Source organism: Dendropsophus ebraccatus, chromosome 7, assembly GCF_027789765.1.
Source record: "Dendropsophus ebraccatus isolate aDenEbr1 chromosome 7, aDenEbr1.pat, whole genome shotgun sequence".
NCBI classification, from domain to species: domain Eukaryota; kingdom Metazoa; phylum Chordata; class Amphibia; order Anura; family Hylidae; genus Dendropsophus; species Dendropsophus ebraccatus.
The window spans coordinates 9,137,506-9,401,262 of record NC_091460.1 but is presented as its reverse complement, the minus strand read 5'-3'; the positions used below and the strand labels follow the sequence as shown (position 1 = coordinate 9,401,262).

At 47.8% G+C, this 263,757-nt stretch overlaps 1 protein-coding gene, 1 long non-coding RNA gene and 1 pseudogene across 2 annotated transcripts; 2 read left to right on the top strand and 1 right to left on the bottom strand.

The window, feature by feature from the left end:
- LOC138796424 (C-Jun-amino-terminal kinase-interacting protein 4-like) overlaps positions 1 to 947 on the bottom strand; it is a 20,506-nt pseudogene extending 19,559 nt beyond the window's left edge.
- Positions 948 to 28,597: 27,650 nt separating this feature from the next.
- LOC138796648 (uncharacterized) lies at positions 28,598 to 209,282 on the top strand. Its single transcript, XR_011363777.1, has 4 exons — positions 28,598 to 28,691; positions 30,282 to 30,433; positions 187,936 to 188,062; positions 209,189 to 209,282. It is a non-coding gene; the product is annotated as an uncharacterized lncRNA (long non-coding RNA).
- Positions 209,283 to 209,292: 10 nt separating this feature from the next.
- LOC138797106 (vomeronasal type-2 receptor 26-like) lies at positions 209,293 to 210,096 on the top strand. The gene has a single exon (XM_069976907.1). It carries the CDS (start codon positions 209,293 to 209,295, stop codon positions 210,094 to 210,096), a length of 804 nt encoding a protein of 267 aa, XP_069833008.1.
- The last annotated feature ends 53,661 nt before the right edge of the window (positions 210,097 to 263,757 follow it).

Below are 263,757 nucleotides of genomic sequence, written 5' to 3'. Positions count from 1 at the left end.
TGTATGGTCTGGTATGAGGCTGTTTTCTTAAGGTGAGAGGAAAGGGCGTTACAACTGCCCCTAAACACCGCCTTATGGGCCTCCCAGAGGGTGGAAGACTCCGAAACACTGCCCTCATTAACCTGAAAGTAGTCCCTGAGACCATGCGCCAATTTATCTTTATGAACCTTATATTTCAGAAGCGACTCATTGAGTCGCCAATGGCACCTCCTACTGGACCGGGGTGACAATTGGAGATCTATGGTGACCGGAGCATGGTCGGACCACGTAATGGGGTGTATCTCAGAGTCTCTCAGCGCCCTGAGCCCTAGTATGTTCCCTAAAAAGAGATCAATCCGGGTGTGAGTAGAATGAGGATGAGAGAAGAAAGTGTATGATTTGTCTGTGGGGTGGGCAACTCTCCAGAAATCAAAGAGGTGGTGTGACCTCATCAACCTCCGGAAGGCCGAGGCTAATTGGACTGTGTGTTTAGGGGGGGTTCGATGAACTACAGTGGATCTATCCCATATCTCTGAAGGGGGGGTATTAAAGTCTCCACCCAGCAGCAGCAATGACTGCGGTAATTAAGATAATTTGGCATAGACACGTTCCATAAACCTCACTTGACCCTCATTGGGGGCGTACACATTACACAGAGTAATCAGAGTCCCTTCCCATTGTCCCTGAAGTATAACATACCGCCCATAAGGATCTAAGTCGGCACTTTCCACCTGAAGGGGCACAGAATTACGGATCATAATGGCTACCCCTGCCTTTTTCTTGTCATTAGTAGCATTATACACATTCGGGAATTTAAATTGGGCGAACTTAAACGTAGAGGACCTGTCATGGTGCGTCTCCTGCACAAAGGCAATGTCCACCTTTAAGTTGTCGAGCTCTTTAAGGAGCAGTCTCCTTTTAATGTTGGAGTTAAGAACCTTTACGTTTAGTGTCAGTAGGCGCACCATGACAGGAAGAGAGAAAGAACCCACCAGTTATATATGTACCTAGGCCCTTGTCAGGAGGCAATGAAGACATCAAGACAGAGTCCCAGCGAGCCCTGTCCTGGGGGGGAAACCAGGAGAACATCCCAACTGCCGAAGGATCACATCAGCCAGACCGCTCCTGTCCATGAGAAGTTGAGTCAAAAGAATCCCTAACTTCTGAAAAAAAGAGGGAAGAACGTGAGGGAGGGAAGACAAAGACAAATAACAACACACACATAAAACAAACATCTGCATAACCACATACTGGGGGGACCACCAGTGCCACACACGGACCCACCAAGAGCCATATTCAATCATGAAAAAATCCAGTAAGCGTACCTCCCACCCTATGGACAAGCCAGTAAGGGCGAGTGGAAGGCCAAACAGTGGGTAAAGGGGGAGGGGGACCAGAAGAAGAGGGAGAAAAAGATATGATAGAGGTAAATGACCACATTGGCTCAAGAGAGGCCTAGCGGTGGAAGACAGTGTTCACTCACAGGTTAGTCTCCAACGCTACAAGTGTGGGGTAACAAAATGAGTAAACATGAGAGTGGTTAGTAAGTATAAACAGCAGGGTCAGGGGATTAGGAAAAGAAATCAGGCAAGAATACTCTTTACACAGTCCCGAGCTATATTAATTCCTATGAGGAGGTCCATCCTTGGAAGACAATTCTGGAGCAGGGCGCTTCCGCTGAGGGGGGACCGCCGTCCACACCGGTGAGGGAGGAGGGGGCGGTGGTAGAAGTTCCTAATCCAGAAGGCATGGAAGTGGAATGTCCAATATGGAGCAGAAACGATCAAGATCAGCAGCCACCCTCAGTGTAGCCGACTTGCCATCTCGTCGAGCGGTGAGACTGAAGGGGAATCCCCATCTCTAGGGTATTTCATGGTCACGCAAGGTTTGGAGAAGGGGGCGAAGACGCCTGCGTTTTTGCAGCGTGACCCAGGAGAGGTCTGGAAGAAGCTGCAGGGTGATACCCTCATAAACAATGTCCCTTAGTTCTCTGGCTCGTGATATAATTGCTTGTTTCAGGCAATAGTCTGTAATACAGCAGATAACATCTCTTGGCAGCGATGAAGCGTCTTTAGGGCGAAGGGCACGATGAGCCCTATCCATTTGCACCCTGTGATCACGTGGTGCCTTCAGAATCTGATTAACAAGTCCTCCAGTGTAGGTCTAAGCTCTGAGTCACGGATCTGTTCAGGGAGGCCCCTCACCCTAATATTGTGTCTCCGCCCCCTGTTGTCAATATCTTCCAAATGCCTCTGATATTCACAGATCGCTGTGTGCTGCTCAGTAATAGTGACATGCAGATCTTTGATATACCTTCCGGTATCATCATGGTCCCCTTCCAGGGCATCAATACGGTGACCCACATTCAATAAATCTTGGCGTATAACGGACAGTTCAGCCTTAAATGTCTCTTTTACCTCATTAATAAGACCTTTGAAATCTTCCTTTGTGGGCATATTCATAAGAAAACGGGACCAATGGGAGTCCAATAACATGGGATTGTCATCCCTGTCTGATACAGTGGATTGGGAGGACCACCAGTCAGGTCTGTCTGTCTCATGGCAATGAGTGGAGTTCCCTGCTGTCTCCGGCTGTTGTTGCTGTAGGGAGCCGGTGTGCTGGCCCTGTTGAAGTGGGGGCACTGCTGTGTTTGCCCGTATGGGAACATGTTGTGGTTTAGGCTGAGGGGCCAAATCACAAGGAGCCCTTACCGCAGATGTTGGCGTGCGGCAGACCGGAGGAGAGTGGGCGTCCGTGGTGACTGATGATGGAGCCGCAGGAGGGGTGGCAGAGTCGTTCACCCCAGGCTGGAATGGAGCGGCTGACGGACTAAGTGTGACGCCCCTGAAGACAGCGGGCGTTTCTTGGGCCCATGTGGGTGTTTGCCGAGGCGAGGGGGGACCCTCCGGGACCTCCAGAGTCCGGTGAGCACCTTGCTGGGCAGGGGAGCCTGGGTCTGAGGCCCTGCGCGCTCTCCTGCTTTGTCAGAGCGCCATCTTGCATCCAGTCTTCTGCGGCGCGGCCGTCATATAAGCATCCATTGTGCCCGTTTGTGAGGGTCCCGGGGCCTGAGACTTGCCGGGGGTCTTTTGAGACTTCTTGAGGACCATGATGTGTCGCTTTTTCCCTGACCTGGTGAGGTAGACAGCCACTATAGCTGGTAGCGTGGAGCCGAGCTATCCTTCTATGCGACCGTCTCCATCAGCTTCCGGTACCGCCCCCCCAGTGTAAAAAAACGTTTAATTTTTACACTAAATCATTGATCTTGTCTTGATTTTTTCATTTTCACAAGGGGTTAAAAGATAAAAAAACACTAAATGTGTAGAGCAATTTCCCCTGAGTACGGAAATACCCCACATGTGGACATAAAGCGCCATGCGGGTGCAGGGTAAGCCTCCAAAGGGAAGGAGCGCCATTTGGCTTTTGGAGGCTGGATTTGGCTGGAATGGATTTCGAGGGCCTTGTTGCATTTAAAAGGCATCTGTGTTGCCAAGACAGTTGAACCCCCACCACAAGTGACCCCATTATGGAAACTACACCCCTCAGGGAATGTAACAAGGGGTGTAGTGAGCATATGGACCCCACTGGTGACGGGCACAAATGTGGAACAATATGGCGTGAAAATGAAATATTACATTTTTTACACTATAATGTGGGTTTAGCCTTAAATTTTTCATTTTCACAAGAGGTTAAAAGAGAAAAAAAAACACAAAATGTGTAGAGCAATTCCCCCTGAGTCCGTAAATACCCCACATGTGGACATTAATTGCCATGTGGGCGCAGAGCAAGCCTCCGAAGGGAAGGAGCGCCATTTGGATTTTGGAGGCTGGATTTGGCCAGAATGGATGATGAACGCCATGTCACATTTACAGAGCCCTCGTGCTGCCAAAACACTGGAAACCCCCCACAAGGGACCCCATTCTGGAAACTACACCCCTCAAGGAATCTAACTAGGGGTGCAGTGAGGATATGGACCCCTTGATGATGGGCACATTTGTGCCGTGAAAGTGAAAAAAATGAAAATTTTCTCTTTTACGTCACATTGTTCCACATTTGTGCCCGTCACCAGTGGGGTCCATATGCTCACTGAACCCCTTGTTAGATTTCTTGAGGGGAGTAGTTTCCAGAATGGGGTCACTTGTGGGGGGTTTCCAGTGTCTTGGCAGCACGAGGGGTCTGTAAATGCGACATGACCCTTGAAATCCATTCCAGTAAAATCCAGCTTGCAAAGGCCAACTGGCGCTCCTTCCCTTTGGAGGCTCGTCCTGCGCCCGCTTGGCACTTTATGTCCACATGTGGGGTATTTCTGCACTCTGGAGAAACTGCGCTACATGTTTGTTTGTTTGTTTTTTTCTTTTATCCCCTTGTAAAAATGAAAAATGAAGGCTAGAACAACATTTTAGTGTAAAAAATAGAATTTTTTCCTTTTTTACACCACATTGTTCTGAAAATCTGTGAAGCACCTGTGGGGTCCAAATGCTCACCGCACCCCTTGTTACATTCTTTGAGGGGTTCAGTTTTCTAAATGGTGTCCCTTTAGGGGTGTTTTTTAGGTTTTGGCACCCCAGAGCCTCTGCCAACCTGAAGTGGTACGGTCAAAAATGACCAAATATAACGGAGGCGTTCAAATTCACTAGGCGCTCCTTTACATCTGAGGCTTGTGGTTGCGTCAAATAGCGCAATGGGGCCACATATGGGGTATTTCTATAAACTGCAGAAACGGAGCAATCAATATTGGGGTGTATTTCTCTGCTAATAGGTTTATCATTATGAAAGATATTGGATTACAATAAAATCTCTGCACAGAAAATGTAAATTTTCAAATTTCTTACACACTTAGCTTTTATTTCTGTGACTCCCCTAAAGGGTTAAAAAACTTTCTGGATGTGCTTTTGCAGAGTTTGGGGGTGCAGTTTCTGAACTGGGGTGCTTTGTGGGGCTTTCTAACATACAGTCCCCTCAAATACACTTTAAGGCTATGTTCACACTACGTATAAATCTGTACGTATCGCGTTCCGTGAATATGCGGCCAGAAATTTACGTAGTTAGCGTACAATGCAAAGTATACGATCCCGGCTGCACAGTTCACACTTCGTACGAATGTACGCCCCGATCGTATACGGCGCCGTAATAAATGAACAAGACCATTGTTTCTGTCCCGAAGGCTGTAACGTACATATCCCGCGGCTCCGTACGAAGTGGTGATTTCTTCATTTTTCCGCTCTTCTATGCCGATCCAAAAGGTTCTGTCGGGTGTCCGGGGCAAGGTGAAGATTTGCAAGTAAAAGACCGCTGTCAGATCGCTTCGTACAGCGCTCGGGAAGCGTATGTATACTGCGGCCGTACGTTCGCAATGCGTACGCATTGCGTACACACTGCGTACGCATCTGTCCGCACATCGAATATTCGCACGGCCGCTATTTCAGCCGCACATGTACGGCGCCGTACGAAATGCGTACAGATGCGTACGTAGTGTGAACATAGCCTAAACCTGAACAGGTCCCTAAAAATATCTGATTTTGAAATTTACTGAAAATTTGGAAAATTGCTGCTAATGTTTTAAGCTTCATATTGTCTAAAGAAAATGAAATATAGTTTAATAAAAGCTGCCAACATAAATTAGACATGTTGCTAATGCTATTTAATATATAACTTATGTGGCATAACTATTTTCTGTATAAGCAGAAAGGTTTTAAAGTTGGAAAAATGCATTTTTTCACAATTTTTCACGTTATTTTGGTGTTTTTCATAAAGATTTGTTATGAGTATCGACTCCAATTTACCAGAAATGTAAAGTACAATATGTCACAAGAAAATAATCTCAGAATAGGCTGGATAGGTAAAAGCATCCCAAAGTTATTAATGAATAAAGTGACACAGGTCATATTCATAAAATTTGTCTCTGTCCTTAAGGACATTTCAGGCTCTGTCCTTAAGGGGTTAAAGGGAATCTGTCAGGTCTGTACTAGAAGCTACAGCATGCACACCTCCTCCCCCACTTCTGGAAGCTCAGCATTGTACATCAATCAATCGAGACAGGATGGGTGGGGGAGAGAGAAGGCCAGATGGAGGGGTGGTGCAAAGTTAGGGCACAGATACTCCCGTTTGGCACGGGCTTCAAGTTTAAAAGTATTTTTTTAGGACAATAACTGCATCACCTGCCGAACGGACCGCAGGACAGATCTTTGATTAAAAGAAGCTATCCGAAGGTACAAGTGGTTTGGGGGGGTCAGATTGTGGGTACAGAGTCGCTTTAAAGTGTACCTGTCATTTTTGAAAAACTTTTGACCTGTCACAGAGACAGGTCAAAAGTTTTGATTAGTCCGTGTCTGAGTGTTCACACCTGTACTGATTAGGAGAATAATAATAATAATATTATTTATTTGTATAGCGCCAACAGATTCTGCAGTGGGAGAACGAGCAGTGAGAGGACTGTGCTGCGGTCCTTTTTTTGAACCGCGGCCCAGTTTCCCTGTATGGTGCCGCTTTATTCAATGGAGCCGCGTCATGTAGGGGCGGGGGTTTCCTCCGACTGGGGGCGGGCCGTCCCGCCTCCAGTGCTTCACCTACTTCCTGGTAACCATGAACAGAGCGCCGCCGTATGGGCGAACCGGGCCGCGGTTCAAAAAAAAAGGACTGCGGTGCCGGCGCCATCCGATTCATGAATGATTTTAAACAGAGTGTACCTCATGGTACATCCTTTTTAAGGAAAAAAAAGAGTTGCCCTTCATAGAGCTCCATTATAAGCCCAACTCTTTTTCCTTACACAGAGCGGGGAGAGAATGCGCTGCAGCACCGTCTTCTCCCAGCTGGTTCTACGGATGAGTACTGGTCTGAACACTCAAATCCGGACTGATCAAATGATTGACCTATCTCTGTGATGTCCCTGTGACATGTAAAAGGTTTTTTTCAAAACCGTGACAATTCAAAGAGTTTCGGTGATGAAATGTATAATGTAACACATCTAACCTCCTGTGTGTGTTTCCATGTTATAGACTGGGGATTCATGTGGCACGGATCGCGGCCCCGTATATACGTACGGACATGTGAACTGGGCCATAGGATAACATTATTTTCATGTTCTGTCCGCAATTGTGTACCCGCAATTCCGGACCGAACAACGGACGTGTCAATTATGCCTTACTGTTATTGTGGCATAGAGCAGTGCAGCGCTCCTACCAAACAATGTTCTACTGAATAAAAAAATCATCATATAGTGACGTCCCTTTTTGATCTGAGGCATCACTATCCTTTTTCTCTTCATGTGGCCCATACCACCATGATGATTTCTTGCAGCCACAATTCGTCTCTTCACAACCTGCCAGACAAACATCTCAGGCTCCGCACTTTTCTAGCGACTTTCTACCCCTTTTCCCTCCTGTAGGCTCCCATACAGTAATAATTCTGCTGTTTGGTTCAGTAGGTTGCCCCCTGTATGTAGGATCCCCTGCTGTTCCCCCATATAGTAATAATATCTCCTGCTGTGCCCCAACATAGTAATAGCCCCCTGTGCATTCCCCCAGTAGTATATAGCCCCTCTTCTTCCCCCAGTAGTATATATTTCCTGTGTTGCTCCCCAGTAGTATTTAATCCCCCGTGAGCTCACCAAGTTGTATATAGACCCCTGTGCGATCCCCCAGTAGTACATAGCCTCCCTGTGCACTCCCCCTTTAGTATATAGCCCCCTGTGAGCTCCCCCAGTAGAATATAGCCTCCCTGTGTGCTCTCCCAGTAGTATATAGCCTTCCTGTGTGCTCCCCCAGTAATATATAGCCCCCTGTGTGCTCCCCTAGTAGTACATAGCCCCCTTGTGCGCTCCCCCAGTAGTATATAGCATTCCTGTGCGCTCCCCCAGTAGTATATAGCCCCCTGTGCGCTCCCTCAGTAATATATAGCCTCCCCTGCGTGCTCACCTAGTAGCATATAGCCCGCCTGTGCGCTCCCCTAGTAGTATATAGCCTCCCTGTGTGCTTCCCCAGTAGTATACAGCCCCTGTGCGCTCCCCCAGTAGTATATAGCCACCCTGTGCGCTCCTCCAGTAGTATATAGCCCCTATGTGAGCTCCCAGTAGTATATAGCCCCAATGTGCGCTCCCCCAGTAGTATATAGCCCCAATGTGCATTCCCCCAGTAGTATTTAGAACTCCAATTTGTGCTCCCCCAGTAGTATATAGCCCCCCTGTGCTCCCCAGTAGTATATAGTCCCACTGTGCTTCCCCTCCCTTAGAGCATATAACATAAAAAAATAAACACTTATACTCATCTGGGTCCAGGCGTCGCCTCTTCTCTTCCCGCTTGTGGCCGCACTGCTCCCCCAGTAGTATATAGATTCCCTGTGCGCTCCCCAGTAATATATAGCCCCTCTGTGTGCTCCCCTAGTAGTACATAGCTACCTTGTGCGCTCCCCCAGTAGTATATAGCATTCCTGTGCTCTCCCCCAGTAGCCATGATTAAGGGTTGTGACGAACCAGAAACATGTTGGCGTGAGACTGTGAGAGCCGATGTATTGTCTCCGTTGCTTTCTAAGGATCACAGAATAAAGCTATCATTTAGCACTGCATCGCTGAGCCCAGGTGATTTTCTTCTCTCCCCCAGTAGTATATAGCCCCCTGTGCGCTCCCTCAGTAATATATAGCCTCCCCTGCGTGCTCACCTAGTAGCATATAGCCCGCCTGTGCGCTTCCCTAGTAGTATATAGCCTCCCTGTGTGCTCCCCCAGTAGTATATAGCCCCTGTGCGCTCCCCCAGTAGTATATAGCCCACCTGTGCACTCCTCCAGTAGTATATCACCCCTCTGTGCGCTCCCCAGTAGTATATAGCCCCAATGTGCGCTCCCCTAGTAGTATATAGACCTCTAATTTGTGCTCCCCAGTAGTATATAGACCCCCGCTGTGTGCTCCCCCTCACATATAGCCCCCCTGTGCGCTCCCCCAGTAGTATATAGCCCCCCTGTGCTCCCCAGTAGTATATAGCCCCTCTGTGCTTCCCCTCCCATAGAGCATATAACATAAAAAAACAAACACGTGTACTCATCTGGGTCCAGGCGTCTCTTCTTCTCTTCCCTATTGTGACCGCACTGCAGCAGTCAAAAGAGGCCGCTCTCCCCGTCCTCGTGCCGGTGCTCCAGTGACGTCACTCGAGCTCCGACACCAGAGACAGGACAGAGCGGCCTCTTGTGACCCCTGCTGCCACAAGAGTGACTGACAGGGAGGGAGCCAATGGCTCCCTCTCTCAGTGCTGCTACACTGTAACTGTGAGTGCTCGTTACGAGCGCTCATAGTTACTTACTGTGCAGAAGGTGCCGACATCACATAGAGTCCGGGCGGCATTTGCCAGAGATGCCCTATGGCCAGTCCGGGCCTGCTCACCACTCAAACACTTGGTTTTGGATAAAGGTCATAGGTTGAGACTTAGTGCCCTCAGCTCTGTGTCCAGCTCACTGATGTAGCCAGATGTAGACAGTGTTAGGGTGCGTTCACACCTACAGGATCTGCAGCTGATTTTCTGCAGCAGATTTCAGTTAAATAACTGAACACAGCGTCAAATCTGATGCTGTGTTCAGTTATTTAACTAAAATCTGCTGCAGAAAATCAGCTGCAGATCCTGTAGGTGTGAACGCACCATTAAGCAGGTTGTTCTGGTGCTGCAGTGCTGTAATGTATTAGTGCAGACACAGTACATGCAGTGCCCAACCCATGTAATCCCTGTGGCTTGTTGTATATAATAAACTAGAACTGTACAGTAAGCCAACAGTGCTTTATTAAACATTGGCTTTCTATCAACTGTTTACTACCACAGGGTTTACCAAAAAGAAGCAGACAGGTTTGGCACACATTGCCCCAAGTTTTGCACCAAAGTGGAAAAAATCTTGTTTTAATGAAAGTGTTAAGGATGGGTTTTGGTGGAAAGTGGGGAGGCATTGCCGCATTAATAAATATATATATATATATATATATATATATATATATATATATATATATAGATAGATATAGTAAGGGATCAGGTAGCGGGTTAGTCGTCTCCTGGGTAGACGGGCACACTTTGATAGGCACCGACAGAACACTGGAGTTCGTACCTCAGACAGTTTTTTTTAGAGATTGTGGCACAAAAATAAAACAACACAAACAAAATCCTGTGCCTGTCCGGCACTAACTAAACAGCAGGATACCTCTCTAACACGGTGCTGGCCTAATACCAGTCACCACACATAACAGAAGTTGTACGTACCACTTGTATGGCTCTCACAGGTTCTTAGCAGATGACCTGTTCCCAGGCTGAGAGCCAAGGTGTGTCTGCACTCCTGGCCTTTTATAAGACTTGCACACCTGAGGACTGACTGATTAATCAGACAGCCCAAGACCCGGAGTGTCTGGATGGAGTGGGGCCCACCCTCACTTCCCACTCCAGCAACACAGGCCCTCATAATTAGTTTTGTCCAAACCTGATCTGCAGAAACCACAGATCTCTGGACACTCTATTTTCCTGGTTGTTTTTTTATATCACAGACATGATAAATCTTCAGCATATATACACCCCATCTACCACTTCTCCAGACACTCTGTCACTAATATATATATATAATCTTTGCATGTCTTTCTTTTATATGTTGCCTAGTAGTGGGGTGGCAACAGCCTGGCATTATTAGGTTAGGGAGGGCCAATATAACTGGCTCTTCCCACCCTGGTAGGGCAAAGATAGGGACCCCATGTTTAGTTATTTATTTTCCTAAATAATTTTGAAAAGAGAGAATTTCTCCCTAAAACATGCCAGATACAAACTAAGCAGTAACAGCCTGACCTTACCAGGATAGGCAGAGCTGTTTATATTGGTCCTCCCCACTATAATAATTACACTCTATTACTACAGAAACATAGATTGTTGGCAGAAAAAGACCACCTGATCCATTAAGTCTGCCCTTTTAGTGTTTCCAACTGTTCTGTTGTCACTGGCCTCTACAAGTCACAAGCCACAAACAAGTTAAAAAAAAAAAACCTGCGAACCACTAAGGCTAGTGACTGGAGGCACGCCGACAGTGTACCTAGCAATTTGCCTGCTCCTGTATAGCGCTGCAGCACTTTCCTTTGATGTAGCTGCGGCCAAAGTTTCACTGCCCCTGTCCAATCAGCATAAGGTGTTTTTTATATGTGTTGATAGATGACTGGTGAGTCAGCTGTCAGTCAGTCAGCACTAGGGCTGGACCTGGAGCCTTAGCCCCAATCACTTCTAGGGGCTGGGACTCCAGGTACCATATGTATCTTCCCCTCTGCCTCAGTCCTTGCCTGCGATAGTGCCTAGTTTACTAGTGTATCTTGACCTGCATTCATATTCCGGTTACCTGACTTCTGCTATTGACCTTTTGACTACCCCTTGGACACTATTTTGTACTTCGTTGCTCGTTTGGTTTTTGACTTGGAGTCTCCCTTTATTGTGTTGTGTATTTATATTGTTTTGTTCTTTGTTGCACTTTAGTTAGAATAGGGACTGTCGTCCGGTTGTCCATTGCTGCTTAGAGCATCTAAGGCAAGTAGGTAGGGACAGAGGGGTGGGTTCCAGTGTCAGGGCTCACCTGTCCTTGTGTCTTTCTATCCCTATCCTAACACTGTGCTAACAGCTTAACATATTTTACACCAGATGCCAATAAATTCTATATTGGTTACATCTGCCAATAAAGGATGGAAATATCACCAAGTCGTCTATGTGAGGAGATCTAAGCAGTAAGACCACCACCGATAAAAACATTTGACATCTTTTTGTGAAATGTTAAAAGATTATTATTATTATTGTTGTTATTATTATTATTATTATTATTATTATTATTTATGACATACATCTTTTAACCCCTAGCTGCACCAGGACGTTACTGTACCTCCTGGTGCCACTAGGGGAGTTCAGAGGGGGGCATGGCAACCCCGCTCTAGACTGCCACGATCCCGGGCGCCCGGGACTGTGGCTATTAGCAGGCACGGTCCGATCGCCGTGCCCCCTTTCCCCATTTTATAAAAATAAATAAATAAACATGTTTGGTATCGCCGTGTCCGTAATTCCCGATATCGCACGGTAAACGGCGTAAGTGCAAAAAAAATCCAAAGTGCAAAATTGCATATTTTTGGTCGCATCAAATCTAGAAAAATTGTAATAAAAAGTGATCAGTGAAAAGTCTAATATGCACAGTCAAAATACCAATAGAAAGAACACATCATGGCGCAAAAAATGACACCTCACACAGCCCCATAGACCAAAGGATAAAAGCGCTATAAGCCTGGGAATAGAGCAATTTTAAGGAACATATATCTTTTTTAAAAGGTTTAATTTTTTAAAAGCCATCAAATAAAATAAAAGTTATACTTGTTACATATCGTTGTAATTGTACTACAACAAATATTTTTTTTTTCTTCAATTTCACCACACATATAATTTTTTTTCTGATTTCACAGCATATTTTAGGCAAAAATTACATCTGCCATTGCAAAGTACCATCAGTGGCTAAAAAAATAAGGGCTCATCTGGGTCTCTAGGGGGAAAATGCAACTGCTATTGCCTTATATACACAAGGAGGAAAAAACGATATCGCAAAAATGAAAACTGGCTGTGTCCCCTAAGGGTTAATTCCCACTCAGTTGTGAGAACTGCTTTTACCTTGGTCACTCTGTCATCACCGCCATGCTGTGTGTGGCATCATTTTTGGGAAGCTCACCTGCTTCCTCACTCACTTTTATTGGTTCTCTGTTTCCTCACTGTCATGCTGTGTCAGGCCTAATTTTTGGAAGGCTCACTTGCTTCCTCACTCACTTTTATTGATTCTCTGTGTTCTCACCGCCATGCTGTGTCAGGCAAAGTTTTTGGGTGGTTCATATGCTAACTCTGTTTTAATGGTTCCCTGTGTTCTCACCGCCATGCTGTGTCAGGCTAAGTTTTCGGGTTGTTCATATGCTACCACTTTTTTAATGTGTTCTCACTGCCATGCTGTGTTAGGCTAAATTTTGGGGTGCTTCATATGCTAACTCTGTATTAAAGGTTCCCTGTGTTCTCACCGCCATTTTGTCTCAGGCTAAGTTTTTGGGTGGTTCATATGCTACCTCTGTTTTAATGGTTCACTGTTTTCTCACTGCCATGCTGTGTCAGGCTAAATTTTGGGGTGGTTCATATGCTACCTTTGTTTTAATGGTTCCCTGTGTTCTCTAGGGCAGTGATTTTCAACCTTTTTTGAGCCGCGGCACACTTTTTATACTTAAAAAATCCCGGGGCACACCACCAACCAAAATGGCACAAAATGACACTAAAACAGTACATATTATACATATAGTTCACGGAGTTCACTCTTGGGGGTTTAAATCAGCTTCTTATCACCACAAGAGCTGCTTTTTAAGCCCTCAAGAGTGACATATGCCGGGCAGAGATCCTTTCAATAAAAAAATCATTTTAAAAAAGGGAAATAAAAAAGGACAACCCCCTCATATATACAATCCCATGTAACCTCATACATACAGTCCCATGTATTCCAATATATATATATATATATATATATATATATATATATATATATATATATATATATACAGTCCCATGTAAACTCATACATACAGTCCCACGTATATGAGCACATAATTATCAGCACCATATACTGTGGTGATGTGCACTGTATAGCGCCACAGTATATGGTGCTGATAATTATGTGGCTCATATAACTGCAGTATAAAGGGGTACAATGAGAAGTACTATGGCCATGAGGCCAGAGTACAAGTGCCCCCTGCTTTGCCCTCATACAGTAATAATGCCACTTGCAGTATACCCCCATATAATAATAATGCCCCCTGCAGTATGCCCCCATATATTAATAATGCCCCCTGCAGTATGCCCCCATATAATAATAATAATGCCCCCTGCAGTATACCCCCATATAATAATAATGCCCCCTGCAGTATGCCCCCATATAATAATAATGCCCCCTGCAGTATGCTTCCATATAATAATAATGCCCTCTGCAGTATGCCCCCATATATTAATGCCCCCTGCAGTATGCCCCATATATTAATGCCCCCTGCAGTATGCCCCCTTATAGTGCCCCCTGCAGTATGCCCCCATATATTAATGCCCCCTGCAGTATGCCCCCTGCAGTATGCCCCCATATAATAATAATGCCCCCTGCAGTATGCCCCCATATAATGCCCCCTGCAGTATGCCCCCATATAATAATAATGCCCCCTGCAGTATGCCCCCATATAATAATAATGCCCCCTGCAGTATGCCCCCATATAATAATAATGCCCCCTGCAGTATGCCCCCATATATTAATGCCCCCATGCAGTATGCCCCCATATAATAATAATGCCCCCTGCAGTATGCCCCCATATAATAATAATGCCCCCTGCAGTATGCCCCCATATAATAATGCCCCCTGCAGTATGCCCGCATATAGTGCCCCCTGCAGTATGCCCCCATATATTAATGCCCCCTGCAGTATGCCCCCATATAATAATAATGCCCCCTGCAGTATGCCCCCATATAGGGCCCCCTGCAGTATGTCCCCATATAATAATAATGCCCCCTGCAGTATGCCCCCATATAATAATAATGCCCCCTGCAGTATGCCCCCCATATAGTGCCCCCTGCAGTATGCCCCCATATATTAATGCCCCCATGCAGTATGCCCCCATATAATAATAATGCCCCCTGCAGTATGCCCCCATATAATAATAATGCCCCCTGCAGTATGCCCCCATATAATAATAATGCCCCCTGCAGTATGCCCCCATATAATAATGCTCCCTGCAGTATGCCCCCATATAGTGCCCCCTGCAGTATGCCCCCATATATTAATGCCCCCTGCAGTATGCCCCATATAATAATAATGCCCCCTGCAGTATGCCCCCATATAGTGCCCCCTGCAGTATGCCCCCATATATTAATGCCCCCCTGCAGTATGCCCCCATATAATAATAATGCCCCCTGCAGTATGCCCCCATATAATAATAATGCCCCCTGCAGTATGCCCCCATATAATAATAATGCCCCCTGCAGTATGCCCCATATAATAATAATGCCCCCTGCAGTATGTTCCCATATAATGCCCCCTGCAGTATGCCCCCATATAGTGCCCCCTGCAGTATGCCCCCATATATTAATGCCCCCTGCAGTATGCCAATATGCACCAATAGTTTAAAAAAAAACAAAAAACAACAAACCATCATACTCACCTAATCGGCGCTGTGTGTTCTCCCTCCTCTTCAGGCTCCGTCCTGTGAGCCGCGGCGACTTAACCTCCGGCAGGCGTGATGACTTCACATCATCACGCCTGCCGGAGAGGTCACGTCCCGGCCTCCCATAGGCTGCTGGCATGAAGTGCTGCGGCCTATGGGAGTCAATGTCAGAGCAGGACGCTGACAGGTCCTGCTCTGACATTGTGCGCGATTGAACATCAATCGATCGGCATATCCCTAGAAGCTGCGCGGCCGCAGCTTCTAGGGATATTAAAGGGACAGTTTCTAATTCCCTACCGGGATCCCGCGGCACAGCTGGCGGGTTCTCACGGCACACCAGTGTGCCGCGGCACCCCGGTTGGGAAACGCTGCTCTAGGGCACCAACATCTAAACAATGGAAAGAAACTGGTAGCAATACACCAAGGTATGTACTCTGTTTGAAGAGGTATTGGATAACACATGCATAGTTTTTTTTTCCTGAGCCATTGCTGACCAATATGGGATGTGGAAGGAGGTGGTGGTGGTGCTGGTGTTTTTTTTTTTTTTGTGAGCATATGACACATAGTCAAGGGATAAATTGTTATACTGTATATCTCTGCCATTGTAAGGTGAGATCACGTGCACAGGTGTGGATGGGTTAATAAGTGGGGTCTTAAAGAAAATGATTGGACATCTGGTTTAATTTTTGCCTTATAAGGCACTAGGAGTAATTAAATAACATTTTTAATTACCATATTTTCTGGCGTATAAGGCGACTGGGTGTATAAGATGACCCCTGACTTTTAAGAAGATTGTCAGGGGTTCACCTTATACGCCTGAAAATGTTAACCCCTGCGGTCTGTGGTCAGGCAGGAGTTAATTGCAGTTAAATAAAAAACAAACAAACAGTAACACATACACTGCATGCGGCAGAGATCCCTGACGCTCTCCCGGGCAGCCGAGCGTCTCATCGGAGAAGCTCGGAGATGCTCGGCTGCCGGGAGAGAATAACAGAAGCGCCGGAAGTTCCCGAAACCTCTGTCATTCTCCAGAAGCTCTCCTGGCAGCCGAGCATCTCTAAGTTTCTCCGATGAGACCCTCGGCTGCCTGGGAGAGCTTCGGGGATCTCTGCTGCATGCAGTGTATGTCACACTGCCTGTGCCGGGTATGGGCCAGGAGACGCACGGAGGCCGGGAACGGGCCCCAGGTGAGTTAACTGTTTTTTTTTTTTATAATGGTTGCCCCATACAGTGGGGATGTGACCATTTCTGAGCTCCCCCACCATATGGGGTGACCACACCCAGCGTATAAGATGACCCCCGACTTGTAAGACAATTTTTAAGGGTTAAAGTCATTTTATATGCCGAAAAATACTGTGTATACTGACATTCGATGCAGGTTTTGGTTGCCTGGAATGGGGATGTAAGGACTGCGAAGTCATAGGGGGAGATTTATGAAAGAGTGTAAATATACACCTGGTGTAAACTGTCCACAGCAACCAATCACAGCTCAGCTTTCAGCTCTGGTAAAATATAAGAGGAGCTGTGATTGGTTGCTGTGGGCAGTTTACACCAGGTGTATATTTACACCCTTTCATAAATTTCTCCCATAGAGTTTAGCAAGTTGGGTGGGAAGGGGAAGGGAAGGGGAGTTAGTTTAGGTTTTTAGGTATGTAGGCTGAAGGTCGTTGGCGCCTCGGGAGTAAGATTTCTGGACAATAAGGAGGAACGGACTCCTTTATGTAATTGGATAAAGAAATAGGTTGGTCACCCTTATAATCATGTTAGGAAGTGGACAGAGAGTTGGATTCATTTTGGTATATATTGATTTATTGTGTTTTATATAATTTATATTCTGTGAATATTAATAAAATTTGTAAATAAAAAAAGGCTTTCTCCTATATAGTGATGGGCTGGTGTGTGATGTATGATATTATATATAATGGACGGCTCAGGGATCGGCTCCAGGCTTTCTCCTATATAGTGATGGGCTGGTGTGTGATGTATGATATTATATATAATGGACGGCTCAGGCCTCGGCCTCAGGCTTTCTCCTATATAGTGATGGGCTGGTGTGTGATGTATGATATTACTCTCCAGTATAATGGACGGCTCAGGGCTGGTGTGTGATGTATAATTTGATATTACTGTACAGTATTATGGACGGCTCAGGCCTCGGCCTCAGGATTTCTCCTATATTGTATATTGTAAATGTAAAATCTCCATTTCGTCATTTCTTTCATGTTACAGACGGAATAAGAGAAAATCCAACCTGTAATTCCCAGCAGAGAGAAGAGAAAGTCTGTGAGGTGTAAATAGCCAGAAGTTTCTCCGTGTTCTCTGGTGTGCGGCGTCTCCCCTGGGATTACGGCTCTGAATAGGCAGAAAGTTTCTGTGATCTGTAATTATTACAATATGGCGGCTCCCCTGTGATTACAGCTCTGAATAGGCAGAAAGTTTCTGTGATCTGTAATTAAGTAGAAGTTTGTGGTTCTTGTGTAGAGTAGTTATTACAGCCCAATATGGCGGCTCCCCTATGATTACAGCTCTGAGTGATTGGCATACGGCGAGGGAATTCTACACTGTGGAGGAGGGGGCCGCACCTGTCACCTCCATCAGTGTGACTTTCTATAACCCATTCATTGTCCGTCCTGTGTAATTATCTATCCAGGCAACTGAATCCTGGATGTGTTACAGATTTATCCATGTAGTGAGGAGTGTGGGCGGGGGGGCAGAGCGCGACAGCTGTGACCGCCGCTCTCATCTCTCATCTGGTTATACAGAGAATACAGTGTCATGTCTAATACAATGTATAATATACACATAGACCGGACACTAAAGCATATAATATACACATAGACCGAACACTACAGGATATAATTCACTGTATAATATATACATAGACTGGACACTACAGGATAGACTGGACACTACGTAGATACTGTAATTCTGTACTGTATGTAAATCATGTTAATTAAATTATAAACAACACATTCAAATCCCCATCAAAGCCCTTCCAACCCCTGTACAATAAAGCATTTAACCCCTTCCATTCCCACAGCGACCCCCCCCCTCCCCCCATTAGGTTAAATCTGTGGCCTGTCCCATCTAGTGTGACACCAGTAGTGGCACTTTTCACCATATAGAAATACTTCTTGTCTCCCTATATACTATTAAAACAAGTTATGTTTAGGCATGCCAAAAAGTCTGGCCCTTTTCAGGGTATGGGCAGTGTCAGGTGGTACAAGGTGCTACAAAGGGAACACAGGCTCTTGGGAGAGGGAATCACAACAGAATTGGAGGAAGGTTGTGGCTCCCTGTAACACCTAGTGGGCAGGTGAATACCATCAAGGCAGGGATTGTTTGACTTGTAGAGTACCTCAGTTACTTGTACGTTCCTTTTTTAGAGATAGAAAAAGAAAACAACAGCCCAGTGTGGATAGGATTAAGTCCCGGTGTACCATAGCCCCTTAATCAGGGTGCTTTAGACATGGCTAGGGTATCAGGATCAAGAAGAAGAAGAATAGTCCCCTACATGTGCCCTGGCCATCTGGCCAGTCCCTGGAAGAATCCTCTAAACAGGATTTCTATAGTAGTGCTCCTCAAACACAGTAAAAACGCCACACCTAATCAAACTCAACTGAACCCAGTCCCCACCCCACTATATAACTAGAGATGAGCGAACTGGTTTGGCCGGTATGGGATCCGGTTCGGATTTTTCCAAAAGTCCGAGTGCGATCGGATTCGGATTTTTGGAAGTCCGCTCCGATTTATTTTTTTCTTGCTTTCTAAAATGGCAGCCGCCATTTTAGAAAGCAGGAAGTGTTCCGGGCGGGAAAAGCGCTTTCCCATAATGCCCGGAACACATCCAATCAGCAGGGATTTTATACTAGACCACCCCCTGTGTGACATCAGTATTGCACGATGCAGTCTGCAGAGAGAGAGAGAGAGAGAGAGAGAGAGAGAGAGAGAGAGGAATCATACTGTTAGCAGTGCACAGACCTCGTCAGTGACAAAATGCTGCTGGTGCTGCTGTACTGACTACTGAGAAGCAATTGTAGAAAAGCAAAGAACAAAAGATTAGGAAAGCGGAGAGGATAAAGATCTAGTGATCTTTATCATAGATTAGGCATAGGAAAGCAAAGGGTGCATGGAACAAAAACGTGCTCTACAGATATACAAGTCCCATAGTTGGACCCTTGTGATACTGTCTATCACATAAGTGTTATCCTGACAGACAAATATACCTGGTGCTTGTGTGTAGCATAAAACTTAAAAAAAAAAAGTGCTATACAGATATACAAGTCCTATAGTTGGATCCTTGTGATAGTGTCTATCACATACGTGTTATCCTGAGACACAAATATACCTTGTTCATGTGTGTAGCATAAAACTAAAAAAAAAAAACTGCTATACAGATATACAAGTACTAAAGTGGGACGCCTGCTAGACAGTATTACAGAAAATACTGTTCTCATCTACCAAGTGTAGAAATCATAATTTCTACTTGCTGCTCCTGCCTGGCCTCCATGTTGACTACTGCTGCTCCTGCTCCTGCCTGGCCTCCATGTTTACTACTGCTGCTCCTGCCTGGCCTCCATGTTGACTACTGTTGCTCCTACCTGGCCTTCATGTTTACTACTGCTGCTCCTGCCTGGCCTCTATGTTGACTACTGTTGCTCCTGCTCCTGCCTGGCCTCCATGTTTACTACTGCTGCTCCTGCCTGGCCTCCATGTTGACTACTGTTGCACCTACCTGGCCTTCATGTTTACTACTGCTGCTCCTGCCTGGCCTCTATGTTGACTACTGTTGCTCCTGCCTGGCCTCCATGTTGACTACTGTTGCTCCTGCCTGACCTCCATGTTGACTACTGTTGCTCCTGCCTGGCCTCCATGTTGGCTCCTGCTGCTCCTGCTTGGCCTCCATGTTGACCACTGTTGCTCCTGCTTGGCCTCCACATTGGCTACTGCTGTACCTGCCTGACCTCCATGTTGGCTACTGCTGCTCCTGCCTGGCCTCCATGTTGACTACTGTTGCTCCTGCCTGACATCCATGTTGACTATTGTTTCTCCTGCCTGGCCACCATGTTGAAAACTGCTGCTCCTGCCTGGCCTCCATGTCGACCACTATTGCTCCTGCCTGGCCTCCATGTTGACTACTGTTGCTCCTGCCTAGCCTCCATGTTGGCTACTGCTGCTCCTGTCTGGCCTCCATGTTTGCTCCTGCTGCTCCTGCCTGGCCTCCATGTTGACTACATCTGCTCCTGCCTGGCCTTCATGTTGACTACTGCTGCTCCTGCCTGGCCTCTATGTTGACTACTGTTGCTCCTGCCTGGCCTCCATGTTGACTACTGTTGCTCCTGTCTGGCCACCATGTTGACTTCTGCTGCCCTGCCTGGCCTCCATGTTGACTACTGTTGCTCCTGCCTGGCCTCCATGTTGGCTACTGCTGTACCTGCCTGGCCTCCATGTTGGCTACTGCTGTACCTGCCTGGCCTCCATGTTGGCTACTGCTGATCCTGCCTGGCCTCCATGTTGACTACTGCTGCTCCTTCCTGACCTCCATGTTGACTACTGTTGCTCCTGCTTGGCCTCCATGTTGACTGCTGTTGTTCCTGCCTGACCTCCATGTTGACTACTGTTGCTCCTGTTTGGCCTCCATGTTGGCTACTGCTGCTCCTGCCTTGCCTCCATGTTGACTACTGCTGCTCCTGCCTGGCTTCCATGTTGACTGCTGTTGCTCCTGCCTGACCTCCATGTTTACTACTGTTGCTCCTGCGTGACCTCCATGTTGACTACTGTTGGTCCTGCCTTGCCTCCATGTCGGCTATTGCTGCTGCTCCTGCCTGGCCTCCATGTTGATTACTGTTGCTCCTGCCTGGCCTCCATGTTGACTACTGCTGCTCCTGTCCTGTCCTCAAATGACTATTGCTGGACCTTCACTGGCCTCCAATGACTACTGCTGCTCCTTCACTGCATTTGTGACCTTTTTCCTGCATAGACCCAGTAATGGTGAATTTCCTGCCTAGACCCTGTAATGGTGAATATTGAAGTCTAAAAAAAAAATGACATAAACATGATTCAGGAGACAGTGGCAGGAAATACACATAATCAATAGAGCATTCAGTTGAAGGAGAAATCCGGCAAATTTTTTTTAATTAAAGTACTATATTGCCCCCCAAAAGTTATACAAATCACCAATATACACTTATTACGGGAAATGCACATAAAATGCTTTTTTCTTGCACTTACTACTGCATCAAGGCTTCACTTCCTGGATAAAATGATGATGTCAATTTCTAGATAACATGGTGATGTCACGTCTCGACTCCCCGAGCTGTGCGGGCTGTGGCTGCTGGAGAGGATGATGGCAGGGGGACACTGAGAGACACAGGGCACTGGAGGGACACTGAGCATCCCCCTGCCATCATCCTCTCCAGCAGCCACAGCCCGCACAGCTCTGGGAGTTGGGTCGTGACATCACCATTTTATCCAGGAAGTTTCACGCCTTTAAATCATGTTGCCTATGACAACTACAGATTGCATTGGCAAGGGGGAAATCAAACAGCACCCACCACTAACTGTGATTTTGTGTGTGTGTGATGTGGTCAGACACGTCCTCTTTAAATTTTCAAAGTCATCTGCCACTTCCATATGCCCTTAATTACACATAACAGAGTATGGGTCTCATGGAAACATTTTAAAAATTGAGGTGAGCCTTTTAAAAAGGGAGTTGAGGCACTTGAGGTGAGCATTTTAAAAGCGGAGTTGAGGCTCCTGAGGTGAGTCTCTTAAAGAGCATGTACCTCCTCTTTAATCTGACCCACAGATCGAACGGCGCAATCTCGGGGAAGCCGGTGCTGCTGACCATTTTTCGAACTGTGGCGCGATTCCCGTGTATGGCGTCTTTCTATCCAGTGGTCAATCCTGCTACAACATCCAAGGAAGGTAGACGGTACTGGTGAAAGGCCTGGTCAATCCTGCCTTCAAAAAGGCTACAACAACATCCAAGGAAGGATAGAAGCTTTTGATGAAAGGCCTGGTCAATTCTTCCTTCAAAATGGCTAAAACATCCAAGGAAGGTAGAAGGTGCTGTTCATCAGTTTGAGCACCTCCTGTTGGCGCTTACCCACGGCAGTGCTGCTGCGCCTAAAACTAAATTAGCAGGATTATGGCTAGATTTAGCATCACATCCTCATGCAGATTTGCGTGAGAGGCATCTCTTTGGAGTTAGGGACGAAGAAAAACAATACAATCTTCTTAAGAGGCCCCGGAATTTGAATGACTACACATTCAATCCTTTAAAGAGTCTCTAAGAGAGGACAAGTGTGGTAGTCTGTGTATTAAAAAGACCAGTGGTAAATCCTGCCTTCAAAAAGGCTACAACATCCAAGGAAGGTAGACGGTACTGGTGAAAGGCCTGGTCAATCCTGCCTTAAAAACGGCTAAAACTTCCAAGGAAGGTAGAAGGTGCTGTTCATCAGTTTGAGCATCGCCTGTTGGCGCTTACCCACAGCAGTGCTGCTGTGCCTAAAACTAAAATATCCAGATTATGGCAAGATTTAACCTCACACCCTCATGCAGTTGTGCGTGAGAGGCATATCTTTGGAGGTAGGGACGAAGAATAACAATACAGTCTTCTTAAGAGCCCCGGAATTTTAGTAAAAAGACCTGGTCAATCCTGTCTTCAAAACAGCTACAACATCCAAAAAAAGGTAGAAGGTACGGCAGAGGACACCCGTAAGATGACATCCACACATAAAATGGTTTAAAATGGACAAGACAAGGATGCTAAATTGAATTTGATTTAGAATTTGCATCATGTGTCTTATCACTTCTCCCCACACTGCTGTTTTGACTTTGAATTTGACTGTAGCAGTTGGGGTAACATTCCCTGCATCATGTGACTCCCCACACTTCCCCCCACCGCTGTTTTGACTTTGAATTTGACTGTAGCAGTTGGGGTAACATTCCCTGCATTATGTGACTCCCCACTTTTCCCCCCACTGCTGTTTTGACTTTGAATTTGACTGTAGCAGTTGGGGTAACATTCCCTGCATCATGTGACTCCCCACTTCTCCCCCCACTGCTGTTTTGACTTTGACTGTAGCAGTTGGGGTAACATTCCCTGCATCATGTGACTCACCACTTCTCCCCCCACTGCTGTTTTGACTTTGAATTTGACTGTAGTAGTTATGGTAACATTCCCTGCATAATATGACTCACCACTTCTCCCCCCACCGCTGTTTTCAGTTTGAATTTGACTGTAGCAGTTAAAGTAAATTTTCCTGGTTGACTTGCGGAAATGTGCACAGATACGGTGCACTTTAGTAAGGGTAGGTTTTAAGGAACCGCACCAACACTAGGTTGAAGACGTGGGCCAGGCATGGTACAAGTGTGAGGCTGCAAAGTTGCGAAGCTGCCTCCAGGTTCCTCCCTTTGTAACACGCAACCAAGCCCACTGCTAATTACACAGGGTAATACAATACAGTCTTCTTAAGAAGCCCCTGAATTTTATTAAAAAGACCTGGTCATGGTCAATCCTGCCTTCAAAACGGCTACAACATCCAAGGAAGGTAGAAGGTACTGGTGAAAGGACAGCATAGGACACCCGTAACATGGCATGGTACATGTGTGAGGCTGCCGAGTTGCAGAGCCACCACCAGGTTCAGCCCCTCGTTACATGCAACCAAACTCACTGCTAATTACACAGGGTAATTAGCAGTGAGCTTGGATATGGCTGCAATAAGAAAGAAATAAGAAAATTTATAAACGTCAGCCTGTCAGCGCTGTCAGTTGACAAGTGGGTGCGCTTATTAGTGACTGATGATGCCACCAACTGCAGTGAAGACCCACTCTGACAACACGCTAGGGGCTGGACAGCCCAGCACCTCTAAGTCAAACTCAAACTCAAAATTGAATCAGCGGTGGGGAGAAGTGGTGAGTCACATATAAGCTCACTGCTAATTGCCCTGTGAAAGATGGTGGCATATACTATATAGCTGCAGTTACCCACAGATTGTATATGACAACCTCCAGAAACTAGTGTGACCAGTATATTTTCTTATTACTAAATTTATGATTGCAGTCACATTAAAGCTCACTGGTAATTGCCCTGTGAAAGATGGTGGTATATACTATATAATAGTAATAATAATAATATAATAGTACTGAGGACTTCTTAGGGATCTGTATGCAACACCTGCTGTCCCCTTTCTGCCAACAGCCGATCACCACAGTGTGCTGCTAAAATCTTGGTAGCTGCACTGCAAGTCCCAGCCAGCAGTCTGGAGTCTGACATTGAGTTTGACTTTGAGCATAGTGGAGGTGAAGGGGAGGGTGTAGGGCGGGAGGCGCTCATGCCTGGGGCCTGGGCGGGGAGAAGGAGCACTAACTAAGTGAATGGCCTTGGTTCCACTGAGTGGGGTGTTTAGCACTCATATGCACAAGCCAAAAAGACAGAAATGGCTGCACATCGCACCCATGGCTGACACGAAAGCTTATTCAGCTACATTTAAAACCAACATCAGAAGTTAGTATATAATTTGGCCAAACCATATTGCCTCATGTACCACGTGCAGGTCTTCTGATACACATGAGTCCCTAACCAAAAAACATCACTGTGCCGGTCAGCGACCACAATCCCCGCAAAGCATGCGCAAGCAGAGAAGGGGGGCCACGGAATGGCCCTGCAACCCCAATGTCACAGGACCAGACCCAAAAGGGCCCCCCCGAACCCCGCAGGCGCCACCGGCGGAAAAAGTGGACGCCAAGCAACACAAGTGTGAACAAGCACTTATCTCTCTCCATTCCTCTGCAGGTAGAATGGGAGAATAATAGGAGATCCTCCCCTTATGTACACAGGTGCTTCCTGCTAATTTGGATCACATGGGTCTTACACAGCACGAGTGCTAGCCACAATGAAAAAAGGGACAGAATACATAAAATATGCACAAGCCAAAAAGACAGAAATGGCTGCACATCGCACCCATGGCTGACACGAAAGCTTATTCAGCTACATTTAAAACCAACATCAGAAGTTAGTATATAATTTGGCCAAACCATATTGCCTCATGTACCACGTGCAGGTCTTCTGATACACATGAGTCCCTAACCAAAAAACATCACTGTGCCGGTCAGCGACCACAATCCCCGCAAAGCGTGCGCAAGCAGAGAAGGGGGGCCACGGAATGGCCCTGCAACCCCAATGTCACAGGACCAGACCCAAAAGGGCCCCCCCGAACCCCGCAGGCGCCACCGGCGGAAAAAGTGGACGCCAAGCAACACAAGTGTGAACAAGCACTTATTTCTCTCCATTCCTCTGCAGGTAGAATGGGAGAATACTAGGAGATCCTCCCCTTATGTACACAGGTGCTTCCTGCTAATTTGGATCACATGGGTCTTACACAGCACGAGTGCTAGCCACAATGAAAAAAGGGACAGAATACATAAAATATGCACAAGCCAAAAAGACAGAAATGGCTGCACATCGCACCCATGGCTGACACGAAAGCTTATTCAGCTACATTTAAAACCAACATCAGAAGTTAGTATATAATTTGGCCAAACCATATTGCCTCATGTACCATGTGCAGGTCTTCTGATACACATGAGTCCCTAACCAAAAAACATCACTGTGCCGGTCAGCGACCACAATCCCCGCAAAGCGTGCGCAAGCAGAGAAGGGGGGCCACGGAATGGCCCTGCAACCCCAATGTCACAGGACCAGACCCAAAAGGGCCCCCCCGAACCCCGCAGGCGCCACCGGCGGAAAAAGTGGACGCCAAGCAACACAAGTGTGAACAAGCACTTATCTCTCTCCATTCCTCTGCAGGTAGAATGGGAGAATACTAGGAGATCCTCCCCTTATGTACACAGGTGCTTCCTGCTAATTTGGATCACATGGGTCTTACACAGCACGAGTGCTTAGCACTCATATGCCTGCGCATGCTGGTAGTGGTAAGGATGGTAGTGGTGGCTCCCCTGCTGATCCTGGCGTGGCACACGTTGCACACAACAGTCCGTCAGTCGGGCAGTTTCTTTAAAGAACCTCCAGACTTTCAAACATCTAGGCCTGGCTACGGGAGTTAGACTCCTTGAAACAGTTGCTGATTTACTTGCTCTGGCCCTGCTTCTCCTTCTGCCCACCCCTCTTCCTCTTCCAACCATTCCTGTGGCTGAACTTGACTCCCCCTCAGAAGCACTGTCACTAGGCTCATCCACCCAGCTAGGGTCAGTCACCTCGTCCTCATCCAACACCAGCCCTTCCTCCAATTCTGAATCCCTCCTTTCCATGGAGGGGCCAGGCTGTGGGGAAGGAGGCTGAGCTTCTGGAGCAAGGGTTCCACTCCCTTGGCTAGCATGGGTGGACTGCGTGCAGTGGCTAAGCTACCATGAAGGCAGAGAAGGCGACTGCTATGGGGCCCTTGCAAGAAGGGGGCCCCAGAAAACCTGCTCTGCCTTCATAGTAGGTACTTTATGCCACAGACAGCCGCATCCCCCTCCCCCAGGGGCACGGAGAGGAAGAGTGATCTGGCATTGTACTCCTCAGTCCGCTCACTGTAGTGCAGGGTGAATGGGCTGCGCCTCAGGAGACCGACAGAGGAGCAGGACCTGCCAAGACCTGATCACATGACCCAAAGGTCCTCAATACTTCTGAGTAAAGATCAGCCAGACTACAGGAGGAGGAGAGGGAAGCCTGGGAGCTGTAAGTGCTGTGTATGTGTCAGTGTGTGTACATATGTATCTGTGTATATATGTATATGTCAGAGAGTGTATATATGTATCTGTGTATATATGTATATATCAGAGAGTGTATGTATCTGTGTGTGTGTGTGTATATATATATATATATATATATATATCAGAGACTGTATGTATCTGTGTATATATGTATATGTCAGAGAGTGTATGTATCTGTGTATATATGTATATGTCAGAGTGTATGTATCTGTGTATATATGTATATGTCAGTGTGTGTACATATGTATCTGTGTATATATATGTATATGTCAGTGTGTGTATGTATGTATGTATCTGTGTGTATATGTATATGTCAGAGAGTGTATGTATGTATCAGTGTATACAGTATATGTATATGTCTATGTCAGAGAGTGTATGTATCTGTGTATATATGTATATGTCAGTGTGTGTACATATGTATCTGTGTATATTTGTATATGTCAGAGTGTATGTATGTATCTGTGTATATATGTATATGTCTATGTCAGAGAGTGTATCTATCTATCTATCTATCTATCTATCTATCTATCTATCTATGTATATAAGTATATGTCAGTGTGTGCAGGTATATGTGTATATATGTATATACTGAAGTGTCTGTAATGCTAGGCTGGTGTGTGTGTGTGTGTGTGTGTGTGTGAGCAGTGTCTCATGTGATTGACAGGTTTGCTCCCAAAGATGTTCTGCAGCAGCTTCTATTAATGCTGGGCTCTAATAAAAGAACCAACCACTAAAAGAAAATGCTGCAGATATTATTTGGTTCTTATTACACTTGGGAGATGATTTCCCTGTATATGGTCTATTCATGGTGTATATGTTATCACTAGTGCAATCCCATTCTAGTGTAAATGTGTATATGTCAGTGGCAGGGGCGTAGCTAGGGGTTCAGCCTGGGGGGGGGGGGGGGGGGGGGGGGCAAGTGAGTTTCAGTGGGCCCCCAACCGATTATGTTACCCATAGGGATCCTTGCCAGTCGACAATGGCTATATACTACTACATTACTCATAGTGAATAAGGAGTGAGAAAAGTGTTAGAGGCTTCTATATTTCACATATAGAACCATGTAAAAATTAAAAGGGTTATCTAAGGTTAGAAAAACATAGCTGCTTTCTTCCTAAAATGGCACCACTATCTATCTATCTATCTATCTATCTATCTATCTATCTATCTATCTATCTATCTCCTATCTATCTATCTATCTATCTATCTATCTAGAAAAAAGACAAAATGAAAAGGATGGCTCTTCTATTCAGTTCTTTTATAGCAATAGAATATGCAAAAAGTAATAAAAAATAAAAAATGTCTCATGCTGTATCCGGATTCGGCTCCAACATTCCACCCGATAAGGCGTAGACAGTCAGCGCATGCGTATAAATCATGGCACCCGCGTCCTGTGTTGTCATGGCGACCGAGCTCTGTACGCAACCGGAGGATCACTGCTTGGTAATTAGCCTGCAGGCTTAGCACAAAGGTTGAACACGGCCCCGAGATATTACTTGCCCATTCAGGTTATGTATCATCCCGTGTCCTCTGGACTAGGGCATCCCACCCGATTAGAAAAGTATCCTCACCAGGAGTACAGCCCCTATCCTTCAGACCAGGCCAGTGTTCACGGACCTCTCCAGGTCCATCTGTAAAAACGCACCATTACCGCTGCATGTGAAAACCTCCTGATAAGAACCTTTCGCTCCACAGGTGACATCGGGTCCACGAGAAGAATGCTGGCTGTCCGAGTATATGTTGGAACCCGTCCGGCAGCAGGCCATTTAGTCTATAATAAACAAACAAAAACATGGTAAGTATGGTAATTATACAAACTTAATGCGTATATAGTTTCACTAGTTGCCAACCCATACTAAGTGTGAACACGACATGGCAGGTTTAGGACCAGCTCATCTCAGCATCTCATTGCTGACTTTAAATTCCACCTTTAATCCCTTAGGGGTCATTGAGTCCAGTTTATGGATCCACTCCACCTCCCTCTTTTTTAACCCATAGCTGCACCAGGACGTTATTGAACGTCCTCGTGCCGCTATGGGAGTTCAGAACTGCCGCAATCCCGGGTGCCGCATGTAGCCCGGGCTCGCGGCTATTAGCGGGCACGGTCCGATCGCCGTGCCCGCTAATTAAGTACTTAGAAGCAGCTGTCAAAGTTGACAGCTGCTTCTAAATACTTGCTGTTATACATGCCTGGTGGTCTAGTGGGGGGATCGCCCCCCTGCGGCGCGATTGCGGGGGGGCGATCCCCGCATCCATCCCGGGCCGGGGTCTGCTCCGTAATGGCGCTGATCCCGGCTCGGCATTCTATTACTTTTGGCTGCAGCAGCCAAAAGCAATAGAACACCGATCTCATGGATTCATGCAGTATAACTATACTGCATGGATCTCTATGAGAGATCAGAGTGCATATACTAGAAGTCCCCCAGGGGGAATAACCCTAACCCCAGGGGGAATAACCCTAACCCCAGGGGGGCTTCTAGTATATGTGTAAAGTAAAAGAAAAATGTATTTTTAATAACACAAAACCCCCTCCCCTAATAAAAGTCTGAATCACCCCCCTTTCCCCATTTTATAAATAAAAATAAATTAATTAATTAATAAACAAACATGTTCGCTATCGCCGCGTACGTAATCGCCCAAACTATTAATTAATCACATTCCTGATCTTGCACGGTTAACGGCGTCAGCGCAAAAAAATCCCAAAGTGCAAAATTGCGCAATTTCTGTCGCATCAAATCCAGAATAATTGTAATAAAAAGCGATCAAAAAGTCATATATGCGCAATCAAGGTACCGATAGAAAGATCACATCATGGCGCAAAAAATGACACCTCACACAGACCCATAGACCAAAGGATAAAAGCACTATAAGCCTGGGAATGGAGCGATTTTAAGTGACGTATATTTGTTAACAACGGTTTGAATTTTTTACAGGCCATCAGATACAATATAAGTTATACATGTTATATATCGTTTTAATCATAACAACTTGAGGAACATGCATAATGAGTCAGTTTTACCCCAGGGCGAACATAGTAAAAACAACCCCCCCCCCCCCCAAATAAAAAAAAAACACTTTTTTTTTCAATTTCACCACACATATAATTTTTTTCTGGTTTCCCGGCACATTTTAGGCAAAAATTACATCTGCCATAGCAAAGTACAATTAGTTGCGCAAAAAATAAGGGCTCATTTGGGTCTCTAGGTGGAAAAATGCAGGCGCTATGGCCTTATATACACGAGGAGGGAAAAACGAAAATGCAAAAATGAAAACTGGCTGTGTCCCCTAAGGGTTAACAACACATGTCTATTCCCCACGTATTTTAATGGGGGTATTCTGTCAATAATCATGATTTAAAGGTCATTTTCAGTGTGGTTTTTTTCAGCACAGTGTTTGGGAACCGGAAGATCAAGGCGCAATTTTCTAACAGAATATCTATGTTGGCCAAAACGTGTCCGGAGATCGTGCGTCGTCTCTCCAACATAGATCAATTTGCACGGACACCACAACACATAGATGATCCACTTGGTCGTACAGGTAAGATAATGTCTGATTTTAAATTTACATAGCGTTTCTGGGTGAACAAATTCCGTTCCCTTTACTAGATATCTGCAGGTCACACAACCAATACACGGGTAACACCCTAGTTTTTGTGTACCTAAAAAAGTAGGTTTCTCAACTTTTCTTACACTAATATCTGATTTCACCAAACGATCTTTCAAGTTCTGGTTTCTTCTGTAAGATAAGAGAGGGGGTGTTTGTAGTTCACTGATGTTCGTGTATGTCTCACTTAGGATTCTCCAGTGTTTCCTAATGATTCTACCCACATGTGGGGAGCAATCAGTGTAGGTAGAGACAAAAGGTATACGTTTACTCGTCTCCTTTCTGGAGTCCTTTTTCTCTAGCAATTGTTCCCTAGTAGTGTTTGTTATTTTGCGTCTACAGTCACTCAATAGACTACTTGGGTATCCACGTTCCTGGAATTCACATGTCATTTTATTTAAGGCTCTATCCAATCTACTAGTGTTATCAATGATGCGTCTAGCCCTCAGCATCTGGCTGTAGGGCAAAGAACGCATCATTCTCCTTGGATGACAGCTGGTATAATGGAGAGTGGTATTGGTGTCAGTCGGTTTTTTGTATATATCTGTCCTTAGTCTCCCTTCCTCCACTGTCACAAGAACGTCCAAATATTGCATTGCACTGTCCGAGTAATTCATTGTGAATTTGATCGTACTGTCCACAGTGTTAAGGTACTCCACAAAGGTCTTCAGAGTGTCCCCGCCCCCTCTCCATATGAGGAACACATCATCTATGTATCGCCACCAGACCAGGGCATCCTGGAACTGGGGCGACACATAGATGCATTTCTCCTCGAGGTAGGCCATCACGATGTTAGCATATGTGGGCGCGACATTCGCGCCCATGGCCACGCCCCTCTGTTGTAGGTAAATGATGTCATTGAATGAAAAGTAATTGTAAGACAGGACCAATGTCAACAACTGTATAATGAAGTCACACTCGACATTCGTGAGAGTCAATTTGTGTAAGGAGGATGCCACCGCTGTCAAACCCATATCCTGATTGATAGAGGTATATAGGCTGGTGATATCCAAAGTAGCTAATAATGCCCCTGCAGGTATTGTCATGTCCTTGATTTTGTTAAGAAAATCAGTTGTGTCTTGTATGTGGGACCTGGCATTATGTGCAAGTGGTCTAAGGACTTTGTCTAAAAAGATGGAGATAGTGTTGGTGATAGAACCGCTGCCAGACACAATAGGCCTCCCCGGCGGGTTAGTGACACTCTTGTGGATCTTAGGCAAGAAATACAAGAGTGGCATTTTGGGATGTGAAACTGTCAAAAATTCAGCCACCTTTTCATCAATAATGTTTTGACCAAGTGCTTCCTGTAGAATTCCCTCAATCTTTTTAGAAATGGTGAATTTTGGATCATTGGGCAAGATCCGGTATACCTCACTGTCACTTAGTTCCACAGTGGGTGGAACTAGGTGCTCACATGATGTATCACATGCACTAAATATACACGCCAATGAATGGGCGGTACTCTCTTTGACATCATCACTTTGTAACACAAGTGTAACTAATTTTGCAATTTGTTGTAACCAATCACCTTGTCACTAGAATGTATTTAATCTTTGTATGAGTTTCACATTACACGCTTGAAAAAGGCAGCGCGAGGCTGCTGAAACGTCGCGTCACTGGAGTACTGTAACATGATATCGCTGTGAATTAAATACTGAACTTTTTTCACCTTTACTTGGTGTGCCGTGGACTATCTTCTACTATCTATCTATCTATCTATCTATCTATCTATCTATCTATCTTCTATCTATCTATCTATCTATCTATCTATCTATCTATCTTCTATCTATCTATCTATCTATCTATCTATCTATCTTCTATCTATCTATCTATCTATCTATCTATCTTCTATCTATCTATCTATCTATCTATCTATCTATCTTCTATCTATCTATCTATCTATCTATCTATCTTCTATCTATCTATCTATCTATCTTCTATCTATCTATCTATCTATCTCCTATCTATCTATCTATCTATCTATCTATCTATCTATCTCATATCTATCTATCTATCTATCTATCTATCTATCTATCTATCTATCTCCTATCTATCTATCTCCTATCTATCTATCTATCTCCTATCTATCTATCTATCTATCTCCTATCTATCTATCAAATCAAATCAAAAAAGCTTTATTGGCAGGTCCAAGTTACACATTAGCATTGCCAAAGCATGTGGAGAATAGGGGGTTGAGGAAATGGGATTCACCCGGGGTCGGTGTACAGGGGTTCATGATGTATCATGATGGGGGGGGGGGATACATTCAGGGTCGGTGTATCGGAGTCCATGACGTGTCATGCTCCTCTCAGTCTATGGCAGGCAGTGACGTATTGTGCCACTATAGTCGCTGTGGTCTCTTCTTCCCCCAGAAGGATGGGCAGCTTCTCTTCCTCCTCCATGGGGGAGAAGCCTGGGAGGAGATTGGAGAGTCTCCTATAGTGTCCCTCACTGCTGAGTATTTGGGGCAGTGTAGCAGGAAGTGGGCCTCATCCTCTACGGCCTCCTGGTTGCACTGCTGGCACAGTCGGCTCTCCCTGGGGATGTAGCTCTGTCGGTGCCACCCGGTTTCAATGGCCAGGTTGTGGGCGCTCAGCCTGTAGCGGCTCAGGATCTTCCGGTCTCTGGGGTTGGGAAGCTCCTCCAGATATGGGGCCAGTCTGTATTCCCTCTGCAGGCTCTGGTACACGGCCAGCTTCTGGGATGCTCTGACCTCCTCCCTCCATTCTTGGACGTATTCTTCTTGTCTCCTGGTTATTGTTTTCCTACTCCCGGCTTTTGTGAGCTGGTATGGGGGGATTGTCTGGTTGGGCTGGGTTCCAGTAGATATGTTTTGGGGCTCTGCTTTGCCTGGGGCCCCTTGGTGTAGCAAGGCTTTATGGTGATAGGAACCTTCACTACTACCATGTAGGTGGTCCCAGAATGACAGTGCCCTCTTCTGGATAGTTAGGTGTAGGGGGAATCTGCCCAGCTCTGCTCTACAGGCACAGTTGGAGGTGCTCCAATGGACCTGGAGGAGATGCTTACAGAACTCCAGATGGAAGATTTTTGTTGGGCTGGAATCCCATTTTTGACCAGTCGGGGTATGTGTGAGAACCCCAGACCTCACTGCCGTACAAGAGAATTGGTGCAATAGTGGAGTCAAAGATTTTAAAGCGTAACTGTCATTTCAGGGTCATTTTTTTGATAACATTAAATATCAACAGTTCAAGCGATTTTAAGAAACTCTGTAATAGGTTTTATGTACTAAAAGAGTTTCCTTCTGTAGTGATAAAGCCCAGCCCCCACCCTCACTGCAGATGAAGCAGGTTTTCTGTCTCCATTATGTGGCTATGGAGAGGGGAGGGGCTGTTAGGAGTGAGTGAGCACGGAGCAGTCCTGCACAGCACAACACCCTGCAATCTTCTCTCAGTAAGTTCATAGATAAGCACTGACCTTTCTGACCCCAGAATCCTGCGTTTTAGGTGCCCAGAGAGTCTACAAACAGCTGACATTCATGTCACCTCTTCCTGCTCCCTGATCTATCTATCTATCTATCTATCTATCTATCTATCTATCTATCTATCTATCTATCTATCTACCTCCTATCTATCTATCTATCTATCTATCTATCTATCTATCTCCCTCCTATCTATCTCCTATCTATCTATCTATCTATCTATCTATCTATCTATCTATCTATCTCCCTTCTATCTATCTATCTATCTATCTATCTATCTATCTATCTATTATCTATCTATCTGTCTGTCTGTCTATCTATCTATCTCCTATCTATCTATCTATCTATCTATCTATCTAGTCGAGGGAAAGGCCGCACTTCCAATGCATATGTGGCGGTTGCTGCAGGATGCAAGTCCCCAGGCTAGGGATTCCAACAATATCCAACGAAAAATCCGCAGCTCAGGTGGTAATGGTGATTTTATTCACAAAAGTGCATATACAAACAATGCATCCTGTAAGTTGTGAGAAGAAGCTAGGGAGTGGACGTCTGCGGTGTGCCACTGCTCCCTCCTCAACGGTTGCTGCTGTGTCACCCTGCCCAGAATCTAGGCCTCTGCCCACTGCATTGCTTGGAACCCCATGCCCTCGCCCTTGTCCTCGACCCTTACCCCTGGGCTTAACCATTTTATGGACACTGCACAGTCAAGACTGAGATAGCTGCACTACAGATCACAGCAAGCCAAGAAAATATATTACTCAGACTACTTTTGGAGGAAGTCATATAGAGTCTGTGTGTAAGTGCTGCTATATGGTGTATTACACCCCCTTACACAGGGTAATTATCAGTGAGCTTGGATAGGCCCTCAGTAAGAAATACAGAAATCAGAAAATATACTGGTGGTCACACTAGTTTTTCGGAGGCTGTGGTATACAATCTGTTGCCGACTGCAGCTATACACTGTATGACACCCCCTAACACAGGGCAATTTGCAGTGAACTGGGATACGCCCTCAGTAAAAAATACAGCAATAAGAAAATAAACTGGCGGTCACACTAGTATTGGGGAGGCTGTGGTATACAATCTGGTGCTGACTGTAACTATACATTCTGTGACACCCCCTTACCATGAGCAGTGAAGTTCTATGAAGGTGTACTACAAATCACAGCAATACAATGTACTACAGCAGCAGCACCAGCCACAAAATAATAAAATAGTACTGAGCACTTCTTAGGGGTCTGTATGCAACACCAGCTGTCCCCTTTCTGCCAGCAGCCGATCACCACAGTGTGCTGGTTAAATCGTGGTAGCAGCACTGCAAGTCCCAGCCAGAAGTCTGAAGTAATGTTCGGTTGTTTCGCTAGTATTTCCTGCCTACTGGAACACTAATTCCCCCCCTAACGCTCTCCCTGACCAGCAGCAACTCTGTCCCTGATCTCTCACAGCATACATGGGAGCCGTGCCTTGCTGGCCACACTTTTTATATGGCAGGGTCATCTGATCTGGCCAACCAATCGCTGCTATCGACATGTATGGGTCCCACGTCATCGCAGGATGTACTTAAAGTGACACTGTCACCCCCATATATCATTTTTCAATCATCATAGATATTTCCAAGCCTCAATTAGCCCTCTACCTTATTTTATTTTACTTTTCCTCACGCTGGTTGATGAGAAATTGTTACTTTGATGAGGCGCTTCTAGCGCCACTGGGCCGTTGACCCCGCCCAGTACATCGCCGTTGACCCCGCCCCCTTGTGTACCTCATATGTCTTGGCCGCCGCTCACATTCTTGACTACTGCTGGATGTAGGTGACGTGCGCGTCCACATCACCCTGCGTCCTGCACGTGCGGGCCCGTCATTAGCCGCGCAGGGGCAGCCACTTCCGGGCAACAGCGGGGCAGCCACTTCCGGGCTGTGCGTGCGGTCGCACAGCCCGCGGATTGCACCAGCCGCACGGTCCCTCGGCGTCCCGATGCCTCCGGAGCCCTCGCTGCGGCTGTGAAACTCTCCTCACAGCCAGCAGCGAGGCGCAGAGTTAGTGCGCAGGAGGCCGACTTGCACTGCGCATGCGCCGGAGAAGACTGCCGCCGCAGTGCGCCTGCGCACTAACTCTGCGCCTCGCTGCTGGCTGTGAGGAGAGTCTCACAGCCGCAGCGAGGGCTCTGGAGGCATCGGGACCGTGCGGCTGGTGCAATCCATGGGCTGTGCGACCGCACGCACAGCCCGGAAGTGGCCGCGTTCACCTTCTGCGCCTGCTCGGCGAATGACGGGCCCGCACGCGCAGGACGCAGGGTGATGTGGACGTGCACGTCACCTACATCCAGCAGTAGTCAAGAATGTGAGTGGCGGCCAAGACATATGAGGTACACAAGGGGGCGGGGCCAACGACGATGTACTGGGCGGGGCTATATGGCGCTTCAGGGACTAAGCCCCGCCCAGTGGCGCTAGAAGCGCCTCATCAAAGTAACAATTTCTCATCAACCAGCGTGAGGAAAAAAAATAAAAAATAAGGTATGCAGAGGGCTAATTGAGGCTTGGAAATGTCTATGATGATTGAAAAATGATATATGGGGGTGACAGTGTCACTTTAAGAGTCTCCTGAATGTTTATTGATGAAATTGCGCCCAAACTTACAGGAAATGGATGATGAGATTTTCTGGCCCATAGAATGGTGTCTATGGAGCCGGCTGAAAAGCGGGTGGCCGTGAGCGCGTACAGCCGACAGAATTCCGCACAGTTTATCAGTTTATACTATTATTAGTATTATTCCTCAGTGTGAACCCACCCTTAAACTGCTACATTTCTGCTCAAATTCAGCTCCTATTCTGTCAGAGCTGAATAGGGGTATGTACACACTGAGCAATTCTTGCGGATTCTGCCGCAAAATACGCGCAGAATCCTCGCGCAATTCCGCCTGTTTAAATGTAACATTGCTCCTTTCTATAGAGCAACATGGGAATTCCGTCTGCCTGTGCACACAGTGGAAATTTCCATCCGGAATTCCATCTGGATTCCACGCGGAATCCGCGTTCCGCCCGAAGAATGAACGGGTTCATTCTTTGGGCAAATTCCGCTAGAGGAATCCTATAGAAGTCAATGGGGTTTGAATTTTTTTGGAAATTCGGCCCGGATTCCGCTCAAATTCCGCTCCTATTCTGCCAGAGCAGAATAGGCGAGGAATTTCAAGCAGAAATCTTTCAGATAGAATTCCGCGAGAATTGCTCAGTGTGCACATAGCCTAATAGACAAGGAATTGGGGTATGTTCACGGGGTATATGCACACTGAGCAATTCTCGAGGAATTGAAGCAGAAAGTTTTCAGGCTGAATTCAAGCAGAATTTAAGCCCCCATTGACTTCTATAGGATTCCTCTAGCAGATCTACAGCAGAAAATTCTGCTCGGAAATTCTGCAGTGTGAACAACAGAGCAGAAAACCCATTAAACACAAATGGACTTTGCACTGTACATATTTTACGGGAGGAATTTCAAGCTGAAATTCCTCTTCAATTCCTCACCTAATTCCTCGCCTTTTTCTCAGTGTGCACATACCCTAACGCGGAATCTGGACTGGAATTTCTGTCGTGTGCACTAATGTGCGAAAATACAATAGAAAACAATGGGAGCCAAGACTGCAAATTTTTTATGGAATTTTTAGAGGATTCTGTGTGCATTTTGATGCAGATTCCGCTTGAAATTCTGTGAAAATTGCTCAGTGTGAACAAAACCTCACTGTTCTCTGGCACTGGTGAGGGATCAGTCAGAGCAGAGTCCAGTGCAGGAGGTGGCTCTGAAGGCTCTGGTGGCTCTGTAGCTGCAGATGGAGGAGGCCAGAACCAACAGTATCTTCAAACCTAGCAGCCAGAAGAGTCTCTCCAATTGAAGGCAGTCTTTGTACAGGGTCACCACTGGAGCAAGGGTTGGAGCAGCTTGTTGCTTAGAAGCAGACTGGGTAGACATCTCTTTGCTGGTGCAGAATTTTAATCTTTGATGCTGGGTTCACACTATGTATATTTGAGGCTGTATGTTTGAGGCTGTATAGCAACCAAAACCAGGAGTGGATTAAAAACACAGAAAGGCTATGTTCACATAATGTTGTAATTGAGTGGATGGCCGTCATTTAATTGCAAATATTTGCTGTTATTTTAAAACAACGGCTGTTATATTGAAATAATGGCCGTTATTTACCGTTATATGGCGGCCATCCACTCAATTTCATCATTGTGTGAACAGAGCCTTTCTATGTTTTCAATCCACTCCTGGTTTTGGTTGCTATGAGGACCTGACATGAGGACCAAATACAGCCTGAAATATACATAGTGTGAACCCAGCTGTGCTAATGCACGGCTTGTGGATTTCTCCAAGATTTCTGGATTTCATATACGCCTGCTTACTGGAAAAAGATGATAACAGCAGTATACAGTTTAATCATTTTAAACCATGTCCACATATTTACCTGTGTACCTGTCGTTATAACCTTCAAAATCAACAGGGAATGTGATATAAAGCATGTTTGCAATTTACACAGGAAGTCCCCAAGGACACGGAATCATAATAAGTATTTAAATCGAGAGTGGAGTCCCAGCCCTAGTTGTGATTGGGGCAGAGACTAGAGATGAGCGAACATGCTCGCCCGAGCTTGGTACTCAGTCGAGTATTAGGGTACTCGATGGTACTAGTTACTCAGACGACCATCTCACGATACTCGAGAAAATCTCATCATCCTTTCCTGTAAGTTTAGGTGCAATTTCTCAGCCAATAAACATGCAGGAGACTCTTTGGTACATCCTGCGATCACGTGGGACCCATACATGTCGATAGCAGCGATTGGTTGGCCAGATCAGATGACCCTGCCATATAAAAATCGGCGCCAGCAGTACTCGCTTCAGACGCATGCTGTGAGAGATCAGGGACAGAGCTGCTGCTGGTCAGGGAGAGCGTTAGGGAGGGAGTTAGCGTTCCAGTAGGCAGGGTATATACTAGCGAAAGAACCAAGCAGCCCTTGTAAGGGCTTTAAATCATTTTTTATTTGTATTACTACAGACTGCTGGCTGGGACTTGCAGTGCAGCTACCACGATTTCTGCAGCACACTGTGGAGATCGGCTGCTGGCAGAAAGGGGACAGGAAGTGCTCAGTACTATTTTATGATTTTGTGGCTGGTGCTGCTGCTGTCGTAGATTGTATTGCTGCTATTTGTAGTACACCTGCATAGAACTTTACTGCTCATTGTCCTGTGTAACAGGTGCCATAGACCACAGACCACCACTTACACACAGACTATATACAACAGCCTCCAAATACTAGTGTGACACTGACCACCAGTATATTTACTTATTTCTGTATTTCTTACTCAAGGCATATCTAAGCTCACTACTACTGATTGCCCAGTGTAAGGGGGTGTCACACAGTGTATAGGTGCAGCCACCACCAGATTGTATACCACAGCTTCCAAAAAACTAATGGGGCCACCAGTATATTTTCTGATTTCTATATTTCTTACTTAAGGCATATCCAAGCTTACTACTGATTGTCCTGTGGGAGAGGGTGGCAGGCAGTATATAGCTGAACTTACACACCCAGACTCTATACGACTACCTCCAATAGTAGTCTCAGTAATATAATTTCTTGGCTTGCTGTGATCTTTAGTTCAGCTATCTCAGTCTTGACTGTGCAGTGTCCATAAAATAGTGAAGCCCAGGGTTAAGGTTCGAGGACCAGGGCGTGGGCATGGGGTTCCAAGCGATGCAGTGGACAGAGGCCTAGATTCTGGGCAGGGTGACACAGCAGCACCCATTGAGAAGGGAGCAGTGCCACACCACAGACATTCACTCACTAACTTTTTCTGGCAACTGATGGCGTCTCAGGGTACACCACTATTGAAACTGCAGCAGTGTGAACAGGTGCTGACATGGATAGAGGATAATGTGTCCATTAACTTATCCACCACCCAGTCTTTCACGCAGTCCAACCACGCTAGCCAAGGGAGTGGAACCCTTGCTCCAGAAGCTCAGCCTCCTTTCCCACAGCCTGTGACCACCACTATATTTTCTGATTTCTGTATTTCTTACTCAAGGCATATCCAAGCTCAATGCTAATTGCCCTGTGTAAGGGGGTGTAACACAGTGTATAGGTGTAACGCCTGGAGTAGTGGATCCACTGGACCGTCACCAGCGATGGCACTAACCTCACCAGGGAGCGGAGTCTAAGGGGCCACTGGTTTTCACCAGAGCCCGTCGCAAGGCGGGATGGGCTTGCTGCGGCAGGCGACCCCCAGGTCGCTACCCCTGGCTTGGTTGCTAGTGACGGCAGGCGAGGCGTGGCAGGAGCAGTAGGCAGGAGATGGTGCTAGCAGAGGTCTGTAGGCGTAACCGCAGGTGACAGGCTGAACACAGGAGCAATAGTGTAACAGGGAAGCAGGAACCAGGAACAAGGACTAGGGACCAGGTAGCGGACAGGAATCAGGAACAACAGGGAGCTGGGCCAAACGCTATGGGAAGCATGTAGAGGCTCCAACACCTGTAGTGGGGCAGGGCTGGAATAAATAGGGAGTGATTGGTGCAAGTAACCAATTAGGGGCGGACTGGCCCTTTAAATCTGAGACAGCCAGCGCGCGCGCGCCCTAGGAGGCGGGGACGCGCGCGCCGGCCGGCACAGACGGAGGCAGGAGCGGGACCAGGTAAGGCGCCCCCCGGGGCCGAACATGTAGCAGCGCCGGGTCCCTGCACAAGGACCCCGGCAGCTGCATGAGACAGAGGGAGGTCGCGGCGGCGGCCCGGAGCACGGGACGCCGCCGCGGCCGTGACAGTACCCCCCCCTTTGGCCTCCCCCTCTTTCTACCCTGCAGGAACCTCTTGATGAGATCTTGGTCCAGGATGTTAGCCTCGGGTTCCCAGGACCTCTACTCAGGACCAAATCCTTTCCAGTCCACCAGGAAGAACCTTCTCCCTCTGACAGTCTTCATGGCCAGAATGTCCATGAAGACAGCGTAGACGTCGTCAGAGATGGCTTGTGGAGCAGAGAACGAAGACTTATCGGAGAACCGGTTCAGGACCACTGGTTTTAAGAGGGAAACATGGAAGGAGTTCGGAATCCGCATAGTGGGGGGTAGGCGGAGTTTGTAGGTGACAGGGTTGATGCGTCTTAGCACCGAGAAAGGACCGAGGAATCGAGGGCCCAACTTGTAGCTGGGAATCTTGAGTCGGACATATTTGGCCGAGAGCCAGACTTTGTCACCTGGGAGAAAATTCGTGGCAGGTCTCCTCTTCTTATCAGCCTGGTCCTTCATGCGTTCAGAGGCTTTGAGTAAGGACTGTCGAGTTTGTTCCCAGATCGATTGCAGGTCAGATAACAACTCCTCCACGGCTGGGACTTCAGAGGATGGAGAGAGAGGCAGAGGAGGACGAGGATGATGCCCGTAGACCACATAGAAAGGGGACTTGCCTGTGGAAGTCGAGTCCAGATGGTTATATGAGAATTCCGCCCATGGGAGTAGATCGGACCAGTTGTCTTGGCGGCTGGAAACAAAATGGCGTAGGTAGTTACCCAGAATCTGATTGACTCTCTCCACTTGCCTGTTAGTCTGAGGATGATAGGCCGATGAGAAGTCCAGCTTCACTTGGAGTTGCGAGCAGAGGGCTCGCCAAAACTTAGAGACAAATTGAGAGCCTCGGTCGGACACAATGTGAAGAGGAAGTCCATGCAGGCGGAAGATGTGTCGGAAGAACAACTGAGCCAGACGAGGAGCAGAGGGCAGACCAGGAAGGGCCACGAAGTGAGCCATTTTAGAGAAGCGGTCCGTCACCACCCAAATAACTGTATTGCCCGCAGATGGAGGTAGGTCTGTGATGAAATCCATCCCAATGTGGTGCCAGAGATGGTCCGGGACTGGCAAGGGCAATAGTAGGCCGGCAGGTCTTTGACGGGGAGACTTATTCCTGGCACAGACTGCACAGGAAGCCACAAAATCCTTGACATCCTGGAGGAGATTGGGCCACCAGTAGTGACGGGAGATCAATTGCCCGGTCTTTTGGGCCCCTGGATGCCCGGCCACCAAAGAGGAATGCCCCCACTTCAAGATGCGTTTACGGAGTGCGGGGCGCACATAAGTCTTCCCGGGAGGCAGTCTCTGCAGAGCAGAAGTGGCAACTGGTACTAGGCGGTCGGGAGGTATTATGTGACGAGGAGATTCCTCTTGCCCCATGACATTGGATGCTCGGGATAATGCATCGGCCTTTAGATTCTTCTCGGCTGGACGGAAATGGATGGTAAAGTTGAACCGAGAGAAGAAGAGGGACCACCTGGCCTGCCGGGGATTGAGGTGTTGAGCCGATTGGAGGTAGAGGAGGTTCTTGTGGTCCGTGTAGATGTTAACGGGGTGTTTAGCCCCCTCTAGTAGTTGACGTCACTCCTCCAGTGCCAACTTAATGGCCAGGAGTTCACGGTCCCCAATAGTATAGTTCCTCTCGGCAGGGGAGAAAGTCTTCGAAAAGAACCCGCAGGTTCTGGTCTTGCCTGATGTGTCCCTTTGCGAGAGAACAGCTCCTGCGCCCACAGAAGAAGCATCGACCTCGAGAGAAAACGGCCTGGAGACATCCGGGCGGACTAGAGCAGGAGCAGAGGCAAAGGCAGACTTAAGGCTATTGAAGGCTTGTTCGGCCTCTGGAGGCCAACGTCTGGGGTCCGCCTTCTTTTTAGTGAGAGCCACTATGGGTGCGACCAGGGTAGAGAAGTGAGGGATGAATTGCCGATAATAGTTGGCGAATCCAAGGAAACGTTGGATAGCTCTAAGTCCCACAGGGCGTGGCCATTGGAGGACAGCTGAGAGCTTGGCCGGATCCATTTGTAGACCCTGGTCGGAGACGATATAGCCAAGAAATGGAAGACTGCGCTGATGGAAAACACACTTCTCTAGCTTGGCGTATAGATGATTGGCCCGTAGTCTTCGTAGGACCTGACGCACTTGTGCCACATGAGTCTGCTGGTCCGGGGAGAAGACCAAAATGTCGTCCAAATAGACAATGACGCAGACATAGAGGAGGTCTCGGAAGATATCGTTCACGAATTCCTGGAAGACCGCTGGGGCATTGCATAGGCCGAATGGCATGACCAGATATTCGTAGTGCCCATCTCTGGTGTTGAAAGCGGTCTTCCATTCGTCTCCTTTACGAATACGGATCAAGTTATACGCTCCCCTGAGATCCAGCTTGGAGAAGATCCTAGCTCCACGAAGACGGTCGAATAGTTCAGGAATAAGCGGAAGAGGATAGCGGTTCTTAACAGTCACCTTATTCAAGCCCCGGTAGTCTATGCATGGGCGGAGGGAACCGTCCTTCTTCTGAACAAAGTAAAATCCAGCGCCAGCGGGAGACGTGGATTTACGGATGAAGCCCTTTTGTAAGTTCTCCCGGATGTAGGAGGACATGGCTTCAGTCTCGGGCACAGAGAGAGGGTATACTCGACCACGTGGAGGAGAAGCCCCTGGAAGAAGGTCTATAGGGCAATCATAGGCCCGATGAGGTGGTAGAGAGTCCGCCTCCTTGGCCAAGAAAACATCAACAAAGTCTTGGTAGTCCTCCGGTAGTCCGGATAGAGGCTTGACATAAGCAGGTGACCTCGTAGAGCACTTGGGTTGAGGAGATCTCAGACACCGGTTATGACAGTCCTGGCCCCAGCTGAGAACCTCCCCAGTTCTCCAGTCCAGCTTAGGGGTATGTAATTGCAGCCAAGGAAGACCCAGCAGGATGTTGGAAGAGGAATGGCGCAAGACATAGAAGGAGATCCTCTCCTGATGTAAGGCGCCCACCTGGAGGACTAGGGGTGCCGTCTGGCAGTGCACAGCTTCGGTAAGAATCTCCCCCGTAACCGAAGAGATAGACCGGGGTTGGGCTAGCTGGATCACGGGTAGCCGCCATCTTTGGACCAACGAAGCAGAGATGAAACTGCCAGCAGAGCCAGAGTCGATGAGAGCAGTAGTCTGGAAAACTTGCCCTGAGGGTGTGTGGATGGAGACGGGCATAGTCAACCTTGGAGAGGTGGCATTCACACCTAGGGAGGCCTCTCCCACCGGACCTAGGTGCGAGCGTTTCCCGAACGCTGAGGACGTTGGGGACATCTCTGCCGATAGTGATCAGCGCCACCGCAATAGAGGCAGAGATTCAGGTCCAGTCGACGGGTCCTCTCCTCAGTCGTCAGGCGAGCACGTTCCACCTGCATAGGAACCTCTGGAGACGACTGGGACATAGGAGCAACGGGATTCTGGAACGCCGGTGCCAGCCGAGGATGGCGACGGGGCAGACTCAGACGCCGTTCTTGCCAGACCTCCTCCACTCTCTCGGAAAACCTGGTGTAGACTCTGGTAGCCAGTAGGATGAGTTCGTTCAAGGAGGTAGGCAGGTCTCGGGCAGCGAGCACATCCTTCACTTGACTGGACAGGCCCTTTTTAAAGGTGGCAATCAGAGCGGCCTCATTCCAGTCTAGTTCCGCAGCCAGGGTGCGGAACTGGATGGCGTAATCACCAACGGAGGAAGTACCTTGGGATAGATTGAGGAGAGCAGTCTCAGCCGAAGACGCACGGGCAGGTTCCTCAAAGACAGAGCGGAACTCGTCCAGGAAGATTCGGAGATTGGCAGCAACCGGATCATTACGGTCCCATAGTGGTGTGGCCCAGGCCAGAGCTCTACCTTCCAATAGGCTGATAATGAAAGCCACTTTAGAGCGCTCGGTGGCAAACTGACTGCTTAGAAGTTCGATATACATAGTGCATTGGGTCAGGAATCCTCTGCACAACTTGGGGTCACCTCCATATTTACTTGGGAGAGCCAGTCGTAGTTTTGAAGAGGCTGCAGGAGGTGATGACTGCTGAGCTGTGGTATGCTGCTGTACGGCTGCAGTCAGTTGTTGGATCAGCTGTGACTGTTGCTGGATCTGTTGAGCCTGTAGGGCGACCACTCGGGCTACCTCGCGGATATCAGGCACCTCGCCGGGATCCATGGTTGGAGCCTACTGTAACGCCTGGAGTAGTGGATCCACTGGACCGTCACCAGCGATGGCACTAACCTCACCAGGGAGCGGATTCTAAGGGGCCACTGGTTTTCACCAGAGCCCGCCGCGAGGCGGGATGGGCTTGCTGCGGCAGGCGACCCCCAGGTCGCTACCCCTGGCTTGGTTGCTAGTGACGGCAGGCGAGGCGTGGCAGGAGCAGTAGGCAGGAGATGGTGCTAGCAGAGGTCTGTAGGCGTAACCGCAGGTGACAGGCTGAACACAGGAGCAATAGTGTAACAGGGAAGCAGGAACCAGGAACAAGGACTAGGGACCAGGTAGCGGACAGGAATCATGAACAACAGGGAGCTGGGCCAAACGCTATGGGAAGCATGTAGAGGCTCCAACACCTGTAGTGGGGCAGGGCTGGAATAAATAGGGAGTGATTGGTGCAAGTAACCAATTAGGGGTGGACTGGCCCTTTAAATCTGAGACAGCCGGCGCGCGCGCGCCCTAGGAGGCGGGGACGCGCGCGCCGGCCGGCACAGACGGAGGCAGGAGCGGGACCAGGTAAGGCGCCCCCCGGGGCCGAACATGTAGCAGCGCCGGGTCCCTGCACAAGGACCCCGGCAGCTGCATGAGACAGAGGGAGGTCGCGGCGGCGGCCCGGAGCACGGGACGCCGCCGCGGCCGTGACAATAGGTGCAGTAATTAGCAGTGAGCTTGGATGGGACTCAAAACTTCTCCCCACCGCTGATTTGATTTTGAGTTTGACTTGGAGGTGCTGGGCTGCCCCTAGCGTGTTGTCACAGCGGGTCTTCAGTGCAGCTGGTGGCATCATAAGCGCACCCGCCTGTCAACTGACAGGGCTGACAGGCTGACGTTTCTTAATTTTCTTATTTCTTTATTTCCTATTGCAGCCATATCCAAGCTCACTGATAATTACCCTGTAAAATTAGCAGTGAGCTTGGTTGTATGTGACAATGGGCTGAACCAGGTGGCAGCTCTGCAACTCGGCAGCCTCACACATGTACCATGCCTGGCCCACGTCTTCAACCTAGTGTTACTGCGGTTCCTTAAAACCTACCACAATTTGGCTCACCTAGGTGCACCGCATCTGTGAACATTTCCGCAAGTCAACCAGGGAAAGTTACCCCAATTGCTACAGTCAAATTCAAAGTCAAATTCAATCTCAAAACAGTGGTGTTGAGAAGTGGTGAGTCACATGATGCAGGGAATGTTACGCCAACTGCTACAGTCAAATTCATAGTAAAATTCAATTTTGCATCCTTGTATTGTCTATTTCGAACCATATTATTGGTGGATGTCATCTTACGGGTGTCCTCTGCCGTCTTTTCACCAGCACCTTCTGCCTTCTTTGGATGTTTTAGCCGTTTTGAAGGCAGGATTGACCAGGTCTTTTTAATAAAATTCCGGGGCCTCTTAAGAAGACTGTATTGTTATTCTTTGTCCCTACCTCCAAAGATATGCCTCTCACGCACAACTGCATTAGGGTGAGAGGCTTAATCTAGCCATAATCCGGCTATTTTTATTAGATGATTGTATTGTCCATCTTGGTCTAGGTCAGTGGTGTCAGGCTAAGATTTTGGGTGGTCCATATGCTACCTGTTTTTTAATGGTTCTCCGTGTCCTCACTGCTATGCTGTGTTAAGCTAAATTTTGGGTTGGTTCAAATGCTACCTCTACTTTAATGGTTCTCTGTGTCCTCACCGCCATGCTGTGTAAGGCCTAATTTTTGGCAGGCTCACTTGCTACCTCACTTTTAATGGTTCTCTGTGTCCTCACTGCCATGCTGTGTCTGGCTAAATTTTATGGTGGTTCATATGCTACTTCTCTTTTAATGGTCCTTTGTGTCCTCACCACCATGCTGTGTCAGACAAAGTGTTTGGGTGGTTCTTATGCTACCTGTGTTTGAATGGTTCCCTGTGTTCTCACCGCCATGCTGTGTCTGGCTAAATTTTGGGGTGGTTCATATGCTACCTCTGTTTTAATGGTTCTCTGTGTCCTCACCGCCATGCTGTGTCAGACAAAGTTTTTGGGTGGTTCATCATATGCTACCTCCGTTTTAATGGTTCTCTGTGTCCTCACCGCCATGCTGTGTCAGACAAAGTGTTTGGGTGGTTCATAAGCTAGCTGTGTTTGAATGGTTCCCTGTGTTCTCACCGCCATGCTGTGTCTAGCTAAATTTTGGGGTGGTTCATATGCTACTTCTGTTTTAATGGTTCTCTGTGTCCTCACCGCCATGCTGTGTCAGACAAAGGGTTTGGGTGGTTCATCATATGCTACCTCTGTTTGAATGGTTCCCTGTGTTCTCACCGCCATGCTGTGACAGGTTAAATTTTGGGGTGGTTCATAAGCTACCTCTCTTTTAATTAGGGATGAGCTAACCGAACCGTTACGAACCAGATTCGTTACGAACTTTACTTTTATCAGAGAATAGAACAGGATACAAGGGATTATTACTCCTATAATCCTTTGTATCCTGTTTTTATGTGAATATCAAGGTTTGTGACGTCACTCCAGGAACAGGAAGTGCTTGAGCCTGGCTGCAGTTTCTCATTGTGTTTCCAGACAGCAGAGAGAAAGGAGGTCCACGTTAGGCAGAGAGGGAAAACACATAGATTAGATAGCCAAACAACTAGATAACTACAGGGAGAGATAGAGAAGGAGTATATATTGTTTGTGAGAGAGGGCGGGTTCAGACTGAGGAATCCCGCGGAAAATGTCAGCGGAATTCCGTCAGCTGTCCGCCCGCACATCTGGGCGCCTTTCCGCCGGCCCGATAGACACCATTCTATGGGCCGGCGTATTCCGCTATACACTGAAAGAAGTGTCATGTCACTTCTTTCAGCGGACTGCGGAATATGCCAGCCCATAGAATGGTGTCTTTGGAGCTGGCGGAAAAGCACGTGCCCATGCAGGCGGACAGCTGACGGTTTCTGCGTGAATTCCTCAGTCTAAACCCGCCCAGAAGCAGGAAAGAGGAAGATAAAAATAAAAAGTCGTAAGATCCAAAAAAAAAAAAAGAAATAGGGAGAGAAAAGTGAGAAGAGTCACTCAGGACACGTAGCATTGAACCAGCTACTGTTCTGTGACAGAGAAGGAACGCGAGACGTTGCTGCTCTGCTGGGTGCTGTTAACCGCGTATAGCCGCAACCAAAAAAGTTAAAAAAAAAAAACTTAAAAAAAAATAAAAAGTTTGCTTGTTTTTTTATGATAAGTTTTTATAGGTGACGCTAAGTCAGCGCCCCACAAAAGATGTCCGTTTTTGCTCTGCTGGGTGCCGTCAACCCCGTCTAGCCGCCCGCAATCAAAAAAGTTTTAAAAAAATTATATATTTTTTTTAAAGAGTTTTCTTGTTTTTTTATGATAAGCTGTTATAGGTGATGCTAAGTCAGCGCCCTACAGAAGCTGTCCGTTTTTTCTCTGCTGGGTGCCGTCAACCCCGTCTAGCCGCCTGCAACCAAAAAAGTTTAAAAAAGACTTAAAAAGGAAAAAAAAAGTTCGCTTGTTTTTTTTTTGTTATAAGCTGTTATAGGTGATACTAAGTCAGCACCCACAAAAGCTGTCCATTTTTGCTCTGCTGGGTGCTGTCAACCCCATCTAGCCGCCCGCAACAAAAAAACTTAAAAAAAAAAACCTTAAAAAAAAATATAGAAAAAATTTGTTTTTGATAACCTGTATATTTCTGCTTTGCTGGGTGCCGCCAACCCACAAAGCAATAGTCACTGAAACTTTGTGCCTTCCGGCCAATAGCTCATTTCATTTTCCAAATTTCCACCAACCAAAGAACTGGCGCTCTCAGGCTGTCCTCCATTTGGTGAGCCTGGGTGAACGAAGCCACAGTGGGCAGGAGCTCCTCCGGACCATCAGGTAGGAGATATATGAATGGCTGACCCTACGTCGACTAATGGTGGGAAGTGTCGTAGTGGACAATGGAAGGAACCTTTTCTCTGCAGTGCAGCAGGGAGGGCTGACTCATACACCTTGTATGGCAAATGTCATAAACCTCATAGTGCAGAGGTTTCTTCGATCATTTCCTGCACTGCAAGACCTTATGAGGATGTCACGTAGAGTGTGCAAACATTTCAGCCACTCCTACACTGCAAGGAACACCCTGCTCAGAATCCAGAGACAGCGCAGTATGCCCCAACATTGGCTAATCTGCGACGTGCCAACCCGCTGGAATTCTGCCCTCCATATGCTCGACCGCCTGTACGAGCAAAGGTCGGCCGTAACAGTGCCTCATGGGGCAATCATGCAGCTTTACGCCACACTGCGACTTCCAAGTCACACACTGGCAGTTAATGCTGGAAGTCTGCCAATTGTTGATCCCTTTTGAGGACGCGACTCTCTTTGTGAGCAGGCAGGACTATGGGAGCAACAACATCATCCAACTCCTCCATGTTCTGGAAAGTGCGCTGAGCAACATCATCAGCGAGGATTCCCAGGCCACAACTCCAAGGCTGAACATCGCCTTGAGCCCAGAGCTGGATGAGGTTCAGATGGAGGTTGAGGAGGAGAAAGATGTGTACGCCCAGCCATTCCACACCGCCACCTGGCTTCTCTGCCTCTCCATCACAGGAGGAGATGGAGGATGAGGTGGTAGAGGAAGAGGAGGAAGACCCCAGCAGACCCTGGAACTATACCGAGGACAGTGGAGAGGAGAGGCGCTCATTGTCCTTGGTGCAGATGGCAAGGTGTCTGCGGGAGTGTCTTCGGAATGATAGCCGGATTGTGGACATCCGCCAGAAGGATCAATACTGGCTGGCCACCCTGGTGGACCCTTGCTTCTGCCGAAAAATGGCAGAATTCTTCCGCCATCACAGAGGGAGGCTAAACTGGTGTACTACAGGGACAAGCTCACCAGTCAGTTGGTCTCAACTTACCTGCGAGACCAGCCAGGTTCACAGACAACGTCCTCTCAGGGGGAACCAGCGCGCTCCACTCCCACCACCACTAGTGGAGGAGTCAGAAGTCGCTACAGCCTGCAATCTCTCATGAGCGATTTCATGCAGCCAGCTGGTGAAGATAGGACACAGCACCGAACTCATGGCGTGGACCAGCATGAGCTTACACACCAGGTCACTGCCTACCTTGATTGTACCCTGCCCAAAAGTGTCACCGACCAAGTGCAGTAGTGGGCAGAGAAACTGGAGATTTGGCCTCAACTGGCAGAGTTATCCTTGGCTCTGCTCTCATGCCCAGCCAGTAGTGTGGCGTCAGATGGTATTCAGTGCAGCGGGTAACATTGTAACACCGCAAAGAACGAGGCTCTCTTGCCACAGTGTGGAGATGCTCACTTTTGTAAAGATGAATCGAATCGTGCTTGGATTACATCGGATTATACCACCCCCCTGCCTGATGTGAATGACTAGGTCATGAGTCACCCGTCTTGCATAGCAATCCATGTGTCCAAGAAATTCTCCCTAATATTCTAAATATGTGCCCAACGTAAAAATCCGTAATTTTAACTTATTAAGTAATGTTCCCCTCTTAGACCCCAAATTTAAAAGAAATCACCTTTAAAATTCCATACTTAATTCGGATACATTTGAAAAAACCGATCCCCATTTCTAAATTTGATGCTCATGGTGTGTTGGCCATTTAACATCTCCACACCAGCTTAATGCCTCACACCAGTGCACCGTCCAACCCATACCCCAAGAACAGTACCATCCCGAAAATAATCCCCACGACTATGCTTCACAAAGCGGGGATTTTACCTTTTGTGAACTATAGCCATGGGGTTCTATCCCTGGCACCCGTGCCAAGGAACACTACTCACTGTTCTTATGGTATTTTGTGGATATCATGAGAGTAGTGCAATCTTGCACCGCAAATCCCGACGGGGTTCTTCTGTGTGCAAATGATTTCACGCCTCTCATGCAGTCACGCATGGAATAAGGCTCTCTATGGGGTATTTATCACGGAGGCTGCTGTCCTTCAACTGTGATATAAAAAACCACCACAGTTAGTTACAGCAACAAACAGTTGCTGAAAGGCAGGTTAACTTGCCTTATTTACGGGTGCCTTTACAATGGAAGACTTTTTTGGCTTATTTTATGCCAAAGGCCCAGATTCAACAGGTTTGACACCAGAGTAGTTGCGTCAATTTGTAAAGCAAATGCCAGCAGTGAGGTGTCAATTTCATGAAAATTGGACACGTATTTTTGGATAATGGAACTGGGATAAAACCTTCTTGAATCTGTGCCTTTTTAAATGTCCTTTCTTCACCTCATGGATTCTGTGGGTGAGGTTGTCTGTCTATTTTACCGTATCCGTATCCTACTAGACTAGGAGTAATGTTAGAGGTTTTTTTTTACGTTGACTGTCCTGTGCTGAACTCTACATCAACATGTTGTCATGTTTAAAAAATCATTTTTATAAACGTGCTTCAAACAGTTCTCTGTACTTGGTCCAAAACAATAATACTCCTACTAATGCCCCCACCATCAATTGTCTATTTGGAAACATACTGCGTGGAATCAAGAGCTGCTGAAGCTGCCTTCTCAACTTGTCTGTTTTTAACAATACTGGCCTGAGAGCCATCAACTGCTGCCTCCTCCTGCTCCTCAAGTAGTCTCTCCTCAATAATACTGGCCTGGAATCAATCAACTGCTGCCTCCTCCTGCTCCTCAAGCAGTCTTTTCTCAATAATACTGGCCTGGAATCAATCAACTGCTGCCTCCTCCTTCTCCTCAAGTAGTCTCTTCTCAATAATACTGGCCTGGAATCAATCAACTGCTCCCTCATCCTGCTCCTCAAGTAGTCTCTCCTCAATAATACTGGCTTGAAATCAATCAACTGCTGCCTCCTCCTGCTCCTCAACTTGTTTATTTTTTAATAATACTGGCCTGGAATCAATCAACTGCTGCCTCCTCCTGCTCCTCAACTTGTCTGTTTTTAATAATACTGGCCTGGAATCAATAAACTGCTGCCTCCTCCTGCTCCTCAAGTAGTCTCTCCTCAATAATACTAGCCTGGAATCAATCAACTGCTGCCTCTTACTGCTACTCAGGTAGTCTCTCCTCAATAATACTGGCCTTGAATCAATCAACTGCTGTCTCCTCCTGCTCCTCAACTTGTCTGTTTTTAATAAAACTGGCCTGGAATAAATCAATTGCTGCCTCCTCCTGCTCCTCAAGTAGTCTCTCCTCAATAATACTGGCCTGGAATGAATCAAATGCTGCCTCCTCCTGCTCCTTAAGTAGTCTCTCCTCAATAATACTGGCCTGGAATCAATCAACTGCTGCCTCCTCCTGCTCCTCAACTTGTCTCTTCTCAATAATACAGGCCTGAGAGCAATCAACTGCTGCCTCCTCCTGCTACACAACTTGTCTGTTTTTAATAATACTTGCCTGGAATCAATCAACTGCTGCCTCCTCCTGCTCCTCAAGTAGTCTCTTCTCAATAATACTGGCCTGGAATCAATCAACTGCTGCCTCCTCCTGCTCTATAAGTAGTCTCTCCTCAATAATACTGGCCTGGAAACAGTCAACTGCTGCCTTCTCCTGCTCCTCAACTTGTCTCTCCTCAATAATACTGGCCTGAGAGCAATCAACTGCTGCCTCCTCCTGCTACACAACTTGTCTGTTTTTAATAATACTGGGCTGGAATCAACAAACTGCTGCCTTTTCCTGCTCCTCAAGTAGTCTCTCCTCAATAATACTGGCCTGGAAACAGTCAACTGCTGCCTTCTCCTGCTCCTCAACTTGTCTCTCCTCAATAATACTGGCCTGGAAGCAATCAACTGCTGCCTCCTCCTGCTCCTCAACTTGTCTATTTTTTTTATAATACTGGCCTGGAATCAATCAACTGCTGCCTCGTCCTGCTCCTCAACTTTTCTGTTTTTAATAATACTGGCCTGGAATCAATAAACTGCTGCCTCCTCCTGCTCCTCAAGTAGTTTCTCCTCAATAATACTAGCCTGGAATCAATCAACTGCTGCCTCTTACTGCTCCTTAGGTAGTCTATCCTCAATAATACTGGCCTTGGATCAATCAACTGCTGCCTCCTCCTGCTCCTCAATTTGTCTGTTTTTAATAAAACTGGCCTGGAATAAATCAATTGCTGCCTCCTCCTGCTCCTCAAGTAGTCTCTCCTAAATAATACTGGCCTGGAATCAATCAAATGCTGCCTCCTCCTGCTCCTTAAGTAGTCTCTCCTCAATAATACTGGCTTGGAATCAAGCAACTGCTGCTGCCTCCTCCTGCTCCTCAACTTGTCTTTTTTTAATAATACTGGCCTAGAATCAATCAACTGCTGCCTCCTCCTGCTCCTCAAGTAGTCTCTCCTCAATAATACTGGCCTCGAAACAATCAACTGCTGCCTCCTCCTGCTCCTCAACTTGTCTCTTCTCAATAATACTGGCCTGAGAGCAATCAACTGCTGCCTCTTCCTGCTCCTTAATGTGTCTCTCCTCAATAATACTGGCCTGAGAGCAATAAACTGCTGCCTCCTCCTTCTCCTTAACTTGTCTGTTTTTAATAATACTGGCCTGGAAGCAATCAACTGCTGCCTCCTCCTGCTTCTCAACTTGTCTCTCCTCAATAAAACTGGCCTCAGAGCAATCAACTGCTGCCTCCTCCTGCTCCTCAACTTGTCTCTTCTAGACAGTACTGGTCGGAGAGGTGAGCAATCTACTGCTGCCTTCTCATGCTCCTCAACTTGTCTCTCCTCAATAATACTGGCCTGGAAGCAATCAAGTACTGCCTCCTCCTGCTCCTCAACTTGTCTTTCTGCAATAATACTGTTCTGGAAGCAATCAACTGCTGCCTCCTCCTGGTCCTCAAATTGTCTCTCCTCAATAATACTTGCCTTAGAGCAATCAACTGCTGCCTCCTCCTGTTCCTCGACTTCTCTTCTCAACAATACTGACCTGAGAGGCGAACAATCTACTGCTGCCTCCTCCTGTTCCTCAACTTGTCTCTTCTCAACAATACTGGCCAGAGAGGCGAGCAATCTACTGCTGCCTCCTCCTGTTCCTCGACTTGCCTCTTCTCAACAATACTGGCCTAAGAGGCGAGCAATCAAGTGCTGCCTCCTCCTGTTCCTCAACTTGCCTCTTCTCAAAAATACTGGCCTGAGAGGCGAGCAATCAACTGCTGCCTCCTCCTGCTGCTCAACTTGTCTCTTCTCAACAATACTGGCCTGGGTGCAATCAAGTGCTGCCGCATCCTCCTCCTAAACTTTTTTTTTTCAATATTTTTTATTAACTATTCTTGCACTTTTATTCACTATATTTTATTATTATTATTATTATTATTAATTATTTTTTTCGCACTCCCCCCCCCTTCCCCCCGAAAGTTCGCCGGATCGAACCGAACTGAACTTTTCAAAAGTTCGCTCATCCCTACTTTATTGGTTCTCTGTGTCCTCACCGCCATTCTGTGTCAGGCAAGGAGTTTGAGTGGTTCATATGCTACCTATGTTTGAATGGTTCCCTGTGTTCTCACCGCTGTGTTGTGTCAGGATAAATTGTGGGGTGGTTCATATGCTTCCCCTCTTTTAATGTTTTTTTGTGTCTTCACCGTCATGCTGTGTCAGGCAAGATGTTTGGGGGGTTTATATGCTACCCGTGTTTAGATGGTTCCCTGTGTTCTCACCGCCATGTTGTGTCAGGCTAAATTTTTGTGTGGTTCATATGCTACCTCTGTTTTAATGGTTCTCTGTGTCCTCACTGCTATGCTGAGTCAGGCAAAGTTTTTGGGTGGTTCATCATATGCTACCTCTGTTTTAAGGGTTCCCTGTGTTCTCACTGCCATGCTGTGTCAGGCTAAATTTTGGGGTGGTTCATATGCAACCCTGTTTTAATCCTTCACTGTGTGATTACTGCTATACAATTGCCCATAATTTGGCCTAATGGTTCGATTAGGCAGACTATCGGTACCACCACACATAGAAAGAGGAAAAATAACCCAAGGTGTGCAGCTAGTGTGTATAGATGCTGGTGCAGAGGAAAGGATGACTGAGTTCCAGTGATATAAAAATATAACAGCTTTACTGTACAGTCACGTAATAGTACAATACACTTTTGCAGCAAATAGATAAATCTTTACACAAGCTTTAGTACTTGAACTCGTTTGTGCTGAGGGGATGCTTGAAGAAGTAGAGTGGAGTAGGATTAGTTGTAGCAGTGTTTGAAGAGTTGGAAGTACAGGAGAGTTGAGTAGAGGAGAGGAGTCTGGCAAGGGAGTACCAACCCAATGAACCCGTGTATAGACTATAGTCTAACCACCTTCTGCCCTACAGTGTCCAGTGACTCATCCTCCTAGGGTGGGAAAGAGAAAAAGAGAGAAAGGCGGGGGCGCCTCCTGGTGTAGTATGCCAAGGAATGATGTCCTTAATAAAAAGAGAAGATGAGTTGCACTCACCTAGTGGAGTTGTGCAAAACTATAGGCACAACTCTATGAAGCATATAGAGAAGGGACACCGCAGCTACTGCCGGAGTATGTCAAGGGAGGCGTACAATTCAAGGACTTGTATACAGACCACGACAGGCTGAAGGACCATAGGGTTCCGGCTTGATGTGGGCGCAGGTGTTCAGAAAACCACAGGTTGACGTGGATCATCTGTATTTATAAATTAATTAAAAGGCACAACGCGTTTCGGCCACCTAGTCCAGGGAAACTCCCAGCCCCCACCATCGACCCCCCCTCGGAGAGTGCACTGCAACAGCAAGGAAGGGGGTTAAGTGCCTGTGTTTTTTTTTTTTATTATTTATTTAACTCCTTAACGACATCGGGCGTAAACTTACGCCCTCGCGCCCTGGTACTTAGCGCATCAGGGCGTAAATTTACGCCCGATGTTTCCCCGATCGCTGCGTGTTCACACACAGCGGTCGGGGAAGATGGCCTGCTATAAATCATAGCAGGCCATCATAGCTTCTCGGCACGGGGGGTGGTTAACACCCCCCGTGCTTACGATCGCCGCTATTGGCTAATCAATTCAGATTAGCCAATAGTGGCGATCGGAACCTTTCCGGGTCATCGGTGACCCGATGACCCGGAAAAAAATGGCGGTCGGTGCTGTCCGAGGACGGCACCGACCGCCATTACTGTAAAAAGTAATGTTGATCGCCGTGCCACCGGCCCGATCGCCGTGAACGGCCGGCCGGCCGTTCACGGCGATCGGGCCGGTGGTACGGCGATCAGAGTCCCACAAAATAGTAAATACCTGCCCTGGACCCCTCAGCTAGGTAGCCGAGGGGTCCAGAGCAGGTATTTGTACATTACTCACCTGTCCCGGGCTCCTGATCGGCGTCTTCCGGGTTCGCGGCGTCCTCCGTCATTCCGTTCGGTCTTCGGGTCTTTCCGGCGGTCCCCGTCGTCTTCTCTCGGCTATTTTCGGCTCCAGCCTCGTCATTTTCCGGATTTTGCGCTCTGCTGCCCCCTAGCGGCTGATATGTGTAATACACTTATCAGCAGCTACAGGGATATTCAGAATATAGAAAAAGTTTTTTTTTTTTTTCCAATTTTTTTTTTTCTATTTTCCGCACCCTATCGCCGCTGAGTGTTGATCAGCATCGCACGAAAGTGCGCTGCTAATCAGCAACTCCTCCTTTTTGGCGTAGGGTGTTTTTTTTTCTATATTCTACTGCCATGGTCTGCTTATAAGTGCCGCACATAAGTACGGCATTTATCAGCAACGCCTTTGTTGGCGTAGTTTTTTTTTTATACTTACTGTAAAAAAAACACGTAAAAAACACTACATTACACCACACTACATTGAATAAAGTTTGACACTACACCACTACATACCCCATATACCAATCCCCGTATACAAATGGCCCCCAAGGTGTTTTCGGCGTCAGAGGGATACGTTATTATTGCCTCCGACACCGAAACAGCCAGTGAGGATGAATAGGGGGATCCTTCTTTCCTCCATTCATCCTCATCATCCTCATCATCCAGTGACGTGTCTGGGGGTAGCGTAGCGTACGCTGCCCCCCAGACACGTCTTTTCCGCCAGTACCGTCCCAATAAGAGATGACGGTATGGCGTGAAATTCTACTAACTCTGTGAGCGTACCTCAGGGTACACTTACAGATTTAGGGTACGTGCACACTGCGGAATGGAGAAGGATAACCCTTTGTGTATTCCGCAGCTGGCACCCGCCGGCGGACTGATGCAGGCGAGTGTCTCCACCCGTGTCATAGACTCCATTCTATGCACGGGCGGATTCCGTCGTCCGTCCAAAGAATGAACACGTTGGACGGAGAGCGGAATCCGCCCGTGCATAGAATGGAGTCTATGACACGGATGGAGACGTGTGCCTGCATCAGTCCGCCGGCAGGTGCCAGCTGTGGAATGCACGAAGGGTTATCTGTCGCGATTCCGCAGTGTGCACGTACCCTTAGAGTGTATGAAGGAAGGGACACTCGAATCCAGCCCGCAGATGCCCCCCCCCCCCCCATCCTCGGAACAAGTGGAAAGATCGTCCGGGAACTGATCTTCCCACTGCTGGATAAAGGTCACCACCTGTACGGGGATAACTTTTATACCAGCACCCCCTCTTCCGGTCCCTCGCTGCCCTGTAGCTTGCGGCACGATCCGAACATATCAGAAGTAGTAATAGAGCCCTAATATTTAGCAGCCATGGAGCGGACCCAGCGATTCTGGATATGAAGGACCCCGTATCGCACCAGGACAACATTTTCCAGGTGACGTCCCCCACACTGGAGAACGGGAGACCCCAGAAGAAGTGCAGAGTGTGGGGTAACAGGGGGATCAGGAAGGACGCCATTTTCCTGTGTGACACCTGTCCTGATCCCCCCGGCCTCTGCATACTGGATCGCTCCAAGGTGCACCACACGTCATTGGGGGTTCTACATTATCTAAATTCTGTCCCTTATTCCTATTTCAGGGGTCACGTTGATCCGGGGATTATTCTGATCGCCATTATGGAGTCGGGAAGGAATTTTCCCCTGTGATGAGGTTACTGTCGTCTGCCTCACAAGGGTTTTTTGCCTTCCTCTGGATCAACACAGGTTGAATTTGATGGACACCTGTCATTTCCAACCTTATAAACTAATAATTGGCCTAATACCCCCAAATAAATTAGAATGGTCCCTTTTTCCCAGCTAAATAGGTATGGCCGCCATTCCCATTAGAGGATGCCATGATGCAATTACAGAGCCTCTGTGCGGCCAGGGCAGTAGAAACCCTCGACAAGTGACCCCATTCTGGAAACTACACCCCATAAGGAATCTAATAAGGGGGGCAGCGGGGATATGGCCCCCTGGTGACGGCCACATTTGGGACGTGAAAATGAAAAAAATGGTATTTTTTATTTTCTCGGCACATGTTCTACGTAAGGGCCTGTCACCAGTGGGGTCCATATGCTCACTGCACCCCTTGTTAGATTCCTTATGGGGTGTAGTTTCCAGAATGGGGTCACTTGTCAGGGGTTTCTACTGACCTGGCAGCACAGGAGCTTTGTAATTGCGACATGGCCTCCATCCTCCATTCCAGCCTCTAAATGGCGCTCTGTCCCTTTGGTGGCTTGCCCTGTGCCCATATGGCACATTATGCCCACATATGGGGTATTTTCGTAATCAGGGGAAACTACCCTACACGTTTTGTGTTAATTTTCTTTTTTAACCCCTTGTGGAAATGGAAAAAATCAAGGCTAGACCAACATTTAGTGTAATTTTTGTAAAATTTTTACTCTAAATAATTAATCTTGTCATGATTTTTTCATTTTCACAAAGGGCTAAAAGATAAAAAAAACACTAAATGTGTAGAGCAATTTCCCCTGAGTACGGAAATACCCCACATGTGGACATAAAGCGCCATTCGGGTGCAGGGTAAGCCTCCGAAGGGAAGGAGCGCCATTTGGTTTTTGAAGGCTGGATTTGGATGGAATGGATTTTAAGGGGCCATGTTGCATTCAAAAGGCCCCTGTGTTGCCAAGACAGTTGAACCCCCCCACAAGTGACCCCATTATGGAAACTACACCCCTCAAGGAATGTAACAAGGGGTGTAGTGAGCATATGGACCCCACTGGTGACGGGCACAAATGTGGAACAATGTGGCGTGAAAATGAAATATTACATTTTTTACACTATAATGTTGGTTTAGCCTTGAATTTATCATTTTCACAAGGGGTTAAAAGAGAAAAAAACACACAATATGTGTAGAGCAATTTCCCCCGAGTCCGTAAATACCCCACATGTGGACATAAAGCGCCATGTGGGCGCAGGGCAAGCCTCCGAAGGGAAGGAGCGCCATTTGGATTTTGGAGGTTGGATTTGGCCAGAATGGATGATGAACGCCATGTTGCATTTACAGAGCCCTTGTGCTGCCAAAACACTGGAAACCCCCCACAAGTGACCCCATTCTGGAAACTGCACCCCTCAAGGAATCTAACAAGGGGTGCAGTGAGGATATGGAACCCTTGATGACGGGCACATTTGTGCCATGAAAGTGAAAAAATGAAATTTTTTACTTTTACGTCACATTGTTCCACATTTGTGCCCGTCACCAGTGGGGTCCATATGCTCACTGTGCCCCTTGTTAGATTCCTTGAGGGGTGTAGTTTCCAGAATGGGGTCACTTGTGGGGGGTTTCCAGTGTCTTGGCAGCACGAGGGCTCTGTAAATGCGACATGGCCCTTGAAATCCTTTCCAGTGAAATTCAGCTTCCAAAAGCCAATTGGCGCTCCTTCCCTTTGGAGGCTCGTCCTGCGCCTGCTTGGCACTTTATCGCCACATGTGGGGTATTTCCGTACTCGGGAGAAACTGCGCTACACATTTTGTGTCTTTTTTTTCCTCTTATCCCTTTAAGAAAATGAAAAATTGAAGGCTAGAACAACGTTTTAGTGTAAAAAATAAATTTTTCTTTTTTCACGCCATATTGTTCGGAAAATCTGTGAAGCACCTGTGGGGTCCAGATGCTCACCGCACCCCTTGTTACATTCCTTGAGGGGTGTAGTTTTCTAAATGGTGTCCCTTTAGGGGTGTTTTTTAGGTTTTGGCACCCCAGAGCCTCTGCCAACCTGAAGTGGTACAGTCAGAAATGACCAAATATAACGGAGGCGTTGAAATTCACTAGGCGCTCCTTTGTATCTGAGGCTTGTGGTTGCGTCAAATAGCGCAATAGGGCCACATATGGGGTATTTCTATAAACTGCAGAAACAGGGCAATAATTATTGGGGTGCATTTCTCTGGTAATAGGTTTATAATTATGAAAAATATTGGATTACAATAAAATCTCTGCACAGAAAATTAAAATTTTCTAATTTCTTACACACTTAGCTTTTATTTCTGTGACTCCCCTAAAGGGTTAAAACACTTTCTCGATATGCTTTTGCAGAGTGTGGGGGGTGCAGTTTCTGAAATGGGGTGCTTTGTGGGGCTTTCTAACATACAGGCCCCTCAAATACACTTTAAAGGCTGGGTTCACACTATGTATATTTCAGGCTGTATTGGGTCTTCATGTCAGGTCCTCATAGCAACCAAAACCTGGAGTGGGTTGAAAACCCAGAAAGGATCTGTTCACACAATGTTGAAATTAAGTGGATGGCCGCCATATAACGGTAAATAACTTCCATTATTTCAATATAACAGCCGTTGTTTTAAAATAACCGCAAATATTTGCCATTAAATGGCGGCCATCCACTCAATTACAACATTATGTGAACAGAGCCTTTCTGTGTTTTCAATCCACTCCTGGTTTTGGTTGCTATACAGCCTCAAATATACAGCCTCAAATATACGTAGTGTGAACCCAGCCATCCCTGAACAGGTCCCTAAAAATATCTGATTTTGAAATTTTACTGAAAATTTGGAAATTTGCTGCTAATGTTTTAAGCTTCCTATTGTCTAAAAAAAATTAAAGATCGTTTAATAAATGCCGCCAACATAAAGTAGACATGTTGCTAATGCTATTTAATAAATAATTTATGTGGTATAACCACTTTCTGTATACGCAAAAAAGTTTCAAAGTTGGAAAAATGCATTTTTTCACATTTTTTCACATTATTTGGGTTTTTTTTCATAAAGATTTGTTATGATTATCGACTCCAATTTACCAGAAATGTAAAGTACAATATGTCACGAGAAAACAATCTCAGAATCAGCCGGATAGGTAAAAGCATCCCGAAGTTATTAATGAATAAAGTGACACTGGTCATATTCATAAAATTTGTCTCTGTCATTAAGGCCATTTCAGGCTCTGTCCTTAAGGGGTTAATAAAAACTGCATAGGATCCCGCCCCCCCCCCTTTCCATAACCAGCCGGGTTAAAAACCAAACAACAGCAGCCTGGTAACATCAGGGTGGGAAGAGCCATTGGTTTAGGCCCTCCCCAGCCTAAATATTACCAGTCTGCTGCCGCCCCAGTCCAGGAGCGCCAATTCTGACGCTCCAGGACCACTGGCACCCGGCTCTTCCCAGTACCCCTGGTGGCATTGGGTACTGGGTTACTAATGGGGGGTTAGTGTTAGCCATTTTATACCGGCTAACACTAGGCCCTGACTTAGTAATGGATTTCGTCTATCAGACAGCTTACACTACTAAGTTTATAAAGTAATGAAAGAAAACACAACACACCTAGAAATTATTTTTTATTCAAATAAAAACACCGCCACACGCCTCATTGACCATTTTATTGCACATTAAAGTCCGCCGGTCATTGACGTAGTCCAAACGAATCCGACATAATCCTCTGCATGCTGGTATCTGGAAAAGAAAGGGAAAAGAAAATGCTCATTACCTAGGAGGCGAACCAGGGCCAATGAGACTATTTAGAGACAATTCTGAAACCATTTAGAGACAATTCTGAGCCAAACAAATCAGCACCACATAAAATAGACCAGGCTTATCCCTGATAGTAAATTGCACTTTAAATAGACTAGTCTATTCTTGCCAAAGCAAAAATAGACCACACCTAGAAAAATCCCCTGTTGATAAATCTCCCCAATTGTGTATAACTGGCCTAGAATCGATCAACTAATGCCTCATCCTCCTCAATTAGCCTCTCCTCGATAATACTGGCCTGGAATCAACTGATGCCTCCTCCTGCTCTTCAAGTAGTCTGTTTTTAATTATACTGGCCTGGAATCAATCAACTGCTGCCTCCTTCTCAAGTAGCCTCTCCTCAATAATACTAGCCTGGAATCGATAAACTGCTGCTGCCTCCTCCTCCTCCTCCTCCTCAAGTAGCCTCTCCTCAATAATACTGGCCTGGAATCGATCAACTGCTGCCTCCTGCTCCTGAAGTAGTCTGTTTTTAATAACACTGGCCTGGAATCGATCAATTGCTGCCTCCTCCTCAAGTAGCCTCTCCTCAATAATACTGGACTGGAATCAATGAACTGCTGCCTCCTCCTGCTGCCCAACTTGTCTCTTTTCAACAATACTGGTCTGAGAGGCGAGCAATCAACTGCTGCCTCCTCCTGCTGCTCAACTTGTCTCTTCTCAACAATACTGGCCTGAGAGGCGAGCAATTAACTGCTGCCTCCTCCTGCTGTTCAACTTGTCTCTTCTCAACAATATTGGCCTGAGAGGCGAGCAATCTACTGCTGCCTCCTGCTGCTCAATCTTGTCTCTTCTCAACAATACTGGCCTGAGAGGCGAGCAATCTACTGCTGCCTCCTCCTGTTCCTCGACTTGTCTCTTCTCAACAATACTTACTTGAGAGGCGAGCAATCAACTGCTGCCTCCTCCTGCTGCTCAACTTGTCTCTTCTCAACAATACTGGACTGAGAGGCGAGCAATCTACTGCTGCCTCCTCCTGTTCCTCGACTTGTCTCTTCTCAACAATACTGGCCTGAGAGGCGAGCAATCAACTGCTGCTCAACTTGTCTCTTCTCAACAATACTGGACTGAGAGGCGAGCAATCTACTGCTGCCTCCTCCTGTTTCTCGACTTGTCTCTTCTCAACAATACTGGCCTGGGTGCAATCAACTGCTGCCGCATCCTCCTTGTAAACTTTTATTTTCAATATTTTTTGTCACTATTTTGGCACTTTTATTCACTATATTTTATTAATTTTATTCCTATTATTATTATTATTTTTTTTTCTCATTATTTTTGCACTTTTTGTCCCCCCACTTTTTTCATTGTAATATCAACTGCAACTAAATGAAACTATACCCTATTACACTCACACTATTGTAGCTGGAATTATTCAGCCATTAGAGCAAGGTTCGTTTTCGGTTCGGTTCGGACCAATCCGAACTTTACGAAAGTTCGCCGGATCGAACAGAACCGAACTTTTCAAAAGTTCGCTCATCCCTACACTGTATATTCAGGCAAGTCTTCTCTTGTACAGTTAATAGTAAGCGGTCCACTACATACCCCCTCACCATCTCCCAGGACTTGCTGCCTCTTCCCCTCATCTCCCCTCCTCATTGGCCCACAGAATTGAGTATTCTGCTAATGTTGTCAGATGGGAAGGCTCTAAGAAATATCTTCACCAGGGTCTTGGGGTATAGCGGGACTTGTGTACTTCTCTCATCTTGGGGAAGGAGAGAAGTTAAGTTCTCCCTATGGGGAAGAGAAGGGTCGAGGAAGGGGAACAGCCAGTAATCTTTGTTGGCAATAATGGCCGTAAAGTGAATGCAACGACGAAGACAGCCTAACATGAAGCCTGCCATGTGAGCCAGACTGCCAACAGGCAAGACGTCGCTGTCCTCACCAGGAAGATACAAAATATAAGACAGAGCTCCATAGCGTAATTCAGCCAGGACTGAAGTGGTGAAAGTAAGCACATAGAACTCTCACCTGATTAGGTTGTGCTGATATAAGGCGCAACTCTTACTGATAGCATGTGAATGAACCGCAGCCACTCCCGACTAATCCCCCTCAGTGATTAAAGACAGCCAGTATCCTCCTCCACTCCAAGGCGCGTAACACAGGTGCAGGTCCAAGAGGTAATAGTGATATAAAATATCATAAAATGTATTTAAAAAATTATGCCATCGACAACGCGTTTCGAGACAGGTCCGGTCTCTTTATCAATAATACTACATACTACCATAATACAAAGGCACATATATATAGAGAAATAAAAAATATAAGGGTGGAACCACAACTGCTTACATCATCATAGGGAGGATCAAAGAAGAGTTTACCCTTAAAGGGGTTGTCCGGCGATAAAAAATTATTCACAGAATAACACACATTACAAAGTTATACAACTTTATAATGTATGTTATGTCTGTGAATGGCCCCCTTCCCCGTGTTTCCCCCCACCCACGCTAGACCCGGAAGTGTGGTGCATTATACTCACCGCATGTCGTGTCGTCCACGGTCTCCGATCCTCAGCTGTGACGTCTTCTTCGGGAGGCCAGCGGATCTTCCCGAGTGCCGGCCGCCCTCTGCAGCGTCATCCGAAGCTCAGCCGCGATTGGCTGAGCATAACTGTGCTCAGCCAATCGCGGCTGAGCAGCTGATGACGCGGCCACGTCATCAGCTGCTCAGCCGCGATTGGCTGAGCACAGTTATGCTCAGCCAATCGCGGCTGAGCTTCGGATGACGCTGCAGAGGGCGGCCGGCACTCGGGAAGATCCGCTGGCCTCCCGAAGAAGACGTCACTGCTGAGGATCGGAGACCGTGGTCGGCACGTGACAGGTAATGTATAGCGCACCACACTTCCGGGTACACGGGTGGGGGTGGTGGGACACGGGGAAGGGGGCCATTCACAGAATAACACACATTACAAAGTTTTATAACTTTGTAATGTGTGTTATTCTGTGAATATTTTTTTATCGCCGGACAACCCCTTTAACATCCCAAAAAAAATACATAATTTTATACATAATTTGCTATATCATAAATAACTCCCTCATGTATATAAATCCACTTTAAAAATACACATATTTATATCACTATAAACATATGGTAGACTTTCACTAAAATCTCGGACATAATCGACAACAACTGTACATGTATTCATATCAGCAATTATAACTAGTGGCCTGAACTAAGCAAACAGTGGTAGTCAGAGTGTGTGAACAGATACTAAAACACATAATCCCAAGAACCTGCTGCAGTGTGTGAGCAGATTCTAAAACACATAATCCTATAAACCAGCTGCAGTGTGTGAACAGACACTAATATTCATAAACCTATAAACTTGCTGCAGTGTGTGAACAGACACTAATACACATAATCCCATAAACCTGCTGCATTGTGTAAACAAATACTAGTACACATGATACCATGAACCTGCTGCACTGTGTGAATAAATACTACAGCACATAAAGAATCAATAATATTGCACATATTCCAGTAGACCTGCTGCAGTGTGTGAACAGATGGCTACCAGACATACTGTACTACCTTGGATTTTCTATTTTCTATGTAGGAACTTGGTGAATAGCTTAAAGATCCAGAATGACTCCCGATTGATGAGGCGTCTAAATCTATCACCTCTATCAGGGATACTCTCCAGAATGGTAAGTTTTAAAGGAGATGGATCACAGTGATGTTTTAAAAAGAAGTTAGCACCGTACGGCCCACATAGTCAAGTTTGCAGGGGCATTCCAGTAAATAATTTGCAAACTGTGAGAAACAATCAGACGTGCCCTGTATCTGGAAGGTCTCCCCTGTACTATGGGAGGTGAAGGAAACGCATGGATTCTCAGAGATCCAGCTACAGCATAGGCATCAGCATAGGTTTTTTACCGCTCGTATAATTATACTTTCTATAATGGCTACGTAGACTTTGTTTTGCGGAAAATGATGTTCGGTTGTTGAGGAATCGGTGGTCTCAGTATAGGGTCATTCAATGGAATGGGCCAATTACGATCTAAGTATTTACGGATGACGTTTGCTCCACAATTATATTCTGTAAAAAAGCTTATATTACATTTACCTTTTTCTTGCTTCTTGATATTCTTTCTTATGTTTTTTTTTCTTTCATTTTTGTTAGAATATCAGTTTGCGATATCTTCTTGCTTTGATTTTTTTGCGCTGACGCCGTTTACTGTGCGAGATCGGGAATATGATAAATTAATAGTTCGGGCGATTATGCATGCGGCGATACCAAGCATGTTTATTTATTTATTTTTATTTATAACATGGGAAAAGGGGGGTGATTCAAACTTTTATTAGGGGAGGTTTTATTTTTTATTAATAATAACAACACTTTTTTTTTACACTTATACTAGAAATTCCCCTGGGGTTAGGGTTATTCCTCCTGGGGTTAGGGTTATTCCCCTGGGTTTAGGGTTATTCCCCCCTGGGGTTAGGGTTATTCCCCCTGGGGTTAGGGTTATTCCTCCTGGGGTTAGGGTTATTCCCCTGGGGTTAGGGTTATTCCCCCCTGGGGTTAGGGTTATTCCCCCTGGTGTTAGGGTTATTCCCCCTGGGGTTAGGGTTATTCCCCCTGGGGTTAGGGTTATTCCCCCTGGTGTTAGGGTTATTCCTCCTGGGGTTAGGGTTATTCCCCCTTGGGTTAGGGTTAGTCCTACCTGGGTTTAGGGTTATTCCCCACCTGGGGTTAGGGTTATTCCCTCCTGGGGTTAGGGTTACTCTCCCTGGGGTTAGGGTTATTCCCCCTGGGGTTAGGGTTATTCCCCCTGGGGTTAGGGTTATTCCTACCTGGGTTTAGGGTTATTCCCCACCTGGGGTTAGGGTTATTCCCTCCTGGGGTTAGGGTTACTCTCCCTGGGGTTAGGGTTATTCCCCCTGGGGTTAGGGGTATTTCCCCCTGGGGTAAAGATTATTCCCCCTGGGGTTAGGGTTATTCCACTTGGGGTTAGGGTTATTCCACTTGGGGTTAGGGTTATTGCCCCTGGGGTTAGGGTTATTCCCCCTGGGGTTAGAGTTATTCTCCCTGAGGTTAGGGTTATTCCCCCCTGGGGGACTTCTAGTATAAGCACACTGATCTCTCATTGAGATCTATGCAGTATGCTTTTGGCTGCTGCAGCCGATAGCAATCGAGTGCCGAGCTGGGATCAGTGCCATTACGACGCAGACCCCGGCCGGTGCCGGATGTAATGATCGCCTATCTGTGACTATGTCGCGCGCGGGGGGCGATCCGCCCCACTAGACCCCAGGGAATCGGCTGCAGTAAGTTTGCAGTAAGATGCAGTTGTCAACTTTGACAGCTGCATCTGAAAACTTGATTAGCGGGCACGGCGATCAGACCATGCCCGCTAATAGCCGCCACCCCAGGCTACACGCCGCACCTGGGACAGCTGCGGTTCAGAGCGGGGCCCCACTCTCAAGTCACCTAGGTGACCGCTGGACTTATATGTACGTCCAGGGTTGCCTAGGGGTTAAGAGTCAGTGCCATCACCTCTACTTGTTCTTGTAAGGGGTTAACAGGAGTAGCTGCTGCTTGTAATGCCTGACTTTGTGGGGCAGCAGGAAACATTGGAGGGACAGGCGTACTAGCCAGAACTGGAAAAGAGGGAGTTGCATACACTGTCTCCGTGGGTGTCTCACTAGCACCTGGAGGACTGAGAGATTTGAGTGGGCATACCAGGGTTTTGTTTGGCTAAGTCCCGGAGTCCATCTTGTGTGGATCTGGAATCTACACCCTCTATGAACATGTCCATTATAATACGTTCTGCATCCGTAGGCGTGAAAATCTCTAATTGGCGTACAGCTCTGAAGGCAGCGTGTAGTGCAAGTGCATAGTCTCTGATTGTCTCACCTGCCTTCTGAAGCCTGTCATAAAATCTTACTTCAGAGGTTGACTGGATCTAAAATTCCTCCCGCAGCTTTTTTATTTAATATATATTTATTGGAGTTTTTTTTAAGACAATTTTGTAATGACAGACATTCGAACTGCGGTCCAAACATTGGGCCCAACATATAGAACAAAAAAAAGCCAGTTAAAAATATTCAGAATAAAATAAAGACATTGTACCAATTACTTTCAGACATCTGCCACCTCACCGCGGTAACTCCCCTATCGTAACATACAAACCACAAGACCACTCCCGCCAACTCGCCCTCCATCCCAAATACTATGAACACATTCTGTTGCCAGGTCGGAGAAATTCCCCCTATGTTACGCTTCCATCTCCAGCATCACTATGGCGCCTTCCAGTGGATGACAGAGGAAGGCGAAGAGAACCCAAGGTACCAGTCAAATCACTTTTGCAGTACCAATCAATGCACCGGAATGGGTGGTTGGTAATGGGATTTTAGAAAAGATTTCCATCTCATGAAAAACTTTCTAGTGCCAGTCTGTTTGTGCTTTTCTGCATAAATCCTATCAATACCAAAAAGCAGCTTAAGCTGCGACACTATCAAGGGTATCTCTGGAACCTTCTCTGCCAGCCACTCATAAAACAAGCACCTAAGAGCAACGTGCAACACTACATGTACTATTTCTGGGATAGTGTCCACAGGGGATTCCGTGTCTGGTGGTCTCAGTTGATGAAAGAGAAATGCCTGCGGTGTATCAGGGAATCGGAGCCTCCAGTGAGTGTATATATATATATATGAGGCCACAGAAGCCCAATAAGCCTTGGTATACTGACATTCCCAAACCCCATGCCACAAGTTAGTTAGAGCCTCCTTGAATTTTGGACAGGCTACTATTCTGTCAGGGAAATTCGGCGAGGGATGGATATTAAACCCATAAAGGGCACAATTAGCCAATTTAAAATATGTTTCCCTCCACCTCTCACTGATTAAACAAGCGCGCACCACCTTCCATCCTTTAAGCCAATAAAACACAGCAATCGCTGAGCTCAGGGGGACCGGCGACAAAAAAAATCAAATGGAGTACTCACTGAAGAGTCTCCATTGATACATTGCCCCCTTGGGGCAATAGGCTTCCCTCCCCTGGAGGGATATCTGGCTATTCCCGTGTTTTGAGACTCGTAACTGAGGCTTCACGGACTCCTCTTTTGCATATTTAAATTTATAGCGGGCAATGTATCAATGGAGACTCCTCAGTGAGTACTCCATTTGATTTTTTTGTCACTGGTCTCACTGAGTTCAGCGATTGTTGTGTTTTGTTGGTTTATTTTTCATTGCCTCTGTTAGCCATAATCTTACTCCACACTGACGACGGGCAACTACCCTGAAACGTATGTCTGTGGATGGATGCCTGCCTTGGTAAACCCTTGTCATGTCACAATACTAGCCACAGAGTTAGACTTTGACGTAAAAGGGGCCACCCTGGTATTTCCCTATTTATGTTCCAATACTCGCAACTGAGTGGAACTTAAGGGGCTACGTATCAGGGTGGTTTGGTGCACTCCCCACTGGGAGGCACCCCCTTGGCAATAGGCTTTCCTCCCCTGGAGGTATATCTGGCTATTCCCGTGTTTTGAGACTCGTAACTGAGGCTCCACGGACTCCTCTTTTCCATTCTTTATTCCTGTATTTGGGAGTCACCCGTCCATCGTATCCAAGTAGGGAAGATGGGTTTAGGATCTATTTTCAGGAATGCATTCCTAAAAGGCATTATACAAGCCTGAACTAGATGTCTTCCGTGCAGCCCCCCTATTATGCCATCCAGTGTGTGTGATGGTGCCTCAGAGTCCAGGTTTCTCAGCTTGGCCGAAAAAAAGGAGTAAACTTGCTGAACAAACAAAAAGTGTGAGGAGGGAAGAGAAAACGTACTCATGATATCTTGCGGTGAAAGCCACCTTTTTGTCTCCACATTAATAAGAGGTCCTACCGTAGATAGACCCTTACTAACCCACAGCGATTCCCAGGGAGGGTGACAGCTCCATGGCGTGTCTGGGTTGACAAACAGAGGCATTTGTTTAGACGATAAAAATGGTAAACGAGAAAGTTTGCGCACCTCCCTCCAGGCCATGATAGTGTCCCACAGCAGGGCAGAGCTCTTAACAAAAGACGGCAGGCGTGACAAGGAAGTCCCAAGGGCCGACAAAGGCTCTTTCTAAGGATATATTAGAGTGGAAAGATGACCCATGAATCCAGTCTATGACATGTCTAAATAGACATACTACATTATACCCCCTAATATTGGGGAAATTTAACCCTCCTTCTGGTTTACATAAAGCTAGCTTAGAAAAGGCGATCCTAGGGCATCTGCCGCCCAAATGAATTTAAAGAACGCCTTCCGTAGTTTGTTTACATCCGTATGCTTTAACAGTAAGGGTAACGTCTGTATCGGGTAGAGCAATCTGGAAAAACTGACCATTTTAACTAGGTGGCACCTCCCCAAGAATGTCAAAGGCAGGTGAGCCAATCTCCCCAGTTTTGTCACTATTTTATCTATGAGGGGCGGGTAATGGAGAGAATAGAGGGTATCAGGGGTTCTCCCCACTTTTATGCCCAAATAGGTGATATAACTAGTGGTCACCTTAACCTCCAGGGAAGCCATAGATCTCTGCCAAGTAGGGGGAGCCAAACCCGCAGGTATAATTTCACTCTTTCCCATGTTGATCTTATAACCTGTGAGTTTGCCATAATCCTCCAGAAAGGATAAGATCCGCGGAACACCAGTTTGGGGTTTATTTATAAATAATAAAACGTCATCGGCAAAAAGCGTTAAGTGCACTTCCTGTTCCCCCACCTTAAACCCTTCATATAAGGCTGATTCATCCAGGTATCTTGCCAGGGGTTCAATCACCAGATCAAAAAGCGGGGGGAAAGTGGGCACCCTTGACGGGTGCCCCTGGACAAGCGGATGGGATCTAGCGATGGGATCGCTGTACAGGCTCCGTAGGAAAGTCTGCCATCTACCTAGAATCCCAAATTTATCTTGCACCACCCACAGCCAGTCCCATGTCACGCTGTCAAAGGCCTTTTCGGCATCTAGAGTTAACAAGGCTGGGATCTCTCCTGGCTGTGGGCTGTGCCGGACCCTATCCAGAACCGCCAAAACCTTATGCATATTGGCAACCGCTGCCCTATTTCTGACAAAGCCCACCTGGTTGACCTTTATTATATCTGGCAAATATACCGAGAGTCTATCTGCTAAAATCTTGGTCAACATTTTGATGTCCTGATTAATCAGGGAAATGGGACGATCAGATTCGGGATTCAGGGGGTCCTTACCCAATTTAGGTAGGACTAGGTAGGACATCTTATTTAAGATGGCATCTACGCTGGTCTTGTGAGCGGGTGCCCAGGTAAAAACTTCTTCAGCTGCTGGTCCCTCTAGCTGGTCAGCAGAATCACCTGTTGCTCAGGAGATAAGGTGAGAAATTTTAGTGATCTACACAGCTTTTCGCTGAAATGCACCAGTGTTCTTGGAGCACCCCGGTAGAATGGTAGGTAAGCCGGGCATAGGAAGATGGAAGCTGGGTGAGGGGCCATGGACGGTTGGGATAGAAAAGTTTCACCGGAGGACGCCGGTGAATCCAGAGAGACAGATGCTGTATCGGCAGCATCGCGCTGGGTATCAGAGTTTAGTGAATATGTACCTCCGTCCAATGAGATTAACGGCACAGATAGAGAAGCGCAGGGAAAGCTTCGGCTGAAGTTCTGGACAGAATCAAGCTGTCTGTGACTTGTAATGTGCTGCTGTGGAGCTGGAGCACTGTAGAAAGGAGAAGCAAAATGGCGGAGATGGAATTTCCGGTTGTGGTCCATGCATCTTTGCGGCTTCCAGCTGGGAACGTTGGTGCACTCTGTTGGTTCCGCCTGGGGGCAGTGCTGAACCTCTGGTGGACTTTTGCTTAGCTTTCCCACGCTTGTGCGGGCGGGCTTTTCAAAAGTGGTGACATAGCTAACAAATACAGGATACAGTCCCGAATAAATAATGATTGCTCCCCCACTTTTATGTCTTGAGTCAGGGTAGGTATTTTTGGGGCGCTTATCTTTAGGGCAAGACTGTTTTGGGTGGTCGGATAGTTGTATCCCCGCTTGGGAGGGAATAGTGTACTGTTGGCAAAAATGCACAAAAATTAGTAGAGCAGAGTAGAGTAGGGGTAGTTCTAGTGGTGCTTGAAGAGTTGGAAGTAGAGTAGTGTAGAGGAGAGGAGTTTGTCAAGGGAGTCCCCACCCAATGTAGCAATGTACTCTTCTGGAACTTGAGAGGATACTTAAGAGTGAGAAGTTTACTTGTACCAGTGTATAGACTATAGTCTGACCACCTTCTGCCCTACAGTGTCGAGTGACTCGTCCTCCTAGGGTGATACAACCCCAGTCGTTGTCACCTAGGTGAAGCGAAGCTCCCGGGGTTGTCCAAGTTACCAGCACTGCGAGATAGGATATGTAGACATTCTGGTTGCTTTGTCCTATCCAGGCTAGTTCCTCTTTTGTATCAGGATAATGCCCTGCACTTTTTAGACTGATTCCTGGCGTGGGCTAGGATGTTCCCAGACTCTTCTCCCTCTGTAGTGTTTAGCACTGCATGGTAGATATGGTGATAGACATGGTAGATGGCGGATCGCGGAATACGCCGGCCCATAGAATGGTGTCTATGGAGCCGGCGGAAAAGCGCATGCCCGTGCGGGCGGACAGCTGACGGAATCCCGCGGACATTTTCCGCAAGAATTCCTCAGTCTGAACACGCCCTTAAGTACTGAAAGAACTAAGTCTCTAGTTGCATCTGGCCACAAGTGTCTTAGACTAGACTGCAATGACTTCCTCATGGAGCTAACTAATTCCTTCTAATGGGTGGTGTGTGTGTGAAGAGCAAGGATAGGCAGAAGAAGAAAGAGCATCTCCTATAGGCTAGCACTGAACACATGGTACAACAGTAACATTAACCCATTGCTAAATTCAGCTGTGCAACCAAAAACAGAGGTGTATAAAGAACACTGACATCTAGTGGTGAAACTACAGAATACTACCTTCATCACCACTCATCTTGGAGTGAGAACTTAACGACAGGTGCCTAGGGCACTTAACAGTGGGACACCGAAGTGGCAACAACAAAATGACGCTTTGCCGACACCCCGCTACAAACTGGCCAGGCTGGTTACCAAGGACACTGTCAGCGCTTACAGGAGGGCCGGGAGCCGAGCGTGATATACAGTCCTAAAAAACAACTGAACGTGTGATTGTAGCCTTAGGCTGGGTTCACACACAGTATATTTCAGGCAGTATTTGGTCCTCATGTCAGGTCCTCATAGCAACCAAAACCAGGAGTGGATTAAAAACACAGAAAGGTTCTGCTCACATAATGTTGTAATTGAGTGGATGGCCGCCATTTAATGGCAAATATTTGCTGTTATTTTAAAACAACGGCTGTTATATTGAAATAATGGCCGTTATTTACTGTTATATGGCGGCCATCCACTCAATTTCATCATTGTGTGAACAGATCCTTTCTGTGTTTTTAATCCACTCCTGGTTTTGGTTGCAATGAGGACCTGACATGAGGACCAAATACTGCCTGAAATGAATGTAGCCTTAGGGTGTTATTGCACAGAGCGATAACCTGCCGATTCAGGCTGATCATCGTCCGACTGTGCCTTTAAGTCCTGACCTATAATCATCGGCTGCCGGGTTCGCATCGCTACGTATCAGTTATGTGTAATAGCGATGTGCGGCCAAAGGCTGATGAATCTGTAAAGAGAATAATAAACAATACAGACCTTTCTGCGCTCTTATATCCTGCTAGCTTTGGCTAGCTCCTGCCAGTGTCTGAAATGACAGGCCACTCAGCCAATCACTGGCCGAGACAGGAAGACGGTGGCCAGTGATTGGCTAAGGGGCCTGTCACTTCAGAGACTGGCTCTGAAGTTGTACTGGTGGCTGCAGGGAACGGGAAGAAGCCAGGAGAAGCGAGGAAGTGGAGAGGGAGTGTGGACAGAAAAGATATGAATATGGACTTTATATAATCGAGCTGTGTCATAGGCCCAGTAAATGAGTGATGATCTAGCAGATCGGAGCTCGGTTACTATAGTCATCAGACCGTCTAATACAGCGTTTCCCAACCAGGGTGCCACGGCACACTGGTGTGCCGGGAGAACCCGCCAGGGGTGCCGCGGGATCCCGGTGGAAAATGTGCGCTGTCTCTTTAAGCATCCCGAGAATCTGCGGCCGCGCAGCTTCTCGGGATGCAAGGATTACTTTCATGTTCCGCCCGCACTGTGAGCGGGCGGAACATTAAAGTAAGTAGAATATAGGAGCAGGAAGTGTCAGCATCCTGCTCCTATATTCACTCCCATAGGCCGCCGACACTTCATGCTGGCAGCCTATAGGAGGCCGGGACGTGCCCTCTCCGGCAGGCGTGATTATGTGACGTCATCACGCCTGCCGGACGTCCCGTCCCCGTGGCTCGCAAGATGGAGCCAGAAGAGGAGGAGGAGCTGCTGCCTGCAGACACAGCGCCGATTAGGTGAGTAGGATGTTTTAATTTTTTTTAGGGGCAGAGCAGGGGGTATTATTAGTATATGGGGGCACCTCTGGGGGCATTATTAGTATATGGGGGCACCTCTGGGGGCATTATTAGTATATGGGGCACCTCTGGGGTCATTATTATTGTATGGGGGCACCTCTGGGGGCATTATTAGTATATGGGGGCACCTCTGGGGGCATTAATAGTATATGGGGGCACCTCTGTGGGCATTATTAGCTCATGGGGGCATTATTAGTATATGGGGGCACCTCTGGGGGCATTATTAGCTCATGGGGCACCTCTGGGGGCATTATTAGTATATGGGGGCACCTCTGGGGGCATTATTAGTATATGGGGGCACCTCTGGGGGCATTATAAGTATATGGGGGCACCTCTGGGGGCATTATTAGCTCATGGGGGGACCTCTGGGGGCATTATTAGTATATGGTGGCACCTCTGGGGGCATTATTAGTATATGGGGGCACCTCTGGGGGCATTATTAGTATATGGGGGCACCTCTGGGGGCATTATTAGTATATGGGGGCACCTCTGGGGCATTATTAGTTCATGGGGGCACCTCTGGGGGCATTATTAGTTCATAGAGGGGCACCTCTGGGGGCATTATTAGTATATGGGGGCACCTCTGGGGGCATTATTAGTTCATGGGGGACACCTCTGAGGGCATTTTTAGTTCATGGGGGCACCTCTGGGGGCATTATTAGTATATGGGGGCACCTCTGGGGGCATTATTATTGTATGGGGGAACCTCTGGGGGCATTATTAGTATATGGGGGCACCTCTGGGGGCATTATTAGTATATGGGGGCACCTCTGGGGGCATTATTAGCTCATGGGGGGACCTCTGGGGGCATTATTAGTATATGGGGGCACCTCTGGGGGCATTATTAGTATATGGGGGCACCTCTGTGGGCATTATTAGTATATGGGGGCACCTCTGGGGGCATTATTAGTTCATGGGGGCACCTCTGGGGGCATTATTAGTATATGGGGGCACCTCTGGGGGCATTATTAGTATATGGGGGCACCTCTGGGGTCATTATTATTGTATGGGGGCACCTCTGGGGGCATTATTAGTATATGGGGGCACCTCTGGGGGCATTGTTAGCTCATGGGGGCACCTCTGGGGGCATTATTAGTATATGGGGGCACCTCTGGGGGCATTATTAGTATATGGGGGCACCTCTGGGGGCATTATTAGTTCATGGGGGACACCTCTGGGGGCATTTTTAGTATATGGGGGCACCTCTGGGGGCATTATTAGTATATGGGGGCACCTCTGGGGGCATTATTAGTTCATGGGGGCACCTCTGGGGGCATTATTAGTATATGGGGGCACCTCTGGGGGCATTATTAGTTCATGGGGGCACCTCTGGGGGCATTATTAGTATATGGGGGCACCTCTGGGGGCATTATTATTGTATGGGGGCACCTCTGGGGGCATTATTAGTATATGGGGGCACCTCTGGGGGCATTATTAGTATATGGGGGCACCTCTGGGGGCATTATTAGTATATGGGGGCAACTCTGGGGGCATTATTAGTTCATGGGGGCACCTCTGGGGGCATTATAAGTTCATAGGGGGCACCTCTGGGGGCATTATTAGTATATGGGGGCACCTCTGGGGGCATTATTAGTATATGGGGGCACCTCTGGGGGCATTATTAGTATATGGGGGCACCTCTGGGGGCATTATTAGTTTATGGGGGTACCTCTAAGGGCATTATTAGTATATAGGGGCACCTCTGGGGGCATTATTAGTATATGGGGGCACCTCTGGGGGCATTATTAGTTCATGGGGGCACCTCTGGGGGCATTATTAGTTCATGGGGGCACCTCTGGGGCATTATTAGTATATGGGGCACCTCTGGGGGCATTATTATTGTATGGGGGCACGTCTGGGGGCATTATTAGTATATGGGGCACCTCTGGGGGCATTATTAGTATATGGGGGCACCTCTGGGGGCATAATTAGCTCATGGGGGCACCTCTGGGAGCATTATTAGTATATGGGGCACCTCTGGGGGCATTATTATTGTATGGGGGCACCTCTGGGGGCATTATTAGTATATGGGGGCACCTCTGGGGGCATTATTAGTTCATAGGGGGCACCTCTGGGGGCATTATTAGTTCATGGGGGCACCTCAGGGGGCATTATTCGTTCATCACAGCAGGGGATCCTACATACAGGGGGCATCCCACACAGCGCAGTTACTATGGGAGCCTACAGGTGGGAGAAAGGAAAGGAAGTTGCTAGAAATGTGCAGAGCCTAAATTGTTTGTCTCGCAGGTTCTGAAGAGATGAAAAGTAGCTGGAAGGAATCATAATGGAGGACTGGATGGAGAGGAAAAGGGAAAGTGACGCCTCAGATCAGAGAAGACGTCACCTGTGAGTCACTGTATGACGGTTTTCTTATTTTGTAGAACATTATTTAGTAGGGGCGCCCCGAGGTGGAAAAGGTTGGGAAGCACTGGTCTAATAGATTGTAAGCCTTACTGGAGACAGGGGTTAATGTGAGTGATGGGAATCTGTGTACAGGACTGTGGGATATGGAAATAAATCCATCTATATAACACAAGGACGGCTAAACGTTATTTCTGCTTCTTCATCTTTTTCTCCGATTCTCTATTGTAAAGATGGATCCGGACACAATCATCAGGGATCAGATCCAGAATAATGTGTGATGAGACCAGACAGTGTAAAATATATCCCATTATACTGTATAAGAAGAGGAGAGATGAGAGCAGCCACCATAATGTCACTGATCCTATGAGCTGCCGCACGCTCTGTGTCCCTGCTGTCCCTGCTGCTTCCATGATTATATATTACTTAGACCAGTATACGCTTCTTCTCTATCATCCTATTCTTATGAGATGCTCATTTTCCTTATTATACTGATACTTCCATGGCTTCCTTCCACACAATTACTCTGTGATCTAGAGATCAGGAAAAATAGTGATGATTTAGAGGAATGTTACCAGGATGGAGACCTCATCATCGGGGGGCTGTTCACTATTCATCATTATTCATCGAATATACAAGAGCCAGGAGAACCTTATACAAGGATATTATGTGGAGAGTAAGTGATAATGTCCTGTGTGTTGTGTCTATTAGAGAAGGGGAGAGAATAGTGTGACGGCTGCAGACACAGCTTCCCCATCTATAGACACAGTACAGGCTTCTATCTGTAATATTCCTGTAATAGATGATGGGGGTTATGGCCTCACAGACGACAGGGATCTGCAGATTCCTGGACAGTCCACACAATATAGAACTCTTTCCCAGTTTTTACAAAATAAATGATGTGTCCGAGATTTGTGCAGGTTATTGTGATAGTTAGTGATGAGCGAGTACTGAAATGCTCGGGTGCTCGTTACTCGAAACGAATATCTCCCGACACTCGAGTGCTCGTTTTGAGTAATGAACCCCATTAAAGTCAATGGGAGACTCGAGCATTTTTTGAAGGGACTCAGGTTCGGTAGAGGGAAGGTCGTGTGAAAACCTGTCCACCTCAGAAATTGATGAAAACACAACGGAAATGGACAGGAAACAGCAGGGGCAGCATGTATGCATGCCTCTGAGGCTGCCTAATGCCACCAATATGCCTAATTCTGTGCAACAGCCTGGTTAAAACAGAGGTAGGCATATGGACCACCCAAAAACTCAGCCTGACACAGCATGGCAGTGAGAACACAGGGAACCATTAAAACAGAGGTAGCATATCATGAACCAGCCAAAAATTGAGCCTGACACAGCATGGCGGTGAGGACAGTGTGAACAAGGTAGAAGCTGTAGCCAGTCAGCCTCCCCAAAATTATACCAGACCTAGCATGCCAGTGAGCACACAGAGAACCATTAAAAGTGAGTGAGGAAGAAAGTGAGCCTCCCAAAAATTAGGCCAGACACAGCATGGCATTCAGCACACTGAGATCCATTACAAGTGAGTGAGTGATTGATCACCTGTTCACACTGCTGCAGTTTCAATATTGGTCTACCTTGAGACCCCGTAAGTTGGGCAAAGAAGCTAGGGAGTGGACGTCTGCGGTGTGCCACTGCTACCTCCTTAACCGGTTCTGCTGTGTCACCCTTCCCTGAACCAAGGCCTCCGGCAACGGCATCACTTTGAACCCCACAACCTCGCCTCGACCCTTACCCCTGGGGTTCACCATTTTATGGACACTGCACAGTATGGAACTTAGATAGGCCTTGCGTATAAAATACAGAAATCAGGAAAAATACTTGTGCTCCCACAAGTTTTGGGGGGCTGTACGGTACAATTTGGTAGTGGCTGGACCTATACACACTTTGTGACACCCCATTTCAATGAGCAGTGAAGTGCTATGCAGGTGTACTACAAATCCCAGCAATACAGTTTAGTACCCACGAGTTTTAGGGGGTCACCATCAAGGGTACACCTGAGGCCTCTTGACCGGGGGTGGTGAATCCCCGGCCACAGCTAGACAAAAAAAAAAAAATAAAACAGCTGGCTGATTGGCGGGCCCCCGGCAACCAGTCCCGCTCCTCTGCAGACGTAGTGTGACGTCAGAGCATGGCAGTGAGGACACGGAGGAGCATTAGAAGGTGGGTGCGCTTTTCAGTGATAATGGCACCAGCTGCACTGAAGACACGTTCTGACAACACGCTAGCGGCAGGGCAGCCCAGCACCTCAAAGGCGTAAAGCGCCAGTTCGGGCCACGTATCCAGCTTTGCAACCGCATAGTTGTAGGTAGAGTGACCGGGAAGGACGTTGGTATGGTCAGCAAGATACTCCCTCACCATCTTCCTGAAGGCTTTCCCCCTACTCTGTCTAGACTGGGGACGGTTGACATAGTCTTGCTGGGATGCCATGAAACTGTCAAAAAGCCTTGGAGAGTGTTCTTCTGCCCTTTTTTCAAGCTGCCTGCTTCACCGCTCCTCTCCCCCGCTCTTTGGCCACAGAGCTACGTCCTCTGGCGCTAGTGGTGTCAAATGGGAAGCACATTTTCAGCTTCTGCACCAGGGCCTGTTAATATTGATTGACTCTCATACTGTGTTCCTCGGCAGGAATGACAGTGGAAAAGTTCGGCTTCTATCAAGGGTCCAGGAGAGTGAACACCCAGTAATCTGTGTTGTCCAAAACCAGTAGTCAACATGGATGCCAGTTAAGGCCCACCAATCAGGAGGCAAGAGCAGGCATAGCAGTAGTCGACATGGATGCCAGTTAAAGGCATATGGACCAGGACCAACACAAATCATTTGGTACGAAATGGACAAAACAATGATGCTAAATTAGGGACGGCAGTAAACTAAAGGCCCAGCAGTAGTCGACATGGATGCCAGTTAAGGCCCAGCCAAAAGGAGGCAAGGGCAGGCATAGCAGTAGTCAACATGGATGCCAGTTAAGGCCCAGCCAAAAGGAGGCAAGAGCAGGCATAGCAGTAGTCGACATGGATGCCAGTTAAAGGCCCAGCAACAAGGAGGCAAAGGCAGGTTCACCAGTAGTCAACATGGATGGCAGAGGTAGGCATATGGACCACAAATCATTTGGTTTGAAATGGACAAAACCGAGGTTGACATCTGGCATTCCACAATGGCTCTGCGTTGCTGGTAAACCCTGACTACCATCTGGAAGCTGGAATTCCACCTCGTGGGCACGTCGGACACGGCTAGACAAGAAAAAATAAAATAAAACAGCTGGCTGGTTGGCGGGGGCGCGATCGGCGGGCCCCCGGCAACCAGTCAGGCTCCTGTAGCAGTTGGGGTAACATTCCCTGCATCACGTGACTCCCCACTCCTACCCCCACCACCCTTTTGATTTTCAATTTGAATGTAGCAGTTGGGGTAACATTCCCTGCATCAAGTGACTCCCCACTCCTACCCCCACCACCCTTTTGATTTTCAATTTGAATGTAGCAGTTGGGGTAACATTCCCTGCATAATGTGACTTACCACCTCTCCCCCCACCGCTTTTTTGATTTTGAAGTGAGTCCTGGGGCTGGGATATGTAGTGGACATGAACCCGGGTGCTGACAGCTGACTGGCTAGGCCTGCTCTCTCTCACCACTCACCATCAAGAGTACACTTGATGCCTCTCGACCGGGGGTGGTGAGGCCACGACCACGGCTAGACAAAAAAATAATAAAATAAAACAGCTGGCTGGTTGGTGGGGGCGCAATCAGCGGGCCCCCGGCAACCAGTCCCACTCCTCCGCAGACGTAGTGTGACGTCAGAGCATGGCAGTGAGGACACAGAGAACCATTAGAAGTGATACAGAAGCAATACAGTGTAGTGCCCGCTAGTTTAGGGGGGCTGGACAGTTCAATCTGGTATTGGCGTGAACTATACACACTCTGACACCCACTTTCAATCAGCAGTAAAGTTCTATGCATGATGTACTACAAATCCCAGCAATACAGTGTAGTCACCACTAGTTTCGGGGGGGCTGGAGGGTACAATCTGGAATTGGCGTGAATTAGACTCGCTATGACACCCCCTTGAAAATCAGCAGTTATCTTGTATGCAGGATGTAACAGAATTCCCAGCTATAAAGTACAATCCCCAAAATTTTAGGGGGGAGGCTGGAGGGTACAATCTGGGACCCCTGAGGAAGTCCGAGGGTACGGACGGAATGCGTGGGGCTCTGTGGTCGGCACCCCAGCTTATCCCTGTCTCCCTAATATGGTGATATACAGCCTTGGTCATCTTCTTTTATAGCCATCATTATTTAAACTCTTTAGCACCTCTCATTTCTATCATACTTTTGTTGTATATCTTGTATATATATTGTTGTGCTATGGTGGTTTTTCTTACACTTTATATATACCTACATCTTTTTGCTGTATCTCTACTGTACGCATTGTTGTATCTTTGAATTAGACAGGGATACTGTATGTATTGTATATGGGGTTGCCACCTTGGATAGCATTGGATCTTATGCTCTCCCTGGAGTTTTTTGGGGGATTTTAAATGGTTTTAATGGGGATTTTTCATCTGTATCTTTGTACCTGATTTAATAAAGTACTTTTATATATCCTACATTGTGGTGTGCCGATGTTACCATTATAGTACACGTCTTTTGTTTTTTCTTTTACAATCTGGGATTGGCGTGAATTAGACACGCTATGACACCCCCTTGAAAATTAGCAGTTAACTTGTATGCAGGTTGTAACAGAAATCCTAGCAACTATACCCACTGTGACCCCCTTCCAATCAGCAGGGAAGTTGTATGCAGGTGTATTACAAATCCCAGCAATACAGTGTAATATAGCAGCAGCTGCAGCCCCAAAATAAAAAAAAAAGAGTACACTGAGCAGTGCTGCACTTCTTAGGGGTCTGTGTGCAACACCTAATGTCCCCTTTATGCCAGCAGCCGGTCAATACAGTGTGCTGGTGAAATCATAGTAGCAGCACTGCAAGTCCCAGCCAGCACTCTGTAATAACACTATAAAATAACGCTTTGGAGCCCTGACAAGGGCTGTTTGTTTGTATTTCTAGTATTCCCTGCCTACTGGAACGCTAAATCCTACACTAACACTTTCCCTGAACAGCCGCAGCTCTTTCCCTGATCTCTTTCAGCATGCATGTGAGCCGAACCCGCCCGGCGCCGAGTTTTATATGGGAGGGTCATCTGATCTGGTCAACCAATCGCTGCTATCGACATGTATGGGTCCCACGTGACCGCAGGATGCACCAAAGAGTCTCCTGCATGTTTATTGGCTGAAAAATAGCGCCGAAACTATCAGGAAACGGATGATGAGATTTTCTCGAGTATCGCGAGATGCTTGTCCGAGTAACGAGTACCATCGAGTACCCTAATACTCGATCGAGTACCAAGCTCGGACGAGCACGTTCACTCATCACTAGTGATAGTAATTCTCATCCAATCATAGGTCATAGTAGTCGAGTATTTTCTGATGCTGGAGTGCTCGATTGGAGAAACAAATACTATTAAAGTCAATGGGGGTCTCAAGTATTTTTTGGGGGCCTCGTATTAAGAAGAGGGGGGGGGGGGGTCTGGTCACCTGAAAACCCCAGAAAGTGATGGAAACACCCTGGAAATGGAGCTGGCACAGCAGGAGAAAAAATAATTGTTTTGTTTTGGGGAGTAGTGAGGATATTACTGTCAGCAAAACAGTGTAGCACAGTATACAGCGACATGTACTCAGTCCCAACCACTAGACAGTTACTCTTTGTTCCTTGTTAGACTTGATAACACTGGTACTATATTGTATGGTGGTGATTTGTTTTTCAGCTTTGTTTTCCAGAAAGGGATAACACCGGGCAGAAAGAAAAAATTATTTGGGTTTTGGAGAGTAGTGAGTATAGTACTGTCAGAAAAATAGTTTAGCACAGTATACAGCGGCGTATACTCAGTCCCCACCACTACACTGTTGCGCTATAACACTGGTTAGGCTGTATAATACTGGTACTACACTGTATGGCAGATTTCTCCGGGCCCCTCTTCTCTTCTCACAGCAGATGATGGAGCCCATGTCCTGGGGTCCGATGCCGCTGTCTCTTAGGCTTGTGTGATCTCCTTATGCCACCACTCTCCTCTTTCTTGCTGCTCCGGCCGGTGCGCGCGTCCCTGCCTCCTAGGGCGCGCAGGCGTCGGCTGTCACATATTTAAGGTGGCAGTGCGCCTCTAATTGGTTAGTGCACCATTCACCATTAGGCTATGATCACACTACGTAAGTCTCCGGACGTAGCGCGTTCTGTGAATAAGTGTCCGGAGACTTCTGTAGTTTGCGTACAATGGAAAGTATATGATCTACAGCCGCACAGTTCACACTACGTACGAACTTACGCGAGGATCGTACGCGCCGCCGTTAGAAATGAGCCAGACCGTTGTTTGAGGGCGAAAATGCCGGAACTTACGCCCATAGTGTAACATGCGGTCCCGTACGTAGTGGTGATTTCTTTTTGTGCCGATCCAAATGGTTCTGTGGGGTGTCCGGGGCTAGGTGAAGCTTTCCTAGGAAAAGACCGCTGTCAGATCGCTACGTAGGGCGCTCGGGAAGTGTAAGTAGACAGCGGGCGTAAGTTCGCGCTCCGTACGTAGCTGGCTGCAAGTAGCGTAAATCCCCAGCCGGAGTTTAACGCGTATATGTCCGGCCGCGGAAATATGCGGCCGGACATATACGCAGTGTGAACATAGCCCCAAGCTGGGTTCACACACAGTATATTTCAGGCAGTATTTGGTCCTCATGTCAGGTCCTCATTGCAACCAAAACCAGGAGTGGATTGAAAACCCAGAAAGGATATGTTCACACAATGGTGAAATTGAGTGGATGGCCGCCATATAACGGTAAATAACTTCCATTATTTCAATACAACAGCCGTTCTTTTAAAATAACAGCAAATATTTGCCATTAAATGCCGGCCATCCACTCAATTACAACATTATGTGAACAGATCCTTTCTGTGTTTTCAATCCACTCCTGGTTTTGGTTGCAATGAGGACCTGACATGAGGACCAAATACTGCCTGAAATATATTGTGTTTGAACCCAGCCTAAGGCTATGTTCACACTATGTATATTTGAGGCTGTGTATTTGAGTCTGTATAGCAACCAAAACAAGGAGTGGATTGAAAACACAGAAAGGTTCTGTTCACATAATGTTGTAATTGAGTGGATGGCCATCATTTAATGGCAAATATTTGCTGTTATTTTAAAACAACGGCTGTTGTATTAAAATAATGGCCGTTATTTACTGTTATATGACGGCCATCCACTCAGTTTCAACATTATGTGAACAGATCCTTTCTGTGTTTTCAATCCACTCCTGGTTTTGGTTGCTATGAGGACCTGACATGAGGACCAAATACAGCCTGAAATATACATAGTGTGAACCCGGCTTACACTATAAATACTTGCACCTGTCCTGCCCTTGCTTTGTTGGAGCCTCTGCATGCTTTCCTTAGCGTGTGGTCCTAGCTCTTCTTTGTTTCTGCCCATGGTTCCTATAAGAAGTCTTGCTGAGATCCTGCTGTCTGCAGTTTAGCTGTGAGTCCTGCTATATACCAGCCTGTCGGCCTACGTGTCTCCAGCTGCACCTCGCCCGCCGCCGTTAGCAAGCCATGTCAGGGGTAGAGACCTGGAGGTCGCCTGCTACAGCAATTCCATCCCGCCTTGTGGCGGGCTCTGGTGATATCGCAAGACTGGTTGCCCAGCAGTCTCAGCAGATACAGCAATTGTCTGCCGCTTTACAGCAGCGTGCATCAGCACAACGGGCTCCTCCAGCCTCCAGTATCGGCAGCGCCCGCCAATCCTCGCAGCCTGTCGGTACTAGGCTCTACACCTCGCCTGTGCGACAGGCATATTAAAAGAGGCAAAAGTTGCCATCCTGGCACCAGCGCCATGGCTGCCCATATGAAGCGCCATCACCTTTCCGCCTGGAAGAAATGGGGTGATAGTGGGTCACAGCAGGCCCAGGCAGACCCGTGGTCAACAGCAGCAGGAAGCAGCAGTAGTCAGGGGGGCCTTTCACAGAGTCAGACCTCCTCTGTGGAAGGGAGAGTGGCTTCACTCCCTTCTTCAGCTGGTGGCCCCTGTGTTGCTAGCAGTAGGCAGCCTGGCATCATGGAGTCCCTATACCAGAGGCAGACATATGCACCCAGCAATCCCGCAGCAGTCAAGCTCAACACCCACCTGGCCAAGTTGCTGGTGCTCCAGGCTCTGCTGTTTAAAGTGGTGGACTCTGCACCTTTCCGTGAACTGATGTTGTGTGCGGAGCCACGGTGGAAGGTGCAGAGTCGACACTACTTTTTCCAACACAGCTATCCCAGCCATGTATAGCTATGTTCGCAAAAAGGTTGCTTACTCGCTGAGCCATTCAGTGAGCAGACATGTACATTTAACCACAGACATCTGGAGCTGTAATTACGGGCAAAGGCAGTATATGTCCCTTACTGCTCAGTGAGTAAATGTAATATGGTCGACGGATCCCCAGCAACTTGGCCAGGGAAGGGTGATGACACCACCCCGTTGTCACAGCAGGGTTCCTGTGTCGCGGTCCTCTACCAGTAGTTCTAAAGCCTCGTCAACCGCCAGTGGTCCTCCCTTGTACCACTTGGGTGTAGCATGGAGGTGTCACGCTGTGCTGCACCTAGCCTGCCTGGGGGAGAGGAGACAAAAAGGGGAAGAGCCGCACCGGCCTGCTTGAGATGGAAATCCTCTCATGGCTGACTCCACGCCATCTTAAAGTTGGGACAATGATGAGTGACAATGGGTGCAACATTCTCTCTGCGCTGCGTCGAGGAGGTATGAGGCACACCCAGTGTATGGTACATGTTTTAAACCTAATAGTTACACACTTTCTAAAGTCTACATCCCAGTTACAGACTGTGCTGTCAATGGCTCGAAAGCTGTGTAACCATTTCAGCCATTCAAATCGCTCTCACCACATCCTCCTCGACCTGTAGCGGAGTAATGGTCTTCACAACCATCATCTCATTTGCGATGTAGCCACGCGGTGGAACTCCACCCTCCACATGCTTGACCGGCTCTATGAGCAGAGGAAGGCCTTGACGGATTTCCTCTTGATGCAGGTCAACATGGCGACTCCCCTGTGTAACCTGGAGCTCGAGCAGTGGCAGATCATGCGTGACACCTGCCGCTTGCTACGACCCTTTGAGGAGGCCACCTTGCTGGGCAGTGGGTAAAACACATGACTGAGCGCCATCATACCCATGCTTCATGTACTGGAGCTGATGCTGATGTGAATCAGTGGCGAGGGGGAACAGGTCTTGCCACTGTCGAAGCATTGGTCACTGGAGGAAGGCTTGGCGGAGGAGGAGGGAGAGGAAGTTGAGGAGGAGGAGGAACTGAACACACAGGAACTCTTAGGGGAGACGGGTGGAGGAGAAGGAGATAAGCCTTCCTGCCAGACCAGAGGGGGGCCAGAGGAGGATATGCAGAGCTATGAGGAGGATGAGTAGGATGGAGGCAGTACCCATTGGCAGTATGCTGTGGAGACGGAGGCGGGGACTCCTTCCCACTCCCTGGTGGAAATGGCTAAGCGCATGTTGATATGCTTTCGGGCTGACCCGCGCTTGCAAAGGATTCGTTAACGGGACGACTTCTTGCTGGCCACACTTCTGGACCCACGGTATCGCACCAAGCTGTGTGAAAAAATTAATTATTATGGGGAGGAGCTGGGTGCACAGTTAGTGGCAGCCTTTGGAACACGGCGCTCTCATTCCCGCCATTCCCGCCAGGGCCACACCAGCAGCTTTGCCTCCTCCACATCCTCCTCTAGTACCTTGAGTGGCATGAGCAGCGGCACCAGTCAGAGCCTGATGTCCATGATGCACGCTTTCATGCAGCCACAGGCTGGGGTAACAGGAGCACCCACACAGCAAAAGGACACGGCGGCACACGTCAAACAGCAAGTCCAGTTGTTTTTGGACTCTACGTTACCACCTAATGTGCCGGAACCCCTGGCCTCCATGTTGTCTACTGCTGGGCCTTCACTGGCCTTAATGTTGACTACTTCCTCTCCTGTACTGGCTTCCATGTTGGCTACTGCCGCTTTTGCCCTGGCCTCCATGTTGGCTACTGCTGGGCCTTCACTGGCCTCCATGTTGACTACTGCTGCTCCGGCCCTGGCCTCGATGTTGGCAACTATTGGGCCTTCACTGGCCTCCATGTTGACTACTGCGGCTTCTGTACTGGCCTCCATGTTGGCTACTGCTGCTTCTGCCCTTGCCCCCATGTTGGCTACTGCTGGGCCTTCACTGGCCTCCATGTTGACTACTGCTGCTCCTGCCCTGGCCTCCATGTTGGCTACTGCTGGGCCTTCACTGGCCTCCATGTTGACTACTGCTGCTCCTGCCCTGGCCTCCATGTTGGCTACTGCTGGGCCTTCACTGGCCTCCATGTAGTCTACTGCTGCTCCTGTACTGGCCTCAATGTTGGCTCCTGCCACTCCTGCCCTGGCCTCCATGTTGTCTACTGCTAGGCCTTCACTGGCCTTCATGTTGACTACTGCCGCTCCTGCCCTGGCCTCCATGTTGGCTACTGCTGGGCCTCCACTGGCCTCCATGTTGACTACTGCCGCTCCTGTATTGGCCTCCATGTTGGCTACTGATGCTCCTGCCGTGGCCTCCATGTTGGATACTGCTGGGCCTTCACTGGCCTCCATGTTGACTACTGCCGCTCCTGTACTGGCCTCCATGTTGGCTCCTGCCGCTCCTGCCCTGGCCTCCATGTTGGCTACTGCTGGGCCTTCACTGGCCTCCATGTTGACTACTGCGGCTCCTGCCCTGGCCTCCATGTTGGCTATTGTTGCTCCTGCCCTGGCCTCCATGTTGACTACTTTTGATCCTGCCCTGGCTTCCATGTTGACTACTGCCGCTCCTGTACTGGCCTTCATGTTGACTACTGCCGCTCTTTTATTGTCCTCCATGTTGGCTACTGACGCTCCTACCCTGGCCTCCATGTTGGCTACTGCTGGGCCTTCACTGGCCTCCATGTTGACTACTGCCGCTCCTGTACTGGCCTTCATGTTGACTACTGCCGCTCCTGCTCTGGCCTCCATGTTGGCTACTGCTGGGCCTTCACTGGCCTCTATGTTGACTACTGCCGCTCCTGTACTGGCCTTCATGTTGACTACTGCCGCTCCTGTACTGGCCTTCATGTTGACTACTGCCACTCCTGTCCTGTCCTCCATGTTGGCTACTGCTCGGCCTTCACTGACCTCCATGTTGACTACTGCGGCTCCTGCCCTGGCCTCCATGTTTGCTATTGTTGCTCCTGCCCTGGCCTCCATGTTGACTACTTTTGATCCTGCCCTGGCTTCCATGTTGACTACTGCTGCTCCTACCTGGCCTCCATGTTAACTACTGCTGGGCCTGCCCTGGCCTCCATGTTGAATATTGTTGCTCCTGTACTGGCCTCCATGTTGGCTACTGTTGTTCCTGTACTGGCCTCCATATTGGCTACTGTTGCTCCTTCCCTGGCCTCCATGTTGACTACTGTTGCTCCTGCCCTGTCCTCCATGTTGGCTAGTGCTGGGCCTTCACTGGCCTCCATGTTGACTACTGCTGCTCCTGCCCTAGCCTCAATGTTGACTACTGCTTCTCCTACCCTAGCCTTTCTGACTTCTGACGCTCCTGCACTGCCCTCCATGACTACGGTTGTTCCTAATATGGCCTCCTTGCCTACTGCTGATCATGATAGGGCCAACGTGACTACCGCTGTTTCTGATAAAGCCTACGATAGCACTGCTGATCCCCACGATACCACTGCTGATCCCAACAATACCGCTGCTTATCCCCATGAAACCACTGCTCATCCCCACAGTATCACTGCTCATGGCTGAGCTGATCCTGTTGCTGATTCCTACGATACCACTGCTGTTCCTTCACTGGCGTTCAATGACTACTGCCAGGCCCGGACTGGTAATCTGGCAAGCCGGGCAAATGCCCGCTGGGCTGGCCGGATTACCAGTCCGTGGGCTGCCCGGGTTGCACAATAAAAAAAAAAATCACCGATGCGGCCGGCTGTGGCGCACGCGTTGTACATGCACAACAGCCAGTCGCAGCGGCCCCACGCTCCTGTTCCACATTGATTGGTTGAGCACGCCAGGAGCAGGGGCGGGCTGCGGTGAAAGGAGCAGGCCAGGACGGGACAAGCTGCGACGGAAGGAGCGGGCCGCACGGAAAAAAGCGGGCTGCGGTGGGAGGAGCGGGGCGCACGGAAAAAAGCGGGCTGCTGTGGAAGGAGCGGGCCGCACGGAAAAAAGCGGTCTGCGGTGGAAGGAACAGGCCACGGAGGGGTGAGGTGGCAGAAGCGCCGATTCGGACAGGCGGGGGGAGGCGGTGGCAGGGGCGGGATTGTCAGGTGGAGGAGTGGAGAGGGGAGGGGGGATTTGTCAGGTGGGATAGTGTGAGTGTGTGTGGGGGGATTTGTCAGGTGGGATAGTGTGAGTGTGTGTGGGGGGATTTGTCAGGTGGGCTAGTGTGAGTGTGTGTGGGGGGATTTGTCAGGTGGGATAGTGTGAGTGTGTGTGTGGGGATTTGTCAGGTGGGATAGTGTAAGTGTGTGGGGGGGATTTGTCAGGTGGGATAGTGTGAGTGTGTGGGGGAGATTTGTCAGGTGGGATAGTGTGTGTGTGTGTGTGTGGGGGGGGGGGGGATTTGTCAGGTGGGATAGTGTGTGTGTGTGGGGGGGATTTGTCAGGTGGGATAGTGTGTGTGTGTGTGAGTGTGTGTGGGGGGATTTGTCAGGTGGGATAGTGTGTGTGTGTGGGGGGGATTTGTCAGGTGGGATTGTGTGAGTGTGTGGGGGGGGATTTGTCAGGTGGGATAGTGTGAGTGGGAGATTTGTCAGGTGGGGTAGTGTGAGCGTATGTGGGGGATTTGTCAGGTGGGGTAGTGTGAGCGTATGTGGGGGATTTGTCAGGTGGGGTAGTGTGAGCCTGAGTGGGGGATTTGTCAGTTGGGGTAGTGTGAGCGTGTGTGGGGGATTTGTCAGGTGGGGTAGTGCGAGCGTATGTGGGGGATTTGTCAGGTGGGGTAGTGTGAGTGTCTGTGGGGGATTTGTCAGGTGGGGTAGTGCGAGCGTATGTGGGGGATTTGTCAGGTGGGGTAGTGTGAGCGTATGTGGGGGATTTGTCAGGTGGGGTAGTGTGAGCGTGTGTGGAAGATTTGTCAGGTGGGGTAGTGTGTGAGTGTGGTGGGTCATGTAGGGTAGTGTGTGAGTGTGTGTGGAGTGTCAGGTGGGGTAGTGAGTGTGGGGGGGATTTGTCAGGTGGGCTAATGTGTGAGTGTGTGTGTGTGGGGGGGGGGGGTCAGGTAGGGTAGTGTGTGAGTGTGGGGGATGGATCTTAATTAGTGTGCCCCTGTCACCGCCCGCCCCTCCGAAACATCATGCTCAGACTGAGGATAGTGCCGCCCACCCACAGCCCACGGGACCGCAAGTTTATTGGGAGGATACGGCCTGCAAGGAGATCAGAAGAGAGAAGGACCCTCTTTATTTCAGAATAAGGTGAGTATAATGTTTTTGTTTGTATTTGGCAATGCGGGGGGGAGGGGGGGAATGGGGGCTGTATTATGGAGCAGAGCACAGGGGGATTACTGTGGGGTGCAGCACGGGGGGATTACTATGAGGGTGCAGCACAGGGGGATTACTATGAGGGTGCAGAACAGGGGGAGTACTATGGGGACAGCACAGGGGGGATAACTACTATGGGACAGAGCACGGGGGGGATTATTACTATGGGGACAACACAGGGGGGATTATTACTATTGGGGCACTGCACAGGTGGCCTTATTATTATATGGGAGCACAGCAGGGGATTCTATATACAGGGGGCAACCCACATACCTACTAACTTTACTGTAGAGATGAGCGAACCGGCTGAGGTTCGGGTTTGTAAGAACCTGAATTATCGGCTTCTGATTCCCGCTGTCTGCCTGCTCCGTAGAGAGGGTGGATACAGCCGGAGGACCGTCTGGAAAACTGGGATACAGCCTATGGCTATGGCTGTATCCCAGTTTTCCAGGCGGTCCTCCAGCTGTATCCATCCTCTCCACGGAGCGGCCAGACAGCGGGAATCAGAAACCGATAATTCAGGTTCATACAAAGCCAAACCTCAGCCAGTTCGCTCATCTCTACTTTACTGCACATGACACAAAAAAGTGGAAGTTGTTGTAAGTGTGGAGCCTAAGATGTTTGTCTGGCAGGTTCAGAAGAGATGAATTGTAGCTGCAAGAAATCATCATGGAGGACTGGGCCGGATGGGGAGGAAAAGGAAAGTGACGCCTCAGAACAAAGAAGACGTCACCTGAATGGCTTTTTTGCCTCAAGTTGAAAAAGGTTGAGTAACACTGCTCTATGTCATAATACACACACTGCTTTTATCAAGATTCGCCCTATAGTCAAAATTACCTAGAAACGGCCTGGGGGGGGGGGGGGTGGTTAAGGTGGGGTAGTGTGTGTGTAGGGGGGGGGGGGGGGGTCAGGTGGGGTAAGTAGTGTGTAGGACTAGGACTACAAAGCCATCAGCAAAACCATGCAGCACCAGAAGTCACACTGATGCCTGATAGAGTAAAGACACGCGCTGCCGGGAGAGGAGCTGCAGGAACGGGTCACAGGAGAGTTGTTGTTTTTTTTTTTCTCTTGTGGGGGCACTGTGGGGGGGACACTAGTAATTGGAGCATAGAGGGGCTTTAATCAAATATATGGGGCACAGATCGGACTTGAAGTGAAAAATATGGGGCATAGAAGAAGGATGTAAATATACAAGTGGTGTAAACTGCCCACAGCAACCAATAACAGCTCCTCTTATATTTTACCAGAGCTGGAAGCTGAGCTGTGATTGGTTGCTGTGGGCAGTTTACACCAGGTGTATATTTACACTCTTTCATAAATCTTCCCCTAAGCGTTTACTGTGCAAGAAAGAGGCAGATCAGCTAGGACAGGTGTGTGTGAGAGCCGGTGATGCAGCACATCGCACTCACATTGTCACACAGTGTGGCTCCTGGCAGTGTCACTCTGGTTGTGTCCCCTCTGTGTTACCTGGTGGAGGTGCACACTATAGAGAATGGAGGAGTACGGAGGGGGTGCACACTATAGAGAATGGAGGAGTACGGAGGTGGTGCACACTATAGAGAATGGAGGAGTACGGAGGTGGTGCACACTATAGAGAATGGAGGAGTACGGAGGTGGTGCACACTATAGAGAATGGAGGAGTACGGAGGTGGTACACACTATAGAGAATGGAGGAGTACGGAGGTGGTGCACACTATAGAGAATGGAGGAGTACGGTGGTGGTGCACACTATAGAGAATGGAGGAGTACGGAGGGGGTGCACACTATAGAGAATGGAGGAGTAAGGAGGTGGTGCACACTATAGAGAATGGAGGAGTACGGAGGGGGTGCACACTATAGAGAATGGAGGAGTACAGAGGGGGTGCACACTATAGAGAATGGAGGAGTACGGAGGTGGTGCACACTATAGAGAATGGAGGAGTACGGAGGTGGTGCACACTATAGAGAATGGAGGAGTACGGAGGAGGTGCACACTATAGAGAATGGAGGAGTATGGAGGTGGTGCACACTATAGAGAATAGAGGAGTACGGAGGAGGTGCACTCGAGAGATTGGAGGTTGAGGGGATTGAGCTGTGTGGGGAGAGGCAGTCTTGGATCTGTGTTTCCTTTGGTGTTTGCAGTATAAGTTAATGTGGCCTGGGGTCTGAAGTTACATGTTGGGGTTTGCATTTTAGGCCTGTGCCATACATTTTTTTGGGGTCCAGGTTATGAATTTATTTCAGCGTCTGTGAATTCCATTTAGTCAGCAGTCTGAGATAATTTATTTAGGCGTCGGATAAGGGAACAGCACAATGACAGGAGTGGGGGAAGATCCTCTGTAATGGCTCTGTATTCTACCTGTGACTGTCTGACCACTGCTGTATACTCTTCTATAGTCTGCAGGGTGTAATACTCTGCAGCATCTGTGTACACCTGCTATGGGATATCACTGCTGTATACTCTTCTGTAGTCTGCAGGGAGTAATACTTCACATATGTAAGAAAATAATGTGACAGTAGTAAAGCTAAAAAAAATTCTGCTCAACATTGCATTACAGTGCAATAGGTGTGTGGGGAATATATATGTGGGCTGGTGGGGTTTGTGTGCCAGGGCTGCTTTTCAGCCCCAGTCCGGCCCTGACTACTGCTGCTCCTGTACTGGCCTCAAATAACTATTGCTGGACCTCCACTGGCCTCCAATGACTACTGCTGCTCCTTCACTGCATTTGTGACCTTTTTCCTGCATAGACCCTGTAATTGTGAATTTCCTGCATAGACCCTATAATGGTGAGTTTCCTGCATAGACCCTGTAATGGTGAATTTCCTGCATAGACCCTGTAATGGTGAGTTTCCTGCATAGACCCTGTAATGGTGAGTTTCCTGCATAGACCCTGTAATGGTGAGTTTCCTGAATAGACCCTGTAATGGTGAGTTTCCTGCATAGACCCTGTAATGGTGAATATTGAAGTCTAAAAAAAAAAATTGACTTTGAGATATTGAAAAGATAATGTTACTGACATGTAAAGCCCTGAATTCAACCAAATACACTACCCCCGTATCATATAGATGCTTTAAACTATGAAATCTGAAATCCGGTCGGACCAAACTTTTTAAAAAAATCTGGAAGTCCGGTCGGAACGAACTTTTGAAAAGTTTGCTCATCTCTACTTAAAATATGTCTGTCTGTTAAGTAACTGTCAAGCACTGTAAAGTAAAGAAGGTTTCCATACATTTTTTCACTGTACAAAGAGGTTATATTGGGTTTGCAGTGTATTGATAGTGGTGTAATGCTGCGACTTTGGCGTGTTAGATACACCCAGGCATGCTTCCCCAGTGGCATTCCAGAGGTGTTTGCATCATTTCCTGAGGTTTCATTGTGGACTTGGTGACCTTCAAGTGGTCAAATTTTGATTTCCCAGAGTCAAGCATTTTTTTTCACATAGACTTTAATGGTCTACTCGACTCAATATTTGAAAATTTGAATATTTCACTACTCGCTCATCTCTAATAAGATCCATGGGTCAGCGCTGCTTATATCCTTATGTCCATCTTCAGGATTTACCTGTATAACCCTGCTGATTACTCTTGAAGACCACAAGCTTCTACATGGCTGTGGCCTATAAGAGGAGGACAGAGCATATCTGTGTCCCAGGGATGTAGCATGCGGACTCCATCTTACTGCTGTACCTGGAAGAGAAGAGGAGACAGGAGCTCGGCAGGTGGTGAGGTAACAGGTAACACTAACCCACAATCAGCAGCAATATCTCATCTTACTTACACAATGTAGTGAATAAATGAAGCAGGATCCAGTCAACCACTCATCTGTACATTTATCTATTTATAGCCCAGCTTTCCAGGGAACCATACATTCTCTGATATTTTTCTTTGCCATTAATCATATTAACCGGAATCCTGACATTTTACCCAACATTACCCTGGGATATCACGCCTATGACTCCTGCTTAGATGTAAGATTGGTGGTAAAACAAGTTATCCATCTTCTCTCTGGTCCGGATAAGATAATACCCAACTACTCTTATATGAGCCGTGGCCAGCTGGCCGGTGTTATTGGAGATCACCACTCATCTACCACTACTGCTGCAGCACAGATCCTTGGACTATATGGATATCCTCAGGTACTGGATACTCTAGACATTGTATTTTAGTACAATATAGAGGAGAATGAAACGAGCAGGGAGGGGAAGACTAACTGGTGCAGTCCGGTCCTCTTGCACTTGCAATCCTCAGGAGCGGTGGATCGAGTGGTGTGTATACTTTTCAGCAGGCCACTGATAACGGCCTAGCTGTAAAGCCCGCGGTACAGGTTTAAATGCCGGCCCCTCTGTCCCGCCCACTGTCTGACGTCACAAACATCCGGGATTCCCGGTCACGTGATAGTGACGTATGTCATGGAGAGTGAGGGGGCGTGCCGTGCATATTGATATATTGTAATGAGATCGTAGGGAGCTAAGCCCCGTTCTCGGCCATGTATTCTGGCTAGGTGGAAGATAGTGGAAGGCTAAATGGGCATGATTGCAGGTTCCCCCCAGAGCAGGAGGTAACACTCGCGGCGTCATTGTATTCACAATGTCTCCCAGCGTGGGGATCGCCAGTACCGTAATTGTGTCAACACAAGATAAAGGAGAGACCAGGATGCTGGTACGTGTACGGCAATACATCAGTACGGGTACAGCTGGTCTGTGTTATATGTAACGATGGGTTATTGTAACTCAGGTGTCTCGTAGTGGAATGGACATTTTGCACCTCAACCCCCTCCCTGCTGTGCGCTTGTGTCTGGTAATAAAGTTGACATTGGTGGTGAGTGGTCTCTTCATTCTTTTCTATATCGCCCATTTGATGTCTGCTATCAGCTAATGCCACCAGGTAACATGTAGCCTCTAGACCGGACTTCTCCTGATTCCTGCATCAGTGTGAACACACATATTAGTACTCAGTACTTACACACTTTTATATTCACAGCAGGCAGTGCTGGTCACATTGTACAGGTCATAGTGATGAGTAAACATGTTCGTCCGAGCTTGGTATTCGTTCGAGTATTAGGGTACTCGATGGTACTCGTTACTCGGACAAGCATCTTGCGATACTCAAGAAAATCGCATCATCGGTTTCCTGTAAGTTTGCGCGCAATTTCTCAGCCAATCAACATGCAGGAGACTCCTTGGTACATCCTGCGATCACGTGGGACCCATACATGTCGATAGCAGCGATTGGTTGGCCAGATCAGATGACCCTGCCATATAAAAACACGGCCGCCAAAGCTCGGCTCACATGCATGCTGGAAGAGATTAGGGACAGAGCTGCTGCTTGTCAGGGAGAGCGTTAGGGAGGGAGTTAGCGTTCCAGTAGGCAGGGAATACTAGAGAAAGAGGCAAAGAGCCCTTGTAAGGGCTTAAAATCGTTTTTTTTTTTTATTACTCCAGAATGCTGGCTAGGACTTGCAGTGCAGCTACCACGATTTCAGCAGCACACTGTGGTGATTGGCTGCTGGCAGAAAGGGGACAGCTGGTGTTGTGTTCCATACAGACCCCTAAGAAGTGCTCAGTGTTTTATTATTTTTTGATTGGTGCTGCTGCTGTTGTACATTGTATTGCTGTGATTTGTAGTACACCTGCATATAACTTCACTGCTCATTGTCCTGTGTAACAGGTGGCATAGACCACAGACCACCACTTACACACAGACTCTATACGACAGCCTCCAAATACTAGTGTGACCACCAGTATATTTTCTTATTTCTTAGTGAAGGCATATCCAAGATCACTGCTAATTGCCCTGTGTGAGAGGGTGGCATACACTAAATAGCTGCAGTCACCAACAGATTGTATACAACAGCCTCCAAAAAACTAGTGTGACCACCAGTATATTTTCTTATTTCTTATTTCTTAGTGAAGGCATATCCAATCTCACTGCTAATTGCCCTGTGTAAGAGGGTGGCATGGCATACAGTATATAGCAGAACTTACCCACAGATTGTATTTGACAACTTCCAAAAACTAGTGTGACCAGTATATTTTCTTAATCCTTTAATTCTCAGTGCAGCCATATCCAAGCTCACCGCTAATTGCCCTGTGTAAGAGGGTGGCATACACGATATAGCAGCACTTACACTTAGCCTCTGAGGGGGAGGCAAGGTCAGTCTCAAAAATAGGTGGGGAATGAAAACTTATGTATTTGCATTAACCAAAATGAGGTTTTATTTACAGTGTCCAAAATCATACACCGTCTGCTATAATGCAGTACGCACCATCCGGTGCAATGCTGTACTAGCAGCAATAGTAACAGTCCAGTCCACCACAGGGTAATAGTATCTTATGCAGTTAAGTCACACGAGCAGCACGTGCCCTGGAGCCTCTGTTGATCGGCAGTGTTTGTATCTATATATGCATATAAGGGGTTACCGTGATTCAGACGCTCTGTACTGCACTCCTGTTACCCTCCGTGGACTGTTCACACTCCCTGTTGTCGTTCGACGCGTTTCTTGCACTTGCAATCTTCAGGAGCGGTGGATCGAGTGGTGTGTATACTTTTCAGCAGGCCACTGATAACGGCCTAGCTGTAAAGCCCGCGGTGCAGGTTTAAATGCCGGCCCCTCTGTCCCGCCCACTGTCTGACGTCACAAACATCCGGGATTCCTGGTCACATGATAGTGACGTATGTCATGGAGAGTGAGGGGGCGTGCCGTGCATATTGATATATTGCAATGAGATCGTAGGGAGCTAAGCCCCGTTCTCGGCCATGTAGTCTGGCTAGGTGGAAGATAGTGGAAGGCTAAATGGGCATGATTGCAGGTTCCCCCCAGAGCAGGAGGTAACACTCGCGGCGTCATTGTATTCACAATGTCTCCCAGCGCGGGGATCGCCAGTACCGTAATTGTATCAACACAAGATAAAGGAGAGACCAGGATGCTGGTACGTGTACGGCAATACATCAGTACGGGTACAGCTGGTCTGTGTTATATGTCACGATGGGTTATTGTAACTCAGGTGTCTCGTAGTGTGTTGCACCTCCATTGGCTCACATAGAACTATAGGCAGTATATCACGTCATGCATCATATGTCCTGGGGGGAGTTACTCTGGGAGAGTCGCTGATGGAGAAGGATCTGGGTATACTTGTAGATAATAGACTACAGAACAGCACACAATGTCAGTCAGCTGCTTCTAAGGCCAGCAGGATATTGTCATGCATTAAAACAGGCATGGACTCACGGGACAGGGATATAATATTACCGCTTTATAAAGCTTTGGTGCGGCCCCATCTGGAGTATGCCGTCCAGTTTTGGAACCCGATTCATAAAAAGGATGTTCTAGAGCTGGAGAGGGTACAAAGACGGGCAACTAAACTAATAAGGGGAATGGAGCATCTTAGTTATGAGGAGAGATTAAAAGAATTAGATTTGTTTAGTCTGGAGAAGAGACGTTTAAGGGGAGATATGATTAACTTATTTAAATATATAAATGGCCCCTACAAGAGATATGGGGAAAAGATGTTCCAGGTAAAACCCCCTCAAAGGACAAGAGGGCATTGCCTCCGCCTGGAGAGACAAGGGGGCATTGCCTCCGCCTGGAGAAAAAAAGGTTCAATCTCCGGAGGCGACAAGCCTTCTTTACCATGAGAACTGTGAATCTGTGGAACAGTCTACCCCAGGATCTGGTCACAGCAAAAACAGTAGAGGGCTTCAAAACCGGCCTAGACAAGTTCTTAGAGCAAAATAATATAAATGCATATGTATAGAACATATCACCCCTCCCCCTTCCCTGTATCCATCCCCTCCTTGGTTGGACTTGATGGACATGTGTCTTTTTTCAACCTATTAACTATGTAACTATGTAACTATCTCCGTTGTAGTTCATAGTATGGCCGTATGCACTCAGTGGCGCTCTATACCGGTGCTAAGGATGTTGCCGCATGCTGTGGTATAATGTGCGGCCACGTCTCATACAGCTGGTGTTAGTGATAATATGTAGAGGGGTAGTATGATGTAGTGCCAAGTATAAGGAATTAATTTTAATACAGTACCACCGTTCTGCTAAGTGCTAAAGTTCATGATACATGCTAAGTCTATGCATGTATGCCTGCCAAGTCACCACTTGTCAGGTCTCATGTCGTTCAGTAATTAATCGTCATGAGTCACCTAGGTACATTTGTTTGGTCCCCGTCATATGGTCTCAGGGTCTATCAATATATACTGTCAATATATACTGTCTATGCTCTAGGGCTCATTCATACACGTGTCCATAGTAGTCCATAATCGTCGTCATCGTCAACCAAGTGTCCATGCTAGTCCGTACTCATAGTCACTTGAGGTCCATCAATCTGACACAGTCCATTCATGACACAGTCCATTCATGCCCCTCGGTGGGCGCTGTATAATCATCACGTCCTCAGATGAAGCAGCTATATTGAATATAGTCATTAAGTCCTTGTGGCTTCAGTGCTTTGAATTTATACGTCCATTCAGCTTCTTTACGTAAAATCAAGTTCTCCCAGTCGCCACCTCTCACGTTGATTTTCACCATTTCCAGAACCTGAAACGAGATTTGCCGGGGATCACAATTGTGCATTTCTTTGCAGTGTAACCCTACCGGGGTATCCCTCCCATGAATGATATCCCCAACATAATTTCCCGACATAATTGCGTGGACATGTGCAGGTAAGTACGTATATGACACCTTTACTTGAGCAGTTGGTGAAATCTCTAATCGGGTAGGAGATGCCTGTGACCGCACTTTTGACTTCCTTGCTCTGATTGATGTATTTACACAAGGAACAATGTCCACATTTAAACATCCCTGATGGTTGTCTGTCTAACCATGTACCAGTCTTCTGTATCGGAGGTAGGTAGCTGGCGGTCACCCTATCTTTGAGACTCTGGCCCTTTCTGTAGGTGATCTGTGGTGTGCCTGAGATCATGGTGGCTACATCAGGGTCCTTCAGTAAGATGTGCCAGTAACGTGTGATGATGTCCCTGACTGCCTGGGATGCACCATCAAAGGTCCCTATGATTCTGCTTAGCATTTCATCTTCACGTCTAGGCTTCGGGGTAAGTAGTGTTTGTCTATCTGTGGTAATGGCCCTGTTATACGCCTGTCTTAGTGTTATGTTGGGATATCCCCTGTTCATCAGTCTCTGACGTAGGTCACGGGCCTGTTCCTTGAAATCCTCTATGGTGGAGCAGTTGCGCCTAACCCTCAAGTATTGGCCTGTGGGTATGCCTTTCTTCAGTGGGTTAGGGTGGCAAATGGGTGGAAGCAAGGTCAGTCACAGGACCGGACCGGTTGGAAGAGGAAGAGGGGTGGGCAGAAGGAGAAGCAGGGCCAGAGCAAGTAGATCAGCAACTGTTTCACAGAGTCAAACTCCCTTGGCCAGGCCTACATTTTCGCAAGTCTAGAGGTTCTTTAAAGAAAGTACGGAAGAACAACGGACTGTAGTATGCAATCTGTGCCACGCCAGGATCAGCAGGGGAGCCACCACTATCAGCCTAACCACTATCAGCTTGCACAGGCATATGAGTGCTAAACACCCCACTCAGGGGAACCAAGGCCGTTCAGTTACTGCAAGTCACATTGCTCCTTTCTGCTCCTTTTCCTGTGTCACGTGCTGGCTCTGTCAGTCCCCCCGCCCAGGCCCCAGGCACGAGTGCCTCCCGCCCTACACCCACCCCTTCACCTCCACTATGCTCCACACCTTCCAGCAAGGTGTACAAGCGTAACGTTCAACTGTCCCTACAACTGTCCCTACAACAGACCTGAACGGAAGCGCAAATATACTGCCACTCACCCACATGTACAAGCCCTAAATGTGCACATAGGCCAACTGCATAGCCTGGAGATGCTGCCATATCAGCTGGTAGAGACAGAGGCTTTTAGGAACCTCATGGCGCTGGCTGCCCCTCGGTACTCTACTGTGTTAGGCCAAATTTTTGGGAGGTTCCACGCCTGCCTTATCTACCTTGTTCACTGAGTTCTCACCGCCATGCTGTGTCAGGCCTAATTTTTGAGAGGTTCCACGCCTGCCTCATCTAAAGGCCACTTTATGGTCTTTTTTTTTCTTCTAATCTTCAATTTAAATTTTCAAATCAAATCAACTTCAATTCAAGTGCTATTTTGCAGGGCTGTCGGGTCATCTATTGTATCTCCAAGATACAAGTAACCGTTTGTATCCTAATTTAGCATCCTTGTTATGTCCATTTTAAACCATACTATCTGTGAATCTCAACTGACGGGTGTCCTCTGCCGTCCTTTCATTTTTTTTCTTTTTCAAAGTCAGCAGTTTGCTGCTCGTTAAAGGCCACTTTATGGCCTATTTTTTAATCTTCAATTTCAATTTTCAAATCAAATCAACTTCAATTCAAGTGCTATTTTGCAGGGCCACCATTTTTTTCCTAATTTAGCATCCTTGTGTTGTCCATTTCGAAGCATTCTGTCTGTGGATCTCAACTTGCGGGCTGTGTCTGGTCATCTATTGTATCTCCGTGGTGTTAGGATACGTTTTTGGGTGGTTCATATGCTATCTCTGTTTTTAATGGTTCCCTGTGTTCTCACTGCCATGCTGTGTCAGGCTAAATTTTGGGGTGGTTCATATGCTGCCTCTGTTTTAATGGTTCCCTGTGTTCTCACTGCCATGCTGTGTCAGGCTAAATTTTGGGGTGGTTCATATGCTGCCTCTGTTTTAATGGTTCCCTGTGTTCTCACTGCCATGCTGTGTCAAGCTAAATTTTGGGGTGATTCACGTGCCCACGCAGTAGAATTCCACCTTTCAGATGGTAGCCAGGGTTTACCAGCAACGCAGAGCCATTGTGGAATGCCAGATGTCAACCTCGGCAAGAAGCGGTAGTGAGGTCAGTCAGCTTCCTCAATTCAAAAATGAGTGGGCGTGGATGCATGCTATCTGTCAGGTACTGGGCCCCTTTGAGGAGTCAACACAGATGGTCAGCGGCGATGCCGTCATCATCAGCCTCACCATCCCGCTGCTGTGTCTGCTTCAAACCTCTCTGCTCAGCCTGAAGTCTAAGACTTTGCCTTCGTCTCAGGAGATGGAGGAAGAACATCCGCCGCTAGATAGCCAGACCACCTTAACGTCTGTTTCTCAGCACAAGGTAGAGGAGGAGGAAGAGAAGGAAGATGAGCAGGCTGCTGCCACGATTGAAGTGGGTACCTATGCTCAATCCTTAGCTGTTGAGCGTTTATGGCCTGAAGAGGAGGAATTGGTGGAGGAAGAGGAGGAGGAGGAAATTGAGAGTCAGCCTACTGAGGAGATGGAATTCTTGCATGTTGGGACCGTGGCGCACATGGCTGACTTTATGTTAGGCGGTCTTTCCCGTGACCATAGGGTTAAATTTTTTTTCACAACACTGATTACTGAGTGTTTACCCTCCTGGACCCTCGGTACAAGCAGAACTTTTCCACTCTCATTCCTGCTGAGTAACGCAGTATGAGAGTGAATCAACACCACTTGCGCCAGAGGACGTAGTTCTGTGGGCCAAAAACCAGGAGACAGGAGGGGTGGAGCAGGCAGCTTATCAATGGGCAGGGGAAAACTCTCCAAGGCCTTTGACAGTTTCATGGCACCCAAGCAAGACTATGTCAACCGTCCCCAGTCTAGATAGAGTAGGGGGGAGGCCTTCAGAAAGATGGTATGGTCAGCAAGGTACTCCCTCACTAACGTATACGATCTGTGGGTAACTGCAGCTATATGGTAAATGCCACCATCTTACACAGAGCAATTAGCAGTGAGCTTGGATGTGACTGCAGTTAGAAATGAAGAAATAAGAAAATATACTGGTCACACTAGTTTCTGGAGGTTGTCGTATACAATCTGTGGGTAACTGCAGCTATATAGTATATGCCACCCTCTTACACAGGGTAATTAGCAGAAAGCTTGGATGTGACTCACCACTTTTCCCCACCGCTGATTTGATTTTGAGTTTGAGTTTGACTTGGAGGTGCTGGGCTGCCCTGCCGCTAGCGTGTTGTCAGAGTGGGTCTTCAGTGCAGCTTGTGGCATCATCACTGATAAGCGCACCAGTCTGTCAACTGACATCGCTGACAGGCTGATGTTTATTAAAATGAACAAAGCCTGGATTTCACCTGAATTCAACTGCCCATCCGGGGAAAGCAGCTCAACATGAGGATTCTTCGTATATACTCTGCTCCTCCTTCAATTCTCAGCCAACAGCCAATTCTTGTTCCGCCATGCTGTGTCTGGCATATTTGTTGGGAGTCTCACCTGCTACTGCTTCTACCTGGGTCACACTGACCTCACCGACACGCTGTGTCTGGCATAATTGTTGGGAGGATTACCTGCTACCGCTTCTACCTGGGCCACTCTGTCCTCACAGCCACACTGTGTCTGGCATAATTGTTGGTAGGCTCACCTGCTACCAACTCTACCTGGATCACTATGTCCTCACCTCCACGCTGTGTCTGGCATAATTGTAGGAAGGCTCATTTGCTACCTCTTCTACCTGGGTCACTGTGTCCTCACCGCCATGCTGTGTCTGGCATAATTTTTGTATTACTCCAGAATGCTGGCTGGGACTTGCCGTGCAGCTACCACATTTTTAGAAGCACACTGTGGTGATCGTCTGCTGGCAGAAAGGGGACAGCAGGTGTTGCATACAGACCCCTAAGAAGTCCTCAGTACTTTTATATTATTATTCAAACTCAAATTCAAACTCAAATCAGTGGTGGGGAGTAATGGTGAGTCACATGATGAAGGGAAAGTTACCCCAACTGCTACAGTCAAATTCAAAGTCCAGACTGTTGCCCATTTAAAACCACTTAATTTGTGGATGAAAACACGCTGGGGGTGTGCTATGCCTTACCTTCATCCTTTCAAGTCACTGTTTAGCAGGCAGGATCAATCAGGTTGGTAGAAGCAGTAGTAGTGGGTGGGTTTTCCATCAAATTTAATTTAAATTTAGCGTAATGTTGCGATTAGGCAGCCCCAGAGGCATGCTGCCCCTGCTGTTTCCTGTCCATTTCCGTGGTGTTTTGTGGTGTCAGGCTAAATTTTTGGGTTGTTCATATGCTACCTCTCTTTTAATCTTTCACTGTGTGATCACTGCCATGCTAATGCCCAGAATTTGCCATAATGGTATGATTAGGTAGCCTCAGAGGCATCCATGCATGCTGCCCCTACTGTTTCCTGTCCATTTCCGTGGTGTTTCCATCATTTTCTGAGTTTAACAAGTTTTCACACGACTTTCCCTCTGCCGAGCTTGGGTCCCCTGCAAAAATGGTCGAGTTTCCCATTGACTTCAACGTGGTTGGTTACTCGAAACGAGCACCCGATTATCGGGAAATATTCGTCTCGAGTTACGAGCACCCGAGCATTTTAGTACTCGCTCATCACTACACAGTCATGATTTGTGTAAGTGCCCATTACACTCATCTCAACACAGGTCACATATCCTGCTATGCTTCAGCTTTCTTGTATTTTCCTCCGCTTTTCTCCAAACCATCAGTCATAAAGTGCAAGAAAATAAGAGAAATTGTAGCCATATGTCAGTTGTACTTCCCTTCTATTTGTCAAGATGTTTCGTTCTCTTTTACTATCAAAACTTTTGACTTATCTTTATGACATGTTGAAAGTTTTGTCGAGTGACAGTGACACTTTAAGACAAACTCCAGTAGTTCCAATGCATTCTGGGCCTGGTACATGCTGCCTCTAGTAATTATAGTGCTTGAAAAGCACTATATTGTAATCTGTATTCTTCTTCTTCCGCTTTGTGCACACACTCAGTTCAAACTGCGTTTCGAAGCCCTCGGCGGTGTGTGGTGTGCTATCTATTTTTAGTTTCGATTGGATTTGTCGTTTTTAAGAAATTTACGTTTAAAGACCGCTAATTTCCCATAGAAAATAATGGCCCATTGCAAATAATGGCCACACTCTAACCGCTAACAGCCAATCACAGCACATATGCAAATAGCTGAAATATAGCAGCCAATAGGAACTCTAAGGTCTCGTCAGGCAATGTATCACACCATCCAGAGTCACATGTCCACTATTGGCCAATAGAAGATGTAATATATGGAAGGTCCTTAACGATTTTGTCTCACTGACATGAGTAAGATTGTCATGGTAACCAAGCAATGATCTTTACCATTATAAGTACCCAGATTGCTCTTAAAGGAACCCAAGTCGCTCTTAAAGGGACCCAAGTCTCTCTTAAAGGGACGGGAGCAATGTCGCTCTTAAAGGGACCCAGAGCGCCCTTAAAGGAACCCAAGTCACTCTTAAAGGGACCCAAGTCTCTCTTAAAGGGACGGGAGCAATGTCGCTCTTAAAGGGACCCAAGTCGTTCTTAAAGGTACCAAGTCGCTCTTAACCCTTTAAGGAGGGGGCACATTTTCGTTTTTGCGTTTTCGGTTTTTCCTCCTTGTGTTTAAAAGGCCATAACACTTGCATTTTTCCACCTAGAAACCCACATGAGCCCTTATTTCTTGCGTCACTAATTGTACTTTGCAATGACAGTCTGAATTTTTGCATAAAGTGCGAAACCAGAAGAAAATTCAAAGTGTGGTGAAATAAAAAAAAAAAAAACAACATTTCTATTATTTGGATGGTATTTGTTTTTACGGCATTCCCCTGGGGTAAAACTGACTTGTTATGCATGTTCCTCAAGTTGTTACGATTAAAACGATATATAACATGTATAACTTATATTGTATCTGATGGCCTGTAAAATATTCAAACCATTGTTAACAAATATACGTTACTTAAAATCGCTCCATTCCCCGGCTTATAGCACTTTTATCCTTTGGTCTATGGGGCTGTGTCAGGTGTCATTTTTTGCGCCATGATGTTTACTTTCTATCGGTACCTTGATTGCGCATATACGACTTTTTGATCGCTTTTTATTAAATTTTTTCTGGATTTGATGCGACCAAAAATGCGCAATTTTGCACTTTGGGATTTTTTTGCGCTGAAGCCGTTTATCGTGCGAGATCAGGAATGTGATTAATTAATAGTTCGGGCGATTACGCACACGGCGATAGCAAACATGTTTATTTATTTATTTGTTTGTTTACTTTTATTTAAAACCTGGGAAAAGGGGGGTGATTCAAAATTTTATATGGGGAGGGGGCTTTTTACTATTAACAACACTTTTTTTTTTTTTTTACACATATACTAGAGGCCCCCCCTGGGGTTAGGGTTATTCCCCCTGGGGTTAGGGTTATTCCCCTGGGTTAGGGTTATTCCCCCTGGGGTTAGGGTTATTCCCCCCTGGGGTTAGGGTTATTCTCCCTGGGGTTAGGGTTATTCCCCCCTGGGGTTAGGGTTATTCCCCCTAGGGGACTTCTAGTATATACACTTTGATCTCTCATTGAGATCTTTGCTGTATAGTTATAGTTATACAACCTGGGTTAATAATGATGCGACCGATTGGTTCTCCCCCTGTAGAGGTACCAGGCAGGGTTGCCCTCTCTCCCCCCTTCTTTTTGTTTTTTATATAGAGCCTCTGGCAACTCTTATTAGATCATCCCCGGAGTTTGTGTGGTTTGGACTTAGAGGAGAAGCGGAAAAAGTACTGCTATATGCGGATGACATTCTGTTATTTGTTAGGGGGGGAGAGAGTGCAATCCAAAAGGCGGTTGGGTTAGTGGATAGATTTGGCACCTTGTCAGGCCTGGAGGTAAATTGGAGCAAGTCTGTGTTGCTCCCTCTTGAACCAGATGTCTCACTAAAGGAATTAAAAATCTCGGTTTTGCCATTTGGGGGAAGTTTTGAATATTTAGGTGTCCAAATATCAGGTAAGGCTGAGGATTTTCTTGAGCTGAACCTTCTGCCCTTGCGGAAGAGGGTTCAGGCTAAGCTTAGTTTTTGGTCACAATTGACCATTTCTATGGTGGATAGGATGGCCTTAATAAAAATGGTTACTCTCCCGCAGGTATTGTATTTTTTATTTTCCTCTCCAACTTGGATTCCCAGGTCATGGTTTGAGAAATTAACCACTATGCTTAACTCTTTCATTTGGAACGGAAGGCCTAGATTGAAATATAAAAACTTTACTGGAAGGCTGGAAGAGGGAGGTTTCGGGATGCCGGATTTCTTTATTTATTACTTAGCTATTGGAGCACAGGATTTACACAAGGGACGGAAGTCCCCTATCTTAAGGTATATTTTGGATCACACTCATTGGGGTTTTGAAGATGCTTTTGTTGGGGCAGATGCTGGTTTTGGTGGTTGTAAAATTTTGGTTCAGGTGGAGAAATACTATAATATTTGGAAGCATTTAAAAAAGATATGTAATTGTCATTCTAATTTTAGTTTCTCTTCACTCTGGGGGAATATTGCAATTAGAGAATTTTTGAAGATTCCAGAACCTCGCTTCTGGATAAATAGAGGTTTGAAGTGTATTAGTCAATTGGTGATAGATGGTTCTTTGATCTCTTTTGAAGAATGTAAATTGCACTATAAAGTATATGATTCACAGTATTTTTGGTATGCACAACTGTTTAATGCTTTTCAGTTCTCGGGTGATGGGTGTAGTTGGCATATAGAATCTCACCCTTTTTTTGAGTATCTTAGGAACCTCCCCAACGGTAAGAAAGTAATGTCAGGCATATATAGATATCTGGTTCGGGAGAGGAGCAACCTGTTTTTGTCCAAAATGAGAGATAAGTGGGCCCTTAGGATAGGCGACATAAGTGACTCTCAGTGGGAAGAGATGAAGCGTAATTTAAGTTTATTATCTGTTAGCATCTCACATCGCTTGATTTATTTTAAAATCATGTATAGAGTATATTTTTCCCCGGAAAAGTTGTTTCTGATGGGGTGTAGAGAGGACTCAAGGTGTCCAAAATGTCAGCAAGAACATGCGGATTTTTTTCATTTATTGTGGGATTGTTCATCTGTCCAGGTTTTCTGGAAAGAAGTGATTGATTTTATGGCAAACCATATGGGTATGACGATTACGGATGATATTTTCCCAGTTATTCTAGGGGCATTCTCTGCTAAGGAAGCCGATAGCAGGATTATTAATAAACTTACTTCACTGGCCAGGGTTTTAATTTCTAGGTGCTGGATGGGTCCCTCTCCCCCGGTCTTTCGGGAATGGGAACTTTTAGTGGATAGGGTATACAATTATGAAAAATTTCTGGCTAAAAAACAATCTAGTAAGTTTTTTGTTCGTTTTTGTAAGACATGGGAGAAGTGGGAAAAAGTAAGGTCCAGGGTCCCTGAGGGATAGATGGGTATGTGCACATGGCCTCCTTCTGTGTTTTTTTTCTTTTTTTTTTTCTTTTCTTCTCCTCTGCTGGATATGGGGGTGGGGGTGGGGTTGTTTTGGGGTTAGGATAAAAAGATGACTGTTAACTCTCTAATATTATGTTGATCTTTGTTCTTTTTTTTTATTCAATTGTTGTGAATCTATTTTTTTGTTATTGTATAATAAAGAGGTTTAAAATTAAAAAAAAAAAAAATTAAAAAAAAAAAGAGTGAAATGGGTCCCTTTAAGAGCGATCTGGGCCCCTTTAAGAGCGAAATGGGTCCCTTTAAGAGCGACCTGGGTCCCTTTAAGAGTGAAATGGGTCCCTTTAAGAGCAAAATGGGTCCTTTTAAGAGCGAAATATGTCCCTTTAAGAGCAAAATGAGTCCTTTTAAGAGCGACCTGGGTCCCTTTAAGAGCGAAATAAGTCCCTTTTAAGAGCGAAATGGGTCCCTTTAAAAGCGACCTGGGTCCCTTTAAGAGCGAAATGGGTCCCTTTAAGAGCGAAATTGGTCCCTTTAAAAGCGATCTGGGTCCCTTTAAGAGCGATCTGGGTCCCATTAAGAGCGATCTGGGTCCCTTTAAGAGCGACCTGGGTCCCCTTAAGAACGACCTGGGTCCCTTTAAGAGCGACCTGGGTCCCTTTAAGAGCGACCTGTGTCTCTCTAAGAGCGACCTGGGTCCCTTTAAGAGCAAAATATGTCCCTTTAAAAGCAAAATGGGTCCCTTTAAGAGCGAAATTGGTCCCTTTAAGAGTGAAATTGGTCCATTTAAGAGCGACCTGGGTCCCTTTAGGAGCAAAATATGTCCCTTTAAGAGCGAAATATGTCCCTTTAACCCCTTAAGGACAGAGCCTGAAATGGCCTTAATGACAGAGACAAATTTTATGAAGATGACCAGTGTCACTTTATTCATTAATAACTTTGGGATGCTTTTACCTATCCGGCTGATTCTGAGATTGTTTTCTTGTGACATATTGTACTTTACATTTCTGGTAAATTGGAGTCGATACTCATAACGAATCTTTATGAAAAAACCCTACATAATGTGAAAAAAAGCATTTTTCCAACTTTGAAACTTTTTTGCTTATACAGAAAATGGTTATACCACATAAATTATATATTAAATAGCATTAGCAACATGTCTACTTTATGTTGGCAGCTTTTATTAAACAATCTTTCATTTTTTTTAGACAATAGAAAGCTTAAAACATTAACAGCAAATTTCCAAATTTTCAGTAAAATTTCAAAATCAGATATTTTTAGGGACCTGTTCAGGTTTAGGCTGGGTTCACACGCTGTAACTGTGCGGCTGTATTTTTTATGCGGCTGTAAATGTGCGGGTGAAACTCCGGCCGTGGGAAAAAATAGACATGCGGCTCAAAACATACGGTCATTTACTTGGAAATCTGGTTCAACTAAAAATACCAAATAAAATGTTAAGAAAGTGATGGAAACACCTCTGGATGCATCTGGGAAAGCAGGGAAACAATTTACATGAATCGCTATTACCGGGGTTTGCGATCCTCTGCACTATAGCCGATGTCTCTCATGGTTAATATATTGAATTAATAAAACACATTTTCTGTCTAATAAAGTCCCTTTTATTGTTCAATAATTAAATGTAAACGATTCCATCATTTTGCAATTAAATATACAGTTAAAATAAATATATATATAAATAAATGTATATTTATATATATATTTATTTTTTGACAGTATATTGAATTGCACATTGAATTGTGTTTTCTTAATTAAATATTAATTAGTACAGGAAGCTCCATAAGCCGTTAATTCATATGCCGGCAATAGAGCATTCTGTACTAATCATCACTTTACTTTACTCAAAACATCAAATGTTTCTTCTAATTATGTTATCACAATAGCATTATTAGAAGAAACATTTAGAATTATATGTGCGCTCAGCTGATTGGCTGTTCGGCTGAGCGCACATATAATAAGCCGGTCCGCAGTACAGTCACTTCATTGTGCTGCGGACCAGCGAAGAGGACACATCGGGGTGAGTATAGAGCTCTCCGCACCCCCTCCCCGGCACTGCACCCCTCCCAGCAAGGAAGGGGGGGTCAGTTAACCCCTTCCTTGCTGGGATGGGTGCAGTCTGACATCAGTCTGGCCCCCCGGGGGTTTAGGGGGATGCAATACATCCTCCCTTAACCCCTTGGGGATCAGACTGTAAGCAGCGATCTGTAAAGATGCTGCATACTGTAAGGTGCACAACACCGCTCACAATGATGGGTGTTGTGCTCCTGTTTGTGTTTTTTTTGTGTGTTTCTCCCTTTTTGTTTTTCAGATATCGGTATCCTGGGGATTACGTCGGATTCCATGGACTACGTCGATGACCAGCGGTTGTTCTTTGAATTTTTTAAATAAAATGGTCAATGAAGGGTGTGGGGGTGTTTTTATTTGAATAAAATATTTTTTAAACTTGTGTCTTGTCTTTATTTCTTTACTTTTTAGACTTAGTAGTGGAAGCCGTCTAATAGACGGAATCCATTACTAAGTTGGGGCCTAGTGTTAGCCGGTATAAAATGGCTAACACTAACCCCCTATTATTACCCCAGTACCCAATGCCACCAGGGGTACTGGGAAGAGCCGGGTGCCAGTGGTCCCGGAGCGTCAAAATTGGCGCTCCTGGACCGGGCGGCAGCAGGCTGGTAAGATTTAGGCTGGGGAGGGCCTAAACCAATGGCTCTTCCCACCCTGGTGTTACCAGGCTGCTGTCGTTTGGTTTTTAACCCGGCTGGTTATAAAAATAGGGGGGACCCTATGCTTTTTTAATTATTTATTTATTTAAAAAAAAAAACGCATAGGGTCCCCCCTATTTTTATAACCAGCCGGGTTAAAAACCAAACGACAGCAGCCTGGTAACACCAGGGTGGGAAGAGCCATTGTTTTAGGCCCTCCCCAGCCTAAATCTTACCAGCCTGCTGCCGCCCGGTCCAGGAGCGCCAATATTGACGCTCCGGGACCACTGGCACCCGGCTCTTCCCAGTACCCCTGTTGGCATTGGGTACTGGGGTAATAATAGGGGGTTAGTGTTAGCCATTTTATACCGGCTAACACTAGGCCCCAACTTAGTAATGGATTCCGTCTATTAGACGGCTTCCACTACTAAGTCTAAAAAGTAAAGAAATAAAGACAAGACACAAGTTAAAAATTTTTTTTATTCAAATAAAAACACCCCCACACCCCTCATTGACCATTTTATTTAAAAAATTCAAAGAACAACCGCTGGTCATCGACGTAGTCCATGGAATCTGACGTAATCCCCAGGATACCGATATCTGAAAAACAAAAAGGGAGAAACACACAAACAGGAGCACAACACCCATCATTGTGAGCGGTGTTGTGCTCCTTACAGTATGCAGCATCTTTACAGATCGCTGGTTACCGTCTGACCCCCAGGTGGTTAAGGGAGGATGTATTGCATCCCCCTTAACCCCCGGGGGGCCAGACTGATGTCAGTCTGCACCCATCCCAGCAAGGAAGGGGTTAAGTGACCCCCCTTCCTTGCTGGGAGGGGTGCAGTGCTGGGGAGGGGGTGGGGAGAGCTCTATACTCACCCCGATGTGTCCTCTTCGCTGGTCCGCAGCACAATGAAGTCACTGTACTGCCGACCGGCTCATTATATGTGCGCTCAGCCGAACAGCCAATCAGCTGAGCGCACATATAATTCTAAATGTTTCTTCTAATAATGTTATTGTCATAACATAATTAGAAGAAACATTTGATGTTTTCATTAAAGTAAAGTGATGATTAGTACAGAATGCTCTATTGCCGGCATATGAATTACCGGCTTATAGAGCTTCCTGTACTAATTAATATTTAATGAATAAAACACATTTTCTTGGAAATAAATTCAGTTTCGTTGGTCAATAATTTAATTCTAACGAATCCATCATTGTGCAATTAAATATACTGTCAAAAAATAAATATATAGATAAATATACATTTATTTATATATCTATTTTTTTTTAACAGTATATTTAATTGCAAAATGATGGATTCGTTAGAAATAAATTATTGATCAACGAAAGTGTCTTGATTACAAATAAAATGTCTTTGATTAATTTAATATATTAACTATTAGAGGCATCGGCATTCGGCATCATTGCCGGCTATTTTTGAAGTACTCCGTATGGACCGCCTGTCAATCCTCGGCCGCATGTCCAGCCGCAAACAATGGTCTTGTTCATTTTTTACGGGTCCGTTTACGATAGGGCCGTAGATTCAGAGATAGTGTGCACTGTGCAGCCGCATATCCTATACTTCCCAGCATACACACGAACCACCAAAAATACCGCCGCACAATTACAGCCGCACATACAGCCGCACTCTTACAACGTGTGAACCGAGCCTAAAAGTGTATTTGAAGGGCCTGTATGTTAGAAAGCCCCACAAAGCACCCCATTTCAGAAACTGCACCCCCCACACTCTGCAAAAGCATATCCAGAAAGTGTTTTAACCCTTTAGGGGAGTCACAGAAATAAAAGCTAAGTGTGTAAGAAATTTGAAAATTTCAATTTTTTGTGCAGAGATTTTATTGTAATCCAATATTTTTCATAATTATAAACCTATTACCAGAGAAATGCACCCCAATAATTATTGCCCCGTTTCTGCAGTTTATAGAAATACCCTATATGTGGCCCTATTGCGCTATTTGACGCAACCACAAGCCTCAGATATAAAGGAGCGCCTAGTGAATTTCAATGCTTCCGTTATATTTGGTCATTTTTGACTGTACCACTTCAGGTTGGCAGAGGCTCTGGGGTGCCAAAACCTAAAACACCCCTAAAGGGACACCATTTAGAAAACTGCACCCCTCAAGGAATGTAACAAGGGGTGCGGTGGGTATTTGGACCCCACAGGTGCTTCACAGATTTTCCGAACAATATGGCGTGAAAAAAGAAAAATTTATTTTTTACACTAAAACGTTGTTCTAGCCTTCAATTTTTCATTTTCTTAAAGGGAAAAGAGGGGAAAAAAAAGACACAAAATGTGTAGCGCAGTTTCTCCCGAGTACGGAAATACCCCACATGTGGACATAAAGTGCCAAGTGGGCGCAGGACGAGCCTCCAAAGGGAAGGAGCGACAATTGGCTTTTGGAAGCTGAATTTCACTGGAATGGATTTCAAGGGCCATGTCGCATTTACAGAGCCCTCGTGCTGCCAAGACACTGGAAACCCCCCACAAGTGACCTCATTCTGGAAACTACACCCCTCAAGGAATCTAACAAGGGATGCAGTGAGCATATGGACCCCACTGGTGACGGGCACTAATGTGGAACAATGTGCCGTGAAAGGGAAAATTTTAATTTTTTCACTTTCATGGCACAAATGTGCCCGTCATCAAGGGGTCCATATCCTCATTGCACCCCTTGTTAGATTCCTTGAGGGGTGCAGTTTCCAGAATGGGGTCACTTGTGGGGGGTTTCCAGTGTTTTGGCAGCACGAGGGCTCTGTAAATGCAACATGGCGTTCATCATCCATTCTGGCCAAATCCAACCTCCAAAATCCAAATGGCGCTCCTTCCCTTCGGAGGCTTGCCCTGCGCCCACATGGCGCTTTATGTCCACATGTGGGGTATTTACGGACTCGGGGGAAATTGCTCTACACATTTTGTTTTTTTTTCTCTCTCTTAACCCCTTGTGAAAATGATAAATTCAAGGCTAAACCAACATTATAGTGTAAAAAATGTAATATTTCTTTTTCACGCCACATTGTTCCACATTTGTGCCCGTCACCAGTGGGGTCCATATGCCCACTACACCCCTTGTTACATTCCCTGAGTGGTGTAGTTTCCATAATGGGGTCACTTGTGGGGGGTTTCAACTATCTTGGCAAAACAGGGGCCTTTTGAATGCAACATGGCCCCTCGAAATCCATTCCATCCAAATCCAGCCTTTAAAAACCAAATGGCGCTCCTTCCCTTCGGAGGCTTACCCTGCACCCGCATGGCACTTTATGTCCACATGTGGGGTATTTTCGTACTCAGGGGAAATTGTGCTACACATTTAGTGTTTTTTTTTATCTTTTAGCCCCTTGTGAAAATGAAAAAATCATGACAAGATTAATGATTTAGAGTAAAAATTTTACAAAAATTACACTAAATGTTGGTCTAGCCTTGATTTTTTCCATTTCCACAAAGGGTTAAAAAAGAAAATGAACACAAAACGTGTAGGGTAATTTCCCATGAGTACGAAAATACCCAACATGTGGGCATAATGTGCCATATGGGCACAGGGCAAGCCACCAAAGGGACAGAGCGCCATTTAGAGGCTGGAATGGAGAATGGAGGCCATGTCGCATTTACAAAGCTCCTGTGCTGCGAGGACAGTAGAAACCCCCCACAAGTGACCCCATTCTGGAAACTACACCCCATAAGGAATCTAACAAGGGGTGCAGTGAGGATATGGACCCCACTGGTGACAAGCACTTACGTAGAACATGTGCCGAGAAAATAAAAAATACAATTTTTTTCATTTTCACGTCCCAAATGTGGCCGTCACCAGGGAGCCATATCCATGCTGCCCCCTTGTTAGATTCCTTATCGGGTGTAGTTTCCAGAATGGGGTCACTTGTGGGGGGTTTCTACTGTCCTGGCCGCACAGAGGCTTTGTAATTGCATTATGGCATCCTCTAATGGGAATGGCGGCCATACCTACTTAGCTGGGGAAAAGGGACAATTCTAATTTATTTGGGGGTATTAGGCTAATTATTAGTTTATAAGGTTGAAAATGACAGGTGTCCATCAAATTCAACCTGTGTTGACCCAGAGGAAGGCAAAAAACCCTCGTGAGGCAGACAACAGTAGCCTCATCACAGGGGAAAAATTACTTCCCGACTCCATAATGGCGATCAGAATAATCCCTGGATCAACGTGACCCCTGAAATAGGAATAAGGGACATTAGAAAATGTAGAACCCCAATGACGTGTGGTACGCCTTGAAGCGATCCAGTATGCAGAGGCTGGGGTGATCAGGACAGGTGTCACACGGGAAAATGGTGTCCTTCCTGATCCCCCTGTTACCCCACACTCTGTACTTCTTCTGGGGTCTCCTGTTTTCCAGTGTGGGGGACGTCACCTGGAAAGTGTTGCCCTTGTGCGATACGGGGTCCTTCATATCCAGAAGCGCTGGGTCCGCTCCATGGCTGCTAAATATTAGGGCTTTATTACTACTTCTGATATGTTCGGATCGTGCCGCAAGCTACAGGGCAGCGAGGGACCGGAAGAGGGGGTGCTGGTATAAAAGTTATCCCCGTACAGGTGGTAACCTTTATCCAGCAGTGGGAAGATCAGTTCCCGGATAATCTTCCCACTTGTTCCGAGGATGGGGGGGGAGGGGGCATCTGGGGGCTGGATTCGGGTGTCCTTTCCTACATACACTCTAAGGGTACGTGCACACTGCGGAATCGCGACAGATAACCCTTCATGCATTCCGCAGTTGGCACCGTGATGCAGGCGTGCGTCTCCACACGTGTCATAGACTCCATTCTATGCACGGGCGGATTCCGCTCTCCGTCCAACGTATTCATTCTTTGGATGGACGATGGAATCCGCCCATGCATAACATGGAGTCTATGAAACGGGTAGAGCGCCCGCATCAGTCCGCCGGCGGGTGCCGGCTGCGGAATGCACAAAGGGTTATCCTTTGCCATTCCGCAGTGTGCCTGTACCCTAAATCTGTAAGAGTACCCTGAGGTACACTCACAGAGTTTGTAGAATTTCACACCATACCGTCATCTCTTATTGGAACGGTAGTGGCGGAAAAGACGTGTCTGGGGGGCAGCGTACGCTACGCTACCCCCCAGACATGTCACTGGATGATGAGGATGATGAGGATGAATGGAGGAAAGAAGGATCCCCCCCCATTCATCCTCACTGGCTGTTTCGGTGTCGGAGGCAATAATAACGTATCCCTCTGACGCCGAAAACACCCTGGGGGCCATCTTTATACGGGGTTTGGTATATGGGGTATGTAGTGGTGTAGTGTCAAACTTTATTCAATGTAGTGTGGTGTAATGTAGTGTTTTTAACGTGTTTTTTTTTACAGTAAGTATAAAAAAAACCTATGCCAACAAAGGCATTGCTGATAAATGCCGCACTTATGTGCGGCACTTATCAGCAGACCGTGGCAGTAGGATATAGAAAAAAAAGACCTACGCCAAAAAGGAGGAGTTGCTGATTAGCAGCGCACTTTCGTGCGATGCTGATCAACACTCAGCGGCGATAGGGTGCGGAAAATAGAAAAAAAAAATTGGGGAAAAAAAAAGCTTTTTCTACATTCTGAACATCCCTGTACCTGCTGATAAGTGTATTACACATATCAGCCGCTAGGGGGCAGCAGAGCGCAAAATCCGGAAAAAGAAGAGGCTGGAGCCGAAAATAGCTGAAAAAAGCCGATGGGGACCGCCGGAAAGAGCCGAAGACCGAATGGGAAGACGGAGGACGCCGCGAACCCGGAAGACGCCGATCAGGACCCCGGGACAGGTGAGTAATGTACAAATAACTGCTCTGGACCCCTCAGCTACCTAGCTGAGGGGTCCAGAGCAGGTATTTACTATTTTGGGGGACTCTGATCACCGTGCCAATGGCCCGATCGCCGTTCACGGTGATTGGGCCGGTGGCACGGTGACCACCATTACTTTTTGCAGTAATGGCGGTCGGTGCCGTCTTAGGACAGCACCGACCGCCATTTTTTTCCGAAAGGTTCCGATCGCCGCTATTGGCTGATCTGAATTGATCAGCCAATAGCGGCGGTCATAAGCACGGGGGGTGTTAACCACCCCCCATGCCAAGAAGCTAAGATGGCCTGCTATGATTTATAGCAGGTTATCTTCTCCGATCGCTGTGTGCGAACACGCAGCGATCGGGGAAACATCGGGCGTAAATTTACGCCCTGATGCGTTAAGTACAAGGGCGCGAGGGCGTAAATTTACGCCCGGTGTCGTTAAGGGGTTAAGAGCGAAATTGGTCCCTTTAAGAGCAAAATTGGTCCCTTTAAGAGCGACCTGGGTCCCTTTAAGAGCAACCTGGGTCCCTTTAAGAGCGACCTGGGTCCCTTTAAGAGCGATCTGGGTCCCTTTAAGATCGACCTGGGTCCCTTTAAGATCGACCTGGGTCCCTTTAAGAGCGAAATAGGTCCCTTTAAGAGCGATCTGGGTCCCCTTAAGAGCGACCTGGGTCTTTTTAAGAGCGAAATATGTCCCTTCAAGAGCGAAATATGTCCTTTTAAGAGCAACCTGGGTCCCTTTAAGAGCGACCTGTTTCTCTCTAAGAGCGACCTGGGTCCCTTTAAGAGCAAAATATGTCCCTTTGAAAGCGAAATGGGTCCCTTTAAGAGCGAAATGGGTCCCTTTAAGAGCAACCTGGGTCCCTTTAAGAGCGACCTGAGTCCCTTTAATAGCGACCTAGGTCCCTTTAAGAGCGATCTGGGTCCCTTTAAGAGCGAACTGGTTCCATTTAAGAGCGATATGGGTCCCTTTAAGAGCGACCTGGGTCCCTTTAAGAGCGACCTGGGTTCCCTTAAGAGCGACCTGGGTCCCCTTAAGATCGACCTGGGTCCCTTTAAGAGCGAAATGGGTCCCTTTAAGAGCGATCTGGGTCCCCTTAAGAGCGACCTGGGTCCTTTTAAGAGCGAAATATGTCCCTTCAAGAGCGAAATATGTCCCTTTAAGAGCAACCTGGGTCCCTTTAAGAGCGACCTGTGTCTCTCTAAGAGCGACCTGGGTCCCTTTAAGAGCAAAATATGTCCCTTTAAAAGCGAAATGGGTCCCTTTAAGAGCGAAATGGGTCCCTTTAAGAGCGAAATGGGTCCCTTTAAGAGCGACCTGGGTCTCATTAAGAGCGACCTGAGTCCCTTTAATAGCGACCTGGGTCCCTTTAAGAGCGATCTGGGTCCCTTGAAGAGCAAAATGGGTCCCTTTAAGAGCGAAATATGTCCATTTAAGAGCAAAATGGGTCCCTTTAAGAGCGACCTGAGTCCCTTTAATAGCGACCTGGGTCCCTTTAAGATCGATCTGGGTCCCTTGAAGAGGAAAATGGGTCTCTTTAAGAGCAAAATATGTCCCTTTAAAAGCAAAATGGGTCCCTTTAAGAGCAAAATGGGTCCCTTTAAAAGCGACCTGGGTCCCTTTAAGAGCGACCTGAGCCCCTTTAATAGCGACCTGGGTCCCTTTAGGAGCGATCTGGGTCCCTTGAAGAGCGAAATGTGTCCCTTGAAGAGCGAAATGGGTCCCTTTAAGAGCGAAATATGTCCCTTTAAGAGCAAAATGGATCCCTTTAAGAGCGACCTGGGTCCCTTTAAGAGCGAAATTGGTCCCTTTAAGAGCGATCTGGGTCCCTTTAAGAGCGAACTGGTTCCATTTAAGAGCGATATGGGTCCCTTTAAGAGCAACCTGGGTCCCTTTAAGAGCGACCTGGGTTCCCTTAAAAGCGTTTTGGGTCCTCTTAAGATCGACCTGGGTCCCTTTAAGAGCGAAATAGGTCCCTTTAAGAGCGATCTGGGTACCCTTAAGAGCGACCTGGGTCCTTTTAAGAGCGAAATATGTCCCTTCAAGAGCGAAATATGTCCCTTTAAGAGCAACCTGGGTCCCTTTAAGAGCGACCTGTTTCTCTCTAAGAGCGACCTGGGTCCCTTTAAGAGCAAAATATGTCCCTTTAAAAGCGAAATGGGTCCCTTTAAGAGCGAAATTGGTCCCTTTAAGAGCGACCTGGGTCCCTTTAAGAGCGAACTGGTTCCATTTAAGAGCGATATGGGTCCCTTTAAGAGCAACCTGGGTCCCTTTAAGAGCGACCTGGGTTCCCTTAAGAGCGACCTGGGTCCCCTTAAGATCGACCTGGGTCCCTTTAAGAGCGAAATGGGTCCCTTTAAGAGCAACCTGGGTCCTTTTAAGAGCGAAATATGTCCCTTCAAGAGCAAAATATGTCCCTTTAAGAGCAACCTGGGTCCATTTAAGAGCATCCTGGGTCCCTTTAAGAGCGACCTGGGTCCTATTAAGAGCGAAATATGTCCCTTTAAGTGCAAAATTGGTCCATTTAAGAGCGACCTGGGTCCCTTTAAGAGCAACCTGGGTCCCTTTAAGAGCGATCTTTGTCCCTTTAAGAGCGAACTGGGTCCATTTAAGAGCGAACTGGTTCCCTTTAAGAGCAACCTGGGTCCTTTTAAGAGCGAAATATGTCCCTTTAAGAGCAACTTGGGTCCCTTTAAGAGCGAAATGGGTCCCTTTAAGAGTGAAATATGTCCCTTTAAGAGCGAAATGGGTCCCTTTAAGAGCAAAAAGGGTCCCTTTAAGAGCGAAATGGGTCCCTTTAAGAGCGAAATGGGTCCCTTTAAGAGCATCCTGGGTCCCTTTAAGAACGATCTGGGTCCCTTTAAGAGCGACCTGGGTCCCTTTAAAAGCGATATGGGTCCCTTTGAGGGTGCGTGCACACTACGGAATTGACGCGTATAACCCGCCGCAAATTTCTTCGTTCGTCCCCGCACGCGGCGGCGCGCATTTCCGCCTGTGCCATATACACTATTCTATGCACGGGCGGATTCCGCGTTCCGTCAAAAGAATTGACATGTCCCTTTAAGAGCAAAATATGTCCCTTTAAGAGCGAAATATGTCCCTTTAAGAGCAAAATATGTCCCTTTAAGAGCGACCTGGGTCACTATAAGAGTTACCTGGGTCCCTTTAAGAGCGAAATGGGTCCCTTTAAGCGTGAAATTGGTCCCTTTAAGAGCAAAATATGTCCCTTTAAGAGCAACTTGGGTCCCTTTAAGAGCGACCTGGGTCCCTTTAAGAGCGACCTGGGTCCCTTTAAGAGCGACCTGGGTCCCTTTAAGAGCAAAATTGGTCCCTTTAAGAGCGAATCGGGTCCCTTTAAGGGCGAAATTGGTCCCTTTAAGAGCGTCCTGGGTCCCTTTAGGAGCGACCTGGGTCCTTTAAAAGCGAAATATGTCCCTTTAAAAGCGAATTAAGTCCCTTTAAGAGCGAAATGGGTCCCTTTAAAAGTGACCTGGGTCCCTTTAAGAGCGAAATGGGGCCCTTTAACCCCTTAACGACATCGGGCGTAAATTTACGCTCCCGCGCCCTGGTACTTAGCGCATCAGGGCGTAAATTTACGCCCGATGTTTCCCCGATCGCTGCGTGTTCGCACACAGCGATCGGGGAAGATGGCCTGCTATAAATCATAGCAGGCCATCTTAGCTTCTCGGCACAGGGGTTGGTTATCACCCCCCGTGCTTACGATCGCCGCTATTGGCTGATCAATTCAGATCAGCCAATAGCGGCGATCGGAACCTTTCCGGGTCATCGGTGACCCGATGACCCTGAAAAAAATGGCGGTCGGTGCTGTCCGAGGACGGCACCGACCGCCATTACTGTAAAAAGTAATGGTGGTCACCGTGCCACCGGCCCGATCGCCGTTCACAGCAATTGGGCCGGTGGCACGGCGATCAGAGTCCCCAAAAATAGTAAATACCTGCTCTGGACCCCTCAGCTAGGTAGCTGAGGGGTCCAGAGCAGGTATTTGTACATTACTCACCTGTCCCGGGGTCCTGATCCGCGTCTTCCGGGTTCGTCTGCGTCCTCGTCTTCTCGTTCGGTCTTCGGCTATTTCCGGCGGTCCCGGCTTTTTTCGGCTCTTTTCCGCTCCAGCCTCGTCTTTTTCCGGATTTTGCGCTCTGCTGCCCTCTAGCGGCTGATATGTGTAATACACTTATGAGCAGCTACAGGGATGTTCAGAATGTAGAAAAAGTTTTTTTTGTTTTTTTTTTCCATTTTCTGCACCCTATCACCACTGAGTGTTGATCAGCATCGCACGAAAGTGGCGTAGGGCGTTTTGGCGTAGGGTGTTTTTTTTCTATATCCTACTGCCACGGTCTGCTGATAAGTGCCGGACATAAGTGCGGCATTTATCAGCAACTCTTTTGTTGGCGTAGGTTTTTTTTCTATACTTACTGTAAAAAAACACGTAAAAAACACTACATTACACCACACTACATTGAATAAAGTTTGACACTACACCACTACATACCCCATATACCAATCCCCGTATAAAGATGGCCCCCAGGGTGTTTTCAGCGTCAGAGGGATACGCTATTATTGCCTCCGACACCGAAACAGCAAGTGAGGATAAATGGGGGGCATCCTTCTTTCCTCCATTCATCCTCATCACTGTCATCATCCAGTGACGTGTCTTGGGGTAGTGTAGCGTACGCTGCCCCCCAGACACGTCCTTTCCGCCAGTACCATCCCAATAAGAGATCACAGTATGGCGTGAAATTCTACAAACTCTGTGAGAGTACCTCAGGGTACATTTACAGATTTCGAGTACGTGCACACTGCAGAATGGCGAAGGATAACCCTTTGTGCATTACACAGCTGGCACCCGCCGGCAGACTGATGCGGGCGCGTGTCTCCACACGTGTCATAGACTCCATTCTATGCACAGGCGGATTCCGTCGTCCATCGAAAGAATGAACACATTGGACGGAGAGTGGAATCCGCCCGTGCATAGAATGGAGTCTATGACACGGGTGGAGACGTGCGCCTGCATCAGTCCGCCGGCGGGTGCCAGCTGTGGAATGCACGAAGGGTTATCTGTTGCGATTCCGCAGTGTGCACGTACCCTTAGAGTGTATGTAGGAAGGGACACCCGAATCCAGCCCCCAGATGCCCCCAGATGACCCCTCCCCCCCATCCTCGGAACAAGTGGGAAGATCGTCCGGGAACTGATCTTCCCACTGCTGGATAAAGGTCACCACTACCTTTACGGGGATAACTTTTATACCAGCACCCCCTCTTCTGGTCCCTCGCTGCCCGAGCTACTGTAGCTTGCGGCACAATCCGAAAATATCAGAAGCAGTAATAGAGCCCTAATATTTAGCAGCCATGGAGCAGACTCAGCGCTTCTGAATATAAAGGACCCCGTATCGCACCAGGACAACATTTTCCTGGTGACGTCTCCCACACTGGAGAACAGGAGACCCCAGAAGAAGTGCAGAGTGTGACGTAACAGGGGGATCAGGAAGGACACCATGTTCCATTGTGACACCTATCCTGATCACCCCGACCTCTGCATACAGGATCACTTCAAGGCGCACCACACGTCATTGGGGTTCTACATATTCTAAATTCTGTCCCTTATTCCTATTTCAGGGGTCACGTTGATCCGGGGATTATTCTGATCGCCATTATGGAGTCGGGAAGAAATTTCCCCCCTGTGATGAGGCTACTGTCGTCTGCCTCACGAGGGGTTTTTGCCTTCCTCTGGATCAACACAGATTGAGTTTGATGGACACCTGTCATTTCCAACCTTATAAACTAATAATTGACCTAATACCCCCAAATAAATTAGAATTGTCCCTTTTCCCCAGCTAAATAGGTATGGCCGCCATTCCCATTAGAGGATGCCATGATGCAATTACAAAACCTCTGTGCGGCCAGGACAGTAGAGACCCCCCCACAAGTGACCCCATTCTGGAAACTACACCCCATAAGAAATCTAACAAGGGGGGCATCGGGGATATGGCCCCCTGGTGACTACCACATTTGGGACGTGAAAATGAAAAAAAATGGTATTTTTTATTTTCTCAGCACATGTTCTACATGTCTGCCTGTCACCAGTGGGGTCCATATGCTCACTGCACCCCTTGTTAGATTCCTTATGGGGTGTAGTTTCCAGAATGGGGTCAATTGTGGGGGGTTTCTGCTGTCCTGGCAGCACAGGAGCTTTGTAATTGCGACATGGCCTCCATCCTCCATTCCAGCCTCTAAATGGCGCTCTGTCCTTTTGGTGGCTTGCCCTGTGCCCATATGGCACATTATGTCCACATGTGGGGTATTTTCGTACTCAGGGGAAATTATCCTACACGATTTGTGTTTATTTTCTTTTTTAACCCCTTGTGGAAATGGAAAAAATCAAGGCTAGACCAACATTTAGTGTAATTTTTGTAAAATTTTTACTCTAAATCATTATTCTTGTCATGATTTTTTCATTTTCACAAGGGGTTAAAAGAAGAAAAAAACAAAATGTGTAGAGCAATTTCCCCCGAGTCCGTAAATACCCCACATGTGGACATAAAGCGCCATGTGGGCGCAGGGTAAGCCTCCGAAGGGAAGGAGCGCCATTTGGATTTTGGAGGTTGGATTTGGCTAGAATGGATGATGAACGCCATGTCGCATTTACAGAGCCCTCGTGCTGCCAAAACACTGGAAACCCCCCACAAGTGACCCCATTCTGGAAACTACACCCCTCAAGGAATCTAACAAGGGGTGCAGTGAGGATATGGACCCCTTGATGACGGGCACATTTGTGCCATGAAAGTGAAAAAATGAAAATTTTCCCTTTCACGTCACATTGTTCCACATTTGTGCCCGTCACCAGTGGGGTCCATATGCTCACTGAACCCCTTGTTAGATTCCTTGAGGGGTGTAGTTTCCAGAATTGGGTTACTTGTGGGGGGTTTCCAGTGTTTTGGCAGCACGAGGGCTCTGTAAATGCGACATGGCCCTTGAAATCCTTTCCAGTGAAATTCAGCTTCCAAAAGCCAATTGGCACTCCTTCCCTTTGGAGGCTCGTCCTGCGCCCCCTTGGCACTTTATCGCCACATGTGGGGTATTTCCGTACTCAAGAGAAACTGCGCTACATGTTTTGTGTCTTTTTTTGCCTCTTATCCCTGTAAGAAAATGAAAAATTGAAGGCTAGAACAACGTTTTAGTGTAAAAAATAAATTTTTCTTTTTTTCACGCCATATTGTTCGGAAAATCTGTGAAGCACCTGTGGGGTCCAAATGCTCACCGCACCCCTTGTTACATTCCTTGAGGGGTGCAGTTTTCTAAATGGTGTCCCTTTAGGGGTGTTTTTTAGGTTTTGGCACCCTAGAGCCTCTGCCAACCTGAAGTGGTACAGTCAGAAATGACCAAGTATAATGGAGGCGTTGAAATTCACTAGGCGCTTCCTTATATCTGAGGCTTGTGGTTGCGTCAAATAGCGCAATAGGGCCACATATGGGGTATTTCCATAAACTGCAGAAACGGGGCAATAATTATTGGGGTGCATTTCTCTGGTAATAGGTTTATAATTATGAAAAATATTGGGATTACAATAAAATCTCTGCACAGAAAATTAAAATTTTCTAATTTCTTACACACTTGGCTTTTATTTCTGTGACTCCCCTAAAGGGTTAAAAACACTTTCTGGATATGCTTTTGCACAGTGTGGGGGATGCAGTTTCTTTAATGGGGTGCTTTGTGGGGCTTTCTAGCATACAGGCCCCTCAAATACACTTTAAACCTGAACAGGTCCCTAAAAATATCTGATTTTAAAATTTTACAGAAAATTTGGAAATTTGCTGCAAATGTTTTAAGCTTCCTATCGTCTAAAAAAATGAAAGATAGTTTAATAAATGCCGCCAACATAAAGTAGACATGTTGCTAATGCTTTTTAATATATAATTTATGTGGTATAACCACTTTCTGTATAAGCAAAAAAGTTTCAAAGTTCGAAAAATGCACTTTTTTCACGTTATTAGGGGTTTTTTTTCATAAAAATTCGTTATAAGTATCGACTCCAACTTACCAGAAATGTAAAGTACAATATGTCACGAGAAAACAATCTCAGAATCAGCCGGATAGGTAAAAGCATCCCAAAGTTATTAATGAATAAAGTGACACTGGTCATATTCATAAAATTTGTCTCTGTCATTAAGGCCATTTCAGGCTCTGTCCTTAAGGGGTTAAGAGCGATCTGGGTCCCTTTAAGTGCGATCTGGGTCCCTTTAAGAGCCACCTGGGTCCCTTTAAGAGTGAAATTGGTCCCTGTAAGAGTGATCTGGGTCCCTTTAAGAGCGAAATGGGTCCCATTAAGAGCGACCGGGGTCCCATTAAGAGCGACCTGGGTCCCTTTAAGAGCGAAATGGGTCCTTTAAAGAGCGACCTGGGTCCTTTTAAGAGCGACCTGGGTTCCGTTAAGAGTGACCTGGGTCCCTTTAAGAACGAAGGGACCCACGTCGCTCTTAAAGGGACGGGAGCCAAGTTGCTCTTAAAGGGATGGGACCCAAGTTGCTCTTAAAGGGAAGGCACCCAGGATTAAAGTAAAATGGAAGTCACTGGTAAAGGAGCGCTCCTTTCATAGTTCTATCTCGTTATAGTGCTTGAAAAGCACTATATTGTAATCCGTATTCTTCTTCTTCTTCTTCCGTTTCTTCTTCCTCCAGCCATTTTTCTGCGCGTAATACAGCCCGAACCGCTTTGTGCACACACTCCGTTCAAACTGCGTTTCGAAGCCCTCGGTATTTTGAGGTGAGCTATCTATTTTTTCCTTTCGATCGGATTTGTCGTTTTTAAGAAATTTACGTTTAAAGACCCCAAATTTTCCATAGAAAATAATGGCCCATTGCAAATAATGGCAGCACTCTAACCGCTAACAGCCAATCACAGAACATATTCAAATAGCCGAAATATAGCAGCCAATAGGAACTCTAAGGTCTCGTCATGCAATGTATCACAACATCCACAATCACATGTCCACTATTGGCCAATAGAAGATGTAATATATGGAAGGTCCTTAACCATTTTGTCTCCCTGACATGAGTAAGATTGTTATGGTAACCGAGCAATGATCTTTACCATTATAAGTACCCAGATCACTCTTAAAGGGACCCAGGTCGCCCTTAAAGGAACGCAAGTCGCTCTTAAAGGGACCCAAGTCGCTCTTAAAGGGACGGGAGCCATGTCGCTCTTAAAGGGACCCAAGTCATTCTTAAAGGGAGCCAAGTCATTCTTAAAGGGAGCCAAGTCGCTATTAAAGGGATGGGACCCAAGTCGCTCTTAAAGGGTCCCATGTAGCTCTTAAAGGGATCCAAAACGCTCTTAAAGGGATGGGACCCAAGTTGCTCTTAAACGGAAGGGATGCATGTTGCTCTTAAAGGGACCCAAGTCCCTCCAAAAAGGTATGAGACCCATGTCGCTCTTAAAGAGACCCATGTCGCGGGAGCGACCTGGTTCCCTTTATGAGCGACCTAGGTACCTTTAAGAGCGACCTGGGTCCCTTTAAGAGCAACCTGGGTCCGTTTAAGAGCAATCTGGGTCCCTTTAAGAGTGAAATGGGTCCCTTTAAGAGCAATCTGGGTCCCTTTTAATAGTAACCTGGGTCCCTTTAAGAGCAACCTGGGTCCCTTTAAGAGCGAAATGGGTGCCTTTTAAAGCGAAATGGGTCCCTTTAAGAGCATCCTGGGTTCCATTAAGAGCGAAATGGGTCCCTTTAAGAGCGACCTGGGTCCCTTTAAGAGCAAAATATGTCCCTTTATGAGCAAAATGGGTCCTTTTGAGAGCGACCTGGGTCCCATTAAGCTTGAAATTGGTCCCTTTAAGAGTGAAATAGGTCCCTTTAAGAGTAAAATAGGTCCCTTTAAGAGAAAAATATGTCCCTCTAAGAGCAAAATGGGTCCCTTTTAGAGCGACCTGGGTCCCTTTAAAAGCGACCTGGGTCCCTTTAAGAGCAAAATCGGTCCCTTTAAGAGCAGAATTGGTCCCTTTTAGAGCGACCTGGGTCCCTTTAAGAGCGACCTGGGTCCCTTTAAAAGCAAAATATGTCCCTTTAAGAGCGAAATATGTCCTTTAAGAGCGATCTGGGTCTCTTTAAGAGCGAACTGGGTCCATTTAAGAGCGAATTGGGTCCCTTTAAGAGCAACCTGGGTCCCTTTAAGAGCAAAATGGGTCCCTTTAAGAGCAAAATAGGTCCTTTTAAGAGCGACCTGGGTCCCTTTAAGAGCGACCTGGGTTCCTTTAAGAGGGAAATGGGTCCCTTTAAGCTTGAAATGGGTCCCTTTAAGAGCGAACTGGGTCCCTTTAAGAGCGAACTGGGTCCCTTTAAGTGCGATCTGGGTCCCTTTAAGAGCGACCTTGGTCCCTATAAGAGCGATCTGGGTCCCTTTAAGAGCGACCTGGATCCTTTTAAAAGCGACCTGGGTGCCTTTAAGAGCGACCTGGGTCCCTTTAAGAGCGACCTGGATCCCTTTAAGAGCGAAATAGGTCCCTTTAAGAGCGACCTGGCTCCCTTAAGGAGCAATCTGGGTCCTTTTAAGAGCGAAATGGGTGCCTTTTAAAGCCAATTGGGTCCCTTTAAGAGCGACCTGGGTCCCTTTAAGAGCGACATATGTCCCTTTAAGAGCGACATATGTCCCTTTAAGAGCAAAATGGGTCCTTTTAAGAGCGACCTGGGTCCCTTTAAGCGTGAAATTGGTCCCTTTAAGAGTTTAAGAGTGAAATAGGTACCTTTTAAGAGTGAAATAGGTCCCTTTAAGAGTGAAATAGGTCCCTTTAAGAGCAAAATATGTCCCTCTAAGAGCAAAATGGTTCCCTTTAAGAGCGACCTGGGTCCCTTTAAAAGCGACCTGGGTCCCTTTAAGAGCGACCTGGGTTCCTTTAAGAGCGACCTGGGTTCCTTTTAAGAGCGACCTTGGTCCCTTTAAGAGCGAAATGTGTCCCTTTAAGAGCAACCTGGGTTCCTTTAAGAGCGACCTGGATCCCCTTAAAAGTGACCTGGGTCCCTTTAAGAGCAACCTGGGTCCCTTTAAGAGCGAAATAGGTCCCTTTAAGAGTGAAATTGGTCTCTTTAGTAGCGACCTGGGTCCCTTTAAGAGCAACCTGGGTCCCTTTAAGAGCAAAATGGGTCCTTTTAAGAGCGACCTGGGTCCCTTTAAGAGCAACCTGGGTCCCTTTAAGAGCGAAATATATCCCTTTAAGAGCAAAATGGGTCCCAGTAAGAGTGTAATGGGTCCCTTTAAGAGCAAACTGGGTCCCCGTAAGAGTGAAATGGGTCCCTTAAAGAGCGAAATGGTTTCCTTTAAGAGCGACCTGGGTCCCTTTAAGAGCGACCTGGGTCCCTTTAAGAGCTACCTGGGTCCCTTTAAGAGCGACCTGGGTCCCTTTAAGAGCGACCTGGGTCCCTTTAAGAGCGACCTGGGTCGTTTTAAGAGCGACCTGGGTCCCTTTAAGAGCGACCTGGGCCCTTTTAGGAGCGAAATGGGTCCCTTTAGGAGCGAAATGGGTCCCTTTGAGAGCGATCTGAGTCCCTTTAAGGGTCCCTGGTCCCTCTTAAAGGGACAGGACCCAAGTAGCTCTTAAAGGGACGAGACCCATGTCACTGTTAAAGGGACCTAGGTCGCTCTTAAAGGGACGGGACCCCACTTCAATTGGATAATAGAACTTTATTGTGCCAGTTCTCATAATCGTATTGCAACGTTTCAGCTCGTAGTCCCGAGCCTTTTTCAAGCATAAAATTAGGCTGTACAGATGCCGTTTTATATCACAACACACCAATCAAAAACAACAATGAATTAAAAGCATCCAATGGGAAATGAGGAGTGGGCGGTACATGTCATGATATCGCTCATAATCACATAACTCCTTACAGGGCTGCTGCTGCCCTAGGCACTAAACCTGAAGACGCCCCATCTTCACGCACCAATTGGCCTTGCCAGACCTTACCAATACCACCATACCCCCACCCCCCCTGGAAAAGACACCAGATTTACTGGCAAGTCTGAACAGGAGGAGGGAGACTAAAAAAATTAAAACAAAAAAAAAAGTTTTTTTCCTTCCCCTGCTCCCTGGTGCTGCCCCCCTGCAAGGTCCTGCCCTAGGCACCGGACCACAGGTGCCTAGTGGTAAATACGGCCCTGACTCCTTATAGAGCATAATTGTAAGAGCCTTACATATTCATAGTCCATCTACACCCTTCATTACACTCCATCGTGTCCTCCGATCCTCCCGGCTATGAGATCCTGCACCTTTACGATCCTCATGTTGACCAGGACATTCAGCTTGTCAACAAACCAACAGTGGCTGCGCATAGTATACCCTGCAATTGGCTGTTGTATTGACGTCAGCGACTCATCATCGTCACGTGTATCTTCCCCGTTCTGCAACTGGCTGTTATGATGACACCAGCAGCTCGTCATCATCACGTGTTCCTTCTCCGCTCTGCAGTGCTACAGCGTCATTGTAGTCATAGTGCAATGCCCTGGCCCCTGGGGGCCACTTCCGCAGTGCTGTTGTTATGAGCGGGCAATAACCGGGGCAGCTGCAGGGTGTATACTTGTCACGGTATAGTCCTGAGGGCGGCACAGCTGTAGGGCCGGTCTGTGGAATCTGCGGGTGATGATGGGCATGCGATTCCTCGCTGCACCTAGTCAGGGCACCAGTTAGTGGACACCAATGCCAGGGTTCAGTAACAGCGGTTTTATTATAGATGAGGTAACTAGTAGCAATAGTTATGTGCGGATGCAACCGGGTATATAGCAGGCTTTGACCAATAAGGCAGGAGTGGTGCTGCATAGGCTGTGAGAATACGTGCCGGATGATGGGAGTAGGAGTATGAGAGAGATAGCGTTGCTGGGTAGTTTAACTTGAGAAGAATACTTGCTGTGAATCCTTGCAGCGATGAGGAGAGATAACGGAATGATACCCAGATGAGAGAGAAGACTCCGGACACTTGAGCAGGCAGATACAGCCGAAGACTGGAATACAGCAGAGCACTCGATCCACACTTCTATTGGTGAAGTGGGACCTGCAAAAGTCCAACTCCTCTGAGGTAGGAGAGGGACGACACACACCACCTCCTTGCTTGGAAGCAGGGGGAAGACTAACTTGTTAGGAGGAAGTGGGAGGTCACATGTTTGCTCCTGGCCAGAGCTAGTCGGCCATTGGAGGAACCATGGTTACAGGGCACTGGCACGGTCACGTGATCAACAGCCTTGCATACCACTGTACAATATAATAATACGCAGGAATACATGAGAATATGCATGAGAATGCACATTACCAGAGAATACTAGGGGAAAACCAGCAGCAGTTGCAGTGCAAACACTTACCAGAACAGGCATGGACACAGCAATAGAAATGGGCATAATAGGAGTAGTTCTGGGACACTGCAATAGCGACCCGCGATGCTTACTCCAGCTGAGCACTAAGCCCATTACCACAGCAACTCAGGAAGCTCCAAGTCCTTCAGCCGCTTAGCCATGGGATAAAGCGCTGCATAGATCGATTGTTAGCCAACATCCAGTCAATTTACAGTCCATCTTCACCACTCATACTTAACACAAGAGAGGCAGCAATCAGCCATTTCTAAGTCCAATTCAGCTGAACATAGCGATGATAGCTTATACGCATCAGGGAATGATATATGTACAGTTTTCATTGTCCATCATTCCATATTTATCCGCATTGGTTAAAATTGTAATTAAGTCCATCACAATTCAACGATACCTATGTGACTAACCTATAATGAATGATGTAACAGCCGAGAAATGAACATGAGTGACTTTATCTGTCCATGTGAGGTCCGTATTGTTGGATTGTGATGGACCCAGTTACAGTTTTAACCAATGCGGATAAATTTTATAATATTTTGCACAGATCAGGGCATGATAATGTTATCTATCCTGTACCATGACCACCACGCTAATGCTACCATTGGTAGAGTTGGGGGGGGGGGGGCAGGTTTTGGTGAACAGCCCGGAGCCTATGGTAAAGTTAATCCAGCCCTGCACATACACACTTCTCTCAGAGAGAAAACACCACACTGAGAACAGAGGTTACTGCTACATTACTTATGGCTTTTCCTTCACCTTTTCTATATTACACAGGGTATCTCCATATTATACTGCTGCTTAGAGATGAGCGAATACAATTAGATCGAGAAGGTATTCGATCGAATATTGCGGTATTCGAAAGATTCGAATACAATCGAGTAGTGTGTCGAATACGCGGGAAAACATTCGAAAGCCCTCACATTGCAATTGGCGCTTTTTTTTATCCAATCACCGTGCAGTGAGGCCGTGAGGGTCCCTGGGAGTACTGACACAGCGCGAAAACGGCGTCTACCCTCATTGAATGGCTGAACCACATAACCTCGAATATTTAATACTTGACTTCCGCCTCTCGACCGCAGAGGAGCTTTCAACCTAGTCAGGGAAAGATCTTGCAGCAGGGAGAGAGGTTTTAGTAGTGTTTTGGCTAGGCAGGCTTGCTACAGAACCCAAAAGTCCTTTTCAGGGCTAAGATCCAGCGAAAAAGTCATCTCTGAGCATCAGCAGCTGTATTCATTCCAGTACCCTGTGTGTAACTGTGTTCCTGTAAGTTTGCGCGCTATTTCGCAGCCAAAAAACATGCAGGAGACTTTTTGGTACATCCTGCGATCACGTGGGGCCCATACATGTCGATGGCAGCGATTGGTTGGCCAGATCAGACGACCCTGCCATATAAAACTCGGCGCCGGCAGTGCTCGCTTCAGACGCATGCTGTGAGAGATCAGGGACAGAGCTGCTGCTGGTCGAGAGTGTCAGTGTAGGATTTAGCGTTCCAGTAGGCAGGGAATAGTAGCAATACAAACAAACAGACCTTTTAAGGGCTTCAAAGCGATTTTTTAATAGTATTACTACCGACTGCTGGCTGGGAGTTGCAGTGCTGGTAACACGATTTCACCAGCACACTGTGGTGATCGGATTGTGGCAGAAAGGGGGCATTAGGTGTTCCATACAGACCCCTAAGAAGTGCTCAGTTCTATTTTTTTGGGTCTAATAGTCAATTTCAAGATTTCTGCATTTCATGCATTTCTGCATTTCTTATTCACACAGTGTATTGTTGCAGCCACCCCCAGATTGTATCTCACAGCCACCCAAAATAAGTGGGACTAATAGATTTCAAGATTTCTGTTTTTCTTAACGCATATCTAAGCTCCATATTGTGCAGTGTCCATAAAATGGTGAACCCCAGGGGTAAGGGTTGAGGACGAGGGTGTAGGCGTGGAGTTCCAAGCAATGCAGTTGGCAGAGGCCATGGTTCTGGGCAGGATGACACAGCAGCAACCGGTGAGGAGGGAGCGGTGGCTCACCGCAGACGTTCACTCCCTAGCTTCCTCACCCAACTTACGGGGTCTCAGGGTACCCCGCTATTGAAACCGCAGCAGTGTGAACAGGTGGTCACGTGGATAGCGGATAATATGTCCAGTAACTTATACACCACCCAGTCTTCCATGCAGTCCACCCACGCTACCCAAGGGAGTGGAACCCTTGCTCCAGAAGCTCAGCCTCCTTCCCCACAGCCTGGCCCCTCCAGGGAGAGAAGGGATTCAGATCCTCCACCATGCTCCCAGGAGTCTGAGCAACTGGAGCAGTCGATCTGTCCCGATGCCCAAACTCTGAATCTCATGCAGTCAGTGGGTGATGAGAGTGGGGACTTGCAAGCGGGGTTGGAAGAGGTGTCTGATGATGACGATGAGACATGGTTGTCAGACATTGAGGTTGTTGTCATGGATGCATCTGTAAGTGGGGAGCAGAGTGAGGAATTGGAGGAAGAGCTTGTGGATGAGGACGAGGTGACTGACCCGAGCTGGGTGGATAAGTCTAGTGAAGATAGTGCTTCTGAGGGGGAGGCAAGTTCAGTCACAGGACCGGTTGGAAAAGGAAGAGGGGTGGGCAGAGGGAGAAGCAGTGGCAGAGCGAGTAGATCAGCAACTGTTTCACGGAGTCAAACTCCCCTGGCCAGGCCTAGATGTTCGCAAGTCTGGTGTTTTTTTAAAGAAAGTGCGGATGACCGACGGACTGTAGTGTGCAACGTGTGCCACGCCAGGATCAGCAGGGGAGCCACCACTACCAGCCTAACCCCTACCAGCATGCGCAGGCATATGAGTGCTAAACACCCCACTCAGTGGAACCAAGGCCGTTCAGTGAGTGCAAGTCGCACCCCTACTCCTTCACCTGTGTCACGTGCTGGCTCTGTCACTCCCACCACCCTGGCCCCAGGCACGAGCGCCTCCCGCCCTACAGGCACCTCTTCACCTCCACTATGCTCAACACCCTCCAGCAAGGTGTCCAAGCGCAGCGTTCAACTGTCCCTGCAACAGACCTTTGAACGTAAGCGCAAATACACTGCCACTCACCTGCATGCACAAGCCCTAAATGTGCACATAGGCAAACTGCTTAGCCTGGAGATGCTGCCCTATTGGCTGGTAGAGACAGAGGCTTTTAGGAACCTCATGGCGGTGGCAGCCCCTCAGTACTCTATTCCAAGCCGCCACTACTTTTCACGGTGTGCCGTCCCAGCCCTACACCAGCACGTGTCAGATAACATTATCCGTGCCCTTACCAATGTGGTAAGTGACAAGGTCCACCTAACCACGGACACGTGGACAAGTGCTGGCGGGCAGGGACACTATATCTCCCTGACAGCACATTGGGTCAACTTGGTGGAGGCTGGGACAGAGTCTGACCCTGGTTCCGCTCATGTGCTGTCCACACCGAAGATTGCAGGGCCTACCTCGGTCGCGGTCTCTCATAATTTGTATACCTCTTTCTCCTCCTCCTCTTCTTCCTCCTCCTCATTATTACCCTTCAATTCGCCTCTATTTCTTAGCACCAGCTGCGTTAGCACTGCGGTGGGTAAGCGCCAACAGGCAGTGTTGAAACTGCTGAGCTTAGGCAACAAGAGGCCATTGTGGAATGCCAGATGTCAACCTCTGTGTGAAGCGGTAGTCACGTCAGTCAGCTTCCTCAAATCTAAAATGAGGAGTGGACGTGGATGTCTGCTATCTGTCAGGTACTGGGCCCCTTTGAGGAGTCAACACAGATGGTCAGCGGCGATGCCCCCATCATCAGCCTCACCATCCCGCTGCTGTGTCTGCTACAAAACTCCCTGCTCAGCCTGAAGTCTGAGACCTTGCCTTCGTCTCAGGAGACAGAGGAAGAACATCCGCCGCCAGATAGCCAGACCACCTTGACGTCAGTTTCTCAGTACGAAGTAGAGGAGGAGGAGGAGAAAGAGAAGGAAGAGGAGCAGATTGCTGCCGCGACTGAAGACGGTACCCATGCTCAATCCTTAGCTGTTGAGCGAGTATGGCCTGAAGAGGGGGAATTGGTGGTGGAGGAGGAGGAGGAAATTGAGCCTATAGAGGAGAGGGAGTTCTTGCATGTTGGGAGCTTGGCGCACATGGATGACTTTATGTTAGGCTGTCTTTCCTGTGACCCTCGGGTTAAATTTTTTTGGGAAAACACAGATTACTGGGTGGTCACCCTCCTGGACCCTCGGTACAAACAGAAGTTTTCCTCTCTCATTCCTGCCGAGGAACGCAGTATGAGAGTGAATCGATATCAACAGGCCCTGGTGCAGAAGCTGAAAATGTGCTTCCCATCTGACACCACTAGCGCCAGAGGACATAGTTCTGTGGGCCAAAGAGCGGGGAGAGGAGCGGTGGAGCAGGCAGCTTGTCAAGGGGCAGGGGAACACTCTCCAAGGCCTTTGACAGTTTCATGGCACCCCAGCAAGACTATGTCAACCGTCCCCAGTCTAGACATAGTAGGGGGGAAGCCTTCAGGAAGATGGTGAGGGAATACCTTTCTGACCATACCAACTTCCTTCTTGATCACTCTGCTAGCTACAACTACTGGATTTCAAATCTGGATACGTGGCCCGAACTGGCACTTTACACTTTGGAGGTGCTGAACTGCCCAGCCGCTAGCATCTTGTCAGAGCGGGTCTTCAGTGCAGCCGGTGCCATCATCACTGATAAGCGCACCCGCCTGTCAACTGACAGTGCTGACAGGCTGACGTTTATAAAAATTAACAAAGACTGGATTTCACCTAAATTCAACTGTCTACCCGGGGAAAGCAGCTCAACATGAAGATTCTTGGTATCTCCTCTCCTCCTCTTCCTCCTCTTCCTTCAATTCTCAGCCAACAGCCAAGTCTTCTTCCGCCATGCAGGGTCTGGCCTAATTATTGGGAGGCTCAATTGCTTCCTCACTCAATTCTAATGGATGTCTGTGTCCTCACTGCCATGCTCTGACGTCACTACGACTGCAGAGGAGCGGAACTGATTGCCGGGGGCCCGCCGATCGCGCCCCCCGCCAACCAATCAGATGTTTTATTTTAATTTTGTCTAGCCGTTGCCGGGGCCTCACCACCCCCATCGAGAGGCATCAGGTGTACCCTTGATGGTGACTGACAGCTGGCCTAGCCAGTTAGCTGTTAGCACCTAGGTTTGTCTCCACTTAAAATCCAAGCTCCTGGACTCACTCCAATTTTTGGGAGGCTCACTAACTTCCTCACTCACTTTTAATGGTTCTCTGTGTGTTCAATGCCATGCAGTGTCTGACCTAATTTTTGGGAGGCTCACTAGCTTCCTCACTCACTTTTCATGGTTCTCTGTGTGCTGAATGCCATGCTGTGTCTGGCCTAATTTTTGGGAAAATCACTAGCTTCCTCGCTCACTTTTCATGGTTCTCTGTGTACGCAATGCCATGCTGTGTCTGGCCTAATTTTTGGGAGGCTCACTACCTTCCTCACTCACTTTTAATGTTTCTCCTCACTGCCATGCTCTGACGTCACACTACGTCTGCGGGGGAGCGGGACTGGTTGCCGGGGGCCCGCCAATCGCGCTCCCGCCAACCAGCCAGCTGTTTTATTTTTATTTTTTTGTCTAGCCGTGGCCGGGGCCTCACCACCCCCAGCCGAGAGGCATCAGGTGTACCCTTCATGGTGACTGACAGCTGGCCTAGCCAGTTAGCTGTCAGCACCCGGGTTCGTGTGTAATTAGCAGTGAACTTGGTTGCATGTGACAATTGGGCAGAAGCTGCTGGCGGCTCTGCAACTCGGCAGCCTCACAAATGTACCATGCCTGGCCCACCTCTTCAACCTAGTGTTGCTGCAGTTCTGCAGTTCCTTTAAACTTAGCCCAATGTGGCTGACTTGCTCACCAAGGTGCACCGCATCTGTGTGCATTTCCGCAAGTCAACTAGTTAAACTAACCCCAACTGCTACAGTCAAATTCAATTTACCTTCCTTGTCTTGTCCATTTCAAACCATATTATCGGTGGATGTCATCGTATCTTACGGGTGTACTCTGCCATCCTTTCACCAGTACCTTCTACCTTTTTTCGATGTTGTAGCCGTTTTTTAAGGCAGGATTGACCAGGCCTTTCAACAGTAGCTTCTATCCTTCCCTGGATGTTGTAGTAGCCTTTTTGAAGGCAGGATTGGCCAGGCCTTTCACCAGAACCGTCTACCTTTCGTGGATGTTGTAGCCTTTCTGAAGGCAGGATTGACCACCAGGTCTTTTTAATTCACAGGCTACCGCACTTGCCCTCTCTTAGAGACTCTTTCAAGGATTAAAAGAGTATTTGTTTAAATTCCGTGCCTTCAGACGTATGCTGAAAGAGATCAGGGACAGAGCAGTAATGGACATCCATGTTGACTACTGCTGTGCCCGCCCTTGCCTCCATGTTGGCTACTGCTGGGCCTTAACTGGTATCCATGTTGACTACTGCTGGGTCTGCCCTTGCCTCCATGTTGGCTACTGCTGGGCCTTAACTGGCCTCCATGTTGACTACTGCTGGACCTTTACTGGCATCCATGTTGACTACTGCTGGGTCTGCCCTTGCCTCCATGTTGGCTACTGCTGGGCCTTAACTGGCCTCCATGTTGGCTACTGCTGGGCCTTAACTGGCATCCATGTTGACTACTGCTGGGTCTGCCCTTGCCTCCATGTTGGCTACTGGTGGGCCTTAACTGGCCTCCATGTTGGCTACTGCTGGGCCTTAACTGGCATCCATGTTGACTACTGCTGGGTCTGCCCTTGCCTCCATGTTGGCTACTGCTGGGCCTTAACTGGCATCCATGTTAACTACTGCTGGGTCTGCCCTTGCCTCCATGTTGGCTACTGCTGGGCCTTAACTGGCATCCATGTTGACTACTGCTGTGCCTGCCCTTGCCTCCATGTTGGTTACTGTTGCTCCTGCCTTGCCTCCATGTTGGCTACTGCTGCTCCCAGGAGTTCTCCGTGTGCTCAATGCCATGTAGTGTCTGGCCTAATTTTGGGGAGGCTCACTTGCTTCCTCACTCACTTTTAATGGTTCTCTGTGTGCTCATTGCCATGATAGGTATTGTATAATTTTTGGAAGGCTGATTGGCTACCGCTACCTTGTTCGTTCTGTCCTCACCACTATGCTGTGTCAGGCTGAATTTTTGAGTGGTTCATGATATGCTACCTTTGTTTTAATGGTTCCCTGTTTTCTCACTGCCATGCTGTGTCAGGCTGAATTTTTGGGTGGTCCCTATGCCTACCTCTGTTTTAACCAGGCTCTTGCACAGAATTAGGCATAATGGTGCCATTAGGCAGCCTCAAAGGGAATGCCTACATGCTGCCCCTGCTGTTTCCTGTCCATTTCTGTTGTGTTTCCATCATTTTCTGAGGTTGACAGGTTTTCACACGACCTTCTCTCTACCGAACTTGAGTCTCCTGAAAAAATGCTCGAGTCTCCCATTGACTTTAATGGGGTTCGTTACTCGAAACGAGCACTCGAGTATTACGAAATATTCGTCTCGAGTAACGAGCACCCGAGCATTTTAGTACTCGCTCACCACTAGTATTGTGCCAGTAGCCCAGTAAAAGGCACGTGATATCTTTTGTGCCAGTAGCCCAGTAAAAGGCATGTGATACCTATTGTTCTAGTAGCCCAGTAAAAGGCACGTGATACCTATTGTGCCAGTTGCCCAGTAAAAGGCACGTGATACCTATTGTTCTTGTAGCCCAGTAAAAGGCACGTGATACCTATTGTGCCAGTTGCCCAGTAAAAGGCACGTGATACCTATTGTTCTAGTAACTCAGTAAAAGGCATGTGATACCTATTGTTCTAGTCCCAGTAAAAGGCATGTGATACCTATTGTGCCAGTTGCCCAGTAAAAGGCACGTGATACCTATTGTGCCAGTTGCCCAGTAAAAGGCATGTGATATCTATTGTTCTAGTAGCCCAGTAAAAGGCACGTGATACCTATTGTTCTAGTAGCCCAGTAAAAGGCACATGATACTTATTGTGCCAGTTGCCCAGTAAAAGGCACGTGATACCTATTGTGCCAGTTGCCCAGTAAAAGGCACTTGATACCTATTGTTCTAGTAGCCCAGTAAAAGGCTACATTGAAGAAGGGTAGTGCAATGGGACGGGGCTGTGGACGCGGAAGAGGCGGTTCAGGCACAAGTCGTGTGCAAGCTTCCGGACAATCACAGCTGCTGCTGAGGGGCAGGCAGGTAAATGTTCTTCCAAGATCCCTCAGTTTATGAACCGGCTAGGCATGAGGCAGAGTACACCGCTGTTAAGGCCGGATCAGCAGGAACTGGTGGTCAAATGGATAGCAGATAATGCTTCAACCCAAATGTCCACAGAGTCCAGTGCCGTCGGCAGCCAAGAGTCTGGACTGCAGAAACCTCGCTGTGACCCTCCTTCCTCCCAATCTGCCGAATGTTCTGAAAACATTGAGGTCACCTTTGCCCAATCCCCGGAGCTGTTTTCTGGTCCTTTTCTGGGATCGGAACTGCCAGAATCTTGGGATTTTATATGCACTGATGCCCAAAGTTTGGAGCATTCGCCATCTCCAGGTGATGTTGTTGAGAAACGGCACCCACCCATTGAATTCTGCATAGATGACGATGATGACGAGACACAATTGCCATCCGGGGAGGCAATGGGTCTGTCCGTTGTGCAGCAGGAGAATGACAGCGATGTAGTTGAGGAGGAGGAGGCGGTCAACGACTTAGTGACCGACCCAACCTGGCCTGGGGAGTCATCCAGCGGCAAAAGTTGTGGAGTTGTGGAGACCCATGCAGCCCCCCAAACCGCTTCCCGAGGAAGACTGGTATCCAGAGGCAGGGGAACAATATAGCGAAGGCAGGCGAGAGGCAGCAGAGCGGAGGCCCGTATCAGCCCCCCGCGACAAGCTCCCACCTCGAGGGGCCGTGTCTTTTTGGTTTGGACATTTTTTAATGCGCAGATGATAAACGGAGTGCAGTGTGCTCACTGTGCCATTCCAAAATAAGTCGGGGCTCTGAAAAAAGCAACCTTACCACCTCAGGTACGCCATTTGGAAGGCAAGCACTGGGCAGAGTGGGAGAGAGCGAACGTGGGACAAGCTGCGTCAGGGGTCCCTGCTGCAGCCTCTTCCTCTCGTTTGTCTGCTGCCTCTGCAGTCTGGATGACCAGGCAGGACACTAAAGCATCGTCCTCTGCTTCGGTCACGTCTCGTCCTTCCACCCCAGCCTACCCTTTGCCTGTGTCCGGCACTTCGCCCGCAGCTTTGTTTGCCTCCAGCCAGCAATTGTCCATCGTGCAGACATTAAAGTATGCAGCGAGCCACTCACAAACCCAAGCCCTAAACAGCCACATCACAAAAATGCTGGCCCTTGAGATGTTGTCGTTTAGGCTTGTAGCGACCCAGTCCTTCCGCAACCTTATGGCGGCTGCCGTGCCACAGTATTCGGTCCCCAGCCGCCACTACTTTTCCCGGCATGCCGTCCCCGACCTGCACCAACACGTGTCTGGTAACATCAAGCGAGCCCTCAGATATTCGGTTAGCGCCAAGGTCCACCTCACCACGGACTTGTGGACAAGCGCCTGCGGTCAGGGACGATACATATCCATCACGGCACATTGGGTCAATGTGGTGGAAGTTGGGACCGGGTCTCAAACTGGGAGGCACTACCTCCGACCCCCAAGGTAATTGCTGGCACAGGTTCTGCCAACCCCACCACCTCCTCCTCTTCGTCTTCCGCCTTACCATCTTCCTCAGCCACTGGATGGAGGCGCTGCAGCACTGGCGTGGGGATACGGCAGCAGGCCGTGCTCAAGCTTCTTAGCTTGGGCGATAGACAGCACAGCGCCCGAGAGGTGCTGAACGGCCTATTGCAGGAGACTGCAGCTCGGAACAGGCATGGTCATGCTGGACTGCAGAGTTCATCCTGGACTGCATGGAAAGGGACCAACTTGTTGTCCGTATAATGGACAGTAGCCGATACTGGATCTTTGCACTCCTGGACCCCCGGTATAAAGACCAGATTTGCACTCTTATTCCCCTACAGGAGAGGACCCGGCGGCTACAACAATACAAGTTAGAACTCCTGCAGACGATGATGAAGATCTTCCTGCCCACCATCGCTAGCGGAAGAGAGGAGAGTTCAACAGGAACAACATCCGTGAGGTCCACGGGCAATCAGCCAATACTGGACAAAATGGGGGACAATTTAAACCTCCACCACTGAAGTGCCTCCTACCAGCAGGAGGGACAAGTATCGGCGGATGTTTAGGGAGTACATGGCAGACCGTGACCCTGTTCACCTATTGGGTGAACAAGCTGGACACATGGCTGGTGCTGTCTCTCTATGCTTCGGAGGTGCTGGCCTGCCCTGCCGCCAGTGTAATGTCAGAGAGGGTCTTCAGCGCAGCCGGAGGAATTCTAACCGATAAACGCAGCCGGCTGTCCACGGACGGTGCTGACCGGCTGACGCTTATAAAGATGAACAACAATTGGATAAACCCAGAGTTCCAAACTTGTCCACCACAGCAAAGCAGCCAACAGTGAAGTGCCTTGTGCACTTCCCTCTCACATTACCTCCTAGTACTCCTCCTCAACCTCCTACTTCCTTCTTAACCACTGACTGCACCTGTTGGGCCTACTAGACCCAATTTTTCCAGGGGCTCGCTTCAAGGGCCCCCAAGTGATTTTCAAAAGGAAAAAAAAAATAGGTATCAGGGCTCATCTGATGGGCTTCAACCAAATTTTTCCAGGGCTCACCTGATGGGCCTGAACCTAATTTTCCCAGGGCTCATATGATGGGCCTCAACCTAATTTTCCCAGGGCTCACCTGATGGGCCTCAACCTAATTTTTCAAGGGTTCACCTGATAGGCTTTAACCTAATTTTTCCAGGGCTCACCCGATGGGCTTCAACCTAATTTTTCCAAGGCTCACCCAATGGTCTTCAACCTAATTTTTCCAGGGCTCATCTGAAGGGCTTCAACCATATTTTTCCACGGCTTGCTTGATGGTCCTCAAGCTAATTTTTGGAAGGCTGAGCTGAAGTGCCTGCCTGCTACCTTGTTCTTGGAAAGCTGAGCTGAAGTTCCTGCCTGCTACCTTGTTCTTGGAAGACTGAGCTGAAGTGCCTGCCTTTGAGCATAGTGTATTCAAAAACGAATGGAAGAAATCAATGCAAACACTGCATAGAGATCTAAATAATAACACATTTTAATTATAAAGTTAAGAAAACAAATAACGAAAAACAGAAATAAACAGAAAAAAAAACATCAACGCCTTTGGGGCAACTTGTCGATCAGGCCCTTCAGATTTCTCAGCCCCAGCTGCACATCCCTTAAGGTGCGCATTGCCCCATATGCCCTCCTAGAGAGGTTGTCTGTCTCCTCCACAAGCTGGTTGAGGGTCTCTATTATTGTTGAGGTAGAAAAGAGTTATGTGATTATTAGAAAACTTATACAGGTGATGAAAAGCGATCATTTCCATCCTATAGTTTCTCAAGTTTCTGCCCTTACTATATGCTAGAGGAGTTTGGAGGATTAGGGGAAGGTTCTTACCGCTTGCTGATGAGGGCCTTGCTTCCGTTGGCTCTGGGGAAAAACGCCCCGGACAGTCCCTAAGGGTCGGAGCTAAAAAATAAAAGCGCAAATTAGCCGATGTTTTCTAGAAAGAAATTCAATCTGTATCACATGTTATTTTACCTACCATTTGAAGACGAGCTGGATGCTGGAGGCGTCCTCTGGGGAAATGGGGTCCTTGCTGGCGATGGGGTCAGAGGGGCTGGGCTTCTCAGTGGTGGCGGTGTGGGAGGGTCTGTCCTCGGTGGTGTTGTATGAACTATCCAAAATAAATAAATAAATAAAAACAAAGACCTGCCACACGCTTCCCCGTATCGGCGGCTCTCCTCTTCTCCCTTCGAGCACATGTGGTGTGTAACACACTCGGCCTGCGCTGCAAGCAGGCTTGGACTGGCCCACAGGGGAGCAGGAATCCCCCGGTGGGCCCTACCCATTGGTGGGTCCCTGAGCAGGAGGTCTGTATCCCTGTTTAGCAGCTTCAGGATGACATATAATCCCCCAGTTAGTTTCATTGGACTTCACCTTTCAAAAAACTTAAGTGGACGGCTGTGCTTTTTGCATAGAGCACGGATGGGGACCTTCGACCCTAAATCAATTGCAAAACTACAACTCCCATCATGCCTGGACAGCTCCTATACACTAGAACAGAGATGGAGAACCTTCAGCCTTCCAGCTGTGGCAAACCTACAACTCCCATCATGCCTGGACAGCCTTCGGCTATCCAGGTCCCCATCGCTGGAGTGTCTGGGCCCAAGGTACCCCAGCCCGACACCGGCTGCAAGTCCTGTTACATTGTGTCAACATAGCCTATATATACATGCAAATGTTTACACTTACAAGACGGTCCCAACTCCCGACTTTCATCCGCTGTGGGCCGAACAGCTGCCCTTCTGCGGCGCCTTCGTTCTTCCATTAGATCTTTAAAAAAAATGAAAAAAAAAAATATAAAAGTCATTATCAGCATCATCGTCCTAAACTGTTTTATTCTTAAAAAGTTCAATACTTATATTATGAGAGGAGGGCCATATGCTGTGGGCTGCACATGACAGATGGAGGGAACATATGATATATGTGGGCCTATGTGTTGGCAATAGGGTGGGGGTTCTGTGGGTACAAAGTAAAAGGGTCGTGAAAGTCCCCAGTATATTACACACCCTAATAGCAGATCCCAGTATATTACATATTCCAGTCTCAGGAATCCAGTATATTACACATCCCAGTATCACAACTCCAGTATATTACACATCCCACGGCTCACAGCATATTACTCACCGTGCCGTATCTCTGCAAGTTTCCGGGGACTCTTATATTTCATGTCCGACCATTTTTTTGTGATTTGGGAGGGGGTCCTTCTCTTAGTCAGATCCTGCTGGAGGGCATGTACCACCTTTCTTATTATCCGCCTTTTATGTGTGTTGGGGTTAGTGACAGGGACACGTTCTAGGCCATAATCCATTTGATCCATGATTTGGACCATGAGCTTTAGCTCTTCATCGCCAAAAGGGGCTGATCTCCTGGACATTTTTCTCTCTCCTAATATCTGCTCTGCTGCGGCCTAGCATTCGTACAGTGTAATGCGCGATACGCGTGAATAACATGGCGCTCTACGGACGCACATTGGAATCATGTATGTAACGCTGCGCAAGAAATACAAAGGAAATGTGTGAACATTGCCGTAAACGTTTGTAAAGCGTTTGCAAATATTTTTCATTCGCGACTGTGGAGAGTGGCATTATACTGCGATTTTGGGGTGTTGGGTGCACCCAGGCATGCTCCCCCTGATGTCAGAGGTATTGGCATCGTTTAGGAAAGGGTTCATGGGGGACTTGGTGACCTCCAAGTGGTCGAATTTGGATTTCCAAGTGCCGAGGATTTTTTTCCCATAAACTATAATGGGATCGAATATTCGTTCGAATAGTCGAATCTCGGTGCCTATTCAATTCATATTCTCGAAAGTTGAATATTTCACTACTCGCTCATCTCTACTGCTGTTAATATACAATCATCCAGCATCCAGGAAGAGAACAGCACAGGTCTCCCCCCACACAATGGACTCTTCTAGCTCAGAAACAATATCTAACAGGGCCAGTGCTTTATTACTGATATATTGAGGAACTAAATGTATGTGAGAAAGGGGTTCTCTGGTTGTTATAAATAAGGGGCTTAGATTGAAAGAACATAAAATATACTATGAGGAACATTTATAAAATTCATATGAAAACTCAATTATAACATTTTGAAAGATTTTTTTTTTAACCCCTTAAGGACCGGGCCTGAAATGACCTTAAGGACAGAGACAAATTATATGAATATGACATGATATGATATGTGGTAAATTGGAGTCGATACTTATAACGAATCTTTATGGAAAAAAAATAATAATAATAATGTGAAAAATTGTGAAAAAATTAATTTTTCCAACTTTGAAACTTTTCTGCTTATACAGAAAATGGTTATGCCACATAAATTGTATATTAAATAGCATTAGCAACATGTCTACTTTATGTTAGCAGCTTTTATTAAACTTTCTTTCATTTTTTTAGACAATAAAAAGCTTAAAACATTAGCAGCAATTTCCCAAATTTTCAGTAAAATTTCAAAATCAGATATTTTTAGGGACCTGTTCAGGTTTAGGCTATGTTCACACTACATATATGTCCGCCCGTAGTTCGTACGCGGTTGGACATGTGTGGCAGAAACTACGGCCGTGGTGAAAAATAGACATGCGGCCGGATTGCGAACATGCGGCCGGATTTCGAACATACAGGCGAACTGCGAATATTTGCCCGAAGTACAATTATGCTTCCCTAGCTTGTTTCGAAGCGATCTGAAACAGGTCAATTACTAGCCCTATAAACCACACAGAACATTTTTAACCCAAAAATTAAGTTCATTTTTCCTGAAATAAGTACTACGTACTGGACCGCATGTAAATCCACGGCAGTGAGTTTGAGCAGTTCCGGCCGCAAACAATGGTCTTGTTCATTTTTCACGGCTCCGTATACAATCCGGCCGTAGGCTCATACGTAGTGTGCACTGTGCAGCCGCATATCGTATACTTTCAAGCGTACGCATCAACCTCAAAACTACGGGCGTATATTCGCGGTTCGCACTACGGCCGCAAATATACGTAGTGTGAACATAACCTTAAAGTGTATTTGAGGGTACTGTTTGTTAGAAAGCCCCACAAAGCACCCCATTTCAGAAACTGCACCCCTCAAACTCTGCAAAAGCACATCCAGAAAGTGTTTTAACCCTTTAGGGGAGTCAAAGAAATAAAAAGCTGTGTGTAAGAAATTTGAAAATTTTAATTTTCTGTGCAGAGATTTTATTGTAATCCAATATTTTTCATAATTATAAACCTATTACCAGAGAAATGCACCACAATATTGATTGCCCCGTGTCTGCAGTTTATAGAAATACCCCATATGTTGCCCTAATGCGCTATTTGACGCAATCACAAGCCTCAGATATAAAGGAGCGCCTAGTGAATTTCAACTCCTCCGTTATATTTGGTCATTTTTGACCGTACCACTTCAGGTTGGCAGAGGCTCTGGGGTGCCAAAACCTAAAAAACATCCCTAAAAGGGACACCATTTAGAAAACTACACCCCTCGAGGAATGTAACAAGGGGTGCGGTGAGCATTTGGACCCCACAGGTGCTTCACAGATTTTCAGAACAATGTGGCGTAAGAAAGGAAAAATTAAATTTTTTACACTAAAGCATTGTTCTAGCCTTCACTTTTCATTTTTACAAGGGGAAAAAAGAAAAAAAAAAACACCAAACGTGTAGCGCAGTTTCTCCCGAGTACAGAAATACCCCACATGTGGACATAAAGTGCCAATCGGGCGCAGGACGAGCCTCCAAAGGGAAGGAGCGCCAATTGGCTTTTGGAAACTAAATTTTACTGGAATGGATTTCAAGGGCCATATCGCATTTACAGAGCCCTCGTGCTGCCAAGACACTGGAAACCCCCCACAACTGACCCCATTCTGGAAACTAAACCCCTCAAGGAATCTAACAAGGGGTTCAGTGAGCTTATGTACCCCACTGGTGATGGGCACAAATGCGGAACAATGTGCCGTGAAAGGGAAAATTTTCATTTTTTCACTTTCACGGTACAAATGTGCCCGCCATCAAGGGGTCCATATAATCACTGCACCCCTTGTTAGATTCCTTGAGGAGTGCACTTTTGGGGCGTTTTCACTGTCTTGGCAGCACAACGGCTCTGTAAATGCAAAATGTGTTCATCATCCATTCTGGCCAAATCCAACCTCCAAAATCCAAATGGCGCTCCTTCCCTTTGGAGGTTCGTCCTGCGCCCACATAGCGCATTATGTCCACAAGTGGGATATTTACGGACTCGGGGGAAATTGCTCTACACATTTTGTGTGTTTTTTTCTGTTTTAACCCCTTGTGAAAATGAAAAATTTAAGGCTAAACATACATTATAGTGTAAAAAATGTAATATTTCATTTTCACGCCACATTGTTCCACATTTGTGCCCGTCACCAGTGGGGTCCATATGCCCACTACACCCATTGTTACATTCCCTGAGGGGTGTAGTTTCCATAATGGGGTCAATTGTGGGGGGTTTCAACTGTCTTGGCAACACAGAGCCTTTTTAAGTGCAACAAGGCCCTCAAAAATCCATTCCAGCCAAATCCAACCTCCAAAAACCAAATGGCACTCTCTTTGGAGGTTTACCCTGCACCAGCATGGCACTTTATGTCCACATGTGGGGTATTTTCTTACTATGGGGAAATTGCTCTACATATTTTGTTTTTTTTAAATCTTTTAACCCCTTGAAAATGAAAAAATCAAGACAAGATTAATGATTTAGTGTAAAAATTAAACATTTTATTCACTAAATGGTGGTCTAGCCTTCATTTTTTTCATTTCCACAAGGGGTCAAAAGAGAAAATAAAGGCAAAACGTGTAGTGTAATTTCCCCTGAATACGAAAATACCCCACATGTGGACATAATGTGCCATATGGGCATAGGGCAAGCCACCAAAGGGACAGAGCGCCATTTAGAGGCTGGAATGGAGGATGGAGGCCATGTCGCAATTACAAAGCTCCTGTGCTGCCAGGACAGTAGAAACCCCCCAAAAGTGACCCAATTCTGGAAACTACAGCCCATGAGGAATCTAACAAGGGGTGCAGTGAGCATATGGACCCCACTGGTGATGGGCAGATATGTAGAACATGTGCCGTGAAAATAAAAAATACAATTTGTTTTTCATTTTCATGGCACAAATGTGCGCTTTACCAGGGGTCCATATCCCCGTTGCCCCCCTTGTTAGATTCCTTATGGGGTGTAGTTTCCAGAATGGGGTCACTTGTGGGGGGTTTCTACTGTCCTGGCAGCACAGAAACTTTGTAATTGCATCATGGAAAGCCTCTAATGGGAGTTGCGGCCATACCTATTTAGCAAGGGAAAAGGGACAATTAATAATTTATTTGGGGGTATTAGGCCAATTATTAGTTTATAAGGTTGAAAATGACAGGTGTCCATCAAATTCATGTTGTGTTGATCCAGGAAGGCAAAAAACCCTCGTAAGGCAGACAACAGTAGCCTCATCACAGGGAAAAAATTCCACTCCATAATGGCGATCAGAATAATCCCTTGATCAACGTGACCCCTGAAATAGGAATAAGGGACAGAATTTAGAAAATTTAGATCCCCATTGAGGTGTGGTACGCCTTGAAGAAATCCAGTATGCAGAGGCTGGGGCAATCAGGACAGGTGTCACACTGGTCCCCCTGTTACGCCACACTCTGCACTTCTTCTGGGGTCTCCTGTTTTCCAGTGTGGGGGACGTCACCAGAAAAATGTTGTCCTGGTGCGATACGGGGTCCTTCATGTCTAGAAGCGCTGAGTCCTCTCCATGGCTGCTAAATATTAGGGGTTTATTACTGCTTCTGATATTTTTGGATCGTGCCGCAAGCTACAGTAGCTCGGGCAGCGAGGGACCGGAAGAAGGGGGGTGATGGTATAAAAGTTATGCCCGTACAGGTGGTAACCTTTATCCAGTAGTGGGAAGATCAGTTCACGAACGATCTTCCCACTAACTCAGAGGATGGGGGGCATCTGGGGGCTGGATTCGGGTGCCCCTTCCTTCATACACTCTAAGGGTATGTGCACACTGCGGAATGGCGAAGGATAACCCTTAGTGCATTCCGCAGCTGGCACCCGCCGGCGGACTAATGCGGGCGCGCGTCTCCGCTTGTGTCACTCTCCATTTTATGCACAGACGGATTCCGCCCTCTGTCCAAAGAATGAACATGTTCATTCTTTGGACGGACGATGGAATCCGCCCGTGCATAGAATGGAGTCTATGACACAGGTGGAGACGTGCACCTGCATCAGTCCGCCGGAGGGTGCCAGCTGCAGAATGCACAAATGGTTATCCTTCGCCATTCCGCAGTGTGCACATACCCTTAGCGTAAATCTGTAAGTATACCCTGAGGTACTCTCACAGCGTTTGTAGAATTTCACGCCATACTGTCATGTCTTATTGGGACGGTACTGGCGGAAAAGACGTGTCTGGGGGGCAGCGTACCCCCCAGACACGTCACTGGATGATGAGGATGAATGGAGGAAAAAAGGATCCCCCTATTCACCCTCACTGGCTGTTTCGGTGTCGGAGGCAATAATAACGTATGCTTCAGACGCTGAAAACACCCTGGGGGCCATTTTTATATGGGGATTGGTATATGGGATATGTAAATGTGTACTGGTGTAGTGTAAAACTTTATTCCATGTAGTGTGGTGTAGGGTAGTGTTTTCTAAATTTTTTTTACAGTAAGAAAAAATATGCCTACGCCTAGAAAGGATTTGCTGATAAATGCCGCATTCATGTGCGGTACTTATCAGCAGACAGTGGCGGTAGGATATGGGGGGGGGGGGGAAGCCCCTACGCCAAAAGGGAGGAGTTTCTGATCAGCGGCGCACTTACGTGCGATGCTGATCAGCACTCAGCGGTGTTAGGGCGCATAAAAAGAAAAATATATATTTTTCACCCAAAGCAACTGATCAGTGAATAATATTCACTGTAAAAAAAAAAGGAAAAAAAAGAATATTCACTGATCAGCCGCTAGGGAGCAGTAGAGCAAAGCTGCCGGAGATTGCAAAGGCACGCCGAAGCCCGAAGACCCGAGGATTTCCGAAGATTTCTGACCGAACCCGGAAGTAAGCTGACGAAGACACGAGGACGCTGCGGACCGCCGATCCTTGCTCCGGACGCCGGGATCAGTTGAGTATAGTACATCTATACTACTCAGCTACCTAGCTGAGGGGTGCAGAACCCGGGGGGGACACTTTTTTTACACTTTGATCGCTGTGTTGGGCCGACCGGTACTGTGCCGGCCCATCACGGCGATCGTGGAGGTGGCAACGGTGCCATCTTTCCACAGGTCACTAATGGCGATTGGTGCTGTCTCGGACTGCACCAATCGCCATTGCTTTCCGGGTCACCGGGTCACTGATGACCCGGAAAGCTGTTTTCAGCTGCTATATGCTGATCTGTATTGAACATAGCCTATTATAAGTCTGTAATTGCAAAGTATAATTGGTGTTGCAAAAAATACAGGCTCATGTGGGTCTGTAGGGTAAAAAATGCAACCACTATGGCCTTTTAAACAAGAGGAGGGAAAAAACGAAAGCACAAAAATTATTGTTTGGTTCTGACGAACCCAAACTTTATGCCAAAATTTGTTAAACCCACTGAACAGTAATTTGAAAAGCTCCCTCAACTCAACCTATCAAAAATTTCCAAGGTCTGTACTAAATGTTTCTTCCTGTGTATTACAGATCAGCTATGGAGCCACCGACCACTCACTATCTGATAGACGTCTCTATCCACATGTTTTCCGCACAGTCCAGAATCACCACGTCCATAATATGGTAATATCCAAACTGGTGAAGCACTTTGGCTGGACCTGGGTTGGGATTTTAGTATCGGATAATGATGCCGGAGAGAATGAGCTGCAGATACTGAGAAAGTACATGAGAGAGGACGGGATCTGTGCCGCTTACATTATAAAACTTACAGAGGAGAATAAGGAGGATAATGAGCGGATATCACAGATGTTACAGAGTCCACAAGTCAGTGTCATTATAATATGCGGCACCTACACAGATCATGTAATTCCTTTACTAAATAATCATGCACCTATATTTCTAAGCAAAACTCTCGTCCTTCCACCATCTTGGGCTTTCAGTTACATTGCATCAGAACTGCAATATCCAGAAATGAATGGGAGTCTAGCCGTGGACTTTTCATCACAACCTTTTCCGGGAGAGAAAGATTTTATGAAAAATTACAGGAAACTCCCCAATATATTCAATGTTGAGGGGATATTGAAAGAATTAGATTTAATAGCAGGAAATGGAGATACAGATTCCTTTATTTACTACAATTCAACAGATTATGAGAATAATGAGACTTTTTTTCACACTAACCCAAGTCTGAGGAATTACCTGTCCTCCGGGGTCTCTCCGAGAGTGTATCACGCAGTAGAAATCCTGGGAAAATCTCTACATGAAATGTTCTTATATATAAAAGACAAATATCAAGAAAATTCTATCCCTGGACTTCTACATTATACCCGGAGGTTACAGCGCTACCTACAGAGGATGAAGTCTCCACTGGATCCAATGGCCTCTTCATATTACTTCAATGACCAAGGAGAAGCTGTACATCCATATAAGATAATAAACTGGGTATATATATATAAGACCCCACATACGGATGTACGAAATGTGGAAATAGGAAACTATACCCCCTGGGATGTCAGCGGTCAGAAGCTTTACATAAATCCCCAGTCTATAACCTGGAAGCATACACAGGAGGTTAGATGTGTTACATTATACATTTCATCACCGAAACTCTTTAAATTGTCACTGTCGTTTTGGAAAACTTTTGACGTATCACAGAGATGTCATTGAGACAGGTCAAAAGTTTGATCAGTCCGGGTTTGAGTGTTTAGACCAGTACCGATTAGGAGAATGCTCGGGGAGAGGACTGTGCTGCAGTGCGTCCTCTCCCCTCTCTGTGTAAGCAAAAAAAGAGCCGGACTTATAATTGAGCTCTATGGAGCCCGACTCTTTTTTCCTTACACAGAGCGGGGAGAGGATCTTTCGCCCAATCAGTACAGGTGTGAACACTCTTTTGAACAAACTTTTGACCAAGAAGGAGGTGGAGGCCAAAGGGGGGGGGGGGGTACTGTCACAGGTGCAGTGGCGTCCCGTGCTCCAGGCCAACGTCGCTCTAACCCCCTTCTGTGTGGCAGCGGACGCCAGAGCCCATATGCTGGGGTGTGGCGCCATTTGAGACCATCAGAGCGACTTACCTCTCCACGCTCGCTCTGGCTCCCAGCTGTCCTGGTCGGCACACGCGTCCCTGCCTCCTATGGCATGCGCGCTGACTGTCATAGATTTAAAGGGCAGTACACCCCTAATTGGTTAAGTGAATCAATCTAGAATGAAGGGGGGAGGTGTTGCAGCTCACAGGTCTACGTGCAAATGACTGAGGTTAAAATCTGGTCTGCCCCTACCTATAGTGGCATAGTGTACCAAATAAAAGTTACATAGTCCTCTAAGTCACAGCAGCCCCTGTGATATGGTAAAGGAACATAATAAAATAACAATAAAAAATTCCATATAATGATCATGGAAACAATAAAGTACAACTAGATTTGCATTTCCAGGAAAATACATAGTGCTTGAAAAGTGCACCCCTTTAACAGTGACTTCCTTTTAAGAGAAACTTTAACCCTGGGTCCTGTCCCTTTAAGAGCGACCTGGGACCCTTTTAGAGCGACCTGGGCCCCTTTAAGAGCGACATAGTAATAAAAAGATGTGGAAAATGAAAACTTATTGCTTAAACAAGTGAAATTTATTTACAGTGTGAGATACTGCATAGATAGATATGCACTCCAAGGTGCTGTACTGTACCACAAAGTGGAAAAATAACAAGTCCAACAGGTCTGGTATCTATCCAGTCTCTATGATAGAACAACTGCAGGTCCCTCAAAGCACAGTCCTAGACAGGCAGCGATACGTCCATATCACATAGGTATGTAATGCAGGGTTTACCGTGATTAAGCAGTGTTTCAGAGCTTATTACCAGTCCTATGGACAGTCCAAGACTCCTTACGCTCAACGCGTTTCCTGCAAATAGCATTCATCAGGAGCGATGTAGATGGAGTAGTCTCAAATCATATCTGTATGGCTCTGATAGTGGCCGTAGATACATGCCCGCGGCACAGATTTAAATGTTCTGCACGCCTCTGGCCCGCCCTGCATGTACGTCACAACTTCCGGGATTCCTGGTTACGTGATAGTGACATCAGGTATGCAGAGTGAGGGGGCGTGCCACAACAGATGACGTGTCAGGGATCGTGGGGAACTATGCCCCGTTCCCGGCTATAATGATATGGCAAGAGTGACCAGCACAAACAATAAGGTAAATGTATGTGACGTGTAAATCAGAGTATAAGTAACCTGTGGGGCACTTTGATATGCTAATCGGCGCGCCCACATCAGCCTGTAGAGGATCGAAAGGTAGCAGCACTATCACTATCTGCCCAAGCAGAGGAGAATGGTGCCAGGTAGTAAGGCAGCACGGCGGCTGCCAAACATATATTAGTGATGCCAGAAGGCGGCTATAATATGAAGTCTACTGGCACCAAGGCAAAAAGGCAGCACGGAGGCTGCCAACACATCTGATACTCCACTTGAGTGGTGAGATTTTGTAGATCCTGGTGTTAAGGCAGTACAGCGACTGCCAATGTTTATACCCAGGACCCACAGTATCGAGTGGTGCGACAATTGCCCTGCAATTTGGTGTCGGGCCAAGGTCGTACTGCCATGTACGGTGTCCCAGCAGGCACAGCGCCCCCTTAGTCGATGTGGTCACAGAGTAGTTGAGCCAAACCTTAATATGAGTCATATCCATGGTCCCTCAGTTTATTGTCCAGTTCGTCCTATAGGAAGCTGCTAAACTGGATGTAGTCATTTAGTCCAAGTGGTTTGAGTGCACGGAGTTTGTAGGTCCATTCTGCCTCTTTTCGCAGGATGAGGTTTTCCCAGTCACTACCTCTCACATTTCTTTTCACCACTTCAAGGACCTGAAATGAGATTTGTCGTGGGTCACAATTGTGCATTTCCTTACAGTGCAGTCCTACTGGGGTCTCCCTCCCGTGTGTAACGTCACCAACGTGTTCCCTCATCCTCTCTCTAAGGGGCCTGATCGTTTTGCCGACATAGTTAAGAGGACATGAGCAGGTAAGTACATAGGTCACCCCCTTGGTGGAGCAGTTAGTGAATTCTTTACTAGGGTAGGTGGCCCCTGTGACTGCACTCTTCACTTCTTTGCTTTGATTGATGTACCTGCACATAGAGCAGTGACCACATTTGAACATGCCTGGTGTCTGTCTATCTAGCCATGTACCTCCTTTTCTAATTGGGGACAAATAGCTTGTAGTCAGTCTATCTCTCAGACTACGTCCTTTTCTGTATGTAATCTGTGGTGTAGCGGCTACCATTGTGGATATGTCTGGATCTTTGAGTAGTATGTGCCAGTATCTTGATATGATATTTCTCACTTCCTGTGATTGGCCATCGTATGTACCTATTATTCTGCTGTGACTTTCATCTTCATGTTTAGGTTTAGGGGTAAGTAGTGTCTGTCTCTCAGTTGTCAGTGCTCTATTGTAAGCTCTTCTCAGTGTATTGTTAGGATACCCTCTGTTCTGCAATCTTTGACGGAGGTCTTGTGCTTGTGTTTTGAAGTCTTCCAGTGATGTACAGTTACAGTTGAAGTACATGTACGCCTAATCCGCAGGTACTGGCCTGTCGGAATGCTCTTTTTAAGGGGATTAGAGTGGCAGCTGTCCCACATCAATATTGTGTTTGTGGCCGTTGTTTTTCTGTACACTTTGGTGGCTAGTGCCCCGCCCTGTTGTTTCCTGATACTAAGGGCAAGCAATGTCAGTTCCCTTTCGTCTATGGAGTATGTAAAGTGGAGGCCTAGCTCATTATCGTTAAGGATGTTGATGAATTCCCTAAAGAGGTCCACCGACGACGTCCATAAAATGAAGACGTCATCGATGTACCTCAGCCAAAGCGGTATATGTGCTGTTTATTGGGCCATGGTGTCACTAAAGACTACTTGGTCCTCCCACAAGCCAAGATACAGGTTATCATAAGTGGGGGCACAGGGGCTCCCCATTGCTGTACCCCGTTGCTGGTGGAAGGACCGCCCCTCAAAGATGAAGAAATTCGAGGTCAGGGTAAACTCGAGTAGAAATTCATTATGTGGTTCAAATTGTCTACCACGTGTGCTGAGGAAATGTCTGACAGCCTGGAGCCCCTTGTCATGGGGAAGCAACCTTGGACCCTTTAAGAGCGACCTGGACCCCTTTAAGAGCGAACTTGGACACTTTAAGAGCGACCTGGACCCCTTTAAGAGCGACCTGGGCCCCTTTAACCCCTTAACGACATTATGCCCGATGTTTACCTGATAGCTGTGTGTAAACACACTGCGATCGGGTAACGATGGCGGCTGTAATACACAACAGGCCATCTTAGCTTGTCGGCACGGGGGGTGGATTACACCCCCCGTGCTGACGATCTCTGTAATCGGCTGATTTATTCAAATAAGCCAACTACAGCGATTTTCCGGTTCCCGGGTCATCGGCTGGTTAGTGTATATAATACACTAATCAGTGGCTTTGGGGTGAAGAGATTTTTTTTTTTCAATTTTTTTATTTTTTTTGCGCCCTTCCGCCGCTGAGTGCTGATCAGCATCGCGCGTAAGTGCGCCGCTGATCAGCAACTCCTCTTTTTTGGCGTAGGGTTTCCCCCCCCCCCCCTCTTTTTTTTCTATATCCTACTGCCACTGTCTGCTGATAAGTACCGCACATAAGTGCGGCATTTATCAGCAACTCCTTTTTTGGAGTAGGTTTTTTCCCCCTTTACTGTGAAAAACACTACACTACCCCACATTACACGTTACATTACTTGAAATAAAGTTTTACACTACACTACATTACATTTACATACCCCCATATACCAATCCCCGTATAAAAATGTCCCAGAGAATGTTTTCGGTGGAGGAGGCATACGCGCTTATTGCCTCCCACACCGAATCAGCCAGTGAAGATAAATGGGGGGATCCTTCTTTCCTCCTTTCATCCTCATCATCATTATCATCATCATCCAGTGATGGTGACTTTCCACCTAGGCGTCCAAGGAGAACACCAAGGGCTGCCCTCCAGACACATCATCCCATCCCACCCCCTGCCCCCCAGACACGTCATCCCATCCTGCCCCCTGTCCCCCCAGACAGGTGACCCCATCCCCCCCCCCGACCCCAGACAGGTGACCCCATCTGGACCCCAGACCCCCAAAATTATCAGCCTCAGATTCCTGGCTTGGTGGCAACAACGGGAATCCAAATGAACCCCACAGGTCTCAGAGAAATAGACTTTTTCAAGCTCTATTTCTCTAATGACCTTGTAAATTTGATGGTGGCGCAAACAAACTTGTACACGCACCAATTTCTAGCCCAGAACCCCTCCTCTTCTTTTGCTAGGCCCATGGCGTGGACCCCTACTGATGCAGTCGAAATGACAAAATTTTGGGGGCTCCTGCTGCACATGGGCCTAGTAAAAACAACAACACAATTTGGCAATACTGGAGTGGGGATATTATGTATAATACCCCACTTTACAGTATGGCCATGGGACGGTTTCGATTTGAAGCCCTCCTAAAATTCTTGCATTATAACTAGTGATGAGCGAACATGCTCGTCAGAGTTTGGTACTTGATCGAGTAATTAGGATACTCGATGGTACTTGTTAATCAGACAAGCATCTTGCGATACTCGAGAAAATCTCATCATCCTTTTCCTGTAACTTTTGGCGCTATTTCTCAGCCAATCAACAGGCAGGAGACTCTCTGGTACATCCTGCGATCACATGGGACCCATACATGTCGATAGCAGCGATTGGTTGGCCAGATCAGATGACCCTGCCATATAAAAATCGGCGCCGGTAGTGCTCGCTTCAGACGCATGCTGACAGAGATTAGGGACAGAGCTGCTGCTGGTCAGGGAGAGTGTCAGTGTAGGATTTAGCGTTCCAGTAGGCAGGGTATATACTAGCAATACAAACACACAGACCTTTTCAGGGCTTCAAAGCGATTTTTTAATAGTATTACTACCGACTGCTGGCTGGGACTTGCAGTGCTGCTATCACGATTTCACCAGCACACTGTGGCGATCGGATTGTGGCAGAAAGGGGACATTAGGTGTTCCATACAGACCCCTAAGAAGTGCTCAGTACTATTTTATTGGCTCTAATAGTAGATTTCAAGATTTCTGCATTTCTTAGGCAAGCCATATCTAAGTTCACTACCGCTTGCACAGTGTAAAAAGGGGTGTCACACAGTGTATTGGTGCAGCCACCCCCAGATTGGATCTCACAGCCCCCCAAAACAAGTGGGACTAATAGATTTCAAGATTTCTGTCTTTCTTAATGCATATCTAAGCTCCATATTGTGCAGTGTCCATAAAATGGTGAACCCCAGGGGTAAGGGTCGAGGATGAGGGCGTGGGCATGGGCATGGGGTTCCAAGCAATGCAGTTGGCAGAGGCTGTGGTTCTGGGCAGGGTGACACAGCAGAAACCGGTGAGGAGGGAGCGGTGACACACCGCAGACGTTCACTCCCTAGCTTCCTCGCCCAACTTACGGGGTCTCAGGGTACACCTCTATTGAAACCGCAGTAGTGTGAACAGGTGGTCACGTGGATAGCGGATAATGTGTCCAGTAACTTATCCACCACCCAGTCTTCCACGCAGTCCACCCACGCTACCCAAGGGAGTGGAACCCTTGCTCCATTAGCTCAGCCTCCTTCCCCATAGCCTGGCCCCTCCAGGGAAAGAAGGGATTCAGATCCTCCCCCATGCTCCCAGGATTTCTTTTCTGGACCCTTTCCTGAGTCTGAGCAACTGGAGCTGTCCCATGCCCAAAATCTGAATCTCATGCAGTCAGTGGGTGATAAGAGTGGGGACTTGCAAGCGGGGTTGGAAGAGGTGTCTGATGATGACGATGAGACACGGTTGTCAGACATTGAGGTTGTTCTCATGGAAGTAACTGTAAGTGGGGAGCAGAGTGAGGAATTAGAGGAAGAGCTTGTGGATGAGGACGAGGTGACTGACCCGAGCTGGGTGGATAAGCCTAGTGAAGACAGTGCTTCTGAGGAAGAGGCAAGTTCACCTGCAGGACCGGTTGGAAGAGGAAGAGGGGTGGCCAGAGGGAGAAGCAAGGGCGAGTAGATCAGCAACTGTTTCACGGAGTCAAACTTCCGTGGCCAGGGCTAGATGTCTGGCGCAAGTCTGACGGTTTTTTAAAGAAAGTGCGGATGACCAACAGACTGTAGTGTGCAACGTGTGCCATGCCAGGATAAGCAGGGGAGCCACCACTACCAGCCTAACCACTACCAGCATGCGCAGGCATATGAGTGCTAAACACCCCACTCAGTAGAACCAAGGTCATTCAGTGAGTGCAATTCGCAAACCTGCTCCTTCCTCTGGGTCACGTGCTGGCTCTGTCACTCCCACCGCCCTGGCCCCAGGAACAAGCGCCTCCCGCCCTACACCGACCCCTTCCCCTCCACTATGCTCAACACCCTCCAGCAAGGTGTCCAAGTGCAGCGTTCAACTGTTCCTGCAACAGACCTTTGAACGTAAGCGCAAATACACTGCCACTCACCCGCATGCACAAACCCTAAATGTGCACATAGGCAAACTGCTGAGCCTGGAGATGCTGCCCTATCGGCTGGTAGAGACAGAGGCTTTTAGGAACCTCGGCAGACCCTCGGTACTCTATTCCAAGCCGCCACTACTTTTCACGGTGTGCCGTCCCAGCCCTACACCAGCACGTGTCAGATAACATCATTGCCAATGCGGTCAGTGACAAGGTCCACCTAACCACGGACACGTGGACAAGTGCTGGCGGGCAGGGACACTATATCTCCCTGACAGCACATTGAGTCAACTTGGTGGAGGCTGGGACAGAGTCTGACCCTGGTTCCGCCCATGTGCTGCCCACACCGAGGATTGCAAGGCCTACCTCGGTCATGGTCTCTTATGATTTGTATACCTCTTTCTCCTCCTCCTCTTCCTCACTATTACCCTCCACAAGCAAGTCGCCTATATTTCGTAGCACCAGCTGCGTCAGCACTGCGGTGGGTAAGCGCCAACAGGCGGTGTTGAAACTGCTGAGCTTAGGCGACAAGAGGCACATGGCCCAGGAGCTGTTGCAGGGCATCACGGCGCAGAGAGATCTTTGGCTTGCGCCACGGAACCTAAAACCAGGCATGGTTGTGTGTGACAACGGGCGGAACCTGGTGGCGGCTCTGCAATTCGGCAGCCTCACACATGTACCATGCCTGGCCCACGTGTTCAACCTAGTGGTGCAGCGGTTCCTTAAGACCTACCCCAATTTGGCTGACTTGCTCACCAAGGTGCGGCGCATCTGTGCGCATTTCCGCAAGTCAACCTCGGGTGCAGCCACTCTTAGGGCAGTGCAAACACGCTTGCAACTGTAAGCTCACCGACTGCTATGCGACGTGCCCATGGGGTGGAATTCCACCTTCCAGATGGTAGCCAGGTTTTACCAGCAACACAGAGCCATTGTGGAATGCCAGATGTCAACTTCTGTGCGAAGCGGTAGTCAGGTCAGTCAGCTTCCTCAAATCTACAATGAGTAGTGGACGTGGATGTCTGCTATCTGTCAGGTACTGGGCCCCTTTGAGGAGTCAACACAGATGGTCAGCGGCGATGCCGCCATCATCAGCCTCACCATCCCGCTGCTGTGTCTGCTACAAACCTCCCTGCTCAGCTTGAAGCCTAAGACTTTGCCTTCGTCTCAGGAGACAGAGGTAGAACATCCATCGCCAGATAGCCAGACCACCTTGACGTCAGTTTCTCAGTATGAAGTAGAGGAGGAGGAGGAGGAGGAAGAAGAGGAGGAAGAGGAGCAGATTGCTGCCGCGACTGAAGAGGGTACCCATGCTCAATCCTTAGCTGTTGAGCGTGTATGGCCTGAAGAGGAGGAATTGGTGGTGCAGGAGGAGAAAGAAATTGAGCCTATTGAGGAGAGGGAGTTCTTGCGTGTTGGGAGCTTGGCGCACATGGCTGACTTTATGTTAGGCTGTCATTCCCGTGACCCTCGGGTTAAAATTTTTTTGGACAACAACGATTACTGGGTGTTCACCCTCCTGGACCCTCGGTACAAACAGAAGTTTTCCACTCTCATTCCCGCCGAGGAATGCAGTATGGTTGTCTGTGTCCTCACTGCCATGCTCTGACGTCAACGCGTCTGCAGAGGAGCGGGACTGGTTGCCGGGGGCCTGCCGATCACGCCCCCGTCAACCAGCCAGCTGTTTTATTTTATATTTGTCTAGCCGTGGCCGGGGCCTCACCACCCCCGGTCGAGAGGCATCAGGTGTACCCTTGATGGTGACTGACAGCTAGCCTAGCCAGTTAGCTGTCAGCACATAGCTTCGTCTCCACTTAAAATCCAAGCACCTGGACTCACTCCAATTTTTAGGAGGCTCACTAGCTTCCTCACTCACTTTAAATGGTTCTCCGTATGCTCAATGCCATGCAGTGTCTGACCTAATTTTTGGAAGGCTCACTAGCTTCCTCACTCACTTTTCATGGTCCTCTGTGTGCGCAATGCCATGCTGTGTCTGTCCTAATTTTTGGGAAACTCACTAGCTTCCTTACTCACTTTTCATGGTTCTCTGTGTGCTGAATGCCATGCTGTGTCTGGCCTAATTTTTGGGAAACTCACTAGCTTCCTCACTTACTTTTCATGGTTCTCTGTGTGCTTAATGCCATGCTGTGTCTGTACTAATTTTTGGGAAACTTACTAGCTTCCTCACTCACTTTTCATGGTTCTCTGTGTGCTGAATGCCATGCTGTGTCTGGCTTATTTTTTGGGAGACTCATTAGCTTCCTCACTTACTTTTAATGGTTCTCTGTGTGCGCAATGCCATGCTGTGTCTGGACTAATTTTGCGGAGGCTCACTAGCTTCCTCACTCACTTTTAATGGCTCTCCTCACTGCCATGTTCTGACATCACACTACGTCTGCGGGGGAGCAAGACTGGTTGCCAGGGGCCCGCCAATCGCGCCCCCGCCAACCAGCCAGCTGTTTTATTTTTATTTTTTTTGTCTAGCCGTGGCCTCACCACCCCCAGTCAAGAGGCATCAGGTGTACCCTTCATGGTCACTGACAGCTGGCCTAGCCAGTTAGCTGTCAGCACCCGGGTTCGCTTGTAATTAGCAGTGAACTTGGTTGCGTGTGACAAGGGGCGGAAGCTGCTGACGGCTCTGCAACTCGGCAGCCTCACACATGTACCATGCCTGGCCCACCTCTTCAACCTAGTGTTGCTGCAGTTCTGCAGTTCCTTTAATCTTAGCCCAATGTGGCTGACTTGTTCACCAGGTGCACCGCATCTGTGCGCATTTCCGCAAATCAACCAGTTAAACTAACCCCAACTGCTACAGTCAAATTCATAGTCAAATTCAATTAACCTTCCTTTTCTTGTCCTTTTCGAACCATATTATCTGTGGATGTCATCGTATCTTACGTGTGTCCTCTGCCATCCTTTCACAAGTACCTTCTACCTTTTTCCGATGTTGTAGCCGTTTTTAAGGCAGGATTGACCAGGCCTTTCAACAGTAGCTTCTATCCTTCCCTGGGTGTTGTAGTAGCCTTTTTGAAGGCAGAATTGGCCAGGCCTTTCACCAGTACCGTCTACCTTCCTTTAATGTTGTAGCCTTTTTGAAGGCAAGATTGACCACCAGGTCTTTTTAATTCACAGGCTACCGCACTTGCCCTCTCTTAGAGACTCTTTCAAGGATTAAAAGTGTATTTGTTAAAATTTCGGGCCTTCAGACGTATGCTGAAAGAGATCAGGGACAGAGCAGTAATAGACATCTATGTTGACTACTGCTGTGCCCGCCCTTGCCTCCATGTTGGCTACTGCTGGGCCTTAACTGGCCTCTATGTTGACTACTGCTGGGCCTTTACTGGCATCCATGTTGACTACTGCTGTGCCTGCCCTTGCCTCCATGTTGTCTACTGCTGGGCCTTAACTGGCATCCATGTTGACTACTGCTGGGTCTGCCCTTGCCTCCATGTTGGCTACTGATGGGCCTTAACTGGCCTCCATGTTGACAACTGCTGTGCCTGCCCTTGCCTCCATGTTGACTACTGCTGGGCCTTAACTGGCCTCCATGTTGACTACTGCTGGGCCTTAACTTGCATCCATGTTGAATACTGCTGGGTCTGCCCTTGCCTCCATGTTGGCTACTGCTGGGCCTTAACTGGCCTCCATGTTGACTACTGCTGTGCCTGCCCTTGCCTCCATGTTGGCTACTGCTGGGCCTTAACTGTCCTCCATGTTGGCTACTGCTGGGCCTTAACTGGCATCCATGTTGACTACTGCTGGGTCTGCCCTTGCCTCCATGTTGGCTACTGCTGATCCTGCCTGGCCTCCATGTTGACTACTGTTGCTCCTGCCTGGCCTCCATGTTGGTTACTGTTGCTCCTGCCTGGCCTCCATGTTGGCTACTGCTGCTCCTGGGAGTTCTCCGTATGCTCAATGCCATGCAGTGTCTGGCCTAATTTTGGGGAGGCTCACTTGCTTCCTCACTCACTTTTAATGGTTCTCTGTGTGCTCACTGCCATGCTAGGTCTGGTATAATTTTTGGAAGGCTGACTGGCTACCGCTACTACCTTGTTCACTCTGTCCTCACCGCCATGCTGTGTTAGGCTGAATTTTTGGGTGGTTCACGAGATGCTACCTCTGTTTTCATGGTTCCCTGTGTTCTCACTGCCATGCTGTGTCAGGCTGAGTATTGCGAAATATTCATCTCGAGTAACGAGCACCCGAGCATTTTAGTAGTCGCTCATCACTAATTATAACGACAATGCAAGTTGCCCCCCGCGAGATCATCCCTCATATGACCGACTGTACAAAGTACAGCCGGTCATAGAGCACTTCTCAGCCAAATTTACTGAGATGTATATCCCAGATAAATACATCTCAGTAGATGAGTCCCTCCTGAGCTTCAAAGGAAGACTCCATTTCCGCCAGTACCTTTCCAATAAAAGATTGCGGTATGGCGTGAAATTATACAAACTCTGTGAGAGTACCTCAGGGTACACTTACAGATTAAGGCTATGTTCACACTACGTATGTTTCCGGCCGTAGTTCGTACGGAGCCGTACATGTGCGGCTGAAACTACGGCCGTGGGAAAAATTGACATGCGGCCGGATGCGTACGAACCGCGAACATACGGCCGCAGTATAGTTAGGCTTCCTAGCTTCTTTCGAAGCGATCTGAAACAGGTTCTTTACTTGGAAATCTTCGCCCAGCCCAGTAAAACACATAGAACCTTTTGGATCGAAAAATCAAGTTCAATTTGGCTGAAATAAGTACACCATACGGGACCGCATTGAAATCCACGGCCATGAGTTGGAACAGTTCTGGCCGCAAACAATGGTCTTGTTCATTTTTCACAGCGCCGTATAAGATCCGGCCATACACTCATACGTAGTGTGCATTGTGCGGCCGGAAATTGTATACTTCCAAGCGTACGCATCAACCTCAAAACTACGGGCGTATATTTGCGGTTCGCACTACGGCCGGAAATATACGTAGTGTGAACATAGCCTCATGATCAAATTAGAGTATATGAGGGTAGGGACACCTAAATCCAGCCCCCAGAATGCCCCCCCCCCCCTTCCTCGGAGTTAGTGGGAAGATCATTTGGGAACTGATCTTCCCACTTCTGGATAAAGGTTATCACCTGTACGTTGATAACTTTTATACCAGCATCCCCTTGTTTTTCGATCACTCGCTGGTCGAGCTACTGTAGCTTGCGGCACGATCCGAAAAAACAACCTGAACAAACCTAATTGTGTCTAGAGTACAATCAGTATATGTGAGGAGTTGATCTCTCAGATCAAGTCCTCAAACCATATAACGCCACAAAAAAAACAGACAGTGGTATAAAAAGGTGGCCGTATATCTGGTACAGACAGCGATGTAAAACGCTTTTGTGCTGTACCGATATGCCGGCCACCCGGGAAAATTCCTTGAATTCCAGAAAGCAGTGATCAAAGCCATGATATTCGACAGCCACGGTGAGGGCCCCAGTGCTTTTGGATATGAACGACCCCATATCGTACAGGAACAACATTTTCCAGGTGAAGTCCCCCACATTGGAAAAAGGAAAGATCCCAAAAGAAGTGCAGAGTGTGCCGTAAAAGGGGGATCAGGAAGGACACCATTTACCAGTGTGACACCTGTCCTGATCACCCCGGCCTCTGCATAGAGGATTGCTTCAAGGCGTACCACACATCATTGGAGTTCTAAATTTTCTAAATTCTGTCCCTTATTCTTATTTCAGGGGTCACCTTGGTCCGGGGATTATTCTGATTGCCATTATGGAGCCGGGAAGGAATTTTTTTCCCTGTGATGAGGCTATTGTTGTCTGCCTCACAAGGGTTTTTTACCTTCCTCTGGATCAACACAGGTTGAATTTGATGGACACCTGTCCTTTTCAACCATATAAACTAATATTTGTCATAATACCCCCAAAATAAATTAAAATTGTCCTTTTTCCCCAACTAAATAGGTTTGGCCGCCATTCCCATTAGAGACTTGCCATGTTGCATTTACAAAGCCTCTGTGCTTCCAAGACAGTAGAAACCCCCCACAAGTGACCTTATTCTGGAAACTACACCCCATAAGGAATCTATCAAGGGGTACAGTAGGGATATAGCCCCCTGGTGACGGGCCCATTTGTGCCGTGAAAATGAAAAAAAAAATTGTATTTTTCATCTTCACAGCACATGTTGTACATATGTGCCCGTCACCACTGGGGTACATATGCTCACTGTACCCCTTGTTAAATTCCTTGAGGGGTGTAGTTTCTAGAATGTGGTCACTTGTGGAGAATTCCCGCTGTCCTGGCAGCACAGGAGCTTTGAAAATGTGACATGGCCTCCATCCTCCATTCCAGCCTCTAAATGGCGCTCTGTCCCTTTGGTGGCTTGCTCTGTGCCCATATGGCACATTATGTCTACATGTGGGGTATTTTCGTACTCAGTAGAAATTACCCTACAGGTTTTGCATTTACTTTCTCTTTTAACCTCTTGGGAAAATGAAAAAAGACCAACATTTAGTGTAATTTTTTTTTACATTTTTACACTAAATCATTGATCTAGTCTTTATTCTTTCAATATCACAAGGGGTAAAAAGATAAAACAGACACGAATTGTGCAATTTCCCCCAAGTACGGAAATACCCCACATGTGGACATAAAGCGCCATTCAGGTGCAGGGTAAGCCTCCGCAGGGACGGAGCGCCATTTGGCTAGAATAGATGGTGAATGCCATGTTGCATTTACAAAGGCCCTGTGTTGCCAAGACTGTGGAAGCTCCCCAAAAGTAACCCCATTCTGGAAACTGCACCCCTCAAGGAATCAAACAAGGGAGGCAGGGAGGATATGGACCGCTTGATGACGGGCACATTTGTGCTGTGAAAATGAAAAAGCAAAATTTTTCACTTTCACGTCACATTGTTCCACATTTCTGCCCGTCACCAGTGGGGTCCATATGCTCACTGCACCCCTTGTTAGATTCCTTGAGGGTTGTAGTTTCCAGAATTGGGTCACTTGTGTGGGTTTACCACTGTCCTGGTAGCATAGGGTCTTTGTAAATGCAACATGGCCCTTGAAATCCATTCCAGCCAAATTCAGCATCTAAAAGCCAAATGGTGCTCCATCCCTTCGGAGGCCCGTCTTGCGGACGCATGGTGCTTTATGTCCACATGTGGGGTATTTCTGTACTCGGGACAAACTGCTCTACATGTTTTGTGTTTTTTTTTTCTCAAGTAGTGTAGTTTTTTAACAAGTGGTGTAGTGAGCATATGGACCCCACTGGTGAGGGGCACAAATGTGGAACAATGTGGCGTGAAAATGAAATATTACATATTTTTTACACTATAATGTTGGTTTAGCCTTGAATTTTTCATTTTCACAAGGGGTTAAAAGAGAAAAAAACACACAAAATGTGTAGAGCAATTTCCCCTGAGTCCATAAATACCCCACATGTGGACATAAAGCGCCATGTGGGTGCAGGGCAAGCCTCCGAAGGGAAGGAGCGCCATTTGGATTTTGAAGGCTGGATTTGGCTAGAATGGATGATGAACGCCATGTCGCATTTACAGAGCCCTCATGCTGCCAAAACATTGTAAACCCCCCACAAGTGACCCCATTCTGGAAACTAAACCCCTCAAGGAATCTAAATAGGGGTGCAGCGGGGATATGGACCCTCTGATGACGGGCACATTTGTACCTTGAAAAAAATTAAAATTTTCCCTTTCACGTCACATTGTTCCACATTTGTGCCCGTCACCAGTGGGGTCCATATGCTCACTGCACCCCTTGTTAGATTCCTTGAGGGGTGTAGTTTTCAGAATGATGTCATTTGTGGGGGGTTTCCAGTGTCTTGGCAGCACGAGGGCTCTGTAAATGCGACATGGCCCTTGAAATCCATTCCAGTGAAATCCAGCTTCCAAAAGCCAATTGGCGCTCCTTCCCTTTGGAGGCTCGTCCTGCGCCCACTTGGCACTTTATGTCCACATGCGGGGTATTTCCTTTTATCCCTTTGTGAAAATGAAAAATTGAAGGCTAGAACAACGTTTCAGTGTAAATTTTTTTTTTCTTTTTTCATGCCACATTGCTCTGAAAATCTGTGAGACACCTGTGGGGTCCAAATGCTCACCGCACCCCTTGTTACATTCTATGAGGGGGTTTCCAGAATGTGGTCACTTGTGGGGGGTTTCCAGTGTTTTGGCACCCCAGAGCCTCTGCCAAGCTGAAGTGGTACATTAAAAAATGACCAAATATAACGGAGGAGTTGAAATTCACTAGGCGCTCCTTTGTATCTGAGGTTTGTGGTTGCGTCAAATAACGCAATAGGGCCACATATGGGGTATTTCTAGAAAATGCAGAAACATGACAATAAATATTGGGGTGCATTTCTCTGGTAATAGGTTTATAATTATGAAAACTATTGGATTACAATAAAATCTCTGCACAGAAAATTTAAATTTTAAAATTTCTTACACACTTAGGGGGACATGTATCATCCGGCGTACTGGTGATTTTCCGGCGGAAAGTTCAGTTTTGCTAATATTTTATTCGTAAATGGCCGATTTGCGAATAAAATATTAGCAAAACGGAACTTTCCAAAGGGTACGCCGGGGGAGGGCGGGGAGGGGGTTGTGGAGGGGGCGGAGCGGAGGGGGCGGACTCAGAGTCCGCGCGATTTATCATTGATTTTTCTTAAACTTACGCCGAAAACTTACTCCAGCCCTCAGCTGGTGTAGGTTTTCGGCCTTGCGCACCGGCTCGCACGGGATTTATGTAATCTTCGTAGCGCCGGAGATGCGGGGACATCTATAAGTCCGGCGTAAGAAACGTCGGACTTAATAAATATCCCCCTTAGCGTTTATTTCTGTGACTCCCCTAAAGGGTTAAAAAACTTTATGGATGTGCTTTTGCAGAGTTTGGGGGGGTGCAGTTTCTGAAATGGGGTGCTTTGTGGGGCTTTCTAACATTCAGTCCCCTCAAATACATCTTATCCCTGAACAGGTCCCTAAAAATATCTGATTTTTAAATTTTACTGAAAATTTAGAAAATTGCTGCTAATGTTTTAAGCTTTCTACTGTCTAAAAAAAAAAAGAAAGATAGTTTAATAAATGCCGCCAACACAAAGTAGACATATTGCTAATGCTATTTAATATATAATTTATGTGGCATAACCATTTTCTATATAAGCAGAAGAGTTTCAAAGTTGGAAAAATGCTTTTTTTCACAATTTTTCACATTTTTTTTTCTTTTTTCATAAAGATTCGTTATAAGTATCGACTCAAATTTACAAGAAATGTAAAGTACCATATGTCACGAGAAAAGAATCTCAGAATCATCCCGATAGGTAAAAGCATTTCCAAGTTATTAATGAATAAAGGGACACAGGTCATATTCATAAAATTTGTCTCTGTCCTTAAGGCCATTTCAGGCTCTGTCCTTAAGGAGTTAAGAGCGACCTGGGCCCCTTTAAAGCGCAACCTGGGATCCTTTAAGAGCGACCTGGGCCCGTTTAAGAGCGACCTGGTCCCCTTTAAGAGCGACCTGAGCCCCTTTAAAGCAGGACCTGGGCCCCTTTAAGAGAGACTTGGGTACTTATAATGGTAAAGATCATTGCTCGGTTACCATGACAATCTTACTCATGTCAGTGAGACAGAATCGTTAAGGACCTTCCATTTTCTACATCTTCTATTGGCCAATAGTGGACATGTGACTGTGTGGATGTTTTAGACATTGCTTGACAAGGCCTTAGAGTTCCTATTGGTTGCTATATTTCAGCTATTTGCATATGTGCTGTGATTGGCTGTTAGCGTTTAGAGTATGGGCATTATTTCCAATGGGCCATTATTTTCTATGGGAAATTAGGGGTCTTTAAATGTAAATTTCTTAAAAACGACAAATCCGATGGGAACCAAAAATAGATAGCACACCTCACATCGCCAAGAACTTCGAAACGCAGTTCGAACAGAATCTTTTTGCAAACGGTTCGGGCTGTATTAAACGCAGAAAATGGCTGAAAATTGCAGAAATGGAAACAGAAGAAGAATATGGATTACAATATAGGGATTTTTCAAGCACTATAATCAGAGAACTAGATCATATTGTCGTGGCAGGGAGGTATGGGGTAATTAGGGTAATTTATTCTGCCACGCTTCAACTAACTGTCTATGTCTAGATTGTAAAATAGGGAAGTGTCGGCCGTAAGGAAATCACACCAACAACCAGTTTGGTCCAAGTTCCATATACACTCCTCTTTATTACTTCCTTGATCCATACATTTATAGGGTAGAATATAGGGGTGGTTACAATATAACATTATTACATTCCTCTTTGATCTAATTGGATTACACCAAATCTCTATTAATTTATGCATTTTCTACTGCGTAGCTTAGGCCTTTAGACTCTTGTGGTAGTAACGTTTTCTATCTTCACATATCTTCTGGACGTGACTTCCTCTATCTTCCTCTGCAAAGCACCAGCATACCATTCTTTGTCCAGGACAGGAACCATTAATCTTCCATGTGAAGGCTTTGCCTTGCAGAAGCAGTTACAAGCTACTAGTGTATATATATATATATATATGTCTGAAGCAGTTTGTTAAGAATTATATATTGTAATGAGAATCACGTGTTAGTATACATTGTAGATTTAAATGTTTCTCTTATGAGGGTCATCCCCTGACCCCATACTTGACAGTCCCCCCTAGAAACATTGAAATCACTTAATCACCCATTAGAATAACCTTTCCCTTGTTTTCCCTAAAAACTAGTAGTCTTGAGCCTTTGTAGCTGTCTCATGGTGAGGGATGGGGAGTAGGGGTATTTCACCCAGCTACTGGAGTTTGTGTTCCTAACAAACACCACCTCCTTCCACTGGGACTTAGTCACCATGAGAGTCTACCCTCCCCTTATCTATCCCTAATTAAGTTGTAAGTCTAGGTTATTCTTTATCATATAGGTGATTTAAAGGGAACCTGTCAGGCCCTGGGTTGCTCGGTAATAACTCTCATTGGGGGAGCCCCTTCTGTACTATCCTCCTCCATACAGGTGAAATTATCTTCCCCCAGATAAGGAAAGACTGGAGTAACCTCATCCAAACCCTTAGACAACATCTTCTTGACACAAGGGGTTACACAGATCACCATGATTAATGAGGCCAGTAAAACTACTCCTAGCACCGTGCCCACCTGTGCTAGCCACTTCTGCCATCCGTTCATCCAAGAGAAGTACTGGTCCCATGGGTCTGTTATGCCAGCATTCCTCTTTAGCTCTTCGGATATGTTGTCTAGTTTTTTAATGGCTAGGGTTACCTTACCGTTTGGACCAGTATTGTCAGGTATATAGGTGCAACAAACATCCTTGATCATTTTACATACCCCACCATTCTCTGCCAATACCATATCTAGGGCCATTCTGTTCTGGAAAGTCATAATAGATGTGGGGCCTAGTTGGTCTACCAATCCATGTAGGGCATCCCGAGTGTAATTGACAAATCTCTGTTGATTGTAATAAATATAGTTTATCCAATCCACATTCTTGTTTATGGTTATGTGAGGGAAAATTGATTCAAATCCTGCCTTCACCTGGTCCCTAGCTTTGAACTCATCTGGCACCCCCCTTGGGACTCCTATGGCATCTATGTATATGTGTGGGTCAAAGCTTACCTTTGGGGTCAGATCAACAGTTCTCTTGTGTCTGATGGAAGAGTCAAGGGACCTTGCAATTCTAGAATGAGAAAACCTCTTCCATCTTACCATCTTCAAGGGGTATTACATGAAGTGGCATTAGGGCATTGGCTAGTGCACATTCCCCTGTCCAATTACCTTCAAGTTTGGGTCTTATTTTCATATCCCCACAAATCCAGAACACATCAGCTACTGATTGGACCTGGTTCAGGAGTTGGTCTCTGGTTGCGTTACTGTAACTTCCACAATAGCCTGGTTCAAACTTACCCAGGTTTCTACCCTCCCCTTCGCTCACGAAGCATGTGTAATTACCAGGGTATATTGTGATTCCCTGGCTTCGGGTGGGTGCTTGTGTGATTATGGGATATTTTACTTTCCAAGTCTCACAAATCGGGTTGTTAGTAGTACTGTTGGTGAACAGGCTGAGGAAACACCGTTCTGAAGCTGGGTCTAGGTGTAGGGGAACTGACCCAAGGTGTGGGCGGGCACTAGAGCATACATAACAGTTTGATCGGTTGTATTGTGCTGCAGTGTATTTCATCCATTCTAACCAATAGTTGGTATCACTGTATCCTGTCTCAACTGCATATACCTCTTCTACCGTGGGGTCTGAGATAGCTACCATCTCATTATACATTTGCATGTGGGATTTGGCTAAATGTATTATATCCGTTGTTTGTTTCTCCTCTGTTCTCCACTCTGGAGAATGGAACATGTCCTTCAGCTTGATTCCTGCCTTATAACCAGATGCCATTCCCCCATATCCACCTATAACATATGTTCCTGCATCATTAGCACTGGGGTTTTCTACGGTTATAACTAGTTTCACCTTCTTCTTCTTAACACACAGTGGTTTGAGTAAGGTCAGTCTATCGAGTAAGGGTTTCCCATTCTTGTCTTTCCTCTGTAGTATAGCCTCTGGTCTATATCCCCAATCAGTGTCTCCAGTGTTCCATCCCACTGCCCCCCAGGAATCGCAATGTGGACCCCAATAGTTATCATCAGTAACACACATATACCACACAGTCCCCTCATCGCATGTCATTCCCCTGGGTAGATTAAAATTGACCTTAAAAGTTGCTATATGGGTGTTGGATGAATTATACCAGAGAGTAATGAACTCCTCATCTTGTGTAATGGCTACCTCTGTTGTCCCCCAACCCACCCAGGCAGAACACATTATAAAAAGGATAAAGACGTCTTTCATGGTGATGGACTGGTGGGTGACACCTTCTTGCAGTGAGAGGCGTGTATCCAGGTGGTTTTCCCTTCAAGTTTCACAGAAGTTGGAGACACCAAAAGCACTTGGTATGGGCCTTCAAATCTAGGTTCCAGAGCGTCTCTGACGTGCTTTTTCACAACCACAAAGTCACCTGGTTGGAGGGAGTGAGTGCTCTGGTCAGATTCTGGATCTGGAATAGAGGAGAAAACTGCAGCATGTGTTACTTTCAATTCATTGCACAGGTTTACAACATACTTCACAAGATTATCATTCCCTGCCTTCAACTGTTGTGGGTAGTATGCCCCAAGCCTAGCGGGACCCCCAAATAGAATTTCATACGGGGTTAGACCGGTGGGCTGCCTAGGGGTGTTCCTGACAGAGTAGAGGGCAATAGGTAGGATCTCAGGCCATGGGAGGGATAACTCTCTGCTTGCTTTCAGAATTTTATTTTTCAGTGTGGCATTCATTCTTTCTACCTTTCCACTACTTTGAGGGTGGTAGGGGGTATGTAAGCCTAAGTCTGCCCCTACCATCTTCCAGATCTCCCTAGTCACATCTGCAATAAAGGCTGGGCCTTGGTCGCTTTCAATAACTTCTGGAACTCCAAACCTACAGACTAGGTCGGTCAAAAGTCTTTTCACAGTAAGTTTGGCTGTCATGTTAACAACTGGGTAGGCCTCCGTCCATCCTGAGAACATGTCCACCACCACTAGGACATACTTGTATCTTCCACTCTTTGGTAGTTCCATGTGGTCAATCTGGATCCTCTGGAAAGGATATAGCGGTTTAGCCAAGTGTTTCTTGGGAGTATGCACTGTCCCCCCTGGATTGCAAGTCTTGCAGATGTCACAACTCTTAGCATAGGTAGCTGCTGCGATAGAGATTCCAGGTGCCAGGTAAAACTTAGTGATGGTGGAAATCATCTGGTTCTTTCCTCTGTGGGTGATTCCATGGGCCCACTGCACCACTGCTGGGAACAATGCTCTTGGTAGGCAGAGTCTCTTGTTTTTCCTCCAGAATCCATCTTCTTGCATCTTGGCTCCTTGTTTTTCCCACTCTTTCTTTTCTTCTAGACCTATCTGGGACTGGAATTGCTTCAACAGAGTAATTCCTGGATTGGGTATATCTTCTTCTTCTCCGGCTTCATCTTCTTTTTTCTTCCCTGCTCTTGTTAGCACGTGTATAGCAACTTCTGCTTCCTCTCGAACTTCTGGGAGAAGTGCTGCGGCCTTTGCTGCTAGATCTGCTCTGTAGTTGCCCTTGGCTTCTTCTGTCTCTGTTCTTCCATGGGCTTTAACCTTCAGGATGGCTACTTGAGCCGGTAGATGGAGAACTTCCATCAAAGTCTTCACGGCTCTGTGGTTCTTGATGGGCGTTCCACTAGCTGTCTGGAAACCTCGCAAGGCCCATTTCAGGCCAAAGTCATGCGCTATTCCATGCGCGTAGGCTGAGTCTGTGTAGATATTGGCAGTCTTCCCTTCCACTAGCTTGCAGGCTTCGGTCAGGGCCCTAAGTTCAGCTTCCTGGGCCGACATGTGGGAAGGAAGGGAGTTTGCCATCACAGTTTCTGATAAGGTGACCACAGCAAATCCTGTATGGAACTGTCCTTTCATCCGCGTACCTTGAGCCATCCGTGAAGAGAATATAGTCAGGATTGTCCAGTGGTGAAGTAGAAACATTTGATAGACGTGAAGTCTCATCTTCCATCTGCTGGACACAATCATGTTCTGGATAGTAATCTTCCTCTGCAGGGTAGTCTTCATCCCTGTGAGATGCAGCACTATTGCCTTCAATAGGATCACATTCCCCCCTTGAGAGAGGAAGCAGAGTTGCAGGGTTCAGAATTGTACATCTTTGCAGTGTGACGTTTTCAGGCAAGAGGAGAGAACTTTGCAGGCGTGTCTTGCGCTGCATAGACAAATGAGGTTGTTGGGACAATTTCAGAATGGCTTGTAAATTATGTGGTGCCAAGATAGTAACAGGATGTCCTAAGATGAGATCAGCCGTTTTGTCCAGAAGTGCTTGTGCTGCAAGAACTGCCCTGAGGCAGGTGGGAGCCGCTCTAGCGACTGGGTCCAATCTGCAAGAGTAATATCCAAGCGGCCGTGTTCTTCCACCATGTTTCTGGGCCAATACTCCTGAAGCATGACCATTGTTCTCAGAGATGAAAAGGAAGAATGGTTGAGTATAGTCTGGTATCCCCAAGGCAGGGGCTTGTAAAATAAGATTCTTAAGTTCATAGAAACAGTTCATAGCCTCTATGGGAAGACCATGTGAGTCCTTGATGTCAGCAAAGGAGTCATAAAGTGGTTGCATCAAAGCTGAAGCGTTGGGAATCCATTGGCGGCAGTAGGTAATCATTCCAAGAAATGCTTGCAGTTGGGTTAGAGTCTGGGGTGGCTTGATCTCTGCCACTGCCTTCTTGCGGTCTTCCGTAAGGTGTTTGGTTCCACTTGAGATACAATCACTGCACCACTGCAGTTTTGACTGTGACACCTTGCAGTTAATGGAGGCCAGGTGCTGAAGTAAGCTGATAGAATGATCTTCACAAACAAAGGCGTTTGGGGCACACAAGAGCAGGTCATCAACATACTGAAGGAGAACCACATCCGGGTGTGCCAAGATCCATGGTTGTAAGCATGTCTGCAGTGCTTGAGTGAATTGGTTTGGAGAGTTCTGTGCTCCCTGGGGCATTCTTGTCCAGGTGTACTGTTTCCCACGATAAGTAAACGCAAAAAGGTATCTTGAAGATTCTTCTAGAGGAACGCTGAAGAAAGCGTTTGCAAGATCGATTACTGTGAAACAAGCAGCAAAAGGAGGTATTTGGGAGAGGAGAGTGTTGGGGTTCGGAACCACTGGGGTTTCCAGGACAGTAGCAGCATTCACAGCTCTGAGATCTTGAACCAAACGGTATTTTTCAGGTTCACCTTGTGCAGTCCTCTTCTTGACAGGAAATAAGGGTGTATTGGCAGGTGACATGCACGGGATAAGCACGCCGTTCCTCAGGAAGGCGGAAATCTGTCCTTCCAGAGCCTGTTCTTGACCAGCTTTCAAGGGGTATTGAGGTAGGTGGGGTGGTAATGCACCTTCTTTCAGGAAGATACGTACCGGGGTGACAGGAAGTAGGCCAATATCATCAGGGCCTGTGGCCCATAATCCATCTGGGATTAGGGGTAGCACTCTTGGGGGGATACGTTTCTGGCAAGGAAGCACTAGGAGTGTATGTATGGCTTGCAGAGCACATACTTCTTCAGTGGTAGGAGTATTTTCGAGGTCTAGATACATTCCAGATGAATCAAATCGGATAGTTGCTCCCATCTTCTGTAAAAGGTCAGCTCCCAGTAAGTTGGTTGGGCATGAAGGAGAAACAAGAAGTCTTGACAGTATACTCTGGTGTCAAACAGGCACTGGATAGGTAAGGCGAGTCTTGGTAGGTTGTCCGTCAACTCCGACACATGAGATATAGTCAGGAGAGAGGGTGACACCTGGTGGGATATCCGAGGTTCTTAAGACTGATCTGGCTGCACCCGTGTCCACTAGAAAAGGGATTTCATGACCATTTACTGGAATTTTGACTGTTAAAACAGGGCCAGATTGATAAGAAAGGTCTTTGTCCGCCAGGTTAGTGAAAACAGTAGACGCAGGCTTGCCAAGTTCCTATGCATCAGGGTAAAACCAGTCCTGAGGAGGAGGAGGAAATGATTGCTGATCAAGTTGGTCGTGCTGTTGAGATCTCTGTGGTTGACGACCCTGGCCTGAGGGTCGATTATATCCTTGTTGGCGGTCATGTGGGGTCATATTCTGTTGTCCCATGCTCAAATTGGAGAATCCTCGGGTTGGTGGTTAACCTTGCTGGGTTTGAAGATTCTGTCCTAAAAAGAGACGGCATTGCTTCCTAATATGGCCTAGTTTGCCACAAAAATATCAAGCAGGTCTAGGCTTTTGGGGCCTATTGTTGTTGTTGGGCATCTGTTGGTGTCTGCCAGGGAAAGGACTTCCTGGATAGAGTTGAGCTGGCTGATTATACATAATCTCATCCACTCTTGAGGCATTGTTAGCACGAGGGTTTTGTGTTTGTTGGAAAACAGCCACATTATTATCAGTCAGTCTTTGAGGCGCATGATTAATCTGTTGCTTCTCAATAGCTTTCGAAATGAGCAAGACTTGGCTGTGGGGTAGTTCTATATATTCAGGGCGAGTTTCCACCAATTTTCTCATAATGGGGTCAAGAAGGCCTTTGACAAAAGATTCGACAAAAAGGGTGCGCTGGTGTTTTATCTTCATATCAAATCCCTGGTCTTGGAAGAGTGCCAACATTCTAGCATAGTACTTTTCCACCGTCTCAGTGGGTTCCTGAGATGTGTCGGCCACACTGACAGAGGAGTCAGCCAGTCTATCTTTGGCCCATTTCTGAAGTCTTCGGCAAAACTCTTCACCCGAGGGATAGCTGAGGGTATCTACCATCCCATCCTCCAATAATGCTGACCTGATAATAGGCCAAAAGGAATCTCCTGCCTTGATACCAGTAATATTAGCTAGATCCTGCCAGTTAGCGGAGTAGGTTTTCTGCACTTCATTGAGCCTACGGTAAAAAGGCATTGGTTGTTTCTCAGGATCAGGCAACTGGCTCAGTAGATTATTGATTTCAGCAGGGTTGAAAGGAACATACTTAGGTTTCTCTTGATTAGTCAAAACATGTTGAACTGGGGAAAATGGTGTTGGTGGTGGTGTATCGGCAATTGGTGGTGGTGGTGGTGGAAGCGGTAAGGAGTCAAATGAAATCAACGGTGGAGGAGGAGGAGGTGGAGGTTCCAGACCTGGAAGGAGGTCATTACTAAATGGATTATGTCTCGATAGGGGTATCATCTCGGTTGAGTTTTTCTGCGTAGTGGAGAGAGAATAATCTGTACACATGTACTGCCAAGTTTCTGCAAGTAAGTCAGCTATGTATGAGTCTTGAACTATGATCTTAATAAGCCGTACGCCGTAGCGTGTGGATGTGGCCATCTCGTATTGCAGATAATATTGTCTCACAACAAGGCTTCTCGGGAAACCCAAATAGGCCAGCACAGATAAGTGGTAATGAGAGTGAGGTTAATTCTTTAACTTTGACATTCTGGAGTACATTGTGTACTGTCTGTCTCAGTAAGCGGGCAGCTTCTTCATGAACATAATCTCTGTATATGGGGCCTACTGCATGTAGAATGACCCTACATTTCAGGTTGTAACCTGGAGTTGCCACTACTGCTGTCACTGGTAGGTGAGCACCCTGTCGGTATGCCAGGATGTCATCACAGTCTAACTGTATCTCCTTACCACCGTGCTTCACTATCTGTCTAGCCACACCTCCATTGTGCTTGAGGGCAGCGTTAGCTGGATTCACTAAAGCCTCTGTATCCTGATGTACCACATCACCTACGCCTATGACCAAGGTGGTCGAGAGATCCCATATCTTGGTAGTAAATACTGGAGTGAAAGGTATCGGGTTAAATGTCACTCTATTAGGTCCCTCAGACCTTCTAGTGGTAGTGTGGCGTGGGGTTATTGGATGATATGAGTCAACTGATACACGTTCATCCTCAAAACCAAACCCTGGGGAAGGCTGGCGTCTAGTCCTAAGTGACCCGCATTCAAATGTCTCGGGGGCAGATTCCCCTTTTCCATCACTCGGGTATGGAGATTCCTCCTTAAGTCTGATAGGGGTGTTATGGAATTGCTGAATTGTAGCTGCAGGTACTTTATCAAACTCATGAGACTGTGGACTGAATGGGGCACTTGATGCTCGCTGTGGTGATAAGATCATAATGGGAGCGGCACCTGGGGTGGGTACATAGTATGCTCCAGAGGCAGTCAATAAGGGATATAGGTTAGGAGCGCTGCTGTCCGGAAGGGTGGGTTTGGGTATAGCAATATGGCTGCCGGAAGTAGGCTGTTCCCCTTGGGTGGATGGGGAGGAGCTGGGAGTCCCAATATGGCCGTCCGCACGTATAGCAGTGTCACTAGGTGGGGCAGACTGGGCGGTTCTACATTCAGGGGCTGGATTTGGGCGTCCCCTCCCACAACTACTGCAATATTCAGCAGAGGGTGGATTCTGCTGATGGCAATGTGGACACTCCCAGCATCGTGGTCCACCGTCGCCATCATGGGATGTGTCACCCCCCCTATAGTACATATATGCAGTCACTTCCTCTTTTGCATTGACATATTCCACCTCTACATAATTATCTTTTGCAATTGAACATGCGGTGCGATGCCATGCTTGGGCAGCCAAAAGCAACTCATTATCCTCCAAGGTCCCTTTGTTCTCTCTAAGGGCCTTTTCCCATAGCGTAACTTGTAGTCTCCCCTTTTTATGCATCTGACAGACATCCATTAGTTTTTTCATGTTAGCCACATGTTTCTTTCCTTCTCTTCTGGTTACCAGCTCAACTGGGCTTTCATAGGTCTTATCGGGAGGCTTCGATGCAAACAAGGATCGCAAGCTTTCCATCGCGTTGCGAGTTTTTTTCAGAGCTCAGAGATCACGGGTGTTCCTACTCTACGCTAATACCTAGTTCGTGTAATTCAAGCACGCGACCGTAAACCCAGCAAGTGAAACACTTATTTAAGATATCTGCGGAGACTAATCCTTCACAATATGGTCAGTGGAGGCCCCCTGGAGGGGAATATAAATGTATAACAAGCTACAGAAACAAGTGTTTCCTGTCTGTTTGACTTCACCGGAAAATAGGGAAGTGAAAGTCAAACTTGAGGAAGTGTCTGGAAAGAACAGAACAGCTAACCGCAGCTGCGTAGACAAACTACTAGACTACTACTCCTATCATACGTTCTTTGTGTTACATGCAGCCAGAAGTTTCACTTGCATTAAACTTTAATATTAACATACGGCCGCTCTAAACAATATCTTCAGAACTGGTCTTGCCCAGCACCACAGCCAAGGCTAATTCACTGACTTGAAACGGACAGGTTCTCTCACAAACCCAAAATATCTAACAGATTCTCTTTCAAACCCCAAATTGTATCAGGTTCTCTGCCAAACCTCAAAATTGTAACAGGTTCTCTGCCAAACCTCAAATTCTATCAGGTTCTCTCCCAAACCTCAAATATGTATATCTCTGTAACACAGGTTCTCTGTCAAACCCAAAATTATCTCTATACTGACACCAGTTCTGACAAGTTAAACCACCACGTGTCTCAGAGCCCCAGTAAGATACCCATAGACAGTTAGTTGGTTACGACAAGCTGTACGTACACAATGATACACGTACATTTACGGGTTCTCTGGACGGCACAGCGGGAGGAACACCTCGTCGCTAAGGTCACCACGGGGATCGAACAGGTTACCCACAGACTCACACAGGACCGCCTGACACAACAGGTAAGCTACAGATTTATAAAATCAGCAGACTTACCGTTGTGGTGGAGTTGATCAGGCTCGTTCAGTCGGTCCGGGATCGTCTAGCAGACAGCCGGGTGTCGGTCCCACGGGGTAGGCCCCCCCTGCAGGTGCCGGCCTATTGTTCGGGCGCCAGTGTCGTGGCAGGGAGGTATGGGGTAATTAGGGTAATTTATTCTGCCACGCTTCAACTAACTGTCTATGTCTAGATTGTAAAATAGGGAAGTGTCGGCCGTAAGGAAATCACACCAACAACCAGTTTGGTCCAAGTTCCATATACACTCCTCTTTATTACTTCCTTGATCCATACATTTATAGGGTAGAATATAGGGGTGGTTACAATATAACATTATTACATTCCTCTTTGATCTAATTGGATTACACCAAATCTCTATTAATTTATGCATTTTCTACTGCGTAGCTTAGGCCTTTAGACTCTTGTGGTAGTAACGTTTTCTATCTTCACATATCTTCTGGACGTGACTTCCTCTATCTTCCTCTGCAAACCACCAGCATACCATTCTTTGTCCAGGACAGGAACCATTAATCTTCCATGTGAAGGCTTTGCCTTGCAGAAGCAGTTACAAGCTACTAGTGTATATATATATATATATATGTCTGAAGCAGTTTGTTAAGAATTATATATTGTAATGAGAATCACGTGTTAGTATACATTGTAGATTTAAATGTTTCTCTTATGAGGGTCATCCCCTGACCCCATACTTGACAATATGAGGTTTTTGTGGGTACGTTTAACCTAAGTGCATGGGGTAAGAGATCATTCTGGACTGAGTATAGTACAGTGAACCATGGGGCCTAGGCTACAGGGGCAGATCCGGTGCTGTGAAAGATGGCCTGACACGTATCTGATCATGGAGAAGGGCCACATGGTATAAAATGGATAATTATAGGAACCCGAATAGTTCCAATTCAGCATTTAAACCTGAAGGCTGTCGAACTCAAATTTTTTTTTAAATTCGATACAAATTGATTCAATTTTGCTGATGTAATCACTACCTCTCCAATCCCTCGGGACATTCTGGATGGCTGCAAAGGACAGGTGGGATGGATTGCACTGGTGACATTCTCTAAAATGAAGTGATAGAGGGTGTGTCATTTCTCCTTTTTTTATATTACGTATGGGTTCAGAAATTCTAGTTTTCAGTTGCCTTTTAGTCCTCCCAATGTATTGCTTCAGGCAACAGCAGGAGCGGGTCCTGGGTAGGTGAGCAGCAGCGCCACTGACAGACAGCAGGCAGGATGTGTACCACTAGGTAAACCTTGCTGAGGAGTTAAACAGCAGAGTGATCCCATGTGCAACAGTAGGTTTAATCAGAAGGTCTAGTAGCAGGACTCTGGAATAAGAGGACCGCAGCAATATACAAACAGGAAAGTCTGTAAGCTTGAGGCAGACAGAAGCTAAGTTCTAACTGATACTCAGGCAGGGAGGGGCACAGGTGCACACATTATTATAGCCTCAGAGAGCAGGTAAGATGGCCACTGAAGCTGCAGTGGCCATCTTGTAAAGAGGCAGAGATGCCCACAAACACAGCAAACATAAAACCAGGAACGGATCCTAACACTACCCCCACCTCAGGAGCGGCCTCCGGGCACCCTTTGGCCAGGCTTTCCAGGATGTCTTTGGTGAAACTCGGATAACAAGCAGGGAGCATTAATATTTTCCACAGGTTCCAAAGAATTTTCTTCGGCTGGATACCCTTCCCACTTGACTAAATATTGCAGCCGGTTCCTATGGATCCTGGAATCGAAAATTTCCTCCACCACAAATTCTTCCTCACCATCAATCAAAACCAGATCGGGTGGTTGGGCAAAGGATTAGGGACAGCAGCCTTCATAAGTGAGACATGAAATACTGAACGGAACTTCATGGTCTTGGAGAGCTTTAGCTGAACAGCCACTACACTTATGATGGCACTTATCTTGAATGGACCCACAAATTTCTGCCCAAGCTTCGGAAAAGGTACTCTCATTTTAAAATTTTTAGTGGAGAGTCAGACAGAATCTCCTACTTTGAACATAGGTGCTTGTCTATGAGACTGATCAGCTGATCTTTTATATCTCTTCTGGGCTGAGGTCAAGGTTTCCTTCAGCACCTCCAGGTTTTGCTGAAGAGCTGTCACACGTTCTGCAACTGCTGGCATGGCAACATCAATTGGCAGTCTTGGTAGAATCTTGGGATGGAACCCCAGATTGGCATAGAAGGGTGACATCTTTGTGGAGGCACTCTAGGAGTTGTTGTAAGAAAACTCCGCCAGAGGGATAAGATCCAGCCAATCATCCTGCAAATGACTGATTTTCCAAGGTCTGATTAGTCCGTTCGGTCTGTCCATTTGACTGTGGATGATAAGCAGAAGACAAGCAGACCTTGATGTCCAATGCCAAACAAAATCCTTGCCAGAATCTTGCCATAAATTGGGCTCCTCGGTCTGAAATGACTTCGTCGGGGACCCAGTGTAGCCGAAAGACATTTTGAATAATTAATTACACAGTGTCCTTGGTAGTCCAGAGCAGGGTATGAAGTGAGCAGCCTTGGTTAATCGGTCAACCACTACTAGAATGGTGTTCATTCCCTCAGAGGTAGGCAGTTGAAGACAATGAAGGCCATAGAGATGAAACCCCATGGACGAGAAGGCACCGGCAATGGTTGTAGTAGTCCAGTCGGAGCAGACCTGGGTGTCTTACACCTGGCACAGACCTCACAGGAGCGGACATAGCTCTTAACCCTTTCAGGACCAAGGCAAATTTTATGAATATGACCTGTGTCACTTTATTCATCAATAACTTGGGAATGCTTTTACCAATCCTTCTGATTCCAAAATAGTTTTTTTGCTACATATTCTACTTTATGTTAGTGGTAAATTTGAGTTGATAGCTTTAGAATTTTTTTGTGAATAACTCCAAAATGTTGTTAAAAATGTAAAAAAAAGCGCATTCTCTACATTTGAAAGTCTCTGCCAATAAGGAAAATAGTAATACTACATTCATTATTTATTAATTCATATCTATAACATGTCTACTTTATTTTAAAAGCATTTGGTGAACATGCTTTTACTTATTTAGAATGTTAGAGGCCGTAAATGTTTAGTAGCAATTTTCAAAATGTTCCTGAAAATTTCAAACTCAGAAATTCTTTAGGCACCAGTTCAGTTTTGGAGTATATTTTAGAGGCCTGTATACTAAAACCCCCCACAATTCAACCCATTTTGAAATCTTCACTCTTTCAAGTATTTAAATTTACATTCATTCAGTTATTTAACCCTTTCTGCATTTCACAGGAATAACTGCAAAGTAAGAGTGAAAAGTTAAAATTTCCATTTTCTTTCCAGAGATTCCAATGTAATCCTATGTGTTTTTTACAAAACCAATTACCGTAACTGATCCACCAAAGCCAGCAATCGCCGATGCTGGACCCCCTTTGGGGGTCCAGTGGCGGTTACACTAAACTGTCAGCTATCAGCTGAAAGTTTAGTTGCGGCTCCCGGTCACTGTTTTTCTAAACAGCGAGCATCTGAAGCAGGTCAGTAAATGTACTGACTTTTGCTTGAAAGGGTTAACATCCCCCTGATAGCCGGGCTACCAGAAGAATCGTGAAAGGAACTCCTGAGTCTTCTGTACCCCTTTATGACCTGCCACATTGGAGTCATGCATCAGTTTCAGCACTCTTAGTCTAGCAGTTTTAGGCACATATAGGCATTGACCTTGGAACCACACTCCACTTTTAAAAGGTTAAGTGCACATCATCAGCCGGCCGGGACAAAAGAGGGTCATTGGCATAGGCTTCCTTAAAGATATTAATTAGGTCTTGATTCTGTATCACTCCTACTACATTAGCATCTGGTACTATGGTCTTAGATGATGAAGCAGAATCTAATTAAGTAGAGAACATCCGGGAAAGGGAGTCAGCCTTGCTGTTACGGGAGCCTGGTCGGTAGGAGATGATGAAATTAAATTGTTTTAGAAATAGGCTCCAGTGAACCTGTCGGGGGGAAAGACATCTTGCTGACCGGACAAATTCCAAATTACGGTGATCGGTGAGTACGACAATTTGCTGAGAAGCCCCCTGCAAGTGATGCCTCCATTCCTTGAACGCGGAGGTGATCGCCAGTAGCTCCTTGTTTCCAACATCATAGTTCCTCTCAGCAGATGATAACTTTCGAGAGAAGAATGCGCAGGGGTGCAACAGACCTTTTTCCCCTGTTCTCTGGGATAAAACAGCCCCCACAGCACAATCTGAGGCGTCCACCTCAATTATGAATGCCAACTCTGGATCAGGATGTATTAATACTGGGGCAGATGTGAATTTTGATTTAAGGCAGGTGAATGCCTCCTGGGCCTGAGGTGTCCAATGAAACACTGTCCCCTTCTTGGTAAGTTGGGTGATAGGACTGACGATCTCTGAAAAGTGCTTGATGAAGCGCCAGTAAAAGTTGGCAAAGCCTACAAAGCGTTGTACTTCACGGATGTTCTTTGGGACGGGCCAATCAATAACTGCTTGGATCTTGCTGGTATCCATATGCAACCCTTGTGGCGAGATTACATAGCCCAGAAACTGGATCTCAGTCTTGTGGAACTCGCATTTTTCGAGTTTGATGTAAAGATGGTTTACTCGAAGGCGGTCCAGAACAGTTTTCACATGCTCCTGATGTTCTTGTAGAGAATTGGAGAAGATATGAATATCATAGAGATAGACCACTATGAATTGATCCAAGAGATCCCTGAAGATGTCATTAGCAAGGTGCTGGAAAGTAGCTGGGGCATTGCAAAGCCCAAATGGCATGACGAGGTACTCAAAATGTCCATAGCGACACCGAAAGGCAGTCTTCCACTCGTCCCCAGGTCTGATCCGCACCAAATTGTAAGCTCCACGAAGATCTAATTTGGAGAAAATTTTGGCATGGCGAACTCTTTCTAGAAGTTCAGGAGGAAGATCAGAGGAAGCGGATAGCGATTCCGGACAGTTACTTTATTCAGCTCCCGATAATCAATGCAGGGTCTAAGGGACCCATCTTTCTTTTTCACAAAGAAAATTGGAGCACCCGCTGTGGATGAAGAAGGGCGGATAAATCCCTTTGCGAGGTTCTCATCAATGTACTCCTTGAGGGCCTTTAACTCTGGTCCAGCCAGGGGATAGATGTGACTAAACGGTATTGCTGCATCGGGCAGAAGCTCTATCGGACAGTCGTACGGCCGGTGTGGAGGAAGCTTATCCGCATTCTTCTTGTCGCATACATCCAAGTAGTCATGATAGACTGATGGAAGATTGTTTGAGACACTGTCAGGAATAGATTTGGCTGGGCAAATGGCTGATGTTTTACTTGCTAGGAAGCGCATCTCTCTAGTTTCCCAATTGATAACTGGGTTTTGCTTCTTCAACCATGGGAGGCCTAAGATGATTGGAAAATGAGGGGAGGAGATGAGCATGAAAGAGAGTATCTCTTGATGGTCGGGTGGCATGGAGACCCTCAGGGGTCTTGTTTCCTGATCTATCAGCCCTGAGGCCAGGGGGTAACCGTCCACGGTCTCCATAAGCACAGGTGAAGCTTTTAGTTGGGTGGCGATACCATGTTCCTTGGCAAAGGCAAGATCCATGAAGTTGCCGCTAGCCCCAGAATCCACCATAGATGAAGTGGGGACCCAGCACGTGCTGGTCCAAATCTGAATAGGTAAGAAGCAATGGGTGTTCTTTTTCTTCTTCTCAAGCTGTGGTGCCACAGAAGACAAGGTCTGAATAACTGCATTCAACTGCTGTGATGCTTCTGAGAGCTCTGATTTAGAGTCAGACAGATCACCTTCGGCCAAGGCTGCGGCTGTTCTGCGAGGCAGATTAGGGCAATTTATAAGAAAGTGACCGGACTCTCCACAATAAAGACATAAACCTTCCCGCAGCCTGCGCTCTCTGCGAGCATTACTCTCTGATCTCTGTACTGCATCTAATTGCATCGGCTCAACATCCTGTGGGGATTTGTTAGAAGGTTCCCTGGGGTATGCAGATGGGGAAGCTGATGGACTGTCCCTTCGATTCAATGCTGACCACTTCTCTTGTCTCCGTTCAGATAAACAAATATCTATCCAAATACAATGATGTACAAAATCTCCAAATTCTAAAGGGAGCCTCACTGCGGGCCAGCTCGTCCTTAATAGTGCTAGATAATCGCTTCCTAAACAGAGGGAGTTGTGCATCAGAATTCCAAGCTGTATCAATGGCCCATCTCTTAAATTCCATGGTGTATTCTGTGACAGAACGTCTGCCTTGTCGGAGCGCCAATAAGTTGGTCTCTGCGGTGATGCGACGATTTGGATCATCAAACATTAGCCTCATGCCGGCAAGGAACTGAGTCAGGCTGTTCAAACAGGGATCACCAGTCTCAATTAGTGGATTCACCCATGCTAGAGCCTTGTGTGTCAAAAGCATGATGATACAGAGTACTTTGGCGCGGTCATTCGGGAATTGGCTGGCGTGTGTCTCAAAGTGTAGCTGACACTGATTTACAAAGCCACGGAACTTGTCACGATCTCCACCGAACCTCACCTGTGGCAATTTCGGAGGACCCAGTACTGCAGCAGGGTGAGCTGGCATCTGCGCCTCAACAGAGGTGGTCCGAGCGCGCAAATCTTGGATTGCTATGTTAAGTTCATGCGCATTTTCATTTGCTTGTGTCTCCAGAGCAATTATTTTAGTCTTTAGAGACTGCACTTCGGTATGTATAGAAAATGTGATTTGATGAAGTCTCTTAATACGGGCTTCCAAATCCCCAGACCCAGCGGCCTCCATCTTGTTGGCCTGAGTATCCTGTTACACTTTGTGTGGATACTTTGTGGAGGCCTATGGCTGGTAGGGGTGTACACAGCAGATAACAGTCACAGTAAGTATATGCAGACTCACGTTTTGTTGCAGAAGCGCTGGATGATGTCCAGCAGGTGAGCAGAGTGTGGTTAAGCAGAGCTGGAGGTGGTAAGCGCCTGTTCCACTAACGGATCTGTAGGAAGATAGCACACAGCAGGAGCGGGTCCTGGGTAGGTGAGCGGCAGCGCCGCTGACAGACAGCAGGCAGGATGTGTAGCACTAGGTAAACCTTGCTGAGGAGTTTAAACAGCAGAGTGATCCCATGTGCAGCAGTAGGTTTAATCAGGAGGTCTAGTAGCAGGACTCTGGAAAAAGAGGACCGCAGCAATATACAAACAGGAGAGTCTGTAAGCTTGAGGCAGACAGAAGCTAAGTTCTAACTGATACACAGGCAGGGAGGGGCACAGGTGCACACATTATTATAGCCTGAGAGAGCAGGTAAGATGGCCACTGAAGCTGCAGTGGCCATCTTGCAAAGAGGCAGAAATGCCCACAAACACAGCAAACATAAAACCAGGACCGGATCCTAACACTCCTCTTGGTCCGACGTTAATCCTTGCACTGCCATCCAAGTATGATGGAGACCCGAAGATGTTCGTCACCCTGTGCACGAGTTCTTGGCAAACCAGTTTACCACCGAGCGCTCAAAGATGGCTTTCGTCATCAGCCTCTTGGATGGGGAAAGCCTTGGCATGGACAACATCATTTTGGAACCGAGAAGACCCTGTTACTGCTAACCTCCAGGCCTTCCTATCAGAGTTCCAGTGTGTTTTTGAGGAGACAGCTCAAGCCTCATCTGTGGAGACCCGCCTTCTCAATTTACGCCAGGGGAACTCCTCTGTTGGGGAGTATGCATTATAATTCTGCACATTGGCAGCTGAGTTGGACTGGAGCAATGCCGGCCTGGTGGACACTTTCAAAGAGGGTTTATCTTCCCGACTGAAGGATGTGCTATCCTGTTGTGACCTCCCTACCTCTCTTAATGACCTTATTCATCTGGCCATCCAGGTCGACGGCCGTTTCTCCAGAGAGAGGAGAAGGTTCGGCAAACTTTTGTGAACTTATAGGTGGGGGCGCTTCAATCAGAGAAGATGGCATTCTATGTCTTGCCCCATTCTTCCTTGTCCATCTTGTTGGGTCTACCCTGGCTGCAGCTTCAGGCCTCCAACCTTGACTGGAAGACTTGAAACCAGTGATCATCAACCGTTTTTCCAGTAAGCTCTCTTCTTCTCCTCCACAAGCAGTCTTTGAGGACATCTATGCCGTTTAGTTGAATAGAACGGTTTTGGTCCTGAGGAGAGGTCTTGGGAGCCCGAGTCCAACATCTTGGATCAAAGCATCATCCAGAAGTTTTTGCAAACAAGAAGGAGGGAGAGGCTAAAGGGGAGGGGGAAACTGTCACGGGTGCAGCGACGTCCCATGCTCCGGGCTTACGCCACTCTGACCCCCTTCTGTGTGTCAGCGGAAGCCGGAGCCCACGTGCTGGGATTCGTCGCCACTACCGCTTCAATCCATCTGAGCGCCTTACCTCTCCATGCTCCGGTTCAGCATGCGCGTCCCTGCCTCCTAGGGCGTGCGCGTTCCGGCTGTCACAGAATTAAAGGGGCAGTACGCCTCTAATTGGCTAAGTGCACCAATCACGTGCCCCTATAAATTAGCACGTTTCCTGTTAAAGCCTCTGCACGCTTCCCATAGTGTGTGGTCCCAGCTTACTGTGTTTCCTGCCCTTTGGTCCCAGCCATTCCTGGTTCCAGCCACCTGTCTGCTGTCCCGGTTCCTGCTGAGAGTTCTGCTAAGCCCTAGCCTGCCTATCTCCTGCTGCACCCAGGCCCGCTTCTGCCATGAGGCGGAATGAGCATTCCGCCTCAGGCGGCAGATTTTGCGGTCCGGCAGGGGGCGGCATTATGCCCCCCCTGCTGTCATTTTTGTTAAGTATCACTTAACAAAAATGACAGCGGCCGCTCACCTGTCCCATCGCCCGCGCTCTCCACATCCCGTCAGGTCCCGAGATGTCACCCTGCAGCTGTCACGGACCTCCAGGCTGTGGTGAGTGCCCGGGGTCGGTGGGGGACGCGCTGGGGTGATCGGGTCGCGCGGGACCGCCCCGCGCGACCCGATCACCCCACTCACTCACCACAGCCTGGAGGTCCGTGACTGCTGCAGGGTGACATCGCGGGACCTGACGGGATATGGAGACAGCAGAGAGCGCGGGCCGGCTGCAGCGTGGGACAGGTGAGTGGATGGCTGCGGCGACGTGGGGGAGGGGGGGAGTGCCGGCCATCACTCGGGGCGGCCGCCTGAGGTTTGCCTCAGGCGGCAGAAACCCCAGAATCGGCCCTGGCTGCACCTCACCCGCCGCTACTAGCAGCCAAGCCAGGGGTAGTGACCTGGGGGTCACCTGCTGCAGCCAGTTCATCGTGGCGTGTCCTGGTGAATACCAGCGGCCCCTTAGACACTGCTCCCTGGTGCTGCTTACCTCATCGCTAGTGGTGGTACAGTGGATCCACGACTCCAGTTGTTTTTGAGATTCTGAGATTTTGCATTTCATATTATGAAAATGGTCCCAACTTTTTACTTGCTGAGACCCCCGGCCTCTTTTCTTTAGAAACAGTGCCAACCGTGTCCATGGCCGAGTCTGGTATTACGGCTCTTTCCCAGGGAGAATAGGCAGAGTCTCCCTTTTGATCTCAGCTAATCTCATTAAAACCAAAAGGTAACCTGTAAAGATAAGCTGGTAAAATAAGATCATATTTAAAAAAAAAAGATAAAGAGTTTGAAGAGGTTTTATTATTATTATTATTATTATTATTAACAACAACAACAACAATTCTTATTATTATTACTACTATGTATTTATCTTGAGTAAAAAATCCGTAAGAAATTTATGAAAAAATTCTACTTAAAGAGTCACTGTCGTTTTTTTTTTTTTTGCAGAAATCAATAGTCCAGGCGATTTTAAGAAACTTTGCATGAGACACACCCTGTCTGTTCTAGGGAGAGGGGAGGGGGGAGGAGGAAGGAGGGAGTTAGCCGGCAGCAGAAAGCTGAGAACAAAGGAATACAGGGAGGGAGCTGGGTGACAGCTGTAATCAGAGCTCAGAGAGGTCAGTGCTGAGTGTCAGAGGAGACAGAGGGTGATGGATTTGTAGATTAACTCCTTGTTGTCCTGTTTTGGTCTTTTATTTTGCTCTCTCCATAGGCGAACAGTGAAGACAGGGCGGAGAGCTTCAAACTGATTTTTCATGATAAAAATGCATTTTTTGGCTAATAAACTCCAATTACATAGTTTCTTAAAATCACCCGGACTGATTTCTTTCCTATCTACAGTCTGTATAAGTGGAAGGGAAATTGCAAGGAAATTTTAAATAAAGATCATTTATACAGTTGCTTAATTTTGCATTCAAGAAAGAAAAGAACAATATAAAACAATCAGAAAGCACTGTGGGTAATGGTACAAGCTGCTGCTGGGAGGAAGGGGTTTGCTGTAATCACCGTAGCCAGTACCAGTAGCAGATGCGTGGTCTGCCTCCATGGTAGCTATATCACTGACAGTAGCTCTTTCCCACTACGTAAAAAAGAAGCCATATTCTCAAGTATTTTTTGTAGAGAGAAAACAGTCTAAAGGGAATTTATCAGATCTGTACTAGGTAAATAGCTGCATACACAGGCAGATGGAATGTGATAGGAACAGGATAGGATAAAACAAATGATGCCTCTGTTTTTGCTAATGGTCTTTTGTAAAGTTATAAAATAGTATTTTACCTTGAAAGCTGAAGTGCTATAGATGTGATTCTGAGCCACAGCATGCAGGCCTCCTCTCTCCCCCACCCTCCCTGTCTCGATTAATTGATGTACAATGCTGAGCTTCCAGAAGTGGGGGATGAGGTGTGCATGCTGTAGCTCCTAAGCTGGATCTGACAAATTCCCTTTATATTTATACAATTACAGAGAACACAATAACTCAAGGTGTTTTACAGAAAAAGTGACCTGTATAAATGTTTCCATTCAGTATCTAATCACTATTGTACATGTAGCCGCCATCAGGATTTACACCTGGTACAGCCAACTCCCATTGTGGTGTCAGGATAATATACTGCATATGAATGGACACACCACCTCTTGTAGTATACACCCTCCTAGGTCACTATTACACTATTAGATTTCTTGTCTTTTCATTCAGGTCCCAGTATCCCGCTGCTCAGACCCATGTCTACCTGGAAGCCGGAAAAAGGCGAGACCAACATCCATCCATACCTGCTGCTATGACTGTGTCCTGTGCTCCGAGGGAGAGATATCCAATATATCAGGTATATAGTAGTGTAATAGTACAGTATTACCAGGGGGGATAAACACAATGATGGTCAAGAGTTAAAGGAAAAGTGTGGTGATTTAAAATCAGGAAGTCGGTAGGGGCAGGGGGACCTCTCCCTGGGCCTGCGGTGAGCGGCAGGACCGGCCTCAGATCATTTGCCTCCGAACTGTAATGACATCACACCTCCAGCCACTTAACCAGTCAGTGACTGGAGTGGCGTCCCACCCCAGTCACTGATTTGCTGAGTGTTCAGTCCATCAGCTGGTTCAAGCCAGATCCAGAGATCCTGGAGCCCAGCGCGGTCCCGAGGCCATTCCTGCCACTCACCGCGGGCACAGGGAGAGGTAAGTCCATGCTTGTAAATCAATTTTCCTCTTGCCAGCTGTCTGATTTTATAAATTGTCTGACTTCTCTCTTAACCCCTTGCCGCATATGGATGTACCGGCACGTCCAAATCTGCATGTAGTTCCTGCAGATGGACGTGCCGGTACGTCCACGGGATGACAAGGGCGCAGGAGCTGCACTCCTGTCATCCCCGGCGGGGCCCGGCTGTCAGTGATAGCTGGGCACCCGCCGCAACTGCCGAGATCCGGGCCGTGCCCGGATCCCGGCAGTTAACCCTTTAGTGACCGCCGATACGGCGGTCACTAATGGGCCGGCGCTGCAGTGCTTTTCATCTCCCCCCACCGTGAATCCACCGTGATAATATAAGTCAATCAGACCTCAGATCAGCCCCCCTAGTGGGCTGGTAACTAACCCGCTCCTTCCCCCGGCGGCCATCGGATCCAAGATGGCCACAGCCATCGCTGTGAACAGACTTATGTCTGTTCACAGCGATGGAAAATAAATAAATAATCAAACACCTATGCTCTCCGCCACTGGAGGTAGCGGAGAGCATGGGGCAGTGATCGGGGACCCCCCTGTGGGGTCCCGGAACAGGAGATCGGCGGTATATACTATATACCGCTGATCGTCTGTTCACAGTGCAGGGATGCACTTTTTATCCCCTGTCACCATCAATGATTGGTGACAGGGGATAAAAAGTGCCAGAGTCCGTCCCCCAAGTCACCCCCCGTCCCCCAGTCACCCCCCTACCCCATATACTCACATATATCACAGTAATCATAGTAATACAGTGAAAATGGATGTATAAAGTACAAAAAGTGACAAACATACAAAAAAATAAAACACACACTTTTTATTATAGTAATAATTGCAGTTTACTCCCAAATTACCCCTACCCCCCAGATTACCCGTAACCACCGCACGTTGCCCGTAACCACCGCACATTGCCAATGACCCACTCCAGATTGTCCGTAATCACCCCATATTACATGTACCCACCCCAGATTACCTAAAAGCACTTCAGTTTATCCGTAACAATGCCAGATTGTCTGTAACCCCCCCAGGTTGCCTGTAACCACCCCAGATTGTCTGTAAGCCCCCCAGGTTGCCCAAAACTACCCCAGGTTGCCGTTATCATGCCAGATTACATGTAACCCCCCAGATTGCACGCAACCACCGCAGGTCGCCTCTGAGCAATGCACGTTGCCTCTGACCACCGCACCTTGCCTCTGACCACCGCACCTTGCCTCTGACCACCGCACCTTGCCTCTGACCACCGTACGTTGCCACTGACAACCGCACCTTGCCACTGACCACCGCACGTCACCTCTTACCACCCCACGTTGCACGTAATTACCCCACGTTGCCCGTAACCACCCCACGTTTACCGTAACCAAAGCAGGTTGCCTGTAACCACCCTAGATTGCCTGTAACCACCCCAGGTTGTCTGTAACCACAGCATGTTGTCCGTATCCACGTCACGTTGCCCGTAACCACCCCAGGTTGCCTGTAACCACCTCAGGTTGCCCGTGACCACCCCATGTTGACCATATCCACCCCAGATTACCTGTAACCACCCCAGGTTGTCTGTAACCACAGCAGGTTGTCCGTATCCACCCACATTGCCCGTTACCACCCCAGGTGGCCCGTGACCACCCCATGTTGACCGTATCCACCCCAGATTACCTGTAACCACCCCATGTTCACCGTATCCACACCAGGTTGACCGTATTCACCCCAGATTACCCGTAACCACCCCAGGTTTTCCGTATCCACCCCAGATTACCCATAAGCACCCCAGGTTGCCCGTAACCACCTCCAGATTACCCGGAACCACCCCAGACTGTTCGTAACCACCTCACGTTACCTGTAATCTAATTTTTTTAATGTATTTTAGGAACTGCGCTATTCTAATAACTGTTACTAGCTGCGGTTTTGCTCCAGCAAATTGGCGCTCCTTCCCTTCTGAGCCCCGCCGTGTGCCCATACAGTGGTTTATACCCACATATGGGGTACCATTGTACTCAGGAGAACCTGAGTTACAGATTTTGGGGTACATTTTTTCTCCTGTTCCTTGTGAAATTTAGAAATTTTAAACTAAATGAACATATTATTGGAAAAATTCGAGTTTTTCACTTTTACTGGCCAATTTTGAATACTTTCCTCCAAAACCTGTTGAGTCAAAATGCTTACCACACACCAAGATGAATTCTTTAAGGGGTGCACTTTCCAAAATGGGGTGACTTATGGGGGGGGGCGTTCACTCCACTGACACTACAGGGGCTCTGCAAACGCACCTGGTGCTCAGAAACTTCTTCAGAAAAATCTGCACTGAAAATGCTAATTGGCGCTCCTTCCCTTCTGAGCCCGGCTGTGTGCCCATGCAGTGGTTAATGCCCACATATGGGGTACTGTTCTACTCAGGAAAACCTGCGTTACAGATTTTTGGGTGAACTTTCTCTCCTGTTCCTCAAGAAATTGAGAAATTTCAAACTAAAGGAATATATTATTGGAAAAATGCGTGTTTTCCATTTTTACTGTCTACTTTTGAATACTTTCCTCTAATACCTGTGGGCTCAAAATGGTCACCACACCCCAAGATTATTTTTCTGAGGGGTGCCCTTTCCAAAATGGGATGACTTTTCGAGGGGTTCTCTTCTGCTGACACTACAGGGGCACTGCAAACGCACCTGGCGCTCAGAAACTTCTTCAGCAAAATCTGCATTGAAAAAGCTAATTGGCGCACCTTTCCTTCTGAGCCCCGCTGTGTGCCCATACATTGGTTTATGCCCACATATGGGGTACCGTTCTACTCAGGAGAACCTGCGTTACAAATTTTGTGGTACTTTTTTTTTCTTGTTCCTTGTGAAATTGAGAAATTTCAAACTAAACAAACATATTATTGGAAAAATTCGAGTTTTTCATTTTTACTCTTTTACTTTCGTCTAATACCTGTGGGGTCAAAATGCTCATCCTACACCAAGATTAATACTTTGAGGGGTGTACTTTCCAAAATGGGGTGACTTTTGGGGGGTGCTATTCTGCTGACACTACAGGGGCACTGCAAACGCACCTGGTGCTCAGAAACTTCTTCAGCAAAATCTGCATTGGAAAAGCTTATTGGCGCTCCCTTCCTTCTGAGCCCTGCTGTGTGCCCATACAGTGGTTTACGCCCACATATGGGGTACCGTTGTACTCATGAGAACCTGCGTTACAAATTTTGGGGTGCTTTTTCTCTCATGTTCCTTTTGAAACTGAGAATCTTTAACCCCTTAACGACATAGGGCGTATATTTACGCCCTGATGCCGTTAGGGACGTTCAGAGCGGGGCCACGCGGCGACCCCACTCTGAACCGCGGCGGTCCCGGGTGACGCTTGTAGCCCGGGTCCGCAGGTATTAGTGGGCACGGTCCGATCGCCGTGCCCGCTAATACAGTAATCAGATGCAGCTGTCAAAGTTGACAGCTGCATTCGATTACCGGACGCAGCGTCATCCTTGGTGTCTAGTGGGGAGATACAATATAAGTTATACATGTTATATATCGTTGTAATCGTAATGACTTGAGGAACATGCATAACAAGTCAGTTTTACCCCAGGGCAAATGGCGTAAAAACACATTTCCCCCAAATAAACAAAATGCGTTTTGTTTTTTTTTCAATTTCACCACACTTTGTATTTTTTTTCTGGTTTCGCAGTGTACTTTATGCAAAAATTCAGCCTGTCATTGCAAAGTACAATTATTGACGCAAAAAATAAGGGCTCATGCGGGTTTCTAGGTGGAAAAATGCAAGTGCTATGGCCTTTTAAGCACAAGGAGGAAAAAACGAAAAAGCAAAAATCGAAATTGGCTCTGTCCTTAAGGGGTTAATCTAAACGTATATATTATTGGAAAATTTTAATTTTCCATTTTTTTTACGGCCTAATGGTGAATACTTTGCTCTAGCCCCTGTAGGGTTAAAATGCTTATTACACCCCAAGATTATTTCTTTAAGGTGTATAGTTTCCAAAATGGGGTCACGTATGGGGGTTTGCAGTATACAAGCCTCCTAAATCAACTTAAAAAAAGAACTGGTCCCTTAAAAAATCAGTTTTGGAAACTTTCACGAAAATGTGGTAATTTGCTGATAAATTTCTAAGCCCCATAACACCCTAAAAAAGTAAAATAGGTTTATGAAATGAAGCCAGAATAAAGAGGACATATCGGTAATGTGACTAAGTAACTAATTTATGTGATACGACTTTCTTTTTTTAGAAGCAGAGAATTTCAAAGTTCATAAAATGCTAATTTTTTAAAATTTTTCATGATATTTTGATATTTTTCACAAAAAACACACAAAGTAGTGACCAAATTTTGCGACTAATATAAAGTGCCATATGTGACAAAAAATCTCAGAATCGCTAGCATACGTTAAAGCATCACTGAGCTATGAGCGCATAAAGTGAGACAGGTCAGATTTTGAAAAATGAACCTGGTCATTAAGGCCCAAATAGGCTTAGTCTTGAAGGGGTTAATAAAAGATCACAAGTAAAAGCGGACGTATGGAGTTCCAGCTATGGCCAGGAGCAATATATGTCTGTGACTGCCCACTGAATAAATGTCCTTCCGGGAGAGGAGGAGCAGCAACACGGAGCAACTGAAGTCACTCAACTATCTCCTCCAAGAATCCAGCGAGAACATTATCCTGGTAGCTCTGCCTCCACCACCTCGTCCGGTCATCCAGCCACTGCGATACTTGTCACTGTGGTATACAGTATCAACATTGCCAAGCCCATTGGAGGGAGGTGTTCAAGACAATACAGTAGAGTGGGAATTTATTCTACTACTTAAGGCCCTTCTATTACTCCTAGGCCCTTCAGGGACGAAGAGAGTCAGAGTCCTGCCGCTGCTGCTACCTTCCTTTGTCTGTCCTAGGCCCTTTAAGGTCAAAGAGAGTTAGATCCCTACCACTGCCATCTCCCTATATTTGTGCTAGGTTCCTCTGGGTTGAGGAGAGTCATAGTGCTGCCGCTGTCTACTGCTGTCCTATGAAAAAGTGTCATTTTACGCAGTTGATCCACCAGTGTCCAATGATGTCAATAGAAAAGAGGTAAGTATACACCGCTGATTCACCAACAACCATTGATGTCCTATTGTCCTAGGAGAAAACTTAATTTGATGCTGCTGGTCCAATGCTGTCTTTGGAGAAAAGGTCCCTTTATACCGCTCATTTTTTCCAATATCCACTGCTTTCTTGTGAGAAAACTTATGCTACTCTGTGCTCCACCAATGTCCATCGCTTTCCTTAGAGGAAACTGATGTTACCCCGCTGCTCCACCAATGCCCATCGCTTTCCTGGGAGAAAACTGATGTTATGCCACTGCTCTACTGATGTTCACTGCTGTCCATAGTGGAAATTGGATGATTGGTTGATTGAAATTTTTTTTTTAAATTGTGATGTTCCCATTTTTAACACTTATACAAGAACATACTGTCAGCAACTTACCTCACCTCGATCCAGCGGCGTCCGTTCCCAGCTCGGCTCCGGCGGTCGGCTTGGGAGGGCTCCGTTGGTCCGCCCGCCGGAGCCGAGTGACATCACGGAGACCCGACGGCGTCCCTAGCAACCAGGGACGCCGCGGGCTCCATTCAGTCGGCCGCTCAGCTGAGCGGTGTTTTGCACTCAAAGTGAGTGACAGACTCTGCTGCCACTCACTATGCAGTGTGTCAGCTGTACTGCATAAAGACTCAGGAGTCCGGACCAATGATGTTCTGGTCCGGGCTCCTGGTCTAGTACTTAAAGAGCCAGCGGTCATTTACTGATTGTTAAATATTAGGTTAACTCCTGGTCCCAGCTCTTCCCAGTCTATTCCTGCGTTCCCCGTCCTACTCCCTTCTGCCTGTTTTCTCGTGTTACTGACCCTCCGCCTGACCTGTGACTATTCTTTGCTTGCCGATTCTGTACTGCGTTGCTCGTGTGGTTTGACTGGCTTTGTTCACTACTCTCTATTGTGTTTTGTCCGTCTGTTGTGTTTTGGGTCCCACGTACTCAGTGCAGGGAACGTCTTCGTGGTTGTCCGCGACCGCCTAGGGTCGACTGAGGCAATTAGGCAGGGACAGTGGGTGGATTCAGATCAGGGCCCACTGTCTGGTTTGTATGGCCCCTTACTGCCATTTGCCCAGGCCCGGACTGATAATCTGGCAGGCCGGGCAAATGCCCGCTGGGCTGCTCAGATTATCAGTCGGAAGGCCGCCGACCAGCCCCCCTGCTAAGTAAACCACCGGCCACCACGCGCTTACACCCCCCAGCTCCCCGCCCCCCGCGGGCCGCCCTGCATCTGCCGCTGTTAGCTGCTTACATATTCTGCAGCCCGGCCCCGGAGGCTCACAGCTCCAGCCCCGCGGCGCCTGCATCTCTCTCCTCTCCTGCTCGTCGGCAGACTTGTGACGTCATCCGTTGCTGCCCGCCCGAGCAGGAGAGGAGAGAGATGCAGGCGCCGCGGGGCTGGAGCTGTGAGCCTCCGGGGCCGGGCTGCATCGGGCTGCCGGTAACAGAATATGTAAGCAGCTAACAGCACCGGACCAGAGAGGACCTGCTGGATCCACCAGAGGTGAGTATACTTTTGTTTTTTTGTTTTTTACATGAATGCTCATGTGGGAGCTTCACTTGGGGCCTATAACATGGGGTTACAGTTACAGAGGGGGTCCTATACTATGTGGGGGCTGTACAGGGGGAAATGCCATGTGGGGGGCTACAGAGGGATGCTTTTACTGTGTGGGGGGGCTTCAGGGGGGGATAATATGTTGTGATTATTCTATGTGGGGGCTGGCTGCACAGGGACCTATACTATGTGGGGGGCTACGCGGGGGGGGGGGGGATAATATGTTATGGCTATACTATCGGGGGAGGGAAATATGTGGGGGCTGGCTACACAGTGAGTGACATCCCTGTATACTGTGCATATAGTGAGTGACATCCCCGTATACTGTGCATATAGTGAGTGACATCCCTGTATACTGTGCATATAGTGAGTGACATCCCCGTATACTGTGCATATAGTGACATCCCCGTATACTGTGCATATAGTGAGTGACATCCCCGTATACTGTGCATCAGGGGCGTTGCTAGGGTCCTAAAACATCCGGGGCCCGGGCCCTCTGAGTGTCGTCATAAATGGTTAGCGAAGGAGCCCAGTGCAGAAGTTAGTAACCTCAATGACCGCTCTATTAGCCCTGCTCTATTGCTGCCACTCATAACAACTGTGGCTAAGCAGAAAGAGGCAGCCACCTGGCCTGGGCTCCTGTCAGGGTCACTGTCACCAGTAGCAGTACACCCCAGTGGTGAAAAATTGCCAAGTAAAAGCATTTCTAAGAAGTATGTCCCCTGCTTTTTCCCCTATATAGTAATAATGCATCTGCTGTATCCACCATAGTAATACATTTCCCCCTCTCTGCCTGCAGTAACCCCCCCCCACACACACACACTACTCCCACCTGACCCATACACACACACACTACTCCCACCTGACCCATACACACACACACACTACTCCCACCTGACCCATACACACACACACACACACACACACACACACTACCCCACCTGACCCATACACACACACTACCCCACCTGACCCATACACACACACACACACACACACTACCTCATCTGGCAGCCATCCTCCACACATACACATTACCTCACCTAGCGGCCACCCCCGCCCCCCATCAAACCCACCCCCCAGCCGCCATCAAAGGTGGTTTAATATCCCCTGCTGTTAGTCCCCCTGTGTATACATCATATATACCCCATATGCATACACACACACCCTAAACACACTGCACATACATCACATACAATACATGCATACACCATATACCAGGGCTCCAGATGGCGACCAAAATGGTCGCCAATGCGACCGACATTTTGCAAATGGCGACCAGATTTATTAATCTGGGCGCCATTTGCGACTGGCCCCGGCGGCGGCGCGCTGTCTCTTTAAGTATCCCCGGCTGATGCGCGGCTGTCGGGGGTGTCCCGTCCTATCCCCGGCAGCGCGGCGCATCAGTGAGCTGCCTGGGGCCCTGACTTCCGGCACAGGAAGCGCACGTCAGAGACGCTTCCTGTGTCAGAAGTCACAGCCCCGGCGTATAGGGAGCTCACTGATGCGCCGCGCTGCCGGGGATAGGACGGGACACCCCCGGCAGCCGCGCATCAGCCGGGAACAGCGGCTGAAGAAGAAGAGGATCGCCGGGGGAGCGGGTTGTCAGGTGAGTTTGTGTGTTTGTTTTTTTTAAATATTGCTTAGCATAGAGGAAAGGGGGGGGGGCATCTATAATGGGGGGGAGAAGAGAAGGGGGGGCATCTATAATGGGGGGAAGAGAAGGGGGGCATCTATAATGGGGGGGAAGAGAAGGGGGGGGCATCTATAATGGGGGGAAGAGAAGGGGGGCATCTATAATGGGGGGAGAGGGGGCATCTATAATGGGGGGGAGGAGGGGGCATCTATAATGGGGGGGAAAGGGGGCATCTATAATGGGGGGGAGAAGAGGGGGCATCTATAATGGGGGGGAGAAGAGGGGGCATCTATAATGGGGGGGAAAGGGGGCATCTATAAGGTGAGGGGGAATCTATAAGGGGGGGAGAAGAGGGGGCATCTATAATGGGGGGGGAAAGGGGGCATCTATAATGGGGGGGAGAAGAGGGGGCATCTATAATATGGGGGGGAGAAGAGGGGGCATCTATAATGGGGGGGGGAGAAGAGGGGGCATCTATAATGGGGGGGAGAAGAGGGGGCATCTATAATGGGGGGGAGAAGAGGGGGCATCTATAATGGGGGGGAGAAGAGGGGGCATCTATAATGGGGGGGAGAAGAGGGGGCATCTATAATGGGGGGGAGAAGAGGGGGCATCTATAATGGGGGGGAGAAGAGGGGGGCATCTATAATGGGGGGGAGAAGAGGGGGCATCTATAAGGGGGGGAGAAGAGGGGGGTATCTATAATGGGGGGAGGAGGGGGCATCTATAATGGGGGTAGAGGGGGTCATCTATAAGGACAGGGGGGCCATCTATAATGGGGGGGAGAAGAGGGGGCATCTATAATGGGGGGGGAGAAGAGGGGGCATCTATAATGGGGGGGAGAAGAGGGGGCATCTATAATGGGGGGGAGAAGAGGGGGCATCTATAAGGGGGGAAGAAGAGGGGGTATCTATAATGGGAGGAGGGGGTATCTATAATGGGAGGAGGGGGTCATCTATAAGGGGAGGGGGCCATCTATAAGTGTAGGGCAAACTGGCTGCAGACACTGGGAGATAGATATATGCACAATTATTATTATCAGGGCCCCTCAGGTGTCTGTATTGTAGGGGGTCACTTGCATTAGTCACTAGGTGAGAGATATATCTATCTATATACACATCTTGTGGGGGGTCACTATGGCTGCAGTCAGAAGTCTAGCTCAGTATGTATAGACTGTTGCAAGCTTTTAAAGGGAACCTGTCACCCCCGGTGCCGGGGTGACAGGCTCCCAACCCCCCGTTAGAACCCCCTATACTCACCTCATCGCGCCGGGTCCCGCTTCTGAAGATGGTCGGGTCACGGAGATCTCAGCCGCTGCAGCCCGGCGCGCACACTGAGAGATGAGTCCAACGCTCATAGAGAATGACGGGAGAGTCCAGCGCTCCATCATTCTCTATGAGGGTTGGACTCATCTCTCAGTGTGCGCGTCAGGCTGCAGCGGCTGAGATCTCCGTGACCCGACCATCTTCAGAAGCGGGACCCGGCGCGATGAGGTGAGTATAGGGGTCTCTAACGGGGGGTTGGGAGCCTGTCACCCCGGCACGGGGGTCGACAGGTTCCCTTTAAGTTCAAGTTCAGAAGAGTAAGCCTCATTAATAGGCTAGCCAAGTGAAGCTGAAGTACTGAGTCAGACTGGATATGGTTGTCAAGTTGCAAGTTTCCATGTTGAACGTTTTCAAACTAAGAAAAGAGAGAATCTAAAGGAGGAGGAGGAGGAGGCTGCTGCGGCCTCTGCACACAGTAAGGGAGGAGGAGGCTGCCGCGGCCTCTGCACACAGTAAGTCCCATTTACCATAACATTAATTTTACATGGTTTCAAATGTTGGCGACCAAATATTCTATTTGGCGCCTAAATTTTTCAGGTTAGGAGCCAATGGCTCCTAGGTAAATTTTTTAGTCTGGAGCCCTGTATACATATATCATATACACCAACACTGTACATGCATACACTCTATACATCATATAGACACATACACCATATACATACATCATATACACATACTGCACATATATACACATACTGGAAACATATGCATACACCATATGCACACACTGTACATGCATACACTTACTGCTCATATATCATATACTGTACATGCATACACTTACTGCTCATATATCATATACTGTACATGCATACACTTACTGCTCATATATCATATACTGTACATGCATACACTTACTGCTCATATATCATATACTGTACATGCATACACTTACTGCTCATATATCGTATACTGTACATGCATACACTTACTGCTCATATATCATATACTGTACATGCATACACTTACTGTTACTGCTCATATATCGTATACTGTACATGCATACACTTACTGCTCATATATCATATACTGTACATGCATACACTTATTGCTCATATATCGTATACTGTACATGCATACACTTACTGCTCATATATCGTATACTGTACATGCATACACTTACTGCTCATATATCATATACTGTACATGCATACACTTACTGCTCATATATCATATACTGTACATGCATACACTTACTGCTCATATATCATATACTGTACATGCATTCATACATCCTTTACACGTTTACTACACACACTGTGCACCTTACATACATAAGCACACTTTACACACATACACTTGCACACTGCATAGAGACATCCACAGTTCTCATACACGGACAGGCAGGCAGGCAGGCACACACACACTCACATAGACACTTACTTTTGTCCTCAGCTCCTGTCCAGCCACCCTCTTCCTCACGGCCCCGGCTCTCCTGTGTCCTCCCGCCCCTCCCCCTCCTCCCGACAGCAGAGGACAGCAGGAAACATATTATGTGGAGGGAGCACCCGGAGCAGGACCCCAGACTACAGCGTGAGGCAGCCTACTGGGCCTCTCCAGGAGCAGGGGCCAGCACTGGCTGTCATCTGACTGGGTAAGGTAAGAGCCCCATCAGATGACAGCTTGCACTCACTGACTGCTGCACATCCTGCTGCGGGGCCAGGACAGTCACATTCAGTGTGCAGTGTGCCCGCACTGGCTGGCATCTGACTGGGTAAGTGCCTGAACCAGGGCCCAGTCAGATAACAGCTTGCACCGGCACACACTGACTCTGACTGCACGGGACAGTCAGAGTCAGTGTGAGTGCACTCACTCACTGACAGTCTATAGGAGATGCAGGGGGAGAAAACATTCGGGGCAGCAGGCATTTTATCCGGGGCAGGAGCCTCGGATAAAACTGCCTAGCGACGCCACTGCTGTGCATATAGTGACATCCCCGTATACTGTGCATATAGTGACATCCCTGTATACTGTGCATATACTGAGTGACGTCCCCGTATACTGTGCATATAGTGAGTGACGTCCCCGTATACTGTGCATATACTGAGTGACGTCCCCGTATACTGTGCATATACTGAGTGACGTCCCCGTATACTGTGCATATAGTGAGTGACATCCCCGTATACTGTGCATATAGTGAGTGACGTCCCCGTATACTGTGCATATACTGAGTGACATCCCTGTATACTGTGTATATAGTGAGTGACATCCCTGTATACTGTGCATATACTGAGTGACGTCCCCGTATACTGTGCATATACTGAGTGACATCCCCGTATACTGTGCATATACTGAGTGACATCCCTGTATACTGTGCATATAGTGAGTGACATCCCTGTATACTGTGCATATACAGAGTGACATCCCTGTATACTGTGCATATACAGAGTGACATCCCTGTATACTGTGCATATACTGAGTGACGTCCCCGTATACTGTGCATATACTGAGTGACGTCCCCGTATACTGTGCATATAGTGAGTGACATCCCCGTATACTGTGCATATACTGAGTGACGTCCCCGTATACTGTGCATATACTGAGTGACGTCCCCGTATACTGTGCATATAGTGAGTGACATCCCCGTATACTGTGCATATAGTGAGTGACGTCCCCGTATACTGTGCATATACTGAGTGACATCCCTGTATACTGTGTATATAGTGAGTGACATCCCTGTATACTGTGCATATACTGAGTGACGTCCCCGTATACTGTGCATATACTGAGTGACATCCCCGTATACTGTGCATATACTGAGTGACGTCCCCGTATACTGTGCATATACTGAGTGACATCCCCGTATACTGTGCATATACTGAGTGACATCCCTGTATACTGTGCATATAGTGAGTGACATCCCTGTATACTGTGCATATACAGAGTGACATCCCTGTATACTGTGCATATACAGAGTGACATCCCTGTATACTGTGCATATACTGAGTGACGTCCCCGTATACTGTGCATATACTGAGTGACGTCCCCGTATACTGTGCATATAGTGAGTGACATCCCCGTATACTGTGCATATAGTGAGTGACGTCCCCGTATACTGTGCATATACTGAGTGATATCCCTGTATACTGTGTATATAGTGAGTGACATCCCTGTATACTGTGCATATACTGAGTGACGTCCCCGTATACTGTGCATATACTGAGTGACGTCCCCGTATACTGTGCATATAGTGAGTGACATCCCCGTATACTGTGCATATAGTGAGTGACATCCCTGTATACTGTGCATATAGTGAATGACATCCCTGTATACTGTGCATATACTGAGTGACATCCCCGTATACTGTGCATATAGTGAGTGACATCCCCGTATACTGTGCATATACTGAGTGACATCCCTGTATACTGTGCATATACTGAGTGACATCCCTGTATACTGTGCATATACTGAGTGACATCCCTGTATACTGTGCATATACTGAGTGACATCCCTGTATACTGTGCATATACAGAGTGACATCCCTGTATACTGTGCATATACTGAGTGACATCCCTGTATACTGTGCATATACAGAGTGACATCCCTGTATACTGTGCATATACTGAGTGACATCCCTGTATACTGTGCATATACTGAGTGACATCCCTGTATACTGTGCATATCCTGAGTGACATCCCTGTATACTGTGCATATCCTGAGTGACATCCCTGTATGTTGTGACTATACTATGTGGGGGCTGGCTACACAGAGACCTATACTATTTGGGGGATACAAGAAGGGGGGAATAATATGTTGTGGCTATACTATGTGGGGGCTACAAAGGGGGATATACTATGGGCGCTACACAGGGGGGAGGCCTATATTATATTATGTGGGACTGCACAGGGCATCTATATTGTGTGGGGGGCTATATTATTTAGGGGCTGCACATGGGGACCTGTGCTATATAAGTTCTGCTGCTCAGTGGGACCTATGGTATATGGGGACTGCTGCTCAGGGGAGCTTACTATAGGGGAGCATTGATGTTGCCCATATAATGACATAGCACAGAGGGTCTAATACTATATAGGCACACAGAGCTGCCTGACTACTATTTAGAGGCACATATTGGGCCTGACTGCTTATGTGGGAGCACAGAGGGGGCACTGTTACTGTGTAAAGCAATGGGGAGTATAAGGTTATGATGAGGTATAAGGTTAGGATGGTGCTAAAGCGTGGAGCCTAAAGTGTTTGTCTCGCAGATTCTGGGGAGATGAGTCATGGCTGGAGAAATCTTCATGATGGGATGAGCCAGATGGAAAGAAAAGGAAAAAACAGACAACTTTGACTACCAAAAAGGTCACTTATGATTCATGTAGGAAGACGCCTCCTGTAAGTCACTGGATGTAACTGCACAATCATGCATAATCACTTTTTGGGTGCATTCACACGTACAGGACTGCAACAGATTTGATGCTGGGTTCCGTCATTGAGTAACAAAGCTATCTGCAGCATCAAATCTGCTGCAGATCCTGTATGTGTGAACACACTCTTAAGGTCTGTAGATCCTTTGTATAGCTGGATCTTTACCTCTATGTGGTCACTGCTAGAGATGAGAGACCTTACAGTAAGTTTAGGTTCACATGAACCCAAATCCTCTGAAATTCATCTCTAGTCAATGCTGAGGTAGAATATTGCATTTTATATACTGGTGCTATAAAGGGAATATTAATAGACAGTACAGCAGTATTATCCAGTCACTGTATGATGGTAGTGGTCATGGTGTGCCGTATTATTTGTCCTGTGTATACTTATTTTATTGGTAATACTTGTGTTTGTGTAGTGGATTTATTCAGTGACAGCATAGTGGTATTAGTCATGTTGTAGTGATGATGGTAGTTGATGTATTATCTGTTACTTGTATACTGTAATAATGGTAGTATCAGTCTCTTTATAATAGATTGGCCAGTAACAGTAATGATGATATTCGCTTCCTGTATACTGGTGTTTTTTTGGTAACTATGACAACTATTTAGAGATATACATAATTATCATGCATAGAAAATTGTCTTTCCAGTGCTAATATTATACAGGAAATGTGTAATATTATTTTACATATCCTAAAAATTTCCCTAGGACCCTACTTATATATATTATCACTGCTGTAACCTGTTGTTGCATAATAGATAGATAGATAGATAGATAGATAGATAGATAGATAGATAGGAGATAGATAGATAGATAGGAGATAGATAGATAGGAGATAGATAGATAGATAGATAGATAGATAGATAGATAGATAGGAGATAGATAGGAGATAGATAGATAGATAGATAGATAGATAGATAGATAGATAGATAGATAGATAGATAGGAGATAGATAGGAGATAGATAGATAGATAGATAGATAGATAGATAGATAGATAGATAGGAGATAGATAGATAGATAGGAGATAGATAGGAGATAGATAGATAGATAGATAGATAGGAGATAGATAGATAGATAGATAGGTAGATAGATAGATAGGAGATAGATAGATAGATAGATAGGAGATAGATAGATAGATAGATAGATAGATAGATAGATAGGAGATAGATAGATAGATAGATAGATAGATAGATAGGAGATAGATAGATAGGAGATAGATAGATAGATAGATAGGAGATAGATAGGAGATAGATAGGAGATAGATAGATAGATAGGAGATAGATAGATAGATAGATAGGAGATAGATAGATAGATAGATAGATAGATAGATAGATAGATAGATAGATAGATAGATAGATAGATAGATAGACTTGGCACCATTTCTGTAAATAGAAATGAGTTGCAATACAACACAACATGACCTAAGTGTGATATGGTATGTGGGCTGGAGGGGTGTGAGTGCCAGGGCTGATTTTCAGTCCCAGTCCGGCCCTGCATTTGCCCCATGGACAATCGCACTGCCATGGCTAATGTAGTGAGCCAAATGCAGCAGCTCAACACGTTGGTCCAAGAGCTCGCTGTAAGGGTCCAGGACCAAGAGACGACACCCTGACAATTTACGGTGACCTCCCCAACACCCCCTGAGACGCCTGTCCAGCTTCCTGAGAAGTTCTCGGGGGACAGGAGGAGGTTCCATGCATTCAGGGAGGGGTGCAAACTATTTTTTAGATTGCGCCCCCAGTCCTCGGGTAACGAATTCCAGAGGGTCGGTATTATCATATCCCTTCTCCAAGGGTCACCGCAAGAGTGGGCATTCTCCCTACCTCCCGACTCGCCTGATCTGGAGAATCCCGACCGATTTTTTAGAGCCTTGGGGTTACTTTATGATGATCCTGACAGTGCCGCCAATGCTGAACGTCAGCTGACTGGGCTGAGACAGGGTCGACGTCCCGTGGTGGAGTACTGCTCTGAGTTCAGGCAATGGAGTGGTCTCTCCACGTGGAACGACTCGGCCCTCAGGTTCCAGTTTCGGGTAGGCCTGAATGATCGCTTGAAAGATATGTTGTTGGCGTATTCCACTCCCGACTCGCTAGAGGAGAGCATGACCTTAGCCATTCGTGTGGACCAACGACTTAGGGATCGACAGAGAGAGAGAGGTACCCCCGACTCCCTGAAAAACCCTGTCTCACTGTCTTCTAACCCTAAGTCCTCCCCTCCTGCCTTCCCATCATCAGATGAACCCATGCAAGTAGATGCTACCGATGCCAAAACTCGAAGAGCCCATCGCATGCAGCAGAATCTGTGTTTTTATTGTGGGTAAGTAGGACACCAGATCCGACACTGTCCTTCCAGGCAGGGAGCACCGTCGGAAAACTCCAGCGTCTGAGACAGTATCGAGGGGATCTCTCAGGTGCACAGGTAACCCTTAAGAATAAGCTGTTGTTGCCTATTGCTCTGTCTGTGGGAGGGCGAAGTATCAATGGGTACGCTCAGATTGATTCTGGATCTTCCGCTAACTTTATTAACCCTATGTTCTTTTCTGATTTGAAGGTCTGTCCCCTGCTGCTCCCACATTCCGTTAATGTTACTGGAGCAGACTCTGCTCCCTTTGCTCAAGGGGACGTAAGATATGTGACCCCCCCGCCTGGAGGGTAAGGTGGGGTCAGTCCATGTTGAAAGTCTCGACTTGCTTTTGATGCATAACTTATCATCTGACGTAATTTTGGGTCTACCATGGTTGGAGATGCATAATCCAGTGTTTGATTGGACCAACAGGGAATTGGTGCGGTGGGGGCCTGGTTGTGCTTCCCATTGTATTGCAGTGACTCTCGCGGAATGCTCCCCGAGGGAAGGAGAGATTCCGGAATTTTTGATGGATTATGCAGATGTATTTGATGAAAAGGCGGTCGAGGGGTTACCACCCCACAGACCATATGACTGTTCCATAGACCTACTTCCTGGTGTCAGATACCCTCGAGGTCGTATTTTTAACTTTTCCTGCCCAGAGAGGGAAGCTATGCAGGAGTACATTAAGGACAGCCTATGTAAGGGTCACATACGCCCCTCCTCTTCTCCCATGGGGGCAGGTTTCTTTTTTGTAGGTAAAAAAGACGGTGGGCTTCGGCCTTGTATAGACTACCGGGAGTTGAATAAATTTACGGTGAAAAATCAACACCTGTTACCCCTCATTCCTGATCTATTTAACCAGATTGTCGGTGCCAACTGGTTCTCGAAGATCGACCTACGGGGGGCATATAACCTGATTAGGATCCGGGAGGGGGACGAGTGGAAAACCGCCTTCAATACCCCAGAGGGTCATTTTGAATATCTCGTGATGCCCTTTGGGTTATGTAATGCCCCAGCGGTCTTCCAGCACTTGTAAATGACCTATTTCGTGAGCATTTGGGTAAATTCCTGGTTGTCTACCTAGATGATATTTTGGTTTTTTCGCTCGATTGGGAGTCTCACATGTTACAAGTACGTACTGTAATGGAGCTACTGAGACAGAATAAACTGTGTGCCAAATTATCGAAATGCCAGTTTGGGATTCAGGAGGTATCATTTCTGGGTTACTATATTACCCCAAATTCTTTTCGCATGGACCTCCTTAAGGTAAGTGCCATCGAAAAGTGGGAGCGACCCAGCAGCCTAAAAGCTCTGCAAAGGTTCCTGGGGTTCGCCAACTATTATCGGAAATTTATTAAAGATTTTTCCTAGGTGGCAAAACCTCTTACGGATTTGACAAGGAAGGGGGCGGACCTGGTCAACTGGTCTCTCAAGGCTATTAAGGCATTCGACAAACTTCGGCAAAGTTTTACAGTAGCTCCAGTGCTGATTCAGCCTGATGTCGAGCGTCCATTCATAGGTGGGGGTGGGGGCAGTGTTATCCCAGGGTCCTAACACCCTTACTAACCTTCGTCCTGTTGCATATTTCTCCAGAAAATTCTCCCAGGTTGAGGGTAATTACGATGTTGGCAATAGAGAACTATTGGCCATTAAAATGGCATTTGACGAGCGGAGACATTTCCTGGAAGGTGCCAAACATAAGGTTGTTGTGTTAACTGACCATAAAAATCTGGTATATCTGGATAGTGCTAAACGCCTCACACCACGTCAAGCCAGGTGGGCGCTGTTCTTTTCCAGGTTTAACTTTGAGATCCGATATCGGCCTGGTTCCAGAAATGTCAAGGCTGACGCTCTGTCCCGCAGTTTCGGCACTGAAAATCCTCCTAGGAACCAGTCCGATACTATTTTGAGTCCTGGTGTGGTAGTGTCCTTCCTACAACAGGACCTAGTGTCCCAGATTGTTGAGAGTCAGTCCCTGGCACCCCGTTAAACCTTGTTTGTTCGTCCCTCCTAATCTCCGTCTCCGAGTCTTGGAGGAGATGCATAGCTCTGTATTGGCTGGTCACCCAGGAGTGGCTGGAACCAGGTACTTGCTCTCACAACACTATTGGTGGCCCTCCTGGGCCCGTGATGTTAAGGCTTTTGCTGACTCATGTGAAACTTGTGCCAGGTCCAAGGTCCCTCGAAGGCCACCGGAGGGTTTATTGCGACCTCTGCCGGTTCCTACGAGACCATGGACACACATATCTATGGATTTTATAACGGATCTACCATTATCCAGGGGTAAGACTGTCATTTGGGTAGTGGTGGACCGATTTTCCAAGATGTGTCATCTCATTCCACTGTCCAAATTACCCAATGCCCGCACTTTAACTACGTTGTTTATTAATCATATCTTGCGGTTACATGGTATTCCGGAAAATGATGTTTCTGATAGGGGTGTCCAGTTTGTGGCTAGGTTTTGGAGACAATTCTGTGAAAGGTTCGGTATCTCACTGTCCTTCTCGTCAGTCTTCCATCCACAGACGAATGGGAAGACCGAGAGAATTAACCAATCATTGGAACAGTTTCTGAGGTGTTTTGTGGCTGATGCCCAGGATAAATGGAGAGACTTTGTTGCTTTAGCCGAGTTTGCCTTGATAAATCATGAACAACGCTCCCTCGGTATGTCACCGTTTTTCTGTAATTTTGGTTTTAATCCTAGATTTTCCTCCACTCATGCCGCTGAGTCAGTCAATCCTTCTGCTGAAGCCTTATTTTCTAAACTGTGCACAGTTTGGGCCCAAGCTCATCAGAGCTTGGTTAAAGCCCAAGAGCAATACAAAAAACAGGCTAATAAAAGACGCATACCTGGTCATCAATACCTGGTAGGAGAAAAGGTCTGGTTGTCCACAAAGAACCTCAGGTTAAGAGTTCAATCTGGTAAACTGGCTCCTAAGTATATTGGACCATACACTATTCTGGAGGTGATCAATCCGGTTTCTTTTAGATTAAAGCTGCCTGCATCATTTCGCATACATAATGTATTCCACAAAGCACTGCTAAAAAAGTATATTCCTCCAGTTGCGCCGACTCCTCCTCCCGCTCCCTTGGTCATCCAGGGGGAGTTGGAGTATGAGGTAGAAAGAATTCTGAATTCCCGCTGGGTACAAGGGTCACTACAGTACCTGGTCCATTGGAAAGGGTTTGGTCCAGAAGAACGTACGTGGGTTCCCAGCAGGGATATGCATGCGCCACGCCTGATTAGGCAGTTCCATGCTGATAATCCAGCGAAGCCTGGCCCTTTAAGTAAGGGTCCGGAGGCCCCTCCTGAAGGGGGAGGTAGTGTCAGCAACTTACCTCACCTCGATCCAGCGGCGTCCGTTCCCAGCTCGGCTCCGGACGTCACGGAGACCCGACGGCGTCCCTAGCAACCAGGGACGCTGCGGGCTCCATTCAGTCGGCCGCTCAGCTGAGCGGTGTTTTGCACTCAGAGTGAGTGACAGACTCTGCTGCCACTCACTATGCAGTGTGTCAGCTGTACTGCATAAAGACTCAGGAGTCCGGACCAATAATGTTCTGGTCCGGGCTCCTGGTCTAGTACTTAAAGAGCCAGCGGTCATTTACTGATCGCTGGCTATTAGGTTAACTCCTGGTCCCAGCTCTTCCCGGTCTATTCCTGCGTTCCCCGTCCTACTCCCTTCTGCCTGTTTTCTCGTGTTACTGACCCTCCGCCTGACCTGTGACTATTCTTTGCTTGCCGATTCTGTACTGCGTTGCTCGTGTGGTTTGACTGGCTTTGTTCACTACTCTCTATTGTGTTTTGTCCGTCTGTTGTGTTTTGGGTCCCCCATACTCAGTGCAGGGAACGTCTTTGTGGTTGTCCGCGACCGCCTAGGGTTGACTGAGGCAATTAGGCAGGGACAGTGGGTGGATTCAGATCAGGGCCCACTGTCTGGTTTGTATGTCCTCTCCTGACACATACATCAACAAATTTGTCCTTTTGTTATAGTCCCAGTACTGTAGCTACTATAGTTTGGCTGGTTTAGCGAAATTCATTAAGAATAAACTTGCAAATCTTAACGTGTTTGACCCAAAATTTGCAATGCTCAAAAAATTAATTTTTGGCTGCTTCACTCATCTCCAATTATAATGAAATCCCATCGTTAGATAACTACGTGGAAAGACAAATGTATTACACTATATCCTCTTTCATATGATTTTACTCTGTGATAGGAATATGGTGAGGTCATTGATCTAGGCGGTTTACCAATATTGTTATATCCAGACACCGACAGCAATTATTTCCTTATAAACTCTTCACCAATAATCCAATTACATAGGATGGCTTCACCAATAGTTATGGTAATGGAACATCATAAGTAGATAGATAGATAGATAGATAGATAGATAGATAGATAGATAGATAGAGGACATATATAATTCTTTTGATATGAATATGCTATGAAATCTTCCTACAGATTCTGACACCTGCAATAAATGTCCAAGTGATGAATGGCCGAATGAGAAGAGAGACCGATGTCTTCCCAAAGTCCTGGACTTCATCTCTTACCACAATGACACAATGGCTTCTGTATTCTCCTGTGTCTCGCTCTTCGGATGTCTTGTGACCGGCTCCATATTGAAAATATTTATCTCCTACCGGGACACTCCTATTGTTAGAGCTAATAACCGGAACCTGAGTTATCTCCTCCTGGTCTCCATCATCCTCAGCTTCCTCTCCGTCTTCTTATTTCTTGGTCGTCCCAGTGATGTCACTTGTAGATTACGTGAAACCAGTTTTGGAGTCTTCTTCTCAATTGCTGTCTCTTCACTTCTCGCCAAGACTGTGATGGTTTGTGTTGCTTTTAAGTCCACCAAGCCTGGAAGCCCCTGGAGGAAATGGCTGAGTGTGAAGCTTCCCTATACCATAGTGTTGTTGTGTTCATCCATTCAGGTTATAATCTGTGTTATCTGGTTGTCCATCTCTCCACCATTCCAGGACCTGGACACTCAGTCTTATCCTGGGATCATCCTCATTCAGTGTAATGCAGGGTCAGATATCTGGTTCTACTCCATGTTGGGGTATCTGGGGTTCCTGGCAGCGGTGAGCTTTGTTCTGGCTTTCATGGTGAGGACATTACCGGACACTTTCAATGAGGCCAAGTACATCACCTTCAGCATGCTGGTGTTCTGCAGTGTCTGGATTGCCATGATCCCGGCTTATCTGAGTACCACAGGGAAATCCATGGTGGCTGTGGAGGTCTTCGCAGTGATGGCGTCCAGTGCTGTACTGTTAGGATGTGTGTTTCTCCCCAAATGTTTTATAATTTTATTTAGGTCTGAAATGAACAGAAAAACCGACCTGCTGGGGAAAAGGAAGGAATGACTGGGAAATATCACACTGCCTGATAATAGGGATTTATTGTGAACATTACACTTACATTATCAAGACCCCTGCAATAAGCTCACTTGGAAAATGTCTTAGTTTTTTTTTTTTGTTTGTTTGTTTTTTTTACTTTTATGTAAAATAGATAAGCAGACAAATTGTGAAAAAACGTTTAATAACTAAACTTTCTGACTGATAAAAAAAATTCCATTACTGTTACCACCACTCACTGTTACCCTCTGGTTTTCTGGTTCTCCCAGCTTCATTTGTCATCTTAATCCCAAAGGAACTAACCTCTCAGCCAGTCAATGAATGCAAATATGTTCCGCCTCAGTTACTGACTTACTGAGCAGGCATTTCTGAGCCGGGTCATGATGTCAACTCACCGGTAGATCCAGGGGACCGGCTGAGGACCATGAGTTGTTGCGCTGCTGCTACGGGGTTATGAGTACAGGTAAGTATTCCTTAATTCAGTGTTTATCAAACTTTTTCTACGGGAGCTTCACCCAACCGACCAAGGCAATGCCTGGGCCTCACCAGACTGACCAAGAGGGTGCCTGGGCCTCACCATTTGTGGTGAAAGTCCATTTAAAAGTTGAAAATAGTGCTAGGGCTAGCTTTCACCTGTCTCCCAAGCTCAATATGCTAATAAAGCAAGTACAAAATAAATTTACCCCTTAAAGAGAACCTGTCACCGGGGACGCGGGCACAGAGCCCGCCCGACCCCCCGGTGCAGCTCCCGGATACTTACCCTTTGCGATGAGTCCCGTTCCTGGAGCCGGTCCCGGGACGAAGATATCAGCGCCCGAAGCCATGCGCGCGCGCCGCTGAAATGAGTCCGACGCTCAAAGAGAATGACGGAGTCGTCATTCTCAATGGGCATCCGACTCATCTCTGCTCATTTTCATTCAGTGCACGCACGGCTTCAGGCGCTCATATCTTTGTCCTGGGACCGGCTCAAGGAACGGGCGGGCTCTGTGCCCGCGTCCCCGGTGACAGGCTCCCTTTAAGGTCCGTGGGCATACATTTACGCCCTCACTGCCTGGGCCTTAATACAGGAGGACGTAAATGTACGCCCTGTCGCTGTCCCGGGCTATTGAGCGAACTCACGAGCTGAGCCCGCTCTATAGAGGGCGAGGATCGGCTGCTATCTGCAGCCAGGCCCTCACCCTCAATGGCGGCCGCCCGCCATTAACCCCTTAGACACCGCGATCGCACTGTGACCGCAGCGTGTAACTTTGCTTATGTAATAACGTATTAAAACTAGATTTGCATTTCCAGGGAAATACATAGTGCTTGAAAAGAGCGCCCCTTTACCAGTGACTTCCAGAGCGCCCCTTTACCAGTGACTTCCTCTAAACTTTAATCCTGGGTGCCGTCCCTTTAAGAGCGACTTGGGTCCCATCCCTTTAAGAGCAACTTGGCTCCCGTCCCTTTAAGAGCGACATGGGTCCCTTTAGGAGCAAGCCGGGTCGCTTTAAGAGCCACGTGGGTCCCTTCGCTCTTAAGGGGACCCATTTCGCTCTTAAAGGGACCCAGATCGCACTTAAAGGGACCCAGGTTGCTATTAAAGGGACCCAGATCGCTCTAAAAGGGACCCAGATTGCTCTTAAAGGGACCCAGATCGCTCTTAAAGGGACCCAGGTCGCTCTTAAAGGGACCAATTTCGCTCTTAAAGGGACCAACTTCACTCTTAAAGGGACCCATTTCGCTCTTAAAGGGACCCAGGTCACTCTTAAAGGGACCAATTTCACTCTTAAAGGGACCAACTTCACTCTTAAAGGGACCCATTTCGCTCTTAAAGGGACCCAGGTCGCTCTTAAAGGGACCCATTTCGCTCTTAAAGGGACCCAGGTCGCTCTTAAACGGACATATTTCGCTCTTAAAGGGACCCAGGTCACTCATAAAGGGACCCAGGTTGCTCTTAAAGGAATCCGGGTCGCTCTTAAAGGGACCCATTTTGCTCTTAAAGGGACCCATTTTGCTGTTAGAGGGACATATTTCGCTCTTAAAGGGACCAATTTCACTCTTAAAGGGACCCAGGTCGCTCTTAAAAGAAATTATTTTGCTCTTAAAGGGACATATTTCGCTCTTAAAGGGACATATTTTGCTCTTAAAGGGACCCAGGTCGCTCTTAACCCCTAGACGACCCAGGACGTAGAGTTACGTCATGGAAGTCTGTCACCAGACGACCCTGGACATAACTGTACGTCCCGGGTGTTTCTCCGGCTATAAAGCGCGCTCCGGAGCGGATCGCGCTTCATAGCAGGTGGGGGCTGGCTGCAATCAGCAGCCAGGACCTCACCGGTAATGACACGCTGCAGTGATCGCGCTGCCGCTTGTCATTAACCCCTTAAACGCCGCGATCATTTAAGTGTAAGTGACAGGGGGAGTCCCCTGTCACTTACCGATCGGGACCCCGCAGTGTGACTGCACAGGCAGGCTCAATGAGCAGATCGCCGATAACACTGATCAATGCTATGCCTATGACATAACAATGATCAGTGTAAAAATCAAAGTAGTGAATGTAAAAAAAAAAAAGTTAAAAACACTAATACACTACCCCAAAGACCCTCCCCCAATAAAAGTTGAAATTACCCATCCCATTATATAAATAAAACATATAAAAATAAATAAACATATAATATACCGTAGCGTGCGTAATTGTCCGATCTATTAAAATATAATAAGCGTCATTGCGAATGGTGAACGGCGTACACGAAAAGAGGGAAAAAAGTGTGCGGATTACAGATTTGATGTTACATTAAAAAAAATCATAAAAAGTGATCAAAACGTCCGATCTTCACAAATATGATATTAATAAAAACTAGAGATCATGGCAGAAAAAATTACGCCCCATACAGCCCCGTAGGTGACAAAATAAAACCGTTATAAGCGTCACAATAGGCTCATTTTATTATTAACTAATTGCCAAAAAAAGGGATTTCATAAAAATATATATATATATATATATATATATATATATATATATATATATAACATTAGAGAATCTGTGTAACCTGCATATGGTTGTGTTCGGACTGACCTATAGAGTAATAGTGTCATGTCGCTGTTACCATATAGTGCATTACGTAGACACAGGAACCCCCCAAGTTACCATATTGCATTCTTTTTTACGATTTCACCTATTTATATCTTCATAAATAATATATTTGGGATTCCGTCATACATGTTATGGTAAAATGAAAGACGCTATTACACAGTACAACTATTCCTGTAAAAAACAAGCACTTACATGGCCTGTAGATAGAAAACTGAAAGTGCTGGAGTTCTTAGAAGGGGAGGAGGGAAAAACGAAAGCACAATGATCAAAATTTGCGCAGTCCACTGGGTCATTTTGGGCCTGGTCCTCAAAGGGTTAAAGGGACCCAGGTTGCTCTAAAAGGGACCAATTCTGCTCTTAAAGGGACCAATTTTGCTCTTAAAAGGGACCCAGGTCGCTCTTAAAGGGACCCATTTTGCTCTTAAAGGGACCCAGGTCGCTCTTAAAGGGACCCATTTTGCTCTTAGAGGGACATATTTCACTCTCAAAGGGACCAATTTCACTCTTAAAAGGGACCAATTTCAGTCTTAAAGGGACCAATTTCACGCGTAAAGGGACCAATTTCACGCGTAAAGGGACCCATTTCGCTCCTAAAGAGACCCAGGTCGCTCTTAAAAGGACCCATTTTGCTCTTAAAGGGACATATTTCGCTCTTAAATGGACATGTTTTGCTCTTAAAGGGACCCAGGTCGTTCTTAAAGGAACCCATTTCACTCTTAAAGGGACCCAGATCTTTCTTAAAGGGACCCAGGTTGCTATTAAAGGGACCCAGAGCAATCTTAAAGGGACCCATTTCACTCTTAAAGAGACCCAGATCGCTCTTAAAGGGACCCAGGTCACTCTTAAAGGGACCAATTTCACTCTTAAAGGGACCCATTTCACTCTTAAAGGGACCCATTTCGCTCTTAAAGGGACCCAGGTCGCTCTTAAAGGGACCCAGGTCGCTCTTAAAGGGACATATTTCGCTCTTGAAGGGACATATTTTGCTCTTAAAAGGACCCATTTCGCTCTTAAAGACATGGGTCCCATACCTTTTGGAGTGACTTGGGTCCCTTTAAGAGCAACATGCATCCCGTCCGTTTAAGAGCAACTTGGGTCCCGTCCCTTTAAGAGAGTTTTGGATCCCTTTAAGAGCTACATGGGACCCTTTAAGAGCGACTTGGGTCCTATCCCTTTAAGAGCGACTTGGGTCCCGCCCCTTTAAGAGTGACTTGGCTCCCTTTAAGAACGACTTGGGTGCCTTTAAGAGCGACATGGCTCCTGTCCCTTTAAGAGCGACTTGGGTTCCTTTAAGAGCGGCTTGCGTTCCTTTATGGGCGACCTGGGTACTTATAATGGTAAAGATCATTGCTCGGTTACCATGACAATCTTACTCAGTGAGACAAAATCGTTAAGGACCTTCCATATATTACATCTTCAATTGGCCAATAGTGGACATGTGACTGTGGATGGTGTGATACATTGCCTGACGAAACCTTAGAGTTCCTATTGGCTGCTATATTTCAGCTATTTGCATATGTGCTGTGATTGGCTGTTAGCTGTTAGAGTGCGGCCATTATTTGCAATGGGCCATTATTTTCTATGGGAAATTTGGGGTCTTTAAACGTAAATTTCTTAAAAACGACAAATCCGATCAAAACGAAAAATAGATAGCACACCTCACACAGCCGAGGGCTTTGAAACGCAGTTTGAACGGAGTGTGTGCACAAAGCGGTTCGGGCTGTATTACGCGCAGAAAAATGGCTGGAAGAAGAAACGGAAGAAGAAGAAGAAGAATACGGATTACAATATAGGGATTTTCAAGCACTATAAAAATACATTTTGGCCGGAGTTGTCCCTCTTGGGGTGAAGGGGGGAGGTAGGGGGGGTTGAGGAAGGTGAACAGTCAGTAATGTTTGTTGGCCAAATTAGCTGTAACGTGAGGATCACGAGTAAGGCAGCCTAACATGAAGCCTGTCCTGTGCGCCAGACTGCTACCGGGCAGGACTTGCAGAACATATGCATTCCAATTAGCATAGCTACTACCCTCAACAGTGTCCTCAACATGTTCCTGCTCCTGTTCATGCTACATCTCATCTCCCCACCACTACCACCACCACCACCATCCAATCAGCATTGAGAAATTGAAAAGAGGGTGGCCTGGTTATCAATCATTGTACTATTTTGATCTATCTTCTGGCTCCCATTAAACAGTTCCTTGTTGTGGGATGGGATTATGTCAAGACAAATCCTGAATAACTTGACCACTTAGGCACAAGGATCAATACAATAGTGGTTTACACTTCGAGATGGTTGCCAGTTACATAAGGAGGATAATGATGGCTGTACTCTAGTTATCTGTCTTGGATAGAACAGTCTCTTAGACTTGCTTGGACTTGACTTATACAGAGCACTAAAAACCTACCTAGGAGACCTGTCCGAGAAGTACAGAATCTGTCGGGGGACTAAGAAGATGATAATCATACTCACAGCTTTTCAATGCTGCCTCTTACCAGAAGAGATCATGGAGTGAGATCTAGGAACATGGGAACCCTTGAGATTACACAAGACGGACTTCAGTGAGTTGACTCAGCTACTTGCTGCTTTTCCAAACACTGGGATCAATTCTTTGAGACTTTAGGATTTCCTGATACAAACAATCAGTTCCAGCAGATGCTGACAGGTGTATTCTCCTATACTGGTAGTTGTCTAAGTCGTGAGGCACACACAGGAGCAAAGTATAGACTAATTTTCTTCTCCACTTCTAGTCCACTACTCTCCACTGGTTAGTAAGTGCCTTAAATGGAATTTTTCAGCTCCCGGGCCCTACCTAAGGTGCTGACAGTGTGCTGTAGCTGGCAGTCCCCTAGTGAGCATGGTGCCTTTTGGTAGTTTGTACGTGATGTGAATTAAGCACAATCCTACTGTAATAAAGTGTAAAAGAGGAGTTATTTGTGCCACACTCTGGCACATCTCACCACTCCTTTCTCCTCTTCATAACTAATCAATGCTGCCCAGCCTCCTGTTTCCTGTTAGCCAGTGTCCCTGATTGCGGATCAGACCTTTTTTTATGTTTCTTTCAGATATAACCTGCCTACAGAGAACTGATCTGCAATCAGAGACACTGGCTGACAGCTGAGTGAGCAGGAGGCTGGGCAGCATTGATTGTCAATAAAGGAGAGGGAGGATGAAGGAGTGGAAAGGGGTGCCAGAGTGCGGCACAAACAACTCTTTTTTACGCCGGACTTATAAATGTCCCCACATCTCTGGCGCTACGGAGATTTATGTAAAGGCGGACTGCCTCTACATAAATCCCGTGCGCGTCGGTGTGCACAGCCGAAAACCTACGGCACCTGAAAGGTGGAGTAGGTTTTCGGCGTATCTTTCAGTTTAAAAAATGATGAATCGCACAGACTATGAGTCCGCTGCTAGCTAGATGGTTGTCACGGTTTAGGCACAAGTGATCACAGCTGGAAACCGAGCTCCTGACCGAGCGGAGACTAGGCATGCAATTCTTCATTGTCCTTAGTCAGGGCACCAATTATCACACCAATGCCAAGGTTCAGAAACAACGGTAGCTGTATATTTATTGTAACGGTGGTAACTAGTAGTAACAGTCTCTCCAGATGCAACCGGGAATAAGGCAATCTTGAACAAAGCTGAGTAATGGGTGATGCTGCAATAAGCTGTGGGTGTAGCGTGCCAAATGATGGGAGTAGTAGTGATAATGAAGATGAAATGCTGGGTGGAATGAGACTTAGATGAAATATTTGCAGTAGATGAAATGGAGTGATGAAGAAGATAACGGAAAACGACACCCAGATGAGGATCTTAAAACTTGAGACAGGAACACAGCCAGTGGACTGTAGCAGCAGAGCACACTGACCTCTCTCCTGGCAGTGGAGAGAGACCACACACACATCCTTCTTCCCAGAAGGTGGAAAGAAGACTCAGGAACAGCAGCAGCAACACACCCTGTCCCCTGGAAGGTAGGAGACAGGACTGAGGTAGAACAGGAAGTCACATGGTAACCCCAGCCAAAGCTCGATGGCTATTGGGGGTACCATGGTAACGGGGCACGGTCACGTGATACACCAGCCTTTGCATCATCACCATTAGGGCATATACAGAAGAATATACATGAAACATGAGCATAACAGTAAACCTGAATACTGCAGGGGGCTACACAATACACAGTTGCAGTGGACCATAGCTTTCCAGAACAGGAATGGTGATAATAAAGATGTAGAGATAAAGTGACAGATAAATAGCCTGTTCTGGGACACTGCATACCTCCCCACTAATAATGAGCCGACCTCGGCGAACCACAAGTCGAGGTAGATGTGGATGAATGAACATAAAGGACCAAGACAACAAGACAAGAGGAAGAAATGTGAGTATGAGTGAGTATGTAGGTGTGTGTTAACCACGCTCAAGGCACAGGTGACAAGAGAAAATATGAAGAGAAAGAAAAACCCTAGTGGCAGGACTTTACCTAGGGGTGCCTAACGTACTCTGGTTACAGGTAGTTAGCGCGTGGACCATCTGACATGTAAGTCAGGACTACTTAACTGCTGGCGGGTGACCCTCAGAATTCCAGTCAGTTTGGAGAGTAGGTTTCCAATGAAATACGTTACCGTACTGGAGAAGAACGTGAAGACCTGTGTAATGCCTTGGGTGTCTGTGTGAAGTGACTTGAACACCTGAAGGAGGAAAAAGACGAAAATAATAAAAGCAAACACTCATTTAGAGGCCTCCATACATATCAATCAATCATACAACACAAGTATTCCATAGGCCAAACACACGAAAAGGTATCCAAGGTGCAGTATGTATGGACAAGTGTTAATGTTGAGTTTGACTATGTGTAGCAACTACTGTGTGTTGGGACAAAACAGGGATGAACAAACAATGGAGACACAAGGAAGGGAAACATAGAAGACAAGAACACTGTGAGGTCTTGAAGAACACTGGCTCAGAGGAATCTTTCCAGAGGAGAATACCACAATACAATATATGAAGAAAATAGAATACCCTTTTGGGGAAATACACTCTTTGGAAAATATACTCTTTAGAAAATAGACTTTCTCTGAGGCTATACATACATAAACTAGCTTCCTACTCAGAGGAGGAGGAAAAATATCTGACTTTGGCACGAAAATATACTCTATGAGAAGATATACTTTTTCAAAAGACATAATTTACTCTGAGACTATCTAACTGACTTTTCTGCTCACTCAGAGGAAGGAAATATATATATGACTCTGATATGAAAATAACCTTTGACTACTGAAGTGCAATAATAAACTTCTGACAATCACATAATCGTGAAAGTGCTTTAGGAAGAACTGGGTAAGTGTCTCTGTTATGGTAGAGTCTCTTTCAGGCAATTAGACCATCGTCCATATGAAAGGCTCTGGGACAGGCACAAAATGGTTTAGCAACTTGAGTGTCCTTATATAGCTGGATGAGGAACAAGGAAGCTTGGTCAAGACCTCCAGGTGCAGATCTTGAACGTTGCAGAGAACTTTTCAAACTTAAAACAGAACAGTTACATGAACAGTTAGGAACTTTGGTCTCTGTAGCGAATTCAATGAGAGGGTGCAGGGGAATCCCCAGTAGGCTTCTTCTTCTTTTTCCATGGGTAGTAGAAGCGTTGAGGGCCTGAAGCAGAAGCATCGCTGGATGCAGTGGTGACCACAATGCTAGGCGTCACTGTGGTGATGGGGGAAAATGATGGGAGCCACGTGGTTTGTCACTGAGGTGGTCGAGCAGGCGGCTTTAGCCACAGCAGTGGGAGCTGTAGAAGGGGCCGCAGTAGTAGCTGATCCTGTAGCCTTGAAAGCAGCAGTAATAGAACCCAGAGGTTTAAAATCCTGCCAATCCTTTTCCCAATCTTCCGAGGGGGTCGGCAGAAAAGGCCTTTGGACTGGATTCTAAGGCCTGGTGACAGCTGCAGCCCATGGACCTTTTGGGGACCCCACTAGGGTATATTCCACAATCTCCCCAACTGTGGGGTTGTTCAAGTAGGCTGGCTGATAGTCCCTCATCACAGCCCTCCTTTTGACTAGCACCAACAGTCCAGTGTAGGAGTCCATGAGTAGCCCATAGCCCCGACGTTTGTCAAATTTAGTAACGGTTCCCCTCCTTCTTTCCCGAGGGGCTGCGCCTGGCCTGGGTCGCTCTAGCTTCCAGATGAAGAGCCGCTCGGATGCGGCATTAGACTCCAGGTATGGGGTGTAGGGATGACCCCAGAGTAGGGCGTAATCTGGATAGGGCAGGCAGGAGGCGGTTCCGGCACTAGGCCGGGTTTGGCAGGGGGTACCTCACTGGCACTGGGAGCTGTGGTGGTTTTCCAGGCAAAAGTAGAGGCCTCAGGTACCATAGTGGCCATAGTGGGAGCAGTTTTAGTGGCAGGCGGCAAGAGGGAGAGGGCCCGCTGGATGTCATCCACGATCTGCATCACTTTGGGCTCCTGCCCGAACACCCATTGCGGCAGCGGTGGGGAGTCGTGCCCAGGAGGCCGCCATAGGCCCGGAGAGATAGGACCTTTTCTAAAAGTCTTTTCCCCGGGATCAGGGTTAAGAGGTACCTGAGGAGACTCGTCCAGAATCCGGTCGTCCTCGGAGGAGAGGCATGGCCCGGTGGAGAACGTGTACTTAGAAGAACAGGAGGATTCAGGGCTCGAGGGGCTGCTCAGGCCGGAAGAGACTTCCTTGCTTGCGCCGAGGCTGCTTAGGGTAGAGGCCCGGCTCCGGTCCCCGTCCTCGGACCGAGTAGATCCCCAGCTGCTGTCGCTGTCTGAGGGCAGCAGGGCCAGCAGGCATGCCGGATCGAGCTCGGGTAAGGCTGTGGAAGACTCCGGCGGCGCAGGTGCAGCAGTAGCAGGTAAGCACTCTGTGCAGGACGCCATCTTGCTGCGCACTGGCGTGATCTTGAGGACCTGGGAGGAGGCTGAGCGCAGAGGCTGAAGTTCCGGCCCAGTAGTCTGCCCAGCAACAGTGACGTCATCCGGCACAGGCAGCCAATCAGGAGGATCCATGGTAAAGTCTATGGTGCCGGGTGATTCCCGCGCTTGGGCAGCATGGCAATTAACCCCCTCCCCTCCGGGGTATGGCGCAGTTACAAATAATAGGAGACAGCAGCCATCTTGCACACTGTTTAGGGCCTTGAGCACCTCGATTACGCCCATAGTGATATGACAAAGTCTTTCTGGGGATCTGTAGTGTACCTTGAGAATGCTGACAGTCGGCACAACGTAGTTGGAATCCTGTTCATGACGCCAAAATGCGATGCCCGGGCCCCTAAGGGCCACTCTGCCGAGAGATGTTGTGGTGGGCAGGAACCGGGGCAGCTGCTAGCTAGATGGTTGTCACGGTTTAGGCAAGAGGGATCACAGCTGGAAACCGGGCTCCTGACCGAGCGGAGACTAGGCATGCAATTCTTCGTTGTCCTTAGTCAGGGCACCAATGATCACACCAATGCCAAGGTTCAGAAACAACGGTAGTTGTATATTTATTGTAACGGTGGTAACTAGTAGTAACAGTCTCTCCAGATGCAACCGGGAATAAGGCAATCTTGAACAAAGCTGAGTAATGGGTGATGCTGCAATAAGCTGTGGGTGTAGCGTGCCGAATGATGGGAGAAGTAGTGATAATGAAGATGAGATGCTGGGTGGAATGAGACTTAGATGAAATACTTGCAGTAGATGAAATGGAGTGATGAAGAAGATAACGGAAAACGACACCCAGATGAGGATCTTGAAACTTGAGACAGGAACACAGCCAGTGGACTGTAGCAGCAGAGCACACTGACCTCTCTCCTGGCAGTGGAGAGAGACCACACACACATCCTTCTTCCCAGAAGGTGGAAAGAAGACTCAGGAGCAGCAGCAGCAACACACCCTGTCCCCTGGAAGGTAGGAGACAGGACTGAGGTAGAACAGGAAGTCACATGGTAACCCCAGCCAAAGCTCGACGGCTATTGGGGGTACCATGGTAACAGGGCACGGTCACGTGATACACCAGCCTTTGTATCATCACCATTAGGGCAAATATAGAAGAATATACATGAGACATGAGCATAACAGTAAACCTGAATACTGCAGGGGGCTACACAATACACAGTTGCAGGGGACCATAGCTTTCCAGAACAGGAATGGTGATAATAAAGATGTAGAGATAAAGTGACAGATAAATAGCCTGTTCTAGGACACTGCAGATGAAGGCATGACAGGCTTATGCAGTTACTGAAACACCTCCGTCTGTTCACTGATCAAAATGGGAAGAAAGGGGGGGGGGGGGGGGGGGGGAGTGCAGGGGGAGATAGCCCGGCATCCTGCAGGGGGAGGGGGGATATTCATCACAATTACTAACTTACCTCTCCTCCTCTCATTACGCCAACGGTGAGCGTTGACAGCGGCCATGGGAACCTCACCCGAAGTCATTTTCCCCTGGGAACAAAGGCTGCGTACTCAGTGACAATCAGTGACAGGCGAGGTATCCCGCCCCTGTCACTGATAACTGAGCGGCCAGTCCATTAACCGTGTCATGACGTGGACACCCCGGAGATCCTGGGCCGGTCCTGCTGCTCACCAAGGGCACAAGGAGAGGTAAATTAGTAATTGTGATCAATTCTCCCCTCCCCACGTTCTAGAATACGCCCGACTTCTCCAAGGTATAGCCAAGGTTAAAAGTAGATCCTCCATCCAGACCATAAAGGTATAGAAATTTACAGTGGTACCTCGCTTCTCAAACTTTATTGGTTCTGGAAGACAGTTTGAGAATGGAGCAGTTTGAGAACCGAGGTATCATTGTATTTCAAACAAATCCACAGGTAATGCGTTTCCCGACTGCTAGAGTCTCTTCCTCAAACCTGAAGGATCATACACATACATATCTATATCATAAAAATGAAAGTCTGTCTGTCTATCTGTCTGTCTGTCTGTCCCGGATAGACTTCCAAACCGCTGAACCTTTTGACCCCAAATTTGGCGCACAGATACATTGGGTGCCCGGGAAGGTTTTAGCGAAGGTCCCGTCCCCGGCAGATGTACAGGAGGGGAGGTGGAGGGGGAAGAGCGGCGCCCCATAGAGATGAATGGGAAAATCTACACACTGCACACAGGTGATATAATTAGCTGCAGCAGACACGGCAGTTGGAGCCTTAGCAACCAATAGGATTACTGCTTTCATTTTCACAGGGATTGGTTGCTAAGGCAGCTGCCTCACAACATCCACAGTAATAAATACAGTAATGGAGCCTTCACACCTACCGAATCCACAGCGGATTTCACGCTGCGAATTTGCAGCGAAATCCGCTGCAGATCCAGAGTTGTTTAACCCTATGACACTACATACTCGCAGTGTCATACATACTATTGACATCCCGCTGCAAATATGTAAATTAACCCTCTTGGGGGAGGACGTTCAGAGTCATGAGGAGAGAGCCATGCCCGGCAGCAGCAGCACAGCGCTGAGCACAGCTGAGATGGAGATGGCGATGTATTAGAGCTGAGATAGAGAAGGCGATGTATCAGAGCTGAGATAGAGAAGGCGATGTAGCAGAGCTGAGATAGAGAAGGCGATGTAGCAGAGCTGAGATAAAGATGTAGCAGAGCTGAGATAGCGATGGCGATGTAGCAGAGCTGAGATAGCAATGGTGATGTAGCAGAGCTGAGATAGAGAAGGCGATGTAGCAGAGCTGAAATAGCGATGGCAATGTAGCAGAGCTGAGATAAAGATGTAGCAGAGATGAGATAGCAACGGTGATGTAGCAGAGCTGAGATAGCAACGGTGATGTAGCAGAGCTGAGATAAAGATGTAGCAGAGCTGAGATAGCGATGGTGATGTAGCAGAGCTGAGATAAAGATGAAGCAGAGCTGAGATAGCGATGGTGATGTAGCAGAGCTGAGATAGGAATGGCGATGTAGCAGAGCTGAGATAGCGATGGCGATGTAGCAGAGCTGAGATAGAAATGGTGATGTAGCAGAGCTGAGATAGCAATGGCGATGTAGCAGAGCTGAGATAGCGATGGCGATGTAGCAGAGCTGAGATAGCAATGGTGATGTAGCAGAGCTGAGATAGCGATGGTGATGTAGCAGAGCTGAGATAGCGATGGCGATGTAGCAGAGCTGAGATAGCGATGGCGATGCAGCAGAGCTGAGATATCGATGGCAATGTAGCAGAGCTGAGATAGCGATGGCGATGTAGCAGAGCTGAGATAGTGAAGGCGATGTAGCAGAGCTGAGATAGTGATGGCAATGTACTGGGTGAGTTGGAGCGGATGTCGGGTGGCCGGGTGCTCTACTGAGGGGGGGGAATGGTGGGGCCGGGAGATCGTGTGCCGGGGGGTGGTGGGGCTACAGTCACCGGGTGAGTTGCAGGGGGGGCACATTTCTGGTGGTCGGACTGTGGGGAGATCACGCACTTGGGGGGGGGGGCTGCACTCACCGGGTGAGTTGCGGGCTGGAGGGTGAGGGGTGATCGGCGGGCGCTGTGTGAGCTCTACTATGGGGGGACCATGGGCGGACACCAGGAGATTGCACTGGTGGAGGGGGGAAACAGCAGTCACCAGGTAAGCTCCGGGCTCCTGGGACACCTGGGGGGGGCTGCATACTCACCGGGTGCTCGGGACGCAAGGCGGGCGGCCACCGGGAGATCATGCGCGGGTGGGGGGGGTTTGTGCAGTCACAGGAGCTCCAGTGGGGCGGATACAGGGTGTGGGTCGGATGAGCTCCAGGGCAAGGGGGTGCACACAATGGGGTGAGCTTGGGGGGGGGGGGGTTACTCTCTGCAGCAGCAGCTGTCAGTGTCCTTCAATTCAGATTGGCTGGGTTAGAAGCCTAACCCGGCCCATTGAAAAGATGGAGGACACAAGATGCCGTCTCGGAGGGTGCCGGCCAGCAGCAGGGAGCGGTGTCAGGTTGGACTGCGATTTGATGATTCTATGCATTCCTTGGGGGTGAATGCAACTAGATAACAGCAAAACTGTGCAAAATCCATAATATATTGATATTGGAAAGATGGAAAGCTATGAGTGGGCAACGTATTAATGCAAAAATAATTTTGGGGGGAATACCCCTTTAACCCCTTAAGGACCGGGCCTGAAATGGCCTTAAGGACCGGAGCAAATTTTATGAATATGACCAGTGTCACTTTATTCATTAATAACTTCGGGATGCTTTTACCTATCTGGCTGATTCTGAGATTGTTTTCTCGTGACATATTGTACTTTACATTTCTGGTAAATTGAAGTTGATACTTTTAACAAATCTTTATGAAAAAACCAAAATAACGTGAAAAATTTAGAGAAAATGCATTTTTCCAACTTTAAAACTTTTCTGCTTATACAGAAAATGGTTATACCACATAAATTATATATTAAATAGCATTAGCAACATGTCTACTTTATGTTGGCGGCATTTATTAAACTATATTTCATTTTTTTTAGACAATAGAAAGCGTAAAACATAAGCAGCAAATTTCTAAATTTTCAGTAAAATTTCAAAATCAGATATTTTTTAGGGACCTGTTCAGGTTTAAAGTGTATTTGAGGGGCCTGTATGTTAGAAAGCCTCACAAAGCACCCCATTTCAGAAACTGCACCCCCCAAACTCTGCAAAAGCACATCCAGAAAGTTTTTTAACCCTTTAGGGGAGTCACAGAAATAAAATCTAAGTGTGTAAGAAATTTGAAAATTTTAATTTTCTGTGCAGAGATTTTCTTGTAATCCAATATTTTTCATAATTGTAAACCTATTACCAGAGAAATTCACCCCAATATTGATTGCCCCGTTTCTGCAGTTTATAGAAATACCCCATATGTGGCCCTATTGTGCTATTTGACGCAACCACAAGCCTCAGATATAAGGGAGCGCCTAGTGAATTTGAACACCTCGGTTATATTTGGTCATTTCTGACTGTACCACTTCAGGTTGGCAGAGGCTCTGGGGTACCAAAACCTAAAAAACACCCCTAAAGGGACACCATTTAGAAAACTACACCCCTCAAGGAATGTAACAAGGGGTGCGGTGAGCATCTGGACCCCACAGGTGCTTCACAGATTTTCTGAACAATATGGCGTAAAAAAATAAAAATAATTTCTTTATACTAAAACGTTGTTCTAGCCTTCAATTTTTCATTTCCACAAAGGGATAAAAGGAAAAAAAATGCATAAAACATGTAGCGCAGTTTCTCCCGAGTACAGAAATACCCCACATGTAGCGATAAAGTGCCAAGGGGGCGCAGGACGAGCCTCCAAAGGGAAGGAGCGCCAATTGGCCTTTGAAGCTGAATTTCACTGGAATGGATTTCAAGGGTCATGTCGCATTTACAGACCCCTCGTGCTGCCAAGACACTGGAAACCCCCCACAAGTGACCCCATTCTGGAAACTACACCCCTCAAGGAATCTAATAAGGGGTGCAGTGAGCATATGGACCCCACTGGTGACGGGCACAAATGTGGAACAATGTGACGTGAAAGTGAAAAATTTCATTTTTTCACTTTCAAGACACAAATGTGGCCGTCATCAAGGGGTCCATATCCTCACTGCACCCCTTGTTAGATTCCTTGAGGGGTGTAGTTTCCAGAATGGGGTCACTTGTGGGGGGTTTCCACTGTTTTGGCAGCACGAGGGCTCTGTAAGTGCAACATGGTGTTCATCATCCATTCTGGCCAAATCCAGCCTCCAAAATCCAAATGGCGCTCCTTCCCTTCAGAGGCTTGCCCTGCGCCCATATGGCGCTTTATGTCCACATGTGGGGTATTTACGGACTCGGGGGAAATTGCTCTACACATTTTGTGTGTTTTTTTCTCTTTTAACCCCTTGTGAAAATGAAAAATTCAAGGCTAGACCAACATTATAGTGTAAAAAAAGTAATATTTAATTTTCACGCCACATTGTTCCACATTTGTGCCCATCACCAGTGGGGTCCATATGCTCACTACACCCCTTGTTACACTCCCTGAGGGGTTTAGTTTCCAGAATGGGGTCACTTGTGGGGGCTTTTACTGCCTTGGCAGCACAGGGAGTTTTTAAATGCAACATGGCCCTCGAAATCCATTCTACCCAAATCCAGCCCCAAAAAGCTAAATGGCGCTCCTTCCCTTTGGAGGCTTGTCTTGCGGCTACATAGCGCCTTAAGTCCACATGTGGGGTATTTCCATACTCGGGGGAAATTTCTCTACATGTTTTGTTTTGTTTCTTCTCTTTTAACCCCTTGTGCAAATGAGAAACCTGAAAACTAGATCAATGATGTTGTGTAAAAATTAAATTTTTTACACTTAAACATTGGCCTAGCCGTGAATTTTTCATTTTCACAAGGGTTTAAAAGAGAAAAAGAACACAAAATGTGTAGAGCAGTTTGTCCCGAGTACGGAAATACCACAGATGTGCACATAAAGCGCCATGCGGCCGCAAGACGGGCCTCCGAAGGGAAGGAGCGCTATTTGGCTTTTGGAGGCTGGATTTGGCTGGAATAGATTTCAAGGGCAATGTCGCATTTACAAAGACCCTATGCTGCCAAGACAGTGGTAAACCCCCACAAGTGACCCCATTCTGGAAACTACACCCCTCAAGGAATCTAACAAGGGGTGCAGTGAGCATATGGACCCCACTGGTGACGGGCACAAATGTGGAACAATGTGACGTGAAAGTGAAAAATTTCGTTTTTTCATTTTCACAGCACAAATGTGCCAGTCATTAAGGGGTCCATATTCTCACTGCACCCCTTATTAGATTCCTTGAGGGGTGTAGTTTCCATAATGGGGTCCCTTCTGGGGGGTTTTCAATGTCTTGGCAACACAGGGCCTTTGTAAATGCGACATGGCATTCACCATCCATTCTAGCCAAATGGCGCTCCTTCCCTTTGGAGGCTTACCCTGCACCCACATGGCGCTTTATGTCCACATGTGGGGTATTTCCGTACTCGGGGAAAATTGTTCTACACATTTCGTGTTTTTTTATCTTTTAACCCCTTGTGAAAATGAAAAAATAAAGACTAGATCAATGATTTAGTGTAAAAATTTAATTTTTTTTTTACACTAAATGTTGGTCTAGCCTTGATTTTTTCATTTCCACAAGGGGTTAAAAGAGAAAATTAACACAAAACGTGTAGGGTAATTTCCCCTGAGTAAGAAAATACCCCACATGTGGATATAATGTGCCATATGGGCACAGGGCAAGCCACCAAAGGGACAGAGCGCCATTTAGAGGCTGGAATGGAGGACGAAGGCCATGTCGGGTTCGCAGAGTGCCCGTGCTGCCAAAACATTGAAAACCCCCCACAAGTGACCACATTATGGAAACTACACCCCTCAAGGAATGTAACAAGGGGTATAGTGAGCATATGGACCCGACTGGTGACGGGCACAAATGTGGAATAATGTGCTGTGAAAATGAAAAATTTAATTTTTTTACACTAAAACGTTGGTGTAACTTTGAATTTTTATGTTCACAAGTGGTTAAAAGAAAAAATAAACCACTACTCATGTAGAGCAATTTCCCCCGATTACAAGAGTACCCCACATGTGGACACAAAGTGCAAAGTCACCGCATGCAAAGCCTCCAAAGGGAAGGAGTGTAATTTGGATTTTGGAAGCTGGATTTGGCCAGAATGGAGGACGAAGGGCTCTCAGAGCCCCGATGCTGCCAAAACAGAGGAAACCCCCCACAAGTGACCCCAACGAACTCAGGAATCTGTGGTTCGTACGGGGTGGGGTCACTTGAGGGGGCTTGTGGGGCTTCCTGGGGCAGCTCCTTGGGGGCTTGTCATCACTAAATGGTGATAACAATGAGGGCGAAGAGGAAGGAAGAAGGAACGAGGGATCTTCCTCTTCTCCCTCAATGGTTGTCTCAGTATCGGAGGCAATCCAGGCGAATGCCTCCTCAGCCGAGAACAACCTGTGGCCATTTTTTTGTTATTTTTTCTTTAGGATGCCTTCACACACACACCGGATCCACACACTGCGGATCCAGCGCCAGTGCATCCGTATGAGAATACATACACGCAGCAGGAATGACATCCCACTGCCTATATGTAAGTTAACCCCTTGCCGGCCGGAGCATACTTTACCTCCTCCCCGCTCCGGCTTGCTTCGGGGCTCCCGGTTTCTGCTCATCCCACGCAGCCAATCAGTGAGCTGCCCCGCCGCAGCTACTGATTGGCTGAGCGAGACGTCCTGCTGAGAACCCCCGAAGCAAACCAGATCGGGGAGGAGGTGATGTATGCTCCGGCCGGCAAGGGGTTAACTTACATACACGCAGCGGGATGTCATTCCTGCTGCGTGTATGTATTCTCATAGAGATGCCCCGGTCGCTGGATCCGCAGCGGATTTCGCTGCAAATCCGCAGCGTGAAATCCCCTGCAGATCCGGTGTGTGTGAAGGCATCCTTAGAGGGGTGTGTAAGTGTTATGCTTTTACACGTGTAAGTGTTAGTGTTTTATGTACTGTTTTTACATTTTATTTGTGTGTTTTTTAGGAGGGGAGGGTGGCAGCGGAGAGGGTAAGAGGAGAGGGTGGCAGGGGAGGGGAGAGGGGCGGCAGGACGGAGGGGAGAGGAGAGAGGTTAAGAGGAGAGGGTGGCAGGGGAGGGGAGAGGGGCGGCAGGACGGAGGGGAGAGGAGAGAGGTTAAGAGGAGAGGGTGGCAGGGGAGGGGAGAGGAGAGAGGTTAAGAGGAGAGGGTGGCAGGGGAGGGGAGAGGGGCGGCAGGACGGAGGGGAGAGGGTGAGAGGAGAGGGGCGGCAGGACAGAGGAGAGAGGGTGAGAGGAGAGGGGCGGCAGGACAGAGGGGAGAGGGTGAGAGGAGAGGGGCGGCAGGACAGAGGGGAGAGGGTGAGAGGAGAGGGGCGGCAGGACAGAGGGGAGAGAGTGAGAGGAGAGGAGTGGCAGGACAGAGGGGAGAGGGTGAGAGGAGAGGAGTGGCAGGACAGAGGGGAGAGGGTGAGAGGCGTGGGGGTGGCAGGACAGAAGAGAGAGGGTGAGAGGAGAGGGGCGGCAGGACAGAGGGGAGAGGGTGAGAGGAGTGGGGTGGCAGGACAGAGGAGTGAGGGTGAGAGGAGTGGGGCGGCAGGACAGAGGAGAGAGGGTGAGAGGAGAGGGGCGGCAGGACAGAGGAGAGAGGGTGAGAGGAGAGGGGCGGCAGGACAGAGGGGAGAGGGTGAGAGGAGAGGGGGCGGCAGGACAGAGGGGAGAGGGTGAGAGGAGAGGAGTGGCAGGACAGAGGGGAGAGGGTGAGAGGAGTGGGGTGGCAGGACAGAAGAGAGAGGGTGAGAGGAGAGGGGCGGCAGGACAGAGGGGAGAGGGTGAGAGGAGAGGAGTGGCAGGACAGAGGGGAGAGGGTGAGAGGAGTGGGGTGGCAGGACAGAAGAGAGAGGGTGAGAGGAGAGGGGCGGCAGGACAGAGGGGAGAGGGTGAGAGGAGTGGGGTGGCAGGACAGAGGAGAGAGGGTGAGAGGAGTGGGGCGGCAGGACAGAGGAGAGAGGGTGAGAGGAGAGGGGCGGCAGGACAGAGGAGAGAGGGTGAGAGGAGAGGGGCGGCAGGACAGAGGGGAGAGGGTGAGAGGAGAGGGGCGGCAGGACAGAGGGGAGAGGGTGAGAGGAGTGGGGTGGCAGGACAGAGGAGAGAGGGTGAGAGGAGAGGGGCGGCAGGACAGAGGGGAGAGGGTGAGAGGAGAGGGGCGGCAGGACAGAGGGGAGAGGGTGAGAGGAGAGGGGCGGCAGGACAGAGGGGAGAGGGTGAGAGGAGTGGGGTGGCAGGACAGAGGGGAGAGGGTGAGAGGAGAGGGGCGGCAGGACAGAGGGGAGAGGGTGAGAGGAGAGGGGCGGCAGGACAGAGGGGAGAGGGTGAGAGGAGAGGGGCGGCAGGACAGAGGGGAGAGGGTGAAAGGAGAGGGGCGGCAGGACAGAGGGGAGAGGGTGAGAGGAGAGGGTGGCATGACAGAGGGGAGAGGGTGAAAGGAGAGGGGCGGCAGGACAGAGGGGAGAGGGTGAGAGGAGAGGGTGGCATGACAGAGGGTGGAAGGAAAGGGGAGAGGGTGGAAGGGGAGAGGGTAAGAGGAGGGTGGCGGCAGGACGCAGGGGAGGGAGGCAGCAGGACGCAGGGGAGAGTGGCGGCAGGACGCGGGAAGGGCTGGCAGGACGCAGGGGGGGCTGGCAGGACAGAGCACACACAGGAGAGGGCTGGCAGGACACGGGGGGGGCTGCAGGACGGATGGGGGTCTGGCAGGACACGGGAGGGCTGGCGGAACACAGGGGGACTGGCAGAACACAGGGGGGGGGCTGGCAGAACACAGGGGGGGGGCTGGCAGAACACAGGGGGGGGGGGGCTGGCAGAACACAGGGGGGGGGCTGGCAGAACACAGGGGGGGGGCTGGCAGAACACAGGGGGGGGCTGGCAGAACACAGGGGGGGGGGCTGGCAGAACACAGGGGGGCTGGCAGAACACTGGGGGGGCTGGCAGATCGCTGGGGGGGCTGGCAGATCGCTGGGGGGGCTGGCAGATCGCTGGGGGGGCTGGCAGATCGCTGGGGGGGCTGGCAGATCACTGGGGGGGCTGGCAGAACACTGGGGGGGCTGGCAGATCGCTGGGGGGGCTGGCAGAACACTGGGGGGGGCTGGCAGGACAGAGGACACAGGGGGGGGGGGCTTGCAGGACACAGGGGGGCTGTCAGCTCGGAGGGGGGGGGCTGAAAACAGGAAGGGGGGCTGGCCGGACTGAGGGGTGGAGGGGAGGAGGAGAAAACACCGGGGAGGCACGGGGGGGGGGGGGGGGGGGGGAGGCGGGCGGAGGAAGATGAGGACGACGGAGGGTAGGAAGAACAGGGAGATCAGCTGTCCTGATCTCCCTGTTGCGGCGGCAGCTTGGGGGGAGGAGGCACCCGGCGCCCGGCACCCTCCAGGACCGCGCCGGGTGCATGCTGCTCCCATCATCTCCTTCTCTGCTGCTGATTATCAGCAAGCAGAGAAGGTGATGATGGTGGTAGTAGTGTGGATCGCAGGTGATTGGCCGGCTGGCGGCAGCCGGCCAATCACGGGCGATCGGGGGGCCGGATCAACGGGCAGGTGATGCCCGGTCACAGCTGTGATTGGTGCTGTCTCTGACAGCACCAATCACAGCTCTTTGCCGGGGTCCGGTCCCGGAAATCCAGCAAATTGCTGTGATTGGCCGATGCGAAGTCATCGGCCAATCACAGCGATCGTCGTCACGGGGGGCAGGGAAACTGCCCCCTACGTGACACAGGAACATGGCTGCTGATAGAATCAGCAGCCATCTTCACCGGAGCGCCGCGCGATTTCGCGCAGCGCCCGTTTAAAGGGCTGACGTACCGGTACGTCATGGGTCCTTAAGTGACAGTGATCCATGACGTGCCGGTACGTCATGGGTCCTTAAGAGGTTAATGTTGTATACCAGGCTGTATATTGTATAACACTGTCAATGTTGCATATAACCAGGCTGTATATAACACTGAAAATATTGTATATAACCAGGCTCTGTATACAGTCTGATCACATGATGACATCTCAGTTTGGCTATTAGGTATTTAGGATGTTTAAAGTTTTTAGTTTATTTCTAACCTACAATTTACATAAACAGTGCAGAACTGTCGGGGTATATAGCGTATAAAGGGATATATAGGGCTCCTGGCGATTTCCCCTTAAACAAAAAAAAAAACGAGGGCATAGATTGGCCTCCTGGGCGACCTTGGAACAAATCTAATTAACACACTGACACTTTATACCCGGGCAGCGCCGGGTACATTTTCTAGTACTGTATATATATCATTGCAAACAGGAAGTGGTGCGCATCAATCCAAACACACCGTCCTCAGTAAAGAAACATCTCCTCCATACAGTACACATAGTCATGGGGCAGTGTAAGTGCAGGAGGATGTCACATACATAGTCACAGGACAGAATAACACCTATACTTCTATCTCACATAAGTGATAACTTACAGGCCGGCTCCTAGATGATGGATCTCAGGGCAAGGACCTTTGCACATGCTCACTAGGATTCTTGTCTAGGTAACGGGAGGTCCTGCAGGTCCTGCGGTTCCCTCTATGTTGCTGAGTTTCCCCAACATGCCTTGTTATAGAGCTTCCTCACACATATACCGCTACTACTCAGAGGGAACAGAAGCTAGGAATAGCCCTAACAGGAGCGCCACGTTTGTCTCCGGTAACAGACAGAAAGGCTGCCCGCGACCCCCGTGAGCGGTAAGCCGCCATGACGGGGTGTCCAGCCATGAGAGGGTTAACAGGGTAGTTGGGGGAAGGCAGTTAGGGGGTTGCTAGGGGAGGGGTTGGGGGGAGGAGACAGAGGTTACTTAAGGAACTGGCTTTCTCCTCACGTTCACTCGGGAGGAGAGAGCAGTACAGAGAGTCCACAGCGCGGAGATTCGGCGGCTTACCATGTCCCTGGCCGCCTTGTTTGATCAGCTGCGGGAGGCGGCTGCCCTGGCTGCGGACCGCAGCTGGTTTGAGGAACAGATCCGGGCGGCGATCCGTCCGGTGCCGCCTGCAGACGCTGGTGAGGGGTCCCCGGCCCTCTCCGGTGCAGCATCGGGTGAGGGCGAGCTCCGTGCGGCTTCCCGCTCCCCCTCCCCCCACCCTCGCCAGCGGAGCTCCCGGCGTTCTCGCCCGCCGGTGCGGCTCAGCCCGGATGTGGGCGGAAGAACCCGGCGGCAGTGAGGGAGCCCCTCCGGGGACCCTACAGGCCGGGCCCTGCCTCCTACTGCCCCTGGTCGCGGCACCCGGTCTGGGAGGAATCCCAGGAAGCGGCCGGGTTCTGCGGAGCGGGGGAGGTTGCGCCTGCGGGCCCGTGGCTCCCCTCCCCCCTCCAGTCATCCTTCTCCTGTTGCTGCGGCTGGCTCCCCTGGCGATGCTCCGGTCGGGGGAGGAGCCTGCCGTCCGCCCCCTGCTGGGGGGCGTCCGGAGGTTCGCGCCGGTCCACGGTCCGGGCGCAGCGATGTAGGTCTCAGCGCCGGAGCTGTCGGGTTCCCTTCCTGGGAGATGCCGGGTCCTAGCAGGCCCAGGAGTGTCGTGGCGGCGGGGGGCTCGGGGGCCCCTGCTCCAGTTCATCAGTGCCGGTCCTGCGGCAGCCAGTCCAGTTCTGCTCCTGCTACGGGAGTGTTGGATGACGGCGCACCACCGAGCGAAAGCGGTCGTCATGGAGATCCCGGACCTCCGGCTGGCGGGAACACAGCACCCGGGCAGCCTGGTGAGTTTTGCCTTGTGATGTCTTCTGTGTCAGATGGGACTAGGGGGGGGGTGGGGGGTAGGGCCCCCACGTTTTCTGACTCTTGGGGGGTTGGGGGGGGGGGGAGCGCGCCCTGCGATAGCGCGCTATGGCGAGACTTGTTTAGTAGCTTCAGGGCGTATCTGGCGGGAGGGGCAGAGGGCCTGTGGGGGGCCCGTCGCCAGCGGTGGCGTGGACGGACGCGGGGTTGTCGGGAGGGGGCATGGCGGTTGAGGGGGCAGGGGGTCCAGGGGGTGTGGCTGTTGCGGTGCAGACGGATAAGGATAAGGAGGTGGATTGGGTGCGGATGGACGATCGGGCGCGTGGCGAGGTGTATGTGTGCTTTGAGGGGCCGCTGGGGGCCCACCTGAAGCAGGAGGTGAGGGACAAGATTGGTCGGGACGAATACGTGGAAATTTTCTCCCTTCTCCCGTTAGAGAAATTCAATCTTGACAAAGGCAAGCGTTTTGAGAATAAGAAAGAGGAGGAGGAGAAGCGCCGGTGGCGTCTTATTCCCCAGACCTTCCCCAATTGGCTCCAGGCGTTTGCTATCTTGGCCAGCGTGATAGGTGAAAAGGCGCCGCAAAACTGCTCGGCCTTGTTCTGTTACCTGGACTCAATCGGGGAGGCTCAGCGTGTTTATGGGGGCCAATTTTGGCTCCGCTATGACGATCAGTTTCGTCAACGGAAAGCGGTCCGGCCCGGTATTCGCTGGGATCAGAAAGATATTGGCTTGTGGCTACGGGTGATGGGCTCGGCGCGTTATGGCCAGCCCTTTCAGGGGGGGCCGGTTCGGCCGGCCATGCAGGATCGTCCGGGCAGGCCTCGCAAGCGGGGAGCGGCAAGTCCGGTTTGTGCTGGCTCTTTAACGAGGGCCAGTGCAAATATGGTAGCGCCTGTAAATTCAAACATGTCTGCGGGACTTGTGGGGGAACCTCGCACGGCACGGCGCGTTGTTTTAGGAAAGGCAAAGGGCGAGGTGGCGGTGGTTTTGGTCATGGGGGTGACGCCGGTGAGGGTGGACGCGATGCGACCGTTTCTAGACAGGTTCCCGGATAGGGGGAAGGCGTTGTTGTTGTTCGACGGTTTTTCTTGTGGTTTCGTCATCCCAGCCCCTCCTTATGAGGTGCCTTTCTCGTTGCGCAATTTGAGGTTGGCATATTTGCATCCGCGGGTGGTTCAGGAAAAGTTGGACAAGGAAGTGGCCATGGGGCGTATGGCGGGGCCTTTTGAGTCACCCCCCTTGTCTGATTTGGTTGTTTCTCCGCTGGGGGTTGTTCCGAAGAAGGAGCCGAACAAGTTTCGGCTCATTCACCATCTGTCGTATCCTCACGGTCAGTCGGTGAATGATGGTATAGACCCTGGCCTCTGTTCAGTGGTTTATACATCCTTTGACGCCGCTGTGGCATGGGTGCGGGATTATGGGCGGGGGGCACTGATGGCCAAGACGGACATCGAGTCCGCTTTTCGCCTGTTGCCCGTGCACCCGGACAGCATGAGGTTGTTAGGTTGTCATTGGGGGGGGAAGTTTTACGTGGATCGTTGCCTCCCGATGGGTTGCTCGTTGTCTTGCGCTTATTTTGAGGTGTTTGGTTCGTTCCTGGAATGGGCGGTGCGGGACCTGGCGGGCTTGAGGTCTGTCATTCACTATTTGGACGACTTCTTGTTCATGGGGCCGCCCGACTCGCCCATTTGTGGAACTTTGTTGGGTACTATGGAATGGGTTGCGGGTCAGTTTGGGGTTCCCTTTGCCGGGGAAAAGACGGAGGGTCCGACGACGGCTCTGAAATTCTTGGGGATCGTGTTTGATTCCTGCCGAATGGAGTGCAGGTTGCCGGAGGATAAACTTGTGGCCCTGAAAGCAGAAGTGCGGCGGGCGCAAGGGTTACGCAAAATTACTCTGAAGGAATTGCAATCCTTGCTGGGCAAATTGAATTTTGCCTGCAGGATTATGCCCATGGGGCGTGTGTTTTGCAGACGGCTGGCGGGGGCGACTGCGGGGGTGCGGGCGCCGCATCATTTTGTTAGGTTGACAAGCGAGCATCGGGATGATTTGGCTGTGTGGACGGGGTTCTTGGACAGCTACAATGGTAGGTCCTTGATGTTGGCCCCGGTGGTGGACTCTGTTGATTGGGAGTTGTTCACGGATGCGGCTGGGAGTGTGGGTTTCGGGGCCTATTGCCAGGGGCAGTGGTGCGCGGGGTCGTGGCCTGGGTCGTGGGGGCAGTCGGGTCTCGTGCGGAATTTGGCTTTTCTGGAATTGTTCCCGATTGTGGTGGCGGTGTGTGTATGGGGTGACAGGTTCAGGGACAGGAAAGTCAGGTTTCATTGTGACAACGTGGCGGCGGTGTCCGCGGTAAATACTGGTTCTGCGTCTTCACCGCCAGTGGTGCGCCTGTTGCGACACCTGGTTCTTAGTTGCTTGTCTTTAAATGCTTGGGTGGTGGCGGTACATGTGCCGGGAGTGAGGAATGACATTGCCGACTCTCTTTCTCGTCAGCAGTGGGAGCGTTTTCGAGCCCTGGCTCCGGAGGCCGACGAGGAAGGGATCCCGTGCCCGCCGCACCTGTGGACTCTGGTCTGTTGATGGTTGGTGGATTGATTCGGTCGTCTCTGGCGGCTGCTACATGGAGGTCGTATTCGGCAAATTGGGCGGTTTGGGAGGAGTGGTTGTACGGTTGGGGGGGGGCGTGCTCGGACGGTGACAGGACCATGGCAGTGTTGGGCTGGTTGGGTAGCGTGGCAGGTGGCGGTTGGTCGGTGGCTAGGGTCAACCGATTCATGGCAGCCCTGTTTTTTTGGCTTAAACTGCGAGGGTTGCGGGACATTACGAAGGAGTTCTTGGTAGTGCAGGCGTTGAAGGGGTTTCGGAGGGGCAAGGCGCGCCCGGACTCGCGACGGCCTGTGTCTTTCGCGCTGTTGGAGAGGATTGTGGGTTCCTTGGGGGGGATTTGTCGGTCTCAGGGAGAGGTGCTTTTGTTTCGATTGGCTTTTTCGTGGGCTTTTTTCGGGGCGTTGAGAGTCGGGGAGTTGGTGTCTCCATCGGGTAGTCGGGCGGGGGGCTTGTTGCGCGAGGACGTGGTGCCGGAGGATGGTCGGGTGTTTTTCTGGATTCGGCGCTCTAAGACGGACCAGGGCGGACGGGGGCGCCGGGTTGCGCTTGGGGCGGTGGATGGTTCGGTGGTTTGTCCGGTGCGATGCTTACGGGAATTTTTGACGGTCAGAGGTTTGGATGGTGGCCCGTTGTTGCGCCACGTGGGGGGTGCATACCTGTCTAGGTTTCAGTTTTCCGCCGTTTTTCGGAAGTGTTTGGTGTCTCTGGGCCGCATTCTTTCCGGATTGGGGCGGCGACCGAGGCAGCGAGCTGGGGCCTCAGTGCTGAGGTGGTTAGGCGCATCGGGCGGTGGGAGTCGGGGCGTTATAGGTCATATGTGCGCCCGCAGTTGGTTTGAGTTTGTGGAGGTTTCGCTTCTTGTGGAGTGACGTGTGGCATGTTGTGTTTTCTTTTCGTTGCAGGTCCCCCCTTTCTAGTTTGGATTTTGGGCCATTCATATGTGGTTCGGGGTGCGCAGAGGGCGGACGTCCGGCCGGATGGTCGCCAGCTCGGTTTTTCCAGGAATGTGGCGGTACTCCGGTGGTTGGGGAAGGGGGGCATGCTGTGGAATCGGGTGCTGTCGGACTTCCAGCGGTATGTGGGGTTGGATAGGGCCCCTGACGTGCTGGTGCTGCATTTAGGGGGTAATGATTTGGGGGGGCGCCCTTTCAGGGAATTGATCCGGGATATACGCTACGATATCCTGCGCTTATGGGTGGCGTGGCCGCAGGTGCGTGTAGTGTGGTCGGATATTGTGCCGAGGCGGTGCTGGCGGATGGCTCGGTCTGTTGACCGTTTGAATAAGGCCCGAGTTAAAGTCAACAGGGCGATTGGAGGTTTTTTGGCCAGGAATGGCGGAGTGGTGGTGCGGCATCTGGACTTGGAGGACGGGCAGGGCAACTACTGGCTGGGGGATGGTGTTCACCTCAACGCGGTGGGGACTGATTTATGGGCGTTGAGGATTCAGGAGGGTATTGAGAGGGCCCTGGTCTTGGTGGGGGGCTCACATACTTGAGGTCTCAAGGTATGCTCGTGCTGGCGGGTGTGGAGGGTCCTTGGGGTTGGTTTTTATATACTGACTTGGGGGTACATGGGTAGCAATCCTCTGATGTACTGGTATCATCAGGGGAAGTTCTGGGCTCCTGCCAGTGTGGTGTCACGGGGAGCCGAGTTATAGATAATGGTTAATTCAGCCATCTGCTGGACTTTATATAGAGGGTGGGGTCCTTTGAGCCGGTAGCGGGCGGCTGGAGGTTAAATGGATGGGGGAGCAGACTGGTTGGGAAATTGGAGCCCCAAGGACCCCTGCACATTTAAAGGTCAGGATGTGTATATATATATATACATGTAGCTAACATTACTTATTTTGGGGTTGGATATGTATATATATATTTATCTATATTTAGTTTTAATATTTGGTTTTAATATTTCGTGTTTAACATTTTGTATGTTAATATTTGTTAATAAAAAGGCTGCTGTGGCCAAATTTTTCCAAGCAGGTTTCCGTGTCTTATTTGGGTTATGAGGGTCGGTCCAGCAGAAGGTGGGAAGGAAGATTCACAATAAGGTAGAAATGGTCTGGGCTACCCCCTGTCAAGCTTTAGTAATAAACTGCATACATACAGTACATATATACTAGCAGCAATTATACGGCACACATAGGTATATATTAGCTATGAATATACCACACCTATAAAATATACCAGCTGTCATGGAAGGCACATGACTGGATATGGAGGGTGCATACTGACTGCACATGCACTCTCCTCTATTTCCTCCTAAAACCTGATTGTTAGCAGCTGCCAGGAAAGGGTTAACAGTTACGGTGAGGCTGTAACTTCTCCCCACTCCCCTCTCAGACACAGCTCCTGGGTGTTTCCTATGAGCTCTGTGGCCAATAGGCTGCTTTCCCTCCTCACTCTAACCCCTCCCTCTGCCTTTAGGAACCTGAACATCCTCTTCCTGCCCTCAGTCTCCACAGGACTGACCTGCAGCCGGTTTCTGTGGAGAATCCATGGCACTTGTGCTGATGTGAAGCTGCTGGTAACACTCTGTGTGTGTGACCAGGCAGAGGGTGAGGGCTGGTGAGGACACTTGCTGTCTGAGCTCCGCCCCCCTCTGGTGAGGACACTTGCTGTCTGAGCTCCGCCCCCTCTGGTGAGGACACTTGCTGTCTGAGCTCCGCCCCCCCTCTGGTGAGGACACTTGCTGTCTGAGCTCCGCCCCCCCCTCTGGTGAGGACACTTGCTGCCTGAGCTCCGCCCTCCTCTGGTGAGGACACTTGCTGTCTGAGCTCCGCCCCCCTCTGGTGAGGACACTTGCTGTCTGAGCTCCGCCCCCCTCTGGTGAGGACACTTGCTGTCTGAGCTCCACCCCCCTCTGGGTAGGACACTTGCTGTCTGAGCTCCGCCCCCTCTGGTGAGGACACTTGCTGTCTGAGCTCCGCCCCCCTCTGGGTAGGACACTTGCTGTCTGAGCTCCGCCCCCTCTGGTGAGGACACTTGCTGTCTGAGCTCAGTCCCCCTCTGGTAATCCCTTAGTGGTTCCCTGGTTGGAGTTTGGTTGTCTGCTCTGTGTATCTGCCCTCCAGGGCAGCTGGGCCCCATGCTGGCACTTAGTTTACGGTGCACCTCATGGTAAGAAATTCTATGTTGCCCAGAGATGCACAGTTCCTGCTATTTTCTCCCTGTCCCATGTGCCCTCCACCCCATCCCCCATCCTATCATATGCATCAGAGAGACCTATTATGCCCACCTACAGCTGCTGCTCATGAGGCTGAACCTCACTTATTAGCTGTTCTGACCCCCTCATTACTACTGCTGAGCGAGAACTAAAATGCTGGGTGCTCGTTACTCCCGATACTCAAGTGCTCGTTTCGAGTAACGAACCCCATTGAAGTCAATGGGAGACTCGAGCATTTTTGCAGGGGACTCAGGTTCGGTAGAGGGAAGGTCGTGTGAAAACCTGTCAACCTCAGAAATTGATGGAAACACAATGGAAATAATTCTGTGCAACAGCCTGGTTAAAACAGAGGTAGGCATATGGACCACCCAAAAACACAGCATGACACAGCATGGCATATCATGAACCACCCAAAAATTCAGCCTGACACAGCATGGCGGTGAGGACAGTGTGAACAAGGTAGAAGCGGTAGCCAGTCAGCCTCCCCAAAATTATAACAGACCTAGCATAGCAGTGAGCACACAGAGAACCATTAAAAGTGAGTGAGGAAGCAAGTGAGCCCACCCAAAAATTGGAGTGAGTCCAGGGGCTGGGATATTTAGTGGCTAGGCCAGCTGGCAGTCACCACTCACCATCAAGGGTACACTTAATGCCTCTCGACCTGGGGTGGTGAGGCCACGGCCATGGCTAGACCAAAAAAATAAAATAAAACAGCTGGCTGGTTGGCGGGGACGCCCCCGGCTACCAGTCCCGCTCCTCCGCAGACGTAGTGTGACGTCAGATCATGGCAGTGAGGACACAGAACAATACAGAACGGCTACAACATCCAAAAAAGGTAGAAGGTACTGGTGAAAGGATGGCAGAGGACACCCCTAAGATAAAATTACATCCACAGATAATATGGTTCGAAATGGACAAGACAATGAAGGTAAATTGAATTTGACTATGAATTTGACTCTAGCAGTTGGGGTAACATTCCCTGCATCATGTGACTCCCCACTTCTCCCCCCCACCGTTGTTTTGAGTGTGAATTTGACTTTAAATTTGACTGTAGCAGTTGGGGTTAGTTTAAGTGGTTGACTTGCGGAAATGTGCACAGATGCGGTGCACATTGGTGAGCAAGTCAGCCACATTGGGGTAAGTGTTTTAAGGAACCGCAGCAACACTAGGTTGAAGACGTGGGCCAGGCATGGTACATGTGTGAGGCTGCCGAGTTGCAGAGCCGCCACCAGGTTCCGCCCCTTGTCACACGCAACCAAGCTCACTGCTCATTACACACGAACCCGGGATGCCAGTTAAGGCCCAGCAGTGGCCAACAAGGAGGCAAGGGCAGGCACACCAGTAGTCAACATGGAGGCCAGAAAAGGCCCAGCAGTAGTCAACATGGATGCCAGTTAAGGCCCAGCAACAACGAGGCAAGGGCAGGCACACAAGTAGGCTACATGGATGCCAGTTAAGGCCCAGCAACAAGGAGGCAAGGGCAGGCACAGCAGTAGTCAACAAGGATGCCAGTTAAGGCCCAGCAAAAAGGAGGCAAAGGCAGGCACAGCAGTAGTCAACATGGATGCCAGAGGTAGGCATATGGACCACAAATCATTTGGTACGAAATGGACAAAACAAAGATGCTAAATTAGCGATGCCAGTTAAGGCCCAGCAGCAGCCAACATGGAGGCAAGGGCAAAACTAGGTCAGACAGTGCAGGGCCTTGAACACACAGAGAACCATTACAAGTGAGTGAGGAAGCTAGTGAGACTCCCCAAAATTAGGCCAGACTCAGCAGGGCATTCAGCACACAGAGAGCCATTACAAATGAGTGAGGAATCAAGTGAGCCCACCCAAAAATTGGAGTGAGTCCAGGGGCTGGGATATGTAGTGGACATGAACCCGGGTGCTGACAGCTAACTGGCTAGGCCTGCTCTCACTCACCACTCACCATCAAGAGTACACTTGATGCCTCTCGACCGGGGGTGGTGAGGCCCCGGCCACGGCAAGACAAAAATAAAATAAAACAGCTGGCCGGTTGGCGGGCCCCCGGCAACCAGTCCAGCTCCTCCGCAGACGTAGTGTGACGTCAGAGCATGGCAGTGAGGACACAGAGAACCATTAGAAGTGATACAGAAACAATACAGCGTAGTGCCCACTGGTTTAGAGGGGGGCTGGACAGTTAAATCTGTTATTGACGTGAACTATACACACCGACACCCCCTTCAAAATCAGCAGTGAAGTAGTTGTATGCAGGATGTACTATATATCCCAGCAATACCGTGTAGTGCCCACAAGTTTAGGGGGGGGGGGGGCTGGACGGTTAAATCTGTTATTGGCGTGAAGTATACACCTGACACCCCCTTCAAAAACAACACAGCAGTGAAGTAGTTGTTTGCAGGATGTACTATATATCCCAGCAATACCATGTAATATAGCTGCACCACCAGCCCTAAAATAAAAAAAAGGAGTACACTGGGCAGTGCTGCACTTCTTAGGGGTGTGTGTGCAACACCTAATGTCCCCCTTTCTGCCAGCAGACAATCAAAACTGTGCTGGTTAATTCGCGGTAGCAGCACTGCAACTCCCAGCCAGCAGTCTGTAGTAATAGTATTAAAAAAAAGCTTTTAAGCCCTGAAAAGGTCTGTTTGTTTGTATTGCTAGTATATACCCTGCCTACTGGGACGCTAAATCCTACACTGACTCTCTCCCTGACCAGCAGCAGCTCTGTCCCTGATCTCTCACAGCATGCGTCTGAAGCGAGCACTGCCTGCGCCAAGTTTTATACGGCAGGGTCATCTGATCTGGCCAACCAATCGCTGCCATAGACATGTATGGGTCCCACGTCATCGCAGGATGTACCAAAGACTCTCCTGCATGTTTATTGGCTGCGAAATAGCGCCCAAACTTACAGAAAACGGATGATGAGATTTCCTCGAGTATCGCGAGATGCTCGTCCGAGTAACAAGTGCCATTGAGTACCCTAATACTTGATCGAGTACCAAGCTCAGATGAGCATGCTCGCTCATCACTACTCATCACCATACAGCCCACTGGTGAGGTGTTAGTGCTCTCTAGTGAGGACTTATCCCCTATAGCCTATAGGACTCCCCCTCAGTATCCCGAGGTGAATGGACCATAGTGTGATGCTGTCACTGTCCCATATTTGCAGGCACAGGTCCCACTTTTCATCTTCCTCCCAGGGTTCGTGGCACTGTTGTTGCCACGTTTCAGCCTGGTATTATTCTACGCTACTCCTGACTCCATTCTAGGGATTCCTAGATTGATTGAGCGTTCCAGATCCTTATCGTTATCGGGTGGCTTTTTGAGATGGACGGAGGAGTCTGGTCACATAGTGCGCACTGACTGGAGGGTGGTGGCCTGGTCCAGACAAGCACTCCAAGACATGATCCTGTGCTCTAGCAGTGATTTCAGCATTGATGGATCCTCAAGAGCCTTGTCTGACGCTTTCCGGTCTACCTGTACTTGGTTTGTAAATGTTGCTTGGTGGGGTAAGCTGCCCTGAAAACGTTTGTGGGTAAATTGTCCTCCCCATTGGGTGCCATTAACTTTTCAAAGCAGCTGCCCTTCCCTAAAAGATGGTGCCTCCCTCATTAGATGAGAAGGTAAAATAATAATAATTTTATTCCAATCACTACATGTACACTTGGTCCTTGGTATCGGTGGATCAACATGGGATTGACAATGATAGATGACGATGATAGATGACATTCTGCGGGTATCTCAGCTTAGGCCGGTGTATTAGCACAACTACCTGACTGTCATAATATAGCTCAGTAATGTACATGTCAGACTGTTAGGAGACACTTACATCTGCCTATTACAGTGTGAACAGCACCATCTAGTGGTCATGATTTTAATTACACCTGTGCACATATATACTTTCTGTTTTATACAGACTAAGGCTATGTTCACACTGCGTACGAATCCGTACGCATTTCGTACGGCACCGTACATGTGCGGCTGAAACTACGGGCATGCAAATATTCGATGGGCGGCCGGATGCATACGCATTGCGAACGTACGCCCGTAGTCTACTTACGTTTCCCGAGCCCCCTACGAAGCGATTTGACAGCTGTGTTTTACTTGGAAATCTTCGCCTAGCCCCGGACACCCCACAGAACCTTTTAAATCGGCATAGAAGAGTTGAAAAATGAAGAAATTACCACTTCGTACGGAGCCGCGGGATACGCTACGGGCGTAAGTTACAGCCTTACGGCCGGAAGCATTGGTCTGGTTCATTTCTTACGGCGCCGTATACGATCCGGGCGTACATTCGTACGAAGTGTGAACTGTGCGGCCGGGATCGTATACTTTGCATTGTACGCTGACTACGTAAGTTTCCGGCGGCATATTCACGGAGCGCACTACGGCCTAAAGCTTACGTAGTGTGAATCTAGCCTAATAAGGTTAGTTTTACATGGAATCAAAGTAAGTCGCAATTTTTAAATAAGATTATTTCATTTAAGTATTTTCACATTTTAACAACAAAAAATGGAAACAAGCTGACATCCTGTGCCATCACCGACAGCACCGTCCATAGTGCACAGAAAAGCAATTGGTACCATTTAAAAGTACAGTATACAGTATATGATTGCACTCTACACTTCACAGAAATCAAAGGCTGGTTGCAGCTGGCCTCTGGCCTTTGTGGTCTCAAGTTGTTCTGTATAGTGCATAGGTGTTCTTTATAGATGTTCTATATAATGTATAGGTTTGAGATCTGGCGATATAGATTGGGACAGTATTTATGATGCATATAATCACACAGAGGTAACGTCTGTTGATGGCATGATAGGACTCCCATAGACACTTTGCTCTGGCTTTGGCTTATACTTGCACCACAATCATCGCCCTTTATCGGCCCAACCAGTGGCTCTGGTAACACATCTCTTTGGGTCCCATGGCGGTGCGTCACCCAGGTCAAGTTTGCAGGTATGGGCAGATAAAAGCAGAAATGCTCCACATGCAGAGGCCCGTACATCACCATGTGTTGTCCCAGACCTCCTATCCATCTAGATTACAAACCCCAGATAAGGAGCAGTAGGACGCCAGTGAGTGTAACAGCCATAGCTCCTTGATTCCACCAGGACCCCTATAAGTAAGCAGCTGAGATTTGTGTTTTGGTTTTCAATTCAGTTACTGTATATATAGAGTCTGCCTTCTGGTTGCTGCCTTGTCTGTAAACCTCCTGTCTTCGCTAAATGTCATATTCTATTATATTGTGCCCCACCACAACCACTCATTGCAGTGTTCAAATTCTTGCACTAGTTTGTTTCCCAGCTCCTCCCTGGAGTGGATGGTTTTTATGAAGCCGGCTTTCTTTCTGCAGAATTGCGGAGGTTGCTGGATCTCCTTGATGTTTTGTTGGGTGGGAGGAGGGAACCTTGAGCAGCTTTAGCCCCCTTCTTGGTATATTAATGTTTGCAAGTCGGGGATTTTTGCAAGAAAGGGATTTTTTACCTGCTACTTCTCTCTTAATACCAAGGATCCAAGTGGCCTGAACACTGTACACATCTCAGTAGGCCATTAAAGGCTGACCTACGGGCTTTGAGGCACAGGCTTAAAATTTAACATCGTTATATTTCTGCCAATACATCAGTAGGATGTTGAGTGTCTCTCCCCCCAAATAGGGTTCTAATTATTTGATCATGAAACTAAATAATTAATAAAAATTCACCCCATAAATAATATTTATGTCATAAAATGTTTTGATCAATTAACCCCTTGCCGCAAAATGACGTTTGGGAAATGTCAAATAAAGCAGGTAGTTCCTGCAACATGACGTCCCCCAAACGTCATGCTTTCCCTGCCTCCCCCCTCTGTCCCTGAGTGAGATCAGGCAGCGGGAGGAGGCTGTATCACAGCCTCCTCCTGCTGCCTCTGCCCGGAGGGGAGCCGAGCTCCCCCCGGGCAGTTAACCCCATGCGACCACAGCGTCTATGGGGGAGATCTGATATTTGCCCCCGATCGGGCGGCGGGAGGAGGCTGCAGCACGTTGCCTCCTCCCGCCGCCACTGTGATGGTGTCCCCCGGCCCCCCTTCCCCTGCCGCCGGTACCCGAGATCGCCGCTATCAACGTTACAGCCGCGATCTCCGGTACCAGCGCCGCCGATCGCTTTCATCTCCCCCCACCGTGAATCCCCCGGGGGGGGGGGGGGGAAGATGAAAATGTATTCATCAGACCCCAGATTAGCCCCCTAGTAGGGAATAACTAAGCCGCTCTCCTCCCCCTGCGGCCATCATTTCCAAGGTGGCCGCCACCATCCCTGTGAACAGATTATATCTGTTCACAGGGATGGAAAATAAAAATTAATGAAAACCCCATGCTCTCCGCCACAGGAGGTAGCGGAGAGCATGGGGCAGTGATTGGGGACCCCCCTGTGGGGTCCCGGTACAAGCGATCAGCAGTATATACTATATACCGCTGATCGCTTGTGCCATGTGCCGATCAGCACTTTTTATCCCCTGTCACCATGAATGATTGGTGACAGGGGATAAAAAGTGATAAAGTCCGTCCCCCAAGTCGCCCCCAGTCACCCCCCCAGTCACCCCCCGTCCCCCAGTCACCCCCCTACCCCTTAAACGTTACCTGATCCTGGGAGATCCTTTTTCCTCGGCGTCCAGGCTGGTTATGAAGTGCGCATGCGCTCCAGAACCAGCCAACTCTGAAAATTTTAAGTGACAGAGACCAATTTGGTCTCTGTCACTGAACTATGATTACTGTGATAGAAAATATCACAGTAATCATAGTAATACAGTGAAAATGAAGTATAAAGTACAAAAAGTGAAAAACATACAAAAAAATAAAACACTCACTTTTTATTCTAGTAATAATTGCAGTTTACTCCCAAATTACCCGTAACCACCACAGGTTGCCCGTAACCACCGCAGGTTGCCCGTAACTGCCCCATTTTTCCCGTAATCACACCAGATTACAAGTAACCACCGCACGTTGCCTGTAACCACCGCGCGTTGCCCGTAACCACCGCACGTTGACCGTAACCACCCAAGGTTGCCCGTAATCACGCCAGATTACCCGTAACCACCGCAGGTTGCCCGTAACCGGCCCTGGTTTCCCATAACCACCCAAGGTTGCCCGTAATCACGCCAGATTACACGTAACCACTGCACGTCGCCTCTGACCACCGCACGTTGCCACTGACCCACCACACCTTGCCACTGACCCACCGCACCTTGCCACTGACCCACCGCGCGTTGCCACTGACCCACCGCACGTCACCACTGACCATCGCATGTTGCCACTGACTACCGTACGTTGCCAATGACCACCGTACGTTGACACTGACAACCACATGTTACCTCTGACCACCGCACGTTGCCTCTGACCACCGCACATCGCCACCGTACGTCACCACTGACACATCGCCTCTGACCACCGCACGTCGCCTCTGACCACCGCACGACGCCTCTGACCATCGTACGTAGCCTATGACCACCGCACGTCGCACCGCACTGCCTCTAACCACCCCAAATTGCCAATGACCCCCCCAGATTGCCCGTAACCACGCTAGATTGCCGTAACCACGCCAGATTGCCGTAACCACCCCAAATTACATATAAGCACTTCAGTTTGTCCGTAACCACCCCACGTTGCCCATAACCACAGCAAGTTACCTGTAACCACCCCAGATTGCCCGTAACCACAGCAGGTTGCCTGTAACCACAGCAGGTTGCCCGTATCCACCCCACGTTGCCTGTAACCACCCCACATTGCCCATAACCACAGCAGGTTGCCTTTAACCACAGCAGGTTGCCTGTAACCACAGCAGGTTGCCCGTATCCACCCAACGTTGCCCGTATCCACCCCACGTTGCCCGTAACCACTCCACATTGCCCGTAACCACAGCAGGTTGCCCATAACCACCGCAGGTTGCCCGTAACCACCTCCAGATTACCCGGAACCACCCCAGACTGTCCGTTACCACCCCACATTACCTGTAATCTCATTTTTTTATTGTATTTTAGTAACTGCACTATTCTAATAACTATTACTAGCTGAGGTTTTGCTCCAGCAAATTGGCGCTCCCTTCCTTCTGAGCCCTGCTGTCTGCCCATAAAGTGGTTTATGCCCACATATGGGGTACCGTTGTACTCAGGAGAACCTGCGTTACAGATTTGGGGGTGAATTTTTTCTCCTTTTCCTTGTGAAATTTAGATATTTCAAACGAAACGAACATATTATTGGAAAAATTCGAGTTTTTAATGGCCAATTTTGAATACTTTCCTCTAATACCTGTGGGGTTAAAATGCTCACCACACCCCAAGATGTATTCTTTGAGGGGTGAACTTTCTAAAATGTGGTGACTTATGGCAGGGCCGCCATCAGGAATTTCGGGGCCCCATACAACCAAAGTGTCTGGGCCCCCCACATTAATAAAAAAAAAAAATGTGTGTTCGCCCCACGCCTTGCTGGGAGGTATAATTTGGTTCAGATCAATTCTAGAGAACTGGCTCATATACTCCATTTTCCCCAGTGGCTTAAAATGTAACCTCTGTTATACAGTTATAAAATCGTAGAAACTAAATGTGAACAAGGTGCAATTCAAATAGACACTTACTTGTATAGCTGCCTCTTGTGCTCTGTATGCAGTGCATTATATTCACCCCTGCAACGTACAATTTATAGCGTGTCTACAAGCCCAGCGGGGCTCATTATGATGGAGACTAAAACTTATACAAGAGTGGGGTAGGGGTTCCCCTGTATTCAGAATGCTGTTGAGTACTAGGCAATGCCCGGTTTGGGGTTATTGAATTTCGAGGGTCTGGGGGGCTGTGTGATTTGTATATGTTCACCAATATCCCCCCCCCCCCCCCCCCGGTATGCTCACTAACATAGAATATGTTGATAAGGCTAATATAATGAGGCTGTTCCATGTTAGTGAGCATATACAAATCACACCCCCCCAGCAGACTAGTTTAGCTCACCCAAGCCAGTGATAGCGAATACATGGCGGTGAGAACGCTTTCTAGGAGATCCTGTTTGTGCAGCAGAGGTGTCTTTATCCTGCTGCATAGACCCTCGAAATTCAATAATCCCAAACGGGGCATTGCCGAGCACTCAACAGCATTCTGAATACAGGGGAACCCCTCCCCCACTCTTGTATAAGTTTTAGTCTCCATCATAATGAGCCCCGCTGGGCTTGTAGACACGCTATAAATTGTACGTTGCAAGGGTGAATATAATGCACTGCATACAGATCACAAGAGGCAGCTATACAAGTAAGTGTCTATTTGAATTGCACCTTGTTCACATTTAGGTTCTACAATTTTATAACTGTATAACAGAGGTTACATTTTAAGCCACTGGGGAAAATGGGGTATATGAGCCAGTTCTCTAGAATTGATCTCACACACAGACACCAGCACACATGTATACAGACACCAGCACACATGTATACAGACATACAGACACCAGCACACATGTATACAGACATACAGACACCAGCACACATGTATACACACATACAGACACAAGCACACATGTATACAGACACCAGCACACATGTATACAGACATACAGACACCAGCACACATGTATACAGACACCAGCACACATGTATACAGACATACAGATGCCAGCACACATGTATACAGACATACAGACACCAGCACACCAGGGCACGATGAAGTTTGAACTTCTGCAACCTGGAGAAATCACCTGATATCACCTGCAGTCCTATGTAACACCACATAACACAGTGGTATCTCTGAGTTCAGATAATGTAGTAGATTTCACCTGCAGTCCTATGTAACAGCACAGATAACACAGTGATATCTCTGAGTATAGATCATGTAGTAGATGTCACCTGCAGTCCTATGTAACAGCACAGATAACACAGTGATATCTCTGAGTATAGATCATGTAGTAGATGTCACCTGCAGTCCTATGTAACAGCACAGATAACACAGTGATATCTCTGAGTACAGATAATGTAGTAGATGTCCCCTGCAGTCCTATGTAACACCACAGATAACACAGTGATATCTCTGAGTACAGATAATGTAGTAGTCACCTGCAGTCCTATGTAACACCACAGATAACACAGTGATATCTCTGAGTAAAGATAATGTAGTAGCTGTCACCTCGGGGCGCCCCTACTAAATGGTGTTCTACAAAATAAGAAAACCGTCATACAGGGACTCACAGGTGACGTCTTCTTTGATCTGAGGCGTCACTTTCCCTTTTCCTCTCCATCCGGTCCAGTCCGCCATAATGATTCCTTCCAGATACGTTTCATCTTTTCAGAACCTGCGAGACAAACAATTTAGGCTCCGCACATTTCTAGCAACTTCCTTCCCTTTCTCCCTCCTGTAGGTTCCCATAGTAACTGCGCTGTTTGGGATGTACCCTGTATGTAGGATCCCCTGCTGTGCCCCCTGTATGTAGGATCCCCTGCTGTGCCCCCTGTATGTAGGATTCCCAGCTGTGCCCCCATGAGCTAATAATGCCCCTAGAGGTGGCCCCCATGAACTAATAATGCCCCCAGAGGTGCCCCCATACACTAATAATGCCCCCAGAGATGCCCCCATGAGTTAATAATGCCCCCAGAGGTGCCCCCATGAACTAATAATGCCCCCAGAGGTGCCCCCATATACTAATAATGCCCCCAGAGGTGCCCCCATGAGCTAATAATGCCCCCAGAGGTGCCCCCATGAGCTAATAATGCCCCCAGAGGTGCCCCCATATACTAATAATGCCCCCAGAGGTGCCCCATATACTAATAATGCCCCAGAGGTGCCCCCATACACTAATAATGCCCCCAGAGGTGCCCCCATGAACTAATAATGCCCCCATATACTAATAATGCCCCCAGAGGTGCCCCCATGAACTAATAATGCCCCCAGAGGTGCCCCCATGAACTAATAATGCCCCCAGAGGTGCCCCCATACACTAATAATGCCCCCAGAGGTGCCCCCCATATACTAATAATGCCCCCAGAGGTGCCCCCATATACTAATAATGCCCCCAGAGGTGCCCCCATATACTAATAATGCCCCAGAGGTGCCCCCATATACTAATAATGCCCCCAGAGGTGCCCCCATATACTAATAATGCCCCCAGAGGTGCCCCCATATACTAATAATGCCCCCAGAGGTGCCCCCATATACTAATAATGCCCCCAGAGGTGCCCCCATATACAAATAATGCCCCCAGAGGTGCCCCCATACAACAATAATGCCCCCAGAGGTGCCCCCATACACCAATAATGCCCTCAGAGGTGCCCCCATACACCAATAATGCCCCCAGAGGTGCCCCCATACAGCAATAATGCCCCGAGGTGCCCCCATACACTAATAATGCCCCCAGAGGTGCCCCCATACACCAATAATGCCCCCAGAGGTGGCCCCATGAGCTAATAATGCCCCCAGAGGTGCCCCCATATACTAATAATGCCCCCAGAGGTGCCCCCATGAGCTAATAATGCCCCGAGGTGCCCCCATATACTAATAATGCCCCCAGAGGTGCCCCCATACACCAATAATGCCCCCAGAGGTGCCCCCATATACTAATAATGCCCCCAGAGGTGCCCCCATATACTAATAATGCCCCCAGAGGTGCCACCATACACTAATAATGCCCCCAGAGGTGCCCCCATGAGCTAATAATGCCCCCAGAGGTGCCCCCATATACTAATAATGCCCCCAGAGGTGCCCCCATATACTAATAATGCCCCCAGAGGTGCCCCCATATACTAATAATGCCCCCAGAGGTGCCCCCATACACCAATAATGCCCCCAGAGGTGCCCCCATATACTAATAATGCCCCCAGAGGTGCCCCCATATACTAATAATGCCCCCAGAGGTGCCCCCATATACTAATAATGCCCCCAGAGGTGCCCCCATATACTAATAATGCCCCAGAGGTGCCCCCATATACTAATAATGCCCCCAGAGGTGCCCCCATATACTAATAATGTCCCCAGAGGTGCCCCCATACACTAATAATGCCCCCAGAGGTGCCCCCATACACTAATAATGCCCCCAGAGGTGCCCCTAAAAAAAACAAACATCCTACTCACCTAATCCGCGCTGTGCAGGCAGCAACTCTTCCTCCTCCTCTTCGGGCTCCATCTTGCGAGCCGCAGGGACGGGACTTCCGGCAGACGTGATGACGTCACATCATCACGCCTGCCGGAGGGGCACATGATCACGGCCCGGCCTCCCATAGGCTGCTGGTATGAAGTGCCGGCAGCCTATGGGAGAGAATACAGGAGGAGGACGCTGACAGGTCCTTCTCCTGTATTCTGATCGCTTTAATGTTCCGCCCGCTGTGCGGGCGGAACATTAAAGCGATCAGTGCATCCCGAGAAGCTGCGTGGCCGCAGCTTCTCGGGATGCTCAAAGACAGGTGGCAAGGGGGGCCGTGCGGGCCCCCCTAGCGTAGCGGTCGGGGGGCGGCGGCCGGCGGGCCCGCCGGGCCCCCCCCCGTGTCTATTAGGGTCCGGGCCCCATACGGCAGTACCAGTTGTACTGCCCTATCGGCAGCCCTGACTTATGGGGGGGTTTACTCCTCTGGCACTATAGGGGCTCTGCAAACGCACCTGACGCTCAGAAACTTCTTCAGCAAAATAGTCACATTACCAATATGTCCTATTTATTCTGGCTTCATTTCATAAACATATTTTACTTTTTTAGGCTGTTATGGGGCTTAGAAATTTATCAGCAAATTACCACATTTTCGTGAAAGTTTCCCAAACTGATTTTTTTAGGGACCAGTTCTTTTTTTAATTTGATTTAGGAGGCTTGTATACTGGAAAGCCCCATAACTGACCCCATTTAGGAAACTACAAACCTTAAAGAATTAATCTAGGGGTATAATGAGAATTTTAACCCTACAGGGGCTGGAGGAAAGTATTCACCATTAGGCCGTAAAAAAATGGAAAATTAAAATTTTCTAATAATATATAGGTTTAGATTAAAGGTTCTCATTTTCAAAAGGAACATGAGAGAAAAAGCACCACAAAATTTGTAACGCAGGTTCTCTTGAGTACAACGGTACCCCATTTGTGTGCATAAACCATTGCTTGGGCACACAGCGAGACTCAGAACGGAAGGAGCGCCAATTAGCTTTTCCAATGCAGATTTTGCTGAAGAAGTTTCTGAGCGCCAGGTGCGTTTGCAGAGCCCCTGTAGTGTCAGCAGAGTGAAAACCCCCCATAAGTCACCCTATTTTGGAAAGTACACCCCTCAAAAAATTCATCTTGGGGTGTGGTGACCATTTTGACCCCACAGGTATTAGAGGAAAGTATTCTAAATTAGACAGTAAAAATGAAAAACTCGAATTTTTCCAATAATATGTTCGTTTAGTTTGAAATTTCTCAATTTCATGAGGTACAAGAGAAAAAACCTACCCCAGAATTTGTAATGCAGGTTCTCCTGAGTACAACGGTTCCTCATATGTGGGCATAAACCACTGCATGGACACACATAGTAGCCAGTGCCCCCATAGTAGCCAGTGCCCCCATAGTAGCCAGTGCCCCCCATAGTAGCCAGTGCCCCCCATAGTAGCCAGTGCCCCCCATAGTAGCCAGTGCCCCCATAGTAGCCAGTGCCCCCCATAGTAGCCAGTGCCCCCATAGTAGCCAGTGCCCCCCATAGTAGCCAGTGCCCCCATAGTAGCCAGTGCCCCCCATAGTAGCCAGTGCCCCCATAGTAGCCAGTGCCCCCCATAGTAGCCAGTGCCCCCCATAGTAGCCAGTGCCCCCATAGTAGCCAGTGATAATATATTACAGAGAGATTTTGAGAAGCTGAAGGCCTGGGCGTTGAAATGGCAAATGAAGTTTAATGTGGATAAATGTAAGGTTATGCATTTGGGCCGTAGAAATAATAAGTACAGTTATGTGCTTAATAATAAAACACTGAGTAAAGTTACTTCCAAAAAGGACCTGGGGGTATTGGTGGTCAGTAAACTCAACTTTAGTGATCAGTGCCAGGCAGCAGCTGCCAAGGCTAATAAAATAATGGGGTGCATCCAAAGAGGTATAGATGCTAAAGATGAGAACATAGTTTTGCCTCTTTATAAATCACTGGTCAGACCACACATGGAATACTGTGTACAGTTTTGGGCACCGGTATATAAGAAGGACAAAGCTGAACTGGAGCGGGTGCAGAGGAGGGCAACAAAGGTCATTAAGGGAATGGGTGGGTTACAGTACCAGGACAGGTTATCAAGCTTGGGGTTATTTACGCTAGAAAAAAGACGTCTTAGGGGCGATCTGATCACAACGTACAAATATATGAATGGACAGTACAGAGATCTTTGTAGTGATCTTTTTACTCCTAGGTCTGTAACCATGACAAGGGGGCATCCTCTATGTCTAGAGGAAAGAAGATTTCATCATCAGCATCGACGCGGGTTCTTTACTGTACGAGCGGTAAGACTGTGGAACTCTCTGCCACATGAGGCTGTCATGGCCGATTCATTAAATAAGTTCAAGGGAGGCCTGGATGCTTTTCTTGAACAATATAATATTACAAGTTATGGGCATTAGATTTCTGGTGATACGTTGATCCAGGGATTATTCTGCTTGCCATTGGAGTCGGGGGGGAGTTTTCTCCCTGTGGTGGGGCAATTGTCATCTGCCACATAGGGGTTTTTGCCTTCCCTGGATCAACACAGTAGGGTTTCCCTAGGTTGAACCTGATGGACTCTTGTCTTCTTTCATCCTTATTTACTATGTTACTATGTTACTATGAATCCAAGTTTGAGATGTTTGGATCACAAAGAAGAACGTTTGTGAGATGCAGAACAAATGAAAAGATGCTGGAAGAATGCCTGACGCCATCTGTTAAGCATGGTGGAGGTCATGTGATGGTCTGGGGTTGCTTTGGTGCTGGTAGGGTGGGAGATTTGTACAGGGTAAAAGGGATTGTGAATAAGGAATGCTATCACTCTGCACCGCCATGCCATACCCAGTGGACAGCGCTTGGTTGGAGCCAATTTCATCCTACAACAGGACAATGACCCTAAACACACCTCCAAATTGTGCAAGAACTATTTCCAGCAGAAGCGGCAGCTGGTATTCTATCATAGGTAATGGAGTGGCCAGCGCAGTCACCAGATCACCACCCCATTGTGGGAGCAGCTGGACCGTATGGTACGCCAGAAGTGCCCATCCAACCAATCCAACTTGTGGGAGCTGCTTCTAGAAGCGTGGGGGGCAATTTCTCCAGCTTACCCCAACAGATTAACAGCTAGAATGCCAAAGGTGTGCAATGCTGGAATTGCTGCAAAAGGAGGATTCTGGGACGGAAGCAAAGTGTGATGTAAGAACAATGTTATTTCACATACAAATCATTATTTCTAACCTTGTCAATGTCTTGTCTCTATTTTCTATTCATTTCACAACGTATGGTGGTGAAGAAGTGTGACTTTTCATGGAAAACACAAAATTGTTTGGGTGACCTCAAACTTTTGAACGGTAGTGTATGTGTAATAATGCATTCACAGATGTGGATTTTCTATATACATCTGTATTGAGCCATCTTTACCTCTTTCAATGGACACATCAAGAAAATCTATTTTATGCATGTTACTTTTATATGTCAATTTTATGTTGAAGTTGTTGCTATTCAATCGCTGCATGAATTTCCATGTTGTTTGTGAGCGCTGTTGTCATGTCTATATGGGGTTTTCATCTTTGCTCAGTTATTTTGGTGTTTTTTTGTAAAATCTTTTTTGTAAAGTGATGTAAGAGAAGACTGTAGAAGACTTGCAGTGAAGCTGGAGCAGGAGTAGCAAGATGGCGGCGCTGGAACTTCTAGTCTGGGTCCGGGCGCTTTCTTCCTCCGGCCAGAAATACTAATGAGCACTTTGGTTCCGCCAGTAAATGGTGCTTTAGGTGCGTACTGTGACTTGGTGAGAACGCTGGCAATTTTTTCTGTGCTTCTGCAGCAGTTCATTAACCCCTTGTTGGGCGAGTGGCAGCTTTGTGGCGCAGCAGGAAAACAAGGATGGCCGCGCCAGCAATGTGAAACACATTGAAAGTTTCTCTTTGTAGGGTGCTCCCCCACTTCTGAAATCTTGATCTGGGCGACACTGTTGGCTTAGGGCACGCCTGCCATGGGATGCTACAGAGTGAGCACCTCAAGGTTCTTCAGTCTCCCACTCCAAATAAATACTGATAGGTTACTTGGCTCTCTAAGGCATTGTCCCCAGTGTATATGTGTTGTAGTGTAGATTAGATTGTAAGCCTTACTGGAGACAGGGGTTAATGTGAGTGATGGGAATCTGTGTACAGGACTGTGGGATATGGAAAGAAACACATCTGTATAACACAAGGACGGCTGAACATTATTTCTGCTTCTTCATCTTTTTTCTCCGATTCTCTATTGTAAAGACGGATCCGGCCACAATCATCAGGGATCAGATCCAGAATAATGTGTGATGAGACCAGACAGTGTAAAATATATCCCATCATCCTGTATAAGAAGAGGAGAGATGAGAGCAGCCACCATAATGTCACTGATCCTATCAGCTGCCGCACGCTCTGTGTCCCTGCTGTCCCTGCTGCTTCCATCATTATATATTACTTAGACCAGTATACGCTTCTTCTCTATCATCCTATTCTTATAAGATGCTCATCTTCCTTATTATACTGATGCTTCCATGGCTTCCTTCCACACAATTACTCTGTGATCTTGAGATCTCAAAAGTTTATGGTAATGTAGAGGAATGTTACCAGGATGGAGACCTCATCATCGGGGGGCTGTTCACTATCCATCATCATACACAAAATATACAACTAGAAGAAGAACCTTTCCCACAGATATTATGTTCACAGTAAGTGATAATGTCCTGTGTGTTGTGTCTATTAGAGAAGGGGAGAGAATAGTGTGACGGCTGCAGACACAGCTTCCCCATCTATAGACACAGTACAGGCTTCTATCTGTAATATTCCTGTAATAGATGATGGGGGTTATGGCTCCACAGGGCCGCCATCAGGAATTCCAGGGCCCCATACTGCCAACTTGTCTGGGCCCCCACATTACCAAATGCAATATTCCAAAAAAACGTAAACTCAGGACATACGTTTGGCTATTTAAAGACCATAATATGTGCTAAATTACAAGTCAGTTAGGCCATGTTTTCAGCCTTAAAAATAACTATTGGTTTATGCAAGAATGGCTGAAAATGTCATTTTTCCACAAATAATACTGACACATCATATATTCATATACGATCACCCCAATTGACTGAATAATGCTGCCATATATCAATACTGAATAAAATGACCAGAAAATCCTACAGCAACACCATGACCACAAATTCCCACACCCAAATGACTGGATAGCACTATCATACTGCTTATTATACAAAACACAATATAAAGACCAACATTAGACCCATATAGTCACTACAGTGTAGCTACATCCAGTGACTCACAGGTGACGTCTTCTTCGTTTGGAGTCGTTCACTTTCCTTCTCTCTTTCTATCGGCCTCGTCTCCGCAGAATCTGCCAGACAAAAATCTTAGGCTTTGCACTTTTCCAGCATCCTACACTTATACAAACTTCATATATACAGTATCACAGGGGATTTCACACTGAGTTCCACGGCTGCGATGCTCTGTAGTGTTATTCCTATGGCTTTAGATAATTCGCTGCGGAAATGTAGCCCCTGCTCACTTAACCCACCACTGCCGCACTCCTGCCTGCTTCTCTGGCTCCTGGCTCCCTGACGTCCAATCAGTGGCTGCGGCGGGACATCGCACAGTGGCTGAGCAGGAAGCCAAGGACCCAGAGAAGCAGATGGGAGCGCAGCCAGGTGACGTATTAGCCCGGCAGCTGGTGGATTAAGTGGCAGGGGCTACATTGTCACAGGGAATGAAAAATCTGCTGCAAGAATGTAGATTCATAGGAAATGACAGTATTGCAGCGGATTTTGCTGCGGAAGTTGCAGCATGAAATCTGCTGAAATACTGTACGTGTGAAGTCACCTGCCACTGGAATACAGCGACTGTCTGGGAATCTGGGGCATGTAGAGTGGGGGCTGCAACACAATATGTGAGCAGCTATGGGCCCCCTGAGAGTCCTGGATTGCCCCCTATACCACCCATATTACAGTATAATCCATCAATGTATATACATGTGCTACATATCCACACACTACACACAGGACATATATTGTACTACCACACAGAAATACACACAACATAAATATATAATAGATGTGCAAACCCATAATGTACAAATAGGCAGATATACACAAGTAGGGCGGGGCGATATGGCCAAAAAATAAAATCTCAATTTTATTTTTAATTTGGACGATTCTCGATCCCCCTGTGACTGGGGAAGACTGGGGGTGACTTAGTGGAACTGGGGGTAACTGACAGGCTGTCAGGGTATGCTGGGGGTAGTATACACAGGCTGTCAGGGCATGCTGGGGGTATTATACACAGGCTGTCAGGGCATGCTGGGGGTATTATACACAGGCTGTCAGGGCATGCTGGGGGTAGTATACACAGGCTGTCAGGGCATGCTGGGGGTATTATACACAGGCTGTCAGGGCATGCTGGGGGTAGTATACACAGGCTGTCAGGGCATGCTGGGGGTATTATACACAGGCTGTCAGGGCATGCTGGGGGTATTATACACAGGCTGTCAGGGCATGCTGGGGGTAGTATACACAGGCTGTCAGGGCATGCTGGGGGGGTATTATACACAGGCTGTCAGGGCATGCTGGGGGTAGTATACACAGGCTGTCAGGGCATGTTGGGAGTAGTTATACACAGGCTGTCAGGGCATGCTGGGGGTAGTATACACAGGCTGTCAGGGCATGCTGGGGGTATTATACACAGGCTGTCAGGGCATGCTGGGGGTATTATACACAGGCTGTCAGGGTATGCTGGGGGTAGTATACACAGGCTGTCAGGGCATGTTGGGAGTAGTATACACAGGCTGTCAGGGTATGCTGGGGGTATTATACACAGGCTGTCAGGGCATGCTGGGGGTAGTATACACAGGCTGTCAGGGCATGCTGGGGGTATTATACACAGGCTGTCAGGGCATGTTGGGAGTAGTATACACAGGCTGTCAGGGCATGCTGGGGGTAGTATACACAGGCTGTCAGGGCATGCTGGGGGTAGTATACACAGGCTGTCAGGGCATGCTGGGGGTAGTATACACAGGCTGTCAGGGCATGCTGGGGTAGTATACACAGGCTGTCAGGGCATGCTGGGGGTATTATACACAGGCTGTCAGGGCATGTTGGGAGTAGTATACACAGGCTGTCAGGGCATGCTGGGGGTAGTATACACAGGCTGTCAGGGCATGCTGGGGGTAGTATACACAGGCTGTCAGGGCATGCTGGGGGTATTATACACAGGCTGTCAGGGCATGCTGGGGGTAGTATACACAGGCTGTCAGGGCATGCTGGGGGTAGTATACACAGGCTGTCAGGGCATGCTGGGGGTATTATACACAGGCTGTCAGGGCATGCTGGGGGTAGTATACACAGGCTGTCAGGGGCATGCTGGGGGTAGTATACACAGGCTGTCAGGGCATGCTGGGGGTAGTATACACAGGCTGTCAGGGCATGCTGGGGGTAGTATACACAGGCTGTCAGGGCATGCTGGGGGTATTATACACAGGCTGTCAGGGCATGCTGGGGGTATTATACACAGGCTGTCGGTATGCTGGGGGTATTATACACAGGCTGTCAGGGCATGCTGGGGGTAGTATACACAGGCTGTCAGGGCATGCTGGGGGTATTATACACAGGCTGTCAGGGCATGCTGGGGGTAGTATACACAGGCTGTCAGGGCATGCTGGGGGTATTATACACAGGCTGTCAGGGCATGCTGGGGGTATTATACACAGGCTGTCAGGGTATGCTGGGGGTAGTATACACAGGCTGTCAGGGCATGCTGGGAGTAGTATACACAGGCTGTCAGGGCATGCTGGGGGTATTATACACAGGCTGTCAGGGCATGCTGGGGGTAGTATACACAGGCTGTCAGGGCATGCTGGGGGTATTATACACAGGCTGTCAGGGCATGCTGGGGGTATTATACACAGGCTGTCAGGGCATGCTGGGGGTATTATACACAGGCTGTCAGGGCATGCTGGGGGTAGTATACACAGGCTGTCAGGGCATGCTGGGGGTAGTATACACAGGCTGTCAGGGCATGTTGGGAGTAGTTATACACAGGCTGTCAGGGCATGCTGGGAGTAGTATACACAGGCTGTCAGGGCATGCTGGGGGTATTATACACAGGCTGTCAGGGCATGCTGGGGGGTAGTATACACAGGCTGTCAGGGCATGCTGGGGGTATTATACACAGGCTGTCGGTATGCTGGGGGTAGTATACACAGGCTGTCAGGGCATGCTGGGGGTAGTATACACAGGCTGTCAGGGCATGCTGGGGGTAGTATACACAGGCTGTCAGGGCATTTTGGGAGTATTATACACAGGCTGTCAGGGCATGTTGGGAGTAGTATACACAGGCTGTCAGGGCATGTTGGGAGTAGTATACACAGGCTGTCAGGGCATGCTGGGGGTAGTATACACAGGCTGTCAGGGCATGCTGGGAGTAGTATACACAGGCTGTCAGGGCATGCTGGGGGTATTATACACAGGCTGTCAGGGCATGCTGGGGGTAGTATACACAGGCTGTCAGGGCATGCTGGGGGGTATTATACACAGGCTGTCAGGGCATGCTGGGGGTAGTATACACAGGCTGTCAGGGCATGCTGGAGGTATTATACACAGGCTGTCAGGGCATGCTGGGAGTAGTATACACAGGCTGTCAGGGCATGTTGGGAGTAGTTATACACAGGCTGTCAGGGTATGCTGGGGGTATTATACACAGGCTGTCAGGGCATGCTGGGGGTAGTATACACAGGCTGTCAGGGCATGCTGGCAGTAATAGTTATACACAGGCTGTCAGGGCATGCTGGGGGTAGTAGTTATACACAGGCTGTCAGGGCATGTTGGGAGTAGTTATACACAGGCTGTCAGGGCATGCTGGGGGTAGTATACACAGGCTGTCAGGGCATGCTGGGGGTAGTATACACAGGCTGTCAGGGCATGCTGGGGGTATTATACACAGGCTGTCAGGGCATGCTGGGGGTATTATACACAGGCTGTCGGTATGCTGGGGGTAGTATACACAGGCTGTCAGGGCATGCTGGGGGTATTATACACAGGCTGTCAGGGCATGCTGGGGGTAGTATACACAGGCTGTCAGGGCATGCTGGGGGTAGTATACACAGGCTGTCAGGGCATGCTGGGGGTAGTAGTTATGCACAGGCTGTCAGGGCATGCTGGGGGTATTATACACAGGCTGTCAGGGCATGCTGGGAGTAGTATACACAGGCTGTAAGGGAATGCTGGGGGTAGTATACACAGGCTGTCAGGGCATGCTGGGAGTAGTATACACAGGCTGTCAGGGCATGCTGGGGGTATTATACACAGGCTGTCAGGGCATGCTGGGAGTAGTATACACAGGCTGTCAGGGCATGCTGGGGGTATTATACACAGGCTGTCAGGGTATGCTGGAGGTAGTAGTTATGCACAGGCTGTCAGGGCATGCTGGGAGTAGTATACACAGGCTGTAAGGGAATGCTGGGGGTAGTATACACAGGCTGTCAGGGCATGCTGGGAGTAGTAGTTATGCACAGGCTGTCAGGGCATGCTGGGAGTAGTAGTTATACATAGGCTGTCAGGGCATGTTGGGAGTAGTTATACACAGGCTGTCAGGGCAGGCTGGCAGTAATAGTTATACATAGGCTAGGCTGTCAGGGCATGCTGGGAGCTGTAGTTGGGCAGTAGCTGGCCAGTCACGTGTGAGCTGGTGTGGTGACACTTCCCCAGCACTTCTGGCGGCCATTCTCCTCTATCAGAGCAGGAAGAGATGAGTAATCCCGTCCCCGCTATAATAAAAGCGCGGGAAGTCAGTCAGTGTGCGGGGACAGCGGGGTGTCAGGCGGCAGAGGGCGCCCTGCTCTCAGTCTCTCTCCTCTTCGGATCTCCTGACCTTATCCACCTGCCATGGCCTCCACCCCATTCACGGCAGCGCCCGCCGGCCCCACACTGCCCATCTCTGGACTGCTCGGCCGCCCGCCCCTCTTCTCTCGCTGCTCGGCCGCTCGCCGTCCCGCCCTCAATGATTTTTTGTGAAAATCGAATTTATGATTTTCACAAAAAATCTAAACGATTCTAACATTCTGAGCGAATTAATCGCCCAGCCCTATACACAAGTATGCTCAAACACATCACATAGATACAAACCCAGGAAGATTATATATATAGATCCCCAATACATGTATACACACACAGATAGGCAGATTACAGGATACACAAATATGCCAACATAGAGAAACTACACGGATACAAACACATGCAGATTCCATATATACCTATATACACAGACACACAGCATAGATACAGATACACACATGCAGATTCCATATATACCTATATACACAGACACACAGCATAGATACAGATACACACATGCAGATTCCATATATACCTATATACACAGACACACAGCATAGATACAGACACACACATGCAGATCCCATATATACCTCTACAGACACACAGCATAGATACAGACACACACATGCAGATCCCATATATACCTCTACACAGACACATATAGATGCAGACACACACATGCAGATCCTATATATACCTCTGCACAGACACACAGCATAGATACAGACACACACACACACATGCAGATCCCATATATACCTCTACACAGACACATATAGATGCAGACACACACATGCAGATCCTATATATACCTCTACACAGACACATAGCATAGATACAGACACACACATGCAGATCCCATATATATACCTCTACACAGACACACAGCATAGATACAGACACACACATGCAGATCCCATATATACCTATATACACAGACACACAGCATAGATACAGATACACACATGCAGATCCCATATATATACCTATATACACAGACACACAGCATAGATACAGATACACACATGCAGATCCCATATATACCTCTACACAGACCCACAGCATAGATACAGACACACACATGCAGATCCCATATATACCTCTACACAGACACACAGCATAGATACAGACACACACATGCAGATCCCATATATATACCTATATACACAGACACATAGCATAGATACAGACACACACACATGCAGATCCCATATATATACCTATATACACAGACACATAGCATAGATACAGACACACACATGCAGATCCCATATATACCTCTACACAGACACATATAGATGCAGACACACTCATGCAGATCCCATATATACCCCTACACAGACACATAGCATAGATACAGACACACACATGCAGATTCCATATATACCTCTACACAGACACATAGATGCATATACACAGACAGCACACATAGTGTCAGATACACACATGCAGATCCCATATATACCCCTACACAGACACATAGCATAGATACAGACACACACATGCAGATCCCATATATACCTATATACACAGACACACAGCATAGATACAGACACACACATGCAGATCCCATATATACCTATATACACAGACACACAGCATAGATACAGACACACACATGCAGATCCCATATATACCTCTACACAGACACATATAGATGCAGACACACACATGCAGATCCCATATATACCTCTACACAGACACACAGCATAGATACAGACAGCACACATAGTGGCAGATGCACACATGCAGATTACATATATACCTCTACCAGCACACAAACACACATGGATACAGAAGCACACACATGCAGATTACACAGATATATGGTCACACACACACACACACACACACACACACACACACACACACACACACTTACTTTCTATGCAGGACGCTCCAGGGGGGTCACTAGTGAAGTCTCTGCTCCCAGCCCAGTCTGCAGCCCCTCCCCCTCTGCACCCGACTGCAGAGCTGTATACAGGAGGGAAAAGACCTCACAGCTGAGAGGGAGGCAGGAGAGAGGAGAGGGGGCCCCCTGCATCTTCCTGTCTCCTGGGAGAGCACACAGGCCGGAAGTCACTGTGTCAGAGCCGGGGAGCTGCTGAGGATGGAGCCCGGTCCGTGGGGGAGGGGGAGTTCTGCAGCCCGGTCCACAGAGTGCAGGGAGGAGGGGGGCCCCATGGTTTGAGTTAAGTAGAGGGGGCCCCTTGCATCAGCGGGAGCTGTCCCCTCCCCCTGCACTCTGTGTAAACCAGGCTTTTCACAAACTTAAGTGTGTGGGAGGCAGCACGGGCCCCTCCATAGGCCGGGCCCCATACACCAGTACTGCTAGTACTGCCCTAACACTATTAAGCCCTTAACCCCTTCAAGACCAAGCCTATTTGCACCTAAAAGACCAGGCTCAATGACAGCAACTTACCTGACCGCGCTCCAGCGTCGTCTGGCCCGGCTGAACCGCAGCGCCGCTCTCCTCGGCAGGGCCGGGTGACATAACGGAGACCCGACGGCGTCCCTAGTAACCAGGGGAGCCGCGGGTCTCTCGTCAGTAAGCGTCACCCGGCCGAGCAGCTGAGTGCTGTTGTACTCAGGCTGAGTGACGGATCTCTCTGCCACTCAGACTGCAGTGCA

Bases quoted from the DNA above. Each gene is read 5' to 3' on its own strand.
- LOC138797106 (XM_069976907.1), top strand. From the start codon at position 209,293: ATGGCTTCTGTATTCTCCTGTGTCTCGCTCTTCGGATGTCTTGTGACC.